The sequence below is a fragment of the Perca fluviatilis genome, chromosome 11 (genome assembly GCF_010015445.1).
Source record: "Perca fluviatilis chromosome 11, GENO_Pfluv_1.0, whole genome shotgun sequence".
In the NCBI taxonomy this organism is placed as follows: Eukaryota; Metazoa; Chordata; class Actinopteri; order Perciformes; family Percidae; genus Perca; species Perca fluviatilis.
In genome coordinates, this window is record NC_053122.1 from 23491830 (window position 1) to 23736031 (window position 244202).

General features: G+C 40.7%; 4 protein-coding genes across 13 annotated transcripts; 1 reads left to right on the top strand and 3 right to left on the bottom strand.

The window, feature by feature from the left end:
• Positions 1 to 1133: 1133 nt before the first annotated feature.
• On the bottom strand, positions 1134 to 79534 carry kmt2cb (lysine (K)-specific methyltransferase 2Cb). Its single transcript, XM_039815259.1, has 61 exons — positions 78798 to 79534; positions 70903 to 71091; positions 60863 to 60951; positions 58922 to 59069; positions 56191 to 56397; positions 54659 to 54768; positions 54347 to 54456; positions 53616 to 53778; positions 53277 to 53448; positions 51038 to 51152; positions 47428 to 47603; positions 46879 to 47231; positions 43911 to 43991; positions 42811 to 43538; positions 41208 to 41330; positions 38092 to 38208; positions 37643 to 37747; positions 36597 to 36701; positions 36302 to 36483; positions 35719 to 35883; positions 35492 to 35598; positions 35182 to 35253; positions 34833 to 35045; positions 32740 to 32859; positions 32326 to 32451; positions 32082 to 32212; positions 30764 to 30956; positions 27894 to 27986; positions 27565 to 27612; positions 25785 to 25925; positions 25639 to 25671; positions 25165 to 25311; positions 24925 to 25066; positions 24568 to 24803; positions 24306 to 24379; positions 22060 to 22257; positions 19845 to 21830; positions 18084 to 18397; positions 16379 to 17946; positions 16179 to 16290; positions 15923 to 15989; positions 15760 to 15820; positions 15397 to 15629; positions 12559 to 14205; positions 12146 to 12337; positions 10782 to 10946; positions 10516 to 10645; positions 10275 to 10422; positions 9385 to 9569; positions 9081 to 9217; positions 8315 to 8597; positions 7303 to 7439; positions 6649 to 6759; positions 5401 to 6517; positions 5178 to 5314; positions 4941 to 5083; positions 4636 to 4810; positions 4406 to 4518; positions 4242 to 4319; positions 3726 to 3834; positions 1134 to 2955 (listed from the first exon to the last, which is right to left on the bottom strand). Exons 2-61 carry the CDS (start codon positions 71088 to 71090, stop codon positions 2863 to 2865), a joined length of 14952 nt encoding a protein of 4983 aa, XP_039671193.1. The 5' UTR covers position 71091; positions 78798 to 79534; the 3' UTR covers positions 1134 to 2862.
• Positions 79535 to 100902: 21368 nt separating this feature from the next.
• On the top strand, positions 100903 to 189919 carry LOC120567964 (dipeptidyl aminopeptidase-like protein 6). 7 transcript variants are annotated; one of them, XM_039815089.1, is made up of 27 exons: positions 100903 to 101039; positions 101262 to 101337; positions 161535 to 161649; positions 165038 to 165136; positions 169484 to 169578; positions 169689 to 169763; positions 169849 to 169901; positions 170379 to 170460; positions 174002 to 174122; positions 178744 to 178898; positions 180862 to 180959; positions 181109 to 181235; positions 181360 to 181398; positions 181626 to 181733; positions 181819 to 181910; positions 182542 to 182589; positions 182693 to 182805; positions 183584 to 183631; positions 183749 to 183847; positions 183978 to 184047; positions 184953 to 185147; positions 185251 to 185305; positions 185436 to 185538; positions 185658 to 185713; positions 185819 to 185891; positions 186013 to 186086; positions 188401 to 189919. In XM_039815089.1, the coding sequence occupies exons 2-27, from the start codon at positions 101281 to 101283 to the stop codon at positions 188545 to 188547; spliced, it is 2397 nt and encodes a 798-aa protein (XP_039671023.1). In that variant the 5' UTR covers positions 100903 to 101039; positions 101262 to 101280; the 3' UTR covers positions 188548 to 189919. The 7 variants fall into 7 exon arrangements, with proteins under 7 accessions (XP_039671023.1, XP_039671022.1, XP_039671026.1 ...); XM_039815092.1 differs by lacking the exon at positions 100903 to 101039 and adding an exon at positions 130179 to 130233 and having other exon boundaries at positions 101311 to 101337; XM_039815088.1 differs by lacking the exon at positions 100903 to 101039 and having other exon boundaries at positions 101202 to 101337.
• Positions 189920 to 190905: 986 nt separating this feature from the next.
• arhgap21b (Rho GTPase activating protein 21b) lies at positions 190906 to 232202 on the bottom strand. Of its 4 annotated transcripts, none has more exons than XM_039815094.1 (24): positions 232111 to 232202; positions 230238 to 230436; positions 219804 to 219986; positions 219556 to 219631; positions 211525 to 211617; positions 210952 to 211030; positions 210812 to 210866; positions 205554 to 207126; positions 202881 to 203027; positions 202595 to 202697; positions 202428 to 202473; positions 201889 to 202014; positions 201498 to 201794; positions 199055 to 199116; positions 198793 to 198938; positions 198558 to 198700; positions 198086 to 198244; positions 197890 to 197968; positions 197690 to 197763; positions 197501 to 197590; positions 197206 to 197373; positions 196744 to 196849; positions 194087 to 194118; positions 190906 to 193978 (listed from the first exon to the last, which is right to left on the bottom strand). In XM_039815094.1, exons 2-24 carry the CDS (start codon positions 230307 to 230309, stop codon positions 192401 to 192403), a joined length of 5487 nt encoding a protein of 1828 aa, XP_039671028.1. In that variant the 5' UTR covers positions 230310 to 230436; positions 232111 to 232202; the 3' UTR covers positions 190906 to 192400. The 4 variants fall into 4 exon arrangements, with proteins under 4 accessions (XP_039671028.1, XP_039671029.1, XP_039671027.1 ...); XM_039815095.1 differs by lacking the exon at positions 232111 to 232202 and adding an exon at positions 231422 to 231672 and having other exon boundaries at positions 219610 to 219631; XM_039815093.1 differs by lacking the exon at positions 232111 to 232202 and adding an exon at positions 231422 to 231672.
• Positions 232203 to 233657: 1455 nt separating this feature from the next.
• Positions 233658 to 242555, bottom strand: prtfdc1b (phosphoribosyl transferase domain containing 1b). The gene is made up of 9 exons (XM_039817010.1): positions 242340 to 242555; positions 241966 to 242072; positions 240298 to 240481; positions 239877 to 239942; positions 236972 to 236989; positions 235155 to 235237; positions 234905 to 234951; positions 234677 to 234753; positions 233658 to 234543 (listed from the first exon to the last, which is right to left on the bottom strand). Exons 1-9 carry the CDS (start codon positions 242385 to 242387, stop codon positions 234496 to 234498), a joined length of 678 nt encoding a protein of 225 aa, XP_039672944.1. The 5' UTR covers positions 242388 to 242555; the 3' UTR covers positions 233658 to 234495.
• Positions 242556 to 244202: the final 1647 nt, after the last annotated feature.

Here is a 244202-nt window from a genome sequence, read left to right on the forward strand (position 1 = left end):
CTTTTTATATAGGCTATTCTTTTGATCACACAGTCCAATAGCCTGCCTACAGTTTCTTTCAAATTTGATGTAAAAATCACACGCTAATTTTGTGAAGTGGGGCTGTAAATGTCCCATGTTTACTTGTCATGTCAATCATTTCCTTGTACCGAAACAAGAAAAGGCAAAACAAAGGGCACGGAAAACACGTTTCTTAAGGGGAACTATTTTCGACACAACAGTATGTGTATAGAGATCCTTCACCAACAGATGTCAGTACGACTTAGATTTTAACTGGTTGGATGCATACATGGATTTGATGGACGAGAATGAAATGCGATTTCAATCCGGTGTATACTAATTGGTTAAGTATGGCTCATATTATTAGTAGCTATAGGACTTATTATTAAAAATGATAATACTAATAAAATAACCTTCTCTTGTCAAAACAGATTACAAAGTGAAACCGCAATATAAAAAAACAACATAAAAACAGACCCACAATGCATGGTCAGAACCTTGAGGAACACCACAGTTTACCTTTAGGAGGGAATGGAGGAAGTATAGACAATTGTCACCAGTAGAACTATTCTTTTGAGTTGGTGTAGCTACAGGCTGAACTAAGATTGTGATGGCTCTAGAAACTCTGCATGCAGCGTAGTATTTTTGCAGTGTGTTTTAGTGTTTAAAGTGTAGCTGTGGCACATACGAGCTGTAGGTCCCATTGACATATATAGGTCCCCCTGCATTGCACATGTAACCTTCAAGTAGAGTACAGTGCACATAGCAGACTGTTGATTTAATCTACAGCATCTGCACCAAAACTACCAGCACTAATATACCAAAATATTATATCGAGTTGGTGGTAATTTCATAAAACATACATGTATTAAATGTGTAGGCCTTAAGCACATCCTTAACTGAAATAAGTCAACAATTTTTTTTAAGCTTCTATCCCATGCGTAAGATGCGCTATAAATGTTGTTTTATAAGACGTAACATTTATAGCGCAGCTTACGTGCAAAAATACTGCAGCAGTATTTTACAATCATAATCAAACCTGCGGTTAAATTTTTTTTATAGCTTAATTTCTTCATATTTAACTATTAAAACTACTAAGATGTGTAATTATGGATATCACGTACACAACTTGCTAACATGTAAAATAGTTTATTTTTGTAAATGTTTCTAAATTCAATTCCACAAACTCCAAACCTCATACTCTGTACACTTCAAAAGGCATTTTCAAAAAAAAAAAAAAGAAGAAAAAAAAAAATTCTACACGACCAAGAAAATGTAGCACAAACACACTGGCAGGATGATGTAATATCATACAAGAGAAGAAAAATATCCAAGAAACAATTTTGTTACAACCATTCATTGAGAAAATATATACAATTGAGTCTTCGGAAAGTTAAAAAAATACATGCCATATACATTACAAGTTCTAAGACTGTCTCCAAAATTTTACAGTCGACTTGATATTGTGCACGCAAAAACTCTTCTGTTTCTAAGCATGTGACTTGTGAAGTGTCAGTATAAGAAATATTTCTGATTAAGGAGAATGCCATTTCTGTCCAAGGTAGATCAACCCACGGTTCCAAACAAGAGGTCCCCATTACGATTCTGTCTGTCACACACTGGTTCGTCTTCCTCACAATATCATTAGACGTTTGCACCTTATTTTAAAAGCAATGTAAAAACAAACAGGTAAATACATGTCGGTGTTCCTTTTCGTGTTAAAAAGTTAAAAAGTCATTTTTGGGTTTCAAAACCTAATTCACAGTTTTTTTAAATCAAACCTGATTAACAGCAAACAGATCACACTGATCTTGTACTACTTAAAGAGTCTTTTTTCTCTTTTGATTCTGTAACTGATAACTTGTTACGTTAGTCAACAAAAATATTTCTTTTTTTGAGTGGTCAAAGCATGTGTAAGTCACAAAACACTACGCTACAATACCTTACTTTTAATACAACAAAAATACTTTGTGAATTATTGTGGTTATATTACAAATTCTGTACAGAATAATCATAATATATACTCTCAAACTGAAATAACGTCCATCTTAAATAAATTTCAATGACAAACAGAACAAAAACAATTTAAAAACACCCAAACATCAAGAAGGTTAAGGTAGTATTTGGTCGGTTATTCCTATAGTTTTCTTTATGTACATTTATACAAAAGTAACAGCATGTCTTCCTCAATCTTCAAAAACAAAAGCAAACTAGCCTTCTTCAAATCAATCTCATCATTTTAAGAATAAAATTCATTCACTCAGTAATAAATACAAAACCTCTCGAATTCCACACAAATCACATGACAGAGACCTATGATAAAACTGACTCATGGAATCAAGTATTTTAAAAGTTTTCGTGTGTGTGTGTTTTTTTGTTTATTTTCTTTTTTTTAGTGCAAGTTAATATTCCCTTCGCGGTATTCATTGCTGTACATTCCTCATTCAGTGATGTCTACATTTAGTCATACGGTATACATTAACAGTATGAAACAAAAGGGCCTGCCCTTAGTAAGCAATAAGGCCGCACCCTGCACAGTGCTTTCTCATTCGCTGGTGGATTCCGCACCCCATGTACACCAAACAAACGCACAGATACATACAGACAGAGGTATCTCATACAACAGAGCCCCTCACATATGGCACAAGTCACATCCTGCTACTATGTTACATTTCCCTTCCTCCACCCATTTCTTTCCACGATCTTGATGAACCAAAAAGTAAATTCATTCATCCCCGCAAGGGTTCAGGCCTTCTGCTCATTCATGAAATGACTTTAATGCGAAACCTTTTTTTCCCTCTGTGCAGAGATCACAGCATCCACACACTATAGCAAGGAATGCATTTAGGTTGGTTGTTTTCTTCAGTTAATCCACTTCCTGCATTTAGGAGCTCCACAGTGGCAAGCAATCTTGTGCTGACCCTCCACAGTGTCAAACTGGTAGTCGAAACACAGCTGGAAAACAGGGAGGGAAACAGGGATTTCTGAGCATCACGTGTGCGCTTTTGAGTATATTTATGCAACTGTAGAAGTAAGAACTAGTGCTGTCAAACAATTCAAATATTTAATCGCGATTAATCGCATTAATGTCATAGTTAACTCGCAATTAATCGCATATTTTTATCTATTCTAAATGTCCCTTGATTTCTTTTTGTCCCATTATTTGATCTCATTTTAATGCTCTTATCAACATGGAAAAGTCGCCTGGCTTTGACGAGGGGGCGGAGAATTCACATCAGCTGTGTGCTTGGCCACGAAGTGGTATTTCAGACTGGACGTGCTGCGATGATCGCTCCGTTCACAACGACAAAACACACAGATCACTTTGGTCTCGTCAATGGAACCATTTGGCAACTTTTTAAAAGTAAACTTTCCATTCAGAATCTTATTGGCCTCCATTTCGGCGTCTCGTGCTCGCCATCCACTCAAAACGTAACGTTAGCCTGCTACTCTTTGGTCGGCTCGCAAGCCCAAACAAGTGTGTGGCGTGCCTGTTTTGTTTCCGGTCTAGCTAGATCCGGTGTGGTGTTGTAGTTTTCTAACGTTACTAGCTGTTGCAACAGCAGGTGAAAAAAAACGACAAAGTTTGCTAGGCCAAAAAGAATGTTAATCTCGCGATAAAAAAAAATTGACGCCGTTAAAATGGGTTTGCGTTAACGTCGTTAGTAACGCGTTCAAGCACTAGTAAGAACTATAATCAAAGAAAAAAAACAAAAGATATTCACCTCCTCTCCTTTTTCAACTCTGCGATTGCAGCTGATGATGATTTTGTAACCCCTTTCAAATGTGACCACCTCAGCAACACAGTTCGGGGCACAAGAGTGGTTGATATATCTGAAATAAAAAGAGATTTATTACATATCACACAACATTCTACGCATGAATATAAAGTAAGTAGCTATATGTTCAAATTATTGTGCATACCAAATATTCTTAACTTAAATCAAGTGTTTTGATTTAGCTCTGAATTTAGAAAAAAGAAAAAAAAAATTCTACTTAAAAAAAATCTGATTTATTTTAAGTATGCAGCTTAAACTACTGTCACGTTTTATCAAAATCAAGTAGGTCAAAGGTCACGTTTTTAAAATGACTTGTAAAATGCTTCAATTTGTGGCTCCAGTAACAGCGCTAGACTGTGAGGCAATACTGGTGTAGCAGACTATATGGGGTACCATAATGAATGAAAAACAGTATCCAATTTGTTTTAATATAAATTAATAACCAATGGAATCTCACAGTACCTTGCTAGCCCTCCAGTTCGAGTGGCATCTACAACATGTTCGCTGTCGATGCGGAACATGAACACTACTCGGTTCTGTCAGAGAGAGAAAAGAAAATTTTTTTTTTTTGGAAAAAAAAAAAAAAAAAAAAAAAAAAAAAAAAAAAAAAAAAAAAAAAAAAAAAAAAAAAATAGATCTTCTCCTTCCTGATGGCGACCTCATTTCGGAGGATGGTTCCATTGTACTCGATCACCATAGTTTGTTTTTCAATGTCTCTAGCAGCAAACAGCCCCAGGCCCTGTGAACACATTAGACAAGGAGGAATTCATTCTGTCCACAAAAAACTGAATCCAAGAGCGTCACAGCCTCACTCTGTCAGAACTAAAACACTTCAAATATCTCTTTTAACACTGACCTGGATGCGGGAGCGGGCCAGATAGACATTGGCTCTCCACTCACTCTTCATCCATCGGTACTGAGAAGACCTGGGGTGCACTACTGGAGGCTTGCTATGGGGGGCGCCACCTTCTCCTTGGGCCACATTTTGGTTAGACCTGGCACTGCTGCTGGATACAGCCTGTGGATGCGGCCTTTATGTCGAGAGGGGGAAGTCATAAAAAAATCAAAATATTAAAACCAATAAAACCAATCAAAATTAAATCATGTGTTTTGCTTGGAGACGACAGACAGATAATTAATGTCAGCTTCACTCAAAGTTACCTTATCACTAGTGAAGTGTAGGGAGAGCTGGTTCTTGGCTGGGCGCGGGCACTGCCAGCTGGATTGAATATGAGAGGCAACTCAACAAGAGGGTTGCGTCCGTAACGAAATGAGTACCTGACACAAGCCTCCACTCCTGGGAGCTGGAATAAATGAGTAAAAAAGGGTCATATCCTGCAGCCTCTACATAATATGATCTATGCATTGGGCGTAAAACCAGAAAAAGCAGCAACAAACCGATTCAGAGATCTTTGCGACTGCAGGGACTGTTAATCCAAACAAGTCCTCTCCTTTCAGGTAAACAGGGAAGAGCTTCAGAGTGCCTACTTCACTTCTTTTCTCAGCAACAGGGCCCAGAACCTTGTCCCACACTCCTAATTACAGTAAGACAAACACACATGGTCAAAAGCTGTACTCTGAAACACAATCATATTTCTGTAAAAAATGTGCAAGGACAAACCTTTAGCAGAGGTGTCAGTCAGGACCAGGTCTTGGTAGCCCTGTTCGATAACTCTGATGGTGAACTCTGGAAGTTCTTCTCTTTCCTCAACAGAACAGACGTAGCGGCAACGGCGGTTGCCATGGCGCATGCTCCAGTAAATGCGGCAAGCTTCATAGCCAACTGGAAAGATGGCTGTTGGGGAATGGAAGGCTGCCATTTGTAGAGGGGTTAGTTGGCCCATTGCATGTGACACCAGGCTGCCAACTCGAAAGGTATAGCCTAACTCTGGCTGCCGCACAGCGGTGGCAATCTGACGCAGTTCGTCTCTTTGGACGTAGACACGTCGGAAGACGGCAAAGCAACGTAGCTCATGCTCCAGTGCTTGTCCAACGGTTCCCCGGGGCCTGTGGGCATGACACAGCATGGTCTTGTCCTTGAAGAAGGTGCAGTGAGCTTGCAGAGCGCAGGTGAAATGGTAGACATTGGTACAGCGTAGGCGGTGGCAGCCGCTGGTGGCTCCAGTCTGCTGGCAGTAGGCGCAACGTACCGTTTGGCCACGATGCAGTGCGAGCTCTACGTTGATGAGGGCGCCAGCCTGCGTCTCATACACCTCATTTGACCACAGGGCGCAGTTTAGGTGAACCCATACATCAAGATCTAGATTAAGAAGCCTAGCAGGGCCATCAGTGACCCCATCTCCAAACTGGTGGCAGAAACAGCACCGTCTATGGTCTCGGAGTAAGGCAGGAGGGCGCAGGGAGGCCCCAAGTTTCTTCAGGAGCTCATCAATCTCCGCCTCATCTGGGAGTTGGGAATTCCCTCTTGGCACTACCACCTGCACAGTCCACTTCCTCCAGCGCAGTCCTTTCTGTCGCTTTCCTTGGTGCCAGCCGTCATGGGTCCTTGGCCGGGCCTTCAGCTTCACTGTGACTTTGATGGCATCAGACTTGGTCTCCATCTTGGTTGTCTCGCCTGCCATGGGGAAGGGGATAGGAGGAGTAGAGGGGGGAGACTGCTTAGGCTGAAGCTGGGCCAGGCAATGAACATCCAGCGATGACATGTTGTTACTGTACTGGTGCAGAGTTTTAAAAAGGCTCTCTGTTTGCTCGGAGGCAGGGAGAAGGGACACGGATTCCTGAAAAGATAAGAAAAGAGCCATGATGTCCAGCAAAAATAATGAAAAATCAAATATCCAGCTAAAATAATGAAAAATCAAATTAACTGCATGCTATTTAGACCCACGGTGGTGTTAAAAATGGCACAGACCTTAGTTTCTGTGGTTGATCTGGATTGCAAGGGAGATGATGAACAGTAGAGAAGGAAGCAGCTGTGACTACAGAAGACCAGATCTTCAGATTTTAAACAGCCTCCAGATTCCTAATGAGAGAAATTAGTCCAAAAACAGGCTGAATAAGGAATGAGGTATTAAATCAAAGCCTGACCAATGTGACCTGCTTAAACTCAACTGACGTTAAAAGAAGTTATTAAAATAAACATAAAAAACATACAATATTTAAATAACTAAAATACTCAAGACTGAAGTAATAGGGTATGCCGTTTAACCCATTAATTAATCTGAAATGGATTTAACTCAAGCAGGCAGGATTTACATAATTAGACGATATATGCAGTATTACTGTGGTGATGGTGCTGCTGTGTGTATATATAGATGTGTATGGCCCCTCAGGCTGAATGTATGTGAGATATATCCTTTACAGTAAAGTAAGGTCCGGGCATCCAGTCATGGCTCGTCTAGTCCCCCCCATTGGGAAATCAATCATAAAATTATCCATAATGGCAGAGATTACTTTATATGAACTGGTACTGTGTATTTAAAACATGTTGTACTTTAGGTGGCCTGCCTACTTAATATACCACCCTGCTGCCATTCGGAGTATTGAAGCCTAAATAATTTGGTACCTTCATGTGGGCGGGGAGATCTTTGATGGATTTCTGCACTCCATTTCCCAGAACCACCACCTTACAGTGGCAGCACCACTGATTTCTACATCCAGGGCTGGCAGGGGTCTTGTGGTCAGGTCGAGCTAGAGCTGCACCTGCAGTAACAGAAAATGTTTTTAAAAGTCATATCCATTTCAAAATATATTCTTTGATAGTTAACCTTTAATGGTATGATGCTTGACATTAAAGCGCCCATATTATGCTCATTTTCAGGTTCATAATTGTATTTTAAGGTTGTACCAGAATAGGTTTACATGGTTTAATTTTCAAAAAACACCATCTTTTTGTTGTACTGCACAGCTCTCTCTCACTGCTGCAGATCCTCTTTTCACCTGGTCTCTGTTTTAGCTACAGAGTGAGACCTCTTTTCTTCTTCTTCTGTACTATCTTTGATTGCACTCACACATGCGCAGTAGTTCAGATGTAGATCATGTCAGCTAGCTAGCTCCATAGACAGTAAAAGAAAGGTTGTTTCTCCAACTTCGGTCAGTTACAAGACAGGATTAGCTGGGAGACTTCTCAACGAGGGCGCACATTTAAGTAGTTCTTTTGTAGATTATGGTGAACTTGTGTGTGTTGTAGCTGTGCTTTGCTATTGAGAATGAGGTAGCATGCACGCTAACGCTAGCACGCTAACGCTAGCACGCTAACGCTAGCACGCTAACACAAGCGGTTAGCCAGCTCGTTTCGGCTAGTGACATAGAAAGCCGTGCAGATTTTGAACAGCTCACCCAGAGACTGAAAGCAGGACACATTCAGAAACCGTAAGTTTGTATGCGTGTGGAAGCACCATAGACACAAAATAACACCCCAAATCCCAGAAAAAGTGATTTTTTTCATAATATGGGCACTTTAAGTTAACAAATATTAGCTCAGAAAATAAAACTAGACAACTGTTGTTTTGTGCTTTTTCACAGGAAGCCATTATGTTTAGAAACAAATGCTGTTTAATTTAGTTTTATTCCCTTACCTGGGCTGTTGGGATGGAAACGGAAATGATGTGCCTGCTGCTGTTGCATCATCGCCTGTGCTCCACTGGGCCTTATCATCTGTCCCGGACGTCCGTGAAGCCCGCCATTGTCTCCTTGTCCGTGGAAGAGCATGGGAGGCCGGGGCTCCATGCCATGGGGCCCCACCCTTGGACCACTGAGTAGAGATAGGGGCCCCCTGTCTGGTGTGCTGCTGACCTCATAGCTACTGGGGATCTTCACACACAGTAGGTCTGAAATGGCTGCCACTACACCCGTGATATTCTGAGGGGGAAAAAAGTATAGTTGATTAGGTCTTTAATCAAAAATCTAAGATTTTTGGCATGTCTGCATTACATCAGTTGGAAAAAAAATGATGATGCATTTATTGTTCTGATGCACCTTTACTTTTAAAATGAAACGACTAAAGTTGGCCTCTCAGTAACTGTGATTACCTTTAAGTGATTTAGAAGTAGTTTCTTTGCCATGTGCAAGTGAATTGGCCAGACAATGAATAAGCCTGACAAGTAGGACAGCCTTAAGTGAGCTGCTTCAAATGTGGTGCATACACGTTTACATATTTACAATACAAATGGGTAATTCTGTACACCTAGATTCTGATGAATGAAAAACAAACAGGCCTGCAAAAAAATAAAAGAGTGATCAAATTTGTCAGAACTCTGACTGACAGTACTATAAAAAACTCAAGCCTTTGCTGAATTTTCTGTGAGACCACAGCATTTAAAACCATGGATTACGTATTCCTACCTCTGCTGCAGCTGGTCTGAGTGTGATAGCTACAGACACCAGCCCCTGTTTGGAATCATTAGACATGGGGCCAAAGGGGGATCCGAAGAACATCACAGAAGGCTCTGTTTTGATATCCTGCAGTTTGATTTCTGACCCTGGAGAATGAAAAAGAAGGACATTTATAAAAAACTGCCAACACACTGCTAAGGTATGCTGGAGTTGTGTGTTTCAATTGCATACATACACAAAACATCCAATTTATTACAATTGCAGTCACGGGAATACATACATTTAATTGCACAGATTATGTTGGAGTGTTTACCTTTCCCATCAGGTGCAGGAAGCATGGGGAGGACAGGAGATAGGCAGGGGGACAGTGGCTCTTTCTTCACCAGAGACAGGTTTGGGTAGCGACTGATCTCCATGCCAACCACGCTCTCAGGAGATGAGGATGGAACAAAACTGTCAGGTGTGTCCCTATCTTTGCAAGGCTCCTGTCCTCTGTTACTGTTGTTATTTTACGGGGAGAAACAAGAACAAGTAATTAACCACCTCTGTCAAGACCATGCAGCCCAGATCGATTATCATAACATGAGTAAACAACTGTTATGACAGCCTTAAAGGTCCCATGGCATGAAAATTTCACTTTATGAGGTTTTTTAACATTAATATGCGTTCCCCCAGCCTGCCCATGGTCCCCCAGTGGCTAGAAATGGCGATAGGTGTAAACCGAGCCCTGGGTATCCTGCTCTGCCTTTGAGAAAATGAAAGCTCAGATGGGCCGATCTGGAATCTTCTCCTTATGACGTCATAAGGAGCAAGGTTACCTCCCCTTTCTCTGCTTTGCCCGCCCAGAGAATTTGGCCCGCCCATGAGAAAGAGAGAGACTTCATGGCTTGCAAACAAGCAAAGTGGCAGTTGCTCAAAGCCACACCCCAACCCTCCACCTTGCCCCACCTCTCTCCTCTTCAATAGCATTTAAAGCTACAGACACAGAAATGGCACATCCTAAGGAAAGCTCATTGTGGGACTGGCTCTAGTGGCTGTAATTCTGCACCAAGGCTGAATTTCGGGAAAGAGACTTCAGATACAGTATTAGGGGACCACTAAGGCCTTTATAAAAGCATCCAAAAAATACCATGTCATGGGACCTTTAAATGGTGCAGTAGCCCTCAGATAGTTCCAAAGAATTACTGTTATTTATGCATTTACCTGAGCTCCTCTTGGTTGTTGTGAGGAGGGGTGGGGAGGGAGGCCGGAACATCCACAGTTTTGGGACCCTGTGCGATGGCTCGGGCTAGTAGGTCTTCTTCAGTCCTAAATGGGACATGTAGTGGCTTTGGGACCAGGCCTTTGGACACTGTTTGAAACAGAAGCACATTGTCAATACTGTGCTTACCTGAAATGATGGAAATACACGTTTAAAAAAAGGTTCATCCTTCTGAATGCTTACCCATGGCAGCAGCTTTGCTGGCGAGCTCTTCTGACGTGGCAAATCCATTGATCATTTTCTGTCGGTTCACAGGTGGTGGAGTGGGAGGAAGAGACGCCGGTGGTGTTGGTGGATTGCTCAGGTTACTCTGCTGTAGGAATCAGAACCAATGAATCAGAACCAATGAATCAGAACTAATGCAGTGTCAGCACATCATGCTGCAGACACATGCTGCAGACACACTTAACCGTACCCAGTTTCAACTTGGTAAGGTAAGCAGATATCACCTTGTAGGCCAGTTGGGAGTAATAGTCAGAGACTCCATCGAGTGAGGCGCTGCCAAAGGTACCAGACAAGAGGTTCTCTCCATTGAGCTGGCCGCTGCCATAGGGAGCGAAATGGGCAAAGTTGACCCCAATCAGTGGCTCCATGAGGGGCAGCAGGGAGAGCTGCTGTGTCAGGAGAGAAAACAGGACAAGGGGAATGGATAGGAGTGAAATCAGAACAAGTATGCAAGTGCAATGGATACTCTAGCACAAAACACCAACGCCAAAAGTATACAATGTATACATATAATACTAAAAAAAACATACAAAAATAAATTATATTTATGATCAACGTAGCATAACTAGCATCATTAATCTTGAATAGCTAGATGTTTTTTTTTTTTTTTTAAACAAATAACCTTCCACCACCACAAAGGCAATTCTTAAAAAGGTGCCCTGCCACACGTATTTCATTACTTTGTGGTAATGTCTGAAGTTCTACCATGGACTAACATTTTTTGTGGAAAAAATGCCTTGGTTACCTTGTTTCAAGCCATTCTAGTGTGGTATAGAAAGCCTACAGGAAGACTCAGCTCGATATCTGCCAGTTCTCATTAATATTCAACAAGCTAAGCTGTTTGAATCTGATTGGCTAACAGCTAGCCAATGAGAGCCTGGCTGTCAGAATCCTTTACCCAGCCCAACTGGGCGAGCTAATGAATAGTGATGAGCTCAGGCAGTATGATGTCAGACTGACCAGCTTTTGCAATTGGCCTGATTTCTCCGCTTATTTCTTTTCAGTGGCTAGAGCTGACAAAGGAGGTTGCAGTTCATTTTCACATTCACAACATAACACAAACACATATGGACCTAACCTATTTCAAAAAATGCAAGTAAAAAAAGGTTTTGTATGGCTGGGCACCTTTAAGCCAATTCAAGCATTAGCATTTGTTGAGTGTTGGGTATGTATTTGGTTTTGCTGAGCTGTATTAAATACAGTGACGATGAAATAATATTGTACTACATTTCTAATTAGTGAGTCAGCTTCATAACATTTAAATCAATAAGCCTCAATCAATGAGGAACTTGCAATATAATCACAATCCCCTTCACCTAAATAATACCAGCTTCTAAAACCTGTGTGTGCGACTGTCATCCAACAAGTACCTAATTACAGTAATATGCTTATCATATGTGAAATTAGTGTCTGTGAACTCGACGGAGACCATTTTCCATTCTGGCAGTAATTAATAGTGTTAAATTCTGAATAAAGCATTCAGATTTCAAGCTATAATTGTTCTACCACCCTTCGTTCCCAAAGATATGCAGCGGTGCAGCTTTAACACATTTTAGAGCAGGTTATAAGGTCGTAAAATCAATCTTACCTGTTTGATTTGGGTCATTACAGTGTCATGGCCAGAGTGCATTAGTTGCCTCTCATCTCCTTCCTTCTTCCTCTTCTTGTAGCGAGAGGCAGGTTTCTCCCCTCCTTTCGGAGCCCTCTTGTTCCTCCCTTTCTTCTTCTCCTGTTCCGGGAGCACAGGTCCAGGAAAGTCGGGGGTGCAATCTGAGTAGGCCTGGAGGTGAAAAAAAAGATGTTCTTGCATAAAAAGGCATGAATAAACTTCTAATTACTTTACTAATTAATTAGCTATGACTCATTCAAAAGCCAACAGCTATGTCTTGCACCAATTTAACTATGACACATCTCCCCTATCTGAATTACTTAGCCCATCTATGACTCACTATGTTGATCACCCCTCAGTGCTTTAACTGTATGACTAACACAAGGACTGACCCCATTGCTGTCCATGGAGCTTTGCCTGAGTAGGGCTTTGCAGTCTGCAGGCTCCTCCTCCTCTGAGCGCATGCTCTCCTCGGACCTTTGCTGGGACAATCCAGGTGGAGGTGTACTCTTGTTCTTCAGAAGGTGTTTTAGTAGTTCATTGCCAGCCTCCCCCTTGTTTGGACTTTGCCCTGCAGGGAAGGGAGACACACTCCCTTTATTACCCTCCTCCTTCACAGAGCTCATTTCTGAGCCGATGGGCCCTTCCCGAAGCCCATGACACTCACTGGCATCAGTCTGCTCCAGCTTTATGTTGTTAAGGATCCTGTCATGTTCCTGAGCCTGGGTTCTTGCGGTGTCTGATAAGAGACAAGGGTGTCCAGATTGGCCTCCAGAAAGCTGCCTCTCCAGCTCTGAGTGACCGGGGGTGGAAGATCCCAGTAAGGGAGACCTTGACAAGTCCTGGTCACAGAAAAGATGAGTGTTTCTGGTTGGAGTTGAGGAGGTGTCTGAGACACACGGTGTGAGAGGGGCTGTAAGGTCTGAGTGTGGAGTTGAAGGTGTCTTGACTGAATCTGCATCATCATCCTTCTTCTTTTTGCGGTTCCTCTTCTTTTTCCCCTTCTCGTCTGGGATGATGTTGGAGTACAGTTGGATTAGAGACTGACCTGAGCCCGGAAAGTTAGACGGTAGAGGTGTAGCTGAGTCACCTCCAAATGGTGGACCCTCACCTGGCACCTGAAGCATCATTCCTGGACCACTGAACTGACGTGGTCTGGGTTGAACCTGGGGAAAATTAGGTGCTTGTAGGGCAACATTATCCGGCCCAAAACCAGGCCCCATGTCACGTGGCATCATTCCATTGCCCATCATGGCCCTCCTTTCACCTTGCATAAATGTCCTAGGTGGTGAGCCCATACCAGGCTGCATGCCCTGCTGCTGGGGGAACATTGGTGCAAGTTGTTGCTGTTGTTGCAGAGGAGGCCTCTGAGGCTGCATGAAGTCTTGTGGTAGCTCAGCGTTAAAAAATGGCATCTGAGCGAGTGGTGCCATGTTCCCATCTGGCCCCATCATCCCTTGCTGTTCCATTTCCATACGGTGTTTCAGGGCTCTCTGTCGTTCAACTTCCTGCATTAGCTGCACCCGCTGTCTCTCCTGCTGCTCCCTAAGCCTCTCCCTCCTCTCCCGCTCCTGGAAGCCTTCACTGAATGGGTTGTTGTCATCAAACTTCACACCACCTGCCTGCATGGGTTTTATACCAGTTGGTGGAGGTGGTGGTGCCTGGGAATCCACAGGCATTTGTGAGTGTTGAGGTATGTTACCGATTGGTATCTGATGAGGTTGGCCTGGATTCCCCACAGGTACCTGGGGAGGCATTATAGATGGCATTCCCGGTCCCGCCATAGGCATGGGAGCACCAGGATGCCAGCCAGGTGGTGGGTTGGGCATACACGTAGGTGGATTTTGCGGGCCAGGATGAAGTGGCATCTGCATTATGGGATTCATAGGAGGTTGGACAATTGGTGGTCCACTGGGGACCATGCCAGCAGGGCCAGGCATTGGGTGCATCACAGGCATTATGGGTGTCATATTGTTTTGCTGCTGTTTCACTCGGTACTCCTCTATAAGTTCAGCATGCTCCTTCTGCTGTTTGCGGATCTGAAACAAAACATAAAACATATTCACAAGAAATATTGAGGTTCTCAAAGACTTTTACAAAGAAATTACTTATCACTCGCAAGGTGTTTTATCACATTTACAAGACAAATTTACAAGGACACAGGTTTACCCAAGGGAGGGGATGAATGATTTTTATTTCAAACAGTAAGTGAAGAATTTAACTTTTAAGCAGGAGTTGAAAGTACAATCAGCCAAGATCATTTTTTGACAGCTGCAGTGCAGTGCAGACACAGGCCTGTGCGTTTTGAGTTCTTCAGTTTGTCAGATATCATTTTTCCAAGTCTGCTTGGAAAGAAAATAGCGAGATGTATACCTTCAAATGCATACCATATATCTACATTATCTGTCGGATAAATTAGACTAAATAGTAAATTTTGTAATACTTATTAGGTCTGCTACAAAGTTAAGATACAGTCAGGCAGCACCTCTGGTCTTAAAAAGAAACAGGCATTCAAAGGTGTAAATAAAATAATTGAAGATAATGAAAAAGCACCAATGCTACTGTGTCATTGCAAATAGACTTGCAGTTAGAAAATAATAAGTAGCGGTAGGGGAAAAAAATCGATACAGCATAGTATCGTAATATTTTCCGTGGCAATACTGTATCGATACACAGACGCCAAGTATCGATCTTTTATTATATATGTGTTGGTCAGTTTGTCTGCTAGACAATCCCATTTTGCAAGTGAGATGAACAAACAGAGAAATGTATCTTTTTAGATAAAACAGATGTTGACAAAGTTTTCTTTTGGGGACATAATTTGAAATTGGGAAAAATCTGAAGATGGAAAAAAGGTAATAAATTGCAATATATCGCAGAATATTGCAATATCTTTAAAATCGCAATAATATTGTATCGTGACATAGGTATCGTGATGATATCGTATCGTGAGGCCTCTGGTGATTCCCACCCCTAATAATAAGTGTCTTAAATATCTCCCCCCCCCCTCCATTTGTTCAGTTTGACATTATTTCAGCACCACACCCTGTCCATAACATGGTCCTAAGCACGCCAGACATGTGGGAAACTACTTCTGTTATTTGCCAATCCATACTTTAAACAAACTCTGCTCCATACGACCAATGAAAGGACAATGCTTAAGGCAGCCACTGTGCAGAGGAGGGCTGAGATAGAATTCAGTAGTTGAGCTTGACAGGCCTAACATTTACCTGCTCCAGTTGTTTCTGCACTACACCCTGCTGCTCTGTGACATGTTTGAGCTGCTCAGCGTCCTCCTCAGGGAACTCTCTCCCTGCCTTCTTAGCTGTTCTCTGCTTGGCAGACAGGGCTTTCTTAGACTTCCTGTGAGCCCCAATCTTCTCTTCCAGAAACTTCTGCTGCATTTGAAGTAGTTGCTGAGTCTCCTGGAGCCACTCCTCATACTGAGCCCTCTGAGCATTGTCTGAAAAGAGAAAAAAGGCTCTTTTGTTAGCAAACTTGACAGCATGACAAACAAACATCTTAACATTTCAGGCCTGACAGACCTACAAATCAAAATGTTGAAAATGCATATTCATTTTAAGATAACTTACTGACAAATCCTGGTCCAAAATTTGGTGGATTTGGTCTTGCTACTTGTGTCAATTTGCCATCCTAAAAGCAAGGTTGACAAATATGTTATCATATATTTGCAACTTAGATATTTTTCATTATATAGTTTAAATAACCTCTAAGCAGATGTAATGATTCAATTACCTGACCAACAACTTGTGGAGGAAGCGGTGTGCTTTCAGGACAAGATGGTGCAGGACCAGGAGGAAATCTGTAATAGAGCAATACCACAACCATGCACCAGTTAGCAATTTAATCAATCACAGTAGCAATTCTTCAAATAGTTGCACAGTATCCTAGTGGCTGGGCTATTAGGTTGGTATTACCACTGCTTGAAAACCAAACTAATACATATACTCCCACTACCAGTATTACATGCGGTACCAAGCAAACTTTTTACCTGTTCATGACCATTGGGGTCATTCCCATGTTGTTCTGAACCATGACTTTGTTGATGCCTTTCAGGGCAACCATTTTAGCTTTCATGATGGGGTCAGTGATGGCATCAAAATCTGCAAAGGACAAATAAAGCACTCTCAGAAAAGACTGGTAATCTCAAACATTAACCTACCCCGACAAGTTGTGGCCTTAATAATTTACCAATGTTGGGGAAGAAGGAGTCACTGGAGCGATGTCGTATCATAGCTTGCATCTGCCTCTGCTGCTGTTGTTCCTGCCTCTCCTGGTCTAGGAGGTCCTGCAATAGGAGTGGCTGCTCCTCTAGCAGAAGAGGACGGTGTAGCTGGCCGTGGTGACCCAGCGCCTGGTTCAACGCTGCCTGCTGGGCTGGGGTCAGACCGCTCTGGTCCACTTCAGAGGCTAGCCCCACCTGGTGGTCTGCCCCAAAGCCAGTCATAGAAGCTTCTACAGCAGTTGTGGCGTCGGGTATTGTAAGTCCGGAGGTAGTAGGAGTGTCAGTGACTTGGTTCTGCTGGGGCATGAGGTTACCTCCTTGACTGACAGCTTCACCGATTGGATTTAATGACTGCTCCTCAGGCTGCTGCTTAATGAGTAAACTAGACAGGACTGGGGTGGAGTCGGAAAGCACTCCCTGCTGGTTTGAGGTTAAGGTATTCTGGTCTACCAAATCAGAGGATTTCTGACAGTCCTTGACCTCTGTTTTAATTTCTTGCCCAGGTGCCAAAGAAGCAGATTCCTGACTCCCAGAGGCCTCCATCTTGACTTCAGCTGAAGACTGCTCACCTGAGGCCTCGGACTTTGCCAGTACAGATGCGGAACTGGATGACGCCTCAGTTCCTGTGCTTGAGTTTTTGTTGATGTCTGTGGTGTCTGCATTATCATCCATAGGATCACTGAGATCCAGTTCCTCATTAAACATGTCTTTCTTGATGTCATCTAAGTCAGGGTCTGTATAGGCAATGATGTCAAATTTCCCAGATGTTAGGAAGTCATCAAGGTGTAGGTCATTTGTCTCTAGATCTAAGTCTTTGCCATCTTCTGGATCCAAATTTAGGTTTTCCAAGTCAGCATCCACCAAGTCTTTCACCTCCACATCCTCAAGATCTTTGACTGCTGATTCTTCTGCATCCAGTTTCTCCTCCACAGCTTCACTGCCAGACACTGAGACCGCCTCTGTCTGCCCAGCAGAGGGTGCAGTCAGGATCATAGAGGCTGCCATGTTCTGGGTCTCGTTTGAAGCAGGCTGGCTCATGGATCTCATCAAATGAGATTGTTTGAGTGTGTTATTTCCTGACATTTGGGCATGCTGATGAAGATTGTCCATGCTGGCAGATAGCTGTACATGGCCAGTGTGGCTGGCCATGGGGTCTACCATCCTGGGCCCCTGATTTGAAGCAAACCTGGAATCGGGTGTTCCTGGAAATCCTGGTAGCCTTTGACCCTGAAAGTTGGGATCCATGTTGCTTCCTTGCATGGCACCAGGGGGAAATGGCATACGTGGCCTGTTTTCTACTGCTCTGTGTCGCAGCTCAATGAAAGGCTGGCCCATTATATTGTGCTGCTGCACTGGCATACCACGTGGTGGAAAGTGCTGGGGCATCCCCATAGGGTTACCTCCCATACTCTTTGCCATTTCGACAGACATGGATCGTCTCATTTGAGGAGGGATATCCTGCATTGGGTGTTGCCCACGGGGAAAGAACTCTTGGGCCCCATGAGGTCCTAGAACCCCTGGTGGGAATGCAAACCTAAAATAGGATTTAAAAAAAAAATATGTATATGAATAAGTAGGAAGGGCATTCTTAGATTTTTGCAGTGTTCGGTTATTAATTACAGAATATCTGAATCACAAAGGGTTTAATAAAAATAATAATATCACACAAACCTTGGTCCCTGATGTCTCAAATTAGGATCTCCAGGATGTGGGCCCCTGAGGAGTTGTCCCTCATTAGGGAAAGGGACACGCTGATCGCCTGGAAAAGGTCCAGGAAACCGCATTGGTCCTCTCATGGGTCCTTGTCCGGGATAAGGTGGAGGAGGCCGGTTGAACATTTCCCCCTGTTGGCCAGGGCCCTCCTGGGGCCAGGGCCGTGGTGGTCCTGGGTTTATGTTGCCAGCAGGCTCCTGAGGGCCCCTCTCCTGTCGAACAGCACTTCTCTGTTGCTGCTGCTTGAGGATTAGCTCTCTAATCCGTTGTCGCTACAAAACACAACAACAAGCATACAGACATTTAAGCCTTTTTTTATTTTATTATTATTATTTTATTTTTTTTTAAACAAGGTAAATGGGCCATGTAGCCTGATATCGCAAAATCGCAAACACGAGTTGGTATAGAACCTCTCAGTTCATTTTTAATTTCCAAGGGGTGTTATCAATGGCCGAAGATTAAAATGCCTCTGGACGCAATTGGGTAGACCAATCATCTACCAATCAGAGCAACGGAACATGTGAAGTAGTGCTGAGCTGACGGACAAATGTGAACAGACTACAGCATGCAAAGATAAGCTGTGATGGTGTGGCATCAATATGACTGAACGAGTGTTGCCATTTTTGCCATCAGAATTTGAAAATAGTAGTTTAACAGAAAGTTTCACATAAGCTGCAGCCATCTTGGTTGTTTTTCGAAAATGACAAATCATACAATGAACGTACACGTTCCACCAAAACAAGTTCCTTCCCGAGGCTATTTTCCAGAGGCACCGGCCAAGACGATTGTAATTGGTTTAAAGAAATGCCAATAAACCAGAGCACATTTTTCTCCCACTCCGGAATGCTGTGTGGACTAGCCAGACCCTCCTCCACAGCGCTGTGGAGGTAGGTATGGCAATGCGAGACTACTCAACAGCTAATTAGCTATCTAGCTTGCAAACTGATGTTAGCAGAGCACCTTTTTCCCGGTGAATGTTTGTTTGGTGGCTTGTTCAACAAGCTACGGTGCAGGACAAGGTGTTTTCATATTTGTAAGTAAGATGGGAAGGAAACTAATGTTGTTTAAAGTCTGTGGCTATTGTGTTTATAGCATGCTGCTGTCTGGCTGTGACCATCTGGATGGAGACGTTACTGCTTTATGCAAATATAATTGATTGGCTGTATGGATACAAGTTCTCCATCAACATAGACGGAGAACAAACGTAATAATTTTGTCATTCCCATTTGATATAAAAAACATTTTCCTTACCTCTGCTTGTTTGTTATGTGGTGTGCATTATGTGTACGTTGTAGGCTCAAACCAAGTAACAGCCATGGTCAGATATTCAGACAGGTTGACCCAAACCCCCAGTGTTAATACTAATAAATAATTTATTTGGAAAAGAAAATTAAGAAAAATGTAACACCATTACTAAAACTATCTGTTGTAATGTCCTGAGTTCCTGGTCCAACTTTAAGCTACCATTGATAGCTGTGCATGAGGGGAATGAGGGGTTATAACAGATGTTTCAGGTGTGCTCACTTAAGGTTCTGCCTCCAGATAAATTATTTACATAATAATTGCTTGGCAATAACGGACTTTGTAATAATTATAACTGATAGCAATCATGGCCAAATTTAAAATATGACCCAGGTTGTTAAACAAAAAAACATGATTGATAAAATTCCAATAGTAATGTATGAATGATGAGATTTAAAATAACATAACAACATGTACCTGTCTCAGTCTTTCCTCACTCTCAGCAAGAGCAACACCCTGAGCCTCGGAGGAAGCACCAGGTATTTGTGGGTTGTTCGACAGTAGGCCTGGGTCTTGAGGGACAGTTCCATTGTTGACCACACATGACTGATCTTTCATTTCCATTTTCTCTATTGACTGTGGACGAGTGGTCATGGGCACTTGCTCGTATGGGTCATGGCCAGGTGTCTGACTGGGTCTTCTGGAGGGTGACTGAGTATATCCATCATCTGAAACACTAGGGTGTTTTGGTGTTTGTGAGCCTGGATGAGAGAAGGGCTCATGAAGTCTACCTTGAGGTGGGGAGAAAAGATCCTGGCTTCCCATAAGCCCTAGCCTTGGCCCTTGTCTGCTGAGCACATCAGGACCAGGCCGTGGGGTCCCTGGAGGCTGGGCGTAGGGGTCATTAAGCATTGGTCTGGGGGCCCCAGGCGGTGAAAACATGTCGCTACTCCCTGGCCGTAATGTCCCAGGTGTACTGGTAAATGTCTCTATTGGCCCCCTCTGACTGCCCGGTGACTTAGAAAACCTCTCTCCCACAGAGGGCCGTGGAGTACCTGGTGGCTGAGCATAAGGGTCCACTGAGTGGGAAGGTGAAATCCTCTGTCCAGGGTGCGACTGATGAGTGAACTGGTTCATCCCACTGGGGCGGGGAGTAGAAGGAGCTTGTGAGTAAGGGTCTGAGGATGGGTTAGGGGTGTTTGAAGGCTGACCATAGCTGTCATGTGGACGTGGGGTGCCGGGAGGTCGGGCATAGGGGTCAAAAAATGAGCGAGGCTGAGCACCGGGTTCATTGATGGATCGCTGGTTGCCTGTAGATTGAGAGAAAGGGTCAGCAGCTGGCTTGTTAGGACCAGAGGGCTGGGCAAAGGGGTCATATGTGAAGTGGTCCGGCCTTGGAGTGGAAGGTGCATGGGCATAAGGATTTCTAGACATCTGAGTCATTGGTCCTGGCTGAGCAAATGAGTGCATCTGAGGGTGATGTTGGGCCATTCTAGGAGGACTGGTGAAGTTGTCATTCCCAGATGGTCTTGGGGTATGTGGAGGCTGAGCATAGGGGTCATTCTGCTGATTCTGAGAGAACCTGTCAGTAAAATGTGGACCTGGTCGATTGAAGGGATCCTGAGCCTGAGGAGGGGGCATAGGTGTTTTGAACAGAGGGATCGAGCCAGACTCATTACTTCCAGGGATTGGCGTTAGTAAAGGCCTTGAGTAAGGGTCAGACAAGATCATCCTGTTCTGGGCCATGCGCTGATAGGCCTCAGTTCTTATCATGGGCCTTGAGTATGGGTCTCTGCCTGGAGAACCCATTGGGGGCCTTCCCTGAGCAGCTTGACTGGCCCTGGGGGGACCCATAGGCTTCAGGAAAGGGTCCATTTCCCCCGTTGGCCTTGGGGTGTCGGGCGGTTTGGCATAAGGGTCACTGCTCATGGATGTTGGAGATCCAAAAGATTCATGAGCAGGAGAGGGCCTCCCTCTGTCCTGCTGCTCCATCAAGGACGTGGGGGATTTACCAGATTCCCCAGGCATTCTGCGACATGTATTTGGCCCGAGAGTTGGCGGTCTTGGGGTCCCGACCATCTTGGCATATGGGTCCCATGGAGAAGAGGGTCTGGAACCAGAGGAACCTGGTGAGAATACCTGTGGGGACTGAGGTTGGGAGGAAGAGCCAGAAGGAGGGGGAGGAGGGGGTCGTAAGAACACATCCTCTGGGGGACCTGAAGTGGGCGTCCCTGGTAGCTGTGGCTTGGCAAAGCCATCTTTAGAATTCAGCTGCTGCAAGGGGGACATGCTGCCATTGCTGGGCTGGGAGGCTGGGCTCTGGTTTCCACTGTTGTTGCCATCTCCCTCTGACTGGCTGTTGGTCTGCTGCTGTTGTTGTTGCTGGAGTTGCTCATTCTTAACTTGCTCCAATTTCTGAGTGGCTTCAATTTTGGCTTGCTGTTTGCTTTTCTGCCTCATTTGCTGTTGAAAGGGCACAGTGAAAAGTGGGATTAGACATCAAAAAGGGATGCAGCAAATATCAGTCTCATGCCAAAAATGAACTGGACCTACTAACCACCAATGTCATCAGGGTTAATGTGGAGGATAGTGCAGTTGTTTAGGGAGCTTTACTAAACCACCACTTCTTAGCTGTCTTAATATAAAGTGGACCTGCCGCTGCATTCCCTGACTTCATTGCATACACTCTTACCTGTCTAAACTTCCACTCTTGTTCATGCTCTGACTCTTTTGGTTTCAAAGGGTCTTTAAACAGCAGTTCTGTGTCTAGTGGTATGTTGGGATCAAACACCTCAGGGGGCTGTTGCTGTGGATGGTGCCTCTTCACCGTCTCATTCGACATCTGGACTTTGTTGATGCGCAGGGCTGCTCGGTTATCTCTTGCCTTTTGCTAAACAGCAAATCAATCGCAAAACAAAAACACAGACAAAAATACTTAATTAACACAAGATTGCAGAAAAAAAAATTACCTATGCAACCCTGATTATCTGAAACAAGTGTAAACTGGAGAAATGTCACGCATACTACTACTACTACTACTACTACTACAAAAACTGGTTTGTATGTAACATTCAATTCTTTCCCAAAAACCTCCCACATGTATGTGTGGAGGACCTCCCAGCATTGCTAAGCTAGTACAAAAATAGTGGGGGTTGGAAAGCTACAACATGCACAAAGAAAAGAAAATACTCTCTGGAGTGGAGATTCCCTTATCATTGGCAAAGAGTTGACACCTGGTGGTGACAGTGAGAAAGGGGTCTCAGGGCTCGACATTAACCTTTTGAGGCACTTGTCCTTTGGACAAGTACATTACGGTTCACTTGTCCATGCACAAAAAAAAACTTGTACGGGTAAAGATTTATCATTTTATAATTTTTTTGTGTGTTTTGCTAATGCAGAATTTGAACAAACCGTTGAAAGCATCCAAACACTATCAACATTAATAATATTCAAAAGTAATACGTTTCACACCAGTGTGCAGTGTATCACCAGAGGTAGTGGTGACTTGAACTTATACTATATCTAAAATAATTTTGTAGACATAACAATGGATTTTGCCACCAAATGTTGGTGTTAATGTTTTGTTTTTCTTTTACAATTTCACTTTCTACCAGGCAGAGGCTTATTTACCAAGGGATCCTTTAAAAGGTGTAGCTACTTTACAGTTGATTATTACCTGATATTTAATCCGTAGAGCTGAGGTTTTACAAAAACTTTTTACAGGTTTTACAGTAACGTTACAAGGCAGAGAGCCAGCCGCTAAATGAGTCAAATTAACTTCATGCTTCATCCACACAAGCACACTGCTATTGCCACGAGTGACAGCTTTATTCGGCTCGTATTCTGTGAACGACGTGGAGACGGGGTAACGTTAAGGCGGAGTTAGCAAGCTAACGTTAGTGAACTAACACCGGCTGGTTGGCTTGCTGGTTTCGCCGTGCTAATATGCTGCATTGCTTACAGAGAATGAGCTCAACAGCTAGCTAGCAGTCTGTCTGATGTTAGCGGTCCGCTGACCAGCTGCCACAGGGTCTAAAGTTAGAGGTCCGCTGACCCACTGCCTCTGGGTCTATCGTTAGTGGTCCGCAGACCCGGATTGTGGGAAAAAAATTTACTTGTTTCACAGACGTAACAGACGTAATGATTGGCACATAACGTTAAGTAACAAGACATTTTATGTTGTTTTATTGGAGTTTAACTTGTCCAGCGGGGCAAGTAAATTTCTCTTCCACTTGCCCTACAAAAAAATCCACTTGTCCCGGACAAGCGGACAAGCCTTAATGTGGAGCCCTGGGTCTCCATCCCTCAGGCTAGAGTAACATTACAATAGGGGCATGGCTGGAGAAAGAACTCCATGGCCCCATGGATGTTTAAAAATATTTATTTGATTTTGATTAGGTAAGGCACTATATAACTGGAAATGTTCAAGGGATAAGTGTTACCCACACCATTTAGTAACTTGACATCTTTGTACTGTACTGTATGCAGCACAGAAAGGTCATGCCGTTACTGTAAATCAGCTATCTCAATAGTTGGGATAGTGAATAGAAAAATGGCTATCTGAGAACTGTCACCATGTAATGAGTGGCAAAATACCATTACAATCACAAATTCAGGGTACATTTTTTACTCAAGACTAGGTCTTTGAAATTGGCCTCTGCCAGATAAAATTACTTCTAGTGAACTTAATTACTGAGACCACAGTGAGTTCTAACACTGAGCAGGCCTTCCTATGTTAATTAGTTCATCTGTGAATGGCCAGATTTCAAATTGCATTGGCAAGAGGCAAGAGGCCAGATGCGATAAAGGAGTCTGCCTTCTGCATACTAATATGTCAGTGCAACTAGTAGTGACAGTTTGATGTCTGGCATGGTTCAATGTGTTTAGACTGTGAGATAGTTGAAGAAAATCTGTAAATTTAAGAGTAAGTGATCTTACCACATATGGGGCCCTGTCTTGTGAACTAGCTTTCCTCCAAAGTTTTGCAATTTGCTTTACTCTTGTAGACCAGTCTGTTGAAAGAAAAAGAGTTGTTGTCATGCCAACAGTCTCACAGAGGATGGAAGGTATTTTTGTACTGTGTGACTGAGACAGTGCATTGGGCACACCCAAACAAAAAGCCAAAGATAAGCAGAATTAATAGCAATGATGACAATCAACATGGACAAAGGGGGAAATATATGTTAATATATATACAAACCTGGGTATTCTTCTTTGAGGTTGGGGAAATTGACATTGGTATATAGGACAGGCGCTACAGTGGCTAGCTCTCCAAGTGTCTCCTCCTTCTCCCACTTGAGTGTACTCCTTTGGGCATTTGACATGGCTTCAGTCTCCCCCTCAGGCAGGGGTCCAGGTGTTGTAGGGCCGGAGCCATGGGCAGGGGAGGGCCATGGACCGACTGCTTCTCTAGGCATCTGATTAAACTTTCTATCCCTGTAACAACAAAGGAAAACAGCTCATATTTAATCACAGCACTCTGGTTTTTGCAGAGAAAAAAAAGAAAAAGAAAATTTGGAATATTTAATAGTTTAAAAGGAAGTCAGCAATACATTACCTTGGATTGTCAGTGAAAGGCATACGGTTAAGAGGGGAGAAATTTTCTGGGATGCAGGGCCCTGCTCCGGGATTTGTAGGGAAGCGTTGGTTTGGTCCCATCATACCATTGATCATCGGCATCCTTGGAAACATGGGATTCCCTACACACACGATTTAAGATCGAATTAGATGCATAGATTTTCAAAAACAACAGATAGAAATGCTACCTCTAACAACGACAAGGTGCTTAATATTGTACCTGCATTGGGGTGAGGCATACTAGTGCCAGGTGTGGCAGGGAGGGGCCCTGGACCCTGGGGGTGAGGCACCTGTGGTAGAGGTGGATGGCTCATGCTGGGGCTAAGGACTGCTGTGAAGAGATCCTCCACATCTTTGCCCTCCAGCTCTGTAACAGAGTGTAAAAGTACAATGATGTGTGTGCATATAATACACACAAAGGTACTATAGGAGTAAAGGTGGGTAAAATGAATAAGAATTCAGAATTGATTCCTCTTGTATTTATGAGAGATAACTGGATACTTCTTTTTCTTTTTGTCTTAAAGACACCTAGGTAATTTATCTTACCAACCTGTAAAACGTTATTTAACAATTCACTGAACCCTGGTCAAAGTGCTGTAACAAAGCTGCATAGGGAGTTCACAGTCACAATAATAAGGGTAGAAGGTTCCAAGCTTACAGTTTTGTAAAAAAAAAAAAAAATGAAATTACAAACCTGGAATTTTGTAAAGTTTGCTCAGAATTGATTCTGAAATAACGAAAGAATTAGAGAAAACAGATCATTATGCATCCTGTATAAAGTTTTAAAATAATAGTGTAAAACAAATTAAAGTGTCTGGATGCCTGGTCTCTTGCACTGACCATCAGTGACCATCTTGTCCAGCTCTGGGCTGAGAATGCCGTCCAGGGGTTCCTCAGAGAGGGTTCGAGGTGTCCTCCGGCCAGCCTGAGAGTGGAGAGCCACTGGGGAACTTTCTGCCAGGGGCCCAATGTCCAGACCAGCTGTGGAAACACACAGACATACAAAAACAAATCATACGCACACACACACACACACACACACACACACACACACACACACACACACACACACACAGACAGACAGACAGACAGACACAAAACAACCAACAAAATACCCAACAAAGAACGTGATCACAAATATAGACGTGAAGTAAGAACATATTTATTGTCTTAACAGCCTGAGGAATGCAATCAAAACAGAACAGTATAGGATTACAGCTCCTTGGGGTCCCTGTGTTGTTTAAAAGCAGTGTTTTGGGAACTCTAAAGAGGCAGATAGGTCATACTAATCCTCAGTAAAAGTAAACAAACACTTGAATGTTTGTGGAGTATGTATATATATATATATATATATATATATATATATAAAATACACACACACCATCAGTTTTTAAATCGCTGATCCAATCCATAACAAAACCCATGTAAATAATCTGGGTTACTACACTGCTATTAGATTATATCAAAATGATGGAATCTCTATCACTGCAAAACCGTTTTCTGACTCTTGTCTATACTTTTCATTTATTCCATACTTTCTTCCACACAAAACTTTCTACCAACATAAGGATGGATGTAAGCAACCAATTTGCAATATCTGTATTAGAACAAAATTATATCAGCCCTTAAGGCATCTAGGCTGAAAAAAGTAGTTTTTACTAAGAATGAAGGACATGCAGTCTTCTTGCCACAGGACTGAGAACAGAAGACCTTCACAGTCTTTAGGAACTGGAAAGACATTCTCCAAAGGCTTCCTAATGCTGCATTTCCACGGCATGGAACGGTATGTGACGGATCTCTACCCAATCAACTGCAATTGCAAAAGTTGTGGATAGTAACTGATATTACCTTTTTTTTGGTACCAGTGACAAGGTTTCAAGCGAGCTGAGTCGATACTAGAAGGTGGAGGTAGTGCAGACAACTGACTGGTCAGAGAGAATCTTCACTAGCGTCATGGGACATCCTGCACAAACCCACCATTTTTAGATAGCCAAGCTACCGTCAATAGCAACCACAGTTTTTGTATTCACTTGACCCAGATTTAAAAAAAAATGGCAGGCCGCAAAACTACGCCGTACAATTGACAAAGTGCAGACGTTCCTCTGTTTGGTTGCCGATGAAAGGATTCAGCGAGTATTGCGTTCAAGTTTAACCTAGACTGAGGGGGTTCTATCCGCAGTTGAAAACAAAATAAAGAAAAGGACCTGGTACCAAAAGTGACTTGGGTCAAGCCGAACCATGAGGTGGAAATGAGGCATACATTTCTTGGTTCTAAACTGCTGATTTATTGAATGTCAAAATGGCTTTGTCAGCTTGTTTCTTTGATATCTTGAAGACATCTTCAGGCAGCCAGCTATGAATTTGTTTTTATTTATTTCACCACTGTGAAAGGGTTTAGGAGGTGCTCGAACAAAGACTGACACACCATATGCATTTGAGTGAACACTGTACTGGGTTAGGTAAGCACTAAGCAGTTTATGAGTGTTAAAACGATCTGAAATGGTTGAGAAAAAGCTAAGTATGAAGCAGCTTAAATGCATGCACACTCAAATAGAGACAAACACTGTAAAAGAGGAAGAATGCACTAAAGCAAGGGATTAGTAGGCCATAGCACCCTTACCAAAAGGAGGAGGTGAGCTGTCAACCTGGAAGGGGCAAAAATCAAGACCTACAAGGACCCAAAACCAGATAAAATGAGTGAAAAAATAGTGAAGACAGCACTAGCACAACACGCTTGACAATGCAAACAAACAAAAGATAAAACCAAAGATGAACAAAAAGTATTGTTAAAGAATGTGACAGTAAAAAAATCATTAAGTGGTGAAAGCAAAATAAACTTGCTGTCCGAGGATAATTTTGAACCGGGAGGAAAAGATTTTGTAAACCCACGGCTAGGCGACTATTAATAAACTCTTGCCACTGTGACTGCCTGTGAGATATATGACGCACCAGAGTCACTGCTTGGCTTTCCGAGCATTCCCAAGATGTCTGCATCAGTGTTCAGAACATCAGATAGATCAACTAATGGTTCCTCAGACGTCTCTGTAGATGGGGGGGAAAAAAAGGAAGAAACAAAAAAAGAAAGAAAACCAAACCGTCACAAATCATAATTGATGGTGATGTTAAACGGACATGAGAATGCGATCTGGAACCATTTGTTTGTATGCCACATGTAGAATTTGCTCTTGAGTAAACAAGAGAATAAACTATCTAACAATAGGTTAATTGACTGGCCTCTGAAAGACTTGAAATGGACTACACCAAATCTTCCAACAGTATTGTTTAACTGATTAAAGTAACCGTCAGAGAAGTGCTGCCAAAGATATGAACTGTAATAATGGAATATCAACATACTGAGGTTGGATAACACTGTTCTCCCAAGTAAACATTATGGATTAATTTAATGAAGTTGTTGCAAAAATGCTCCTCAACCAAGCATGGTGCAGTCAGTTCTATGCTACAGTGTTTTTCCTTAAAAGTTTTCTATTTCTTTGTTATTGTCTGAAGGTCACAGTCGTCAAGGTTACAGTGTTTTATTTCTTCAAACTGTTAAAACTAGTGTTTATTTGCCATATCTCACTTTTTAAACTGCAGCACACCATTTTCTGAACTGCAATATCATCGCTGATACCTAGTAGTACCACCCGTGATACCCATCTTTTGAATTTTTATAAACCACACTACTGCATAGGAGTTGGTATTATGTCAAACTCATCATCAAATCTACTTAAAACGAAAGTTATCAATGAAACTATGGTTCTATGAATCCTGAATGACCGTCAGAGGGCTCCATCACTTGGAATCCCCGTGATCCCGCAAGAAGATACCGTAGGAACAGATCCACTGATGACACTGGAACATATAGCCTCTCTCGGGTCAACGGGTCCAGTGATGTTGTTGGTATACATACCCGAACTGCGCATGCGCAAAAGGGAATATTCAGTGCTTTAAGCATGGGATGAAATAGCAGGGATGAAATAGAACTAACTGTTTTAATACTTAATATTCAAGACCAAATTCAAAGATTGACTATCAAAGAACTAAAGCTTAAGGATTGTCCGATATATTTTCAGTAATTTGACTCTTTTCTTTGATTTCACTCTTTGCCAATATAAAAGGCGGTCAAAGAATTTCTGGTATTTTAGCACCCTTTAGACCCTATCCCTAATCGCCTGACACTGATTTGATGTGCCACACTAATACCTTACAATAGGATGTAATTCAAACATTAGGACAATCCCAGTTTACTTCTGATGCAGTTTAGCTAGTGGCTGTGACAAGGAAAGCAATAATCAGTCTACATTAGTTATAATGGTTTTCTGCGGTTTATTTACAGTACACATTGGCTTAAGTAATAGATTTTGAGCGTGCATGGTCCTTAGTGAGTGGTGTGTTGACAGACACTTTAATGGTAGTGGCTGTGCTCCACTTGGCAATAAAAACATGTTAAACCACTGTGAGAGTGCATGAATTTTTCATTCATTGCAAACTTTTTATTTAATATTTGGACAGCTTTAAAGTGTTGGCAAAGACAGTAGGATACATTTTCAATTTGGAATCAGCGTTGACAAGCCACTGTTACTACTCTGTTTCAGACACGTGGTATTTTTTTTTCTGGCTGCATAACATTACACAACGGATGTCATTCAGGGCAGCGCAAGGGACATACGTGCTGTTTCATGTAAAACTGAGATAACGGTCGAGAGAGCAGGAGACGTATGAGTGGGCAGGCGAGGCAGAGCGTGCTTGCAAAGAAAACTGAAACTTCATTTGATTTAGAGATATTTGAGAAATATCTCTAAATTGAGAACAATACTGCCTAAAGTTACCTTGGAGATGATCATTCATGCTTTTATTTCTTCACGGTTAGATTATTGTAATTCCCTTTTTACTTGTTTTAACAAATTTTCTCTGAGCCATCTCCAATTGGTGCAAAATACAGCAGCAAGGCTTTTAACAGGAACAAACAGAAGGGCTCACATTACTCCGATTTTATTTACTCTCCACTGGCTTCCAGTAAAATACAGAATTGATTTCAAAATTTTAGTTTTAACTTTTAGAGCACTACATGGACAGACGCCTCAATATATCGGAGACATGTTGACCCCTTACTCTTCTTTCCGCACTCTTCGTTCCTCAGATCAAAATCTCCTGATGGTTCCTAAAACCCGCCTTAAAACTCGGGGAGACCGCTCTTTTCAGGCAGTAGCTCCCAAATTGTGGAATGCCCTGTCGCTGCGTGTGGCCGATTCTACTGTTTCTTTTAAAAAACAGCTGAAGACACTACTATTCAGACAAGCTTTCAGTTGACTGAGCTATCATTTTTTGTGTTTTGTATGATGTTTTTTAAATTGTTATATTTGTTGCTTGTGAAGCACTTTGTGATTCTATCTGTGATAGGTGCTATATAAATAAAGCTTACTTAGTATATTTGAAATTCTATGTAATTCTTTGGCATAGCAGTAAAGTGAATAGAGCTGTAGCTACACAAATTAGTATGTGAACACTAATGACCAGAGATTAACCTTTGACACTTTGACTTTGTGTTTTGTATGAATGGGTGAAATGTGGTTTGAACATGTGTTCCACTGAACACATGTCCTGTGTGAAAAAGGTTAATACTCTCATGGGGGGAGCGAAATGCAAATAATAAAATAAGAGATACCCCTGTAGTATCAGGCATTTCCAATACCTGCATGGATTCCTTTCCAGTTCAAATTTAAGCCGCAGTTATAAATCTAAACGTTTAGTCCAACGCTTTGAATCAATGAATCCTTACATCCCTTGTCCTTGAAAACTAAAGTAATGTGTATACGTACGTGCTGCTGTTGGTCTGGTGGGAAGAGATGTTGCTGAGGCGCTGAGCAGAGGGTCTGATGAAGGGTCCAGGAAGCTGGTGGTGGGGTGCTTCCTCTCCACTTGGCTTTGCCCTTCTTCCAGTAAGCCTGATTCGACCACCTGCTGCCTGCTCTGCTTGCTTTTGTCCAGTAGGTCCTTTCCAAAGAATGCCTCCTGAACATGACAACACAAAGCACTGGTCAAGTCTCTGTGTTAACACTTTTCTTCAAGGACCGTCAGCTTACCTTTCTTGACATCATTCTTGGGAAACACATCACCATGTCACATTATTCAGCACACATTGAAGGCCCATGAGAACTGACCGAAATGAAACAGATAGGCTCTGAAACTAACAGTCATGTTGCTGCTGACCTCACTCTTGTCAGCACCTACCCCCCCCACCCAACCACTTATACCCACAAGTCATCTACTATCCTTAAAGACATGTAACTGCAGCTCCCTGCTGCACCAGGACATTAAAAGCCCAACGTGTTGCTATTTCAATAATTAATGAAATGTGCTTCACTGTGTTGGACCTTTAGGTGGGACTAAACATCCCCCGACTGTGGTGGGATAAAGCAGCACTGACAGCTGCCGGTGTCTTAATGCACATCACATATCTATGTTTTGGCCAACAAAAGGGGACACTGAGATACTGGCTAGAGACAGGGAGCCATCTCCGGTTAAGCTTTTGTATGTCAATTTACAACACAGACAGAAGCCATTTAAAAAGCACGATCAGAGACGAGTATCCTCTACAGTGAGTTCCTTTAGGCTGTTCCTCTTTCAAAAAAGCTCACAGAAGGGTTCTGTAAGTGGTTTCCAGGCAATGTACTTTGGATTCCCAACCTTCCCAAGGGTGAGATAAAAGGTATTTTATGAAGATATGGCATGACAATCTGTGCATATGAACAGGAGGCTTGCATAACAATAAAACAAAAATAGATTTGCAATCAACTGATGAAATTAGATGTTTTAACGCAATATTTTCTCTCGCCATGAAAGGTGCCTTTTAGAATATGAAATGGTTAAAATATGGTATATGTGTTGGCAAAATGAGCGGAATAAAATTAATAAAAAGTTGATTATTATTGAAGCCAGTTATTTGTAGATACCCGTGTACAAAATTGAGAAAGACTTTTTTTCTACACATTGATCAGAGTTATAGTATAATACCCCAACAATGGTTGTATAGTGGTTTACTCTTTATGGTTATATAGTCATATAATGTCATATTATATGCCCATTATGTTTGTACACAGTATTAGAAGTAAGAGTGTGCTATCAAAGGGGACAGACCTGCAGGTAGGCAGGAAAAGCTTCCTCCAGTTTTGTTTTCTTCTTTCGATAGCGTTTCTTTATTTTTTCTTGGACCTCTGGTCCAGGGGGCATCTCATCCACAGGGGTATCAGGCAGAGCCTCTGTCCATCCTACAAAAAAAGAGAATAGTGACACACATAAAATCACATGCAAACATAAATTGACAGTTCAGAGGAAAATCTATTATAATACAGATGTGTGTAGAAAGTAAAGGTGTAAAGACCCTCATCTTTTCCAAAGGGATTCTCTGACACAGAGCCAGTGGAATCCTTTCTGCAGATGGCTCGTTTGGCTTTGCCTGGACCTTGACCTGGACGACTCCTCTGGCGGACCATGAACCCACCAATGCCTTGAAAGGAGAGGTTATTCATTTATTAGCAATTAATCAATCCATATACTAACAAAAACAATTTTCATTACAATCATGGAGGTGATTTGAGATATATTGACTTTGATTGTATGGATGGTTCTATTAATTGTCCAGTGTGTTCAGCATGAAGGCTCAGAAACACTAGATAGAGCCCTGTGCACATCTGAGGCCCTGAGATGGCAGTGCTTTGCTACAGCTACAACGTCGGGCATGTACTGCACCATTTTACGCTTCAGAGGAGCTGTCTCCTTCAATCAGGTGCCCTACCCGGCCGGTACGGTTTCCTTTTCCTCTTCTTGCCGCCGTCGGCCCCCTTGGAGTCGTCTTCTGCTGGCTCTCGCTCCAGACTCGAGTCAGACTTCGTCTCACAATCTAGGAGCTCCGCCTCTGCAAGAGGGAGAGAGCACTGATGATGAGTGACAGCCCTGCGGCAGAGAACACCCCAGCCAGGCCCCTCAACACAGCCACCAGGGTCAATTCTATCTGAACTGCACTCAGTGGCAGGACATTAGCCTGATTGAAGTTAAGTTCCCCAGTTCCATTTCTAAGGACCTTCATTTTCTTTGTTATTTTTTTTAACTCCGACTAGAGAAATAATTGCATATGTTTAAATAATGGGTAAAATATAGAGCTGCTCCCTCTTAGTCGATTAGTCGACTAATCCGTCGTTTTGGTCTTAGTCAATTTAGATTTCTTTAGTCGATTAGTCAAGTTTTATACTTTTTTCATGACTCTTTGCGGAGAAACTCAGATTTACAGATCTGTCGATTAAATCAACTAATCGATTAGTCGATACAATTGAACGAGTGTTAGTCGACTAAGAATTTCTTTAATCGAGTACAGCCCTAATAAACTAATTGTATTACTACTAATTAGGGGTATCCCGAGCCGATCATCTGAATTGTACCAATTAATTGGTATTGATTATATGAAGTAGGACCCATTTCTGCTGAAACATTGAATTGTAGTCGTAAAGCACAGCAAAATAAGAGCGACTAGCAGTTTCAACTAATAATATTTACACTGACAGAAAATATCAGCAAACATGCTGTAGTGAGCAAATCTCATCAGTATTTTGTCCGTGCTGTGTATATCAGTCTATATATCTTGTCCAAATCTTGCCACCATAACACTTCCAGACATCAATCTCTACAGTTATTAAACAAAGCAACACAGGAAAATACAGAAAAATATTGCTGGGGTACATTAAAAGGAATCTGTGATGCAAGCTACATTCTGTTAATGCAGAGCTAACTCTCAAACATATCAGAATTAGATCAGTTTTAGTACTTCTAACTGTGAACTGTACAGCTGTATAAGGTTTGAAAAACATTAAAAGTCAAACTGGGAGAAAACAAGACTCTGTGGAAACCTGGTATATGGCTGGGCTGTGTATGTTCAATGTGCCAAATTGTGCCCAAACTGTTACAGGTACAGTACAGTCAGCAGTGTCTATAATGTGAATTCCTGGATATTAAATGTTCATGTGTTAATTTTCTGAGAGATCCCACTAATATTTGTTCTTAAAGTGTACTAAAGTAGCATATCGTATGACTTTTGTTAAGCCATGTTTGAGTCAAATAATTGAGGACTGCTTTAATTTCATAAATTCAACTATATAATCATGCTATTTTCAACAATTTGTGGTTCTGGATTTCTCATCTAATGTGGTATTGTTCTATTTCAGTCACTTGCCAAAGCACAGTGGACAGGCAATGGTTTGAGACATGCGCACAGCCTCAAATGTTGAAACATAGCAAGATAACTTTCGCACTTCAGCTTCTAGACCGTGGTAGGGAGGTACAGTGGAGATTTTCTTTACTTAACTTGGGTCTTGAGGAACTAAAACCACTGTACATTTACTACCACTTGACAACTTTACTGCTAATTTCTTCTCTGCTCCGATCGCCAACAGCTGTATGCTCTGAGCGCATGCACCGCCACTCTCTCTCCCTCGCTCGACCTCACTACGCACACACTTTGCAGCTATTCCTAAAAGCAGCTAAGCTACTCTTATAACATGTGCATCAAACTGTGTCAACCCCCTACAAACATAGGATGTGCAGAAACAAGAAGCACCACCTATGTATTAAGGAGGTGAATCAGATAATTTATCGTGAAGTCAAAGACGTTAACAGTGGAAACACAAGACACCAACACTTGACTGACCAATGGTGTAACTTCATCACTGACTCAGTCAGTGAGAGGCTTTCGTTTTTATAGGGCTGTCCTCGCCTTGCTGCGCTCCAGCAAAAAACAACACAAACAAAAAAGCCAATACCGATAGTCCAAGTCACTACTGTACTGAAGGCCTCTAGTTAGCAGTCTGAGATGAAAGAAGAGGCTTGTGCGAGAAGTACCTCTGTTGTCCTCTATGTCTTCATCACGAGAGTGCTCTGAGAGGGGGTCTACGGGAGCCTGAAGCACTGCCACACTGTTCTGGTTAATGATCTTCAGCTTTAGCTTCGGCTTGGGTTTCCTGCGCCGTGACGCTGTAGCAGACAAGCTCTGGAGCTGGCAAAGCCCTGACTCTGTCAAACAAACACCATCCTGGGTGTAGGTCCTCGACAGATCTGAAAAGACCAAAAACAAACATGGCTAGAATGAGCATGAATTGTATAAACTGAAGTCAAATGACCATCTTGTAGAGAGAAACATTTTCTTTATGTTGCCATTTGTAATCCATCAATTTTGAAGCTCTGAACTTACCCATTTCTTTAGCCTTGGTGACAATCTGCGTCATAAGTACAGGCTCAATGGCGTCTCTGGCCTTGGTCACAACTGCAGCAGCATAAAACAAAAGCCAAGGAAAACAAACAGCAGAAACAGGAGGAAGTCAATAGTTGAGTCTATTCACTTACAGCAGACACACACAAAGAGGAATACTATGCTTCAAAAAAGAAAATTCCTGCACTCTGCTCTTGCTACAGCATCACCATTTATTGAAGTAACTAACGTTTCGATCCCTCTGGACCTTTGTAAAGAGTATTTTCATTAATCCGGAATACTATGCTCCCACCTTTAGTGGACTTGAAAGCTCGGCACATTGTGCAGTCGAAGCTACTGTCTACAACTTTTTCGACATCTTCGTCTGAATGGAGACCCTGACAAAACGCATGGAACCATCTGTGAATAGAAGAGAAGGTTAAGATAAGAACCAACTATGTCAAAAAAAAAAAAAAAAGACTAGCTGAAAAAAAAAAGTTTGGGGGTATTTTTCTTAGGTATTGTAGAAACACTGCACACCTGTCACATTGCCGGCACTGCACAATTATGGTGCCTTCACTGTAGTCCAACAGGCAGATGGGGCATGTTGCAAGGCTGGCACAGGGGGCACACTGGGTATAATTATTCTGCCACTCACACCTTAGGCCTGGGGTAGTGGCACCACACTGGGTACAGGACACACACCTGCAGGAGACAGGGAGGACAGAGGTCATTCTACCCAGGTTACCTCAAAGAGAATAACGCAGATGTAGATTAACCGTAAAGCAAAAACCCTGCCTACTCACTTCACTGTCAACATGCTGCAAATATGGTATTTTTTTGCTTTTCATTTGTAATTTTTAGAATCTTAAATTATCTCGACTGAAATATTTAAGACATTCCCTTTACATGGCTTTGTATAGTTGAAAGACAGTGCAGATGTACTTATATTTATTGATCTGGCCTGAACTGCTACCTATAAACATCAAACAGCAGAGTGTTTAATATGTACAATTCTTTCATGCTTTACATGCTTCTGCTACTAAACTTAACACAAATTCAATTGTAATTTAAATTATGCCTGTTGAAGCTAATTTGGCTGAGATGATCACACGTCACTCACCATTTGCACTTCCAGCTGTCCTTGGGCACGTTCTGCAGTGGAGGGTCCAGGCAGTAGGTGTGATAGCTAATGTCACAGTCATCACACAGTAGCAAGCGGCCAGGATCTGTGGCCTGGCCGCAGGCCTCGCACACTGTGCACTCCAGACAACGCCAGCCTTTACTCAGCACCACCTTGGTGATCTGTGAAAGCAATGATGAGACATTCATATGTAGGCCATATGATAAGATGGTATTTCTGCTATGTACATGTAGTATCATGTTTATGCAGTGTACAAGCTCAATAGTAAATGTACCTTAATGCCAACACAGAATGGATGGTAGCACTGGCCACATTGAGCACAGGCCAAAAGACGGCCCTCTGCACCGAGGCCAAAACTCCCACACACCACACACATGTCCTAAAAGGAAATAAGACATAATTACCCCATTTCACTAAGGCAGTTCAGTTCAGACACTGAAATTCAAAAGTTAGAGTTAGAACAAGTCCCATTTTTGTAATTCCTATTTACCCAGTTAATATAACTTCCTTGTTTAAAAGACAAAATAAAGAAACTAGTCCGCTAGTGTCAGTTTCAGTGCTTTTCACCACCCAATCACATAGTTATCAATATGTTCTGTCACTGGCGCTGTAATTAACAGTCATTATCAGTATGTTGTTGCATGCTATCTCAAATACTGAATGAATGAAAATGCTTTCTTCACCCTAAAGCAGCACTGTCAATAAGAACTTGCACTTGTCTTCTATCCTCTAATATAGTTGTGCAAACATAATGAAAAGCAATGTAATAGGAATACAGGACATTATTGGAAACACTGGCCGTTAAAAGACCTTTTTTAACCAGAATGATTGAGTGAGCCCTTTTCAGCCTGCATTCTCAGCAGAGAGCTAGACAGAACAGTCTTTTAAGCGCTGATCGGTTTCACTTGAGCCATTCAGGGGTTGGTGCCTTGATAAGCAGCACCTCATCTGTATTGTTTAATTGCTTAGTCACTTTATATGAATAGTTATCCAACACTAAAGGATTTTAACATCTGAAATACTCTCCCAACGTCTCCCAGTTAACGGTAGCTGCCAGTCAGGTATTGTTTGCAGAATTAAATTGAATACAGGAATATTGAAGACAGAAAGTGAGAAACAATAAAATTTGAATATGATCCTGCTTTACATAACTGCATTTCCTGCAGGCATTTGGCAGTATCTCTACAAGAATTAATGATCTCCAGTGGGAGAGGTCTTTAAGCACAGATTTAATTTTAGGCCATCTTAAGTGAATGGAGAAAGTCAAGGATGAGGATTCACAATGAATACATCAGCAACTCAAGTATTAAAAACAAAAACCTGTTTTAACGTGAAACTGTCATTGCTGGAGAATATGACCACTGTGTTATGCATGGCATTCTCTTCCTCCTCCTTGACTGGGTATGGTGTTTCTATTGTGGTGACCTGCATATCAGGGAAACATACACAAAATAAACAACACAACATAGCGTCATGACATAGGCAGTATCATAATTTTCCACTATCAAGATCCACAGTTATGAGAAGAATAGTTACTATCAGCTATTACTATACATTATTCACTGCTGAGTCATCATTTGGAAGGATTGAGGAAAGGGGCAGTCTTTACAATAAAAGGCAACTAGCAAACAGTTAACTCCGTCTGTAACATTAATGCAGCTTACAATATATCATCCCTGTCTTCAGCTGGAGGGAAAATAAACACTGCTTTTTAAATAGTGCAACATTTGCCAGAGATGTCACGATGTTACCCAGCTGACAGCACATACCCCAGGGTTCATGCCGGGAATAACTCCATTCTTGCCTCTGGCCCTGCCACGTCCAGCTCTACCTGACAGACCAGCCCCTCTGGGCCTCCTCCTCCCAGGGAAACCTGAGCCTCGACCCTATGGAGAAAAGACAAAAATCAGAAAATGTGTAGTACGGCACCTAAGGAGTCAATATAGACATATTGTACGGGAACACAGTGACCACTCCCCCAACTAAAAATAGTTTGCAAAAGTTTGTTTTTCTTCAAATCATGAATCATTAAGTCATTTTGCTCAGTGCACAGACAAATATTTGTGACTGCACAACAGGAACATCCAGTCCTAGAAGGGTAATGTAAGTTATGGTGTTCTTTGTACAACCTGCATGATAAGTGATTAACTTAAAAGGGGTGATAGAATGATTATATAGGGTATTTTACACTGTTCCTTAAGGTCTCTGCTATTTTATTAGGCCCTTAACTACCCTGTGAATATGGCTCTATTTGGAACAAGAGCTTTTCTTCCAAATATGGTATGCTCATGAATATTTAGATGAGCTGCACGCTGATTGGTTTGAGCAAACTACATAGAAACACATTGGAGACTTGACAGCAGGTCGAATATTTCAGACACTGCAAAGTTATACATTGTTTGTCGGGCTATTTCGTTATTAAATTCACTTCTGAGACTTTTTTAAACTATATAAAGCTCAAATATGGGCCGTTTTACAAAAATGTATGGCTAATTGCAAATTTGGTAAGACGTGTCAGACTTTAGCTAGGAGCTCCACACAGTCTGACGAGAAAGCGGCAACCTCCATACCCAGTGACAGTCACCGTTTCCCTGGGTACTGGACTACTAAAATACTCGGGGCTCCGCGGAGCTGGCTGGCTGCCAGCTGCCGGCATAACTAGAGTAGCTATATTTACAGTTTGAATTTTGTCACGCCACTTATATAACATCTACCCCAAGGTCTTATAAAGCTAACAATGGTCTCCAATTTCAATTTTATGAATTTTTGTGAACATTACGGGTTTCGTTAGCTGCGACTGTCCCTTCAATCCTATGTGTACATATTGCGGCTAGTTAGCTTCATTTTCGGCGTAATTAGAGTATATTTACAGTTTGAATTTCGTCACACCACTTATATAAAATCTACCCCAAGGTCTTATAAAGCTAACAATGGTGTCCGATTTCAATTTTATGAATTTTTGTGAATTTCAGAGGAATTCTAAGAGGAGGCTAGCTAGCTCTCATTGATAGAGCTCCATCTAGCCGCAGGCTCTATCAATGAGACTCGCGGCAAGAGGCGTTTATTTACCCGATCGTTTGTTTAAATAACTCAACACATTATAATTACACACATTATAAGATTAACTGAAACATGTGGTAAGAGATTGCTGGCGTAACAAGCTCGCTGACCACGCTCTCACTCTCACACACCGACCATTTAGCAGGAAGAGGGGAGCTGCAGGCCCTGGAGCTCTGTCAGGGCAGCAGCGTTTGGTAGTCCATTAACCCAAAAAACTGTGACTTTGCGCGGGTATGGAGTGCTGTGGGCTGCCAGCCGTGACGGAGCTCAATCTACCTCACATCAGGCCGGGGTCTGTGAAGGACAAAAAAAAAAAAACCCCCCCCCGATGGCAGGCCCAGGGGAAAAAAAAAAAAAAAACCCCCCCCCCCCCCCCCCCGACACACAGTCGGACAAAATTTGCAATTAGACATCAAATTTCGTAAAACGGCCTATATTTGACCTCTACATAGTTGATTTCTCGCATAAAAAAGTCTCAGAAGTGAATTTAATGGTAAAATAGCAGATGAACAAAATGTATACAATTTCTGAGATCTGCACAACCTAGATTCAGAAGACTACCTGATCTCAGGTTAGTTGTGTAGCCTATGTAAATGTTGGGGCGTGACAAAGAGAGAGACTAGAGCCAAATGAGGAGGAGCCACCGAGTTGACGTCAACTAGGCGGTTCGTTGAGATTTGTCCGTTTTCAGGGGCAGTTTCAAATTGTGAGATTTGCAGAGGAAAGAGGTGTCAATGGGATTTTGAGGTTCTATGTATGCCCTAGTTACCCACTAAACTAAAAATAAAAAAAATAAAAAAATCGGTTTTGCATTCTATCACCCCTTTAATACATTCAAGTATTTATGTATAAGACCTGTTAATTTTTAAAGGACTACATCAGAAATCTTAATTAAAAAAAGATACATAAAAAAAATCTTTAGCATTTGAACATCATCCAAATGCTCAAGAAGAAAAATAATCAAGTGATTCTTGACATTTTGGTAGTTCATGGAAATTACGGTTATCTGAGAGGTACACTACAATTTCTGCCAGACAGCCAGCAAGTGAGAGAGTTGAGAAAAGGACTCTGAGCTGTTGTTCTAGCAATGCGAGATCCACTGTGCCTTTGGCACATTTCTGACAGGAGACCTCTGTCTTATCATAACTGTCAAACTTAAGTCTGAATCTTCCAGCTCCTGCCCCCAAAATCCTTTCCCAGTCACCCCACATTTGACACCAATCCCAAACCGAGGCCCCTCCCATGCACTGTGCTTTCTGACAGACACACTGTTCAACGGTGTTTAACCTGAACCGGACCCCTGCCACAGTGCACAAATTAACCCTCACCCAGCCTTGCAAAGAGTAACAACTGTCACCATGGCAACCAACTGCCACAGACATTTGACAAAATCAAAGAAGAAAAAAATATATATAAATAACTACTTCAACAGGTCTCTGAATAAGAAGAGAACGCAACCGAGCATGGCTGACAAAGAGGAAACAGGACAGTTTCATTTATTACTAAAAATGATTAGCCAAATATTTAGACTGTGGAAGGTCTTATTACACCATACCCTTGATCTCTCAATTCAACAGCAAAGCCAGCAAAACCCATTTTCAATAAAGCCGTATCTTTTAGTTCCACTTCATAAAGTAATTAGCTTAGCCATTGGTCTATGAATTTCCTCTTCTCACTGTAAGGTGGTGGTAATTGTTAGAGTAGGCTACGGTATAAATCACAGTGACATTGAGAAACACTCGGGGAGTGTGCGTCACTAGGGTAAACCGAGGGCTAACAGAGGGCAGCTGCTGCCCTGCTGTCTCTGGTGAGCCACAGTATTTACCACTCTGATGCTCCAGCCGGGGCTGCCAGAGGACTGCCTGGTCTTTGGGACGTCCCACCCCTCTGTCTGGTCTGGCGACCAGGACAAGGGGGAGCTCACACTGCTATGGGGGCTCCATGCACCCTAAGGTAAGGGGGGCGGGTGAGAGAGTGAGAGAGAGGGAGGGAGGAGGGCGACAAAATGCAGCAACTTAAAAACAAAGCCAGCAAAGAAACAAAACATATAAAGAAAGATGTTAGAGAGATGTAGTGAGCTTCTAATGTGGCCAATTGGGAACTACCCAATACACATCCATAATATGCAGAGCTACAGTATTAGATAGCATCTGATGTGCCAAAATATTAACAGGATAAGTTATTAGGTTACAGTCTGTGTTAAAGCCAATCCTTAAGAGTTCTCATGCATATGAGTTTAAGAGGAATATTTCTAATAAACTCTTTGAAAATGCAAAACTGTGGACCACAATTGTGTTAGTTGCGTTTTACACAGCATAATTTGCCAGGGTATCATGGCACCATACAGCAGGAAAGAGGCCCTGCAACCTCTCGTCATGACAACCGTGTATGTTTGGCATGTTGACAAAACAAGGGGAATTGCGTCAGCACAGCAGCACATGAGCACATCAGACAAAAAGCACATTGGACTAAAGAGGAGCAACTTTCACATTTCTGGAATAGATTTCCCCAGGCCTTGTCTAACAAATTAGTTTGAGCCATATAATGTTTATTTAAGAGATGGGATATATCTGGGGGGAAAAACACATTTTGCTAACTAAATTAATCTACCCTCACCAGCATCATTCATAATATATTATAGCCAAGGGTGTGATTCAACTCCCATTATTATTTGTCTGCGAGAATCTACATTTAATGTTTCTATTATAATTTGTTTGTTTTAATGACACTGGGACACTAATATTAGAAGATTAAAAGTTTTTTCAGTCACTAGTGACCCACTGCAGTTGATGGCGTAATAGGGAGATATTACATGTAGGACATGGTAATGGTCACGGACATTTGTGACATGATGAATGCTCTTCCTAAATGGGAAAATACAGTGGCACATGTTTTTAACATATAAATGAGATGAACAGTGACGGATGAAAAATGCCACTGAGGTGGAATAAGGTGAGGACTTTCAGGGATAGGTGTTTTAGCCATAAAAAAAACAAAACACATAATTTCCACTGGCAATAATTAATACTTCAACTGAACTCGGCATAAACACTGTGACTAACTACTCTTGGTGCAAAAACATGTGAAAGGGCACAATGAGTTGAGAAAAAGCATCACTCGCCATGCGGTCCTCCTTGCATGGTGTCCTGCAAGGTTTAATTGACTGAGAAAACATTTGAAAACATTACTGAAGAACATATCCTAAACCATAGAAGCTGCTTCAACCACCAAAAAACCTAATCCACCTTCATAGAGCATAGCCCACAGGACACTTACACACAGGTCATTTAGGAGTATATAAAGTATGAGCACCATATATTAGCCTTGACTCCAGGGGTATATTACTTGGGCTGGGGCAGTGAGTAAGAGAACGAGCCAGAAAGTGAACCAATCAGTGGTCTTCTGTGACAGGATAGTCAGTTTCCTACCTGTTTTACTCGTGGCCTCCCAGGAGAAAATTTCCTCTTGGTGATGGCTGGCTTTCCCATGCCAATCTTAGGGGTGAGTGGTATAAGGGTGGTGGTGGGTATTACACAGCTGTAGTCACCCAGTGAAGGTAGGATCTGGGTCTGGGGTAGTTCTCTGGGAGATGTCCCTCTGCCCAGAGGGGAGGAGTGGCAAGGAGAGGAAACCATTTCTGCCAACCTTTCCACAGATGTCTTGAGTGGTTTCTCCTCTGAAGGTAGGCTGGGAAATGACAGATTGGGCTTACTCTCTTGTGTAGTGTACATGTCCTCTGATGTACTAGAGGCTGAGGGGTTAACGGTCTCTGCCAGGTTCCTGTGAAAAATACCCTCCATCCTCTCATTGTTAAGTTCTTCTGGAGCAGTTTCCAAGAATGAAGCCCTGTCTACATCCATACTCAAAGGCTGGGGTAGTGAGACTTCCATTGATTGGTCCGTGAAAGGTACTGATGCAGTACTTGGTTCTTTGGTGGTTGAGATGATGGCCTTAAAATCCTTTGTGCTGGGGTTGGCCATGCCCTGCTCGGGGCAGGCCTCTGTCTTTGCTGGTTTGATTTGTAATGTGGTGTCTTGTGTCTGTAGTGCCTCCATAGAAAACTGGGCTGGAAAAAACTCAGACTCCTGGCTGGGAGTCGCTGAACACACAGGACTCTCTGTAGTTGTAAGCTGGGCTCTTGCTGCTGGTTTTGTTTCTGTAGGAGGAAATACACAGTGGTGAGAAGAACATATCTGGATAGCTTTATATCATGCACATTAACACATGAAGAAAGATAAAAGTGTAAACTAATACAATGTTATGCTAATGTTTCAAGTCATCAACATTACCAAAGAAAAAATATGTAAATGGTATGCAATTTATGTAAATGACGTGGATGTGGTGGGGAGACTCCATGTCAGGAGCCCTGTCTAATACTACCTGTAAACAATGTTTACACAGCATTTTAACAGTTGTTATGCTCACAGTTTATTCACACCAACACAAATTTTACAACACAACAATCACAGTTGCAATAATACAAATCAATAGGAGGTTCCACAATGCAGATTAAATTGTGTGTACAAACCTAATTTGAATTCTGCTAGGATTTTGTTGACAGAAGGTTCAGTAACCTGTTTCTCTACAACATCTGCATCCACTGAGACTTCTAAAAGAGAGAAGATTGATTATAAAAAATATTTTATAGAAAGAAATGGATATTCGTTCATTAATAGAGAGAACTAATAGTCTGGAGAGATTATGAACACATTAAAGATAAAGTGGTAAGGCAATAAAGAAAATGGACCATGGGAAAATGTCAGGCTTGGATACCCGGCAGTTCACTGATTTGCACTGATTCACTGATTGAGAGGAAAGAGATATTTCTGCTTGCATCAATACTATCCACCCATTATTTATAATCTAATGGTAAAACCAGCACGACTATACAATAATGGGAATCCCCAAGTCGAGGAAAGTCTTCTCCCTTTAGAAAAACCACTGAACCACTAAAACCTTGTGTTGCAGATCACCAATTATCTTTTGAGCCAACAAATGGAAAAGGGAATTCTTTATGGTTCAATATACATTATATGTGGATTTAACATTAATTTTAATGCTTGCATTTAATGTTGCATTATGCTTAAAAAGGATGTGACAGATGGTTACTGAAAATGAGTGGCTTTCAAGTAACAAGCAGTCACAATGCATATAAAGACAACGTGGCAAACCTTTATACGCTTCATACACTATTTTAGTATTAATCTAGTGTCTTCTACCCTCTCTCTCCATTTGGTTTTGTAGAGTCTCCTATCCTGACTCTCCATTTGGTTTTGTATTTAAACATCAATGCGTTTGACTAGTCTGGTATGAATAGAACCAGTCATTCCTGGCTATCAGGCATCCACACATCGAGCCAATATTCTGCCAGACAGCCTCTGACCGTACAGATAGCCTAGTCTTAACGAGGCACCCACCATTTCAATCCACAAGTTCCCATGTCACACTGATCCTGACACACACATGCACCTGCTAAGCATCTCTGCCAGGGAAGGGAGTAACCATGACAACCAACATCCCAGGGTCTGTGTGCTCTGGGCTCATGACTGTGCAGCTTGCAGGTGCTCATCCGGTGCCGATGCCAGAAAGTCAATTAGGAGATGGGCCTCTAACCATCTCCAGCCTTCAACTATTGACCAAGCTGAACACACATTCTCATTCATATTAACACCCTGCTTCCTATATCTCCTACAGTGAATAAGGTGATGGTTAAGATAAATACACAGCTTTGATTGCCGCAGAGGCCATAAGTCAGGTCTAACTTGCAGTCAAGAAATTGATCTAACAGCATCTGTCAGTTGAGTCACAGTAAGCCTGCTGTTAAACCATGAGTGGTGGAGAATCCTGGCAGGTGATAAACAGCTCTGGTTAATGACTTTAATTACATTACATGTGCACATGGTTGGCAGCATAGTCATGATCTCACATAACAAAGTTAAAAAGTAAGTAAAACAAATCCACAAATATTTAAGTAAATTTCAGCAGATTATTAAAATACATTTCCTACTCTTATTTGGGGCAGGAATACCAAATACACTGCAAAAAAATAAAGTAAAATTTTAAACTAATAGTCTAATAGGTGTCGACCCAAAATCTCAGAGAGTAGAGAGCATTATGAAATGTGTATGGAAAAAAGAAAACAGGTAAAATCTGTCTTATTTTGAGGTGCTCAACATAAACCTCAAAAAGCTTCTCTTAAATTAATACACAAATCACTAGTGGGGGAAGAATCGCCCTGCCAGCTAAATCCAACGATGAAGTGACTCATGACCACAGGAAAAAGCTAGTAAAGTGAGAGCACATGTGCATGCGGAGCAAGCAAACTTTGTGAGCAGTCATGAATGAGCAAGTGTAGCTCTAAGGCAGGTTTGCAGACAGGGGATCTAATATCATCACCATCGTGCTACTTCTAGCTAGTCTCTCCTGCCAGTGGAGTCTGCTGTCTAGACAGAGTGGGCAACATAGGTACCACTGGCATCCCCAGCTCACCCTTATTTTTCCTGATACTCCACTCCACTGCTGGCAGAACTCCCATGGAGTGGAGAAGCAGCCCTGAGCTTCATACAGGCAGATACCAGCATCACGTAACTCAAGGTGTTGGTACAGCTTGCACCACAATGAATCACCGATGTTGCAAAGGAAGGGTTTTACTATGGTGCTTCTTCTACTAAATAGCATCTAGCTAGATATGCTCAAAAAACCTTTGGGTTGGAGTTTGAGTCAGGTCCCAAGTCTCCATATTGGTTCTGTCACACACAACTCCAAGTCAAATTTAAGGGTGATTAGCAGTGTGAGCAGCCGACTCAAGTGCCCATCACTTTTACTTAACTACGCATTAAATAAAAAAATAATAATAATAATAATAAAAAAAACGTATCAATTTCTCTTTTATATAGACTGACAGCACAAGCTACAGCCTCAGGAGACAGGCAGGAGAAACAAAGTACTTCTAATTTTCAAAACACAGAGTTACAAAGACAAAAGAGTCTCTTTAATCTGTCACTAGTAGGACTCCATCTGGTTATTGGGGAGACCTCAGAAAATTATCCACATAAAAGAGGGAGTGTTTCACTCTGTTCTTAGCCAAAACAACTCCTAATGCTTTCATCTGCAACACCTCTGACTTTCAAAACTTCATCATCGCCAACACTACAGCCCAATTTCATGTTGCAGGGTCCAAACTTTAATATGCTTCTGCATGGATAGAGGCTGAGTGAATGAACCCCTCAACTACAAAGATTCTCTTTCATTTTTTAATCGTATGACCTGGTGCTTGTGTGTATGATTTTGTATAATCAAAAGCGTTATATTCCTTGGCCTGTCCTTGGAATAACAAGCAATGATTAATATGCTGATAAAACAGATTAGATTCTCAGGGGGGGCACTTGGAGCAGTGAGGAAAATAAAGACTTCAAGATTTACAGATAAAACAAGGAAAGAAATCAGAGCAGTCATCTTCATGGGTTTAATCTAACCTTTTTGGAACAAAGACCCACCAGGCTTCTGGGCTGACGTGGCCAGCATCTCCTCCTGGACGGTAGCCTGAACAGGCTCTGGATCCGAGTGCAATGGAACAGCAAGTAATTCCGGTTTGGGGTCATTGTGCATTTCAGGAGGCCCCGGAGTGCCAGGTTCTAGGTCCGTGTGCTTTTGAGCCAGCTGTAGACCAGTCTCAGAGTCTGTGTGCATGGAGGCTGGCTGAGGGCTGAGCTCTGGGCCGGTGTCCATATCCTCTGCCTGTAGCGCCTGCTCTGCAGCAGGAGACTTGCAGTTGGAACAAACATAGTCCTCTCTGGGGTGGATTTCTGCTTGGCCTGAGTTCTGACGCTCGCACTCCAGGTGTAGCCATCTGAAAGGAGGGCAAAGGAATTTTAAGGGATTGTTCGACAGGGATCTCTGTGAAATATTAAAATGTGACATTTATTACTGAGGTTTTACTAGCGTTTCCTTACTGTTACCAGGGAACATACAATCGCTACAGGAATAAAACAAGGAAAAAAAGTGTTGCGTTTTAAGTATTTAAGTTATAGACAAATGCTCCTTACCTCTTACAAGTCTGGCAGAAGACTAAGTCTTTGTGATGCTCAGGGTCCAGGATGCAGGCGCACATAGAACAGCTTAGAGCAGGGTCCTGGTTTTGGACGCAGTTCTCACACAGCAAGCTGGTGTGGTGCCATTGCACGCTGGTTCGTGTTCCACATTGGATGCATACTCTACAGTTCTGAGGAGCAATAGGAGTAATATGTCTCTCAGTCTCAATACGATTAGAATACAATGAATACAAGCATGGAATTTGTTCAGGCCCACAGCGAATGTGAGGGAGTATCTTTAAGACCGTAACTCTTTTCCAGCTAAACGTATGAGGTAGAGCTGGGGAATAGGACTAAAAAATAACAATATTTTTAGGCCCTGATGAAATGGATATACAAGGCAGTTTTCTAATCAGACAGATCATCTAGACTAACCAGTTTTTAATAAATGCCAAAAAGAATAAAACTTTTAAAACATTGGCATCAAATGTATTAGGTTCTAGCTACATAGCTTCACAACATTTGGCTTCTATTTCAGCAGAATGCCTCTTAAGTGCAAACATATTCAGCTTTCAAACATAATTTAATAGGTTTATTGATTTAAAGTAGGGCTACTTTAGGCTAAATATACTCTATGCAGCTGTATTATGAATGCAAAAATATATATTATATATTATTATTATTATATATAATATATAAACAAATATTGGATAGGGCTTATTAGACACTCCATACTGTAGCAATCTCATTGGGATCTGGAAAAAGGACATTTTAAGATTGTAAGAGGAAAAAACAGAAATTCTACACAGCAAAGGTTTTCTCCAACTGTTCTTGATCACGTCACAGTACTGAGTCTGCACTGTTGAGAGTACATAATGATATTGCCTTGTCAGTAGATGCCGGGAATCCTACTGTTTTAGTGCTTTTAGACCTCACAGCAGCTTTTGACACAGTGGACCATGCAGTCCTCCTCTCTCGCCTTGAACATTGTGGCGCATCAGAGGCTCGGCACTTAAATGGTTTAGCTCCTATTTGGCAAATAGGAGCTTTTCTGTCATGATTGGTGACCTCTCCTCGTCAGCTGCTCCTCTCTCTTGTGGGGTACCCCAGGGCTCAATTCTTGGCCCCATTCTGTTTTCTTTATACATGTTGCCTTTAGGGGCTATTATAGGAAAGCATAACCTGTCATTTCATTGTTACGCAGATGATTTGCAAATCTATTTGCCTATGAAAGCTAATGTTGCACTACATTCCCTGCTTAGTTGTATCGCTGATATTAAGTTGTGGCTTTCAGAAAACTTTCTTAAATTGAATGAAGATAAAACGGAGTGTATTATTTTCAGTGCTTCAGTCACGCAAGATGGTCCAGCTTTGAATCTGGGAGCTCTGGCATCCTACACTAGGTCATCGGTCAAAAACTTGGGGGTTACTTTTGATTGCAGCATGAAATTTGACAAGCAGATCAGTAATGTTTTTAGAATGAGCTTTTTCCAGCTTCGTCTCCTGGCTAAAGTTAAGACTTTCCTGAACAGGCATGATCTAGAAAAGGCGATCCATGCTCTTATCAGTTTAAGATTAGATTACTGTAATGCTCTTTATATTGGTCTGAATCAAACCTCCATCTCACGTCTTCAACTTGTACAAAATGCTGCTACTCGCTTTTTAACAAATACATCTAGACGTGCACATATTACTCCCGTTCTCCACACTCTACATTGGCTCCCTGTGCGTTTTAGAATAGATTTTAAGATTTTGTTGTTTGCTTTTAAGGCCTTAAATGGTCTGGCCCCGGAGTATTTGTCTGAAATTTTAACTTTGCAGGAGCACAACCCGTCATTGCGTTCTTCAAATCAGCGAGTTTTAGAAGTGCCTAGGTCAAGGTATAAACATTGGGGTGATCAGGCTTTTGCAGTTGCTGCCCCGAGACTCTGGAACAAGTTACCCCCTGATCACAGATGTAGCTCTTTTTAGGTCCAAACTCAAAACGTATCTGTTCCGTCTGGCCTTTAATACGTAGCAGTGGTGTGACAATTTCATTCTTTTGTTTCTGTGTAACCTTTTCGGATTTTACTGTTTTCTATGTTCATTCTTTCTATTGTATGACATGTGTTTCTGATGTTAAGCACTTTGGATACCTGCTGGTTTTTGTAAAGTGCTATATAAATACATTTTGATTGATTGATTTGATTGCTTATTTTCCACAAGACATGGTCACGAAGCTTGTTCAGGAAAAGTGTACCAGTACGTACTTTTTCTCGGCAATTTAGTGACTTTGCAGCTTAGTAGACTGGCTCGCCACTCAGCTTGAGTAAGCCTTTGGGCCCTATCTTGCACCCGGAAAAGCACACCGCAATGCCCGACGCAAGTGCCTTTGCTAGTTTAATGGTCCTGACACACCAACCCGATAATCGGCCGTTGGAAAGTCTGGCGAGGTCAGTAACTCGAGTCTGTTTGGTGTATTCCGTGCACAGCGCGCGCACACTATGCTTGTTACACACACAGGGAAGCGCAGCAGCACACAAACATGCAAAAGATTACAAATAAAAATATCTGTGCAAATCCGCCATCATAATAGCAATGCGCCAAGGTACAAACGTGCCTGGCTTTTAAAAGGGAATGGGAGATGACCCTCCGATTGGTTTAGTGCATGTTACACCCAAAACACACCTATGAATTAATGAAGATACTAAGTACAACCCTTTTGAACCATGCGCCCGGACCCTTTTTCCGCCGTCAAACTCCCAAAAGTGGATTTGGACACGCCCTAAACGCACCTGCGCCATGCGCTTCACACCATGCACTTAGATCGTTAAAATAGGGCCCTTTGTCTCAAGCGTAGCCTGCCATTCTGGCGCTCATACATGATAGAGGAACATGAAAGAGCATTGAAACTTAAAAAAAAATAAATAAAAAATAAAAAAAGACTAATGCTTTATTGATTGCTACTTCAGTCAGACATTTGCACTCAGAACAAAACTACCATGTGAGTGGGGACAGGGGTTGGCGGCGGGCTGAGTCAGATAGTGAAGCCAACTGTGAAGACCTTTAATCACCTTCTGGCTCTATTGCCACCACCTTCTCAGACCACTGCAGAAAACTGGTTGGTGTGTTAACCAGCCGCCTGAGTGACAAGCACAACATTTACTCTGCTGGAGGATGATGGGAGGGGCTGCACCACACACACACACACACACACACACACACACACACACACACACACACACACACACACACACACACACACACACACACACACACACACACACACACACACACAGTTATCTTACGGCACTGAGGCTGAACTGAAGCCTTTAAAAGATCAGCTGGCGTGAGTCATTTCTTAACCACAGGAAGTACAAATACAAACCACGAAAAAGTCATATTCTCATGGGTGGTAGACATTTTACTCTGTGCCAGAGCAAAGATTCATATCTTGAATATTTTCCATTGAATATTAATGCCCACACACAGTGAGGATTTTGTGTTGCAGTTTGCTGCAAAATTATACCTGGGGGAAACAATAGGTTGGCACTTCCAATAGTAAAGTAACTCTAAAATATGTTTACATACCAGTCAGATTAAACCTTATTTTAGGCCATACAGAATCACATGAGGTCTTTCCTACCTTACATCTCCATCCGTTGGTGGGAAGAGTGTCTATAGCAGGTTGTAGACAGAAGGTATGGTAGCCTTTGTCACACATGTCACACACCAGCATTTTAGTGTCCTCTCCTGGGTTCCTACAAAGAGGGAGAGAGAAGGTTGTATGAAATAGTACAGCATAGGACATTGATATACTGCACATAAACAGCAAAAACCTACACAGATACACATCTGTGTACATACACAGTTTTCGTCTTTAGAAGGTTTCCTAAACAATTGTTGTTTTTTATAATGCTTTAGTTCTCAGTGGAGCACTTGCTTCCCTTTGAGTTTTCAAATCAGGTGTACATTTTTGAGACTTTGTTTGAAGTGATCTGTTGATACTGGATCTCAGTGTTATGGCAAATATCAATTCCATTAGTTATCATGTTAATGAATGAATGAATTAATCAGAATAGAAAACCAGCCTTATCTGCCATAGCTACATGTAATATGTGCTCTCTATTCTTATTTTACAGAAAATAGATTTTTTGTTTTAGTGCATTTCTTGTCAACACTTAAATGTTGTATTTTCATACAACCCAAAAAATACAATAGTAATTCATACTAAAAATTAGAGATGCACCGATAGACCGGCCGGTGACCGGAATTGGCCGGTTTTCACATGCTCGGCCATGGTCTGACATATGCTGATTTCATGCCGGTCAGTGCTACAATTAACTGACAACATAAGTTATACGAGTTACAGTTCCCAAGGATGCACGCACACACGGACGCGACAGCACAGTCTCTTTTTCCTTTCTCTAATTTTTTCCGCCGTGTGTCACGCGTATCCACTCGCGGTGTGAAGCGCATGTCCGCGCTATTCTAGCACATGTAGGGAACCTCAGGAATTAAGCTGCAACATGTCAGCTGTTTGGAAATTCTTCAGCGTGTGTGCAGAAGATAACAAGTTTGCAATATGCAATACCTGCAAGGAAAAAGTAGGGCATGGAGGGACAAAACCAAAATCTAATTTTTTTTTGTTGGATATTGGATGTGACAAGAAGGAAATGGTTCTAACATTGCACTTTAGATGTTTGAGAATTTCCCACACCAGGGGTAATTTATATAGTTCTATTTTATAGTGATCCATTATCTGTTCAAAAAATGTTCTATGTTCTCTGCAAAATGTTCTATTAAAGAAAAGATAGAAAATAAATATTTGGGTGTGCTGTTAAGTGGTTAGAAAAAATGAAATCGGAATCGGCTAAAATCGGTATCGGCTGGCCTAACTCAAAGAAAATCGGAATCGGCCAAGAAAATTGTAATCGGTGCATCTCTAATAAAAATACTACTTTTGCCAGACCAGCTGGACCACTGGCTGAGCACATTAACTGACCACCCATTGTTGATAAACACATACACAAGATAAGGCTTTCAGCACCGAGTAGGCGAGGACATACAACAAGTTGGCCTGATATGTTGCATTCCGAGCCAAAGCAGTTACCTGTGGAGGACATTCATTTACCTTGTTATACATTTAACTAGTAAGGTTTTATTATTTATTTATGTCAGTATTTTGTTTAACTTTAATATATAATGTTATATAGCCAGCAGTGTAATGTTTTTATAGTTGCTAAAGGTGGCAAATATAGATTGTTTACAAAACTATTACAGGAATGATTAATTGTAGTTCATCAGAAGGGTGAATGCAATACTGTATTGTCATAGTTAACAAACAAAGTAGTGCTTGCTCCTGCTGAAATTATAGTATGCTAAAGTATTAGCCTAGCTGATATACAGTAGCTTAGGGCGTATAGCTGTGTGTCACAATGTGTTGGTGTGCTACATCTCTAATTGTATGGTTGGCAAGGAGTAAGGACAATTGGTATAACATCCACAATAAAAGCAATTTTTATGCACAGGCAATGACAAAAGGATTTAACAATTTGAAGGAATCCGTAAAATGGGTACGAGAACTTCTATGGAAAAAAATGTAACAGACAGCTCAATGGACAGTGTTCACCTAAGGCAAACAGGCCTGGTTGCTAGCAGAGCTCCTGTGCTGTTTAAATAAGGTCAGAAGTTACAAGACTGAGCTTCAGGGTACACCATCTAGTTAGCTCCTCACAAACCACAGAGGTAAACAAACCAGCAGTAGGCACCATGCATGTTAGCTATAGAGAAAATTAGTAACACGAAAAGTGAAAGAAAAGATAGAGAGGACAAAAACATTCAGTCTGAGATACATTATTTAGGCGAATGGGAAGGTGACTCACTTGCATGTCAGGCAGATTTTGCACTCGGGGCACTGCCAACCTGCCCTCCTTAGAGGGGTCACCGCCATGTCCAAGCACATCCCATGGTAATGCTGACCACAACTGGTGCAGAAGAGCTGGTCCAGTAGGTCCCCTGGGCTATCACATAGCGCGCAATGTACATCATCTACAACTATGGGCAGAAAAATGAAAGAAACAGGATTTACGTCAGGAAAAATCAGTGAGACAATCTTACATCAGACAGTACAGTTGATACAATGTAATTTCGTCACATTTCTAATTTTCACTTAAGTAAATCATTTTACTATTGCTGTATGTATTCAAAACTACTTGACTTACATTTGTGAATGGCCAGTTCAATGTGTTCTGGGCAGAGGAGCGAGAGACTCCTGATATCCTGAAAGGTCCCAGCTGCCCCCGCACAGGGGAAATGGTAGAGTTGAGCACATCCTTCAGCACAGCACTTGACGGATGCTCCAAGGCGCTTACAGTATGCACAGTGCTGCAGAGAAAGAGAGATCCCAAAATATGTCTAAAATGTCTTTATCCACAACTTTACTTTATTAATGGTCAAGCCAACAACAAACTCCAAAACATTTTTATGACTGACTTAGCTTATATAAAGACAGTGCTTGATCCTTTAATGTCCCTTTGGAAAAAAAGGCATCTGGCTTAGAGAAGACCTCTGTTTAAACCCCTGATCACATTTATGCCAGAACATAATCCATTCCCTATTCCTCTCAGTTCTATGAGTGTGCACTAATAGCCACTCTGGAGATCAAGTGCAAGACTTGCTGATGGGCTACACGTCCAATGGGCAGCAAACGCAATTGGAGAGCTGTGCCACTGCTAACACTAGGAGCTAAGCTGCCAGGAGAGCTCAGCGCTGTTGAGTGGCGTGACCTTTTCCATTTCACAGCTGAGAGATCCACGCTGCCGGGCCGACCTTTACCAGCCAGTCTGATCCATCAGCTTTGCTGTGCCTCACTGAAGAAGTCCCTCCCTGCTGCCCCAACACATTAAGATGGTGTTAACACCTATTAGTCCATGGATGTTCTCCCCTGACTCACCTTTGTGCTCCCTGAGTCAATGGCTCTGTCCACATTAAGCAGAGATTGTCCCTCGCCCTCACAAACACCTTCGGACCACAAGGCACAACTCTGATGTGCCCAGCATTGCCCTGAAATTTCAAGACATATAAAAAGGTGCTTCTTATTAAAAGATGTGACAACAAAAAGTTAGAATCTAATTAATATCTGGTGCAGATTATGCATCAACGTATTGAGCGTTTACAGATAATGCATTCATGAAAAATGTTAACTTTCCATTAAAAGTGCTATCGATGCTTCATAAAAAGGAGTAAAAATGTCTATTAGTCTTACCTGACTCAAAGAGAGACTGGACGTTAAGATATTCTGGAAGGCCGACATGAGAAAGTTCATCCCAAAATCGACTGGCTGGGTCTGGTTCTTCCTCGCAGCTTTCAGACCCACTGGAACAAAGGAAGAGGTTTGCAGAAAAAGCAGGTCAGCACAGTTTTTTTTTTTTTTTTTTTTTATTATTATAAAAGAGGACAGCTAGAATATTTGAGACACAGAAGGACAGACAGTCAATTTAGGAATGAATCGAGAGTAGAGCCATTGAGGTAGAGGACGATGTGCAGTTTTTACAAAAGCAGAAAGATGAAGACAGAGAGAATGAGCTGGGGGAAAAATGTTAGAGAGCAAATAAAAAGCTGTGGGGGAGGAGGGAGAGGAGGAGGAGGAGGAATAGGGCCATCTTGTTTGGCATGTGCACAAGAGGCTGGCTGTTCTGTCTCATGAAATCTGTTGAAAAGGATGTGTTTCCCCGAGTCCCTGGCTTGAACTAGTGAGCTGCATAGCATGCGGAAAATGTGGAGAGGGAGCATTAGCATTTAAAAAGGACCTTAGTTCCAGTAAACAAACCAACGGCCAAAATCAAGAGACTGGTTTCTGGAAGCATGATGGCACACTCATGACACAGCCTTGACAGATTATTGTTTACAGCCAAAGTTTCATCACCTCATTATGAAATTATCTTCTCCCACCTCCTCACATTTTCACAGTTTTGCCCTTTGTCCACCCTCTCTGCTTCCCTGACAAATAAAGAATTTCTCCTCCTGCCCTGTGCTCCCTCCTGTGCCTCTGTGTGGCACAACCAAGTTCTGTCCCCAATGACCAATCACACAGCAGCAACACCACCACAACTTCTGGTTGACTTGGCATGCGGCCAGACCCGTACTGCTCTCACTGCCCATTACGTCACTGGGAACCCAGAGAGAGACCCAACTCCTTCCAAACGACCAAAACAAATTAGGCAGTCCAAAAGAGATCGAGGAGGGTTTTTTGTTCCAAACAGTGTGCAAATATGTAGCGCCCCAGGAAAGGCTCATGTGCACCCTTCACCTGATGTGGCATCCCTGGGGCCTGGGGACACCAACTGCTAAGGCAAAGTAATAATTTAGCCTTCGAATGTAGAACACAACACAACCTGCTAACTGAGAGGGGCCCTTTAGGTTGTCAGGTCTGTGTGTTTGTTTTGTGTGCATGCTCCTTTGTGTGAACCAGTTAGTGTGTAGGTAAATATGCATGTGTGGTTATTTATTAACCACCACAATTGTTTTCTTTGACCAGGATAATCCAGTGACTATCAATACTGCTTTCCAGGGACAGGGTAAAAGGTAATTTCACCCGAAATAAATGAATACATTTTCGACCAAAAAATCCCGAACACCCAAGTCACAATAAATATTTTACTACATTTGTTATTTCCCCCCATCAGTGTCCAGTTCAAATGTTCTTGCTACAGGTACTCATCACAGATGACTTTACTATCCTGACCAACATGGACAGCCAAACCACTTGTGACAACGGTGTTACCCAGGCCCACTTACTTCGTCTTTTCCCGCTGTCCTGAGGTGGTCTCTCCGGCCATTTTTGGCTGAGTGGTTTTATCACCATCACGGCTTTCGTTTGTTGAGCCTCCTCCACCCTTGTGGCTGAAGAGTGACTCAAGCTGAAGTGTGGTGCTGAATACTTGCAGATCCCCCTGACCCAGCAGGCTACGGCCACCGCAGTAACAGAAGGCACAGAGACGTTCACTGAAACAAAGAAAATGAGTGGTAGGGGTTGTTTAATTATATATACCTACTGTGACTTAATACAGCGCCACGCATGTCACCATAAATTAAGGCCTTCCTACTCTGGAAGCAGCAGCATACTGCTTACCGGTATAAGCATAATGCCTACATTTGTGAGGCAAGCGCACACACTGGCCACATTTCCACCCGGTATTAAAATCCGATCTGAGTGATTTGATCACAATTGGACAGCTCTTATTACGTGTATCCCCACAGAATGTGTCTTCAAATGAGTCTTGAATGACCACTTGTGATCAGATCTCACTTCCCCGCTCTATATACAAATAAACATGTACATCATTTCGGTAGGCGGGTTGTGCGTTTGTTGTGTGCGTATAAATTTCAGTTTTTACTCTCACATAAAATCATACATTAGAAACGTGCGATGACTAATGAAAACACACTGCCTACAATTTGTCAGGCAGGATAGAAAGAGGTTTTGGAAAAAAGTTATTTTATGTTTAATGTTTGCTTATGCTTCATAATGATAGCTTTTAAACAACAAAATAACGGGGGGGGGGGATTTTGTTGTGAAGAATTTATAGGAAATGAAACAGACAGCTGCGGATACAGTGGGGAGGTATTTGATACACTGCCAATTTTGGAGGTTTTCCTACTTACAAAGCATGTAGAGGTCTGTAATTGTTATCACAGGTACACTTCAACTGTGAGAGACAGAATCTAAAACAAAAATCCAGAAAATCACATTTTATGATTTTTAAATAATTAATTTGCATATTATTGCATGATATAAGTATTTGATCACCTACCAACCAGTAAGAATTCCGGCTCTCACAGACCTGTTAGTTTTTCTTCCCTCCTGTTCTCCACTCATTACCTGTATTAACTTGTTACCTGTATAAAAGACACCTGTCCACACACTCAAACAGACTCCAACCTCTCCACAATGGCCAAGACCAGAGAGCGGTGTAAGGACATCAGGGATAAAATTGTAGACCTGCACAAGGCTGGGATGGGCTACAGGACAATAGGCAAGCAGCTTGGTGAGAAGGCAACAACTGTTGGCGCAATTATTAGAAAATGGAAGAAGTTCAAGATGACAGTCAATCTCCCTCGGTCTGGGGCTCCATGCAAGATCTCACCTCGTGGGGCATCAATGATCATGAGGAAGGTGAGGGATCAGCCCAGAACTACACGGCAGGACCTGGTCAATGACCTGAAGAGAGCTGGGACCACAGTCTCAAAGAAAACCATTAGTAACACACTACGCTTTCATGGATTAAAGGTCCCCCTGCTCAAGCCAGCGCATGTCCAGAGGAGGAATGGGAGAAGGTCATGTGGTCTGATGAGACAAAAATAGAGCTTTTTGGTCTAAACTCCACTTGCCGTGTTTGGAGGAAGAAGAAGGATGAGTACAACCCCAAGAACACCATACAAATTTTGAAGCAAGGAGGTAGAAACATCATTCTTTGGGGATGCTTTTCTGCAAAGGGGACAGGACGACTGCACCGTATTGAGGAGAGGATAGATGGGGCCATGTTTAGTGAGATCTTGTCCAACAACCTCCTTCCCTCAGTAAGAGCACTGAAGATGGGTCGTGGCTGGGTCTTCCAGCATGACAACGACCCGAAACACACAGCCAGGGCAACTAAGGAGTGGCTCCGTAAGAAGCATCTCAAGGTCCTGGAGTGGCCTAGCCAGTCTCCAGACCTGAATCCAATAGAAAATCTTTGCAGGGAGCTGAAAGCAACAGCCCTGAAACCTGAAGGATCTGGAGAAGTGGGCCAAAATCCCTGCTGCAGTGTGTGCAAACCTGGTCAAGAACTACAGGAAACGTATGATCTCTGTAATTGCAAACAAAGGTTTCTGTACCAAATATTAAGTTCTGCTTTTCTGATGTATCAAATACTTATGTCATGCAATAAAATGCAAATTAATTACTTAAAAATCATATAATGTGATTTTCTGGATTTTTGTTTTAGATTCCGTCACTCATAGTTGAAGAGTACCTATGATAAAAAATTACAGACTTCTACATGCTTTGTAAGTTGGAAAACCTGCAAAATCAGCAGTGTATCAAATACTTGTTCTCCCCACTGTATAAGAGCAGGCAGCGCCGGAACAAAAACAGTGACACATCACTAATAGTATGAAGAAAGGAAAAAAAATAAAAACAAAATAAAATGTTGTTGAGAACTTAAACAAGCGGGAAATGTTTATCACATTAATAAGATCCCAGGAGATTCTGCTGGTGTGCCCTCCATCACCAACATCGATAGCAGAGACAGACCAAAAGATCAATTACAACCTTTAACAGTGGCACCTGGGAGGAGAGTGTTGGCTCTACCAGCTGATGACTCCATTTCAATTCATCCATGCATGTGTACACAGCAAGGCAAACAGCATGTCACATTGCTGGACACAAATGCTTATACATGTACACATTCATATAAACCCTTTGAGAAATGAACATCCTTGTGTGTGTTTTTTTAAACAGTTATGGACAAACTTTAATGTTTCGAACCTGCTATTGACTTCTCTACTAGCTGGGACAGATGGCCCGGCTGAATTCTCGGCTGGAGGACTCTGTGTTGGAGGGGAAGAGGGCTTGTCCTCCTCTGGCACCTCAGTGGCCACCATTTCCACAGTTTCCACTGGCTGGATTGGTGTTTCTGATGGTAACAAAAACATAAAAGAATCAATTAGTCTGTAAGAAACAACTAAGCATTACATCTCTCCACAGCATTTATGAGCATTGCAGCCTATTCAACAATGCACTCAATGCTATTAGCTGATCTTCAATTAACTGCCAATTATTATAAGTAAATTCAGCCTGCAGCTTCTGAAAGCTACATGCTGTAATAGGGCAGGTTGATAGCATTTATTAGTGAGAAGGGTGGTAAAATACGGGGACGATATGCTCAAGCAATGATTACAGTAAACCCAATGGAAACATCAAGCTCTTGCACAGAATAGCATTAACAAAAGGAGACAGGGGAAAAAAAGCAAGAATCACAGATGCCAACATGTTTTAAGAAGTGGGGTTTAATATTAATGGGAAATATTATGCCTGAAATACAACTAAACTCAATTGTGTTACTATTATGAGTGCTTTTGATCTAAATTACAAAAAAGGGCTCAATTCCCTGTGCTAATCATACAAAACAACTCCCAAAAGTATCTCTCACTGAGACTTTGGGCCATGCTGAATTTTTATTAACTTTTCATTGAAATGTAATTAGGTTAATACTGCAATGATTCATTGTCATCCAATGGAATTACACAAGGAGATATTCAAACTCATTACCTCCAAATAACTGAATGGACCTTTTTCACAGCAGACATTTTGACTTGAAAAGCACAGCTGAAATTGATAACCTTAACGATGGCTCAATTCCATCAAGTGTCCCAGTAAGCTATTTCAGTGAGTCAGCATGAACAATACCAGGACCTCTCCTAAGTGGAATGCAGCCATCATTAATGGTTTTGAATACACCTGTGCTTTTCCTACTATGACATGTCAACATGTCTGCCGTGAAAAAGGTCTATGCACCTGTGGAAAACTTCTTACAGTCTTGCGATATGAGTGAGTCACCTTTGTTTTTATATTAATTAACAATAACCTTGTTATTCTGATAAGCAATTAATATGTCACTATGAAACCCAAGTCTTGACCCTTTAAAAGCACATAAAGATATACTGCTTGATCTCAGCTGCAAATCACTTTTGGGACAAAACTGTATAGAAATTGTAGACTTAATTTTGGCGCCTGGCAGCAGAGAGAGCCACTGAGGGAACCACTGGAGTTTTAGTGGACATTGGAGTAGACTGAAAAGGCAAAACTCAAGTGCAAGTCGTTTTTTCAAAACAAATAACACAGGGAATCATATTGTTACAATGTTTTAAAACTCCTAATAATTGGCTATTGTTTGTGTAACATAAACCACAGCTAATAAAAGTAAAGGTAGCCACTGGCAGAATATCTCCAGCACAGCAACAGGGCAGCACTGAGATGTATGAGAATGGGAGGCATGGGCACGTGATGTGATGTACACACATAAAAAAGCACATAAATGGGTCTGGAGAGACTGATGGGATTTTAAAAAGCTTTTAGAGGGCATTAGCCTAGGGCTCTTTCCCACTGCACCTCAATGCCAATCTCGGAGCAGGAGGAGAGATGGAAGCAGTAAGGGGAAGAAAAAAAAAATACACACCCACTGCAGCTTCACAGCTCAAGCTAAACCCTTTCAATTATAGCCCTGAAGTAGAAGCATGGGGTGCCAAGAAAAAGCTCTCATCCATCCTTCTCCAGGAGAGGGAGACTTTACTTCTACCTTTACTGAAATACCCTATCGGAGCACACTCTGCAGGAGGCTGCCTTGATGTGCAAGTTCAAGTCTTATATCACTACCAACGTAACCAACGTTTACATAATGGATCAAAAAAGTGGATTGCAAAGTCTCACCTGTGTCCTGAGGGCCTATGGACTCTGTTATCTCAGTCCCATCCATGCTGTCCTCCTCATCCACAACAAGCCTTCCTCTGGTGCGACCCCTAGGGTGAGGAAGAGACACAAACAAATAACCAGAGGCAGTTAAAAAAAAAAAAAAAAAAAAAGACATGAAAAAGTGCCTGGGTTTGTGTCAGGAGGGGGGTGGCGGTGCGGTCATGAATTAGTTAAATATAGTCACAGCTGTCACTGATTTTTAATGGAGGCACTCAATGCGCTGGGCAAGGTGGAAGAGTGGTAGTGGGGGGTGTACAATACAGACTGGTAGTATGTCAGGTTTAAAGATGGAGGTAGGCCAATCTGGATAACGCTGCTAAAGATTCAGGTTAAGAGATTGGGTATTAAAATAAAAAGGCACCAGGCATTAAATTACTATGCCTATGTAGGGTGACATGGTTATAATGAATCAAAATGTACTGTACTGCTCATACACTACAACTGAAATATGTGTGTTCATCTTCAGAGTAGCATGGAACAAATACCTTTATCATTTACAGTCCCTGGAGGGATGGCGACTCATTAGAGTCTAACTAAACATGTTCCCGTTGAAATTCAAATCAGAGAACAGACATGACTTATTAAATGATAATAGCTGTGTAATGTAAGACCGAACAAACAATTATCTAATCATGAATGTGCACAAATTGACCTGCAAAATCATCACATACAACACATTTCTTATAGGTCTGTGTGAGATTAAAAACTACAAGTTATAGCCTAGCTGTGGCAAAACTTTGTCTCTGAAGACTACATTTATTGCAATCAAAGAAATATTTTCATCAAAACCCCAACATAATACTTAAAAAACATTGTTGTTGTTCTATTAAGTTTTTAAGGCAAAAAAAAAAAAATAAATACAAAGATTTATTGTACACAGTGCTTCTAGAGTCTACTCAAGATGCTGCTCTTTACACGACTAGGTTTTAGGTAATGTTACTGCTCTATACAAATGACACTGGTAATACGTACTTGACTGTTACAAAAAAGTGAAGACTGCCATGAAAAGATTGACCTAATCCATGACTTAAGTAGTGATGTCCTAAGCTCCCATGTGTATACAGTATTGGGCTTGATCACTGCTTGTGTTTTTTTTAATCATTCAAATTGGAATTGATTATTGAAACCAAACACAATTGTCTATTACTTTAGGGGGGGGGTGTATTGGAGTACGCGTTGAGCCAAATAATAACCGTGTTATTAGTAGAACAAAGCTTACAGCTGTCTACAAACCGGCATATGAGAAAAATTATTTTCAAACCTTATCCGCACTGACCAAAAATGTGTAGCACCAAAAGTTTTGCCAATTTAGACTATTTTATGGAAGAAAAAGTCTTGATACTGTACTTCCATTTGAGAACATTGGCTTTTGGTTTCATTTGCCAAAATAGATATGTTTTAATTTATTTTTAATTAATTGTTGGTTTATTCATTTTAAGAATGGCTTTGATCTCTTTTTGCTAATTAAGTCTTATGTTAAATGATAAAAAGGGTTATGTTGGAGAAAAAAAATCTTATTTTTTAAAAAGGCATCCAAAACAATTGCTGTGTTTATAACAAATACCTGCAAACTCAGAAGTGCTGAAAAAGGTGACATCATTCCCTGAACGCAACATCTGTTGTCGTTTTTCAGACAACGGCAGCTATAGACTGATGTTCGAATCCTCTCCAGTGAAATACAGACACACTTTTACACCGTTTAGCTGTCAGCATTTTAACTGTGTTTACTCCAGCTGCTAGCTAACGGTAAGCTAACGTTACCTGCTGTCAAGTGTAGAGTTAACTAGCGTCCCGTGTGGCGATGTTTCAGTTCCCTGTAACGTCCGTTTTCGGAGCATCAGAGAGAAGCGCAGGCATTTAAGTAGCACCGAAATCCGCGTTGCTATTCGGTCCGGTAGATAACGGTCGTTACAGTACCGGTGCCGTATTAGCACCGGGTCCTACTCATATTTGAACATTTATGTGATGAAACTGGTGCAATACTGACTGTTTGCATAATGTTTTAGAAGGTTTGCCCATCTGCGCTCTGTCAAAACACTACATGGTATTCCTAAAGCCTGAGACACACCAAGCCGATAATCGGCCGTCGGACAGTCTGGCGAGGTCTGTGACTCGAGTCTGTTCAGTGTGTTCCGTGCCGTCGTCAGTCATCCTTCATTTTGGCCGATTTGACAGCGGCGGGCACTGCCGGCAGTCAGACTCAAATGACCCATCTGATTGGTAGAGTGCTAACCCGGAAACGGGGAGTGGAATGAGCGTGACTGAGTCTGTCAAAATCTGACGAAAATCTTTTAACCCTTGTGCGGTCTTCCCATCAACCTTGAAAAAACAACCTTTTTGACACCTTTTTTTCACAGTTTGTTTTTGCTTTTTCCATAGTTTTAAATTCAAAATTTTTTCTTCTTTACATTTCAGCGCTTATTTTTATGTCCCATATTTTCTGATATAAAACAAAAATTGAAAACGGGTCAATTTCACCCTAAGTCAACACAAGGCTTAAACTGACCTTTGTCGATCTGAAATGAAGACAGATTCAGCAAGTACATGGCCTATTTCTCGCTTAAAATGTTTTCAGAAACACGTTTCGGTGAACTATTTTAGTACAATATGAGATCGTATTCTGAACAAGCCGCCATGACAGTCTTTGAATTTCCGGAGAAACCAGACCCACGTGACGCGTTCGTCCAATCAGCTGCCAGTTTTAATTTTTGGGCGACAATACAGATCGCGTCTCGTCGCTTTGGTGTGTTCCGAGGCACTTTTTTGACCAACTCGGGGAGACTGATCAGTCCAACTGCCTTTTCTGCCGAGGGTCGGCCGTCTGGTCGGTGTGTCTGGGCCTTAACACAGTGTAGCAGTAGGTTAACCACAGCGCAGTCAGAGGAAACAAACTAACTTCTAAATTAGGTATCGTGTTGCTGCAGATATTCCCGGGCTCCAAAACAATCTGCATTTGGAACAGATCATTGCATAAAAATCACACCATGATCATTCAAATTTTATTTCATGGAAAATGAGAATCATGCAAAAATGATTATTCCCTCCAATATAGTGAATCATATCGCAATTACAATATTGGCATTCGATATTTTCCTCATAGTGCAGCCCTGGTTGAAAACTGTACTCCAACTCAAGCATTTGTTCATTCAGAGGACCAATAGAAGCTGCCCGAATCCTGTCCAATACTACCGGCCACAACAGCTACATACGGACACTCCTTTCTATAGGACACAATGCTAAAAAATGTTTTTAAAAAAGTAAACTATCGAGGAAAGCATTAAACATTATTACATATTTTAATTCAGTTGTCAAACATATTGTGCTGTAGTAAATTGGAATGCACAGTCCAGCTTTAGTTTGTAGGTACAGTGCCTTGCGAAAGTATTCGGCCCCCTTGAACGTTTCGACCTTTTGCCACATTTCAGGCCTCAAACATAAAGATATAAAACTGTAATTTTTTGTGAAGAATCAACAACAAGTGGGTCCCAATTATGAAGTGGAACGAAATTCATTGGCTATTTCAAACTTTTTTAACAAATAAAAAACTGAAAAAGTGGGCGGAAAATTATTCAGCCCCTTTACTTTCAGTGCAGCAAACTCTCTCCAGAAGTTCAGTGAGGATCTCTGAATGATCCAATGTTGACCTAAATGACTAATGATGATAAATAGAATCCAGCTGTGTGTAATCAAGTCTCCGTATAAATGCACCTGCTCTGTGATAGTCTCAGAGGTCCGTGTAAAGCGCAGAGAGCATCATGAAGAACAAGGAACACACCAGGCAGGTCCGAGATACTGTTGTGGAGAAGTTTAAAGCCGGATTTGGATACAAAAAGATTTCCCAAGCTTTAAACATCCCAAGGAGCACTGTGCAAGCGATAATATTGAAATGGAAGGAGTATCAGACCACTACAAATCTACGAAGACCCGGCCGTCCCTCTAAACTTTCAGCTCATACAATGAGAAGACTGATCAGAGATGCAGCCAAGAGGCCCATGATCACTCTGGATGAACTGCAGAGATCTACAGCTGAGGCGGGAGACTCTGTCCATAGGACAACAATCAGTCGTTATACTGCACAAATCTGGCCTTTATGGAAGAGTGGCAAGAAGAAAGCCATTTCTTAAAGATATCCATAAAAAGTGTCGTTTAAAGTTTGCCAAAAGCCACCTGGGAGACACACCAAACATGTGGAAGAAGGTGCTGTGGTCAGATGAAACCAAAATCGAACTTTTGGCAACAATGCAAAACGTTATGTTTGGCGTAAAGCAACACAGCTCATCACCCTGAACACACCATCCCCACTGTCAAACATGGTGGTGGCAGCATCATGGTTTGGGCCTGCTTTTCTTCAGCAGGGACAGGGAAGATGGTTAAAATTGATGGGAAGATGGATGGAGCCAAATACAGGACCATTCTGGAAGAAAACCTGATGGAGTCTGCAAAAGACCTGAGACTGGGACGGAGATTTGTCTTCCAACAAGACAATGATCCAAAACATAAAGCAAAATCTACAATGGAATGGTTCACAAATAAACATATCCAGGTGTTAGAATGGCCAAGTCAAAGTCCAGACCTGAATCCAATCGAGAATCTGTGGAAAGAACTGAAAACTGCTGTTCACAAACGCTCTCCATCCAACCTCACTGAGCTCGAGCTGTTTTGCAAGGAGGAATGGGCAAAAATGTCAGTCTCTCGATGTGCAAAACTGATAGAGACATACCCCAAGCGACTTACAGCTGTAATCGCAGCAGAAGGTGGCGCTACAAAGTATTAACTTAAGGGGGCTGAATAATTTTGCACGCCCAATATTTCAGTTTTTTATTTGTTTAAAAGGTTTGAAATATCCAATAAATTTCGTTCCACTTCATGATTGTGTCCCACTTGTTGTTGATTCTTCACAAAAAATTACAGTTTTATATCTTTATGTTTGAGGCCTGAAATGTGGCAAAAGGTCGAAAAGTTCAAGGGGGCCGAATACTTTCGCAAGGCACTGTAGATACGGACGTACTGGTTAAGAACTGTGTATTGGCAAATATTCATTATTAAAAAAGGACTTGGACTGAGATCCAAGGCAAAACAACTTGATTAGGATATCCCTTCTCATGTGTCTACCTCCTGTTGAGTGACCCAAAAATATCTCATTACTGCTTCTGTTCAAGATTTTCTCTTGTGTCATGGTAAATGTAATCTTAGCCTTATTCTTACTTCCCCAGACGTCATCACAATTTTAAAACATGAAATTTCAAATTTACCCATTATAATGAAAGTGCAACCCTTCCCATATCTTACTGAATGTGCAATGTCAGCAAATCAGACTGACATGTCTACATTTCCAACCATATTCCTGTGTGCTGCCAACTCATACAGATGCGCGCGCGCGCGCACACACACACACACACACACACACACACACACACACACACACACACACACACACACACACACACACACACACACACACACACACACACACACACACACACACACACACTTTACATACAGTATGGAAAGATCTGTCAGTGTCAGCATCCTCCAATGGAAGCTCTGTCAAACTAATCTTGGAAGCGCCGTATGGAGGGAATTGTCATGGATACAAATGAAATGGCAACATCAATTGTTAGCATGCTAAGTGGGGAGAGAAACGCAGGCCAAATGAGAGCAGCATGTCTCATGGGTACTCAGGAGGATACAGGGGTTGGAAGTGGGGGAGGAGATGGAGGGATTGGGGGTGGGGTAATTTTCGGTGCCACTGGAGAGAGAAATCACAAATGGCTGGATGCCAAATCAACCCCTCCCTCTAAATGACTTCCATGTCAAGATAAGGAAAAACCCTAAAAATGCAAGAATGACAGAAGAGGCCTCTAGCAAACTTTGGCTAAAAACTGCTTGAGTCAAACTTAAATATCTTAATAAGGTTAAAACTAACTAACACAGAGCTATTGTAACGGCACACAGTAGTTGCTAGGGCAAAGATGGGCTGTCTTGCTGTAGTTTCGGATTTGTGCATGGCAAAAATCTGAACTTATATAACTCTCAAGAGGAACAAGATTTTTCAAATAATAATAATAATAATAATAATAATAATAATAAATAATAATAATAATAAATGACTAAATGTGATATTAAAAAAATAAACCTCGAAAAACAACTGCAACAACTTAGTTATGTGTAGAATCTGCACTGACAAACCAACAAATCAAAAATGACAACTGATCAATATGCAGTTACTTTATAATATATAACTATAATATATAATTAGGCATGGGCCGGTATAAGACTCTGACGGTATGATAACCTTCAGCAAAAATATTACAGTTTCACGGTATTGCAAATACAGCTTTGAAATGTATTATTTTGAAATGTCTGGGTAAATAAAAAAAAACTTTTTTCCCATTAAATACAACTTATTTCTTTTCTTTTTTAAACTGTGCACTGGCAGGGAGAGGGATTTCTAAACTCCACTTTCTGTCCTTGACGACTCATAAAAAACAGCTCATACCTCAGGAACGGTATGACGGAAATCTTTAGTGGTTTTGAAACAGTGATATTTTTTTTCAAACCATGGTATATCTTGAAACCGGTAACCGGCCCAGCCTATAAATTATACATAACTTTATAATAAATCTTTGATGCAATTTATCAATTTGATAAACATACTGTAAGTCTAGACAGACAAGACCATAATTATACATTTCCTAAACTATACTTCACCTGATCAGCACGACACAAGAGGACAGAGATATATAAAGCTGCAGACAGCTATGCACCAGGATCAAGATAACCGTGTTTACACCAGCAGCAGAGCAACAAACCATTTACATCTTTCGGTGATATATCATGCTCATGTTTTGAGTACCACAACTTCTGTCTCACAGGCTTTTTCTTTACATGCTCACAGCAAACACTTTTACTGCCTATAGCTAATGACATTTAAGTGGGTTTTGATTCCAGAAGGCAAATCCTAATGCAGAAATTAGCTGTGTGTGTGTGACATTTTCATCTATGACCACAATCTGATGTTTTACACACAAAGTAGTTGGTGGTGGCGACGTCTTTACATCGACTGCAACTTAACATTCAACTGTAATTATACAACTACGCTAGAGGGGTCAAATTACAGCACTGAGACAGCCAGTTATTTCACTCACAAACGCTCCAGACTAACATTCAACCCCATACCCTGCACAACTTATCCCCCCCACAGTCCCACCACAGGGAGAAAGAGGAAAAAAAAATAGAAAAGGTGAAAATAATGCTGTGGTAAGTAGTTCCAGCTAGCAGCATGCTGCTTGGAAAACCTGAAAAGGATCATGCTGTTCTGAAACGGACTGACTAGCAGATGGAGCGTGGGCAAATCTAGTAAATTCCAACTACCATGTCTACAAGAGCGCTTTCTGACACATCCTCCTTTGTCACAAGCAAATTGGCTTTTATCACTTGGTAATTTTAATATTTATACACACACTACTTTTATACATTAGAAGAGGAAGCCAGTTGGTCTGAACACAAAATTGTGCTGTGAAGATAATTCACAGCTCTGTGATGTTGTTTCAATCTCAAGTGTATGCGACTGAGCATAGTGTCAATCAATCAATTTGTATGTCACTTATCATCCAATTACAGTTGGCACAGTTTGGTTTCTACACTGCCAAACAGGTAGTTTTAAGCAAAGAGGATCAGCCACCCATCAGTCTATTGTTTTTATGAACAGATGAGATAAGAAATTAGGTAGCATTGAGATGGCTGAAAGGCAGTACAACCTGAGGTCTATCCACAAAGCTCTGATCATTGTTGAGAGTTGGTGGAAGGGAACATTTTATGGTATATGAACCCACTGGAGGTGTAGTGGATGTAATTAAATAAAATCTTAGATGGGATAATTTTGGTATCAATATTAAGCTATATATCTCTCTAACCTTAACAAAAACCTGTTTTTACACATGCAACTAAGGTTTTAATTCTGACCATGAAAACACAGACCATTACAACAATAGAAATAACTAAGGAGAGCAAAAAAAATATGACTTTATGATTTTTGCTGATGGTTTGTTCTTAACCAGTTCATCAACATGAAGCAATTTAAGTGTGTACCAAGTCATCCTTCCACTGTGGCATTAACGCATTGTCTGGATGCTGTTAGATTAGACGATCCATTGGGAGCAGAGTATTAAGATTGATTGAGAGGAGTTAAGAACCTTGCAGGCATTATATTACAGAGCAGCTCTAAGCTGCATTATAGGTTACTACAGAAGTCACAAAGAAGCCAGGCACCTTGTAACATGCCTCATATTAGACATTTGTGGCCTTTCCCTAAATCAAGCTTTTAGTCCATTTAACCCATGTTAGTCTAATTTTACCTATTAGAGTTAATGAGTAACATAGCGTCAAGCAAGTACTGTTGCTATGGGTACCCACAGTTCAATATTCAATATGTTGTAAGCGGATTTAGAATGGCGGATAAAAGACTGACCAGAACCATGTTTGATGATACTGTCTTTAATTTTAAGAAACACCAGTCTCTTTTCTAATTCTGGGTTATGTACCAGGTTCAGCAGATTTTTATGCCCAATTGATGGTTCTCCGTTGAATCTACGCCATAGATAAGTACGCGTAATGGCGCTGACACACCAGGCCGATTATCGGCCGTGGGACAGTCTGGCGAGGTCAGTGACTCAAATCTGTTCGGTGTGTCCCGTGCCGTCGTCCGTCTGAGGGGCTGTCTGCGTTCATTTTGGCCGACCTGACATGTTCAGTCAGCGGCAGGGCAGTCGAGACTCACCCGGAAATGGCGAGCGGAATGAGGTGACTAGAGTCTCTCAAAATCTGACAAAAATCTTTTAAACTGACCTTTGTTGAGCTGAAATGAAGACAGATTCAGCAACTGCACGGCCTATTTCTCGCTTAAAATGTTCTCAGAAACACATTTCGGTGAACTATTTTAGTACAATATGAGATCGTATTCTGAACGGCTGCCATGACAGTCAGGCTTTGAATTTCTGGAGAAAACAAACCCATGTGACGCGTTCGTCCAATCAGCTGCCGGTTTTCATTTCTTGGGCAACATTACAGATTAGCGCCACCTGCTATTATAGAGATGTATTACGTCTCGTCTCCTCTCGTCTTTTTGGTCTTTTCTGTGGCCGTTTTTTGGACCTCGGGGACGCGACTGATCATATCGACGGGGTTTTCTGTCAACGGTCAGCCGTCGGCTATATGTGTCTACACCTTAAGTACGAAACCTACATTGTAGCCTACACTGTAGCCTGACCCGCACCTACCCAGAAATGTAACTTCACATTGTGGCTTGGCCATGGCATGGTAGCGTCGCATTTCCTCCTACTCATTTCTGGGTTCTCCAACAACATGAGTGGAGGAGAGGGTTAACTTTCTCTGCTACAGCTTTCCGACCATGGTCCGGGAGCACAGGGGAGACACTTTGTTTCTCTATCGCCACCACCGGAGTCGGTACTAGCTCCAGAGCTAATCCCCATAACACGCTCTCCCACGCGCACACACACAGCGGCTCTGCTATTCTCTTAAAAAGATACGCTAGATCGACGCAGACACACCAGGGTACAAGTATAAATCCTCACAACAACGTAGACCACTTACATAGGCTACAGCGTAGACTCTGCGTTGAGTCTACGTACTACTATAAATCAGCTTTTAGGAGGAAATAACTTTCAAGTGTTATTCCAAAAGGGTGTCTTTATTGATGACTCCATATATGAATGGACCATCTTAGTGTGTCAAGATGCACCACTGCCTTCTCCTATATCAATAACAACAACCATAAATGTGGGTACAAAGTGTAGTGAACCAGGCACCTGGCCGCAGGACCATTACTGAAAAAAAGTCTTAAGTAATAATCTTGTTTTAAGTCTATATTATATCAGTAACACCACCAAGTTGCATCTTTTTCAAGGAATGAGTAAATTCCCTATGGCATAAAAATAAAAAAAAATGATTAATTTGAATGGCCAGATATAAAAACCTACTTCTTTTTGTTCTTAGACGTGGATGAAGGTGGCGCTTGGGGTAGGATGGCAGCAGCATCCTTGCGCGGCCTGCCACGTGGTCGCTTGTCTGCGTGGGCAGGACTTCCTGTGGATGCGGCCCCTACACTGCTGGAGGGCGGTGAGGGTCCCTGGTCAGAGGGTTCCACAGTCTTATCCTCTGATGACATTCTGAAAAAAAAAAAGTTACAAAAAAGATGGGATCATGATGTGTTACATACATATGCTTGGAAAATTAACTCAACTTTTTCAGAGAATAGACAGATGCTGATTTTCACTTCTCCTGTTTTCTAACAGTTTACAGACTTTCAAGAAGTGTAAAGTGGATAGGAAAAAAAAGAGGACATGTCATGGGAAGCATTGTGCATCACCCCACATCAAGTGGCTCCAGGTTTTCTATTTGCTGAAACCCAACCACTGCAAGAAAACCCACTACAAACGTTTTACGTTACAAAGTTTTATCATGGTGCGATATTATATCGGGTCTTTAGACAACAATACAATATTTGCTGATATCAAAAACTCTGCCATAAGATTTTGATTTGATTCAATTCAATTCAGGTGTGAGCAATCAATATAAGACAATATCATGTGCCCATTAAACACAGTTACATTTATATCAACTCACCAAAAGCCACTAAAATAGGATTTGACAATTGTATTACTGAGCTCTTCCAGATATTCAAACAAAAAACAATCCTTTTTAATAAAAAGAATGAAATAAAGTATGAATTAAAATATTAAGCGCATCTTAACGATGAAATTGAAGAAGAAAAAAAAAAAAGATTGACATGACAGTAAACTGAATATCTTTGAGTTGTGGACAAAACAAGACGTGAGGCTGTCATCTTGGGCTTTGGAAAACACTGATCTACATTTTTCACAATTTTCGGACATTAAATAGACCAAACAACTAATCGATTAATCTAGAAAATAATTGACAGATTAACAATGAAAATAATTGTTAGTTGCTGCCGTAAATGCCAACATACATGAACAGCTGTGCACAAATTTGTCCGAAACTGATGCATTCACAGTCCTTCCAGAAAAATGCGGAGTTTTTTTGTGATTGTTGTGGGCAAAAATCCTTGATTATGCGGCACGTTTTCTTAAAAAATGCGATGGAATATGCAAAATATTTATGCAATTTTATGTGCTGAAATTGCGGGGAACTTGCAAAAACTGCAGTTTGATGAAAAAGAGGAAAAAAAAGTGATTCCCCCAACACCCTTTTTTCCGATGATGTTCATGTCGCGTAATTACGTCACTTCATAACGTTCCCATGGCAACAGGGGAAAATGGCTGCTCGTGTGAAGTAAACGCAACATTTTTCAACTTTCTGCTAAGATATGTGACTTTTTTTCAACTAAAATGCAGTGATTATGAAATCAAGCCCCGCATATTTTGCGCGGAACTCTGCAATTTATGCGGCGAAAGTGCGGCGTATTTGAAAAAATGCGCCCCCGCATAAATATGAGGACTTTGGCTGATTATGCATTGAATTATGCGATCGCATAATCACGTTTTTCTGGAGGGACTGCATTCAAGTCTACTCTGATAAGTACAGGCCATTTCACACTGGAGATGTCACGTGACCGTGTACAAAATTCTGAAAACGTGACGGTACTCGTTTTTCTACGGTACCATAGATATCGGGGGATGCAATTCTTCCGGACCTGATGGGGGCAGTATACGCCTATAAGTGTTCTAGTCTGTCCCACTAATGTCCCACCTCAGGATCTAGTAACATTCCAGGGAAAGTGCTGGTATGGCTGTTGTGTGAATGCATGCAGGAACACTGCAGGGATAAGCCAAGGGGGTAAGCCTCTCCACAACGTGTACCTCCCATGGCGCCATTTTGATGCTAACAAGCACTCACCCGTTGTTAGCATTCCATTGACTGCCATTCATTTTGACGTCACTTTGACAGTGAATAACTTTACATCTGAAGCGTTTAAAGACTTTATTTGTCCATTACTTATTTCTAAAGAAACACGACAATGTATAAAAGGCTCCATTACGTTATGGCTCCGTAGCAGACGTTTTTGTAAAAATAGGCTAACGATTGTGTCATAACCACGCGACTTACTGTTGCATAGTAGAGGAATTACCGTATAGTACAGGAGAAGCTCGCAGGCAGTTTCGACTTACATTAGCTGTTAAAGTTTAATTACTAATGTTAACTAGCATTTTAGTTAGCAATAATTAACCTGTGCCTATGTTATCTCCTTACATATACCTACGCTCTCCGTCTCTCACATCTACGTCTTCAAGCTTAGTTGGAGGCTGCGCAGTAACGCTCAGCCCTCACCGGAAAAGTGCTTCTAATAGCCTTCACTGATCTCCGTCCAGAGCAAAGGGATGTGTTGGTCCATTTCTTTTACGGTCTATGGGATAAGCACTGTTTGGCTGTCCCTTCCCCCATCTATTCTGGCATTGCTATGACAGTGTAAAAAGGCACAAGGCGGAAATGATCCTGAATGCGGCTGTGTGAATAGTGAAAAATCACTAGCAGTGCCTGAAATGTTATCCCAGTAATGAACGGGAACTATGTGTGAGAGGCTTTATTTAGTCTACCTATGTTCTTAACACAACGCTATCAATCTTGGAGACCCAGCTGTTTAAATAAGTTATTAGCAAGCATGTAAGGAGCCTAGCTAGTAAGGATAGCTATAGGTTAACGTTATAATACAGCTCATATACAGTATAATATATTTTAGAAAGTATGTGCCTCCTTAAGTATGCCATTCAAACTACCGGCAGGGCAGTCACAGGCCCATTTCTCTCACAAGGCAAGGAAGTAGAATATATCTATCTAAAGAGAAAAAGGAGTTGCTCAAAGCTGCACTTTTTTTCTATTTATATAATTATTTATTGCATTATTTATTTATTTCAGCATGCATTTCATATGCATAACTATTTATGTATCTATTTATAAAAGAAAGACGTATCTGTATGTGTGTCCATGTTTGGGGGCGTGGTTGGTGGGAAGGTAACCTGCACGTCACACGCAAAACGCTTTACAACGGGGGGGGGGGGACCAAACTAACTTTTCTTCACATTCCTAAGTTTAATCAGTAATTAACTCTACTGCTAACCTACAACACTAATAACATTACCGTCACCAAAATACCCCCGCAAATCAAATCCCCTACTTCACCGTTAACCGTCAAGCCACTAAACCTGTATGGAAATGAACACCTCTGCTGGTTAACGATCATACGAAATGAGACGTTGGCTATTGTCGCTCTCTCTGCGTGCACACACGGTCCGGTTCTGGTGGTTGATGAGTGCAGATATGTGCTGATTAGCTCTCTTAACGGGCCAGGTGGGTAGCGCACTGCCATGAGTCCATGATGCTAATGTCTGATTATTCCACATTTTCATTGTGATATTTTGTGATTACATTCTGAATCTGCAACATTCTGTCAGGTAAATCGGTAAGTCAGTAGCAGGCTATACAGTGGAGCTGCATATTAGGTGGTTTGGGGCACTTCTGCAAGTAATTTTGGGGTACAATTTGGTTTTGAAGAATTCTACAAGCAGCAATACCACAGGCCAAGCAATCGCCCTGTTCAAAACAGGCACATTTTCAATGGGCACTGTGCTAGTTTATTTAATATTGAATAAAATGGCATTTCATAGAGTCGATTGTGTCAAGTTACAAGTCGGAAAAATGGGGGTATGGGGACTCTAGGCAGGTTAGCAATACTATAACAACACATTTTGTGGTATTTTGCACCCGCAAACACAATAGCAACATGTCAACACATGGTTGAAAATCTGCAACTTTCTCTCATTGGCGTTTAGCTGCGTATCGCCATTGCAACTATAAACAACACCGGCTTGGCCACTTCAGCCTCCCAAGCTTAACCCTCTCGTCAAAAATCGTTACTTCAGGTTTCAAAAAACCAAGATGGCGACGGCCAAATGACCAAACTCAATGCTTCAAAATGGCTGTCCACAAACCAATGGGTGACGTCACTGATGCTCAGCCACTATTTTTAATGTCTACGATAAAGCGTGAGAGGAAACACCACATTACGCTCCAGGCAAAGTCATGCCAATCGGCACCTCTCATGAACCCTGGTCCAATCAGATGTCTAAAAATAGGGACAGACCTTTCTTCCATTGTGTCTTTTGGGGAAAAAGGAAAATTGAGAAAGGTTTGCATTTTCTCTTCCCACCCTGTTTTGTCAGTGCTTAACACACCTTAATGTGATGAAGTGTTTTTGTTGACCAAATGACTCACTCACACACTGCTTTGCATTCTCAGCCAAAAATTCTATAGATGGTAGGGTAACGCATCACTTGATTTTCACAGTGGATCTCACCTAGTATAACTTTGGCTCATCTCCAAAAGTTACCTTACTTTTTGACTATTAGGTACTAAAGCATATTCACAAAATGCAGAATATTATGCAGATTTAGAAGAACAGGATGGCACACCTTACTCCGACTTGTGAGTGTTCAAGCATTACTCCAAGGTGCTAACCTTGTAGTCACACTAGATAAATAGCCTAATTTAGCTACTTTTGTTGGGTTAAACATTTACATAACCAAATGTGGCTAACCAAATTACACCAGATACACACAAACCGTATATAGCTCCTATAAAACTAAGTAAATCTATTGTGTTTGTGTTAATATGGGATTTTATTTTGATACAACTGCCAGCAGTGGTGCTTTGCAGCCATTCTGCCAACCGTTTGTTGACATTGATTCATTTCAATTTACAAGTGAGCGATATTGTCAGTGTCAGAAATTCCAAATATCACCTATTATCACTATAATTAGGATGCTGATGTGAATGTTTTTTCCCATCGCAATTATGATTTAAACAATCAAAACCTAATGTTGACCGTTTTCTGACAGTTTATGCAATTTCATTGTGAAATACTCCAATCCTCCTTGGCGTATGTCTCTGGAACTCTACTGGAGGAATGAACACCATTCTCCCAAAAGATATTCTTTCATTTGGCATTTTGATGATAGCGTTCAACTGGGTTGAGATGTGGTAATAGAGCATAGCTTGGGATTCATTTACTGTTCATGCACAAACCATGTAGTGACCCCCCGTGCCCTTTATGACAGCAACTGCAGTTGTGTTTCTCAACTCATTTGTTCAGGTTTTTCCTTTTAATTTGTCACCTGCCTGTATGGTGTCTGTTCACGTGTCGCACTGATTTGAAGGTGTTTTCCTACACGTGTCTCGTGAACATCAGCAAGCCTCTCTCAGCAAGGCAGTGCAGTTAAGGCTTTTAATGTGCTGCAGGCAAGTAATGCTGAACAGCAAGTGTTTTGTTCATCACTGAGAGCTAAACTGTTGCAGGATAAAAGTTTGTATGAATAAAGATTTGCACCGATTTTTTTGTTTGTTTTTTGGACTGAAAGCACTGTCAAAATGCTAATTTCAAAGCAAAACTGTGGCTGAGCACATCTAGTGTAGACAGTGATGGCTGACTGCAGCTGTTGCTGTTGTGCAAGACAAGGACAAAATTAACAAGTGGCTGGTCAAGAGATTTGAGCATCTAGCAAGTTAATGACCAGATCATGTTCTTAGCAGTTGGTGAAAAAAAAAAAAAAAAAGAAGTCAATTATACTGAATGAGATGCTCAGGTTGGTTTGTGTCAGTTAGCAGGTAACAGTTTGAGAAGCCCATAGCACTGTATATCATGGCTATGTTTATTTTGAAGTCTCAAACCTTGCTAAAATTAAAATAAATGATAACTATAAAGCTAAACATTGGCTAGATATACATATACAGTAAATAATTTATTATTTGTTGGCCCATGATTTTCATGCATGATTGTACAGTAACATGAAAGGTTTGTGGTTTATTGAGTCTTGTGACTAGGCAGTGATGCAGTATGATGGAAGAAAATATCATTAAACCTAGTAGAGCCTAGCTGGGTTGTACCGGTAATAAATTTGTTTAAGTAAATCTTTAATAATTAGAGAAAACTAATAATAAATAAATAAATATATATATATATATATATATATATATATATATATATATATATATATATATATATATATTTCTTTTTAAACAAAGAATCACCCCTTGACCTTTCCAGAATTAACCTGAAAAGAAAGTAAGAAAGAGTACCAGTTTTTGCACATCATCCTTTTCAAAAGCAAACTTGTTCCAAACAGCAGACATAGCATCTTTTCACACACCAGTAATAATTTCAGAAAGAAATACACATATGCCGCTTACCTGTTTTTTTGTACCAAAATGCAATTACATCAGACTTCATTATTACTAATCTTTAGGATGAGTCATGAGAAAGTCAACTCCGCTAGTTTTCATTTTCAGTAAAATGGTGTAAACCATATTGGGCCTAATTTGACATTACATTGTATCCTTTTGTAATGCAACTTAATTTGTACAATGCAATGTCAAATGTAGCCCCACATTATATAAATTTGCTTTTAGAACATTTTGTTGTCCTAAAAATTATTTATTTTTTTATTACTACCGGCTACGCATGTGCTGTGGCTTGAAAAGGACATTGTATGGCCTAAAATTATTAATTAAAAAGAAATTAGAGAGGCAGGAGAGGTCTAAATTTGAGCTGCTAGATATTGTGGAACTGACACCATCTTTTACTGCCGATCTGTGGTAATTCTCTCTCTTTCTCTTATGTTTATATTGACCTCCAGGCTCTGGACAGATTGTGATCCATTAACACCAAAGTCCATACAAAATATTAGTAATTACAATGGTTAGACTGTCAGAACACATATTCAGAAATTATGAACGTGAGCCTAAATCCTTAGACAAGAAACAGGAGTACACTGTTTCCCTAAAAAACTAAGTGGTGATGTAAGAAAAATTAGTTGGATAATGACCATTTTATTAACCAGATGTACTAGGTAAGCCATAAACGAAAGTTATGAGAAGAACATTGATTGTTTGGGCATCTGAGGTTAGGATCCGATGACTACGAGGCAGTCACGACCACCATAGGTACAATTGGAGACATGCTAACGTTAGCTTTTGTTAACTCAAGCTTGGGCACAAAGCAGTTGCATATAGCTAGCGATAGCTAGCCTGTTGTGTTGAACTCTGTCGCCTTTTTTGGCAACCATAGACAAAAGTAACATTTAAATAGAATAAATGTGACTGAAGATGCAGAGATAAATGAAGCCATATTTCATGTTTAACTGGCAATAGCAGACTGAATTCGGCTTTGAGAGACATTAGTCAGTAAGATAACTTTAAAAAGAGGTTCACATAGCAAACAGGTTACCTATGGTTGCAGTTAGTTGGCCAACTCATCGTACTAGCTTGTAACTAACGCCTACGCCAAAACACAACAATAATGCTTCAGCCTTGTGTTGTCCCACGTCTAATTGTATAGCTAGCTAATGGTCTGGGGATAATGGCAAACTTAACGGGTAACCTTAACTACGCTTAACTAGCCAACTTACAACTGGGTACGGGGCAATGAAGAGCATTTGTGCCCAACACACACAAAGGCTTGGTCTATTCAGTGAAACGGAACTGCTCTGGGGAACTACAATGCTACACAAAAGTGAAAATGATACGTTAGACAATGACGTAAGCTTCGATTTCTGCTTCTCGGTTTAAACTATCGTTGGTTGTGTGTAAATGATGACGGCACATATTGTGTTAAACTGTGGACATATAACGTTACCCCTCTATTTCTCATTGTATAGCACCCATGAACCGTTTCTATTGAATGTTCCGTTCCGTTGAATAGTCTGAGTCATGAAAGCCAAGGCGGCGACAAACCCCCAACATCAGACTGGAGGTGGATAATGTTGGCTCAGTTTTACTTCACAAGGTGAATGCCAAACAAATCTAGCTGGCATTAACAATAATTTAACATCTCACTGTGGCTTACCTTCCAGCCCTATGAATAGCGAATTATCCTCTTCATATCCAAAATACTGGGGGATGAAACGTCGCACTTTTATCACCCAGCTAGCAAGCAAGCTAATTGAGCTAGCTAGCCTCTCTCCAATGAAGCAACACCGCAGTTCTCAAAAATGCATAACGCGTATCATTATATTCCAATGTTGCAATGTCATTCCCAACTTTGCCCATTTGATGGAAAGGCAGATGATGTTAATCCAACAGAAAACCGCTTCACCTCCACACGCATTTGTGGGGATCACTTTCCTTTCTCCAATGACAGCTGTCGTCGCACGAGTTCGGGTTATATCGCTAACGTTAGTTGGCGTTAGCCACCCAAGTCTACAGCCAACAATTTTACCATTAACGTATTTACAAACCAACGCCTAAATCCAAGCGGCTGCAGAAGTCAACACCCTGTAAATGAAACTTTAAATGTGAATCCTCAGCGAATATACAGCGACGCGCAAAGCAAATGTTGGGTGCCGACCGCTTGGTTGGCAACTGGTTCTATTTTCTTCAGCATCGACAAGCTGCGGGACCAAGCGGCTAGGAGACTCTCGCAGCCAGCCTGCCACGCAGTAACAACCGCCTCCAAAGACATGTAAAAACAAACATTAGCTTGCCAAAAATAACATTTCGCCTGCCACAGTGCCCGAACTGCGAAATTACTATGAAATTTGACTAAATTAAGTTGAAGATGACGCTTCAGTGTACTCTATAACGGTGGCCATATCTAATGATAAGTGGCACCGAAGCACAGCCCCTCTAGGCTCCTCATAAATTAGATCCACCTCCCCCTACCACAACTACGGCACACACATCTTTCCAAATCGTTGTGGCCCCTCGATAAAGGGATGTTTCGTGAGTGTGGCAAATGTTTAATAACATCGATGAGAAGATACGATATAAATACCACGCAAACCGTTTGACAATTTCTTCAAAATACTCTCTGACCCTGCGGAGGGATATGGGCATTTAGTAAATAAAATAATGGCTACGAAGGGCTGGAAAAGATGGTGCATGGATTTGAGCTGGCTCGGAGCTGGATTGGCAACTGTTGGTACTCAAGCTCATGCAAATATTTGCCAGCAGTAGCAGTAGCAGTAGTGACTCAAACTGACTCAAGATGGATTAACTTCAATACGCGAATGTGCGGGTTCTCTCGTCCAGCTAACGTTAGCATCCATTCAGATGGAACACGACCAAATGGATTTCCACAGGCTGACGCACCACACGAAAAGGTCTCCTTTCCTGCTTTCTTTCTCTCTCATACACGCACGCACGCACACTGATGCAGGCATTGCATCGGGTGTTTGGTAGCGGTAGCCTGCATATAGGCAGACATACTGTAGCCAACACGCAGGGGTTAAATTTTGTAAAAGCCCCCAGGGGTCGGCTTCCAGCCCCTACACATGAAGTAAATAGAGCCAGTGGGTGTTTACGTGCATGTTGCTTTTTGGTCGTTTTAAGTTAAAATGTACAGTTTCTTCGAGTGAAGACTCCAGAAATGGAAATGGAAATAAACACAGCCCTATTCCTTTAAATGATAATTGGCACATCTTTCCTAGTCTATGAGCCCCCCCTGCTGGCTAATACAACACAAAACAGACAAAATGTTTGCAAGTTTTGTTTTTTTTAATTAATATTTAATCAGTTGGAGACAATTCAAACAAATCAAATAGCAGTATACAGCCGAGTGACAAATTAAAAGGGAATATCTGAATAATTTAGCCTAGTACATAAACGTATTCCATAAATGGCAGGAGAGGTCACTGTTTTGATATATCATAATATGAATCTTATGCTATGGCCTTACAACTGGCAGTGCAGTTGTTTTGGTAACATGGACTAATAAGACATTTTGTAAAGGTACTTTATTGTCACATACACATAGCAAAATTTATTCTCTGTATTTAACCCATCCCTCAAGGGAGCAGTGGGTAGCCATTTACAGCGCCCATTTACTGAGGCAGTGCCTTAATCAAGGGTACTGACTGGAGAACCTAGTACATGTTTTTGATGGTGGGTGAAGCCCACACAAACATGGGTAGAACATACAAACTCTACTCATAAAGGCCCAAAACAACCTGGATTCGAACCTAGAATCTTCTTGTGGTGAGGCCACAGTGATAACCATTGGGCCACCATGCTGCCTTTATGTTGAGTGTTTTTATGTGTCACTGTTATGACCCTGGGATCATATTTTGTAATTTGTCTTTCACCCTGCACTATCAATTGATCTCCTGAGTCTAATCTGTGGCTCAATGGGGTCGGATTGCATAAAAGGGTCAGAAATCTATGGTATATATGGTCATAACAGCACAATCAGATGCTTGTCAGTTACAAGATAGGACAACACTTTATAAAGACAATTTATGTTGGTTTTTCCTTTTAATCTGTCACCAAAATGTATATGTCATGCCCAGTATTACACATGTTGTGACACATAGATGAGACAGCTACATTCGGAAACCTACAAACCTAGAATGTGATAATAACAATAAAACAATTACATTTCATTGAGAATAAAGGACAATGGAAGTAAACTGAACCCTACCAGAACAACTAAAACATAGAAAAGAAAAACAGGTAAGGAAGGATAGATGAGGTGCAATCAAGTCTTTAAGTAAGTGTATACAAGTTAATTATATAGGCCTTACTTACAGCATAATCATTCATACACATCAAGTATAATTTTCCAAGTTCTGAAAAATATACATTCTTTAAGTACAAATCATATATCATTTCCAAGCACTGAAAAAGAGAACAAACATCTCAAGTACAGATTAGTTTCTGTCAGCAGAAGTATCCACCAACATGTTTCCCATTGAGATGAGACAGAAATCCTCAGATGCAGGTTAATAGGAATAATTTCAGTGAAAAAAAAACAACATTTAAATACTATACTATATATTAACCTATTTAACTGTCTTTAACAGTGAGCAGGATTGACCTTTGGATATATGGTCGGCTAATGTAGCTTTCAATTTCAGCTATTTTGCTTAAAACAATGGTTTATGCACAAAAATGTGGTTTTGGATTGTCATTCATCAAAGCATTCATCATCAGCCGCATTGCTTCACCATATGGAAAGAATGTCTACAGAAACTATTGATTCAGACTTCACAGATGTAACTAGGTCGCGCATTGCAGTCAAATAAATGAATAAGATACTATTGGACTTGTGCGACCATGCATTGTAGCATCAAAAGTCTTATGTTTGATCAGGAGTATTACCTTGTGTCAGCAAAGTGTAAGAAGCCGCACATACAGGTGTCACTTTGTAAATTATGACCTTTTGATCTGGTGTACGTTTACCACTAACCACCATTGACCTAATTACCTTGAAACACATAAAGCTGCTGTATAGTGTTTTATCCGTGAAACTCTAGTGGCCCTAATTCCTGCCTGTGCAAAGCTGATACAGATGTACAGACTTAGACTTAGATCAAGACTGTAATTACTATCAAAGATGGCTCTATACTTAATATTGAGTTGAAGGGACTGAATGCTTATGCAAAATTTATTTTTTATGTTTTATGCTGAAACATAATTTAGATACATTTGCTTCAGTTTTAGAGATGTGTTTCACCTTCTGTTAAAGTCCTCATCTTCGTACATTTTAACTTGTCATAGCAGGGAAAGCACAGGTGTTACTAATAGCATTAACGGTGGCTCTGTTCTATTCAAGTGTCCTGATAAACTAAGAGAGTGTGACAGTGAGCCAACATGCACCATAACAGGACCCTGAAACTGAAGCAGCTAAATGGAATTCAGCCATCATTCATTGCATTATTTACACCTGTGCTTTCCCTACTATGACATGACAAAATGTCTTAAATGGAAAAAGGCCTATTACAACCAACCCTTGACCTATTTCAAATATTCATATTAAAGCTATGAGGCTCTATTTAAACGATCTAAGTACACGGCATAAAGCGCATGGCGCAGGTGCGTATCCAAATCCACTTTTGGCGCATGGTTCAAAAGGGTTGTACTTAGTGTCCTCATTCATTCATTCATTCATTCATGTGTTTTGGGCGTAACATGCACTAAACCAATCAGAGTGTCCTCTTCCCTTCCCTTTTAAAAGCCAGACGCGTTTGTACCTTGGCGCATTGCTATTATAATGGCGGATTTGCACCGTAATATTTTATTTTGTAATCTTTTGCATGTTTGTGTGCTACTGCACTTCACTGTGTGTGTAACATGCATAGTGTGCACGCGCTGTGCATAAGCCCAGGCGCATTTTACTTACGCGCTGTTAAAATAACAATGAAATGCTATGGACTCAATGGCGCGATCACTTTCCGCTGCTTCAAGATAGCAATACGCCAAGAATTCACCTGAACACACCTCCCTGTAAGACCAGCACGCCCATGGGCGCATGTGCATTTGCTATTTAAACGACGTGGACAGTCTTAAAAGAGCAAAGACACTTGCGTCGGGCATTGCGTCTGGGTGGCGATATTACGAATCCCACTATGGCCACGCCAAGACACGCTTTTCAATAGCATTTATTGGCCAGGCGTCACTGAGAACGTAAGGTAAGGTAACCCTGTTTGTTCAGGTCCTATCTCCTGACCAATCAGCTATCCTAACCTTAACCACTCGAGGTAAAATGCCTAACCCCAACCAATTGAGTTGCTTCGTAGGGCGGGTCTTGGCATGGCCTTAGTGGGATTCGTAATTTCGCGTCCGGGTGCAAGATAGGGCCCATAGTGCATAGTTTCTGTCTCCCCTATGAGGAATTCTAAGTAATTACAACAATTCTGTCGGTGCGTCCACATGACACAAGCCTTCCGTGATTGCGCTTCACCCCCACCCCTCCTCCACACAGTTGCTACATAGCCAAGGAAGAAACGGAGAATTTCAAAAAACATGATGGACTCTTCAGAAGAGGTAATTATCTTCACTTGATTTTCGGTGTGTGAAAGTCGCTGGGCGACACCAATTTCTAAACACACACAGCCATGCTGAGAAATACAGAGAGAGTTTAGTGGAGCCGTTATTGTATCAAGTTATTTGGCAATAGCTTGAATGTAACATTATTATGTTACAAGAAGTTCCCAATTTGTATTTGGTTGCTGTTGATTTAGAAAGCAGTCTTTTATATATTATATTTATATAATAAGGGATCTCCTTTACCACTACAATGCAAGACTAAGTGCTCTAATTTAATTCACAAACATGGAAATGAAGACTAAATCAGAATTCCCTTCTGAAATAATATTTAAAAAAAATGTTCATTTGTTTTGGGTGGAGAAGAGCAATTCTGGTATATTACAGACAGAGGGCAGCATGGCTCTATTCTATACCACACTGGGTATAGTGATCAGATCAAATTCTCAAATTACAATTGAACATGAAAAATGCAGTCCTGCTGTTTCTCTGCCTGTACGACATCCCTCTTTTTGTAAATCTCTTTTGCCATTGTTCACGTTCATCTTGTTGTTCAAGTGATAAACATTACAGTCCATGAGTAAAATATTCTTTATTGTGGGAGATCTCACAATTAGAGATGAGATCCAGTAATCTCTGGGTTGTTGAGCCGGGGGAGCAACAATAAACCTTGTGAAAGGTGAAAAATACAAATGTCTTGTGCTATTACACCACCAAAAACTCACAAATATCCACAAAGTTTAGCATTTCTTTAATGATTGCATCTAGTGGAAGGTAAACCCATCTATGCACACATTTCTATATGAGACTCTCCCCGCCTTTTCATGCTTATCTAAATCTCTATGATGTACATTTCTAATGATAGGTTTATATAATTATTAGCAGACACATGTGTTAAAATACCATAAGAAATTTCAGCAAAATAAAACATAATTACACACTGAGTGGTTAAATGCTCAAAGAGCTCTTTTCTGGTTGTTGAGCTTAATTGATGCCCTTCGGCTATCAGCATTAAAGACTAATTTCCAAGACAATACAAAGGCACTGTGACTGGGAGATAAAATAGGCTTTTTCAGGGCTGATGATCTACACTCTGGTAGCCATGCGAGCCATCATGTGGGTGTTAGGTCTTGAAATGCAGTAGATCCGCTCCACTATTCCTACAAAATAATTGGCATCTGTTTATGTTGGTGGTTGTTTTCCTTATGGTTATTTGAATTCACGCCATTCATGCAATTTACTGTACTGATCATTATATGCAGACTTTGACATTTTTATGTTATGCATTTGTAAAGCAAAGGACACAAGGATGTATAAAAGACACTATTACTGAGAGGTGATGTAAACCACGTAGTCTGACTCAAAGTTGTCTGAAGAAGCAGATCATTATTTTGCTCCTGCAACAAGAAATAAAAGTGCTGATAACATCCAAGTTTCAGGTTGACAACCATGTTACTTTCCCCTTGCCCTATATATTTCTTATAGGAGGCTTAGAGACAAAGCACTGATGTTGCTCAAGGTATTGCAAAATGCAGTTGCACCAACAGTTGCAGAATAACAGTACAGACAGCTGCCAGGTGAGCAGATGGATCATATTATTATAACAAAGGAGTCAAGAAACATGAAACCAAACACTGGCTTGGCTCTTTATCTGCAGAAGAACAGGTATTGTAGAATTCTGCTTATATTAATTCACTGCACAGCCACATTTCAAAACTTTTGTATGTTGGAAAAAATTAGGCTCAGTGTGAGTGCTGAAAAACCACAGAGAGTACACAAACTTCAAAAGGCTCCAGGATATAGGGAATTTGTTTTAATCTTTTATTTCAAAGAGATACAATGTTTAAATATGTCAGGGACAAATTTGCATCATTTCATAATTTCCTCTGACAACTGGGAGTTTAAACTATGTGGAATGACTACTTACCTTTTAAATAGAGAGGGGATTTTTTATCACAGTCTAATTAAAGAACAAAAATGTGAACTTTAAAGAACAAAACTTCCCTAGGGACTTGCTTGATTGGGGTACATTAAACAGACAAAATTGGAAAAGTGGATATGAGAGAGAAAGAAAGAATGAGTCTTGTGTCATCTTTTGGCCATATCTCAGAAATCAAGTCTTTGGTCTTGACAAGCTTTGAATAATGGGGAAAGAAGTGTGAATTGAAAGTTTTAGGTGAAATCAGTGAAATTAGAAAGTGTATCAAAAGTGCTTAGATGACATCTGTAAGCTACATAAAGGAGTAAGATCAATCTATCCATTATCAGCTGATTTATGAAGAGACGCTGGGTGGAATGAGGGTCAAGTATTGACCCTCATTTCTAAAAAAAAATCATTTTTCTAAAATCCTAAAAAACATTTATATAATTGACTGCATGTATTCTTAAAACCGTGAGTATTGTACTACATTACTTTTTTAAACATCAGTGCCCTCTGATTTTGTGTGACTTTCAGTCATAAGGTTGGGTTGATCTCTCTTAGTCCTTTTGAACCATAAAGGTAATTGATTGCACCGCAGAATTAGTTTTGAACTGATAAAATATAGGAAAATGAATCCCTGCTTTACAGAGAAAAAATTGAATTGAGGCAAAGGGGATTTGCTATTCTTCTGACTTTTGCACAAGCTTTAATGTATGCAGTCCCTACTTGATGAACAATTATATTGCCCATGGCTGGAGGAGCTAATTAGAATCTATTTATAATCATAGGGGAATATATCCAAAGAGCTAAGAGAGTGGGTAGTATAGAGAAAGAGAGAGGGGGCTAAAGGGGGATTGGGTGTCATAAAATCGGTCTGCATGCTGTGATATCTGAAACCAAGATGTTCACATCCAAGAAGCCAGACAACACCAAATTAACAGCTATGCAAGACAGTGTCTTTCTTTTCTTTTCTCATTTTCTCTTCAGGGTAAAGAGGAAAAGGAGTAGAACAGAAGTTAACAGGGACATAATTGAGGGCATAAGCAGAGTGATGAGGAGGTATCACTTGATCTTAAAGTTTTACAAACTTCTCATATCAGCTTTCAGTAGTCAAGTCTTATGTAAAGCTCTCAGGGGGCAGTACAGAGAGATCTCTCTCAACAGGACATGAAGAAGAGAAAGTGAAGAGGCAAAATGTGTTAGCCCCCAGGATCAAACTTTCACAACTCATTTATTTTCAAAAATAATATTAAGATACTTTTGCATATTAAACAGGAAAGATTGTCTTCTGTTCTGTACATCTCTGGCTCTTTGCACTGAGCAGTTGCATCATCAAAGTTTCCAACCAGCAGGCTCTGCTTCGCTATTTTGTGCAAACAACATGACCATGCTGTCAGCTCTTGTCAGCCAGCCACTTATGTTTATGCAATGATGTGACCCAGAGCAGATGCAAACCAGGTAGGTCAATGTGGACCACCCCATTATCTGCTTACATGAGGCATTAATAGTGTCTGACTGGACTTGTGAATCACTAAAACGCCCAGTCACATGCACATAGATAAAGTGGGACACAGGCATGAGCAGATAGGTCAATACACAATGCTTAAGTTGCTATCTATGAGTTGTTTATCTCACACTATCTTAGATGAGCAACACATTGGTCCTTTTCCAGTGTTTATTTAAAGACAAGGAAACAAAAATAGTACAAACCGAAATAGCATTTTATCCAATCGTTTCATGTGACAGGATGAAAACATCTGACCAGCTTATAAAATGTTTTTGTCTATTGAATATGGTCCCTTCACTATTCCTCTCTGTCATATCACCTCCATGCTGCCATCTGTTTCTCCCTCACTCAACTAGGTCCCTGTGGTAACTGTCCCTTCATCCCCTGTTTCATTCCACTGAGGAGATACTAGGCTCCTCTCCTCTTTTTTTTTTTGGGAAAAGCACCAAAGAGCTGCAAGACCATGCTCCCTTACAGGCACACCCAAGAGGCCTTATTAAAGCCAAGGTTAAACCCCACTCTGCTCTGTTTTACACTTTGTACTAGTATCCACTTTCAGAAATCTCTAATATCCTGGATTCTCTGGTGCACTCCACTCATCAGAGACACCCAGAGCACTGTACAGGATGGTGCTGTTATCCTGGTAGTGTTACAATGAACCATGAGATGCTTCTGTTTTTTTTTCTGTGAATACCCCAAGGTAAGAGAACAATAGGTTATCTCAAGCTTGTCTGGCTTTGGTCAGGGATTATTTCACCTTATTATGTTATTAGAAGTTCTTTCTCCATTTTATGCAGCTTTTTGATAGAAATAGGCAAACAATGGTGTTTGCAATCCCATGTGAGCCTTGAACACTGTCACCTTTCCTGCAGTGATTTGCTCACTCATGAAAAACGGCACTAGAAACCTTCCATGTGAAATAGTATTGTTGTAGCATTATCTGCTGTATCTCAGAAAATTTCATTTGCTCATATGGCACCATAAAGCAGGCTCTTTGCTGCATAAATCACTTGTCTGACTCAGATAATGCCGTATGAAATTTCCCAAGCAATAGAGGAGATGAATTCATGGGGCTCAAGTTCTCATATAAACCCGGGAGAAAGAGTAGTGGGGCGTGAGACACCAGAACTGATGCTCTGCCCTCAAGCCATATCTGGGGAGTGAAGTGAATGTGAAAGAGAAGATTGAGGTGGGCATTGCTCTTGAGATCCCACACCTATTGACACACAGTGCTCTTAGTCACTCCTCAGTTCGGGGGGGGTGGGGGTGGGGTGAGCATGAGGGTGCGTGTTGTTTGGGTCTTTTTTGTATTACTTTATGCTAAGGATTTTAGTATATAGTCACAATTTTATGTCTCACAAAACCATTATAATAAAGAGTTTTATGAATGAATTCCCAACAACAGTAGAGTTCATCCTCATTCAGCTAAGTTGTCACATTTGGGTTTAAATGACTACACTTAAAGGAGTACTTTCAGAAATTCAAATGTTTATCCCTGCCTCCAGTCTTTATGCTAAACTAGGCTAATTGCATCATGGCTTTAGAATGCATAGGCATAAGAGAAGTATCAACCTTCTCATCTAACTCATGGCAAGAGAGTGAATAAGTAAGTGTATTTCCCAGAATATCTAACTATTCCTTAAAGAGTAAAAAAAGAGGCATAGTGGAGTTACAGATCAGGAGGTGATGTGACCATTTAATAATTAAACATCACTTGGATTCATCTTAGTGTGTATTTTCTTATTTTAAGAAGATTCCAAAATGTAATGTTAATCCCTGGTAAAATAAATGAAACAAAATTCAGAGACATTATAAAGGGGTCCATTTTTATACATAGTCTGTGTTTGCATGTTTTCTCTTGTCCATGTGTTGCATGTTGTATAATTCACTGCAGGTTTATATGACAAAATATATCTCAACTCGAAGGTCACATCTTTCTGTTATTTTGTCTTTCCTTAACTTTAGAATTTTGTTTATTTTGTGACATTTTCCCCAAGGTTAAGAAGGAACTTTTATGCTCAAAACTGCAGGTTTATTTAATAAAGCTTATTCAAAGTTTGCCTGTAGGACTTTTTAATCATTTAAGTCAAGATAGCAAATGATGACAGCCAACTAAGAAATATAAGAGGAAAATGGAACATATTTGTGTTTACAGTGTCTGTTTTCCATGACAATGACAGTCCAAATGCATTGCGTATTCACTGCACAGATGCTTGTCAAAGCTATTGGAACAAGGCTATAACATTACTGCACAGATCACAATTACTCCGATGTCAGTGTGCCAAAAAAGTCAAACCATCCTTCAATTCACTTCTGTTATATTTATTTTTTCTCTCCCCAGAAATATGAATCCTGGTAATAAGCCTGTGCTGAGGGGAAAAATATATGACAGTTTGTTGCAGGTGTGATACTGAATACTAGACAGGAAATACAGCTACTCTTACTTTGTGTTATCAATCTGTCATGTTGTTTGTTTACATAGCAATGAACTATGATGAAGTGTGGGTGGTGTTTTGGAAGTGATTTACAGGCATTCAGTATTCCTCATTTCTGCTCTAGACTGGACAGTGTCAGACATCAGAAAAGATGAATAACAAATTAAATTAGGGAGGAGAGAGAACAAACTGATTTAACAATCATCAGCAAAGGTGTCAAAAGTATTCACATTCATTACTCAGGTAGAAGTATCAACTCAAGCTTTTTACTCAAGTAAAAGTGTAAAAGTACTGGTTTCAAAACTACTTAAAGTATAAAAGTAAAAGTAATGTAAGGGGGAAAAAAATAATATCAATATGCTTTTTCATATTAGATGTCAAGTTTTGGAAACAATTAGCTCGTGGTGCTTGGGTGCGCAGAGCTTGCAGCGCATTCGAAAGGAGTTGTTTTTGCATCCATCCATTTAAAAAAATTCTTCCCGGTACGGCCAGGGATGTAGAAGGGTTGGCTGGTCTTCCTGGCTACCAACCTCCTCGCTGGTGCTTGGTTGGGACATTTCGCTCGAGTTCTCTTGAGTCTCTGCCACAAAAAATTGTGTGAGTGATTTGTATGCCATTTGCAGGTACGATGGATCATAACATACAAACAAAAGGGGAATAGTATATATTTACCCGATCAAATCAAATACACTCTCTATCGGATGTTGTGATTTATTGTTTTTTTTTTTTTTTTTTTTTTAACGATGTATTTGTCGAAATGAAAACAAGCCAAACTGAAATAAGTAACGAGGCTATTTGTAAATGTAATTGAAAAGAGTAAGGATGTAACGTAGTAAAGTATAAATACCCAAAATTTCTACTTAAGTAAGGTAACAAAAGTATTTGTACTTTGTTACTTGACACCTCTGATCATCAGTTAGCATGCTGTTTGGAATTAACTGACAGGTTAACATGACTTTTATCTAAATTCCCTCCAGAAGTGCAGCGTTAAAATTGGTGTATGGCCATCCCTTTCTGTTTTCTGATTTAGGTAATGTGTACAGAATATGGGAATGAGTTTTGTTGGTAGGACAAGCAGTTAAACAGAAAATATCCCAGTATCCAGCCACCCATCTGCTTATGGAAGCTATCCCAGCGCACGTTGGGTGAGAGATGGGGGTAAATCCTGGGCAGGTTGCCAGTCTACCACAGGGCTTACACAGACCTCAGTAGAGCCAATTAAATACTGTGTGTTTCAGTGTTTCACCAAACCTCAACTGAGAGCTCTAGTCACAGTTTTAAAGATGGCTTTTTTACATTTGAATAATCTGCAATTGTCCACACGAGCTTTTGCTTTCATACTGCTATTTAATGAAGTTTTTTCTTTTTGTGTCTGTAAAAGAACATTTTGATTCAAGATTGTAAAGTACTCTGTAGCTGTTCCAAGTAGTGTAATAGCCTATCAGATCCCAACTGATTAGGTGCTCTCAAGCTACAGTATTTAGACTATAAAACATATATTGTTCATATTGAAGTCAGTTAAGAGGTGGCTGTGGCTCAGGTGGTAGAACGGTTGTCTACTAATTGGAAGGTCGGTGGTTCAATCCCTGTCCCTGCAGTCCCATGTTTAAGCCACTGTGTGTGAATGATGAATGTTCCTGTTCTACATAAAAGGACATTGAGTAGTTGTTAAGACTAGAAGAGTGCTGTACAGATAAATGAAATGAGTAATGATGATAAAGCAAGTCTTGTATGTGTGCTATATTATTTGATCATATTGGAGGCCAGGGATATGGGAACAACATAATGGCAATCCAGGTATGTACAGTACAGGTCAAAAGTTTGGACACACCTTCTCATTCAATGCGTTTCCTTTTTATTTTCATGACTATTTACATTGTAGGTTCTCACTGAAGGCATCAAAACTATGAATGAACACATGGAATTATGTACTTAACAAAAAAGTGTGAAATAACTGAAAACATGTCTTATATTTTAGATTCTTCAAAGTAGCCACCCTATGCTTTTTTATTAATAAGGGAAAAAATTCCACTAATTAACCCTGACAAGGCACACCTGTGAAGGTAAAACCATTTCAGGTGACTACCTCATGAAGCTCATTGAGAGAACACCAAGGGTTTGCAGAGTTAGCAAAAAAAGCAAAGGGTGGCTACTTTGAAGAATCTAAAATAGTACATAATTCCATATTATGTGTTCATTCATAGTTTTGATGCCTTCAGTGAGAATCTACAATGTAAATAGTCATGAAAATAAAGAAATACATTGAATGAGAAGGTGTGTCCAAACTTTTGGCCTGTACTGTATTTACTGCAGGTTTTTACCCATGCTAACAACAGGGCTCTTGGGATGGGTCACCACTTTTCAATTTGTTTAGTACTTCGGTTTATGACCTAATACCTGCAAAACTAAAGACATTCTCATTAGCCTCAGTTGTACTTTAGGCCTATGTAAAATACCAAATGTTAGCATGCTTGCTTGCTAAACCAAGATAGTGAATACTGTACATTACACCTGCTAAAAATCATGTTATTAAAGCTTTTGTGAGCATGTTAGCATGCTGACGTTAGCATTTCGCTCAAAGCACCACTGTGCCCTTAAGGCCGGTTACACCATGGATGTATGAAGGTTACACACTGGATGTGTCGTGTGCGTGCCAGCTGCGTGGCGTCCGTTTATATTTCGGCTCCCCTGTTAACAGAGCTTGCACACTGCACACTGCGTCTCAGGCGCGGCTCGAGCCAAAAACGCGTGCCTGCTAGAAATAGAACCAACGCCTATTTTTCACGCGACACGCAAGCGTGTTGTAAGCGTTTCCAATCAAAATAGAATAGGAAAAGATGTTTATATGTTGTTTAGACACAAATACATATTAATAAATGACATGTTGATGTTTGAAAGCCTCTAGGTTTTGATATAAATGCAGATGTAAATGTAATTAAAAATAAATAAATCGATTTTCTAATATTGCACCTGTCAATACAGAACGACATATTCTGTAGCCTATTTTGCCGTCAATACTGCCGACGTTGTCTTTGCTGTAATCAAATCAGTATATATTTATGTTTAACATGGTATTTCATTTTATCAATGGGAAACATACATGCGTCCAGACAAGGCTAGCAGCAGCAGCGCTGCGTCAGACACGTTTCAGGTGTGTAAAGACATAGAAAAATCCATGCAGCTGACACGCAACAGAAACGCCACGCTCACGCCACGCAGCCAGTGTGTAACCGGCTTAAGTATAGCCTTACAGAGGCACTAGTGTGGCTGTAGATTCATAGTCTATTTATACACTACAGTGAGTTCAGTGAATAGTTCCTCTTGTTATCAAAGGTGTGCCAATCACTGAAAGATTTTGGTTGCACCCAGACCCTGGACCCTCGGACATCCCTGGCATGACTCCCTGCCCTGCGGGTTGTTGAAACGTTTCTGTATGTGAGGTAGGAAGATTAAGTAAGGCAGAAATTTTGAGGGCATTTAGTTAACGTTTTGATACTGTTGCTGGGCAACTGCCTGGTTACAGACTTGTCTGATCCTGTTTGACTGTGGTTCAGAGCACACTAATTAGCCCAACCTTTCCCTGATACTGTAAGTTGACAGTTGTAGGACCACTAGGTCCATGAATGTTTAACGATTATGTTTTTATCAATCTCTTGTTAATGTTACCTCTCCTTTACTGTCAGGTTTAAAGGTCCAGATGGATTATATCCATGAAATATAGGCCCAAATAGACCAGTTTCTTGAACCAGATGCATTCTGTCCTAAATCTCTCAGTTGGCCAAGTGAGTGAGGAGCATATCTGTCGATAATTAAGCATACACTCATAGGAAATTAAGTTTGCAGGTTGTTTTTAGGTTATGAATAATTGATTCTGCATCACATCCTTCCTGTTACTGTAATCTAGTTATAGAAAATCACATGACATTAAATTCATGCACAGTAAAATAATTTAGTGGGCTTAGTGAATACCCAGTTTTAGTGTTTATTGTTTGTTATACAAAGCTAATTTCAAAGTTGGTTAGGGAGAAGGTGGTGAGGTCAGCAGCTCATCTCAGAAATCCTTATAAAAGGAATAGACACAGCTTTACCATTCCTGCTGGATACGAAATATAAATCATGAATCCATGTCTGTCTATTTGGTTGAAAATTAATACGTAAATACATTATTGAAGGTAACCTGGAATTATCAAAGAGACTTATTAGGATAATATTCAAGCCTAAATCTAAATTAAGTCACTTTGGATTTTTGCACAACCCAATAAGCCAGAGGACCACAGTGCAGACCCTTCACATTATAATGTATTTTAGAACAGGGTCCTTGACAGTCCAGGGAAAGATGCAGTGAACCAACATGAAATGGGTGAAAACTATCCCAAATTCAGGTGCTGGGCTGAATGTGAGACTGCTGAATAAGTCATGGTATCCAAGTCCATTAGTGAATTGCCAGAATTCTCTTTGTTGGCTACCAAGGGATCACTTCAAAGTTTGATGAGGCTGGCGATGAGACTGCACGCGTCACAAACCTATCAAAGGTTTTTCTAGGTGTAGTGAACTAAGTTATCTGAGACCACAAGTAAAAGAAAGTTATTGTTGTCTGTTTTTATTGACGTATTTACCCCATGTGTTTTTATTGACGTTTTTACCCCATGTGTTGAAGGACATAGTTTAAGTTAGGTGTAATAAACAAGGTGTTGAAAGACGGCCTGGTACCTGTGTGGGCAGTGGTTACACCGACAGAGAAATAGACTGGGCTTCTCAGATTTCCTGCTGAGGTTTTGCATGTTGTTTGGAAGCAGGCAGAAAAAAGCCCTGTAGTTTGGCAGATCTTTGGCTCTTTATAATATTAAAAATAATCTCAGACATAAAACAATAGAGGTCTTCGCTAATGCTCAGCCAAACAGAGTGGTTATCAGGCCCAAAATAGAGCATAAGGAGTGTAGGGAGTAAACAGTCTGTGGCTGAGGCATTATGCAAAACCCCGGACAACTGATTCAGGCAAACGTCTTTGTCTTTGTTTATGTGTGAACAATATGCATTAGAGGTGCGCCAAACATTTTAGGCTCATGAACTCTTTAAATGAAATGTTTACTTGCAACCCTCTCATTGGTTGCATAAGTCTACCAGTTGTGTTTCTCACATGGAAAAACAATAAAAACTTGAATTACAAAAAAAAAAAAGTCTACCAGTTGTGACAAGTTCAAAGAGTGATGAAAAGACGGGGAGATTTAGAGGGAGGCATTCTGGATTTCTAAATTGAGCACTCCAAACTGGAGAGGGTTAAATGAAAAATTAGTTTTATAGACATAGTGTATTTTCAGTCGACAAAATTACATTTGGTCTCAAAGAGCATACATTTTTTGAGAATAATAGGAAATGTAGTTAAGGGTTGAATGTGTTATGGTCAGCCGTAGATTGACGTTGAAATTAGTTAGGGTTATCCAAAAATATTAAGACATGGTTTTGAATGTACTGTGCTATGAAAAAGTTGGCGTTCGGGAGTTGTGTTTTAGTTTTTATTGGACTTCACACTGGTCTTCACTTCACTGTGTGTGTGTTCTCAAATGTAAATACTGTGGATTCCTGAAGAAGTAAATAGTATCCAATAATCACAAGAGACAAAGCAGAGATTAGAGGAAAGTGAGGAAATAGGCATAACTTTGTGTAGCAAAAATGTTTTTTCTACTTTTCTCTCCTAGTGAACATTTCACGACCTTTCAGATTTATCTTGTTACCCTCAAAACTTGTTCACTTACACAAAGTGTGAGTGTGGCTGATGTAATATAACAGGAGTAAAATGTGGGTGCTGACCTGTTAAACTAACTCAGTGTTAGAGAGCACCAACTTTTTTTCACACAGTGAAATATGTACACATGCAGGACAGGTATGCTTTCCAAGCCCAAAGAATCCTAAACCACAAATCGCCGTCTCACAGCCAAAGATCCAGCAGCGCTGACTGTGGCTGAATATGCTGAAGTACAGTACAGTGAAAATTCACAGTGTCTCCCTCCATTTATAGTGATGAATGGACCCCCTTTCTTTGTCAAAACAAAGCACACAGAGACAAAAGACTTTAAAGATGAGTAATTGTTTTTGAGCAGGAATATGTAGACCTTTGTGTGTGCAGAGTATTTATGTCAATGTGAGATATTTGACTGCACTTTTCCCTTTTAAATCCTTTTTCATAAAGCATATAAGACTTAATGTGCTGCCAAGGTGATGCATGACAGTGGGTGTCCGCAGAATAATGTGATGGAGCAATAGTATCACAGTGGTTGTTTCCTTTCTGCGTGGATTCATACTGGAGTGTAGATACAACATCTTGACCTCTTGACATCTATAGTGAAGAGAATTTCAGAGGTGTTGTAGCTATGGAAAATTACTTGGAATGCAGCTCAGATGAGAAATTAGAAAGATGTATCTATGCGGCATGTACCTTACAAGACAGCCACTTACTCAAGTGTGTGCACGCAATGTTTGCTAATCTCTTCAGCACAAAGCACAATGTTGTGAGCCCACACAAATCTGTCCAAATCAAATCTCTTGCAGGCTTATTTTGTGTACTATCTGTCTTCTCTCATCCTGTTGACAAATTCTATAATAAAATATGACGGTTTGCACATAGGCCGTGGAGATTATTGAATTGTTGGCTCATTTTGAAGATTAATCTGGGCCAACATATTCCTTGTGGCATTGTGAAATAGCATAGCCACTAATGGCATGGTTCATCCCTCTAAAACAGCCACAACACTGACTGAATTTCTTACACCAATGTAAGATAGTCATATTGCACACTATGTGATGAATGTTTACCATGCGGAGCACCCATGAAAGCTCTGATCTCTGAAGTTCCACCAAAACAAGTTCCTTCCTGAGGATATTTTGCAGAGGCACCGTCATTGTTTCCGGCGCTTAGTGCCGCCCAAGATGACTGTGATTGGTTTAAAGAAATGGCAACCAGAGCACGTTTTTCTCCCATCCCGGAATGCTGTGTGGACTAGCCAGACCTTCCTTTGCAGCGCTGTGGAGGAAGACTATACTGCATGCAAATAAGCAGCGCTAATATCCCCCAGTGGCACAGAAACACTTCCACTTTACGGAACACATTCGTTCGTGTGAGCTTTTCTTCCTCTAGACTGCTCCTAATACAGACAAGAAGTGCTCATTTCAATACAGACAGTCACACATTGCATCTCACAAAAGCCAATCTTCAATCTACTCTGCAAGAAATAGCTTAGAAAAAAGGTTTCACTACCCACCAGACGCAAGAGAAAGATGAAGATGCCTAATTCAAATGTATACAGATAGGATATATGGACTACCTCCTGCACAGCCTGCATGCCGTTTGTACACACTATTTCAATGTAAATTATGATGTTGCCCTGTTAGGGTCAGTTGTAATTACTGTATGTATGCCAGTGGAGTGGTAAACAGGAGATGCTTGGAACTGCATGACTGAAAGGCAATCCGACAGGAAGTCATTCTTGACCACAACCTGAGATAAAGTGTCTGGAAGTCTGTGACCTGCCCCTGAAAGTTGATGCAGTGCTGTAAGTCTTTGTAAGTGTGTGTGTGTGTGTGTGTGTGTGTGTGTGTGTGTGTGTGTGTGTGTGTGTGTGTGTGTGGTCTTGTATGTCTATCTTTGTGAGGACCAATATGAATTTTAGACCTTGGGAGTAAGGACAATTTTGCAAAGACAGTTTTTAAGACTTGGTTTAAGAGGCAAAAAGTAGCGTCCGTGATGGGTAACACGAGGGGCACTGGCTAGAATTAGGGTCAGTTGTGATAAGGTAAGGGGCTAGGGAATGCATTGTGTCAGTGACTCATTTTTGTTATTGATTAAAAGAATAGTCCAACATTTGGGGAAATATGCGCATTTGCTTTCTTGGCCAGGAGCAGTGACTTCCTGGAGTCTCCGCTGGTTGCTTGGCAACCTCACGATGACAACAATACTGCAGGAAGGCATTGCTCCCCCGCAAGAAATAGTCTGCACATAACCCCCTGTAAAACTACAACCTTGCTCATTTTTACACTTTGATGTATGGATTAAAGAATTGAGAAATGACGTGTTCATTAGTGAGCTTTACAGGTGCTGGTAGATGGATTTATTTTATGCTTTTACACTCTTAGTAGACAGAGCCAGGCTAGTTGTTTCCCTCTGTTTTATGTTTTTATAATAAGCTAAGCTAGCCATCTACTGGCTGGAGCTTCATACTGAACAGACAGCTATGAGACTGGTATCAAGCTTCTCATCTAACTCTTGGCAAAAAAGCGAATGAGCATATTTCCCAAAATGTAAAACTATTCCTTTAATTAGCATTTGTTTAAAGGATAAATCTGGTGATATTCTATAAAGACCTTGAAAAGACCAAAACCAACAAGAATGAGTTGGTTTTGGGCTTTTCATGAGACAAAAACAAAATATATAATATCGCCAGCCCGTATCCTTTAATGTAATTCACGTATATTCTTGTTTGTTATTCTTGTGTTTTTTTTTGTTGTTGCAAATTACGCATTTTTAAACAGTTCCAACATTAACTTTTAAAGTAATATAGCTCTTTTGGTTTTGTAAATGTTCTGCTTCTTGCCCTCTAAAGTGGTCCTCACCAAGTCAGGCATTAATGTATTTTAGAGCCGATGGTGATGGTGATGGTGATGGCGAAGGTTATGTGACCCATCTTCCTGCAGGCAACTGTGTTAAGTAATTTCAGGCAAAGTGGAAGAGTGGAAATAAATGTTAAGGGCAGGGGTACTGCTGCTGCTGTTGTCTGTATGCAGTCTTATGTCACTCCAACTTCATATCAGCCCTTAAGCAGCCCACATGTCATTAAGTGGAGGAGGTTTTCAAGCTGATAGCGCTGCTTCCCCTGGTCATTCAGGTCATTATCACTACAGGGCTTGGATTTTCACATGCTGCCAGTGATCCCCAAAATGTACACTTCCAACCCCTGAGATCCTTAGGTCCATTAGATTAGTGGTGCTCAGAACAGAGATTTATGTGGTCAACTTTGTTGATATTCTAATGAGGAAATGGGAAGGCCAGCTGGGAGAAAAATTGGATTTCCAGCAAGAAGTTTATGATTCATTTTGCGTCTAGATGGCGGTTTCGGAGGTGGTGATGGAATAAATAAGTTATATGCAAATCCATGAAGCCCTTGCTTTAGCAGACATTTATCATTCTTGCCTTGTCAGTATAAGTCAGAAAAAACTGTAGAAACTTTGGATGCTTTCTCCAAAAGCTGAAATTAATGTCCAAAGCATATTTAGCTTCATCTAAATAAAGTGGTAATAGACTACAGGGACTGATACAAGATCTGGAAATGCAGCACAGGATTCACAGCACTCTCACATACCATCAGACAGGAACACTGGTACTTTGTATTGGTCTGTTATGATAAAACTACAAAGCTGGGTCATAACACAGACACAGAAAGACAACAAGAGAGGAGCATCATAAAGCATATTTGTTATGCAGAGTTCCCTCATTCATCCTCCCCCACTCTATTCCAGCTATTTCCAATTCATTTGGGTTCAGTGTAACTCGGGTCCTGGTCTAAAACCTCTACTCCATTTGAGCATTTCCACAACACTACAGTATAACAACTGTAATTGGTTTCCTGTGGCTTTAGAGCCCCTTGCCTGTTCTTCCATTAACACCGACACAGAGCTGCCTGGCTGCTGTCCATGGTGCTGATCTGTAAATGATGGCTTTGTGATGAAGGATGCCTCCATGCTGCTCAGCCCTCTGTCTCTGTCTCTGTCTCTGTCTCTGTCTCTCTCTCTCTCTCTCTCTCTCTCACACACACACACACACACACACACACACACACACACACACACACACACACACACACACACACACACACACACACAAACGTTATACTTTCTCCTGTCTCATGCATGATTGCTTTTCTGGAATACACAAAAGCACGTTACAAAACCACCATGAAGTGTCTTTTTTTACATTATAAGATGGTAGAAAGCAAGCTTCGCCTGACGGTGATGCACCAACATGGCAAACAAGAATGACTTTTCACATTTGAACAAAAACATGACTTATTTTCACATCAAATGTGAATTTAAATTAATTTGTAATTGTGATATACAGTCTTCACACATAATATATCTAACAAAGAGCACACATTGTGCCTGGCTTTGTGTTTCTTCTTTATTATCTGCCTTATAGGGGAGGAGATATATTTTGTGTTGCCTTGTTAATATTTCGCCAACACAGGCCTATTGGGAATTGTCATACCTAAATTGCGTTTCTTTGGGTATATTACTATATATATTAGGCTACTATCACCAGTGCAATGCGGCAAAAGATAACAGCAAGAAAAAAGTTGGGGGCGACACCACAGACTTCCTCATCTCTCCACAGATAGAAGTCTTAAGGTTGTCTTTACTGACCACTGACTCTAATTACACATGTACCTCAGTTTGATTTCTGATTTGTGATCGCAGCATCACACGAGTCTGCAGAAGAAAAACAGAAGTTAAACAAACAGTCCCCTCATAGGTTTTACACAAATATCCTTAAATAAATATGAATCATATCTTTCTTGTTAACAAAAGAAAAGTCTGTCCTTTGTTCCCTCTAATTAGCTGCAGCTGAAGTTAGAGAAAACTCCCCAGCCCCGCATCATTAGTGGGCCTATTTGCAGAGTGCGCCGCCATTTAGCTCCCTGTGGTTTCACTAAATTCACACTTCACTCTCTGTAATGATCTCTTTTGCATCCCTTCCTCCTCATTAGACCTATGGAAAAATAGTAATGCTTAGGGGCCGTGGGGTGACATAGTTTCGCCTTTGACCACCACCCTCCGCTAAAAGCTTGTAATTAGTCCAATTCCAGCTCATAGCGGCATCAGAGACAAACAAATCATAAACGAGTTGTGAAAGCAGATGTCTAAACCTCTCTAGAGCTCTCTCAAGCTATAGATGCAGCTATTTACCCCTGCGCCCCACAAAGGCGCTCTTAAGTTGTCACAACCCATCCTCAATATGATCTGACTTAGGCTACTAGATGTGGCGTGGACATTTTCAAAAAGGTAGGCCAGCATATGATGCGGCAAATACAGACTCCTATTCAACTAAGTGGATTCAAACTGCACAGTTAAACGGGCACTTTGAGGAATGCAGCGGCTCCTCGCTCCTTGGAACAGAGACGCATGCAGTTTGCTGATAAAGCGGCAGCATCGCTTCTCCTTTTCTTTGCCAATGCTATTCTAATTCGGAACGTCAAACTGGCCGCGGACCAGCTCATTTTAAGCAACACTTCGGCAAAAAAAACTATGAAAGAAACTCCACTTGCTGACTGGAAATCGTGGTGACAAGACATCGTGAGGAATCTTTCTGCTGATCGGCTGTCGGCGCGCCGGCAGAAAGCGCACACTGTGCAGCTCGAGGCTGCGCCTATCAGCGCTGTGATTTACCATTGGACAACACTTTAAATAGCATTACTACAGGTGGGTGGCGTTTAAGCTCGCTCGTTGCTGGAATAGCTGGAGCTCAACAGCATGCAATTACCAGTGTCGCCATATTTAGGCTTTCAACTTGCAGAGAGAGAGAGAGAGAGAGAGAGAGAGAGAGAGAGAGAGAGAGAGAGAGAGAGAGAGAGAGAGAGAGAGAGAGAGAGAGAACAAAGTTGGTTGGTCAGTGAGCTTCAGGTGAATATTTTTGTATTGCAGATTATTGCTATATGGGACCATGAACTCATCAGCAGGTGCAGGAAACTACCGCAGGGGATCCACCAAGGGAGAGAAGGTAATTTATATCATAAGCCTCCTCTTTCCACTTCTTGCTCACATTCAGTCGGCATTTCCTTTCTAACCGTCAGGCTTAAAATCCACCATCGCCACAGCATTGTTGAAGTAGCCTACTTTTGAAGGCGCACTGGTGCGCGAGGAGACGGTTTTATATCTTTTGCTGCGGACTTACCCTCAGCAGTATAAGACGAGCAGAGTCGTGTTACGTGTCGGTGAGATGTTGTGGCGTTGCTGTCTTCTGCGTCTTTTGTCTTAATTTAAGACTTTTTCAGATCAGATTCAGTTTCCTTTCTGTGCCTCACTTCAGTGTCATATTCAGTTGTCTTATTTGACACTCATTTATACAAGTGTCGGATCATTTATAGCAATCATTTTCGGGAAACAATATGTGCCACTGTTTTGAATAAATCCCTCTGCTGGTATCAAGGCAAAGGTACTCCATAAAATGTCCCCTCAGTTTTCCATTTGCTTTTAGCAGTTAAGACTCGATAGACCACATCGTGTGATAAGATACTTGTTTGCAAAGTTCATGGCCTAGAAATAGAGTGTCTGTCCACAGCTACTCCATGTGCAGCCAAGCCAATTAGTTTGTCCTGATAAGAGTCTGGTTGTTTTCTATTCCATCTCAGCTCTGACTTGATGTTTTTACCAGCTTTTACTCTATAGTCTACATCTGTCAGATTGTGCATTACCTTCTTAGGTTAGCTGAATGGATTGCTCTTTTTACAATATTCTCACAAAGAAAACGTCACAAATCAATTTTTTTTTTAACAAGGCCCCAGCAAGAGCACTGCCATAATGCCATTTCCGAGCAACGCTCACATAAAAGATCCAAAGTTAACTTGAATTACACAGGGGGATGCATCGATTGTGGTTTCAATAAGGGACAAAAATATGTTGACGCATGAATCAGGTTTCCTGCATGTGTTACTCTGAGGAGAAGCTGTGAAATATTTAAATTGACTAATCTGTCTGCCTGTAGGGGGCATTTCGTCCCTAAAAATGATTCCAGATTACAGGCTGTAGTAGGCTATTTTTAGGTGTTTCTGTAAGCCGAAGACAGTGCCACATGAGTTCACTCTTTAAAACATATAGTTTTTAGTTTTATATTAAAGATAGCTCACTTGTCACTAATGTACAGTATATGCTATACTTGAGAAACCCTGAGAACAAGTTAGGATTTGGAAAGCTCAGTGTTTTTGCCCCATTGATTCGCTGAGTTCATTTAATCACATTTCTCACAGTTATGCCTGTTGCATATTGTTTGTTATCATGCGGTTTCATTTTCTCTTTTCTCTTCCGTGGTGGTTCACTTATTTGTCAGTACTACTGGATTGTAATACATGAGACTTTGACTGATTCCCATGTGTTCCGTTCAACCGATGCTGGAGTTAGTTTGCCCTCTGCTGGAGACACAAAGTCACACACTGATTCGAGATCAAGCTTCCTTGACAAGCTTTTTCCAATTTGTCGCATCTTGACAGGTTTTTCTCTTATTATTTGGGCTTTACAAGCCTCCAGTTAGTTTATTTCAAACAATTTCACCACATGCCATGAGAAGCTCTACCTCTGTACATTCCACATTTTTGCTGACACCACTTATTGAACAGCTCGATGAAAGCCCAAAAGTCCTGAAGAGTAAAGTTTCTGTGACCAAAGTTTGGCTCTTTAAGGACTCCCGGGCACAGCCTAATAAATTCTACTATAATCTGCTGTCAATTTGCATAGCAAATAAGTCATTAAGTCTGGTCGTGGATATACGAGCTGCCCACCAGAGGGTAGAGAAAATTTGGAAGAAATGTCTTCACTAAAACTCATTATGCTGGTTTTGGAAATACTTTATTTAACTGGATCCAGCTTTTACATCTCAACCCTAAAGCTGAGGTACTGACAAATGAAGTGGTGTCTGAGCCCTTCAATATTACAAGAGGTTGCCCCCCAAGGTTCACCTCTATCACCACTTCTGTTCATACTAGCTATTGAACCACTAGCAATAGCAATTAGATCTCTCTCATTCTTAGAAGAAATTTAAACAAACAATTGCAATGAGAGGGATTTGATTTCATCAATATATAACTGGCTCCTTGCATCTGGCTCTAAAGACACATTGATAGTTAGACTTGAGACATCAAGGGTGGAATTGAAAGAGGACTTTCAGAAAACGATTGGAAGAAAACCTGTGACGCATCTCAGAAAAAAACAGCAAACTCTAATTTAAAGCTACTCCAATATAATTGACTGATGCAGACATACACAACTCCTGTTAAATACAACAGTAATATACCTGACCTTTGTTTTAAATGCAATGAGGCTAAAGCTGGGGTCTTCAACATTTTTAAGCCAAGGACCCCTTAATTAAAAGAGAGATGGAGCAGGGACCCCCCTACTACATATACTGTATAAAATGAAGTTGCATAATAAACTGGGTCTACAATAACGTGTAGGGCAGCCTAAAGCCTTTATACATACCTTTTTTTGCATAGAATACTAAGCTATTAAAATAGCCTAATAATTGTTGGCATGGTTTAATGAATCATGTTTTAATGTTAAAACGTGGCAAAGTGAATCCTTAGGATTACATGTATCTGTGGATTGCCTTAGTGACCACCTATGCCAGTAAGCAGTGGGGATTCATATTTGCTTATAACATGTTGGATTCATGTTAAGACTTTTTAATTTCTGAAAAAACTTTCCAAAATTAACAATAATTTGGAGGCCCCCCTGCATTGACTCTGAGGACCCCCTAGGGGTCCTGGACCCACTGTTGAAGATCCTTGGGCTAAAGGAACATTTATGCACTGTGTCTGGGAGTGTGACAACATTAAAACATTGTGAAGGGAGGTGATCAATAAAACTATGTTCATCTTGTCTGTTAAAATTCCACTTTATCCTAAGATGATATTGTTGTGCACCTGTATCCAACAAATCTGAATCTGAAACCCCAAGAATATAAATGTATTGATTTGGCTATACTACAGGCAAAAAGGACTATAGCTCTCATCTGGAAGAAAATGTAGGCACCTACAAGTGGTGCTGGATCAAGAATATGTTGCAATGTATGTCCATGGAGAGACTGATGTATATATTGAGAGGCAAATTGGGGCGTATGAAAAAATTTGGAGGCCATTTGACCAGTTTGTAAAAGAAGAAGACATAGGGGAGCTGCTACTGTGATACTGTCATATAATTTGCTTTTTGATTGTTGTAGTACGGCAGAGGTTGAGAGAGAAATTGTGTTGTGGGTTGGGACAGGTTTCATTGTAACTGTAATGAAAAATTAACAAAAACATAGTTAAAAAAAAAGAAAAGAATACTCATTATGGGTATGATCCTGCTCTGAGAATGAGAACTTGGGCGCCCGGATGGCTCAGTTGGTGGGGCGGGCGCCTATGTATAGAGGTTTGCTAATGTGAAAGAGACATTACATTTAGCATATATCGTCACAGGTAACAAAGTGTTGTGCTAATGATGGGAACAAGCAAATTGTATCTTTATGGTTAGTAGTTGCTGAGGCTCAGCCATCCATGGCGCACAGGAGGCGGGACGCACAGATCCATCTCCCCAGGAACAAACGCTGTGTCGGGTGGGCAAACTCATGTGATGCGTAATTGATACCGTGGATGATTTGTATGCTATTTAGTGAACAAGTTGTACGCGGTCCACCAAACACTGGGCCATCTTGACTGTCTTAATTCTGCACATATTTCCTATTTATTATTTCATTATTTCATCCATGCGTGGCACAGCGGATCAGTGCGCACTGTCACCTGCCGTGGAGACTCTGGCCTCACTAACCTCTCCTCCTCTGAGTCGGGTCTCCCTCACGCTTGACTCAGTTTCACTGAGCGTACTGACACTTAGAAAATAAATAAATTGCATTACATCAGTGGGTTCAAACTGCTTATTGTGCGTAATTTGGACTGACACCGAGATGCATGTTGTTCTGTAACTGGTGTGGCGCTGCCACTATTCTCTTGATTTCCATTTCGACATTAGACATTTTTTTGAGTGAAAGAGACATTACATTTAGCATATATCATCACAGGTAACAAGCTAACCATCGCAAAGTGTTGTGCTAATGCTGGGAACATGCAAATTGTATCTTTATAAGTTGTATCCATATGATGTGACAGACTTAGGTTAATATTTCACCAGGTCTGAGGGCTAGAGGGAAGTGTTAAGTAGACCCCATAAAGTTATCCTATGACTTATTTTGATACTGTACTGTATGGATGGTAGCTACAGGACATGCTTTGAATTCATAAGATTTAACAATATAGTGTTAGGGACAGATCAGATGACCAGAGACTTGAGACTTGACTTGGACTCGTGGCAAAAGACTTGAGACTTGACTTGAACATGCCCCTCAAAGACTTGAGACTTGACTTGGACTCTTCAGCTGTCAGAATGAGAGAACTCTGATTTACAGAGACTTACTGTATCTATATGGATAGCAAGTAATAATTTTCATCTTGAATTCTCCTATTGTTTTTTCTTTGTATTTAGTAATTGCAGCAATTTTGACATTACTTTGTTAGGATATTATCTATGAACAAGTCAGCCGGGAACAAAGCCACTGCTCTTCACAGCCAAGTGTCAAAATCACAGATCATCAGTCATTGCAGTTATGGTGTTTCAAGCTTTTAATCCAAGCAAATGTTTTAATAAAACTAGTAGGTAATCATACCTTTTTTAGTTAGGACATTTCAAGTCAAGAGTTAATAAGAAGTTCTGGTAATTTCTTATAAGAAAGAAGATGTAGTTTTTGTTGGGAGATGCGCTATGCAAAGCACTAACAATCATTTTAGGTTAGTGGCTCTTATCAGAACTTAACATTTAATATTCTGTGCACTAAAATGCATATATTCTACAGTATATGCAAACCATTTCTACATTTTAATTTGGAGCCCTCTGAAAGTTCAGAAAGTGCCACCATGTTACGTTGTTGATTACGGTTGTCCACAACTGTACTGCATTAAAGCAACACCAAAGATTCTTTTGTACCTTAAAATAATGTTTCCAAAATCGTTTCAGTGGTTCATCAACTCGTAACAGGGTGAACGGCACTCCTGCATCCGCTTTGTGGCCCTCTATCTGCTAAAACCGCACTATGCAAGTTTGCCAGATCGGGTAGCGGATCTGTAGTTTGAATGAGAACGGTAATGGACAATTCTGCTTCCAACCTGTAGGGGGACCGAAGTCGAAAAGTGCTTTGGTGTTGCTTTAAGCTTTTTGCAGTGCTTGTTGTCAGCTGCTTCTGTTGTGAAGTGTTTTTGATGTTTTCTGTGGAGATTATGTTCATGACTGCTTTCATAATGAAAAGACACCCAAGAAGATTCACAAATCTCAACATCCAAAAGTGCTCTGTAGAAACTAGGCATAAACCAGGTTACATGGACCTTTATATTGTATATTTTCTGTTTCTAGTATCTTGTAGTGTTTAGGACACTGCACATGCAATTCCCATCAATAACCTTTCATTCATCATTTTGCATCTTAGATCCAGAATTTCAAATGCATTAAATTCAGATAGAAAGGGTACTCAGCATCATTTAATCATATTCAGACATGGCCCAGATTGAATCATTGGCATCCATTTGTACCTCCTGCTCCACAGAGCATAAAATACATTTATATTTTGCCTTATGGTGTCTTGTCTCATCTGTTGTGCTGGCTGCCTCTGTTGCCTGATGTTTTCAAGGCCAGTACCTTTCTCCTGATTCTAGACTTTCATCATTTGCATTCGCTGACAGCACTCTCTGTTTCCAAGATACCAGTGGTATTGTTTCAAAATGTTTTTTTTCTGTGGGGCCATGTTGCATGTTATTATTTACATAGATTTTCAGGGAACATGATCATAACTTGAATCTGTTTAATCAAGTTAATTTTTAGTGCAACTGTATCAGAGCTGTTTGAAAGTGTGTGTCAAGGATTTACTGGCACTCTGAGCTGAATGTTAAGGTTCCCTGGAGTAGAATTGTACAGACAAACTTTCACTGAAATGATTTGTATGCAGCAGGGATATGTACGGACGAAATGTCTTTCAAAAGCATTCAGTATTCATCTAGTGAGCCCTCTGTATTTCTGCATTGAACCATTGCACTTTAAATCACCTGCTTAAAATGTTTGTATTGCTGCCCACAGCCACTATTGGCGCAACAAAATGACTTTCATTTTCCTGATGTGCACATACACACACATGTTACTTGCCCATCTCGATTCAATCTGTTTATTTTATCCAATGACTGCATTCAGAGTGATAATGCAGTGGTGAACAATAGGACATTGTTCAAAGAAATGAAATTCAGAGACGGAGAAACAACCAGGAGCGGCCAGCAGCAAGGGACAACACCATTTAACAGCCATCATTTGTCACCACTAACTGCTGTGCCATGTGTTTGCCTCTCCAGGGAAGGTTTGCTGTAGATGAAAACCATGTTCATAAAAGCTTTCCAGGTTGTGCGGCTCCTGGTCACCTGGGAGCACCGCAAGCTTTTCATCCTGGACCCAATCATGCTCTTGCATTGCTCCCCGGTGTGCAGGGTTCATCTGTAGCTTCACATGTAACAGATGACCTGATCAAGCTCTGTCTGTAGTAGAAGCTGCTTGCATCTCACTGATAAAGACACATGATAGCCCCGATATGCACGTATTCCTGGACTCCTTCCTATTCTGACAAACAGCGGTGTGTTCTCTATTCATATCTTTGCACCACTGCCCTTTCCTGAGCTCAAAGAGGAGCTGGTCTGAGAAGCATACCAAGTACAGCGATGTGAATCTTTGGGATCCACAGGGTGGAGCACTGGTGGGGGATGCTTGGGGCCTTTGAGTTCATTAGGCAGGATAGGGGCTGTGGTCTGGCGGAAGGTCAAGATCAGAGCTGGGATAAGGGCCAGACTGATCTCATAAAGTGGCGTATGTATGACACGCCAATTCGTATGCCATTTTGGTGTGTTATATAATCGCTTTTTAATGTGTTTATCAACACCGTTCGGCCACCATTGACCTACATTACGTGTTAATTTTCGCCGTAGCGAGTAGTATGAAGGGACGTAAGTCCGCGGATGGGTAAAACACAGGACTTTCACCCAGGAGAGCTGGGATCACGTCCCGTGTGTGGCGTTTTTCAACCATTTTTTTATTTATTTTTTTAAGACTTCCCCAATGTTTCTTTTCTAAACCCAACTTTTTTTTTTACACGCGTGTGACGTTCTCATGATAGTATGGCACGTTCTCGCGATATGTTTACATCTGCTGTATACAGCATAGACATACATGTGGATAGCTCAAAAAGCGTACAGATAAAATGCCATTTGGCTTTAGGAAAGTGGCGTGTATGTTTACGCAAAGTCATGATGCCATGTTGTAAGGGCATAAGGGTTTGACGGCAACATGGGACATAAAGTTGTGAAGTGAGTTTAGTTTAATAACTTTTTTATGCTGCAAAGTAGCACACTAAGTAGTAGTAACACTAATGCTCATTTCTAAACACGTGCACCTTTCATTTAGACCTTAGTTCTATAAGGTTATCAAGCCTCATTTTTCCAGCTGTGTTGAAACGATTACATGCTTACAGAAAAACAATCAAGAGGAATACATAGGGATAATTCGCTTCTTCCGATTCACATAGAGTTTGGTATTTATTGAACATGATGTATCACTTTAATTCAGCAGCTGTAGACACCAGTTAGGTAGACCCTTTTTAGATAAGCCAAATCCTGAACTGATGATTCCATTATCCCTATGGTATCTGGGAATAAATCCAGCTATCTCTCTGGATCTAGACAGCCATACGTGCTTTAAGCATTTCCCTTAAACATGCTGTTATCTGTGATTTAATATAACCAAAATGTGCAATGTCATTGGTATCTTTGAGTTGTAATATAAACTAATATGTCTTCAATTTGTCAGTGTCATTGCTAGATTGCACAGACTTTGATAATGATTTTGTTTTGACATCAGCTCTTAAAATGCTTTAATGGCAGCTCACTTTCTGCAAAATCAGCAGGAGGTGACAAGTGGAAGAAATTAGTAAATGAGTGAAAGTAAACAAGCAAAGAAAGTCAAGCCGTACACTGTTAATCTTCGTCAGTATGATAAAACACCACATCACTTTTGTGCTCTAAAGCAATAACGGTGCTGACCTTTTACACTAATTGCAATTACAGTGACTTACTGTGAGCCAGCAATGTTCATAATCAGAGTGTATGTCATTGCTGTAAATGTGACAAAAATGAATACGGGAGATGACCAATCAGGGGGTTGTTCAAAGGACCCTGGGGAAATGTCATGGCACACAATCAGCCTGTTAGCAGCAATGGCTATAACTATAACCACCATGTCTTGTATTAACTCAAAGGACTTTATTATTCCTTGATACAGTCACCGCAGCAATTATTCTATTCTGATGATGAAACCTTATCTCCTGTGGTGTGCATGCAAATATGAACTGTACCTATAATCTTTATCCTCGTATCAACCTTAAGAGTAAGGCTTTACATGTTGGCCTGATTAACTTTTAAAAAAAACATTTAAATGTGCAGCTTTTCCCTGTTGTTGTTGTGTTTTTAATTTGAACTTGTAATGTCCCTTGTTCTGTGATTATGCTGCCTACCTTTAACTAAGTGCAGCCCTTTATCAACTGCTGCTGTCATCTTGGGTTTGGTGCCTGCGAGCAAATCAAACATGTAAAATATGAGCTGAAGCCAGGCAGTTATTAGTGATAAACCGCTGCAGCTGCTGGGGGAAGAGTCTTGTTTTAAACGAGTCCATGAGTCACGGTCAAAAAAATTCAGCTGACTTTGAATATAGGTATTTATGAAGCGCTGTGAAACCTCCAACCAGGTCCCACCACTGGATATAAAACATGCCGCTGTTTGTGAAATAAGAACATAGGCATCCCAACTTGATTCACTATTCCATTGAATCATTGGCAAGGTCATATTAGAATAGTACACATTTTGCTCAAACATTTTAAATTAGATACCAGCCTCCGTAGCTGTGTATGGTACCTTAATGACCCTGAAACGCATAGGCTATGTCTTCAATGTTCGCCTCAGCATCTTCATTTCACACACAAGCAAAATGCTGAACAGCAGCATCAATACAAGCCATGATTCAGCCCCTGAGTCCATATTTGAACGGGGATTGACTGTGTGTACCCTTGTGACCCACTGCTCTTGAATGAGTTATGAATGCTTTGCTATATGTGCTGTCTCCGCTGGTCTTCTCAAGGTATGGTGCCTCTTGCCTCCGGCTTTTGTCATATTCACTTGAACAGATTAGATTAAAAAACTAAAGGGGGGCTTGGATTTTCATTGAAAAATATGACCACTTCTACTTTCATAAAAGCCATTTTATTCCCTCTTTCCCATGACTCTGTGCTGTGGTTTGCTTGAATAAACAGGTTTATGCAGTCTCAGCCCTAGGATTTAATACACAATGCACAAACACTACATAAATAAAGCAGCAGTGTAGCTTGTGCCAGCCTTCTGTCCTGTTAGCATGGCTTGATGTGTGTGTGTGTGTGTGTGTGTGTATATGTGTGTGGGTGGGAGGGGGTGGAAGACAGGCAGCATAAATACTACTTGGGCTTAATCACAAAACCCAGCTGCAAAGAGGACTAAATTGATCCATTTCTTGTTAATGTGTGCACACACTCAGATTGGAAACACACACACACACACACACACACACACGCGCACGCACGCACGCGCACGCACGACGCACACACACGCACACTGGAAGGAAAAAATGCCTCGCAGGCAGTATTGGTGCTGATATGTCGAGAAACTATTTGTTTTTATTGTTTATATATACAGTCTGTGTGTGTCTAATTTACTTACACTATTGAACTCTCCACCTTCGCTGAGAAAAGTCTTGTTAGGAGAGTTTAAGTGTGTGTGAGAGAGGGAGTGAATGAGCGTGGGAGTGAGCCAGGGAGGGAGAGAGGGAGGGAGTAAGGACGAGAGAGATAAGTAACATTTGGAGCAGCCTGGGTGGACGATATTCCCCCCCGCCCCCCCTCTTCCCCCTCCCCCATGGAGACGATGCTAGTGTCTGTGTGATTGATTCACCCTGTGAGGAGAGAGGAAAGCGTTTTGGTTGGGCTCCTGGACCCCTGGGTCATCCTCTCTCCCTTAGAGGGGAGTGAGAGAGGGAAAGGAGGGTGGGAGAACTTCTCAGGCACCTACAGCAGCCTGAACTTCACAGCACAAAGGTGTGAGCGCAGCGAAGGGGGAAGGCAAGTGGCACTTTTCACCATGTCTGTCCTTATAGCCACCCAGCTGAAGATAGACACCAGCACTGCTTCCAGAAGGGTAAGGGGCCCTTTTAGCATGCATGGCACGCTGTGTGGGAATGTCTGTGTTATGGGTGAGTCCCCTGCTCCTGACAGAAAAGGCTGCTGGCTGTTTTTGATAACAACTGGACAGGCAGAAAGGGGGCAGCGAGTCTCAATGTCCCTTCTGAGGCTCTTGATGGACAAATGCTTCCCGTTTAATTTTCTTTTATGTGCTGACTTCTAATGAATAGTAGGTTACATATTTTGTGGAGATTGCTTAGTGGCTCATTGTTATTCTTTGTGTTGTGTTGCCAGCTAATGACTTCAGTGGGAGCTGGTCGTCTTGGGGAACAGATGGGTAGAAGTACATTTGCATTGTTGTTTGAGATATTTGGATATTTCAAATGATTGGTTTGCATTCCTCGTTAGCATGTTCTGAATTTAAACATTTTGTTTACTCTTTGTTTATGTGAAAATCATTCAGATGGCTTTGAGATCAGCTAATTGCTCAGCTTCGACTAAATTCTAACTTGTTTCGCTCCTTGCATGCAAATAGGCTGCAAGGGGGATTGATGAAGAGTAGATAACTTTTGTTGTTCTCAGGCAATTAAACTGATGTAAATTGTGAGAACAGACACAATCTGATGGTGATTGTTTTGTTGTTTAGTTTTGTTGTTGCTGTTGTTGTTATTATTGTCGTTAGATTAATTAATGGTTTGTGTCTATATCTCTAAATCCATCTCCAGCAGAGAAACACTTAAGTATACTCTAAATGCACATACTTAGACATTTCAGTAATTGTTAAGGTGCCGCTGGAAATTCTGCCGAACGTCCCTCTTTTTAGGCCGGATGTCCCACACCTTCCACTCCCTTTGTGTTGGCATTCTGAACCGTGACGCCTTATGAGGACTATCAGGTTAACTGCTCCTCAGATCTCTGCAGGGTAAATCCAGACAGCTAACTAGACTATCTGTTGAATCTGAGTTTTCTGTTGCACGACTAAAACAACTTTTGAACGTACTCATGTTCTGCAAAAATAAGTTCCTACCGCTTGAGTACCGCCCAAGATGATTGTAATTGGTTTAAAGAAATGCCAATAAACCAGAGCACGTTTTTCTCCCATCGCGGAATGTGTGGACTAGCTAGACCCTCCTCCGCAGCGCTGTGGAGGAAGGTCTGGCAAAGCGAGAATAGGTAGAGATGTCTAAGAATGCATGTAATTAGAGACATATGGAATATTAAAGCTGCAGTGGGTATAATGCAAAACAAACGGCAACATTTGAAGTAGGGTGTGACCTCTTCCTGCAGCTCTCTCTTCTCTGTTTGTCGCACAGAAAGCATGCACAGAACAGCCAATAGGAACACTCTTTCTCTCTGAAATGACGTGGGATTGATCAAAATCTTCGGTAACACTTTACTTGAAGGTATCTACATAAGAGTGTGTCATGACAGTGTCATGTGTTCATGACACTGTCATTACACATGAACCCTAACCCTAACCTTAACTCTAACTTGTCATGACAAAAACCGAAAACCCCTTGTGCCCATGCCCCTCGCAGCACCCATCCTGGGCGCTGCGTTTTAACCCAAACCTAACCCTAACCCTAACTTGTCATGACAAAAACCGAATGACACTGTCTGACAGAAGCATTATGTCATAAACGTTTATGACTTGTTTATAATATTTATGACACGTTCATGACAGTGTCATGTCACTCTTATGTAGATACCTTCAAGTAAAGTGTAACCAAATTTTCTGTGACGGCTAGATTTTCTGGAGCCTAAATACAGAGCCAACAGGACATGCAGTCTAGTTTTCTCTCAGACCACTTGAATTACAATATGTTGAAAGATTATTATGAAATGTTTGCCCAATGACGGCAAAAATGAAGTGCTTATCACAGTTTTAAATGACCAAAGGGATGTTATGGTATAATTTGTAGCAACAGAAAAATCATGCAACCAATATCTGAAGAAAAAGAAAGCAGGAGAAGCAGGGTAGGTTATGTTTCACACTATTCATGTGATAAGCTCCCTCATTTCATTCACCGCAACCCCTTTTCATCCCTGGGTTTTGCTATACACACTATCTATCCACACACAAACACACATGTAAAGATAAATTCTTAGTGACACGCACTCTTGTTCGATTTCTCTGCTCCGTATCTTCCTCTTCTCCTCCTCATCATCTGCTGCAGTTACAATCCACGACTGTAGTCTGCTGCTCCCCTCAAACGTAGCCACAGTCTATTCTCCAACATCATAGCATTAAACTCCATTTCCTCTTTGACTTATCTGCTGCCATTTCAATTTGGGCTCAGTACATAGCTTCCCTTCATCCGCAATATACTGCAAGATTCAGCACTTATTCTCCACAGATGATAATAATATGGCAGTTCCAACAGGCAATATGCTTTGCTGGTTTCAGTCCTGGAAAGCAGTTAACAAAGTTGAATTTTACACACGGCTCAGTAAAAAATTAGCACTTACTAGAATATTAATTAATATTATTAAAAATGGGATTTTCATCAAAATTATGCATGAATTGTAGAATCTACATGAGACTCCGTACGTGTTTATGCTTATTTTTATACCATATTATCAAGTTAATATGAACCGAACTAATTTCAGCGACTTATTCAGTGATTTGTGGAGGTTTTCTGATTTTGTACAGCGGGCCACAATTGTAATAAAGTGTGACTTGCAAGACACAGTAATTGAATTCACGGCTGTTACATGGCCCCAAATGAGAAAAGAGTTGTAATGTAGTGTTCGGGTGTAATTCAACAATAACGTATTCCACCGCACAGTCCTATTGACTTTGGCCTTCATCGAGCCATAATTAAATTTTGATTAACACTGACAGAGGGAGATGTTTCTACCCTGGGAGCAATGGGTATAATTTCTAAACATGTTCAATATAACATTGTGATCCTAATTGGAAATCCGTTGTGTGACACACATACATTTAATTAACTTTTGTTCTGTTCAGTTTTCATTCATCCACTTTGATGGCATATGTCTGTCTGTCTAACTACTGTATTTATTTATCTAATTATCTAGAGCAGGGGTTTTCAAAGTCCCCCAAGTGCAACATAAAAGAAAGTTAATGCTAATGTATTTTATCACTCCTATTATTATTACTTGTCTTAATACTATTTGAGGGATAATCATGCTCTAGAATTTGGAACTACATTTCCCATAATTTGGGGTCTCTTGAAACAGGAAGTACAATGCTGCCTCAGATGAGAGACAGGTGGGCTTCAAGTTGAGTCCAGCTTTTTAGCATTTCTTTTTCATTTTTCACTAAAAGTATGCCGAATAAGCTAATAGCAGCTCACGTTTGCTGTGTGCCCATGGATGTACAGACAGCTATCACTGGATTACTTTGATATTCAAAGCGGGATTTTAAGACGTTTATTCAGTGATGGACATCTGAGATAATATCCTCGGGAAGGGTAAGTATATGTAAAAGTACACGTATTGTGTCTGTGTGTTCGAATGTCACTGAGTTACAGTATGACTCTGAGATTGTTGATGCAAAGTAGTCTACGGCAATTGGGTTCTAATATTTTTTTAAAGTAATTAAAAACAAAACAACTCAACTATATGTATAGTAGGATATAATCAATCATACTGTACAGTGCTGTGAGGGTTCTAGTCCTCCCTCTCTCTTCATTTGGTCACATGTTCAACATCACATTAGGCTATGTCTTCTCTCTCAGCTAAAATTGCAATCAGCTGTGTTTGGAATGATTATTATTTCATTCTATTGTAAATATTCTGCTAAGATTTTCTGTATATTTCAATATGGTTGCTGCAGAAATGCACAACATTTGCCATTGTTCTGTTTTGAATGCGTTTTGAACAGTTGTAAAAACAGTGTGTTTGCATTACAAATATGTGCTGCAGGTGGTTGAGTATGAATGAGAAAAGTCTTTCCCCTCACACTTCACAGTTTTGAATATTCTGTATTCTAGAACTAGTTTGATAACTTATGATGTGTAAATCCTGCTTGAATGCTGGTTCTTCTGATAATTGAACCAATTTGATGTATAGGTCTGCAACTCCATTTAACTGAATTTATGATGAGTTTGAATCAATGTGATAATAAACTACAGCCCATGCTGTCTTGAGGCAAGCTTTAAGATTAAATGTAGCCAATGTGTCCACTGGACAGCAAAGCAGGGACATGTAATCCGTACCAGGCAGCAGGATGATAAAAATAAAAACAACCTTTTGCTGTGGTTGGCTCAGCTCAGCAGCAAGGGAAATCATTAGTGTCTGGCTAATACCAAATAGAAAATGGTGTAAAATTATGTGATTATGGTGAGCTGTAAATAAATCCTTTCCGTGACATGCATGTAGAGAGGCGCAGTAATTTCCTTACACAGCTGAGTGATGTTCGGAGGAAATTAGATATTACTGCACTCCCACCGGACATTGATTGATTGATCTGTTTGCTCTTCCATTGAATTCATTTTTGAGTCATTTTGTTGCAGTGTATAGCATGCGGATGAAAACCTGTTAGCCTGTGGTTGCATTTCAGTTAATGCAAACACATTAATGTGTGCATCACAAGTGCATTACATTTTATATACACAGTATATTTTGAATAATGTGTGACACTGAGCCTCAAGCTCTTCACCCCACTTAACTCGGTTTTACATATTTTTGAATAAGGAAATACTATAAATGGGCTTAAAAAGTCCAGTAAATTTTCATTTATATATTACAAATTTGCCTCAGGGGGCTTTACAGTCTTTACATCATACGACACCCCCTGTCGCTTTGGATAAGGAAGAAACCTCAAGAAGAGCAACTGATGTCAAGCTTCTTCCAGGTGTCGCCAAACATCTAGAGCGTGAGCCACGCAACCTCCTCTCCACCATGTCACCTGGAAAGAGGACAGGCTACACAAACACACAAAAAATGAAACTGAAGCAACATGCTTCATGCAATTTTCTTAAGGTGTGACAGCAACTCGTATAGCTAAAACAGAAAAGAACAGAACATTAAAAAGCCTTATTTGTTACAATATAACACTTTCTACTATTTATTTCCCATGCTGAAAAACTTGCTAACAAAACTAAAGTGACTGTACAGTATCTTTTACACAGTGGTGGGATTTTCCCTGCAGTCCTCTGTGGAGTATGTACTGTAGGCACTACACTTTTAGCTTTTAGCATCTGTGCATTTTCAGTTAAATTATGTGGTAACTTTTGTGTAATAAATCCAAAACTGAAATCAAAAGCAAACTCACCCAGGGGAGTTTATTGAGCCCCATAAAGCCCTAACTCACAGCATCTTAAAGTGCTTAGAAGTGCATTATGTCATTACGATTAAAATGCATCAGTTATGAGCTTGAAATATACTGTAAGTTACTTCAGTAACTTTTAGCTCCTACTATCTCCAACAGTGCCATTAGCTACACGCTGAGGTATTAGGTATGCTGCAGCTATCATAATTATATCCGTTATTATATGCCTCTCAACATGCCTCTAATAACGCAGAGCTGGACTGCAGTGATTTTTGTGAGAGCGGGAGAAGGCAAAGCTCCAGTCAGCTGCTGTACTGTATCTGTGAGGAGGCGATATGGGAGTCAAGCTGAGGCGATATGGGAGTCAAGCTGAGCCCCTGGCTCCTGGCACGGTCCTGAGGGGAGCGTTAAAGCAGCCAGGCAGTTCACAATAGCTCTCCAACATAGTGAGGGGGATTGGAAGACATCTATCAGAGAGGCTGGGATGGATGTCAAGTGACTTGGACCTATTTCCCCAGGTGTGCACAGACCCCGGAAAGGAATTCATGAACCAGAGAAACAAATGATGACAGGGACCAAGGCGAGCCACTGTGTAGCCGGAAGCCCAGATGTTTAGCCCAACATCATAAATCTCTGCTGCAATTAAAAAGCATGCAAGAGTTTTAAACAAAGTTTTGATTCAGTTAATTATGAATCATACTCAAAGTAAAAGTGAAGAGAAAGGGAGGGATAGGGACTATAGTTATAAGTCAGTAATGTCCGATGTGCATTTGTTTTTAAATGAATGGCCAAACCTTTGAAATCAATATTCTGTATTCTAGATACATATCCTATTTAAGAGGTTACATTCATAATTCAAGCCATGAATCAATGAGCCTCCAGCAGTTCTTTTCAGAGCAGGAGATGACTCACCATTTGTCAAAAAAAATAATTAACTGAAACTTGCTCTTTGTTGAAAGTTGAATATAGAATATTTTCATATCTGCTGTTCTAGTCAGTCCATTTTGAGTACCCTTTACAAAAGATTACCAAAATGAACTTGATTTCACTTAATAGGAGATGCAAAACAGTGCAATTCAATAGTTAGTATGAGGGGCTGTTTTGAGCTGTGCTTTAGCGCTGCTTTGAAGTTGTACCCGTGTGAAGATGACCTATTTCCCAGAAATGCGGCTCGGCCCCGCTGGAGTGATAGTTTGAGCTGTCACAGTGAGAGGCTGAGGGGTGTTCGCCTGTGGCATTCATAACAGGGATGGCACAGATTTTAACACTTTGACTCAAGAGCCTTTCCCTCCCTCCACCACATACAAGCCAATATTCTGCATTACCCAGAGAGCTGCATTGGTCTATGTGAGCATTTCAAGCATTAAATGTAGTGTATGAGCTGAATAACACTTGTGGATGTGGACTGACTGAAAACAATGTCATAGAAGGAGGGACACTGCATACATTAGGGGAGAAACAATGTCATGGTTCAAATTATTACTGCAAGGGATTTTAAGGAAAGTATTTATAAGATTTGAATATGCTGCAGGGAGGGAATTTTCTTGTTTGTTTTTGTTTTGTTGCAGGACACTGGTGATAATTGCTGCATGTGACTTTCTGGTTTCTGGAAAATGGGAACATTTTATAGATTCATTGATCTCGACTTGAGCTTTTCAAAACTCATTTGTAGGCCTACAAGCTGAATTTTCTGAGATAACGAGCAAAAACAGGAAGATTTGTTGTTTTACACCTGAAGTAGGTGTGTGGTCAGCCTGCTCTAATCCAGTGCGCCACAGAGAGGCACTCGAGCTCCGTCCTGGGACTAAATACATTTATTTGGGTGAAGATGTTATGACCCCGTTCATGAAATCATAAATGAGTGCGACTTGATAATCAGAGGTTTTAAATGAAGGTACATTCAGGTGAAACTCGCGCAGTGTTTGTGCGTAAAACAGCAGCCAGAGAAGTGAAGTGACAGCAGCGCTACAGTAACTGCTCTCTCAGTGCTGGTCACTTCTTATGCAGAGCGCATCTGCGGAGAGTACCGCCGAGCTCTGTGCGTCCTTCATGCGTGAGGACGGTCTGCCAAAAACAGAGCCGAAAGTGTCGAAACATTCATCTTTTGATCTTTTATTTTGTGGAAAATCACCTGGAGTCTGATGGGGATCGAATATCTGATCGGAAACTCCGCGCATCCGCCTGCTGTCTCGCTGTAAGGAGGCATCAGGAAACTGAAGAGGGGAGACAGCGTGTTGTGAATACTGATGAGAGCAACTATTGACACCTTCAGTCCACCGACTGCCGTGCGCCTGGACATAGCTATAGGACATCGGCTTTATTTCGGTCTATCACTTCAGACTGTGAGTCGTCCACTATCCACTTATTTACTAGGTCGGTATCTTCGCCTTATCTTTTTTGCTCCATCCCGGATGTGAAAACTGGCTGCCTGCCATCGGTTCTCCTCGAAGCGCACAGAAAACCAATAGATCTGCCCAATAAAAACCGACTCAGGCGAGACTCGTCTGTGGCTCTGACATGCTGTAAGTTGTTTTATCTGGACATGACCTATAATATGGCTTTGCTGTATCAGAGATTCACCGGGAAGATTAATACGGCCAATTCCTTCCCGCACCCACCTGAGGCCAGTCACCTTCTCAGTGGACAGGTTGCAGACGAGGACAACGCAGCGAAGACCCCTCAGCAACTCGCCGATGGCAGACCTCACATCCAGTACCGCAAGAAATGCTCGAGGGAGGATGAGGATGTAAGACACTTTTACTTTATTAGCCAACATAAAAAAAAAATAATCTCCAGATGTTTAGTTTAGATTGGATACACACTCAGACAGACATGCATTTACAGTATAAACACACACACACACACACACACACACACACACACACACACACACACACACACACACACACACACACACACACACACACACACACACACACACACACACACACACAGAGAGAGTCATAGGCCAAGAGTATATCCCTGGAAAGTTGTAAAAGGTTGTTCTTTATTCTATGGCAGCTTAACGCTTGCTAGAATTTGTTTATTGTGTTTGGTTTGGCATTATAATGTTTGTTTTTTTGTTTTTGTCAAGCTGTCTTCAGATTCTGTTGGATAATAGAGCCTGTGAGCTGGCCTGGTCTCAGTGTGCCTTTTGTCAAATATGAAATCAAAGGTGATAAAATTTCTCTGATTTTTTTTCTGAGTATCCACCTCATTGACATGTCTCCAACAGATTAGGATGATGTGATTCTCTGTAGATTTTGTGTGTCTGTAGGGAGAGCCTGCGCTTTCCTCTGGCGCTGTCTGTGGTGCTGAAATTGCAAAGCAAAATCATTCGGTCATAAACTGTGGCAAAACATGGATGTAGTCTGTGATGTCACCCCCAGTGATTTTAAAGCTTTGATTTGAGTTTTTGTGCTGGTCACCATCTTGGCAGTGAATGCACTGGAAAAGAAAATCTAAATTTAGTCAAAAAGGGAATACGTCTACAGGAATGTTGGGCCTCTTGGATGAGTTGTGAAATTGTCTTCAAGACCAAACACCAGCTTCAGTAGAGTTTGACCTGCTACTGCTTATTCAGTTTGTATTTTTAAAGATAACTTGCACTTTTGTTGGATAGGAATCTTATCCAGTTTGGAGCTACTCAAACTGCAGCAACAATGAGAGGATGTGTAGCTTAAGACGCTGATTTGGTTTGGTCCATTACGTTTGGTCATGTTGTTGTAGGTACATCATTGCCATTATTATTGTTCAAACATATATCTTCAAGTGACATACAATTGAATAAGGATCCCTCATATAAGATATGTGGCCTATAATTTACACGTTTACACGTTTAGCCTCATAACTATTACATGTTATCCGAATACATATCCGATACATATCCAAATTTCTTTCTTTTAGACAGAGTACTTATGGTTTACGGTCCCAGAACACTATTTCATTGAATGTACCTCAAGCCCAGACAGAGTTGGACAGAGTTGTTCAAAAAGGCTTTCATGTTTGCTGCACCTTCTATTTGGAATGACCTAAAACACTCAAACTACAGTGTCTAATTTCCTTAAAATGATTTTAAAGGTTATGTTAAAACCATAGAACATGAGTCCATCCACACGTGCAAATGTTTTAATTAATGGCACTTGTATTTAATTGAAATGCACTTGAGTTGTCTTTGCCTCTTTTGTGTTTGTTTTGTGATTGTAAATTGTTTTATATGTAATTAATTTGTTCTGCTATCTTGGCCAGGTCTCTCTTGAAAAAGAGATTTTATATCTCAATGAGACTAACCTGGTTAAATAAAGGTTAAATAAAAATAAAAATAAAAGATGTGCCTAATGAAAATAAGGCTTTGCTTTTGCCTACTGGATGGACATATAGTATTTGTAGAACTTTATACCACTTTGAGTTGTGCAGGTTGTATTTCCAACAGTTTATTTCTCTAGGAATGTACACACAGCAGTTTATCAAAATGAAACATATTGCACAACTCCTCTCCAACTGACAATGCTTTATTCTACAAACCTTTTTGGCTATCTTGCCTTCATCATGATGGTTGTTTCTGGTTTCTTTGTATAGTCTTTTTTTCCCTAACTAAACAACTCCGAGGCAGATATTCACTAATTAGCCCTCCTTGAACCAAAGATGAGAAACCAACAAGTGAACATAGCTGCTTTAGTATTTGGTTTGCCTGAAAAATTGTATACTTTTTGCCTTTATTATTAAGGCCTTATGAAGTGACTTGTAAACTTAACACGTGTGTTTTGCTTGTTTGCAGATGACACTAGTTCAAACCTACAGCAAACAGTGTGCCTGACTGGCCTTTTATCTTTAAATAGCTGAACCTCTAAATTATTGATGTCTGTCACATGAAGAATCAAGTGATAAGGTTGGCAACGGGCCAAACACTGACACTGCTTGGGCTGTCAACAACAACACCTAGGCTGGACATAGTGCTCGCCATTTTAGGTGTGTGACCAGGAGGTTGTTGTGCTGCTGGATTTCCAACATATTTATTAGGTTTGCAACATTAACCTTGAGGTCACCTTTAGTCCTGATGTCCCGCTGAGTCGTGCTAGAGCATGAAATTGCCTTTAGCCTCAGGAGATGAGGAGACCATTTCAAGGAGTGCTATTTCCACCCCCCTCCTCCCTCAGAAAAAGTTGTAATGGCTATCGTTGTTTCCATTTATTTTGCAGAAGGAAAGGGCACAAATTGACTTGGAAATGTCATTAATTTAATTGAAATATATCCAAATATTTACCTGTCCTCGAAAAAAATGGAAATAATTAAATTTTTTGTTAAAACTGTTTATTAATTTGTGTACTGCAGCGCTCATTGCCTGTGTGTGTGTTGTGGGATTGACTAATTATTGCTGCACTCTGTGTGTAATCATCAGTGTTTTGTGGTTGAGTCACCTAGGGAGACGTCTGCAGTAGTTCTTTTCCCTCGTCAGTACCATTTACTGCAAATAGAAACCCACACCCAAGAGTCCTTAATTAACTGTTGTTGTATGTAAAGGTGAAAAAACGCTGATATTTTACATTCAGACTGAAGTCCTGGGACACTTTTATGATCCGGCCTGTATTGACTTTTTCTTTATGCAGAGAAAATGTAAGCATTTCTCTCTGTTTGTGTCTCACATTGAAAGAGGACATATGACTATACAGGCATCCGAGTATACAAAGGTCTATCGCGTGACAAAGTAATTATTCATCCAGGTTCTCACTGAAATACTTCAACTTCATTTTGTAATTCAAGTATTTGTTATTAACTTTCCCAACACATAAATGCAATAATGAAAACCCTTACAGGACATTATTAAAGAACTGATAAAAGAACAAATTTGTGCACATAATAGTAGGCAATACCAATAAAATAAGACAAACCAATAAACATAAAAAATACAATGGAATGCGATACACATACAAAATTTAAATGAAAATGATTAGTCCTTATAATCAGAGATTCAAAGGAGGTAATGCCCTTCAATAATCAATGGCCATCTGACTCTTCCTATGGCAGACCACAATTTTACTTGGCTGGTGTCACCACTTCCTTCATCTCAGCTCCTATTGTTTTTGATTTAGTGATCTAAACAGTCTCTACGTGCTTTTAGAGTTTTGGGATTCATTACCTGTCCGTTTTCTAGATGAGTTTAACATTTTAATGATTATAATTAAGGCACATCACAGGTTCCTGCCTCAAGCTAGATCTCAGAACACTTGCTGTGCTTTAATCACTGATTTCAGCTACTGGCTTGTATCGTAATTCCATTGATAAATTTATACTTAATCATATTAAATATATATTTATACTGTTAATCATCACAGAAATTTATGTTTTATAAGCAAACGTAACATTTTTACTTACAATACCTAAACCTTGCTGCTTGCTTATTGTGATTGTGTGATGGCAACTGTGAATTTATGTTTAACTAAGCACTAGTCATTAGTGAAAAGCTCATTTCCCACAGTACTATCTGAGATTGGCAAACTTCTCTATAATGCATTCGTATTTTTTTCTCTCCTAGGCTACAGATGTTTGATAAAAAAGTATACTAGAAAATTTGTTTTAATTTTACTTTTAATGGGCTTGGCTTGCTTGAAATATATGTATGACAGAAAGTGAGGCTGGTGGCAAACATCAAGGTTGCATATCTGGGGGATGAACACAAAGCACTCTAAGCTATGAGATTTCTCTTTCTCTAGAGATTACTGGATTGTTTATATAGTGTAACCATTGTATGTATTAGCTGGGCATTGTAGAGGTCATCCTGTTGAGCGTCATTGTACCTGCTTGGCTGTCATCTTTAAACTAATTTGCTTAAGTTAAACATTAGTAAAATTCCCCACAAAGGTAAAACCCCGTCTGCATAACTGTGTTATCCTGTTTTGACTCGCAGGAAACTGGAGATCAAAAGGAGTGAATCATAAATTACCCTGTGTGATTTAAGTGTAAAATGTTATTCAGATACTACTGCCAAGGGCTGACACGCACACGCACACACACACACACACACACACACACACACACACACACACACACACACACACACACACACACACACACACACACACCCACACACACACACACACACACACACACACACACACAGAGACACACACCACGCACACTGTGCCTTCTACTCACAGATACTGCAGATCTTTGCTTCCTTTGAGGTCCGGAAGCTCAGATAAATCAGCCAGACAGAGCTCAACAAGAGCAGCCAGATACAAAAAAAAAGAAGACAGCAGCGAGCGTTATCTCTGTGGCCGAACTAACTGTGTATGCTTCAGGTGACGACTAACTGATAACTGATGGCCGCCAATGGCTTAGTTACCCGCTGCACTCATCCAAAAATGAACATCGACAGTCGTAAGTGAGGTGTTGTGATCACGTTTTACCTGCTGTTTTATCTGAAAATGGCACACGCAAAGTTACTTGATCATGGAAAATTGTGTATAACCTTATACTGTTACCTCATCACTGTAAGAAAAAACATAAATGGTCAGTTCTTAAATATCTGTCTCTTTAGCTGCTAAATGCTTCCCTATGTTCACCAACTGGTCGCTTACTTTGTCTATGTGCTGTTTGGTGCTAAGCAGGGAGCACAATGTAATCAAAGTGGTGAGAGTAAACCAAAACAGTAAAGTTGTGGGCACGTAAACCTAAACAGTGAGCTGAGGGATGAGGGGAACTGCAGAGTTTGTGATCTCTTCTCATTTGATGCATTGTCAATATAGAAATATTGATGATAATAGCTGTAAGGTCTTAAGCTTAAACTTAATAACAAATTTGGGTCTAAATAAAAGATGCAATAGTGTTTATTTTTAAGAGCACTTTTAAAAAAACACATTACAAAGTGCCTCACACAGGGCAACAAAAATTTAACCAAAATAATAAAAGCTATTTACAGGTAAATAAAAACACCTTTTATCATAAAATAAGGTAAAACTAAATCAAATGAAAGACAATTAAAGAAAGAAACTCAATGCAAGGTCGCTGACCATTTAAAAATGCACGCAGGAAAGGGCACACAAGGCAAACGTGCTGTCACCCAGGCAGCGCAGCTCCTCCCTAAGGACAGCACAGCATCCTCAGCAGGACCTTTTTCTCAGTGTTGCCATGGTTGCAAAGGTGGAGAGGGTGAGGCTGCATAAGCTCTGGGAAAACGCACGCCGCTGCTCGCTGGCGACTCTGACTGCCATCTGGAGATGAAGCAGCTCTCACATTGCACACTGAGCGCCCTGTGCTGGTGTCATGCAACATGCTACCTCCACCGTAATGAGAATTTGCGTGTTTTTTTTTCCTCCTCCATTCTGAAAACAGTCATTCCCGTTTGGCCTCTAATGAAGCCTCTCCTGTTTCAGGGGCTTGGTTGCTGCTGACAGACTTATTCACTATCGACCTGTCTTTGTTTTTGTTTTTTATGCTTCTCTGTTCCCAGAGGGCATCCCAACAGGTCCTCCATCCCCCACCCGAGCACCTCACCGCTCTGTTGACAAGCCATCGATCATCCCCCGCCACACTGCCCTTCCCCCACCACCTCCACGGACCTGTCAACGTTGCGTCAGCAGGCAGATGCCTCGCTGGAAGGCTGTGTCTCTTCCTCTTGATGATTTACTGTATTATTACACAAGCTGACAGTGGATATTAGTCAGTGTTTAAATACAGAGGAGCCTTATTGCTCCCTGATGAGACGAGGATCCTGCAGAATGGATGACACTGACTGAGTTTCAGTCTCGTGGTAGATTTTCTGCTCTAAAGATCATGTGAAGTAACAAACAAATCATCGACTGTCATCAAGCCCCCTTGCAGGCAGTTTTATTCACATCACATTTGAAATCCTCTTCACTTATCACTGATAACAGGAGCTGTAATCTGTGTGGTTCAAATGTAGTCAGTTACATATTCATGCAGTAATAAAATCACTCCTTTTTGTCATTTTTGACATTCTGCTTCTTGATGGCAGTCATATCCCCTCCCTGCTTTTCACAGATTAGCTCACTCCACAGATGTAACTTCACAGTGGATCTTAAAAATGTCTTTTTAACTTTGTGTGTGTGCGTGTGTGTGTGTGTGTGTGTGTGTGTGTGTGTGTGTGTGTGTTTGTGTGTCGCTAAATATATCTGCCTTTTAATTCAGCTCGTTCCTATTGCCTTTTCTTTGTGTTGATGTCTCTGTTTAATGTTTATAATGTCAGGCTATATTTTCTGTGTTTTCCTTTTGAGGATTAGCTTTTGTTGTTGCGTGGTTGATTAATGGCAGTGTAGCTATTTTGGAGGGAGGAAAGAGCAAGTATTGTAGATCAAGCGTTAGTGTATTCCTTTTTCTGCCAAATAGTTTTAATCCAGTGGATTGTGATTTCATATTTCATTGATGTTTAAAATGCCAAACACATGCAGGAAATAGCTTTTTCCATGCACTGTTTCTGTTTTACCACTAGAGACTGTTGTGTTCCAATCAATGCACCAACTCTACACTACTGTACACTTTAACATATAGTACAGTAGATAAGCTCAGGCTTTGGCTCTGGTTCACACAGACTCAGACAGAGTATTTGAACCTGCTGTACCACCAGTACTAATAAAGCCTTAAATCATACTTGTATTAAAAAACAAAACAAAGAAAAGTTGCTCTGGTTTCCTACGCAGCTTCTGTAACTAAAACTAACCAGCTGCCACAGCTAAACGTGTCTCATCCAGATCCAGGAATATAATGTCACCTCTCATTAGGATTGGAAAGGTTATATGGTCACCTTGCAACATCAGCCACATTGAGGGATTTCTGACCTGCACACACAAACAAAAGCCTTTTCTGGCATAGACAGGCAAGAGAGCATCAGTGCAATGCCTAACTGGCACATTTAATTCAAGAGGGGGGCAAAGATCAAATGATCATATCGGTTGCAGAAGGTGTGCTGTGAAATCAAACATTTGTTCGACTGTGTCTTTGAGCAAGGCCCTGGATCCTCCCTTTTACTGACTCATCTTCTGTTACTGTGCAGCAACAAATATACCTTTATCTAATCAAAAGAGAAAATAATCTGGAGCTGATCATTAATAATGGAGACAGAACTTTAAAGCAAGTGAAGGAAATTTCTGTCGGCTAGAATTAGAGCAGCAGAGTAGAGCTGCCATTTCTCCCGAGCCCTCTCACAATCTTTTCTCTGGGCTGAGACCAGGAAGCAGTAAACTGTTGTGTCACACGGGCAGATTCGCTTATCGACCACGCCATGATACAGCAGCGACACACCCCTGGGAAACACGCACGCACTCAGACACACACGCATGAACATAATTGAACTGGTACAAAAATACACAGAATGGCGAAGCAGGAGGGCAGAGCTGCAAAGTCAACAGTGTCATATCACTGTAGTAAATCCTTAAGATGAAACAACAACAGAAGCAACAAGTAACTGTAGCTTTTGTACATTTGCAGCAACAGTGTCACTGCAGAGGGAAAAGATAGCTTGTGTTGGTGTTTAGACGACTGTATTGATGCAGTAGCTGTTCTTTAGTATCAAATCTGGTTAGCTCCTTCATGATTTTTCGTCCTTCTAGCAACACCATTGGCCTCATTCGCTCAAATAGAGACGATACGCTTACTGACTTTCTTGCAGAGAGTTAAATGAGATGGATACCACTCTCATGTCGGTCCGTTAAGGATGAAGCTACAGCCAGCTGTGGGTTAGCTTAGCTTAGACTGGAAACAGCTAAAGCTCAACATGTTATATATAATTTGTTTAATTCATATAAATAACAGTTGCCAAGTTACAACAATCCCAAAAAAAGAAAGAACTAATTTAAATTTGATTGATTCTTTAAATCTAAATATATGCAAGGAACGCTGTACACTTGGTGTACAACTCTTGCAGATACTGTATTACTGTCATTGCATGATAGCAGGTGCAACTAATAAAATGTAATGATAGCTGTGTTCCATTGAGAAAAGCAGCTATTATGGATGTAGTTACCTGTGTTTAAGAAGTCAAATTGTCTGCTGCGACAGAAGTCTGTTGGTATTAGTTCGGCCCTCTCCTGCCTCCGGGCTCTGGGTTAGTCTTCTGATGAATAACACATGAGATTGGTTTTCATATTGCGCCCTCGCCAGATCTTCCTTTCTGTGCATTCTAGTCTTGTCAAGGAGTGACAGGAGAGAAAAGTTTTGTTCCTCCAGCCATGAAGGTGGGTTTATAGCTTGTTAAATTGGTTGTGTGTGTGTGTGTGTGTGTGTGTGTGTGTGTGTGTGTGTGTGTGTCTGCTAACTTATCTCTTGTGTACAGGCACATGTAGGCCAGTGTTAGACCTACATGAGAGCTTTTTTCTATTAAGCACATTCTGTATTGCGCAGCTTTTCCTACATCATCATCTCCAGTCAATATTTCTCTCCTGTTCCTCTATGCCAGGAGTCAGGAGTCTGAATGAGACCCAGAGCTCCGGGAACGGGAGTAAAAAGATTGCTTTTCTCTGAGCTGGGAGTCAAGGGCTGACTTGACTGTGATGATGTTCATTGTGGAGCTCACATGGAGCAGAACAGAGATGGGGGAGATAATGATTGTTTGGTATAGCGGAGGTGGAGAGAACAGGGAGCGCTATTGAGTGATTCGCTATTCTGGAGCTGGAAGCCTGTCAAATCGTACCCGATCAAAGACAGGAAAGCCGAACTGCGATGACTGATGTTCCTCCCCTCACCAGATTGGCTGTTGCATCATGGGAATACAGAAATTTTATTGCTGAATGTGTTGAGGAAGGCATCTTTAGACAAACATACACACCTCATCAGCTTCACAGAGAAAGCTATATTTCTGTCCTTATGTCTGACTTTCTGTCAGCTTGATCTTATAACTTGATATCCATAATGTTTTATTGTTGGATAGACCTCAACCTGAACAAAGTTGATTCAATTTTGACATAATATGCATCTGGAAATCCCACTTTTTGACCTTTGAGCAGAAATCATGTAGATATTTTTTGCCAGCTTCCACTGGCATATTTTAGGGTAAAGAAAATGTTGTCTTAAATTTGTATTAATTGAATTTTTTGGTCACTTGATTTACTCATCAAGCAGACATGGAACAACATTAGCATTCACTTGGAGTCGTGTTTCTGGCCACCTGATGAAAGTCAAATATTCTCTCTTTTTTAGCTCTATTTATGGCCTCTTACCAACTCCTGAGGGAAACATCAGGTTATTAAGCACCAGGCTGGGTAAGTTGAGTACAGTGGGTTATAGAGCTTTTTCACTGTACAACCACTGCAGAGGAAACTGCAGAGTCAGGTGACCATTATCTGTGGATTCGGCACTACAGGAATGTAAAAAATATTGGTTAGTGCTGCTTTAAGTTATGTTGTAGGAATGACTTACATTGGTGTAATATAATTTGGAGAAGTGTGTGGTTCCTGGGTATTTCTAGTTTACAGATACAAGCATATTCTGTCTTCATTGTTCTTTTTTAATCATTCATGAGCAAAAGAAGCTCACCAGGTAGAGAATCCAGCAGCAGTCACATTTAAATTTCTGCAAAGCCTCAAGGGCACAGATAGTATGTGCACTTGGTGACACCTTACAGGTATTAGCTTCACTGGGTCACGGCGTCTCTTTGACCTCTCGTGTTCATGGAATTATAGCCTGCATCAGCCTGTAGCTAGGAGAAATGCTTTTTATCAATCCAGAAAGGTGGTGTTGTGGGTAAATTGTTCCTGGGAGAAAAGTACAGGGAAGACAGGATAAATAACCCTGGGTAAAAAGCACCATAAAGTGGCCTAGCTCTGTGTGTGGTGTGTAATGCTGATCTGTGCTGAATGGCAAGATACAGCTAATGGCTCAGGTAAGTGGTTCAGTGCTGATTGTTGTGAAGGGGCCAAGAGCTTTGGCTCATCCTTCTTCGCTATCCTCCTCTGGAGTTGTGTTTCAGAGATTAGAAAGATGTCGACGGCTGTCGGGCTCCCTGTTCTGCCTGGTTCTCCCTCGGGGCTCTGACGTGACTTCCTCTGGTGTGAGGGCAGTGTCGAGTTCTCGTTGGCATTCTGGGGTCTCTCCTTGATCACATGGTCTTCACTTGAGAAAGCAGGGAGGTGTTTCAGTTAGAAAAAGTCCATGCTAACCTCCACACACACCCACACACAACCACGTGGGCACTTACTTCAACTTAATGTGCGGAACTTAGTGCTGAGATGCTGACTGTGGAATTACTCTTCACTGAGAGTTGAGGTGTGTCTCGTTTATGACCAGGTCATTATTCACTTCTTTCTCTGCATCAACATCACTCCTCCTTCGCCCTTTCCATATGCAGCCACTCCGTCACAATGAAATCGCGCAAGTTGTCCAGGGTGGAGAGACTATGGAAGGTGAGTGTGTTGAATATTTTCAGAGACACGTGTAACTTGTGTTTGCGTTTGTTCAATGTTTGCCATGCAGTGCATTTTAGGGGCTTCTTTCTAATTATGCTTTTAATCAATCTCTTGTTGAGCACTTGAAGGAAATTTTGAAGGAAAGTAATTACAAGCTGTTTCTTTGCATGAAGAAGTGTCAGAGCTGTTCATTTATTTATTTAGCTTTCAAACCGTCTGATGGTATAATGAGCACTTCCGATGACAGCCCCTGTTGGAAGTTGTTGCTGTTAAGAGTTTGCTGCAAAATCATAGACATTACATCTAGAAACGTATCATCAGCTGGTAAATTTAAACACCAGGCTCTCTGGGGACATCCTGAAGGGCAACTTGGTGTTAAAAACATGTATTATATGGTACTACATTGCAGTTTATATAAAGTATTATGGAGTGAAATTGATTTGTGAATGATTCAGAATCATAGTTGTTTTTACAGCATCATTCCTGTGTGTTTGAATTAAATCCAAAAGGTTTTTCTTAAATGTCTAGCTCCTCTGCTGCAGTGAGACATGACAAACTAAAACCAGACACACAGGATCCAGCATAGAAATACCTTAATGCACTTTCCCTATAGGAATTGTGGTTAAGCAAATGCTGCACTGTACTGCACAGAGTGCTTCCCCAGTCCCATCATGCAATATCAGCTTTTTTAGTGAGATACATATTTAATACGTTCACCCCACTGGACAAAGTTGGACCTCGACAGCACAAACATTTACAGTAGTATGAAACAACTGGCGATGGGAAGACTTTTGATGTTTCTTATGAAAATAAACTTTTCTGGTGTACCAAGGCCCAGTCCTTACTGCAGTGGCCCGGGTTCGATTACAACCTGTGGCTCTTTTCTGTAAGTTTTCCCCCCTCTACTCCCTTTCTTGTCTATAGCTGTCCTATCAATTTAAGGCAAAAAAGCATCAGTTTACAGTATTTAAACTTGTGGCGAGCTCTGCCTTAGTTCATAAATCTAGTTTATAAATATATACTTGTGAAAGTCAAAAGTTGAATTGCCGAGGGCTTTATGAAACTGACCATGCAATTTCTCGATGTGAGTCCGGCCAGGGACTTTTGTAGCAACCATTTCTCTCTCCCTTCTCATTTACTGTCACCACTGTTACTGGCGGCACTCCAAATGAAAGGGGAAATGCCCCACAAATAATACCTAAAGACACAGTAAAATGAAAAGAACATTTTTACATTTTTGTGTCACTGTGTTCATTTTTTATTTATTTCTTGTTACATGCTAAATATCTGTTGAAAGAAATCATTTTTGAGTATTTTTATATCAAAATCCCTCTATTTTCTCTTCCTGTAAAGTGTGAAGTAAAGATTTACCATCTTTTTGATGACTCATCTTGAACTTGGGGGGCAGTTACAAAAATGTATCCAATCAAATTTGGATTTGATTTAGGGTGTCTAATTAACCATATTAAACCAGCCTTGACCGTTGAGGTCTACTTTATCCATTTAATCCTTGTCCTCAGGCGCTTACAACAGGGGGGAAGGAGTTGTGCGTGGAGGTGAACAATCATACGTCTCCACATCTCTGCATCACGCAGCATGCTACATCCGCTATATTAGCCAAGGCAATGTTTTTTTTGCAAACCAATCAAATTTAAAATATTTGATTTAAAGCCCTCTCTTAACCCCACCCACTGCCGTTTCGCTGTGACTTTAATAAAAGTAAAACAAATATCTGATTTGTTTACAAATATTAAGGTTTTTTGTAGTGCAAGTGCGATCCATTCATTATGAAATAATAATACATATATCTTGGTGTTGGTAGACACTTTGGAGCTCAGCAGGGAAAGATGTTTTACTTGATGCTATCAGCGTCACACAGGGAGTACAAGGCAACAATGAGACACTGTCTGGTTTTAATAGACTCAGGCTACAGCTTAGCAGCTGATACTGATCTAGCTGGGTATCCTGGGGGTTATGTCCTTGTGGCTGCCTTGATGCCTAAAATGTGCTTATTGGTTTTTGTTTTGACATGATACGAGTTTGACATGAGTGTTAAAAAACTGCATCCAAATCCCCTGAGAGGCTGAGCTCTAGCAGAGAGCTGATGGTGTACAAGCTGTCGCAATATTTTCATATTTTCTATGTTTCAAGGACACTATTGGTAATACTTATTATTACTACTACACCTACTGCTAATAATAAGATAAGATAATTATATCACTTTGGGAATCAACTGGCTTTTTCTTTGTGCTACCATGAAATTGACATATGGTTTTGAGTTAAATGTCTCAATACAAATTAGATGATGATTTTAACCCAAACCATGATCTTTGTCTAAACTTAACTAAGTACTGTTGGTGCCTAAACATAAGCAAGTAGTTTTTTTTACCTAAACTTAACCAAACTGTGACCGTTTCACAACGTTAACGACGGGTTTAAAACTGTGACTGTTATGTTCGCTGGTTTAGATACAAGGACCGAAAATGGTATTTCCTGCCACCTCTAGGGGCGCTAATTTATGAGACGCTCGTATGGGTTGTATGAATAAATGCTTCTAATTAGCTTTTAAGCACTCCCCTCAGTGTCTCTACTAATCAATTCTTAAGAAGAATAGAACAGCACTGATATATTAATTTTCCTATGCTTGTATGTGATTCATTATCACTTCATTTGGAGCCCCTGAATCGCTTTTTTTATTATATTTTTTTACACCTAGGTCTTTTGTTTATTTGATGATTTGTAACTCCCTGATCTGAATATACAGCGCATGCTGCTGCTAATTCCTTGTTTATTGCCCCTGTGACTGTGCTTTATCTCAAACTAATTTGCATAACAACTTGCCAAAATGCAGTGTTAACTCTAAACTTTGTTCTTCTTTTCATTTTACGACCCTCTTGCAAGCCGTTGATGAGCACACATAAAGTTCATGAGGCTCGTAACTCTGTTTTACGAGAACTAGAGCAGCAGATGGGTTAATGCTCTTTAAATGCATGCTGACTCACCCAGCTCCTCTCTTTCTATATATATATGCCCATGTGCCATACTTAATGAGCAACTTTACTGTGTCCTTGTTGACATAATTTTCTGTTGTCTTTTATTATCTCAGTCATATTCACTTAGTAGAGCTGCACTCAACTTCTGTTTGCTTAATTTCTTTTTAACCACAGTTGCATAAAGGTGCCTTTTGGTGTTGTTGTATATTACTGCATATATTACTCTTCAAAAAACTCTTTGATGGAATCAAATCATGAGAGACACTCAGACATTCTTTTAGGGTTTCTGTAACCATACATTAGGTTAGGATCCCTATGGCATCAAGTTTGTCCCAAATACCTTTAAAAAACTGTGATAATCATAAAACTACTTATAATAATCATTTATTATTTAACACGGAAACAACTTTACAAAAAATGAAAAGTCCCCCTCCACTCCTGTTTTGCTTATTGTCTCTTCCCTTGGATGTTTGACCTTTACTGTGCAGAATGATTTATGTGCAGAGACTAGAAGGCTGTTTTCACATTTATCTGCCAAGGAGAGAAAGCTTCTTTGTGCTTACCTTAAATTTGAGTTGAGTGTTGTGATATTACTAGCTTGGAAGCCAATTGTAGTCCGATATGCAACCTACACAAGTGTAGTCTATATCCAAGACGTTCCACTTCCGGGATTTGCTCCTGTGCCACCGGAAATTCCGCCTTATGTCTCTCTTTTTGGCAGGATGTCTGTTACCTTCCGCTTTCTTTGTGTTGGGATTCTAAACTCCAGTCGATTTATGAGGACTATAACTGCTTCTCAGATCTCTGTAGGGTAAATCCAGACAGCTAGCTAGACTATCTGTCCAATCTGAGTTTTCTGTTGCACGACTAAAACAACCTTTTGAACGTACACATGTTCAACCAAAAACAGTTCCTTCCAGAAGCAATTTGGCAGCGACATCGTGGCTCTGCTTAGCGCCGCCCATGACAATTTGGTTTAAAGAAATGCCAATAAACCAGAGCATGTTTTTCTCCCATCCCAGAACGCTGTGTGGACTAGCCAGACCCTCCTCCCCAGCGCTATGAAGGCAAATGATGGCAAAGTGAGACTAACACAAGGGTGATGTTGAAACTTGAAGCCTCCATATAGAGGTTAAAGGGGTATAAATTATTGTTTAAGGCAAAGTATTTTTGTATGTCTTAAAACATTTCTGGAGGTGGTCTTATAATTCAAAATAAGCAAGGCATGAAGTGTGAAATCAGTGGCGGGTGATGAGGTGTGAGTGTTGCATACTCTGATAACTGTATGTGCTAACTGGTGCTAACCTAGTGTTGCATGTTACCTGAACAAAGGATAAACCCAACCCAGTCAAACCTAATAAAAGAGAAAATTATTCAAGTATTTCAAGTGTTGGCTTAAAGGATCAGTCACTGTCATGGTTGCAGATTTTCTCTCTCTCTCTCTCTCTCTCTCTCTCTCTCTCTCTCTCTCTCTCTCTCTCTCTCTCTCCTGAGCCCTTGCACAATTAAATAATGATCTTCATAGTTCTATAATGCCCCATAAAACTTGTAAGTCGTGTAAGCATTGAGCACTCTTTTAGATCTTGCCTCTCTTCTACGTTTTCGAGACAGAATTATCCTGAAAATATTGCGGCCTACATTGTGGCAGCGTTGGGTTTTGAGCCTTGTTTTTAGGCCACATAGTAAATGTGTATATGTTCCTTGGAACCTATTGTAACACTAGGATTAAATGAAGGGTTGTGAGTTTGGATGTCCTATAAATGGACTGCTGAGATTTACTGTGGAGACCAAACTAGGACCCCACTGTGAGCCTCCATTTTTGGCAACTGTTTCCCTCACAGTTATTTTCTCCAAACGTGCGCTTTTCCCTCGAAAGAGTCACATTTTGGTCCCCAAGGCTGTTATTTTTGTCAGACAATGATCTGTATCTTTTACTTTTGTTTGAGTTTGAAGGCATTCACTGAGAAGCCTGTTGGCGCTGCTCTGTGGAGTGTGGTTCAATCAAGATAATATTTTTCCTCAGGAGAGAATTTGTGAGTGCAGTTAGTGGAGAGCTAGTGGGATGTTGTTGTTTAGGGTTCACAGGAGCGAATATTTTGGGTTACCACATACGACTTACATTTTATGGGGCACAGGGCAACATAGACTGTAGAGCGTAAAGAACTACAGTCATGAGCCTGAGTCAGTCAGAAGAGGCAATGTGAAACTGACACAATTCAAAGTGAATGATGAAACTGAAAATATTCTGTGCAAACACAATGCAACTCAAATACTAATGTGAATGTATTTCCTTTATTAATCATGATAAGAAAAGTGCATACTGACAAGAAATTATAATTTACATGGAAAAAGTCATATTAAAAATGAATATCTTATCTTTAGAAATGCCCCACTTCCTTGCAAGATTTGAAACTTGACTTTTTTATCATCAGTTGGGAATCAGGTTGGCGATGGGAGTAATTGCCTCGTTTACATCATATAGAATTCAGTGGAATAGTCAGTAGCCAATTGGAGAAATACATGTCAGTACTTTTTGTTTTAGTTATTTTGTTTATAGGCAAAGCAAGGCGAATTTATAACGGGATGTAGAATAAAAAGATAAATAGATAATAAATGAATAAAAGAAAAGAGGCAAAAGCACAGAGTAAACCAAAAAAAGAAAAGAAAAGAAAAGAAAAGAAAATGCACACATAATACAAACAGAAAGTTAATTAAAAGCCATTGTAAAAAGGTGGGTCTTTGGCTTAGATTTGAAAGTAATCAGCACTGTTTCAAGTCTTATGCAATACAAATAATCAATGTGAAGACACATGACACAGTACAAGACAAAGGGGGGAACTGACCAAACTAACAAAACAAAAGAGCACAAAAGAGCACAAAAAAGAACAGGTAGCGGGCATGTTTGGCTTACATTATTTTGTGTGTGTATGTCTGGGTTAGTGGCTGGACTTCTTGTGTAAAAGAGATAGAGGGGAGAGAGAGTGAACAGGAGAGGTAATAGGGAGAGAAAAAAGAAGTAAGGATGTACAGTATGTAATAAAAAACAAACAGGCTTTGTGTCATTGAGTAATGTGAACCAACTACCTTCTGTTGTTATTACTTAACGAGCAAGGTGACCACTGGTGTGTGTGTGTGTGTGTGTGTGTGTGTGTGGTACATTAATTGTTTCCGCCTGAAAGTACTTTATTGGTAAAAGAACAATAATTAGTCTGATTAAAGACTTGTAGACTTGGTAATTACCCCTCTGTAACAGTGAAAACCTACCTTTGCCTGCAATCTGAAAACTTCTCTGCCTTTTGTCTTTCTATAACACACGTAGGCATGTTTTGTCAGGTTCCAATTGATTACCTTGAAGTACAGTAATGATCTGTGATGAACTCTGAAGCATGTCCCACAAACCAGCTCTATCCTTAACCTGTGATTTACAGCCACAGCTAGCAGGCGGGGAGTGGAGATGCACGCAGCAGTGTTTACACTCTGTGAGGCGGGTGTGCTGCTAGTCGAACAGCTGAAGGTGAAGGTGTCACGGCGGGCCAGAGGGTGAAAGGGACGTGACTGATGATTGACTTGGCTGGGCTGACTGTAGGCAGCACGGCTGAATGGAAACAGCTTGTTCCTAAATCAGCAGCCATTGTTGATTGATAGGATTGTATTGGCATTTTGCACGAGAACAATTTAAAATTACAGTCATGCTGTTTTAGTTTCATTTATTAATATTCCACAGTTTCATTTGCATCATTTTAGTGGTATGCTGTATGAGAGGTAGGGCTGTAGCCAATGTATTTCAAATGCTGAGGTCCAAGTCCCCCTCACATACCCTAGTAAATACCTCTCCCTTCAAAAACTTTAGTGTACAAAGTTTTAATGATTTTTTTTTTGTCATGTTTTATTTATTTAAAGTTGTAATCCCTCAGGTTTAACGTGACGTGCAGTTTAATGCTACAGAAAACACTCATTAAACAGGTTCTTTGTCAGAAATACAACACAAAAGCAACTAACGTGTTTGCTTACAGTCCAACCACACAAATTTACGTTATTTTAATAAGTCCAGTTAGTTTTCCACACAACAGCATGGCACAGTAAAGTTGGTTACCTCGCTGAGGAGTTGGAGGTGTGCAGCCTGTTGCCTGCAGCTCTTTAGCTAACAGCTCACTGTGGCTGCTTCTGACTATTTCATTACTTTTTGCAATGTTTTTGCTAAAAAAGTGTGGTTAGCACTAACCACAATGACAAATACGTTGTGTCTCCGGTAGCTGCTTCACAATAAAAGCCCCTTCATGTTTATTAATTAGGGAATGACGGACTCCGTCATTACCAAATAAAACTACAATATGGAAAAATTATCGCAGAATGTAAATACATTGGATAAGTATAGCAGAAATATGGATTCTAACTTTAAACTGCTTAATTATATTTTCTGTCCATGTTTTACATTCTGACACAACATGGTTTAATGCTGGTTCAGAGCCTTCTCCAAACTGCCAGTCATGAAGTTGGTGGGGAAATGCTGAATACTTAAAATCGTAGTGTGTAGTTGTCCTAGGCTGCTAAAATCCCAGACAAAATGCTGAGGAAATGACTTCAGTGTCCTCAATTGTAGCTCTGCTAAGAGGTGTTCCCTGCTAAGTATGAAATACACTAAATACTTTAAATGGAAAAGGTCAAACATGCTGATATTGTCAGTGCATGATATTAACCATTAGAAGTCAAATAAAAAAACATGGGTTCCTGAAACACCACTACAAAAGCAAAAACTACACACCATTTAGACTAAATGTGAAAATTATAAGCTTTGCACAGGTGCATTTCAGTAGATTGCACAGGTGTTGATGATATTATGTTTATCATCAATGATTATATGTTTATCATCGTAGTGCCTCAGGGATGCATTTATACAAAAACATGGTGGATAATGGTGTGTTGCCTGGCATTGGTGGTTTGAAGTCGCTGTGGCTGTGTGAGAGAGAGCGGCTGATAATGATCGGTTATCAAACAAAACTGTCCAGGCCTTTGTTAGGTGTCCTCATTTCTCTCGTACTCGTACTTTATCTTTTTATCTCTGTATCATCAGTCTGAACTGACAGACTGATGGCCACGACTTCAGGCAGAGCTGGTCGAGGATTCAGACTTTTATATTCTCTAATCACAATCTCCTTCATAAAAGAAAACCTTTCCTGTTTACTTTATTCAAGTGAAATGATTTGCATTTTTATTAACTGCATGGTCCCCACCAACCTACACGTTCATTTCTTCTTAATAAACTCTAATCTGTGTCTGTGTTTTTGTAATAAAATAAACACAAGCCCTGGTGTAAAAACAATTAAAAGAGAAATTGTCCTGAGAGAAATTTGAGGAATATTTATTTATTTTTGGCCAGCATAAAGATGTCAGGCAACTAGTGATCACTGGGGGGAGCTAGTATGCAGTTGAAGACTTTCACGTTGTTTATTGTTGGTCCCCTAGACAGAAAGAACTAACAAAAGACGCTGTCGATAACTTCAACAACACTGCACATTCATTGCTTGATGCAAAGTGCTTGTTAGAGGGCTTTGGATTTATTTGACAGGGCTGCCTAGAGATGCTGTCTCAGGCAGCACATAAACCACTGAATGATAAAACATGATATAAATGAAAATTATGTCAATTAGCTGATAAAAATGTGGTTTAAAGGAGCACAGCAAAGGCTCTGCTCGCTCGCTCTGAACCCACATGGCTGCATTTTCTTTTACTTCTACAATTACGCCTGATTGTCTGTTGTTTCCTTTTTTGTTGTTGTTTCCAGGAACCTATGTGTAATGTGTTGTAATGATCAATTGTTGAACCCTTCATTGTGTTTAAATTTCTTCTCTTGTTTATTAGAGCTTGGCTGGACTTGTAAGTGCTCCCCATGTTTGCTTTTTGTTTAATGCAGTGTTTATCTTGTAAATGCTGTCCTGTTGCCTTTCACCTCTAATTTGTTCAAATTTCTGTGTGGCTAATTGCCAGGAGCTCACATTCTCTGGCGGTGAGGTGAGTGTAATCTGTCACTAAGCGACTGGATGGACGATGGAAGCACATACAATATATGTGTGAACAGATAATAGGGAGAGAAGAGAGATTGTCACGCATTTTAGGATTAAACTGTGATCTTAAATTATGACATTCATTTGATTTATAGACTGTTGTTCTTATTTACTGTGCTATCAATACAGAACAGACCCAATTACACATGCTTTATATCCAAATTAAATTATTTGAATGTATTTTGGTGAAAGGCTTGCTGCTCATGTGTCAGTGGAGCTGTCCACAGCAGTGGTGCTGAAATGAGTCCTGACAGTGAGCTTGCCATGCAGCTCCCTCAGGCCATGCGTTGATCTGTGCAGTGACAGCATACCAAATGTTGTTTGGTACGCTGTATGGCCTTTTTAAAGTCCACTGTCAGAATCGTCCTGCCACCGAAATGTGTGTTTCATCTGCAACATTGGGAAATGTTATCTTTGCATCCAGCTTCTTTCTTTCTATATTTCTTTCTATTTGGTTATCTGTTTGTTTGTTTTCTTTCTATTATTCCTTTCTTTTTCCCCTTTGATCTTGACCCTGTAATGCTCGGAGGCACCACAGAATTGGGCTAACTAGAGTTGAGACCACTGTTGGTGATGGAATATGCTGCATTGTCTTACCTATAATCTTTTTTGTGTTACTGTTAATTCTCTGTTATTTTGATTGTGCTATTCCATGGGTGTATAATTATTATACTATATTTACAGGTAGTGATACACACATCTGACTTTTTCTCTCTGATACTGATTTCAATACCTCAGCTCAGGATATCTGATCCAATACCAGTGCTCTCGTTTTCCCAAAATTTAAATCTGTATACCTCACCGCAAGGGAGTTATGACGAGGACAGGGATTGTTGTGACATTAAAAACTGAGTAAGTGTCCCTTAGTGACTGAATGAATGTAACTGACAGTGGAAAATATGGATTCTTTTTAATTATATTGATGAAGAAACTGTATTCAATCTAGATCAGTATGTCATGGCAACACCAGCTACGCTTAATAATATCTGTTATTGGGGCAGATACCGACCTGGTACAATGGATCGGTGCATCTGTACTTACATGGGTGTCTGTACGTAGGGCATCTCTGTAAGTTACTACTTTTTAAATTATTAAAAAATGTATTGTAAAGACAGATGTATTTCTTAAATATGCACATCTTAGATTGAGCTCGTAGTTCACTTTGTTATGAGTACACTTTTTACGCTAACAGTGATGGTGATGTTCAGTTCCTTCACTCCAACAGATGACTGGTTCAAAAGGCCAGGAGTTCTGCAGTGACTGTGCATTCTGTAGAAAAGCTCTCTTCAGAACGAGAGGGCTTCATGTGTATGTGTGTGTGCATGTGTGTGCATGTGCGTGCAGCACAAATAGGCAGACAAGCTGTGCTAACAAGAATGTGGATTGTGTGTGCACAGAGATGTGACACACGGTGAGAGAGTTACAGCACAAAGCAACTGGAACTATTTCTGCTCTATGTGGGAGGACGGTAGCACTGCTTCTCAAGAGCTAGGCCAGCAGCAGCAGCCCTTTGTTTTATTGGCAGACAATACAGCAGCATTGGCATAAAATATAGTGGACTTAGTATGATTTTTATGGGTATAGATATGCAAATCTTTCCTCCTCCCTAAACTGCAATGCCTGTCATGAATGTACTCTTAACTTAAGCAAGATAATACTAAAAACCACCATCGAAAAGAAATCCATTGATACCCGAAAGTATTTTGTTCTTCTTGCATTGATTCCTGTTTCCATTTCCTGTGTAATGGACTTGCCAGTAATGAGTGCCCACTGTGATCTGATCCGAACTGACAGATCTCCATATTACCAGTTGCTGCGAGCTTGGAGCTGAGCAGAGGAAAGTGGCGCCTGCAACTAAATATACTGTAGGTCCAGGTGGAAGGACAAAACCTTGAGCTTCTTTATGTTACAGTGGAGAGGGCAGAAAAAAAACAAGCAGAAATGTAAATGGTTGCAGTTTCAGATTGGACTGCTGAGAAGACTTTTGCACCACCTGGAACTGCTAAATATTGTTAAAGTAATTTCACTTACATTTTTGCTTCTTTTGCAGCTTCTATTTTTGTGTAATTATTGTAGTTTCACATTGATGTAAAAATTTAATAGACCTACACATTCTTTTAGATAATGATGAAAAAAAGATCTTGATAGCACTCAGTTGCATTTGGTTTTTTTTACTGCTTAAAGGATTTAATCATGCTGTTGATTGTCCAAATAAGTGCGTCTCAGTTCTAAATAGGGCAAATAGGCTGTAGGTGTGAGTTTTAGGAGCCCATTGAGCTGTGGATGATGACAATACCACTATGAAAGTCAAACCAAACCTCCCACATCGCAGCCGTCCACATTTTCCTACATCAGCTGAACCCTGCGCTGTGTGCACCCACGGTCTCTTCATTACTCTGGCTAATCACTTGAAATCCTTGAACACTTTGTACGCCTCTCTCTCTCTCTCTCTCTCTCTCTCTCTCTCTCTCTCTCTCTCTCTCTCTCTCTCGCTCTCTCTCTCTCTCTCTCTCTCTCTCTCTCTCTCTCTCTCTCTCTCTCTCTCTCTCTCTCTCTCTCTGTCTGCATCTCCGCTTCATCATTCTGCACCTGTCAGCAGCGGACGCCGACGTGCGCTCTTCTTTTTCTTCGTCCCTCCTTGCTCTCTCCCCTCTTTATTTACCATCATGACTTCTGGAAAAGACGCGAACGGGCCAGTGAAAGCGGCTCAGCAGCAAGATCAGGTAGGACTTAAGACGAGCTGCTGTTTAAGTCTGTGCTCACACAGTTCCGTGCGCTTTCTTGGCAAGATTGAATACGTGTTTCTGTTCGACTTTTTCAAATGTTCTGGCTAGAAATAGTTGAATGGTGCAGTTTGAATGTACTCCTAAACTTCTGCCTTTATATTGAATGAGCCCCTATTGTAACCTCAGCTCGCAGGTGTAGCATCTATAGCTACCATAGCAGCCTGTGTGCTGTCCTGTTTTCGTGAACCATTTGACTTTGTAAAGCGTTGAACAGCTACTGGTCTTTCGATACGGTGGTTTGTTTTTGGTTGGTTTCAGGGACACATTTTCATTTTTGTTTCTGAACCAAAGATAGAAGTTTGCAGAGCCAAAAGAAGAAAAAAACAACTGTTTGTGTGTGAGAGAAACGAGTGGGTGTTAATTGCTCTGCATTGTTGTTTAGTTTAGTCTCTGTATGAGGCCATAACGTTGTGAAGTGATGTGATGCCGGGTTTACATAACTGAGCTCCTGGCAGTGAAACCATCATTTAGGTTAACCTAAATGATGGTTTGGTGCTTCACAGATGTCATGTCTGCTTGTATGAAGTGAGAACATCTTGACAATAAATTAGTTGCATAACATATGTTATTATGCACATATGCACAAGCTGTAATACGCAACATAATACACAGTTATCGTTATGCACATGCAGCAAACATTTCACCTTTAACATCTTTAGTCGCTCCTCTTTTATCTTTTTCAGTGTGCACGGTTTGTACAAACAACAACTATTTCCTGTTGAATGGGGAGCTCGGAAAATAAAGCCCCCCCAATCCCTCCCCCATCATTGACGCTGTAGCTTCAACAGTGACCTTGCTCGTTGGTACTATCAGTTTGAAATGCAAATGTCAGCCTGTGCGTCGATTCTTTAATGATGCCGGGACAGAGAGTATTACACTGCCACCGATTTTGAGTTAAGGGGCCGTGTTCATTTCACGGAATTCTGTGAGATCAGGTTGATCAGAGCACAGGAAGTACCGTGCAGTTAAGAAGCACATGTGATCTCCAGCCCTCTGGCTGGAACGTTTCTGCTGCTGACAGTGGAGGTTTTTATGCACTTGGCTCTTTATCCAGCTTTTGAATCTGAGTATATAAGGAAAATTCATTCAAGCTATCTTATCTTCCTCTCCATTTCAAAATGCTGATGTCTTTATTAGGGCAGTCTCTTTTGTCGACCACCGCGTACCCTCACATTGTGGCTGATTGTGATGCTTTAAAGGCTTACAGAAACACAGTGTTTTGTTGCTTTCAGTTAGTTGGTTATGAACATATCTCCTCTATTACTGTATCCGTTGCTTTTCAACTCTAGCATCCATTTTTACTGTATCCCATTTCCAACAGTAGGGTAGAGCTACTGTACTGTCATTTTAAACAAGCACCTATCCAGACTAAGGGGATCAAATGTGACTCATGCGGTATAAGAAGACCTGTTATATAATTGATGAGATGGGTAGACTATGCTGTGATTCCATTCAATTTGAATGTTTTTGTGACCCCACACACACACACACAAACACACACACACACACATGAAACTTTCATCATTCTAGATGCATTTGGTATGCAAATAATTATTCTGAAAGAATAATAAGCTCTCTTATCATGCTTTCACTCAAAGTGGATTTAATTTTCAGGGACATTTTTAGGGAAACATTCAATTAAAATTTTTTTTAAAAAGCATCAGCGACGGTTACTTCTGGCTGATCCAACTTCAGTCACATTGTTGTGTGCTACCGTTCTGCTGATGATTAAAAGATACTGTGCCAGTTTTGTCCAGAGGCAGACAGTAATTCAAATCGTCTGAGGAAACACTTCCCTCAGCCTTTTTCCTGTCCATAGAGTCAGCACACTGCCTCATTTTTACTTTTCTCTTCTCCCTCCCAGTTTCACACACTCAGTACGACATTCATTCTCACAAAGACCAATGAAAAGCCACACAAATCCCAGAAACATCTACTGATAACTCCACGTTTTGTCATTTTTGTCACGATCACTCACATTTCCCACTTTTATGGATCTCTTCTCGCAGATTTTCACTTTTAATCTCTGAAGCATACTTTATCAAATATGTATTTGTTTTACACAGATGGGGATAGATTTCCTCCCCATCTGTTTTGTCAATTCCTTTAAACAAATAACTGCAGAAAGGGTCACCCAGAAAATGGACACACTATCAATTATGGCAACACACCAAGCCTCTTCATCATTAGTGACTCAATGATCACTTCACTAAACAGTGACATTTCAAGATTGTCAAACTTGATCCCGTTTTGGAAAAAGGACTCTTGGAAGATAATCTCTACATCTGTCACCCCCATCTGCTGCTAAATGTTGGAGAACAGTTCTGCTTTACAAATAAGCAACAGACTTTGGAAAATATTTTGCTCTCATGCCACAATAGAAAATTAAAAAGCAGTATTATCATTGTTTCGAATTATTTCGCATAGTGCTTGTGTTCACATAACTCGTTTTTTCGGCTCTGCTCTAATTGCTGAATTATTTCTGTCTACTCTAAAAAAGTGAATATTTTGAATGTCAAGCAAAGTATCTGTTAAAGGTGCAATATGTAATACTGACAGCTAGTGTATAAAAAAGTTACTGCAGTACAAATTCAAAATACTCTCCCCCGCTCCCTCCTCCCCAGACTCGAAGTTCACGGAGGTTGCCAGGCTGAGACCGCAGCATCCACAACAATATTGCTATACGATTGTCTCACATAGCCAGACATTACTCCACAGCACAGTGGAGTAGCTAAGTTAGATGCTGGCTATATTGACAGTCATAAAAAAAAACAAAATTAAAATAAAAAGAATTAAAATAACTCACCATTGTCTGTAAATGTCTGATAAATTGCATTAATATTCTCCTACACAGTATTATATTTATATGTTAACAAGACACTGTAGTTCTACTGTGCCACTTTGTGGTCTGTTCTGCTTTTATTTTGAAAAGCGCTGTTTTCTTCATCTGATGTTTTTGTGATGCTAAACTTCCTGCTACTCTCTCTTCACAATGTGGTGCTCACGCATCGTCGGAGGAAGTTATTTATCGTGTTCATCCATTGGAATCCTGTAAAGAAAGAGTTTACATTATGATTTACTTTATTATTTTTGTATTGTACGTACCTGTTATTTCTAAGAGCTCCGAACTGTGAGGGTGTGTCGAGCTAGAGAGCATGCTAGCTGATGGCGGAAACTCTTTGATTAGCGCCCTTGGAGAGCGGAATGAGGTATGAAGGAAAAATGTGTGGAGTGTGTATTATTATCAGAAGGGATTTTGTTTAAGGAAAAGAGAATGTCATTACTTCATTTGTTTATGGGTTAATTGCACATGTCATCAAGATAAAAGCAATATACTCTTTCTGTGAACAATTATAATATATATTGTATTTAATTTAAAAGAAGCATGTGATATTTATTTGTCATAACAGCTTAAAAACATTTCATTTTATATTTATATATATTTATTTTGTGTGTGTTTGTGTGTGTGTGTGTGTGTGTGTGTGTGTGTGTGTGTGTGTGTGTGTGTGTGTGTGTGTGTGTGTGTGTGTGTTTTTGGTGTGTTTTGGTGATCCCCTGACTTTTTATATGACCCCTTCATCAGGTCAACATTTTTATTATTTCCTGTACTTGACCAAATACAGTATCTGCAAAACAAATGACTTTATCAGCCTCAGCTGTACTTTGTGTTTAGTGCTAGTTAGCACACTGAACTAAAATAGTGAACATGTGAAACATAATACCATTTTACTATGCTGATGGAAGCATTAACCACAATGCACTGTAGCAGGACTGTAGACTCTTATGGGCGAAATCACAAAGATTGTTCTGCGGCCGCTGATAGCACCATGAACTGTGCATCTCTTGCAACCATTATCTGTCCCGTCTCAAGGTCCGATTCACAAAGATATTGCACTAATGATATTACAGCATAAACACGGCAATAAAGTTCTGCCCTTCTTTTGCGTCTGATATCAGTTATCCATGTGGCAAAGTATAAATGTTCAACGCATTCTCATGAACAGGTCCGTATGATATACAAAAATGCATGCACACCAAGACATATATTATCCTACGAAACTAGGAGAGCCCTGGCTGGTCACGTGACACTGGGTGGTCACGTGATGCTGGCTGGCTACGAGCTCTATGATGCAGAGCAGCAGTTGCTAGTTATTTAAGCTGCTATAGAGCTTTGTGACGCTGGCTACAGACTTCTGTTGAATCCATGGTAGTTACCCGAAAATAGGTGTCTTTGAGCCAGGTACAAAGCACCGTGAAATGCCAGTCGTTTTGTCGGACATTATGGTTAAGTTTAGTCCACAAAATATGAGCGTTTTGCCGCGACAAAAGTTAAGGTTAGGCACCAAAATGACTAGTTAAGATTAGGAAAAAGATTGTGGTTTGGATTAAAAAACTCCTAAGGAACACGCATTTCCTAGGTGAAAAGCTTTAGTTTTCACCGGGAAGTGAACTTCACTCTCTGGCTTTTAAGTCCTATATGTTAAAGCCAACCTATCCACCCCGACCTGCTCCCTTCGCGGCCAGTCACGTTCTTATATCCATAGCCATCAATGTAGTGAATACAGATTTTTTCTTAAACGTGGAATGCTTATGAATAACAGTGCTTAACTTTTCGTAACTTTTTGAGTGAATGGTTCATGAGAACAGGCTGAAATGTTGCCTTTGCGCCAAGAACACAGTAGGCAGAACAATGGCAGAGAGAAAAAGACAAATGACATTTTCAGACCGCAAGCTGGAGGTCCTGACCGAGGAGATGCAGGGGTACTTCCGGCAAGGAATTTTAGCATGGTCGAGAGAAACTGTATTCGGGATTTAATTTAGTCTGTTAGTGCTGTTGGTGTTATGAATGAGCTTCAGTTACCAGCAACTCTCTTAAGATGCTAATTGCTAATGCCAAATTTGCTAATACAAACATAGGCCTTTGCATATATTACCTAATTTAAACACACTGAGAGGCTATTTACTCTGCAGTGCAGTTAGGGGTGCATTTCACCCTTTGCAGGTGCTTTAAGAATTATATTGTTTCTTTTTGTCTTATTTGTGCAGGTTTAGTGGCTATGAAAACAGCACAATTGTTTTGTGAATTAGCCTCTTATTCTTGTTACATTACTATTAACTTACTTTTGGCTTTGGCACTACTATATTTGCAGCAGAGGTGTCAAGTAACGAAGTACAAATACTTTGTTACCTTACTTAAGTAGAAATTTTGGGTATCTATACTTTACTGGAGTGATTATTTTACAGCATACTTTTTACTTCTACTCCTTACATTTTCACGCAATTATCTGTACTTTCTACTCCTTACATTTTAAAAATAGCCTCGTTACTCCGATTTCAGTTCGGCTTGTTTTCATTCTGGCTTGTCATCGTTCAAAAAAACACACACACACAAAAAAACAACCTATCCAGATAAATCGCGCCATCCGGATAGAGTGAATTTGATTGTGGTTGGATGAGAAGTATAAACATATACCATTCTGACACCCAATTGGTTTGTACACGATCCATCGCACCTGCCCAGACCCGGTGCTAATACAGCACCGGTGCCTTTACGACCGTTATCTACCGGACCGAATAGCAACGCAGATTTTGATGCCTTATTTAGGTGCCACTTAAATACCTGCGCAATAAATACGGCAATATTAATAAACACAAACAGATACGCCTCTGATGCTCCGAAAATGGACGTTAACACTACACTCGACAGCAGCTAACGTTAGCCTACCGTTAGCTAGCAGCTGGAGTAAATACGGTTAATATGCTGACAACTAAACGGTGTAAAAGTGTGTCTGTATTTCACTGTAGAGGATTGTAACACCAGACTGTAGCTGCCGTTGTCTGAAAAACACAGAGGAGATGTGTCACCTTTTTCAGCCCTTCTGAGTTTGCAGGTATGATTTTAATATAGCATTATTATAGTCATTATGGCCTTTAGAACATTTTTTTTTGTGGAGGTGGGGTAGTGCACTATTAGGCCCCTGTGAGGCGGGCTAAGCTTTTGTCCTTAATATAATTTTGGGTGAGGCTATTTGCACCCCTGGTACAATTAGCAGTGTATGCTATTTGCACCCCTGGTACAATTAGCAGTATGCTATTTTTACCCTGGTGCAATTACAAGTGTATGCTATTTGCACCCCTGGTACAATTAGTAGTGTATGCTATTTGAACCCCTGTGCATTTACAGTACCTTGACATATATTTACACACAGTTATCCATACTACTCATGTATTACACCTTTTTGGAATATTATCGCCCTGACATTCTTACCCTAACCATAACCATCCCACTCCTCTTGCCTAAACCTAACCAACCCAACCAGAGCAGTCATATTCATGAGTCTTCTCCTACCACCCTGCGTTCGCGGGTCCTGACTTGCGCAATTGCATGCAAATTATCCAATCCAAATTTAAAAAAATAAGATCACCACACAGGGGAATCAAACTCCAAACTCCCATACCAAAGGAAAGCACACTAACCACTCACCCAGCAGTTCTCTCAGGAAGCTGAACAACTGTTTACCACTTGGTTTCTTCAAGCCTCGGTTGCTAGGTAACCATACTGTATACAAAAAAATAGGTACTAACTAACAAACTAACGGTTGTATGCTTTCACTGAAGACAGAAAGCGCAACTGTAGTATCCATTTTCCGCTAGAAATTCAATTGTTATAAACTTTAGAGACAAAACTTCCCTAATATGCCAGTTTCTGCGGTCATGGAAGATTAACGTCCGCCATGATTTCGGTGCACGCGAGCAACGTTTTTTTGTTGTTACGTCACAGGGTGTAAATAGCTCAGCTGTGTGGCCGAGGCTATTCGTACCAGGGGTGCAAATAGACACTCCGTATAATTGTTTCCCCTTACATTACTTTTACTTTTATACTTTAAGTAGTTTTGAAACCAGTACTTTTACACTTTTACTTGAGTAAAAAGCTTGAGTTAATACTTCAACTTCTACAGAAGTCTTTTCAAACCCTAGTATCTGTACTTCTACTTGAGTAATGAATGTGAATACTTCTGACACCTCTGATTTGCAGTTATATATTTTGTACTGTACGTTATATGTTGTGTGTGTTTCAAATGTGTGTTCCATAAATATTGCTCGTGTAGTATTCAATTATTATTTCATGTATATTGTTTCCTATTATTTAATGTATACTCTGTATGTGTGTTGTGTGTCTGATATTTTGCTGCTGCAACACCGTTATTTCCCATTTTTTGGGATCAATAAAAATATATCTATATTTTTATAGATTTCTGTCAGTTTGTACATTGTTATATGTCCACTTTTATGCATAAATGTACCTGTTTTAAGTCTTACTAAAAAACATCCAGGTCTATGTTAGAGATTGCCACTTGGTTCTAAGCCAAATGTAGAAGAGTACACACACACACACACACACACACACACACACACACACACACACACACACACACACACACACACACACACACACACACAACACACACACAGACTGATAAGGTATACAATAGATCCCTTGGAGCGCCTCCCCCTCCAGTCTGGTAATGTATCCTCTCTGACTATAAGACGAGTGCGGCACTTATGGTATTTTTAAATGAGACACATAATGGGTGTAATTTAATTTAACATTGTCGGCATACAGATTACTGTAGCTGACTGGAAGAATTTAAGTGTCTGAGCCATGGAAGAGAAGAAGCATTTCTTCAGATAATAAATAATTTGTTCCCAGGTGAAATCAAATAATGGTATAAAAGGCAGTGGTCTAAATCATTTAATATTATTTTGACTTGTTGTGAAAGAACAACATAATGCACTTCTTCTTACTTACCTTACCATTATATCAGTGGTGCCACTTGTAATCCTATTGCTACCACTACTGCTCCCACCACCACTACCACTACTACTATTATTACTACTATTTATTCAAATAAGTATATACACGTTTTAAGGAGGTACATGTTGAAAGCTGCACTAATCCATAGTTTTATGTTAACAATGGGAAGATAGGAAGGACTGCTGTGTGATATGGGGGCGGCTGTAGAGCCATGGAGCAGTCGTCCATTATTCTCATGGTTGGTGGTTCGATCCCCAAATTCTCATGTCTGCATGTTGAAGTGTCCTTGAGCAAGGTAAACAAAGTGCTATAAATGCAGTCCATTCACCATTTTACCATTGTATTGCAGAGGAGTTGCTTGCTAGCCAGTGATGGTAGTGTAAGAACAAACTTTACTTGCAGGTGATAATGTTCCTGAGCTCTTTCATTTCCTTTTCTGTTAGATAACACCACTGGAGTTAAAGATGAACTATAACATAACTTTATACAATGCTATTCTAAATGTACACATGATGTAAGCAACAGCAACTAAACTCTGCTCGCTTCTGCTTTTTCTGTTTTCTTCAATTCGGCAATTGGCTGTTACAAAGAATACATGCCACAATATTAAGTAAATTTACTTTTTTTTAAAGTCATATGTATTGATGTATGTGATGTGATTTGGTTTACACTCCACAGTTTGTAGAGGTTTATCAGAGATGATCTCTTATGACAATATTTCATCTAAACAACATTTTGTTTTCTTTGTCTCGCCTCAGTTGAGTGTAAACCTCACACTCCACATTTTCCGAAGTGGACAAAGACAGGCTGAATAGAAAGAGACAGTCTAATGCCCTACTATCCATGGACCAAAAGCCAGCTGGCATAAATTCTTAATCTCACTCATGAATGCCCATGATTTATTGATGCTGTTCCTGCTGATGAGGAAAAGTTTACCCCCATGTCCAAAGGCTACTACTTCACTCTCGAGTATGACTCGTACTCCGACAGCGACTACATTACAGTGGAGCGATATATCGCATGTCCAGTGTCCAATGTCTTTAGACAGTTGAAGCTTGCTTTCAATGTCTATATTCCTTCGTGTCACATTTGTTAGTTAATTCCGTAAGCGTCATATTTCCAACATGACACTCAGCAGTATTAGTCACCACTGTACTGTACAGCAGGCAGCACCATCTCCACTGCAAATCTGACTCAAATGACTCTCTTGGTTCCCTTGGAAACCAGGTGCTCAGAGATCAGGAAAGATCCATTTCACACTTCAGCATTGTGTGTGTGTGTGTGTGCGTGTGCTGTGGGGGTAGGGACGCTTCACCTTTAAAATATGTTTCATTCTTATAGCCCCTTTGTTGTGAAATAGAATGAAAATAGCAACAAATAGATAACAAAAAAAATATGTTACTTCCCCTCATGGGATTTTCTACCCTTTAGAGTTGTCAGTGCCAAAATGCACAGGGTTTGTTTAGATGTGGAGTCTGTAGAGAAGAGGGTGAAAATGGCTCCGGTTCTCATTTATTGATGCAGCTTTTATTGTTATCAGCTGTATGGCATGCATGCCAGCTCTTCACACAGCAGACTAACAGAAATAGATGGCTTAATGCAGACAGCCAGTAATATCTCAGCATGTCTGAAAATGCTGCCAAAGGTCAAGATTTCCTTTTTCGCACACTTTTGCCTTGTTAAGAGCTCTTTAGAAAGGTCAGCATCCAGGGAATAAATAAGTTTACAGCTGCTTAGTTTGTTACTTTAACACGTCGAACATCAGGGAAATCAACTGATCTGAAGTTAGATGTCTCTATCTCTGGAGATGTTGATGGTTTCCATACATTTCATGTGAGTGATTTCAGGCTGAGTAAGTATAATATAGCATTTGTTGTTGAGTAGGTGGGCGAAATGTTCCACATTGCACAAAAGCATAAAGCATTCTGCAAGGATTAAGCGATCAGAATTAAGGCACTTAAATAACTTGGACTGTATTAGTGAACCATCACCTTATCGTGGTGGAGAGGTTTGTGTGTCTCTGTGAACCTGAGGGCTGTGTTGTCTGGAGCTTTGTGCTCCTGGTAGGGTCTCCCAAGGCAAAGTGGTCTCAGGTGAGGGGCCAGACAAAGAATGGTTCAAAAACCCCAATGGAAAAACAAGGTAGAAATGGAGTGACCCTGCCCGGAGGAAGCCCGGGGCCCCCGTCTGGAGCCAGGCCCAGACGGGCGGGCGCTTTTTTCGCGTCGGCGGCCTGGTGGCCGGGTTTGCCACGAGCCCGGCCGGGCACAGCCCGAACAAGCTACGTGGCTCCCATATCTCCAGCCCATGGGCCCACCACCTGTGGGAGGAACCGCTGGGGTCGCGTGCGCTGCCACATGGGTGGCAGTGAAGGTCAGGGGCCTCCGGACGGACCAGACCCGGGGAGCAGGCAGACGCTGGCTCTGGGGACGTGGACAGTCCCTCTGTGTGGGGGAAGGAGCCGGAGCTGGTGCGGGGAGGTGGAGCGCTACCGGTTAGATCTGGTGGGGCTTACCTCTACGCAGTCTCGGTTCTGGAACTGTACTCCTGGATAGGGGTTGGACTCTTTTCTTCTCCGGAGTTGCTCAGGGTGTGCAGCGCCCGGGCGGGTGTGGGGATACTAACAAGCCCCCGGCGCGAGGCGCCGCTACGTTGAGTTTACCCTGGTGGAACGAGAGGGTCGCCTCCCTACCTGCGGGTTGTGGGGAAAACTCTGACTGTTGTTTGTGCATATGCACCAAACAGGAGTTCGAGTATTCGGCCTTCTTAGAGACCTTGAGTGGGAGTCCTGCATGGGGCCGCAGTGGGGGACTCCATTGTTCTGCTGGGGGACTTCAACGCACACGTGGGCAATGATGGAGACACCTGGAGAGGCTGATTGGGAGGAACGGCCTCCCTGATCTAAACCAGAGTGGTTGTTTGTTGTTGGACTTCTGTGCTAGTCATGGATTGTCTATACCGAACACCATGTTCGGAACATAGGGATGCTCATAAGTGTACCTGGTACCAGAGCACCCTAGGCCGAAGGTCAATGATCGATTTTATAATCGTTTCATCTGATCTGAGGCCTTATGTTTTGGACCTCGGGTGAAGAGAGGGGGCAGAGCTGTCAACCAATCACCATCTGGTGGTGAGTTGGGTCAGGGGTGGGGGAAGACTCTGGACAGACCTGGTAAGCCCAAACGTGTGTGCGGGTAAATTGGGAACGTCTGGAGGAGGCCCCTGTCCAACGGACTTTCAACTTCGCACCTCCGGGCGGAGCTTTGCGTGCATCCCTGTGGAGGCTGGGGGCATTGAACCAGAGTGGACAATGTTCAAAGTTTCCATTGCTGAAGCTGCGGCGAGGAGCTGTGGTCTTAGGGTCTTAGGTGCCTCAAGGGCGGTAACGCACGAACACCGTGGTGGACACCGGTGGTCAGGGAAGCCGTCCGACTGAAGAAGGAGTCTTTCCGGGATATGTTATCCCAGAGGACTCCGGAGGCAGTTGCAGGGTACGCGAAGGGCCCGAAGGGCTGCAGCCTCTGCCGTGAAAGAGGCAAAGCAGCGGGTGTGGGAGACGTTTGGAGAAGACATGGAGAAGGACTTTCGGGTCGGCACCAAAGTGCTTCTGGAAAACTGTTTGCCACCTCAGGAGGGGGCGGGGAACCATCCAAGCTGTGTACAGTAAGGATGGGACACTGTTGACCTCAACTGAGGAGGTAATAGGGCGGTGGAAGGAGCATTTTGAGGAACTCCTGAATCCGACTATACGCCCTCTATGTTAGAGGCAGAGCTGGAGGATGACGGGGATTGGCCGTGTTCGGGCGGAAGTCACTGATGTAGTCAAACAACTCCACAGTGGCAAAGCCCCGGGGATTGATGATATCCGTCCAGAAATGCTCAAGGCTCTGGGTGTGGAGGGGCTGTCCTGGTTGACACGTCTCTTCAACATTGCGTGGAAGTCTGGAACAGTGCCAAAGGAGTGGCAGACTGGGGTGGTGGTTCCCCTTTTTAAAAAGGGGGACCAGAGGGTGTGTGCCAATTACAGGGGTATCACACTTCTCAGCCTCCCTGGTAAAGTCTACTCCAAGGTGCTGGAAAGGAGGGTTCGGCCGATAGTCAAACCTCAGGTTGAGGAGGAACAATGCGGATTCCGTCCTGGTCGTGGAACAACGGACCAGCTCTTCACTCTCGCAAGGATCCTGGAGGGGGCCTGGGAGTATGCCCAACCGGTCTACATGTGTTTTGTGGATTTGGAGAAGGCGTATGACCGGGTCCCCGGAGAAGTAGTGGGAGGTGCTGCGGAGTATGGGGTGAGGGGTCTCTACTCAGGGCCATCCAATCTCTGTACGACCAAAGTGAGAGCTGTGTCCGGGTTCTCGCAGTAAGTCGGACTCGTTTCAGGTGAGGGTTGGCCTCCGCCAGGGCGCGCTTTTGTCACCAATCCTGTTTGTAATATTTATGGACAGGATATCGGGCGTAGTCGGGTGGGGGGGTTGCAGTTCGGTGGGCTGGGGATCTCATCGCTGCTTTTTGCAGATGATGTGGTCCTGATGGCATCATCGGCCTGCGACCTTCAGCACTCACTGGATCGGTTCGCAGCCGAGTGTGAAGCGGTTGGGATGAGGATCAGCACCTCTAAATCGGAGGCCATGGTTCTCAGCAGGAAACCGATGGAATGCCTTCTCCAGGTAGGGAATGAGTCCTTACCCCAAGTGAAGGAGTTCAAGTACCTTGGGGTTTTGTTCGCGAGTGAGGGGACAATGGAGCGGGAGATTGGTCGGAGAATCGGCGCAGCGGGTGCGGTATTACATTCCATCTATCGCACCGTTGTGACGAAAAGAGAGCTGAGCCAGAAGGCAAAGCTCTCGATCTACCGGTCATGAAGGCTGGGTCATGACCGAAAGAACGAGATCCAGGGTGCAAGCGGCCGAAATGGGTTTCCTCAGGAGGGTGGCTGGCGTCTCTCTTAGAGATAGGGTGAGAAGCTCAGTCATCCGTGAGGAGCTCGGAGTAGAGCCGCTGCTCCTTTGCGTCGAAAGGAGCCAATTGAGGTGGTTCGGGCATCTGGTGAGGATGCCCCTGGGCCTCCCCTAGGGAGGTGTTCCAGGCACGTCCAGCTGGGAGGAGGCCTCGGGGAAGACCCAGGACTAGGTGGAGGGATTATATCTCCAACCTGGCCTGGGAACGCCTCGGGATCCCCCAGTCGGAGCTGGTTAATGTTGCTCGGGAAAGGGAAGTTTGGGGTCCCCTGCTGGAGCTGCTCCCCCCGCGACCCGACACCGGATAAGCGGACGAAGATGGATGGATGGATGGATGGATGTATTAGAGAACAATACTTTTTAAAATAAATGTATTTAAGTATACGTTTTGAATCAGCCCGTCCTCACCCAGAAAACGACCACATGGGATAAATTTTTGTTAGCTAATCGTTTACTAAGTGTATAAAACTGCACCGGTTACGTTAGATAGAACAGTCACATGTTTATGGTCACATGATTAAACCGCCACTGTGCGGTAGTAAATAAAACCGTTGTATGTGTCGTTTTGTGAGTGTTTGAAAATTGACCTGCTGCTTAGGTATGAGGAAGTGTTGTTTTGAATACATGGATTCAGCATGGGAGAATGTTGTTGGGTCTGTAACAAGAGAAAGGCCTGCACAATGTTAGGCTCCAAATAAGCAGTTTATTTCACTTTTTTTCTTTTTTCAAGGCAATTTATTTGGAGCCTAACAGTGTGCAGACCTCCTTTGTGCCCCGCAGTGAAGCATTTTATGTCTGGCACCTGAGTAGTTTTGCCTGGATCCGCACACACTTGGTCCCTCGTTTCTTACAAGAGAGACAATAAATAAAGTAAATAATGAAAAGAAAGATGCTTCTACCTAAATCTATGTACTTGGCAGATGCTAGTTTATAAGGAGGTTTAACCAGTGGAGATTCTGAAAGATGGTACTGAAATGAATGTGGTGTTTCATCATAAAAGCTTTTCACATATGGCTCTCACTATTCGAAAATTATTACCTTTACCTTTTCTTTACCAAGCCAGTCTGTGATTTTAAGGCAGAAGTCTATGGGCTACATTAAAATGATCACATTTAGCCTGAAAATGGTGTCAAATTATGGTCTTTCACTCCTTGGTCTAGACAATAAAATAAATGCAGATATGCACACAGTGGAAGGGAGAGAAATAATGTACTTGTTACTTCACTACATTTATTTGACAGGTTTAGTTACTAGTAGTCTCGCTTTGCCAGACCCTCCTCCAAAGCATACTGAAGGAGGGTTTGGCTACTCCACATAGCATTCGGGGATGGGAGGAAAACATGCTCTGGTTTAATGGCATTTCTTTAAACCAATCAGAATCGCCATGGGCGGCGCTAAGCTCCGCCCAGAGCCGCTACAAAATAGTCGTGTGAGAGAGAACTCAGATTGGACAGAGTGTCTAGCTAGCTGTCTCAATTTACCATGAAGAGATCTGAGGAGCAGTCAAAAATAGTCCTCAATAATCCACCAAATTTAAAATTCTAACACAAAGAAAGCGGAAGGAAATGGAAAATACATGCATCCAGCGGAGTTTGCGACACTGGAGCAATCCCGGAAGTGTAACGTCAAGGATATAGACTAAGTTACTAGTAACCTTGCAGATTCACATCAATAATACAAAATGTAATCAACAAGTAAATGTTTGGGATTATAGATGAAGCTACCCAGCAAGTAGTTAGAATTAATTAGACATATAAGTGATGCTCACACATGAATGCGTCAATAATTATAATGATTTTTAATTATATAATACAATGAAATGATGTATATTGTTCTCAAATTGGTGATTCTGCATAAGGAGTGCATTTACTTCTGGTAGGTACATTTTACTGCTAATACTTTTGAAATTGTATTCAAGTAAAATTTTGAATGAAGGACGTTTACTTGTAACAGAGTATTTCTAAACTGTTTTATTGGTACTTTTACTCAAGCAAAAGGTCTGAGTACTTATTCCACCATTGCACATAAAAACACACACAACACACCATTTGTAGTTATTTGGTTCTTGCTTTGCATCCAGTTCTTTTTAGAATCAGTGAGTCTTCTGGTTGAATTGCATGTGTTTTAAAGCAGAGCAAATTATCCACAAATATTAGTTGACACAAACATTGACAGTATTTTCACTGTACGACCACGACTGGGGGAGCTCAAAGTAGATACAGGAGCAAATGTAATACAGTGAGGACAGAATTTTGGTGAAATGTGTGTATGTTGTGTAAAGCATCACTCAGCCGTTCAGCAATTGTCTGGATTAGTAGCAAGAGTGGAGACCTTGTCCATGAACTCCATAGAGTCTGTCAAACAGCAGTTTCCAAAACTATTCAATGGCATTGGTAAATTGAAAGGGGATTATTAAATTGAGCTAAAGCTAAGCCATTTTCTCCATCAACTCCTAGAAGTGGCTCATTACTTTCCTACAAAAAGTCAAGAGAGAACTATAGCCTGCATGGAAAAGCTTGGAGTGATTTCCAAAGTGGAGGTGCCTAACAGACTGGTGTGCATGAACGGTTCCAGTACCAAAACCTGATGATACAAAAGCCAAAAGAGAGAGACACGTGCTTCCATCAGTGGAGCACACTCTTGGACAACTTGAGGGTGCCAAAGTATTCTCAAAACTGGATGCAAATTTGCCATTTTGGCAAATCCCCTTCACAAATGTGTCTGCTTACCATATGCATTACTCCATTTGGGAGATATTGCTTTAAAAGACTGATTTGGCACCTCTAGTGCATCAAAACATTTCCAAAAGAGAATGACTGAGCTACAGGAAAGCCAAGACGGAGTAGTTTGCCAGATCTCTCCATGCAGAGACTCATAAGGCTCAGGACAATTGATGGCAGTGTTAAAACGGCTGGAACAAGCAGGTGTGATGCTGGAAGGTGAATGTGTGAATTCTCCAAAACCTCTGTCAAGTTTCTGGTACGTATCATTGACGAGGTAAGAGCTGTCACCTACAAGCAGGATCCCACTGATGTGAGTGGGGTGAAAAGGCTTCTGAGGATGTTTAATCATGTAGGCAAAACAAAAAACTCACATAATATAGAAGACAGTTGTTGAGAAAGTGCAAAGAACATGTGGACCTAGAAATTAACAACAACATCAGAGAATTAAGCCAACCACCAGGTTTGGGACTTTACAGTTCCAGGTTACAAACAATAGTCTCAGCTGATACCTGGTTGTATGGACTGAGAGCTGAAATGCCCCAGAAACAAGAGGATGACACAACAAAACCAGGTGTCTATGCTTCAACAACACTGAACAGAGATAGGCTACAACAAAATGGAAGCTTGATTCATCACATTGCCATGTGTGCAATTCTCAGGCTTCCAGATTGGCATCGCGTTTCACATAAAAATCGACCTCTGGTATTCCTTCTGGGATCGAAGAACTTGGACAAGACTATGATGAGACTGATGAGATACTCATTCTCTGTTTCACACATAGTACTGTATTAACCCTTGTGTTGACTTCGGATCAAATTTACCCGTTTTCAATTTTTGTGTTATATCATAAAATATGGGATGTAGAAATAATGTGTAGAAGAAAAATTTTACAGTTTAAAACATTGGAAAAAGCAAAAACAAACTGTGAAAAAAAAGGCGTCAAAAACCTTGAAAAAAAACACTTTTTCCAAGGTTGACGGGAAGACAAACAAGGGTTAAAGGCCTGACAAATCTGGCAAAACCGGACCATGTTATCCTTACCTTCTGCATGCTGGGGATCTTGGTGTGCTTACACGTGTGCAAAAGAACGACAGAACAACAGAGAAACACCACTGCTAACTGAATTTCCAAGTATACCATGGGAAATGGTTGGTGCTGATTTGTTTGACTGGAACAATAGCAAGTATTTAGTGGTAATCCATAACCATAATGTAATGTCTCTCCAGCTCTTTTTTATTCTTGACACAACTATTTCTTTTAATTTAAATGTGAACACAGAATGCCTTTGAGAAGAGAATGTGCCCCATTATCCCCATTTAAACTATATTGTGTCTCCCCCCCCCTTTCCATGATGGACTCCCTCCAGTGAGGCCCTTCGGAACAGCTTTTGATTTCAGACATGGTCAGACAACACGTCGTATGGACTAGTTCATACACTGAGCCCAGACAGTTCAACCACCTCTATCTGCCACTGGTTTCAAACAGTCTGATTCAGCAGAGAAAGGGTCAATGGAGAAAGTAATCTGCAGCCATTTTGCTTGTATATGGAAATTATTCTCAAAACTCTCTTGGAGATTAAGCAGTGTAACCTACAGAACAGTTTTCCCCTTACATTTTGAACTGTGACTTATTTTGGAAACATTTGGAAACATCTTCATGTAACACCAGAAATGAAATTAGGCAAATAAGGTAATAAACATATCTGAATATCAGTGAATTATTTTTCCTAAAAAAACTCCTGATGCGTCGTTTTAATGTTGTACTCTAGCTTTTGTAAATTAAATGGGTGGTTTAAATAGCAGGGCCAGCTGTCCTGACAGCTCTGTTGACCACCGCTCAGCTTGTCACAGGATGTACGATTAACATCGATCCCATCTTTCTCAAGTCTGTGTTATGTATCCAAGGATTATTGACAGTGAAGGTTAATGGCTGTATCCATTTCAAGTGAATGCTGTTTTATTGAGGACTTTACAGTGAAAAAGGCAAATGTCCAACAGCATTTGATTGTCTATTGATTTGAATTGCGGAAAAGCTCTCTGACCTCTGATTGAATAATTGGGTGTCTGTTTACAGAAATGCCAAGCACTGGAGGGAAGCTGCTCCTGCTCGTCAAGTTGTCTGCATCCTACATTTTCACAGCCTGAATTAGCCCACAGGGCCAGTGGGAGATGTATTTAAGATTCAAAAAGTAGTCTGAAATGATTGTACCTCGTTCTAAAGTACAATGAGCATGCTGAATTTGTTGTGGGTAGAAATAAAATGACTGGAACTAAATATGTACTCATACGCCTCCCAGGCTGGCATCAAAGTGTCTGGAAATATTCTGCTGAGGGACACTTTTCCTCTGTTATGTGGCGTAGATCCAGCTGTCACATTTAGAAATCTCCATCAGGTACAGGCTGCACTCAACTGGATATCGGACATGGCTGCATTCAGATCACCTGCCTGCACTAAACGCTTTGCCATTTTCAGTGCAGATATACATAAAACAAGTAAACAGATGCAGAAACAAGGGCGTTATCTGCATGCGTGTAAAAGCCTCACATTGTTTTATATCTGGCTCGGGTCAGAGGTCTGAAGTGATCGTTGACATGAAAGGTAACTTCAACAGCATGTCTTTCAGGGACATTAATATCTTATGAATCCAGTATACACCTTATCGTGAAAACCCTTACCTCTGCAGCAATAAATCAGCGTATTGGCGTGCCTGTTGTTTTTTCTTCTTCTGTGTACTCACTGCTTTCAGTATTGATTTGCTTCACTGTAAGACAAACTGTGCAGAGACAGTTGGTGCACAGGCAGTGTAAATGCACACGAACACACACACAGGTATGCTTTAAACCTTTCAATGGAAAGTAACTTTTATTGCATTAATTTAAATTCTTGAAAGATACAAAAAGCATCATCTCTGCCTGAGCGTTGAGTCTTCTGTTTTACTCTCACGTGTATGCACACACGCCTCATTAACTTGCGGATGGTTCACTGAGCTGGTTCATACTGTATAACCACTCACTGCGGGCAGACAGAGGCCAGGTCTAATTGGTAACAAGGATAGCAACAGCTGGACTGATACGGGTGGCTGGAGCTGCTCACTTTCCTCACTGACTGTGATTAGAGTGATTAATGTGCATATGTGTGTGTCTGTGCATGCGCATAGTCAGAGATCATTAACAAGAAACTCTGATATCAGACCTTAACCCTTCAACAGTCTGGATGGAGTGTCTGGAGTTCATGAGGTTACCTTACATCTAGTTATTCCAGAAAACTGCCTGTTCCTGTTGCTTTTTAATGGACACAGTATGTCAAGGAGTGGATGATAGTGTGTTTTTGTACAAAGCCCATCTGTTAAATCACACAGGAAAACCCCCAGAAATGGGCTTCTAGATCAAAATAGTTTAAGATCTGTGTGTCGGAGTATTGGTCTTCAGAGGCCACCGGATTGCTGCCTCCCGCACTTAAAATGTTTTCTATGTCCTGTGGATTTTTGCAGTATATGTGTTTTGGACAGCGCTGATTAGCCATCTACCATCTGCTGGGCTGTGTGAGGAGAGCAGCTCATTATTTTGCATGTTGTGTCTGCGTTGAAGTTGTAGCTCCTCTAGAGCTATCAAGCAAAGCTGCAGGGACTCTTTGTGTTCGAGCAGCGGGGAGCAGCTGCTGGATGCAGTGTTACTGCACACAAGTGGCTGAGCTGTCAGCATCTGTTTGACAGAGAATGAGCTGTCCTCTGGCCAATCTCTGGCTCCAACTGTGACAGTACAAAATACATCTGCCTTGTGTATGATAAGATCATCTCTGAAACGCTGTGTGTCCATTGTGAAATAAAACCCAGTTTCAACAGTAGAACCAGCCTGTGGTGACAAATCATTGTATCTGTTACCTAAATGCTTAAAAGTTTATATGTTTGCTCTTTTGTGTGTGCTGCAATGTAATGTAATGTTTAATATTGTTTTTCAGGACCTGGTGGGCAGTGCTCCGCCGCAGAGGAACTGGAAAGGAATAGCCATCGCCCTGCTGGTCATCCTCATCATCTGTTCCCTGATTGTCACCTCTGTCATCCTGCTGACCCCTCGTAAGTACAATACACACACACACAACACCACCAAGGATGCACAATCCTCTTAACTGACTGTTTTATTAGTAGATAATGCTAAGAAAATTTGTAATTTGTATCTGGATCTGCATGAAAGTAACAGCCCGGTATTCTGAATATTCTGTTCATACTGGACAATTTTGCACCCCACGATTTACATCCAATGTGTGTCCTTCATGTAGCACGGTAAAATGTAAGGAATAGGAGGTCTGGCTGATGCATGGACATCAGATGTCTGACTTTCATGCAAGATACTGACATTTGTTTGCCACAATCATAATCTTTCCCTAACCTTAACCATACTGTAGTTGGCATGTGTAGATATTATGGAAAGCGAGAATTAAATTAAATAAAATTTGTGTGCATTTCATGTAAAAATGTCATTGAACGTAAGCTATAGGGTTTTGCTAAATCATCCAAAATCATTGAAGGCCTTGTTTGGTATTAGGTTTGCAGAATGCAGTGTGCCAAAGTTAGCATTTTATATTCATAGGAAAATGCCCTGTTTTGCAATCTTGCACGAAAGAAATCCTGGATCCATATGAACATTTCACTGAATTTCATTGAAATCTGAACACAAACAAACAGATGAGATACATATCATGATTTCCCTGGCAAAGGTAACAACACACTCAATATTCACTTCCTCACAGTTACTGTTGTCTGCCTCAATATACATATATTCTACACACAGCTCTGGCTTTAAATTGAGAACAGCAAAACATGTCACACCACAGATGAAACTCAGAAACCACAGATACCTTGCAACAATCCTCTTAACTTATTATTTTAATTGAAATTTTTTTTTTTTATTTTAAATCCATGTGATGGATGGATGGATACAGGTGTGAAAATCATTGGATACAATTGGCCAGATGTTAGATTGTGCTTATTAGAGGAAATGGCTAACATGTTGAAAAATACCCTATTTCACAATCTTGCAGAGAAATAACTTACTAAAAAGTAGAATTACCACCTCAAGGTTGTATGCCTCTACCAACTAGTCAAGTTGCAGTTTACATCCATGTCTGTCCTGACTTATATAATCTGTTTGAGTGAAGACTTTAAAGGAATGTAATAAAAGGTATTAAATGTTTTTGGAGAAATGTGGATGCTTGATGATCTTAAAAGCGGCAGCACAGAAGATCTATACAATCACCACAGTTTCAAGATAGGCACCCAAGATTAGTGTCACCAATTCAGGATCTGACCAAATGTAAAATAGAGCCATAATCTCTCCTTCTGTTCATGCGTTATGGTGTTGAATAATGGCCAAAAAAGTGTTTTTGCAGAACATTATGATGTCACGGTAAAATTGACCTTTGACCTTTGGGTATAAAATCACCAATTGATCATTTTATCCTATTAGACATTTGTGTGAGATCTTGTCATAGCTAGTGTATGAATTCTTGAGTTATGGCCCAAAACATGTTTTGTGAGGTCACAGTTACCTTGACCTTTGACCACCAAAATGTAATCAGTTCATCCTTGAGTCCTTGAGTTCCTGAGATATCGTGTTCACAAGAATGGATCACATGGCCACAACTGTTGCCACAAGTACATTTGTGAAGATTTCTTTAGCTTTCCTGCTAACAAACTACCAAAGACGAACAATATACACAGCAGTTCAAGCCATAATTTGAACACAACTCAGATGAAGGGCCATATTTAAACGATCTAAACGCACTGCATGAGGCGCATGGGTTGGTGTGCCGGGCGCATGGTTCAAAAGGGTTGTACTTAGTGTCTTCTTTAATTCATAGGTGTGTTTTGGGCGTAACATGCAATAAACCAATCAGTGTCATCTCCCATTCCCTTCACAAGCCAGGCGTGTTTGTACCTTGGCGCATTGCTATTATGATGGTGGATTTGCACCATAATATTTTTATTTGTAATGTTTGTGTGCTGCTGCGCTTCCCTGTGTGTGTGTAACAAGCATAGTGTGCGCGGGCTGTGCACGAGCCTAGGCGCATTTTACAAATTTGCTGTTAAAATAACAATGAAATGCTGCATTGTTGACTTTAGACCAGGTTTTTGTTGGTCAATGGCGCGATCACTTCCCGCTGCCTCAAGATAGCAATATGCCAAGAATTCACCTGAACACACCTCCCTTTAAGACCAGCACGCCCATGGGGCACAAAGATGGGCGCAGGTGCATTTGCTATTTAAACGATGTGGGCACTGGACGGGAAATTGACAACTGCGTCAATCTTAAACTAGCAAAGACTCTTGCGTTGGGCTTTGCGCTGCGCTGCGCCGTGTGCAAGATAGGACCCGAAACCTCTTTTATCTCTTCTTCTGCTTTTTCTCTCACAGGCAGCTATTTTTTTTGATAACCTTGTATCAGGGGGCAAGGTTTTACAGATGATATGCTTTCTCCAGTTTATAATTGTGTACCGGCTTTACACAGGGGTGGGGTCACCGCCTCACTAGCTAATGGGCCTTTTAATGTGTAATTTTCCCATTCATGCCTGTTAAATGGAGATGATTATGCAGTAATAACTCCAGCCATTTGTCAGATTGGCACAGCATCAGAGATGCCATTTGCCTTGTGTTAGAAATCAGCTTTCTCATCTCACTCTGCAGCTTCTTGCCAGGATTTCTTCGAAGTTTCAAGGCGATAAACACTTTACAATGTCTGAAATGGTATTTACACACTCAGATCTCGCTGCTCAGTCACAACGTGTAGCCTGCTGAAAAATCTGTCAACTTACGTTTTGTGCAGTAACACTGGGCTGTCAACCATCTTGACAACTTGTGTCTGAAGGTTGTTTCCTGACTGAGTAAAGGTGTGGTAGGAGACAGTTATAGGGCTCACACACACTCTCTTTTTCCATATCCTCACTAACTCACTTGTGTACCCCTGTTGTCTGCTGCACCTACAGTTCAGCTGTCAGCTTCAGATCTCATTTGGAGTTTTGGGGATGGAAGGAGTCGTCTCCCCCGCTGCTGAAAAACAAAGCAGGCAGATGTGAACTGATGCTCTCAGATCAATAGTGCAATACCAGAGGCCTCTTTCTTGTTTGTATCTTGTTCTAAATTGTTATTTCTATAGTGGGGAATTGTTCTTGGAGGTGCTATCTCGAGAGACAAGAACAGTATAATATAGTGAGATGATGACAGTCTCTGGTATGAGGCTCCCTGAGCAAAGCAGCACGCTGACAAAAAGGTCAAAGGGTTTGCTTCAGTTTTTCCTCTAGCAAACTCAGTTGCTTGAAATGCTAATTAATCTCACAGGACTCAAGGGCCATTTGAAGTTTACTTCAAGAACCCCCACATCCAGACATTTGCAGCTATACATGTGAGCTGCTGTACGTCACATTCAATTCACGCATGTTTGTTTATCTTCTGGTGATGCACTTGACAGGTGAAGATGACAGCCTCGCCCTTAAGAAGAAAGTGACTATAGAGGATGTTTTTGGTCCAGACCTTCACATCCATGATCCAGATGCCAAATGGCTCAGCGGTGAGTGAACAGTTTGGCATTCAGCATCTGCCTCTCGTGTCAAAACTCAAAACAAATCCAGACACATTATGACAGGTATCGTTGTTGTCCATGATTCAGAATATACCGTCTGTATTAAAATCTGACCCACTGTCTTGATTTGTCCATATAGTAGTTTATTGTGTCGTGCACATACAAGTGCCAAGCCTACATGGGCTTATAAGACCCCAAAAATTAAACATTTGTCAGAACAGAACACAACTTATTACATTACATATATTGCAAACAAATAACTTTATCTCCTATCTAAACTCCAGAAATAGTGCTGCATTCAGTTGCTACCTGTTTTTGCCTTGAAGAAGGTCTCTGACCAAAGCTTGCTTCAGTGTGCGGATGCTTTTTTCCAATTAGTTTTATAGTTTGTAGCTTCAGCACCTTAGCTAAGCCTGTTACTGGGTGAGCAGTGTTTTTTTTCTCTATTTTGAAACACTAGAAATAAAAAATGGGCAATAAAAAATATTCTCATTCCCAATAATATCATATCACTAAGTGTATTGTATCAGGTAGTTTTTATTGAGAGAACATTCATAGTCAGTAAACCAACTATCAAGCATAAAATATAGGCTGATTAATAAAGTAAATTGAAAGAGTCGAACTAAACATCAGATAGTAAAGCTTTAAAGTCTCTGAGAGGAATGAAATAATCTAAAAGGGCAGTTTGCAGTTCATACTATCAAAACTAGTTCTGCTACATATGGGTAGTCATCGGATCGTGTACTGTACTGTGTAAGATTGAAATGAGAGAAGAGTTGTGAGGTAGTTTGGAAGATTTAACAGTGGAGCTTTATGGATGAAAATGAGCGATAAAATATAAAATTCACTTTGTCTTCAGTCTTACTGAAATCACATAACAAATGTGTCTCTGCAGGGAAGCCAATAAACCTGCCTGTTTCTATAGCGACTGGTAGTGTACCTGAATGTAACTGTAAACACATGAACATTAATTTCCATCAACATATAGAAAATATTACAGTTCATAACAGCTCTTTCTGTTTTCATGACAAACACTGCAGTGTTCAAGCTCATGTTGTATGCACTATACATTCTGCATGTGGTGTACTAGGCGTACAGTAAGATGTACAGATGTACTGTACAGTAGAGCAGGTCTGCTGTGGCCCCTCTCTGTGTAAGGCGTATAGCTGCCACCTGTGCTCAGAAATGTTGGATCAGCTGACTCAATGCCCTCTGGTGTTGGAAAGGAAAAGTACCTGAAATATGTCTTAGCTTCTGCATGATGAACTGAAGCAGTGATACTTTTTTCTTAGGTGAATACTTTTTGGATTATTGTTTTTTGTGCACTGTGCAACAGTCTGAAACATTGCCATTCTGTGTTGGTAGTAATACAGGAACTACTACTGCTTTTTAATAACACTCTTTAATAATAAATAAATAATAAGTATTGTTCTTGTATCCTTGTTACTTATTAAAGAAAATAAATAACTATATATTTTAAAAGTCTGGTTGTCATACGGGTGAGGAAAGGGGACCACTCAAGCAGTTACATAAAGTATCATAATTATTGTGTGGAAAGGTGTACATATAGATCTTTTAACTTCTGGATTTGACATAGAGATTGGTTTGGGGTTCTCATAGTTTACCTTTACAAAGCAGACTTTGTTAACCACTCACTTTTTGTCACTTTATAGTCATTTGAGTATTGATACTTCTTACTTTACAAAACAATCTTTACCCAAGGTCCACCCGATAGCTTTTTTTGGAAGCTTTGAACAACATCTCACTTCCTCCGGTGAATAGAGTAGCTAGATAAAGCCCCGGGAAAAAACTATTAAGTGAACCTAGAGTTAGGAATTTGTTGTCAAATAACTGTTTTCAAGGTAAAAAATGAACTAAGGATTCTTTAACACTATCAGATTCTGGTGTTTATTGTCAAGGTGCATAGCTGGTCATCTAAAATCTGATAAAACACATAGGACAGATAATACATTTAAGACTATAGATCAAATATTAAATATCGGAGGTGGCAACACTCCCCTCTGGTCTAAATCAATTGATTATGTTTTATCAATTTCCCTTGAAGCACTAAACATTATAGACCCAATTCATATTGTATAAAAGTGCTTTTAAATATGGGTTGTAAAAAAAAAGATGGTTATTCTGATCGGTGTTAGTTACCATTATAAAAAGATTTTCTTGTCTTTGAAGACGAAACAGCAGAACGGACCAGTAAGAACTGCTTCAACATCTCTCACGACAGCCATGTACAGACAGCTTATGCAGGAACACACCTGGTGACTTGCATGTATGCATTTGAATGCAGCTGTATCTATAAATAGGCCTATATTCACATTATCACCTGCACGTATGCAAACTCACATCTCCCACTTGTGTGACAGACACATTGCAACCTTACATCTGTCCTTTTGTTCTACCGTTCAGGCTGTTCCCCTAATTACTTACATTACCGGCCCATTAACATATAATTAGTTAGGTTCCTGTGTTTCTCTGTCCTTCATTCACGACCAAGATTAAAACGTCCTTAGCACCTGACGAAACCCCGGCAATCAATTTGTGTGACATTGCATCTTGTCAGTTAACTTAATGCAATCGACTCCCATTTGGTGCTAATGACCTTCTGATAAGAAACCCAATGGGAAAACCTCACACTTCAGTAGTCCTCATCAATATTTTGTGGACCTCTTTCACAGCAGTGCGTAATTGATCTATGTTGCTCTTTGATCACCGCTTGCCTCAGTAGTCTTTGAACTCACCTCTGAGTTTCTCACACAGACTCCGATCCAAAGACAAAGGAAATCAACCTTCAGGGTGATCTCCAAAAAAAAAGAACTTCTGCTCTCTGTCTGACGCATTTATATTTTTGAGATATAAAACAATATAATATCATCCAACAATGAAAACAAGGCAATAACAAGAAACATCTGTGGCTAAATCTACTCATGAAAATCTACATTGAGGAAACTAAAGCCCCATCTTTGGCAACCGTGTCACCATCAATTCTCTTTATGATTCCAAGCTCAAATCAAATGAAATTGATTTGGCGTGATTACATTTCCCATCCTGGACCCAGTATGCACTGACATTTTCACATTCCCAAATTCATTTGGCTAGGGTGTCATGGCCGGAGCCAGACACATTAACTATCCCATTTGTTATGCATTTCTTTTGCCATTTTATGTTTAAATGTTTGTTTGATCACAAGACAACAGATTTGAGATATTTCTGCAGAAACCTTTCAATTATAAAATGTTATCTGATGAGTAAAATAAATTTAAAAAGAGAGTGTTTGTGTTCCAGACAGTTTAATGCCACCTGAGGACAAGCTTCAAATACATGCACAGCAGTGTTAAATCTTTCAAAACACTGGCTTTTTTATTGCGAAGGTAACCGGGGAAAGCAATTCTGGCATTTATTGGGGACTTCTCATAAAAGAGGATACTTTTCTACAGAGCAAGGTTGACAAGGACAACAGCATTGTAGCAGTCCACAGAGAAAGACACGCTGTGCTGAGTGCTATAGCCTGCACATACCATACACTTACAGACTTTTTTAAGACTTGTTTTTCGACAGGAGATGTTTTGACAATGGAAGTGTTTCCATCCAGTTTGCAAATTATCCACCATTATACATAAGAGCAGGAATTTGTCATGACTGTTTGCAAACTTACTGGGAATTTAGCATTTTCAGTGGAAAATGCTAAGAAACAACTATACGCTACCTGCCCAGCATCAAACAGTGCACAGACAACAATTAGCGACTAGCTGGTGAACATTGCGGAGCATTTAACAGCTAAAGAGTCAGATATTGGCCAGTCAGAGCTAAAAGGGAGGGAAAATTGGACTTACAGTACACCCATCAGGTGGACAGAAACATGACTCACATGTATGGCTAATGTTGCTCTATATGTCTCAGGTTGGGTTAATAAGCAACTGTTTGCCATATCAAAATATCTTTATTAATTTTTTTCGAATAACTTCCAGCAAATGTATTCTTATCTAGTTTAGGCACTGAGAATTGTCCAACCTTAAAAAGAGGCCTGCCCTTACATGTCAGACATTTGAAAGATAATGAAATGCAAACAACATAGTTACATTACCGTAAAAGTAATAATTCAATTATCAATTAATTAATTCCTAAATAAAATAAAAATACAAAATAAAAAGCATTATATTGTAGGTTTAATAGCCATTTGGCTTACTTAATATTATTGATAAAGGTTAAAGAGGAGGACAAGATGCTATAAAAACCATGTATAGTAATCTGAAAGTAAAAAGCTATATGCTGGTACAGTTTCTTCCATGTCCCTCCCTGATAGTTGACTTTTATTTACAGACAATGAGCTGCTGTATCGTACAAGGGAAGGAGATGTTGTCAAACTTAAAGTTGACACAAAGGAGAGAACTGTTATTGTGCTGAACCAGTTGTTTGTGAGTATCATCTTACTCCATCCTCTGTTTACTTGAAGAGCAGTCAGTATTCTCTCTACTGCTGCTGTAGTGAGTGTTACTTACTGTGAATGTGCTTTGAACCCATCCAGGACAGATCCAGAGCCGCCCGGTACCAAGTGTCTCCAGACATGCAACATGTGTTGTTCGCCTTTGAAGTGAAACCGGTGAGAAACCCTCAGAGTGGTTCACACCATCCCATTTCTTCCAGAAGCTGTCCTTCTTTAACTGTGAGGCCGTTTGTCTCTGCAGATCTACCAACACTCCTATGTGGCCAAGTACATTATTTACAGCCTTGTGACACAGTAAGACCCACTTCTGTTGTGTCTTCCTTTTATTGTCTGTCGCCTTTTGGTCCTTTTTCTGTCTGTCTTCCTTTCATAGATCTGTGACTGGACACTAATCTGCCCCGAGCTTGACCTCATGTTGGCAGTCCACTGCATCAGCCTTATTTACCTGCTTTCACTACCTTTGTGGGAATGCATTTAAGTTCCATTTAGTTTTGTGCGCCGTGTTCAGCCTGGCCTGTTTTTAGCCTTTCATCCATCTATGTCTGCTTATTTCCCCACTCTGTATTTGTAGTGAGCCAAGCAAAGTCAGCTTGTTCTAAAAAAAGGATGTGGATGATTGATGAAGCCTACAGTGAGGGAACAAGCCAAAAACAAAAACATGACTTCCTTGCTCTGACTCTGCATTTGTATTGAGATACACACTGTGCAATTGGCATGTAGTGTTCATACAGACAAATACTGTATTGGTTTTTTAATGTGTTGTCTCCACAGGGAAACTTGGCCTCTGAATCCCCCTGAAGTGCATGACGCTGTCCTGCAGTTTGCTGGATGGGGACCCCGAGGCCAGCAGCTGGTAAGGAGACCGGACCCTTGAGATTACACTTTGTGAATACTGGCCCCTTGATGGAAATCTGTCAGAATTGGCCTGGCATCGAAGAGGAGGCACAGTAGTGATGCATGGTTTATCACAGTAGTAGTATCAGTCAAATGTTGTGGCAACAAGAGGTTTATGTGCATTGTAATAACCACTTTTAGGATTTTCAGGGTGAACTCTCCTTGCTTTGGCCTCCATAAATGTCTATGTGAAGCCAAATCATTTTTACTTTCACAACTTCATGACAACACATGAGCTGGTGAGAGGCACAGTGGCAGATGGCATCTAGGTAGCACAACCCGGGGCTTGGACAGTCTGGGGTTGCTGTGTGTGTGTGTGTGTGTGTGTGTGTGTGTGTGTGTGTGTGTGTGTGTGTGTGTGTGTGTGTGTGTGTGTGTGTGTGTGTGTGTGTGTGTCCGTCTGTCTGTCCGTCCACATTTGGGGACAGATTTAGTTAAATGCACCAGTTGATTGGAGATAGTTTGTGCAATTGGGCAAACAAAATTAGTGTCTTCATTTTGGAATTCATTGCAGTTCTATTTGGCATTTCCATTAATTTTTCATGGCCTCTATGACACAAGGAGTAAGTTTTAAAAAGAATCTTTGAAAAGCTTAATGAGAGCTGAAATAGTTAAAGAATAAAGCCTGAACTCCTTGGATTCAACACATCTCCAAAAAGTGACGCATTTTTGTTTATTTTCAAACTTTCATCCCTGGCTGCGTTCACAAGCTGCACAGGAAAATTTGTTAAAAGATAATATTTCAACAGTAGCAGTAGAGTGGTACATTTTTCTGTAAATTCAATTAAACATAATTGAAAGTGTTTAATGACTGGTGAATTTGTGATTGTTTTGACCAAGGAGAGTACTGTATGTTCACATGACTTGTGATTCAGAGATGAAAAAAAGCCAAGTTTTCCAATTTATTATAAGTGAACCTGTTTCACTTTTGTGTTTATAACCTTTTAGATGCAAATAAACTCCTAACTGCATCAGAAAACATGAATAACTGATTTGTTGTCTAGTGTACATGTATCAAAGGACATGTCAGTCAATTTTGGAGTGCGAGATGGCATCTGTTGCTTTAGCAAATGCCCATTGCCCATTCGCAAGCAAAGGAGTAAGTTTAGAGTCAGAATATCTGAAAGGCAGTGGGTTGGGGTCGATGGGTGGGTCAACAAAATTTGACTTTATTACTATTATTGACTGAGATCAAAAAACTGTTTTATTTCATGCAGCTTTACTGCATGAAATAAAACAGTTTTTTGATCTCTCTGAGTAAAAGAAAATGCATAGCTTATTATATGTGTTGGCTAAACGTTACAGTGTCCTGCTGTTTCAGCAAATTACTTAGCCTTTTTTTTAAATTAAATCATGTATTTGTGACACGTTTCTAAAGATTTACATCTTCTGTAGAAACCAATGGGTGCCTTAGATCTTTATCAGATAAAGTAAAGAGAAACAACTAAAACATTGTTACTTTTGGTCTTTTCATGTGATTTGTTGACAGTAAAAAAATATGAGAATGACAGACTTATCCTTTGATGAGCTTAAAAGTTCCATTGACCCAAGCACCTGCTAATCTTTTATTTTATTCTCTTTCCTACTGCAAGACTCTGACTTTAAATTTATTTCTGTTTGAATTGCGGTGATTAGAGAACAGACCCCATGTTTCATCAGCTATTACTTCAAAGCTCTCTCTTACTCCATAATTGCTCGTTTCATTTGCTTTAAATCACAGATACATTGCTGTTAGAAAATATTAAGATTTCAAGTGTGCGATGAGACTTTGCCTGCTGAGGGTTAAAAATAAGATTAATTTGCATATGGTAATAGTGTACCTGATTGTTTCTTTCGCAATCCTGTTACTGTAGCTCTGGGTTTGATTAAATGAACAGCCGAGGTCATGCGAAAAAAATGAAATGAGCTTTCGTCTTTTGTCTCTGACCTGGCGAAGTTGGACATGTTTCCTTTTTATGCACTATTTCTGAATATAATGATTTTCTAAGTTTATCAGAATTGGAGTGATTTTTAATCAAGTGCTTCGTCAGCACATAAAGATGTGTTTGTGGCAGTATGGCTGTGTGCAGTGATGCATCAGATGTAGTGAGAGGAGCAGGGAGATGGATCCTGCTATACTTCCCTCATTAAGCCGCAAGCAATTACTCTACCGTGACAGAGCAATCAGCAAGGCTGGGTCGTCACACAGACACACACACACACACACACACACACACAAACACACACAAAAAACAGGTTGTATTGACACAAAAGAGAAGGGGGAAGAAGTAAGTGATGGATTTTTCTAGCCATTTGCTTATTCTCTTTGTTTTTTCCTCTAAATACCTTGAAAATTAAAAAGTCATTGAATGAGAGATTATAAGATGAGAAATTGACACATGCTTTTCAGAAACAATTAAGGATAATGTATGACTACATGTTATAATGGGTTCCGTGCTGACAATGAGAGACTTTATGTTTCTCTTTTAATTACAGTATTTGGTGTTAATATTGTGAAGTTGAATCAAGGTTTTGAGGTTGAGTTTTGAGGCAGCTTTGGCCAAGATATAATTCATAATAATGAGAATATTGAGAATTACTGTATGTCCTGTGGCGGTTTTGCAACTTTTGCCAACCACCGGCTTCCTTTGCTTTTCACAGCCCTGCATTGATCAGTTTTCCTCAAATGTTGATCCCACAGTATAAATCTTTGATTTTCTCAACAGCAGCAACAGATCAGAGCAAAAGGAGCCATGTCTTTTTCTTTTTTGACTCTTGTGCTGGCGATTTGAAGCTTAGATTTAACTGAAGAGGTTTCAGCTGACAGCCCAGTCACACCAACACGGCCTGTGCTTCAGATATCAATCAATCCCACATTCATCTCCCTTATACTGGCACCAGACGAAGAAGCGAAAACACTGAAGTGGATAGACAGAGGGTTTTAAGTGTCACACACTCATCTGCCCGCGGTGTGTCTTAATTCCTTCAGGCGATGCCATCGTTGCTGCTTAAATCAACAGTCTAGCAGTTTAGCTCAGCCATCGCCCACCCTCAGGAGACAGCATAATGTCTCAATAAACACGGGGAAAAAAAGATGTGTGTATGTGCCTGTGGGGCCTCAGACAGCTCCAGCTCCTTGATTAGCAACAGAATTTCATACTGCTTTGGAGAGGAATCTAGCTCAAACTGTAATTAGGCAAATATCCGTTAATAAAGTGCTTAAGGCAGGTGTTGTCTGACAGTGTATTAGCTTGTAAGTGTCATTGAGTGAGTGTTTCTATCTGGATTAAGATAAAGTGGTTTTAGCATAAAGGCTCGTGCTGTGGATAGAAAAATAGATGTGAGACGCAGAGGCAGAGAAAAAGTAGTACCAGCTTTGCACCACAGGATGTAGGTTCAAGCCTAGCATTACAGTAATACACCACAGACTGTATGTAATACACATAAAAATTCTAGGCTACATACAGTGATACAGTAGATCAGAACAGATACAAATGATGGTTCTGCTTTTCTCTGTCCAGATCTTCATATTTGAAAACAACATTTACTACAGATCAACAGTAGATAACCGAGCAATCCGCCTGGTTTCCACTGGTAAAGAGGGAGTCGTCTTCAATGGCCTTGCTGACTGGCTGTATGAGGGTAAGACAACTGCAAACACAGTTTCAGCAAAACACAACAAAGCCCAGGATGATATTACGTCCCCTTATTTGGACTTCCTCCAAAGTTCAAAGACAGAGTAGGGATTTCTGTTACTTTCAGAATTGACAGAATTTAAGCATGTCTAAAAATACATTACATGGCCAAAAGTATGTGGACACCTTGTATGTGATTGCAGTGTATGATATGAATATATCATTACAAAAATCATGGCCATTAACATGCTATTATCTTAACCTTTCACTCTCCTTGGAAGACTTTCCTCAAGATTGTGGAACCTGATATGTATTTGCTAATATTTAGTCACAAGAGCATTAGTGAGGTCAGACGCTGATGTTGGGTGATGAGACCTGGTCGCCGTTACTGGTGTTGGATGGGGTTGAGGTCGGGGTTCTGTGCATGCCATTCAAGTTCTTCCACACCAAACTCTGAAAACCATATCTTTGCAGGCTGCGCTTTGCTTAAAGGCATTGTTACATTGAAAAGTAAAAGCCTTTCCAAAACTGTTGTCTAAAATATCATAGTTTGTAGTTTGTGTTACTACACTAGTATATTATCACCTCTTAAGTTGATATAGCAAATGTGTTAGCATTACCATTCATTTGAAGTCGTGTTTTGTCTACTAATATTCTAAATGCTGCTAAATGCTCCACTATGTTCACCAGCTAGTCGCCATCTTTGTCTGTCTGCTGTTTGGGGAAATATAGAATTGGGTGATAACGGTGGGTTTGTCACTACATGCAACCCCTTTCATATACAAGTAGCCATGTGGTGCATTGTTAAAATGAAGATATTGATTACAGGCTCTTTAATTGGATCTACAGAGACCAAACCATGAACAACTAGCTAAATTAGAAGCGCATTTTGATCCAATGTTGTGACACCTGCCCCCCACCCAGAGGCGTGTTTGTGTGCATACTTCCATTTGAAAGAGCACAGCTGGATACGTTTCATTGCCCCTCCTTCTCTAGACTTCCCATAGCTTGTCTTTGTGTTCAGGCAGTTTTAATTAATTCATGTCTGCAGCGCTGCAGTTTCACTCAGCAGATGTTTAAAAGCCAGCATACTTTAATATGAGGCATTTTCTGATTACTGCATAATTGAGACAGACATTGCAATTACATACAACTTGAATATGGCTTTGTTTACAGATGCGCTGCCATGTTGGAGACAAGGTTTCCTACTGTGCATTCATTGATAATAAAATTTATAGGTTTAAGTGAAGACTTCTGTTTCTGGCATGGTTATAATTATTTATTTTGAATTTATTCAGAGAGTGGATTTGGATAATGATTGCAGTGTAATTGTATAATTTAATTGCAAAAGGCCAGTTACTATAAGATAAATTCTATTATAGTGCATGAATTGCTTCAGGGTCAGCTCTAAACGGTTTTTCGTTAATGGGATTATTTCTTTGTTGTGGCCACAGAACACGACATGAAAGAAGTAATCAATTTTCATTACTAAAGAAAGATTTGTCCAGTTACATTTTGACTGATTTGTCAGCAGATAACAGACTGTCTCACAAAAGCAGAGATTACGTAGCTTCGTCTTTTACAACACAGTGTGTACTGTATTATTCAGGTGAGATAGGTGTGGAAAAAGTTGTCTGAATGTGGTCCAAGGTGAGGCTGCCTTGTTTCTCTCTGGTATTTAGTGTTCTCCAGTCCTCAGCCTTGAGTGAGAGATACAAAACCTTTTTGTGAGCTGCAAATGCTCCTATCACAGAAAGGCTGAAAAGAATCCCATTTATTGCCCTCTAAGCCTCTAAAACTCAAACTTTAAAGGGGTAATAGAATGCAAAACTGAGTTTACCTTGTCATAGTTGAATTAAAATTAAAAATTAAAATTTACATAAACCACTAGTCTGAGGCCAGCTGGTCTTCTGAATCTAGGTCACGCAGAGCTCAGAAATTTTATACATTGTTCGTCTGCTATTTCATTACTAAATTCACTTCTGAGACTTTTTTATGCGAGAAATCAACTACACACAAATCAACAGCTCACAGTGGGGTCAGTGAAGGTGGACAGGCTGACCGGCAAGGCAGCAACCCTGGCAGGCACCGGCCGGCTGTCACGTCAGACTGTGGAGCTTCTGAAGTCTGACACAGTTGGACCAAATTTGCAATTAGCTATAATTTTTTGTAAAACGGCCCATAGTAATGAAATAGCAGACGAACAATGTATAAAATGTCTGTACCGTGTGTGACGTGGTGTGCATGGAGCGGCACGGAGGGGAGGGGCTGTGTGTGTGAGTGTGAGTGTGTGTGTGTGTGTGTGTGTGTGTGTGTGTTTGTGTGTGCTTCAACCAAGCAATCAGTGCACAGCTCATCTAAATATTCATGAGCATACCATATAAGTGAGAAAACCTCTCTTTTTCATTCAGGGCTTTTTCACAGGGTTGCATTAGGGCCCATAAAACAGCACCCGGGCCATTTTCAGCCCAACCTATGTTACATGCCCTATTAGGAGACCTTAAGGAACAGTATGAAATACCCTATATAATCATTCTATCACCCCTTTAAACATTAAATTTCCACTTTTAAACTCTTACACATGAAAGTGCCATATATATGGAGCCAGTGGTGGCCTAAAGGTTATAGAAGCGGGCTTGTGACCGGGAGGTTGTCGGTTCAATCCCCAGACCGACAGGATAAAATCTGGATGGGGAAAGTGAAAGAACAGCGCTTTGTCCCTCCCTCATTACCACCACTGAGGTGCCCTTGAGCAAGGCCCTTAACCTCCAACCGCTCCAGTGGAGTTGCTCAGTGGCCAGCAGATCAGACTGTGGTTATACTAGGTTTATACTTTATAGGTTATACTGGGCAGCTTCCAGGTATGAATGTGGAACTGTGTGAATGTGACAGGTCGTTGTTGCAAATGAGAAGTTGTTCTCAATTGACTTACCTGGATAAATAAAGGTTAAATAAAAAAAAAGTATATATATAGAATCTGCTTGTTGCAGTATATCATGCAGATATTGTTGAAATACTCAAAGATAATGTGCCACTTCTATTGTCCACTATTACATCAAATTTTCTGAAACATTGGGATCCTAACTCAAATTTGAAATACAGTCCTGTGGGGTTTGAACAATGCCAAAAAATAATTTTCTGTGAGGCTTTGATGTTGTTTAGAGTTAATAATTATACCTTGGTTGTCATACTAACGCATCAACAAACATGTAAGCTCTAACTTTGATCAAGAAATTAAAGATACCCAGTAAGTAAGTCATGGGATTGAAGTTAGGACAACTTTTAATGTTTTCCTGTAGAGCAGTGGGTTTGGGAGATGAAAGAAATAGATTTTTTACAAGAATATTACAGGAGTTAACATTTACATGTATACTTATTTCTGTGGGTTTCAGTCTGTGCATTTGCCCTTTCCAAAGCTGATGGAGGTTTAGACAGCTGTGTGTTTGTCTCTGACAGCAGTTATTGTCATGCACAGAAGACTGTATCACATCGACCTCTCAGCTGATCCACAGCACTCAACACTGATAGTGTGGGAGGACAAAAAACACAAATCCATCCCATGTCTTTGTGGCACCGTTACAGGAAATATTCTTTTTTTTTGTCTTGTTTGAATTGCAGATACAGTATGTATGCTATAGTTGATGTTAAATGCCAGGAATCTTATTTAATGCTCCGACCTTCATTAAATAATGAATAAAATATATGTTGTGCTCCTCCTGGGTTATAGAAGAAATTGTGTTGACCAATGTTCTGTGGGCACAGGCCTTGAACGTCCTTAGAGTCGGCCTTAGAGAGTGAGAACTCAATTCAAATGTTGAGAATTCAACACTGAAGTGTTGTGTCCTCAATCTGCCCGTTACAACAGACTTCCTGTGCATTCCCGATGTGAAAAAAATATATTATTATAGCGTGTTGAAATCAACAAGAAAATTACAAAGTCCTTGTTCTCAAAAGGTTGAGCTGGTCATTTTTACCAAGAAAGGCTGTTGTTTAGATCTCCACATATAGGTACAGTAGAATGTGTACTGTAAGTGCTTTTGATAGAGCTCTTCTGCCCCCTGCTGGATGGAAATCACTCATCAGGAAACTGCTAAATAAAGGAAACTAATCAGGAAAGCTCAAGTATTTAAACTGTCAACATGTAGGAGTAATTGGTTTGTTTTCCCTCAGCATAGAGAATGGGCCATAAATCACACATGCTACAAGTATTAAACTAGTGTCTGTTCAAATGGTGACATACTGGAAATGTCTTTATCAGTGTCAGAATATAATAATTACATAAACACCAGCTAACAGAAAAGCTGCAGATAGAGCATTGCAAACCTTTTATGTGAAGCATTTAGGGATGTGATGTTGTTTCCAAAGTTAATCTGGTCTTTGGAAAACATCAGGTTCATTTGTTCCACATCTTCAAAACTTGTATTCTGGTCTTCGGTTTCATGCATGCTTCACAATGTTATCTAGTTAGTGTAGATTGTTGGTTTACACATAAACAAATATTACAGATTAATATACACATAATCAATAAAAGATTTGAAGGAGAGATGAAAAAAAATCTGGACACTCTCCAATGCATACTCCAATTAAAATAGAAAGAAACTAAGAATCTGTTTGTTTTGTGTTTACAGAGGAGATCCTGCAGACTCACATAGCCCACTGGTGGTCTCCAGACGGGCTGCGTCTGGCCTACATGACCATCAATGACACGCTGGTGCCAAAGATGGAAGTTCCCTTCTTCACAGGAACGCCGTACCCCGCCACCTTGGAGTATCACTACCCAAAGGCAAGTCTGCAGCCACAATCTCACACCGATCATCTTAACTTGCTCTACTTTGTTTTTAGATTCTCATTTTGTTGTTTCTTGTGTCACCTTCCTTTTCTTTCTTATACATATTTTATTAGCATTGTTGGAGGGAGCCTGAGGCCTAAGATTTTAATTGCTAACGACAGCTATCCTATAATTGCTGTGCACATGATAAATAAAAACCTTGAACATTTATTAAAATGGCTATAATCAATTTCCGCTGCATGATGAACATTTTTTTTATAATATATTTTTCATCCAGATAGTTAGAAGAGTCTTTGAGATTTTTGGGAATTATTCAGAACAATGACAAGTGTGTTTAAACAACCAACTGGGTTTTTCAAACATTGCTGTTTTTTTATATTTTAGAGAAAACAATGGTTTCCTTTTTGACCCATATATGTATGATATCGTACGAAAAGTTATGCACACTAAAACGTAGGATATACGAAAACTAGGAGACCTCCGACTGGTCGGCTACAGAGCTCCGTGGTACAGAGCGGCAGTTGCAAGTTTAAGCCTCTACAGAGCTTCATGCCGCCGACTACAGTCCTCCGCATTGAGCTTCGTCAGGCAAGCAGTAGTTGGTGGTTCAGTTACCCGAGAATGTGACTGTGAGCCAGGTACAGAGCACCGCAAGCTGCCGGTCGTGGTGCTCCGTCAGGTCAGCAGTAGTTGGTGGTTCACCAGTTACACCAGAATAGTTGACTGTGCGCTGGGTACAGAGCACAGTGAGCAGCTAGTTGTGGTGCTCTGTCAGCTCCGTGGTTGGTGGTCTAGTTACCCCAGAATAGGTGTGCGCTGGGTACAGAGCACCGTGAGCTGCCGGTCGTGGTGCTCCGTCAGGTCAGCGGTAGTTGGTGGTCTAGTTACACCAGAATAGCTAGGTGACTGTGCGCTAGGTATAGAGCACCACGAGCTGCCGGTCATAGTGCTCCGTCAGGTCAGCGGTAGTTGGTGGTCTAGTTACCCCAGAATAGCTAGGTGACTGTGCGCTAGGTATAGAGCACCACGAGCTGCCGGTCATAGTGCTCCGTCAGATCAGCGGTAGTTGGTGGTCTAGTTACCCCAGAATCGGTGACTGTGCGCTGGGTATCTAGCTCCCGAGCTGCCATTCGTGTGATGATATTAAGGGTCTGGCATTGAGTCATGAAAATGGCCCAACTCGAGGTGCAGCACCAAGTATGCATTTGAAAATCTCACTGCAATTGGATAACACTACGACCAATCACAACAATACACGGGGTGACGTATCCAGAGCCCGATACGCTTAGCTACCAGCGGAGCTAACTGGTAGATTAAACTGTCGTCATCTGTTTGGCTCGCCTCTGGCACGCCTATATCAGATATACCGATGTGATTGGTGGAGCTCGGATACAAGGGCATAGTTAATGAGCATCATTACTCAATGCCAGAGTGACTTGCTGAGCAAATTCAAATTGTGCTCTCGCGAGAACTCTGGATTTCCAGGGTAATTAAAACACACATTTCCTGGGTGAAAATCTTTTTTCCCTGGGAAGCAAACTTCACTGCCTGGCTTGTAAATCCTGTATGTTAACGCCCACCCATCCTGCCCGACCACTTTCCTATGCGCCCAGCCGCGTTCTTATACAGCAGCAGTCAATGTGGTGCACAAAGCAACAAAAAAAACATGTTAATCATATGAATTATAGTGCTTAACTTTCAGAACAGGCTGGGCTATACAATTAACTACAAGAGAGGCAAGGAATGGAGGTTACTAAATGTCTAAAAAGGCAAACAACCTAAAAGGTGCCCCAAAGTGCCCAAAAAAAACACCATGTTGATGTTGTTATGCATAGAGGACTTTGATAGATACAATGTGTTTAACTATGAGGACAACAGAACACAACAAAAGACAATTCCTTATTGTCTGCAACTGAAATCCAGTCTGACCTATCTAGTGTCCTCTTGGACTTTGCAGGCTGGGGAGGAAAACCCTGTAGTGCACCTGTCAGTGGTGAGCCTCAACGGTCCCCTGCACACTGTTGTGATGAAGAAACCTGATGACCCCCGAATAGGGTGAGTGACAGCCCAACGGTGCCTTATTATTGTGTATGAACTAGGAACAAGCATAAAAAATTGCCAAGAGTAATTGCCACCTACTACTAAGGTAGTCGAGACAGAGGTCATCAGTGGTGGTGATGTAATCTCACTTTCTGTTTTTCCAGGAGGGAATATTATATCACTATGGTAAAATGGGCTACCAGCACCAAACTGGCTGTCAACTGGCTAAACAGAGGCCAGAACAACTCTATCCTGACACTATGTGAGGCTACAACTGGAGTCTGCATTAAGGTGAAATAGTCTGCAAATGTTCTTTGACAAAGTGTGATCTTTGCTGTCAGTGTGTATTTTGTGTTCAGGATAAATTCATAGATTCAGAAAAAAAACATTTAAAGTCCTATTCCTTTTGTTTCAGAAACATGAGGATGAGAGTGAGAGCTGGTTGCACAGACAGGTATGTGATGAAAACACTGATTCCCTGTTGTTGTGTAGTAGTTAGTAAAAAACACAGACAGTGTTTGTTTCCTGTGTCGGAGCTTGAACGAGTAAATAACAGGTTGTGCTGCCTACGACCCAAATCACAGCTGTGATGATATTAAGTACAACAGCACTCCCTCTCATGTGACATTGCTTAAATACAAAAGCCCTGCAGGTACATTTTCTTTTCTCTCCTTTCTGCAGAATGAAGCACCGCTCTTTTCCCATGACGCACACAAGTTCTTCTTCACCAGAGCAATCCCTCAGGGTGGGAGAGGAAAGTTTTTCCACATTTCTATGTCCACCTCTCTGGTAAAAATAAATGCAGAATTATCCTTATGATATTTGTGTTGAAGGTTTGGTACAGTGTGCTTAACGTCCCTTTACTTTATTCTAGCCTAACACGAGCACAGACATACTTCAGTCTCTGACCTCTGGAGACTGGGACGTCACCAGCATCTTGGCCTACAATAATAAAAGGAACCTCATGTAAGACATGTTGATGTTTTTTTAAAGGTCCTATGACATGCTGCTTTTTGGATGCTTTTATATAGACCTTAGTGGTCCCCTAATACTGTATCTGAAGTCTCTTTCCCCAAATTCATTCTTGGTGCAGAATTATAGCCACTAGAGCCAGTCCCACAATGAGCTTTACTTAGGATGTGCCATTTCTGTGTCTGTAGCTTTAAATGCTATTGAGGAGGAGAGAGGGGGGGGGGGGGCAAAGTGGTGGGTGGGGGTGTGGCCTTGACCAACTGCAATGCTTCGCTTGTTTTTAAGCCATGATGTCTCTTTCTCATGGGTGGGCCAAATTCTCTGGGCGGGCAAAGCAGAGAAAGGGGAGGTAACCTTGCTCCTTATGACCTCATAAGGAGCAGATCGGCCCATCTGAGCTTTCATTTTCTCAAAGGCAGAGCAGGATACCCAGGGCTCGGTTTACACCTATCGCCATTTCTAGCCACTGGGGGACCATAGGCAGGCTGGGGGAACGCATATTAATGTTATGTTAATGTTAAAAACCTCATAAAGTGAATGTTTCATGCCGTGGGACCTTTAACAGCCAGTGCTGCAAAATCATGGCTGTTCTGTTACTTGATGGTAATGTTTGGATGTTTTCCAGATACTTTCTAAGCACAGAGGACGACCCCAAACGACGGCACTTGTACAGGTTGGATTTTCCCAGTTATACTTGTACTATACTTATACTATATACTTATACTGCAAGTGCTATTTAAGGTATACAATGATGCTCACTCAGTGCCATCCCACAGTGCTGACACCATCCCTCCGTTCAACCGCTGCTGCCTGTCTTGTGAGTTCAAGTGTGGCTATGTGGAAGTTTCATTCAGCCCCAACATGCAGTACTTCTTACTCAACTGTAAAGGTGAGCGTCCTGAACCTTGAATCTCTTGTCAAAGCTGTTTTTAGAACCGCGGACTGAGAGAGCTTTACATCCTAGCACTCCTGAGAATGAAAGTCGTCTGGGGGAGGCAGAAAGCCACATTCAGTAGAAAGCATAAATGAATTAGTGTTACATGTCAGGTTGAGAGCTTATATCGAACTGGACATTAGCAGATAACCTCAAACCTCTGCTGGATCCCTCTAATTAACCACAGAAATAAATGTATTGTCTGACTGCAGGCCAAGAGTAATGTGAGCACTACTGAGCTGCTGGCATCTTCTTTTTTACTATTTGTCATATGAAAATACAGTGTGTGGTTGTTTGCTAGATATTCATTGTGTTCCTTAGAGACACTCTGCCATTGTTTTTTTGTGTTTTATTTTTTGCTTTTGTGGCTTCATCACAGGGGCACAAAATCACAGTTTCGATAGAGGCTGATTTGTTTAGGAGGCTCACTCCAGAGAGAAAAAGTGCCAGTGGCTTTCTTCATTAATTGGATCTTTGGAGAGCAGCTCAATTGTGAAATAATAAGCTACTTCCTCATGGGACGGAAGTAGATTATTAACTGTAGAGCTGGCTGAGAGGGCTGTTTCTGAACTCTGTTTGAGATGAGACAGGGAGACGTTTCTGTTGCAGAGAAGGATTAGGTTTCAGATGCTTGATTACTGGTGTGGTGGTCTTTTCTCAGTGCCTTGTTAAAGCAAATGAACTTATATCATTGCATTCCTGTTACTGATTTTCCCTGAATTGTTTTGTGCAGGTCCAGATATACCGAGTGTGGCTATCTATAGCACAGAGGACAAACAGAGTGAGTAGTATTGTCCTCCTACTTCACCATTACTGTACTGAATTTTATGAATATGTTTTAACTGACTAGATTTGTCACTAAGAGATTTTAACACCTGTTTCAACTGCTTAACTGCAGAGGTGTTTGACGTGGAGACAAACGAAAGAGTAAACAACACGTACAACAACATGCAGATGCCCAGAGTGGAATACGAGACCATCACCATAGACGATTACAGTATGTACTCATGTGGAATTAGCAAATACTGTACACAATTACCTATGTGTACATCTTAATTAAACTACAACCAGTCGTCTTGTATTCTAAGATTCCCAGTAACCTTATCTGTTAACCCTATCTGTTGTAGCTCTGACAATGCAGATTCTGAAGCCAGCTGGATTCATAGCTACAGCCCATTACCCCTTACTGCTGCTAGTGTAAGTATGAATATGTCCCACTGTCTTAATTCCAAAAAGACAGCTTTATGAAACAGTGCACAGAATATTATCAACACTTGAATGCAGCAATTACTTTCATTACCGTTGAAAAATACTACAGCGATTTAGTATGAACTTCCCTAAAGTTGGGAGACTCACAGAAATTGTATTAAAAACTGACAGAATTGTCAAAAAGGTTTATATCCTGACTTTTAGTCCCTAGCAGGGTTCAAGATCCAAAAATAGTGGATCCTACATTCCCCATAATGCAACTCAAAAGTGTCTTATGTTGGTCCCTGGTAAGGCCTTTCAAGCTACTGCCCCCAATTTGTAATGCAGCCTTTCTGTCATTTATTTTTGATTGTTTGGTCTATTAACCTTAAAAAAAAAAGTAAGCATTTCCTGTCACAATTCTTCAGGGCTCAAGGTGAAGTTGTCACATTTCTTATATTGTCCAAAACCCCAGATATTCACTTTAAAATTATTTTTAAAAAGGCAAACGTTTTACATTGTTAATGACTTAAATGACTAAATAGTCACTAAAATAGTTGGCAATTAATTTTCTGTCACTCAACTAATCATTAGTGGTTTCGGCAGCACAATGTAATGCTATAATATAATTTAAAAAAAAATAAAAATACTTAACTAAATACTACATTGAACTGACTGCTTAGGTGGTGTTGTACTGGATTGCATTACATTGCAAGGTAATCTGTCGTGTAACAGTCCTTGGTTCTTATTTGTACATATTTCATTTTGACGTTAAACCCTCTATTCGGACAGTTATATATATAATACTAAAATTAAATCGGTCTTCCTCTTAACAAGATTCCAATTTAATATTAATCTCTGAGACATTTGTCAGTCCTTAAAATGACCAACACATGGCTGTGGCTTTTGTACAGGGACGGTACGCCCGGCGGGCAGATGGTGTCGGAGCAGTTCCGAGTGGACTGGGCCACGGTTTTGGTCAGCAGCTTCAGCACTATCGTCATCCGCTTTGACGGCCACGGCAGCGGCTTCCAGGGCACCAACTTTCTCCACAAAGTCAGGAGGAAACTGGGAAGACTAGAGGAGAGGGACCAGCTAGAGGCACTCAGGTTAAGACTTGTGCTTTCACTGCAAGCATGACAGTAACCGAGGCCTTGGTAGTCTTTGTGTCCCAGAACACTGAAAGTTTGACCAGTTTTCTTTTATTTTTAGGTTCATATCCAAAGAGCATTATATTGATCAGAGTCGCATGGGAGTTTATGGAAAGGTAAGGACAAGACAACACACTCAAAGAGGCTTCTGAGATACAGCAACTGCTTCACACTGAAATTATTATCATGAATTATAATTAATTAGACTTCTTGATGTGTTTCTGTGTCTCCCCTACCTTTGTTCAGGCCTATGGGGGATATTTAGCCACGATGCTTCTGAGCTCTGAGGAGTTTAACCAACTTAAATGTGGAACAGCAGTCTCCCCCATTACAGATTTCGAGCTCTATGGTATAACTTTCCACATATTTTTTTTTGTTATGGATGTGTTAAAGATGTCATGCTCTTGGGACAGTGTCTGAAGGGGCTCAATCTTTCTAACTCAGTTTTTCCTCTTTTCTAAATGGCAGCATCTGCATTTTCAGAACGATACCTCGGCTCAAAGACAGATTCCCGAGTATATACGGTAAAGTTTTAACGTTTCAGTCTCCTTATCCAAATAATGGATGGATGGAGTTAAGGGTTATTATTGATGACATATATGCTGGATATCCCTCTCTCTTTACTTCAGATGGCAAATTTAGCACACAGAGCAGGTCAGCTTCTGCAAAAGCAATACTTGATAATTCACCCAACTGCTGACGGTAACAGACATATGTTTTATATATCATTTATCTCAATACTGCAGTGAGTAAAACACAAACAATTTAACTGTGACCACACCCTAATGTGCTGTCTCCAATCTTATCATCTCCACTACCACAGAGAAGGTTCACTTCCAGCACACGGCAAAATTTATCAATCATTTAATCAGCGAGAAGGCCAATTACACTCTACAGGTGAGTTTCTGAAATCCCTGTTATACCTGACAAATGGACCTGTGTATAACTGTGGCGATTTCATTTGACTGACTCAGACTGCTGAAGCCTCATATTACATGTGGCTGAACGTGAGGTTGCATTTTCGCACAGAACAGGGACTCTGGATTTTGTCTTAACAGCCAAGTTTGGACAGGAGGAACAATTACATTTATTGGCATACTATGCTATAACTTTTTTATGACATAATATACTATGACTTTTTATAAAATTTTGATGACATACTATACTATGACTTTTGTATGATATACTATACTATGACTTTTCATGACTTTTTTATGACACACTAAGCTATGATTTTTGTAAGACGTTTTTGGCATACTATTACTTATAATGACTTTTTTATGACACACTATACTATTACTTTTTTATGACATTTTTTGACATACTATACTATGACTTTTTATGAAATTCTTTGACACACCATACTATGACTTTTTTATTAACTTTTTATGACATACTATACTCTGATTTCTTTGGCATACTATACTATGACTTTTTATGAAATTCTTTGACACACTATACTATGACTTTTTATGACGTACTGAGTTTTTGTATGACTTTTGTTATGACATACTATACTATTACTACTAAGATACTATGTATTATATATTTATTGTAATATATTACGATTTCTTTATCACTTTTTTATGACATTCTATAATGACATTTTATGACTTTTTTATAAACTTTTTATCACATACTATACTATGATTTTTTATGATTTGTATGACACTATAGTAGTATTTTTCATGACTTTTTTATGACACACTATGCTATGATTTTTTAAGACATTTTTGGCGTACTATACTATGACTTTTTATGAATTTCTTTGGCATTCTATAATATTATGACTTTTCATGACTTTTTTATGACACACTATACTATGACTTTATGAAATGTTTTGACATACTATAATATGACTTTTTATGACATACTATACTATGATATTTTTATGACATACTTGACATTAAGTTATTTATGATTTTGTCTTTCTATGACTTATTTATGACATTTCTTTATGACATTCTATACTACGACTTTTTATGACATGCCATACTATTATTTTTGATGATTTTGTTATGACATACTGTACTTAGATTTGTTATGACTTTTTTATGACACACTATACTTTGACTTTTTATGAACTTTTTATGACATAATGTTATGACATTTTTGGCAAACTAAACTATAACTTTTGTTATGATTTTTTTAATTTACTATACTATGACTTTTTATGACTTTTTTATGACGCACTATACCATGACTTTTTATGATTGTTTTGGCACTCTATACTATGACTTTTTATGAAATGTTTTAACATACTATACTATGACATAATATACTATGATTTTTTTTGGCTAACTATACTGTGACTTTTAATGACATTCTATACGACAACTTTTTTTTTTAAGATTATTTTTTGGGAGTTTTGTCCCTTTATTTAGACAGTGATAGTGGATAGACATGAAAGGGGGAGAGAGATGGGGGATGACACGCAGCAAAGGGCAGCAGGTCGGATTCGAACCCTTCACTGCTGCAGGACTCCGCCAACATGGGGCAAATGCTCTTACTGGGTGAGCGAGAGGCATTTTTGGCATACTATACTATAACTTTTGTAAGGATTTATTTCTTTCAATATACTATGACATATTATACTATGACTTTTTATTAAATTTTTATGACATACTATGCTATGACTTTTTATGACATACTATACTATGATTTTTTTGGCATACTATACTATGACTTTTTATGACATACTATACTATGATTTTTTTGGCATACAATACTATGACTTTTTATGACATACTTGACATACTACTATAATAATATAATGATTTATAATTACAATTTCTTTATTTTTTTTATGACTTTTTTGCGACATTTTTTATGACATTCTATACTATGACTATAATTTTGTACACACATACTATACTATGACTTTGTATGATTTTTTTCATGACATACTATACTGACTTTTTATCAACTTTTTATGACATAATGTTATGACTGGTATACTGCACTATCATTTTTATTATAATATATATATAACTTTTTTTACTTTTATGACATACTATACTATAACTTGTTTATGATTTTTTGCCATACTGTACTATGACTTATGACATTTTTTCATGACATTCTATACTACGACTTTTAATGAAATACTTTACTATGACTTTTTTGTGACATACTATACATTAAGCTTTTTTATAACATACTATACTATGACATACAGTACATTAATCCATTCTTGGATATTTATCTACAGATTTACCCAGATGAGGGACACTTCCTACACAGTGACGGGACGCAGCAGCATCTGAGCCAATCCTTGGTCAACTTCTTCGAGGTGTGTTTCAGGGTGCCAGAGATACTGACAGACGAGCAGCAGGAAGATGACGAGGACGACAGTTAAACCTACCCCTCTGAGCAGCGCCCAGCCACCTACTACAGCACAATATGCAACAGGTCTTTCTAAACCCAGTCAACCCACACCACCTGCTGTCCATCCAGATTTTAGCTCTACTCTGAAGCACAGCACCTGCATGTGCAAAAGGGGCCTCAGCCTACAGCCCCTCTCCTCACCTCATGCTGGATGCTGGTCAGAAAGACAAAATAAATCTCAGATGTGAACGGTCACATCTCTCTCTCTGCTATTAAAATATATGGACTATTACTCCCTCTGGTGGACAAATAGAGGATCAACATAACATCCATTGAGCAATGCGTCTCCATTCCAAACCAGGCATATGTATTAGGCGCTTTGCAGCACAAAATATCCCCTGTGAAGATCATTATGTTGAGATTTAACTTTGGAAAGGCCACCAGTTTCTGATAACCTTGCCAACCAACTTACTGATTATTGTGTTCATGAGAATGATTACTGCTACTTGTTTCTCAGAATTTCTCTGTTCAGTGTCGTGTCTATGAGTGGATGTCTGGCTGCATCAGTCCATAGTTGCTTTACAAAACAAAGGCACAATGTTTAACTTGTGTTGTACTTTTAAAAAAAAAAGTGTCTATACAAAAATGGTATGAAATCTTATTTTCCTCATAATTCTGAATTTAACTCTTGTTCTTTTAGTCACTGTGCCTTACTGTGGGAGAAATGCTAATGATGGGAGCCCATATGACACTGAAAATGAGTAAATATGGATAGGCCTTGTCTGAACTGTGGACTCAAAACAAAAGTTAACTTTCCTCAAATAGTAGCAAGTTATTGGTATGGGAAGTTTAAATTACAAGGAATGGCACTGTTATCTCCAAACATGGAAATAACTGAATACTAAATAATTGTATGGCTTCTTAAAAGATGGCATTATACGGAGAAAAATGTAAAGAGTATTTAGTTTGCAAATACAGTTCTTGATATTTACCTTCCAAACTGACATACCAGTAAGTTAACTATGCTGAATTTTCATTATTTTGTGAATTACTTTGACTTGTGTTTAATGACTTGACTCTCTTCCCATGTTCTGTTAGTATTCAGTGGTTTCTAGTCAGCTGATGTACAAAGTGTATAAATTCTTATATTGTTTAAAGTGGTCATATTATGCTTTTCCCCTTACCTTTATTTGTGTTATATATCTTTGTTGTGCATGTTATAGGTTTACAAAGTGAAAAAGCCCAAAGTCCACCCCAAAGGCACTTACCATCTCCAACAGAATGCACAGTTCACAGACTCAACTGTAGTCCAGCCTTTACTTCCGTGACAAACGTGAGCAACTTTGTAACACACGTTATAATGCTCGCCAATGTGCTAGCGTGGCACGCCAAAATACTCTGCTTCTGACTAGCTGGCAGTGCTTACCTAGCTACCGCGCATGTGTGACTCCCAATAAAGATGGAATAGAAGTGTGATGCCTCACTCGGTAGCTAAAACAGAGAGCTCAACACACAGGGTGAAAAGAGGAGCTGCAGCAATGTGCAGTATTACAAAAATATGGTGTTTTTTGAAAATTAAACCATGTAAACCTATTCTGGTACAACTTCTAAATACAATTATGAACCTGAAGAGGAGCATAATATGAGCACTTTAAGTCTTTATGTTCTATGTGAAACTTGTATATAAAGCATTTTGAAATGTATCTTTGGTTGGCTTTATTCATCACTTTAGTGTGTAAACCATCAAAGCATGTGACTGCTGCAACATTTGACCTATTTTACTAATGCCAGTATGCCTTCTTGTGTGCAGTAGCAAGTATTGCAGTACAACCGAGGGCTGAAAAGCTTTTGCTGTGGAAGCAAAGAAGGGCTGTATATTTTGTTGTACTGTTACTTTTAAGAAATGTCACTCTGTGGCCGGGTTGGTTCAGTGGTAGAGCAGACGCGCACATACTGAGAGGGTTATGCCTCGACGCAGAGGTCCAGGGTTTGAATCTTACCTGTGACAAATTTCCTGCATGTCTTCCCTTTCTCACCTAGCTGTCCTGTCAAAAATTAAAGGTGGAAAAGCCCCAAAAAATAATCTTTAAAAGAAAAGAAATTGCACTCAAACGTACTTAGATGATGTACTGTCTTAAAACTGTAACGCAGTAATGTTTACTCAAAAGGGAAAGCGAAATGATAAAGAAATGTACAATATCTGATAGACCCATTAAACACAAAGTGAAAACAGATCTCTACAATATAAATTAAACATAAATTAACAGTGTCAAAATAGCCACATTGCATCTAATTTGATTCAGCTGATTCTATTATGGCCTTTCTTTGCTTACATATACTACTGTGATCCTTTTCTACAGTGTGGTCAAAAAATAAACATACAAGACCATTTGCCATTGACAAAATTTATTTCCAGTGTTTCAGGAGACTGTGCACACACCTCTAACAATCAGAGGAACACAGCATTGGTACAAACGGTCCAGCTCAATCAACGTTTCCTCATGCAGGGACCTCTCTCGTAAAAGAGAAGTACCAAACTTCCCACAACACCCACACCGGCCTCATCATCATCTCACAATACTGTACTTTAATCCTGCAATTTGATGGAAATTTAAAAGTAAAGCAGCTAAAACATGGCATGTATATGTACATTTAAGTTACTTATTTTTACAAGGAATATTTAAAATTCAAGTTCTGTTAAAATCAAAAAATGATAAACAGGAGAAAAAAATGTATAAAACATGTTAAGACCAGAGTGGAATGCCTAAGGAATGGAAGCTCGGCATTTTGTTACATAACCTGTAGAATGACTGAGAGTCGACAATAAAAATGTCATTCACAGTAACATCTTTGTGTATTTCAACAAAGACAATATGGCACCCTTAACAATTCATTGAGAGGCACTTCCTATTGTGAAAAAACATGATTTTCTGATTTGAATACCCATTTTCTTTTTCGTCCAAAGTTTTCTTCCTCAATGCAATCTACCGCCAGCCATCGACAGATGTGTGAACCACGAACACTAAAACCACAGCATAACATTTGCATTAGAGGGATGTTGTTCACTGCTCTTTAAACCACATAACTGGGATGAATAAGAACTATTTCCATTTGCATAAGTCCAGTGTCTCCTCGTCACCCTTTGTACCTTTGGAAAGGCCCCTTTGACAGCAGAAAGCTTGTAGGCAGTCCAAACACAGGCTGTACCAAAAACACAATTCAAGTACACAGAAAAATAGGGATATGTACACTTTAGAGTGAAACACAAGCATCTAAAGCTTTTAGTCAGTATTACAGCAAGCATGTCTGTACATTCTTCATTTGGTTACTTAAGAGACTCACTGACTTTGAACATCATAACTTTCTTTACACAAAAATAGTTCCTCTGCAATACTAAAAACTTTACTACTTTCTATTCATTCTAAAAGTCAGTTCATCCTTAAAGCCACTAAGCTAAACCTTTAAAACAATCTTAACTTGAGTGTCACTGTTCACACTTCCTTGCACAGACTTCACAGGCTCATTGTTTCATGAGCGACAGGTCCTCTCCATCTTCAGCACAACAGGGATTTGTATTAGGGAGGATATCCTCCTGCTGCGCCATCCCAAAGTCATTTGTCATTTAAAAAAAAATTGAAATAAAAGGGTATAAACACCATTTTTGTTTCATGCCTTATACATGAGCAAGATCAACGATCCCTGTGTGCAGTAATTCTCTTTTCACAAGCAAGTACACCAGTTACAGACACACACTCCAAACAATTTTGTACAACATGCTCATTCACTAACATTGGTCACACAACAGACATTATACTGACAGACTCCCAAGTACGTACACATCTCACAGACGGAGAACATACACAGTCAAACACGTTCAACACTTCTTACAGGTACTGATAGAAGCGCGAATGGACCACCTGGGAATTAGTGAGTTTATGTGGGTGAGCGGTGGCCGAAAGGCTCAGATTCTTACTCTGGGGAACATCCCCGTTGAACACTTCAGCTGGACGATGTGGGAGTTCAGAAGAGGACGAGGCTCCGAGGTTCTGGGACATTGCGCTGCACAGCCCCCCCTGCTGTTCAGAGAGGTCCACGCTGACCTCTGGATTGCTTGTGCGGTGACGCTCGCGGGCAATCCAATCCCTAATTGAAAAGTCCTGAGAGCTGCACTTAGGCTTCAGCTGGTCCACAGCTGACAGCTCCGACCGAGAGCCTGAACCGATGCCGACATGCTGCGACCAGTCTCCCAAAACAGACAGCTCTGCAAAGTCCCTCTGACCGCCCATGGTGTGTCTGCGTCTGATGTTCTTCTTCTTCTTACTGCGGCCCTCCGGGGACCGGCTCCTCTGGCTGCCCACGCCAAACATGTCATCCACAGACATTCGCAGACGCACCTTCAGTCTGTCAGTGATCTTCAGCTTCCATGCAGGCTCTGCCTTATCTAATTCGCTCCGAGACGAGGAGCTGAGGCTGCCTGTGGAGCGGCCTTTGGCTGACCCCATCACACACGACAGTCTGTTGGAATCTTTATCGCTCCAAGCTCCATCCAGTGAAGACTCGCTGACAGTTTTCTGTTGAGCAGCTTTCTTTCTGGAGAGTGTATCACATTCGATGAGTCTGTGGGAGGGGAGGGGTCGGGGAGCTTCCTGCAGTTCGCGCTGATCAGTTTTTCCGACCGTAAACACCGAGAGGTCACTCTCACTGTCCGTCTCCATCGGCCTTCCCTCGCTGATGAGCTCGCTTCTCTCGTCGTCTGCATCGTCTCCACCCCTGCTTTCCGCCACAGACTGCACTTCAGGACTGAGGGTGCTGAGCTCTACTCCAGTCAGGAACGTCATGGAGGAGGTGGTGGAGTAGTCAGAGGTGATGGAGCAAACCTCCGCTCCCAGCCCGCTGGGGCCAGCTTCTGGACCCAGAGCCACAGTCCTGCTACGCCTCACTCTGGGCACCGACGCCTGGGAGCTGGTGCTGTTCATCGTACCGAGGTCGGACACCGCGTCGTCGTAGTTGGAAGGCGGGTCTGACAGAGAGGACTGGTGAGCCATCTGCATGCGGTAGCTGAGGTTCGGGGAGTGGGGGGGCGAGGCGTACGGGGAGCCACTTTGAAGGGTGGCGGAAATGTGTTCTGCAGGCAGAGGGGTAAAGGGCTTCATCAGGCTGCTGGAGAGATTCTCCTTCCGGTTTGTTTTGTCAAGCTGTTCCTCAGAGCTGTTCCTGTGCTCGTCTTTCTCACTGGTTTCATCCGTCTCCCCCTCCTCCTCGGTCCGGCTGTCTGGGGACCACAGAGGCTGCTGCTGCTGGCTCTCCTCCGGGAGCTCCTTCTTGGGGAACGCAGCGTCCAGGTCGTCGTCTGAACTGCTGGGATGAGCTTTGTCCTTGGGCTTCTTACGTTTGCGGCTGGCAAAGAAGGAGGAGCGCAGCATCTCTTTGCTACACTGATCCTTCCCCGAGCCCCACAAGCCCTGTTGATACAGAACCAAGACTCGTCAAAACCAGACTGAAGAATATAAAAACACTAAAGAAGAAGGAATGAATGAATTATGTTACAAAACGAAATAAGAGGACATTACCTTTGATTTGGAGGAGTCACTACATGCTGAATCTGTATCAAAGAGAAGAGAGTCGTTACTAAGAGTCTGCCAACCCTCGGACTTGCTTAAAACAGTCAACAAGATAAAGAAAGAGAAAAGGCAGATTAAACGTTTGTTTCAGAGTGAAACTGACAGATATGAGGAGTATAATGAGAGGAGCTGAATGAAAGCAGACGACACATTTTCGGCTCAGAGAGAGAGACAGGAGAACGAGTAACCACACTAAGCAGTATATGGATAAGTGGATCAAGCGGCAGAAGAGGCCTGAGATGAAGGGTGAGAGGTGAAGACCCAGCAGTAAACCAAGACACAAAAAGCAGCTCATGCTCATGTATCGATGGAACGACGGCACATCACGGACAAACACGTCAGTCACAGAGCATCACATGTAGCCACCAACCAGCTGTAGGCATTCTTTCCCAACTCAAAGACATCACAGAGGAGAGAGAGTGATGAGTTTGCTCTGACTTAAGGGGCCTGAGCTGAACAGATCAGTGAGTGTATGTCGTGGTCGATACAGATGGCGCAGGCAAGCCTTAGAATAACCTTAAAGTAAGAAAGATTGCTCTTACTCCAAGCTAGATTAACTCCTGCGGGGGGCCTTTAACATGTAACCTGTCATCCTCAACAACATAAAAGGCAAATCAAATCGAGTACACAAACGTTTCTTGTCTCACTTTGCAAAAGGAGAAAACACGCAAACTGCAGCTAACAAAGATGAACAGACCAATAGCCCTTTTCAACCAAAGAGTTACAGGAACCATGGAGCCACAAGAACTAAACTCAGGAACTGAAAGTCCCTTTCATTTTCACTGCATCTGAAAAACCCTGAAGATTAGGCAGATTCTTTCCTTAATGAATATAAAGAATGCTGTAGGGAAGTTATACGAGCCAGGGGTTGGCGAATAATCGACATTCAGCACTGATAGTTCCAGGGTCATCAGAAAGCACTACTCCTGGAACAGAAACTTTTTTTGACACCAAGAACTACGACAAAGTAACTAAATTTAGTCATTGTATCCTCTGGTCAAAAAGGTTCCTGGGCTCCTGAAAGAGTTCCTGCGGTGGAATCGGGCTATTAATGATCTAATTTAGGTTTAAACTGTGTGTGTCAGGGTTGGGTAGGGGAACAATGTGAGGGGCGAGTTAGTGATTGATGTAGGGGTTATACATTATGTAACAGTAGGAGGCGAGGAAGTATGTGGGAATATTTGTCTGTACTTGAATGAAGGCAAAGATCTTGAAATAAAAAGGCATCACAGACAACAAATCAAACAAAAAAGACACAAGAGTAGGCACCTGAAACTAAAAACTACCTTACCGTGGCAAATAGCACTACATCTACATGCTTGGAGTCCCACCCACCGCTATATGACTGCATGTGTGCCTCTGCATCAACAAGTCAATGCGTATTTATTGGTTGTATGTGTGGGTTTGTTTTGAGTGTAAACGCGTGTGTGCTGGGGAACATCCAGCTCAGTCCCACCACTACGACCCCACCCTCAGACATCATGACAAGATTATGCCACATGACCGGGAGAGAACCTGAGGTTGACCGTACCATGCTACTTGTCCTTGCGATCAGCTTTAGAGACAACAAGAGACAGCAGAAGGGCTTTCAGAGAAAGTACAGCAGCATTGCTCTGTATCCCTCAATTTAGGGTATTGGTTTAAATATGAGACGTGCACACCACAGGAAAAATGACAAACATCGACTTCTCTTTCTTTCTTTTTTATCTTTTTTCCTCCTTTCGCCCAAATTTAAAAGAGCTGCGGGTTTCTGCAGACTAGGCAGCTACACTGGGCACAACACTCGTCCTTCTTCCTACAGTCCCAGCTGTCCATCACTGACATAACAGAGTCCATCAGTGACATCATCGAGTGATAGACGCCGCCCACTTGGCCTGTGTCAAGATTGGGTAATGTGTGAGTGCTGGACAGGAATGGGGGAGAAAAACAACACACTACACACAGAAGGGCAGAGGTCAGAAGGGTTAAAACTTCCATCTTTTCTTTATTTTTGTTTGTTAGATTTTCTTTGGGAAAGAACATGCCGGGATTATGTGAGAGACGAGGAGGAGGGGAAGAAAAGAACTGAAAGAAAAGGAGTCGTCTCAACACAGGTAAAGCACAGGGAGAAAAAATGACTTGAGCAGGAGAAAATAAAAGAGTAAAGCAAAGAAATGAACGAAAATAAAAGTTGGACAATTTATCGCCTTGGGCCAAAAAATGTGAATAGCAAAACAAAAACTAAGGCTTTTATCCAAAAACAAATTAATTAATAAAAAAGGCTCAACATACTGCAAGGTATTTTTCAACAATTTTCCAATGGTTAAACCACCAACTGTATTAATTGAAAATGTACTGAAAAAGCTTGCTTTAACAGAAACCAAAAAAAATTGGCAGACTTTTTTGTTGTTCAAAACACTTAAAATTATGGAAAATAGGCATGATGTTAATTATTTTAGCATTAACAATTGACACACTGCTAACATTTCTAACAAATCTATTGCACAAATATTTTTTACTTTTCTACTTTAATAATATGACTGAAATATGTTATTGCTGCCATAATAATATATTTGCTGTGGTGATGCTGGAGTGCTTCTCCTAAGAGATAACCCTCTCAGGCTTACCTGAAACTTCGCCCGGTGAAGCTGCAGTCCGTCCAATGTTGGAGAGCAGGTGGTCGATATTGGGCACAGGCTGAGACTGCACTGTGCTTTCCTGCTCAGCTGTGGTCTGGAGCCGCACATGGAGGGAATGTGCACAGTTTAAACAAGAACAGAAGAGAAAGCCGAGAGAAGATAAGTATCTGAACACAACACATCATTGGAAAAAAAGAAAGATAACCACAAAAAGGCGTGAGATGTGCATATTTATCTAAAGCTGCATTAATTCATTGAATTGACTCTGTTCTGGTCTCTACCAATATAGTAATTTGAGCCATTTCTCATATTGATTAGTGCAGCTTTAAATACCTGTATCAAATAAACAGCATTAAGAGTATGGTTATCTATGATATGAGCCGTTTATCCATGACAAACAAACAACAAAAGGAAGAAGAAGAAAAAAAAAAAGAAAGAATTGCCACATACAACAGGGTCCTCATCACCGTCATCAGTAAAGAACCAGTCATATTGTTGGATAAGGTTCTCAACTATCTTGCACTGGTCCGGCATGTGATTAACCATGTTGGTCATGTTGTCCTCAGAGGTTCTGACCAGCGTAGGACCAAACACAATTGCCAGGTTACGAGGCTCCATCTAAACAGATAAGGTTAGGACAAATCAGGTTTAATGTAATAATCCTCCAAAGCACACTGGATTTGCAAAGGATTGGAGGGTGTTACCTAATGACATTAACACTGACAGATCTTGTTAACCGCCTTACCTTGTTCTTTTCACAGTTTTCAGAAACCCTCTTGAGGTGAGCACAAAGGAATTTTAGAGTTTCAAAGTGATGATCAGGTAATTCTTGTATCTGCAAGAATTGACAAAAAGAAAGAGTTTCAGGATTAATGGTATGCCTAAATATAATGCTATTCAAATGAACGCGTCTCACATTAGACTTTTCACTCACCAGCCTCTTGAGCTCCTTTAATCTCTCCACTGAGTCTTCCGTTCTGTTGGCTTCAATAAAATCAGCATACTTTTCTGTGAATAGAGGAAAAACTTTACTTAGAATAGCAAAAGGAAAAGTCGCACAGAAAATCCAGCGTTACTCAAGTTTTTGTTTGCAATTTCTGGGCCGTGTCTTTCAGTGTATTTACAAGATCTCACCATTCGTAAACAGAGGTTCTGGAAGTTTTCGGAAAAAAGACTTAAGTAAACTACTGATGACGTTGAGATCCCGCCATTTCTGCAGAAAAGTGGCGAGAAAGCATCGTGTTAGAGCTTACAGCACAAATCTGCCACTGCTAAGAGATGTCAGTAAAGTGGCACACTGTACTATGCAACCCGGCTGTCAGTCACTCACGTCTTCCTGGATGTCGATGTCAGTCATGCCTTTGCTGTTGAGCTCCTCCTGCATGCTGGAGATGGCAGCATTGTTCCCAGGCACTCTGTAGATTCCTGTGTACTCCAGACCTCTCTCCTCCACCACATTACAGCACACCTCCACGATCAAAGGAACAAACTGCACAACAGGAAAACATTAGATACAACATATCACTGGTAACTGCATGTTGAATCTAAACAATTAACAAAAACGTTTAAACTGTTTGGACAAGCACAGATGTGATGTGCATGCAGTTATGTCATACACATCAGTGTTTGCAACAGCCAGCCAAAGTGAGCTACCCTAGCAAAAATTAGTGACTGCTCTGGCTGAAAGGTTGAAGCAAAATCTATATTTTATGTGTATGGAAGCAATATTCCATTTACATCACCTGACTGCTAAACTACTGGAGCATTTTCTCTCAAATAAATTAAAAGAGATTGAGACTCACCCGGTTAGTCTGTGCAGCTGGACAGTCATCAAGCCGCACCCCGAACGTGACCCCAGCTGGAGTCTTTTTTTCAAAGGGCTTCCTCATAATCCCTGCAATGCCAATTTTCCAAGCAGCTCTGTCCCTTGGTGGACTGGAGTCATCTGACAGAGTAAACACAAATATATGCACATAAAATAGATATATAAGATAAAAAATGCCCTTGAAGCACACTAAATGAAGCTGTTGCCTTTACCTCTCAGCCCCCTCCGATCCTCTCCGGTTTTGGGCGAATGAGGGCTGTGGGTCTTGCCGTCCGTTTTACCTCCCAGGAAGGCTTGTTTTATACTGAGGGATTGGCGTGAGGTTTTAGGGGAGGGTTCAGACCGGCTGCTGGGCGTACTGATTGCAAAAAAATACACAAATAATACTATTAGGTTGGCATACAACTAAAATGGGTAGATATTTGCTTGAGTACTACGATTGAGCCCCAGGGGGCAATGTGGAGCCCTGCATACCTCATCATGTTGTATTCTTTGATCTTTCGACTGATCAAGTCCTGACTTGTTACAGCAGCATTCTGTAATGTCAGCAGAAATACATAAAGGACAGTCATTAAATAAAGTTAAAACTTTAAAATTAAGTTTATTCTACATTAAATGCAGGCTGATTTCGATTTTATTTCTAATGAGTTACCAATTGTTAATTACTTGATATTTCTTGTAAATCCAACAAAACAATGTCCTAAAGTGGGCCTTTAAAGACATTGGTGCATAAATGCAAATCTGTAAAAATTTCTGTTCAGTGCAGTACAGTAAAAATCTAAAATGTATACAAGGTGGCAATTAGGAAATAGCCACTCGGGGACACTACAGAGAGGCAAATAACTGTACAAATGACAGAAGTGACACCTGTTTGCCCTCTGAGCCAGCTATATACTGAACCTAAGAAAAAAAACATGCCACTGAAATTTAAAAAGCCTGATGTTAACAAGACTGCAGTCGGATTACAGACATGATTAGTAAACATGCCTATTTTCTGCCTTATAGAAAATATTATATGATTGGGATAGAGAGATTCTACCAGGAGCCTTTTATTTAAATATTTCTCAGCCTGATTGGATTAAATGCTTGATCAGTGGTAAAAAAAACAACTGTCTATGCTGATAACAGGGGCAGTCTTACTGGGCAGTTTTACACCAACAAATATCTTAATATGTACACCTAATCCTCCCTATTTTTTGTGCTGCCAGTCCTCCATCTCAGATATTGCATGTCTTCCTTTGGTGGCATTACTAATGTAACGTTAGGGCTCAACAAGACGCATTTCCTTAGCTAAGAATCTGTATCGCTCATAGATTGACTAGGGGTGTGACGAGACACCCAGCTCATGAGACGATATTTAATATCATTAAAAGTAAAGGTTTTGCTGTACACTTCCCGACTCCTTTTAAAAAGGACAGAGGGAGAGAGAGAGACAGAGAGAGAGAGACAGAGAGAGAGAGAGAGAGAGAGAGAGAGAGAGAGAACGTTGTAATGCTGGGTTTTACAGGCAGCTTTTTTCTTCCGCTATTGCTCTGCAAAAGTAAACTCAGTCAGCTTTCGAGAAAGGGCGGCGGATCTTCCATGCTAATTTCGAAGTTAAAGTCAGACTCATCCGTCATGCTGGATGCTGCTCTGCACTTGTGTACCGATATCGCGAGACACTTTGAACCTCAACGAGGAATTTCGCCATGTTTAATCTCGCATACCTCTACTATTGACTATAGAGTGACACACGATTTCCAAAGGAGTTTATTCGTAAAAGGCACTTTTTAGGCTATTTCAATCGAAAACTCTGAAGATAAACTGATCCAGGCTAGGTGCGCAGCATAAGTTGCCATGTGATCTAGCCAATTTAAAAGAGAGCCACCTTAGTAACATCAAGAACTCACCACATTTAAGAATAAACTGAAAACCATCCTCTTTGATAAAGCTGAGTGAGGAGTTTCAGCGTCCGCCTAACCTGGCCCACCTGCTTCTCTTCATAGTCGTCGGATTTATCTATCATATAATCAATAATATAGTGAGAGTAGAGGGAGGCAGGCCAGTACAGCCCGATCCGGTTGGGGAGAGTTCTAGCCCGACCAGGCTCCTCTCCTTAACCTGCCTCTCTTAGTTATGCTATTATAAATTGTAGACTGCCGGGGAAGTTCCTTCCTTCCTATGACACACTGATCTGCTCTCTCATCTCTCTTTTCTTTTCCTTTTGTGTGCATCCTTGTTCCAGAAATGCTTGTCACTAACCTAGCTCTGGGGTGTTCACTCCCCGGAGTCCTTATGTTTCTTCTTCGCCTAGAATATTGCCTTGGATTAAGGTGGCACCAAGATCTGGGTCTTGGGTGCAGCTGTCGCTGTGGACCTGCTACACCCTGCTATGCTCTGCTATTTCCTGCAATGTCCGGCTTCGTCCTGCCGTGTCCACTGCATCCACCCATGCTCTGCTGTGCCACGCTACATCCCGTAACGCCCTGCTGTGCCCTGCTATGACATGAACTACTACGACTACCATTGTAGACACTGTTCCACTATCATTATTATGACTATTATTGCCACTGTTCATCACATCCCCAACCGGCCCCGTCAGACACCGCCTACCAAGAGTCTGGGTCTTTTTCGAGGGAGTTTTCGAGGGAGTTTTTCCTCGCCACTGTCGCAATAGCCACTGTTAATGCTTGCTCTTGAGGGAATTACTGGAATTGTTGGGGCTTTGGAAATTATAGAGTGTGGTCTAGACCTACTCTATCTGTGAAGTGTCTCGAGATAACTCTTGTTATGATTTAATGCTATAAATAAAATTGAATTGAACTCCGGCTTCAGGCTGACATACCTCGCTTACCCACTAATCACACTTTGTGGTACACCCCTCAGGTGATAGTAATCTTGATTTTGGCTACACAACATGAGTCTTGCTCAAACATACCTCTTCATCTGGGTTGCTGTTTTCCTGAATGACTCTGATCCAACACAACATGTCATCCCTCCCTTCTGCCTGGAACAAATACTCGCAGTCTGAGGTGGTGAGTCGCAGCACATTCTTGCGTCTTGTGTCACTATAGGAGATGTCAATCAGACAGGCCTTGATGCTGATTTGCAGTGGGACCTCGTCAGATGGCGTGGAAGCATTAGACAGTGCATCCTTCCGGTCTTTGTAGAGGGTTAGGGTGTGACCTTGTAAAACAGCATACATAGGCTTCCATGATCTCATTCCTCCAACACGCTACAGGGATGTGGAGACAAGAGAGAAATACTTACTCGTCAAAAGATTAGTGATATATATGGTTTAAAATGAAGGTATGATTATACAGGCATACCTTATTTTTATCTGTATTAAATTGCCTAAAATTGAGCAACCCTTCTTTGGAAGAATCAGCAAAGATATCCGAAGAAGAATCCCTTCGAGATCCAGAATCCGCAGAGGATTTATGTCCGTCCAAAGCCTGCAAATGTGAAATTGTGGAAAAAAATTCTGCCATTACTAGCGGATAGTAGAGTGTGACATGAAACAAGGGGAGATTGAAAGAGGAGGATGACATGCAACAAGATCTCTAGGCAAATCAAACTGGGGATGCCACATTTACTTGGTCACCGGGACATGCCAATATCAAAAGGAAGCCAGAGAAGGTATATTTAAGAGAGAGCATCAAAGCCTGTCTGAAAATAACTAACCACTAAATAAAAACTGTCAAGAAACACATCACACACTGTGTAAGGAAATTAAAGGAATATTTTTAATTTACGAGACCAGCAGGTTGTATTATAGAAAGCGCTTAGAGCATTACAAGCAACAAGTTGTATAATGACATAAGATATAGAAGTATTGCGTGTTGTGAGCAATCCTATGGCTCCTCACCTTCCTCAGGCCCCTGAGACTGGGCATATTCTTACTAGAAGATCTCCTAAAGAAGTGGAACAACAGAGAAATGCAGATTTCAAGTCAGAGACAAGGTCAGACAGATCCATAACCCAATACAAATGAGAAAATACTAAAGCAATGACCTATTCCTAGAATGCACACACCTTCTACCATCTTCCTGGTAGTTATCCAGACCTTCATCGTAGGATTTGGACCGCTCTGTTTTGCTGGCTGAATCAGACTCCAGCAAAGCACTTCTCAGGGACTCTATCCAGTGATGAAAAATATGATGTTATTTGTCATTTATGACCCAAGTTATGAGTGTTAATGAGGGTAACATTAAGCGCTTAGAGAAGGCTTGACTCTTTAGCCATGGTCAAATGTTAAAATAAAAAGTTTAAACAATAAAACCACGATGGGTTAAAACCCAACCAATCCTATGCCATTTACCTTGGTCATGTGACAGCTGACGACGAATGGGAGGGCACGGTGAACCTGGACCGGAGGGACCTGTAGTTATAGATGGTGCAACAGATATCACAGCGGAGGGTGGAATAGGAGCGGCCTCCTGGTCGACACTGGGGCTGATTGGCTCATCTATGATGACAATAAAAAATTCTGTGTGAGCACAGAGATGAACGGAAATATAGCTTTTGTCACATATTCAACTACATTATGTATCTGGTTAAGAATGCAGACCTGCTGAATATTTATCTTTAACATGTGTATCAAAGACAACTTCATCAGCTATCATCTTTGGGATTTGGGCAAAAAATTTAAAACAGTCTCTTGCTCCTATTATATGGCTTACATGCCACACCACACTCGGAACAGATCATCTTCTGACACGTTTCTTGAGGGAAAAAGAAGATCTTAGCGCTTGAGTACCGCCCACTCCTGGCACTTCAAGCCTAAAACAGCTCAGAGTACAAAGCTGCTCTCTGCAGCCTAGGGGCTTTTGGAGCTAAATTTAAAAAAAACTGTCCTAGTTCCAGCCTGTACCCAACTTTGAAACGGGGCAAAGGAAAAAGGATGTCACCATCTCCCCATCAAGGCCCGTTAGGTTAACTTTAAATTCTCTCTAAACTCTCTCCAAAATAAGATGAACAATCTCTTCTACTATAGTCTGCATACAGCAAAGTCCATAACAAACCCAAAGGACCTTAACGTTTGCATATGAGGCACAAATGCAGAAGAGAACAGAACAACTCAGGTCTCTTCTGGTTTAACGTTCACTCTCATGACAAGCCATACACCAGGCAGCTTGCAATAGCAACCCCCGAGGGGTTCTGCTCTGGGCTCAAACTGTTCATCAGCAACATCATGAAGCGTCTTCTTCCAAAAGACCCTCGCACATGGCTACAAAACGAGGTATCAAAAAGTGCATCCAAAATTAAACTGCATCGCTATAAAATAACAAGGAACGATCCAATTCCAGTCATTGCCATCTAAAGAAGATAAAAGAAAAAATGACCTGCCTGTAGATTAGCTAAACAAAATAATGGATTGGGCTATTGGACCAAATTACCTCACAATACTTAGGCCTGGACCAGTGGGCTTTCAAACAGGCCATTAATGGAGGCCCAGAGGCTTACACAATCAGGGCACTGTTCTCCTGGGCTGGGGCACCAGTCCCAGAATGGTGATGTTGCGGCATCATCACTGTCACTGGCTGCTTTGTCTGCACCTGCACCTGGCCAACCAACATTACATGGACCACTGAAGGAACAGCAGAAACGCTGTTGCTAAGCCGTAAGTGTAGTGACCTTAGCTTACTGAACTCTGCATTGAAGGCATTCCTCCAGCCCACCCCTATCTAAATAAATTGGGTGGACAAAATATTTAAAAAAAAAACAACTCTTAGTATAATGCAGTAAGATCACAAGTAACATTTATTTTGCAACATATGTTAGGTATATTTTTCAATTGCTTTAAAAGACCCAACTTTAACACATAAACTAACTCTTCTCCCATGGGTCTAACTAAAGCCTTTCAGTGGTGTCGCTGCCTGTGACCTAGTTCTTCCGTGCAGTATACCTGCAAGTAAAAAAATGTTTCCTTCCAAAATATAAGTAGATCAGCCATCAGCAACAGTTTACTTAAGTTAAAACCATCAAATATATGCGGAAGGAAATAAAAAAAAAGGAAATCTATCTAAAGTTTATTTTCATTATCAGGTTCTCTAAAGAACCAGCCTAATCATACAGAAGTAACACCAAGACCTAAAACAAATACATCAGAAATGAACTGGGAATAACAGGATATCCACAATCACAGAGTACATACCTTTCCATTTTTCCAGATTTCAAAAAGGTCAACCATCTGCACACTCCGTCTTGCCTCCAGCAACGTTACTATAGTTATATATGCTTGTCAAGGCACACCAATAAACCTGCTGAGAGTTCCTATGAAATGTAAATTTTTCCTCACTGCTGACTGAATACACTGAAAATCTTGGCTGTAGAATTCAGATTTAGAAAGTGTTTGGTGCCATTTCCAAAATCTAATACAAAGCAGTAAAAAAGCAAAACATTCCGATTACCTCTTAAAGGGCATGAAAACATTTCTGAAAACTGCTTTTCAAAAGCACTGATGATGACGACAACTATTTAATCACAAGGAAATGCATTATGGGACTACTGAACCATAATGCAATCCATCCTGAAGAGAGACCATCCAAGAAAACAATATATTAGGGGAGAAATTCAATATGTTCCAAAAGGCTTAAGCCATCCTTCACTCCGCCCTAGTTAAGCTGAATATCCCACAAAACCTCTCTGAATGCCACAAATCCTGATTAATAACATCTTCCCACGAAGATGAATTCATTTGTGAACATCTCCCCAGCACTGTATATACACACACACACACACACACACACACACACACACACACACACCATTAATACACTCAATCAGATTAACAATGAAACCATAGTGCTCTACAGGCTCTACAGTCAGTTTTCCATCCATCAATTTTCAACAGATTTCTATTAGCATCTATGGTGGAAGCCCTTTAACTAGCTACAGTATCAGCACTGCCAGTCAGCCTCGTATTACTACTGCCTGCTGTCGTTGCCATGACAACTTTGGGTGGCAAGGCTACAACTCAGTATTCTCTTACCGATGAATGGAATGGAGTCCAGAGACTCATCCAGGTTGCTGGAGCAGGAGGTGTGACATTGTTCCCCAAGGCGGCGTATGCGGATCTCTCGACGTGCATCGTTTGGAAGCCAGCATGCCGCCACATCTGCTGTGGAATCTGGTCCGTCGTCATTTACAGCCAGGATGTAGGAGGGGTGCCGCAGAGGGCTGGGGTTCTTACCAGAGGGGGGTTTCTCCCTTAGAATGACCCCAGTCTCTGTGGGGCTTCGCCCATTGACCTGACTCTGATAGTCTGGTTGGGGTGGTTTGAGGATGCCTGGCCTCTGAAGCATCTGTTTTGGGGTGGTGCATGAAGAAGACCGGTTTCCTACCAATGCTGCGTCTCTGTCTGCCTCAACACCATGTATGGTTTCAGCCCAGATCCTGCTCTGGCCTTGTTGGGTAGTGTGTAATGCATGGTTTCCTTTGACTGCAACTCTTTGGTCAACAAGAGAATGTTCAGCATTTGTGCCCTTACCAAAATGTGAGTGTCTGTCTGAGAGCATTGGTGAGGAGCGAGTCTGAAGAGAATCTGGTCCTTTAGAGTAGAAAGAAGGGTTTGGTGCCCCCCTCATGCCACCGCTGTATCCAGCAGAAGGCCTGTAGAGCATGGCGTGTCTGGGGACAGACTGTCTGCTGGGCCTCGTACCTTGGTCTACCCTTCCGTACCCTCCTCTCCTTTCATTGGGCCGAGCCAGCTCTACAGGGTCAACATAGTCTGTAGAGTGTGCCCGGGCTTTGTGCATTAGGCCATCCTGGGACATGCTTCGAGGAGGCCAGTTCCTAGTATGGCCCATTCTCTCTGCACCGCTCATACGGTCCTGCGAAGCACTGCGTGGGGCAATCTGAAAGTGGAGGGGAGGTCCTTGGTATGACCGTTCATGTGAGGTACTCCTCCGTCGTATCCCCTTAGGGGCCCAGTCACCACGGGGAATGTGATGAGTAGCGCCAAAGGGGGTCTGACTGGATGCTCGCAAATTGTCCAGTCTCTCCTGTATAGTCCGACTACTATGGGAATGGATTCCTTTGTTGTCAATGTACTCCCTGTACGTTTGGTAAGTGCGCCAATCAATGTTTTGATTGTTGCCTGGGTAGTGAGGTAACTGACCTCCATATGGACCCATTCCTGGACTACTGGGATAGACATCGGCCTTTCGAGGGTGAGGATACTGGGCCAGTGACCCAGGCCTCCCCCTGACATAGACAGGGTCCATGTAATCTATTCTATGTGCTGGAACCATGCGACCTATTTGGGCTACATCAGGAGGAACCACCACAGTCCTCACGCTGTCGTTGCGCACGCACACTGCGATCTGGCTTTTTGGATAGGATTGGGGAGGAGGAGATGGGGGCACGGTGATCTCCTTGCGGTATCCATGGTCAGGAGGTGCTGTTGGCCCTCGGCAGACTTGCCCTGCTGAGTCTTTCGCCTGGGCCATGCCCGTAGGCTTACAGTCTACTCTGGGGTAGCATACTGGGGGTGGATCAGGAATGTGACAGGCATTTCCACTGTAGCTGCTGCGGCCACGGACGTAGGCATCCTGGGAGTAGGCCTAGAGACAGAGTAACAAAGCAGTGTTACAATAGATATAGTACAGGCTGCATTGCAAGTCTGTGTAATATTCAACAGTGTGCTACCAGATACTTAAAGAGAAGTCAAGCGTGATATTACAAATGTGACTGGATGCATATGTGTGGGCAGTGCATGTTGCACAATAAGTGAGCGGAGGCGTTAGCAGTTCAGGGGTGTCCGTGGTCTTCATCTGCTCCTTATTTAGAGTTCCCATGGTAATGTTCACTGTTCCAGATGATAGTACACTATATAAGCCAACGTAGAAAATATTTTTTTTACTAACAGAGAGAGATGGTGCTTTAAACTAGATTTTTATGGAAGAGCAGTCTTTCTCCTTTATTCCTGCCCATGTTCTCCAGAGAACAATGTTTTTAATACCAAACAAATGGGTTTTAATATGAAGAAAAAAGCATTTGTCAAAGAAATGAACATTTACTATAACTGCAGGCATCTTAACATACATGTGGAATGGTGTTCATAATTAATTCAATATTTAACCTGCACTGTAACATTTTAGCAAAGACTGTAACAATCAATACAGTTAGATAAGGCAATCAAGTAGCTAAGGCATAACATATTTGAACAAACATAATAACATAAAAATGTACAGTAAAAAAATAACAGATGAGAGGTAACCAGTGTCTTCATTTTCCCACCTCAGACTGACAGACTCTAACCTCACCTCAGACAGACAGGAGGTCGCCCATCCCTCATAGAAAAAGTGCTATATTTAGCCTGCCTGATTATCATTCAAGGTTTGGAAGTCAACACTATTTCACTGCAGATACTACTAAAATAGTTTTAAATAAATAGACAATGAAAGCTTTCTATGAGTTTGTTGTCCTTCATTTACCTGCTACTGATAACATGCTGCACATACAACAAGCAAAAGACATGTGAAGGTATGAGGACTTTGATCCTGCTACCTGGTGTAAAATTACAATCTTACATAAAGCTTTGTGTGCCACAGCAATCAGTACTGGGCTCTGTTCCTCCCTTTGTAAGCATGAGTGTGCAAGAGAGTTCAGAGGTCACTGGCCTTTATCACAATAATGACATCTGGCATGGAGGATGAGGAAGGGGCGAGGCTTCACTGAGATAACAGCTGGATGCCACCTCGAGTGCTCAATCTAACAGGTACTGCAGGCACAGTGCATCGGCCATTTCTACAGTCTACACATTTGAAGCACTAACACAGAGCTGACCATTAAACAGTCAACCACGGCAACTAAACAGCAATAATGTAAAACCTGAAGACCACATCCTGTAATGACGATGTCGACATGCATGACATATGCAAATTGAGACCGCAAGTACAACATGTCAACGTCAAGTGGATACCCAGTATGCTGTTTGCTTACCAGATTAGTAGTTTCCAGAGAAAAAGGCTGCCGTTACAGCATGTGAAAACGAATGTCAAGAAATCAAGGGAGATGGGGTGGAAGAGAAAAAGATGCCAGCAGAACAAAATGCAAACATTACAAAACAAACCAGCCACAGCAATGACTGGGCTTGACATGCTAAAAATATACTACAGCTGCAGCAGCAGGGATGAAGAGGGATGAAGAAGCAGAGATGTAGCAGGGGTTGACACGTTACGACCTGCCTGTGCCAGTCTGTCCTGGGTGAGGTGGCAGGAGCAGTAGCTTGCCTCTCATGCTGCTGTTAAGTCTCCATGGTTCTATCCATCTTCAGCCAGAATATTACGCTAACTGGTGCCTAACAAGGTGCCTCCAGTCTACGTCTCTCTCTCTCCCTCCCTCCGCTATTGCTCACATGACAGAAGCAGCAGCTGCTGATTATACATTCAGCTCTGATGGTACAGCTCCCCCCTCCCACTCTCTCCTTTTTACTTAGCATCAACCTGTTCTGAACACAGGGCAGTCAGCTGATTTTATCTACTGGTTTTAGCTCATCATTAATGATGTTTCCTCTTTTTCCCTGCTCAGTATTTCCTCTGCTTTCCTGGCATTCAGTTCCCTCCCTTTTCTGCTCACTGAATGTACACTCTGTCTCTTTGCTAAGCAACTGCTGCCTGTCTCCAAGCAGTAAGTGTGTGCTGCCGCCTACAGTGTAATGTCATCCTGCTAGCATCTCCGATAATCCTCTTGTTCTTATGGACAGCCCTCATCAGTTTGCCTGCCTACATTAATAGATATTTTTTGTGTGGCTGCTGTCCATTTATGGTGCAATACTGTGTCAAGTGTTTTCTCAACACTTAAATTGATTCATGATATAATGTTAAATCTAAATAATAAATAGCATTGACACAACATTTTAAATGATTTAGTTAAATGACTGCTTGCATATTTTTGCTAGGATATGGTGCTTAAAGAGAGAGATGACTTATGGTTCCATCAAATATTGATATTGCAGTACTAGATGCCATTCTCCTAAATGATTAATTGATATACCTATTAAGTTAAGTATGAAGATTCACTCTGTATATAAAGAATCCACAAGGTAAAATTTCAGGTAAAGCAAAGAGCCAAGCTCTTTTATTATACAATTCATAAGCAGGCTGTCCACATGATACAAGCCTTACGTGACCGCGCACCACCACCATGCCCCCTTCACCGGACGACACAATCTTCTGAACATAGCCATACTGAGAAATACAGAGTGTTGTGTGGAGCTGACAGTCTTAATTAGCTTTGTATCAACTATTTGGCAATGGCTTGAATGGAACGGACATTCATTAACCTCAAATAGCAAAGTTACGCACTAAAGCCTTAATTAAAAAAGAAATTCAAATTCAAATAGTAATTTCCTGCACTGACTGAAGACTCAAGAAGTTCACTTCACTTTCCATCTCCCTACTAAGGATCTCAGTCCATGGCATTTTTTGGTGAATGTAATCTATTATGGATTATTAAATGCTTGTATGTACTTGCACTATTTTTAGTAGGCTACATTATTTAATGGCCAATGTGCTATAACCTACTAAATTGTCTGACAGTACTGCCAGTGTGATGTCACTGTCTATACCCTTTTATGAGAGTCATTTGCCCAATGAAGTCCCTGTTGGGTTGAAACGTTGCTTTCTCGTCAATAAAGTATTAGGAGTGTGCGGACATTCTTTTTCCTTCAGTGATCCATATTGCCTAAGTACATTGAGGACTTGAGGATGTAGCCTGAGTAATGGGCACAACAACTTTCCTACAACTCAGCTGTTTAATGTAGGTCTACTCTGTTTAGACCAAAGTTTGAAGACAATTTTAGCAAAATACACTCTTACCTTTGTGCCATTAACAAGTCAAAACATACCATCTACACAGATGGAGTGGTGTATATTACGCCATGATAATGCGTCTGTGTATGTATTTTAGATCAGGCCTGCTCTACCAATCCAATTAGGCCATTTCGACAGCAGTGTCAGCAGCGGTTTAAGAACAGAAAGACCGCTCTGGCCTGATTAGGAGGCCTAGATAGAAAACTCTGATGGGATATGCAGGCTGCCTGCATCTCATGACTACTGTCCTAACATGAACTCCTTAAACTAGAGCAGTTCTGTGAGATCAGGTATAATTAATAATTATTGTTAATTATAATTATAGTGGGACTGGAACAGTGAAAATTTAACTTTAAAAAACCCCACTTTCCAAACAATGTTTTTTTTTTTTATTAAATGAACCCCATTTAGGAAATAGGATTGAGAAACTTACCAGTTGCAGTATATCCTCATCTTTTGGCATCACACAAAGTTCAAGAAAGTCACCACTGTTGGAAAATAAAAATAAATTTAAAACAGGGAAAATAGACAGACTGACCAGAATCATAATCACAAATTTACATTAAACCTCACCTGTCTTGGATCAAGGATATAACCTCACAATAGGCTTTACCGATGATGCTTGCGCCATTCACCTTCACTATTCGATCACCTAATACACGTTAAAAAAACAGCAGTAATGACATCAGTAACAGAGAGGGGTAGTAAAAACTGCAAGCTTTGTAAAGCAAAGTTTGTCTTAAGCAGATAAAATCAGTCACATGATGTCGAAGTTTATCGTAACTGTGCTGAAGGTTCCCTGTATCCACTAAAACATCAAATCGCTGGGGTATCTACCCAATAAAAGGAGCACAAAAAGGGAGTGCTTTCCTACAACTACATGGCCTGGCAAATGTTTTGCTTTAAAGCAGGAATACCGTCAGCCTACTACTGAAAACTGCACTCCTTGCATTTTTTCCCTTTTGCTTGCAACACTCTAATATGTCATTGTAATAGCTTAGAGGAAGTTTTCTGCTCTGTTTGACATCAGTTACAGGATTATGCCTGGGTTCTTGTAATGTCATGACTTCTGAGCACTTACACTCCCAATCAATCTCTAGCAGGTTTTGGTTAATGAAAGAAAAGGATTGTTTGATGATTGATTACCTGTGCAAAGCCCAGCTCCGTGACCGGGGCCACCTTCCTTGACTTGCTTCACGAAAATGGTGTCCATTGGTTCTAGCCTATTCCGTTGTCTCCCTGATGAAAAAAACAAAAACAAGTCAGTATACATTACAAAACAAGTACTATATTTTATGCATGAAAGCATATGCACGTGCACATGCAAAGAGCAGCAAATCTTTTTCAATTTCCTTTTTTCGTTTAACTACAATTGAAGCAAGGAAATTAAAACCCCAAATAACTTTTCATTTTCTGGTAAAAGATGTACTATACTGAAAGCTGAACTGAAATGTGAAAAACAACAACTACAAAACCTAACAATGTGTGCCAGAGAAGAAGAGAAGAGAAGAAGAGAGAAACTGGGAGCTTTGTCACAGGATCTGGAGACATGACAGCAGAACAAACGGTTTTGGCCAATGCTTGCATGTATTAGTTTTGAATAGACATGATCATTAAAAAAAGAAAAGAAATCTCAATAGGGGGAAATGGTGTGGTTTTAGGGAGGTGGATAAAAGGAGCTAAAGAGAGGAAACCTGTTTGCTCATGCTGCTCCTGTCTCCTAGCAGCTGCATGGTTGCAGAAAATAAAACGAAGGGAAAAAAGAAAGAGAGGGGGTGAGAGAAAGAGAGACTGAGAGAAGGTAGAGTGATAGTGTGCTCAGCTGCACAACTCCCACTCTTTCCTTATAAACTGAGAAATAGCTCTATGCACAGCCAAAGAGTGGCTAAAATCCTTTACCGGGAGTTAACATTTTGGTTGTGTCAGCGCACAATGGCTCACAGACTACAGATGATGGGAAGGCCAGCATGAAAACAGGCATTATAAAAAATATACTAAAAGTTGTTAAAAAGAAAGAAAGAAAAAAAAAATCCTGGCACGATCAATTAAATATTATTAATGTCACCGAAACATAAATTTATGAGAAACATAACTTCTGGCCCTGTGAAAGACAATATCACCAGCTATTTTTGAATGTTTTGTGTTTAAGCCATTGGAAAAGGGGACGCGGGCAATAAAGTGGCTTAATATAATTCAGTGGTTAATTAATCAATAATATATTTATATAATAATTAGCAGTAATCTGTAAAACATTGAAAACCTCACAGACACACTTGTGCCTCCATTTTTCTCTCTTCCACACATGAGATTACTCATGCAGAATCACATCCTGGGGACTTACATTATGTAATACTGCAACAGGAGTCCCATACAATTAAGCAGAAAGAAATGCTCCCTCTGGTGGTGTACTATAGAATCGCATTACTATCTCCACAATGGAGCTGTTCATAAACCCATAAATGAGCCATGTTAAATATTTAAATGTATAGTGGAAGCAACTTACTGTTTTTGCCTTTGCCACCTTAATGAACATGAGATAATATATTGAGACCCAAATATTTGTGCATTCATATTTTTTATTCTTCAACTTATTACTTATACAAATAGTAGCTGTACAATGGAGCTTTCTTTACTCTAAATCAGTCTAACTAGATTTATGTTTGCTCTAAAAGACTGCTTTGGGCAACCATAGACATAATACATAAACTCGCCACCTAACTAGTGCTGCTGGCACATAAGCCTTTTTAAAGAGACACTACCAACATTTTGGAAAATGCTTTTTGTTTGCTCTATTACCAAGGCTTAGATGGTATCAATTGTATGTATGCATTCAGTACAGAGACACAAACAACGCTGGGAGTGTTGCTTTAAAACCAGAGAAAACCCTACCCAAGCATATGAAAACATTGCCAGGTTTCATTTGCACTATTTTAATATTGGCAACTCATAACTTTGATGCAATGTTTCTATTCCTAAATCAATGTTTTGACACATATTGCCTTCTTCAGAATGAAACCACACTTCATCTGAATGATCAGTTGTGTCAAAGGGCGATCAACACAATGACATCATTAATCTTTTCAGCAAGCAATGGTCAGAGCAAGAGGTCTACATTTTATCCCCATGGCTTAACTGTAGATTGTAAAATACAGAGAGAGCGCTTCAAAGTTTTTTGGTGGATACAAGAATCTTTCTACACACAAAAGGTCTAATATTGAACATAATAGGAATTTTTTTCCCATTAACAACCCAAAAAGAAGTAGGTCTGAATATATACACAGGAAACAATATCGGCATGACCTGACTCTTGATTATGGGACCTATGTTGTTGAGGTCTTGACAAATTGTTCTTCTAAAGTGGACAAATTCTTAACAGTGATTTAGATTTGTTTGGCAAACAAACACCTACTAATTCTGGTTTTCAACACCCTGCTATGAATGTGCCAACTGCACATAGTATAGGTGTTGCTATGGACTCTTTGACCACCTGACCTGATCCAATCACAAGATTTAATTTATATACATTACAAAAAATCTTATTATCTTGATCTTACCCTTGACATACTAGTCATTACATGTCCCACATGACAATGGTCTTTATTTCAAGCACTAAATTACACTCAAATTATTTTTATCTGCAAAAAAAGTGGTACAATAATGGACTTTAATATGGCTCTTTCTGCCTCTATGCATGCTACCTTAAATTTTAAAAGCCTTCACTCTGGTAAATAATCAATTTCCAGGAGGTATAGTAATGGTACACTTGTGCCTTTTCATAGTAAAAAATGATATCTAGATGGCAACTTAAGTTAGGCTTATAGCCACGCACTGCCAATGCATTGGAGAAAAATCCAAGTTGTCCTATGAGCTAAATATATCATACAGATAGTGTATTTTAATTCTGAAGAGGGCAATATCAATTATTTATTCATTTTTGGAACATATGTTTATTGAATTTCCAAGGGGCACATACAATATAAAGTAAGACAGCAACAGAGTAAAGAATAGACCCCTCTTTTCCAAAAACAATATTTATGAATAAAAAAAAGACTGCATGAGAGTATCAGTATTTGGCTCTCTCCTCTCTCCTTTTGATTTCTGCCTATTTTTTTGGTGTGGTGCTGTGACGAGGCTAGCCCAGTCTGGACTAAAAATGATCCCAGGTTTTTTCTTCTTCAATTCTGGCTTGCTACCCACGAGCCCCTGTGTCCAGCATTATGCAATTGCAAGGATTCTTTAATATTCCCTGGCTTACTTAATCAGAACCAACAAAGCTCCAGATTAAAGGGTCTTCTTCAGTGTTTTTACAGTTTTTGGGTGAAATATATGAAAGACTTGCTTTGATGGGAGCTGGCTTCACTGTACGGTTAAATGAAGTTTACATTTGGACAATGAGCAAGCTCTGTGTATGCTTTTCAGCATATCCCTATTGTTGCAGAAATCAAAACGTGGGTCACAGAAAACATTTGAATTTGGAACTGAAACACCACAATACCATTGAATCTTGTGGTTATGGGCAGATGCTGTATTAAGCATAATTGGACTGCTACTTAGAGCAGTCTCTATCAAGATAAAAAGCTATGTCGTGATTTTTAAAAGCCTGTCTGTGCCTTGCTGGATATTTGTGTGCACATCTACATAAATTACTGTGTACATACGTCATATACAGTCCATTCAGGATTTTAATTGGATGAAAGCAACAATTATCATTAGTGCAGGACTGTAAACAGATTCAAGTATGTGTCGGCGAGTATGTGCAGATGAACATGTGACTGTGTGCACTCTGCTTTCTAATGAGTGCCATCTTCATGTCATACTACACAACAGCCCACATTATCGGTTGCAGCATACAGTTAAACAACCTACAGCTGGGTGATACAGTGTTATAATATCAATACTGTGATTTGACACAAATCTTTTAGTTATTTTGGTTATTGTAATATTTCTTAGGGTTTCTGACTTTAAAAAGGCTGCTTTACAATCATGTGACACATATCTGAGCTTGACTGATTGTAGGGTTGTGTGTGAGTGATCAATTATGAATGCCTCTACCTGTTCAGTCACCATAACACATTGATTATCCTTCATACATTTTTGTGTGAAAATGTCTTCTAAAAACCACCAATAATCCTAGCCTGGAAATCCAGACCCAAATCTGAAAGATTAAGGGTCTAGCATTGAGTATTGAAAATGGCCCAACTCAAGGGGCGGCACCAAGCACAAATTTGAAAATCTCACTGCACGCAATTGGATAAAACTACGACCAATCACAACAATATACAGGGTTAGGTATCCAGAGCTCCATACGCTTAGCTACTGGTAGATTAAACTATCGTCATCTGTTTAGCTCGCCTCTGGCCCGCCTATATCAGATACACCGATGTGATTGGTGCAGCTCGGCTACAAGGGTATAGTTAATGAGCATAATTACTGAATGCCAGAGTGACTCGCTGAGCAAATTCAAATTGTGCTCTCGCGAGAACTCTGGATTTCCAGGGTACAATACTCCTGCAATCAATGCCAATACATATTCTGGTATTAGTTAAAAAATATTGTGATACTTGATAGTATCCATTTCATAACTGTACATGACGAGCAGCACTTAGGAAAGTTAAGACTTATGATTTAAAACTTAAAGATTTATGGGGTTTCCCCAGGTGTAAAGAAAATAACTTGCATAGAATACTTCAATTTCTCAACCTGTCCAAGATGAATTACAAGTTTCCTCTGCAGGGAATAAAAATGTCTAGTAGAATTAGTGACGTCCACATGGACAAATTCCAGTGACAGCACAGTCAACAAATAGAATAGCCTTTATTGTCATTGCACTGTGAAGGTACAACGAAATTTAGGGCATGACAGACACACACAGCTAAGCCCACAAACAAACTACTGGGATATCCTCTCACAGTGATCACACTAGGATGGAACAGGCAGGAACAGAGTTAACTCAATCAAAGAGACTTCCTATCAGGAAAATCTAAATGAAATATATTCTAGTTGGAGAAGCCTGAATGAGTACAGTACATGTTTTGAATGTAATGCAAGACTTCAAAGTTGCCCTTTTGGCAACCATACAAGGTGGAAATTAAATTCAGACTTTCAAATGAATTACAAAGTTCTGCTTGATGAAATTAAAACTGTCAAATTGTAATGTTTTGGCATAAGATGTGACCGTGGTCAAAATTAAATATCACAGACCTACTTATCAAAACATATCACCATCATGTTTCCTCTGGACTTTAATTGCTGAACAGAAAACCGATAAGTTCTGGCTTAAGCAAAAGTCATAATAAATGCAGTTATTTCTATAAAATAATCATTCTTGAATGATTTGATTGTATTTGATCTCAAAACCCTTAAGGGCTATTTTGTTCTCTAATCCACAAACCTGTATTTTAAAGATAATTTTTTGGGGAATTTTTAGGCCTTTATTTATAGAGAAGAGCTGAAGACATGAGAGGGGAGAGAGAGGGGGAATGACATGCAGCAAAGGGCCGCAGGTCGGAGTCAGACCCGCGGCCGCTGCGTCAAGAAGTAAAACTCTATATATGGGCACCTGCTCTACCAGGTGAGCTACCCAGGCGCCCCACAAACTTATATTTTGATTCCTTTACGAAATTTGTGGAACATGACTGCTGGTTACCACCTTTTTTGTGTTTTTGTGAAAAATGACAAAGGACTAACAACCAAAACATTCGTTTTAAAATGTAAGGGAGATATTGGGGCATGCAAAATGAGGAGATTTGGTAAATATCTTAAAGTTATGTTGCACACAACATTTTATGTATGTAACTCTGTATTAAAAGGGGTGATAGAATGATTATATAGGATATTTTACACTGTTCCTTAAGGTCTCCTAATGGGGTATGTAACATTGGTTGGGCTGAAAATTGCCCGAATGCTATTTTATTAGGCCCTTAACTACCCTGTGAATATGGCTCTATTTGGAACAAGAGCTTTTCTTCCAAATATGGTATGCTAATGAATATTCAGAATGAGCTACCGCTGATTGGTTTGAGCAAACTACGCAAAACACATGGGAGAACTCGCAGCAGGCCTCATATTTCAGACACTGCAAAGTTATACATTGTTTGTCGGGCTATTTCGTTATTAAATTCACTTCTGAGACTTTTTTAAGCGAGAAATCGACTATATAAAGCTCAAATATAGGTCGTTTTACGAAAATTGATGGCTAATTGCAAATTTGGTAAGACTGTGTGTCGGAGTTCAGCCGCTGGTGCTGCCTCACGGCCCGCCGGTGCTGCCTCGCCGCCCGGCCTGCCTTCCTTCACAGACCCCGGCCTGCTATGAGGTACTTGGAGCTCCGTCACGGCTGGCAGCCCACAGCATGGACTACCAAACGCTGCTGCTCTGACAGAGCTCCAGGGCCTTCAACTCCCCTCTTCCTGCTAGCTAAATGGCCCGTTGTGTGAGAGTGAGAGCGCGGTCAGCGAGCTTGTTACACCAGCAATCTGTTACCTCATGTTACACACATGTCATGCCACTTATACAACATCTAACTAAATGCCTTATAAATCTAACAACGGTGTCCGATTTCAAGTTAATGAATATTTGTGAAGACAAAGTGTTTCGTTAGCTGCGACTGTCCCTTCAATCCTAGCTACAAATCACGGATAGTTAGCTTCCTTTTCGGCCTAATTTGAGTATATTTACAGTTTGAATTTCGTCACGCCACTTACACAACATCTAACTAAATGTCTTATAAAGCTAATAACGGTGTCCGATTTCAAGTTAATGAATATTTGTGAAGACGAGGTGTTTCGTTAGCTGTGACCGTCCCTTCAATCCTAGCTACAAATCACGAATAGTTAGCTTCCTTTTCGGCGTAATTCGAGTATATTTACAGTTTGAATTTCGTCACGCCACGTATACAACATCTAACTAAATGTCTTATAAAGCTAACAACTGTGTCAGATTTCAAGTTAATGAATATTTGTGAATTTCAGATGAATTCTAAGAGGAGGCTAGCTAGCTCTCATTGATAGACCTACATCTATCAATGAGACTCGCGGACAAGCGGCATTTATTTCCCCAATCGTTTGTTTAAATAATTCAACACATTATAATTACACACATTAAAAGATTAACTGGAACCTGTGGTAAGATTGCTGGTGTAACAAGCTCGCAGACCGCTCTCTCACTCACACACACCGGGCATTTAGCTAGCAGGAAGAGGGGAGCTGCAGGCCCTGAAGCTCTGTCAGAGCAGCGGCGTTTAGTAGTCCATTAGCGGTGTTACCGGTGACTCTGCGCGGGTATGAAGTGCTGTGGGCTGCCAGTCGTGACAGAGCTCCAAGTACCTCACAGCAGGCCGGGGTCTGTGAAGGAAGGCAGGCCGGCGGCAAGGCAACAACACAGGCAGCACCGGCCGCTTAATTTTCGTAAAACGGCCCATATTTGAGCTTTACATATTTGATTTCTCGCATAAAAAATTTTCACAAGTGAATTTTGTAATGGAATAGCAGAGATCTGCGTGACCTAGATTCAGAAGACTACCTGATCTCAGGTCAGTTGTGTAGCCTATGTAAATGTTGGGGCGTGACCGTTCTCTTAATACACCCACGGCCGTGACAAAGGTTCCGGATTTTGAGATGCTTACGCAAGCAACTAGCTTTGTTGAGATTCGCCCGTTTTCAGTGGCAGTTTCAAAATGAGATTTTCATAGTAAAGGGGTGTCAATGGGATTTTGAGCTTCTATGTACGTCCTATTTACCCACCGAACCGTCGTTATTCAACTATGACAGGGTAAAATTGGTTTTGCATTCTATCACCCCTTTAAAACAAATCAACATTAGCTTATGCCAGGGGTTTGATGTGAGGCTTTTCCCTTTTGAAGAGAGAAAATAGAATGGTTTGAGAACAACAAGAGGAAAAAGGGTCAGACACACACAACCCAGTAAAATTGAGGCCATCTCTTACTGAGAGTTTTTTTTTTATGGTGAGGGAGAAAAGCAGCAAGAACAACAAAGTCAAAACAATATGAAGAGGTGGGTCAGTGCAGGGCAGAAACAGGTGGTACTGACCGAACCTTTTATGCCTTCACAAAGGTCAGTGACACACAGGAGCTACATTGTTCTCATTTCATAAGGAAGCAAAAAGAGCCAAAGAGTGGATGGATTAAGAGTCATTAGAAGTCAGAGGCACTGCTCTTACTCAGCAGTGCTGAAGGGCAGGCATGAAGAGGAACAGCCGAGTGTTTCTGCTTACCTCTGCGGCCATGATCTTCCTCCTGTGAAAACACAGAAATACTCAAGTGACTTTGTTGTTCACAGTCACAGAATTTAGGTATCAGGCTTTTTGTTGACTCAGTGTAATCCTACATGATAAGCAAACAATACTCAGGTATATGAAACTCGTGAAAGCTTCTGACAAGTTTAATAGCAAATAGTCCTGAAATTTACCGGGAAGCAGTGCATGGTCGACTCCGGTGGATACACGATGAAGTGACGCAGGGTGAAGCCAAACCCTTGCGAAGTGCGCCGCAAACGCACGGTTTTGGGTCTCGGCCATGAGAAAGGCTCCTCTTCTGTTGGGTATTGCGCTGCAGGAGAATCAGCCAAGCTTCTCCACTCTGGTGATTCACTCTACACAAAGAGAAAAGTGGAGGAAGGAATTTAAATTGAGTAGTCCTACTTTCACTTTTATATGGGAGTAGATCTATGATATGTGTGCTGAAAATGTAGCTATTTAATCTCAAATTGAAAGTGTAATGCTGGAATACCCCAAAACAAAAATCCTAAAACAATGTTACAAAAACTACACGTCATCCCCAATTAACACATAAACAAATTACCTTTTCAGTTGAGCTAATGTAAATTAACCGTGTTAAAGTGTCAATCGTTCATTAAAGTGGTACATAGTTTAAGAGAATGGGCTTTTGAAAACATTAATAGCTGTCCAGTGTTTAAGTCATGGTATCCCATTTTCACAGCTGGAGAGTAGAGCATGTCAGGGTTCAGGGCTTTGGGCACCCCCCTCCTGTGTTTACTGGCTATTTATAGCCTCACACCTTTGTGGAATTGTGTGTGCAGTAACACCCCCCTTTACTCAGGTCTCTCCATATCATATTCCCTGTTCCAGTACAACTATCAGGAACACCTATCTTGTATTATCACTCTGAAAAAGTATTTTTCCTCACCCTGTCTCACACAAACCCTCCCCCTCCACCCTGAAGCATAGAATTTCCCCCACAATGTGAGGAATTTGATGAGCTTGCATTTACACTATCTGCCTGGACAGCTATGTTAAGTAAATGTCAGAAAATCAGAGTGAATTACCTGCATGTTAACATAGCCAGTGCTTAACTATGATAAACAAAGAAATTGCAAGACTATTTGTCTACTTGTTATTAATGCAGTTGCAAAACTAAAACTTCTGCTAATCTGATCGAATGTCTTGATTAAAGATGCAGTAGGTAAGTCTTAGAAAACTAACTTTCTGTCATATTTGCTGAAACTGACCCTATGTTCCAGTAGAACTACATGAATTATGTAAAATAAAAAAATTATACACAGCTCCTCTTGCACCTCCTACAGCCTGTAGTGCCATTGGCAAAATTCCACCGCACCCGGTCGATTTTCTCCAATCAGGGCCACAGGTTGGTCTATCTGCCTGTCAATCACTGCTCAGGCACACGCATATAATAGCGTTCTCCCCTCCCCCCTCCCCGCGCACGAGCTGCAGAAAGGTTTCCCCAAACTCTGGTGAATATTGGAGTGGCTTTTCAGAGGTGGCGTGAGCTGCAGGATTTTAAAGATCTGAAGAACGATGCAGATGTAGCCACATTTCTTCTCGACAGGTAACATAATTACCATGAATGATTTATCTTTCACTTGGTTATTAGTAGTCAAAAGTCCACAAAGCTACGTTGGTGAGGATGATAGTAACGTTTGCAAAGTGGTCGGTCAGATGTGATGATGAAATGGCTACCAAGGAGATTTAATCATTATGTCGTGCTACTAGCTAGCGCTAGCAGTTAGCCTGCAGTTTCGTGAACAGAGCTCATCCATGGCTTCATCTCTCATCCACGTTACAAGCTTTACAGCATACAGCCCTCGGATGTATCATAAGAGAGAACCAAGGCCATGTAATCAGTATGTCTGTAGTAACGTTATGTAGCTAGGCATGATCTTAATACAGCCATGCTAGCTAACCCTGATGTTAGCAACTAGCTAGCTAGCCGATAGCCCCGCCAGTTTGGGAAACGCTAATGACGTTACATCCACGTAACAGGCTTTACAACATACATACATCCCTCGGATGTATCATAACTTCATAATACCATGGACGTATTAATAGAACACATGGTGAATTACAACCATTAGCTATATCCATTATTATAGCTAGCTACGTGAGCTCGGGAGAACAGTCATGAGAGCGGACGTGCGCAGTCCCGTGGGTCTGCTCGCACCATTATGCGCGTTCATCATTTCAAATTTAATAATTCTGTATTCACTTCTAGTGAATGTTAAAAATGTTAAAAACGTAACGTTTTAAACAAGGACCCTTTCAGTGTTCGGGCTGGTAGGTTGATATACCCCGAAACTAATTATCCGCTGAAATATAGACGTTTCTTTCGCCATGTAATGTCTATGTGAAAAGTCTTTCTGGGCCATGGGGTGCAGTACCACCGTTATCCGCTAAGCCCATGTTGGCATTTAGACTTAGCGCTCCTCCTGGGGGCTTGGTCAAACTACGTTGTGTGGGCGGGGCTTAGGAGACAGTTTGGGCTGCAGCAGAAAGGGGGGGAGGGACTGAGAAGTTGTCGATGTTCAAATTTGTTGGCAAAGTCCTGGATCTTCACAATCTTACCTACAGCAGCTTTAAAAAGAGAAATACATAAATCTTAGAAACTCTCCCACTTTACCCAGCTGATGCAGGGAGTAGTGAATGTGCCAAAACACATTTTTATGAAACAAACATGAGCAAGAGTTTTTTTAACCAACTCAAACCCACAATCATCTGGTCACAGGATGAACATTCAGCCTAATGGTTCATTAGAAATAAAGTGTGTGCCTGGAGGTGTGTAACAAGTTAAAGCATGATTCACTGTACTCTTTGCAGTATGTTTTACTGCTTCTAAGCAACCAATTGTTTTCTGTTTTTCAACCATATATTTCTGAAAGAGGCAGTGACAGACTACTTGGATCAAAGTGTATTTTAAGTGGCACCATGAGCTGTGCTGTGTAAATGGTTCAAACGTGCATACTGTAGATAGTACAGATTCATAGCACTGCTGTGGCTGGCTGGGAAACAGAGCTGCAGGTGCAGCTGACACCCATGTATTTTGATGAAACTAGCAAAACAGGTTTTACTGTGCATAACCAAGCGGGCTGTTCTGTCATACCAACACTTCCATGTTGTAGTCTGTCTCTGTACGAGTCCTAAGTGCCTTCACGCCACTAGAAAACATTCAAACACTTGTGGTGATATGACAATAGATCAACTGGATGTTTGAAATGCCTGCATTGCTCCCCTCGTTCTCTGGGGCAAGCCAATCCCAGTCAACTGGATCCGATTTAGCAGCCAGTGCACAGGGCGATTTCCAACCCTCTGATCTTTAAATGTGGAGAACAGAAGGGGGTGTGGAACTCCTGGCAGACGCATGCCAAGCATAGTTATCATTGCCACTTGCATAGTTAATACAGTTGTGACATTCCAGGTCAATACATTCCAGAACCACATTTCCCTCATGGTTTCCCTTTCCTAAACAAAATAAAAAACAGTAATATTAAGGATGGAGAACAAAGCAAGAAGGTATAAACCTGATAGTCCAGATTAATAATGCTTCCAAATACTGTAAGAGGTAAAAGGGGAATCAACAAAGTAGAAAAGTATGTGTACTTGTCAAATAAGGGGCTACAAAGAAGAAGAACATGAAAGAGAACACCCACCACAAAATACACACATCCTCTCCTGCCCACAAATTAATGCCTCTCACCCATTTATGAATCACCAGAATGCTAGACTGATATTTGCACTGGGTGAGGCAACTGGGAGCGAGTTTTCAGTAGGCACTTGTTCTTCTGCTGTATATCTCTTGGATTTAAGCAGTGGAGCAATTAGAGTGGCACTGACTACGTTTACATGCAGCCAATAACCCGTTCAAAACCGGAATATTAGCAATAACCCGGTCGCGCACGGCCATGTAAACACCGGCAAAAACCCGAATATGCTCATATTCGGGTTTTTAAAAATCCGAATATGCTACATGTAAACGCGTATCGGCATATCCCCATCAAAAGGAACATTGATTTGTGTTCTGCGCATGTTCTATTCGCAAGGAATCTTGGTCTTTTGAGTAGAGGAACTTCTTGTATGCGCCAGAAAACATAGTTATTATAATTATCTATCCATCTATCTATCTATCTATCTATCTATCTATCTATCTATCTATCTATCTATCTATCTATCTATCCATCTATCCATCTATCCATCTATCCATCTATCCATCTATCCATCTATCCATCTATCTATCTATCCAGAAAACCTGTGCGCAGTATACCGGAAGTAAACAAGAAGTAGAGGTAAACATGGCGAGACGCAGCACAGCACCACACTTTTGGAGCGAGGAGGAAACCAATTTCTTTATTAGTGTGGTGAAAACCATGAATATAATGTCTTTTATTGACGGTAGAAAGTACCGAGATAGTGAGATTTATAAGAAGGTGACCGAAAAGTTATTGCGTCAGGTTGTCCGTAGGCTACGTCCAGACGCTAACCGTGCGTCGCCGTTTACGTCGGGATATTGCCAATTGATTACAAATTCCATGTAGGAGTAACTCTCTCTGCTCACGCATGTAAACGGGTTATTCCGAATGTTTCAGAAACCCGAATAGTGACCGTAACCCGACCATTAACCGAATATTGACAGCTTGTAAACTTAGTCAGTGATGTTGCTAGATATGCTTCCTGTGTCTCCTCACGTATCAATGCATGCAGGGGACGCACCCTATATTTACCCTTATGTTACATTGTGAACAACAAATCAGTGTTGAAATCATAGAAATAAACAAAAGAAACCTAAGAAGAACATACACACCGTTCTTATTAAACCTCCTTGACAACACACACACACAGACACACACACCACCCCCCCCAGGGCAAGAGGTAACAAAATGTATGCGCGCATACACACATGAATGCTAGACCGGAGACACTCCGACTCCCACCTGCAGCTTCAGTCTGAACAGAGCACTGTGTTGGTGTATTGCAGTGTCCAGTCTGAAATCCTCTTACAGCCTGCAATCTACAGAAGGTAAATGCACATGTGTGCATTTTTGGCACCCCCTAAAAAGGTTTTAGCCAGCGCCAAAGGAAAATCACCAGTGCCAAAACGTCTTTGACTTTTAGCAGTCAACTTCCCTCTCATCAACAGCTGCTATATTTTACACATGTGGCTGGCACTTAGCTGCATTGTTTTGACTGGGCCTGAATGCTCCGCTGAGAAGCTAGCGCTAATGGGATTTCAGTTTTACCATGAGTTAGGCTGTACCAGATTCTCCTGTAACTGTGCTGTGTGTGTGGCTCAACTTTGATCTGAGTGAGTGGATAAAATTAGTTATCTGGGGGTAAACTGAGCATCTGACTTCTTAAGACCATTGAACAATCAAAAATTATTCAATATTCCATTTATCAAGGTTGCAGATAAATATGAATTATTGCTCTCCCTTGCAGTTCCTCCAGCCTTTAGAGGTTGAGGTAGCTTCTTTAAGGAATCACTCAGTGGGGAAAAAATGCATCATTTTCTGCTTATTAATGTGTGTTAGTATTGTCAAAGTGTTAAAGCTACATTCTTATGATGAAACAGTACATGAGATTTGAGTTTATTTAAGTAAGTTTATTTTATTTTAAGTTTATTTAAGTAAGGAGAGGGACATTTGTACTATTTATATATAACAAAAAATACAAATACTATTTAGACAGAGAGGACCCTTACATCTGTGTTAAATCTATCAGGATCTACCACAGTTAAAAATGTTCTGCTCCTTGGGAAAAAAAATAAAAAATTCCATTTTCCTCACTTTGCAAGAGTACTTCGTTTGTGGTGTGATACTTCCAGTCTTTTCATATGGTTTTAAATAAAAAGGTTGATGATTAAAGCTAATTTTGAATGATTTGTACTAATAATAATGTAGAAAAACAAAGATTTAAGAATTTGGGATGGTTCACATTCATTAAAGGAGGGCTTACATTGTATTATTATTATTTTTTTTTTTTATCTATCCATCCATCCATCACTGGGACCCACTCGATTTCTCCAGGACTCTCTTAAAACTGTGGATACTGGAGACTCACTACATTGAAAACCTATAAATATCACTGGGTTGGGAACTGAATTTGGTACTTTATGATACTGACCGAATGATGTCGATACTACATAGAACCGATTCACGTTAAAGCAATTGGTCCCAAATTTAAGTGAGAGAGTGACAGTGATTAGCTGCGGAGCGAGTGCCGACTCTAGAGTCATAGTGAGAGAAACAAAGTGTCTCCCCTGTGTTTTCTGACCACGGTGGGAAATCTGTAGCAGGAATAGTGATTCCTATCCTTGATTTCAGGTTGTTTATGGACAAGGAGAACCAGGAAATGAGTCAGGGTGAAATGCAACGCTACCAAGACACGGCCGAGTGACATGCGTCGCCATGACGTGTAGTTACATTTTCCAATAGGTGCACGTCAGACTCCGGCGTAGGTTCGTGTCTCCACGTACCTATGTACGGTACGTAGTCACGGCGTAGATTTTACGCAGAAGTATAAATCACACTTTACTCTCGTCTGCATATCAGTCTGGCTCTAGTTGAAATTGAGAAGTTTGGACTTTTTTTTTTTTTTTTAAACAACAAAAATTCCATTTTTGTTATAGAAAGAATAAAGTACTTAAAAATTAAATTAAAAAAAAGGTACCGTTGGGTACCGGTATCGGTTCAAATGTGAACAGTACCCAACCCTAGAAGCAATGTTGAATGAACTACAAACCCAGACCAATTCTCATCCATTTAGACTGTATTTGTAAGTGTGGTATCTTTTACACATTATTTGTATGCATACTTTGCATAGACAAAAAGTGTGTAATGCTCTCAAAATCTATTTGTGTTTGACAAATGGTAAACCCTCGTACCAGCACATTAAGTGGCATGCCAAAGTACAAGTGGTCATTTTCTGAGGGATTGTAAGGTGACTACATCGGTGGTTCCCCTACCACAGAGATTAAAAGGCAGGCCAACCAATACCACCCACTAACATCCGAAATTTTAGGGGAAAGGCTGTACATACACAGCTGTTTACACACCACAAATGTTATCTAGAGGCTAGGTGCTCACTGAAAAAGAAGTGGAATGTCCACCATTTTCATTTTAACAAATATTATGAACCCACACTGCATGACCTGTATGTTTAAAAACCTCTGCTGAAATCACCAAATGACACATTACAACCGCCACATGACATGACATCAGCTCTAAAAACATCAAACAGGTACATTAAAATGTGAAAAAACCTAGTTCTCTGTGGGCTGCTAAATTCTACACCACATCCCATCCAAACCAAGCACTTAACTGTGAAAAGCCAAAGATAATGATACAGAAGGCCAGTGGTGAGACCTGGGCGTTCCAGCCATGTAGTGTAAGACAAGGTTAGGCGCATCATTACTCAGCCTATGTGGTGTGTGTGTTTTGTGCATGCCACACTTCTAGTTGTAACATACAGATGGGACACAGAAAAGTAAAATTGGGGTTCAGCATAAATAAATAATTTAAATTATACTAAATTTGAATACAAACACACAAAATTACTTATTTCCACACTTCCTGGAATACCCAGAAAGAAAATCAGCCCAGAAACAACATAAAACATATGGTGCCACACTGCATCTGCTGGAAACAGTAACCCTGAATGAATTAAGACTGTGTATCACTCTTGCATAAGTCTAAATGCAGAATAAAAATAAATAAACAGGCCAGCAACCATGCCTTTGTTCTGTAGTAACAAGTAAAATGTCTACAGCAGAACTTAGCCATGAGGCTGGACTGCTCCCACTCTCATCTGTGAGAGGAAATTACTGATGCTTTTGGTTTCCTGAGGAGAGCGATTTGAAAAAACAGCTGTTTAGTTATTTCTCTCACAAAGCTTTGCCAAAGCTGTAAATTGTACACTTGCTGACTTGTAAATATGTTGATACATTTTGCTTGCATGAAATGTTAATATTTAAGATTTTTAATCAAAAACATTGCGACCATTGTTTTGGCCAACCGCACACATCTCTAACCTGCCACACTGCTTATAAGGAATGGATTTAGCAGGATTGAGCAGTTGCTCTGACAAAAGGAAAACAGCTGTCAGCTCTCTAAAATATCCTCTTTTTATTTATGCGTCTCCAATGATGCCGTGTTCAAGCTACGAGGTGAGCTATTTAAACAAGACAGAAAACATCACAGACTTTTCCATCTAAGATCACGTTGACAATTGATGTTTTACTGCACAGAAACTGTGGCAAGAGGAAAAACTGAATCACATAGCCCATCTTTTATGTTTTCCCCTGAGACATCACAGACACAACCATAAGACAACAGGAAGTAACAGACTTCTATCCAATTGAAGGTCAATTTTCCCTTCCGATTGCCATCAGTTAGCCATACGATGCCTGCACAGAGGGTTCTGTAAAAGACAGCCAGCCTTAATGAGATAAACACTGAGCTTTAATGAGGCCAAGATTGTGGGGACATGGGGGGGGGGTCTATTTGTCAATAGCCCCCTACAGTGCTAAATATAATTCATGCTTCATCATCAGAAACAGTAATTAATTTCACTCCACTCATTTTTGTCGTTCTATTGGAGCTTAGCAAGCTGAAGTGCAGGTATTATTAAGTCTACTCATCAGGTTGGAGGCACAAATGAATCCTACCATATAGTTTGATACAATGAAGACCCTAGGCTAATAGAAAACCTTACCACAGACATATTACAAAACAGCATCCTGATCAGCACACAATCGAAAATCGCTGTGCTGCAAACTCAATATCTGACCAGAGGAATCCAAGTGAAGGAGGGAGACATTAAGCCAACTTTGTCTGCTATTTGAATGCAGCTGCAATGTTTGAATACCATGCACTATTCAGCTGATAAAGCAGACAAACCACCAGCAAAAGCCAAAACTCTTGACTCAACTAATAAATTATCATTCTATCAAGTTAAATATAAGATAAACGGATGCATGACTAGTACAGTATTATAAGAGAAGGATGGCTAAATGTTGTCTTACAAGCATGAAAGTAGCTACCACTGGGAGAAAATTTTTTTTTTCAGAAAAATAGAATAGAGACTTCTAAATATCACTAAATGTTTGAATACACCAAATTTAAGATCCCAGTTCCATTCATTTCAACAAAAATGTTTAGATTTTGTTGGAGGATGAGGTGATTAAAAAAAAAAAAAGAAAAAAAAAATACAGATCCACTTTGGAAATTCTGAAGTCATGAAATCCACAGTGTCATCATTTCCCGAAAATACCAGGACCATAGACTCCAGGGGGTTTCCGGCTCAAAATTAGCACATGAATTGGTTTGTGTGGTACAGCCTTATTAGAGGGACTGCTAAATGAAGGATTTCCACTGACTGCACTGAGTTTTTTTGCTCACACCATACACTGTCAGAAGTAAAAAGTTATTTTCCAGGCACATTTTCTGCATCTGAATTGTTAAGTGCTATTAGATTAATTTATTAAATTCATTTAGAAGAGCCTGTATCCAGATGGCAGTAATAGCAACATTATCCAAGTTTATTTTATTTATTTTTTTTTAAAGCTGTGACAGTGAAAAAGACAGGGATGCAACACAAGCTGTATCTGCAGTATGACTTCTGAATGAGCTCTGTGCTAAAACATCATTGTGCTTGTTTTCCCCCTATTAAAAAAGGGACTCTTGTTCTTGATTTATAATCTTAGACTTCCCAAAAAATCTCTAGACCTGGAAAAACTCAGACATATAAAAACAAATGTATCAAGACAGAGTCTCTTACACACTAATTGATTTAATTTGTGTTGAGAACTTAAGTATCTTTTGCTCTCCTGTACTCCATCTAATGATCTAAAATAAAATTCCATACATCTAGTCTGTTTGAAGTGACAACATAAAGAGCTTTAGATTCCTCATTTACATACTATTCACAGAGAAGCAGGGAGGCTAAAGTGAAGAGCTGAATATTAGATTAAATGGCAATCAAAAGGAATGAAAGAAAACTACAGATTCTATAAATAGGTGCCTTTCCATTTCAAAAAGTACAAGGTTGCTACCTTGTTTACCATGAAGGTTTTCATTCAGGCGACACGCTTTCAAAGGAGCAGATGGTGTCCTGTCTGGTATTACAGGGGTCACAGCTTAGAAATCTGAAAGGGTCTTGAATAAACTGCTTCAATGTCTCCTTCCACTTCCATCAGTGATGAGTTTGATTAAAAATTTCAAATCTGATCAAATGCGGTTTGTTCTGCAACAGAAACCTGTGTTTTGATATATACACCCTCAATGATCAATCCCAGCAGGTTACAAGAAAAAAATAGAAAGTACAGTTAAAATCTGATGGCTATAACTATCAAAAAGAACCAAAATAATTTAAGCATTGGTGAGATAAAGAGAAAAAAAACAATCCAGCAGGAGTTGTTACAAGCACAAACAGCTGGGCTTAAGTGTCAAACACACTACTCCCCAAGCAACACCAAATTGAGAGAGAGAGAAACCAAATAGTCAATTGCCCCAAAAGATCAGTTTCATGAAAGAAAATGCCATTCAACATTTTACAAATGATGCATAAATTCTGAGGTTTGAGTTGTTGTTGTTGTTTACCTCACAGAAAGAAGATCTTGCTTGTTGTCTCTCATCATCTTCACAAGAATGAACCCAACGTGATGCCATCATTCAACTTTACTTAAAATCCTGTTATCCGTGAACGGCCATATCGAAAAGGTAGCTCCAGCAGGATGCAAAAAATATGTTCCACTCTGTGCAATTTACACCTCCATTCTTGCTTGATTGCTTAATCCATCTGTTTTATAGAGAGGGGGCAGAGACATGTGTTATTACTGCATTTTGTTTTGTTGAATAGCAGGCATATCTTCAAGTTAACAGCTCAGATATGGCATCTCACACTGTTCAAGCGTCTGTGAAACATGAATCAATACCCCAGTTGTTGAACGCACATAATAGTTGACCATCCGAGTTTAATTTCGGACAGTTAGCAACAGGTTTTAACCTAATTCTATTTTCTATGAGATGTTTGTGACTTCTACACTAAGAAACAGGCTAACTTGGAGTAATAACATAGAACACTTTATGAAGTGTGAGAGCAAGTTGGTTAACAAAGCTGCTAACTGTTACAAAAGTACTCCAAGCCATATGAATACTCAATTAAATATAACCTTACGTTTAGAGAAAGTGGTGAAGACAGTGATGTGACAAACCCACTAATCGCCGCATTATTGACGCAACAACAATTTAGGCTTGCTGTCTTCAGCCTGAAGCACAATAACGTGGATAGTCAACACTGCATAATGAATGGCTAGCAACAAGTGGACTGTAGACGGGAGGCAGGGCGAAGTAAATGTCCGTCACATTTGAAATGAAGTTACAACAAACAACTGGGATTATCAAGCATAAGTCACATACGTTCATTATAATGTTATATTTCAATTTCAAAACCACCGGTAATGTGATTTAGAGATGGTGAATTTGCATTTCTCTTGTTTGAGATCGATGGTCAACTGAGGCACGAACAGAGCGTGTCGAGCTGTTGTTCTCAAGCGACCAACAAAAGTAGCTTTTCCCTTGTTACTTTTAATAAAATACCAGCACAAACAAAGTTAAAATAGCGATAAAAGACGATTGAGCCACTTTCCACGGTATATACTTCGCGAACGCTACCTCTGAAGTTTGTAAAGTGTGTAAAAGCAACAACCAAACCAACTGAGGCAACAGGCTGCTAACGCTGCGGCTAGCATCCATGCTAACGGCTGGAGTTTAAACAAAGTTACCTGTGTAACGTTAGTTGCGAAGCGTCATTATAGGCAGGCAACAGCGGCGGAGGTTGTCCATAAATGCGAGAAAACAAAGTAAAATCATAGCGTGATAGTTTCAAGATGGTCAGGCGTTGTCATAATTTAATATAGTTCGAGTACAAACGGCTTCCCGGTGATTATTCCAAACCCACTCAGGGGAGGCGCATGGTGCAGTTCTGAAGCTGAAAATTTTAGCTTCCAGCGTTCCCGACTCTCTGGGAGTCCACCTTCGGTCAACAGGACACTCTCAGCCAATCAAAAGCGGCGTTGTATTTGACCAGGCCAATCAGGTGCGAGTTTACAAAAAGTAAACTGCGCTGGTAAAAGGTGGTGTTTTTTAACCGTTCCAATGGAGTTCAACGAGTTGTGAGCAAGCAGGCACTGTGTCTAAGGACGTGGACGTAAAAGTAGAAGTAACAGAGACACACTGTCAACATTTCAGGCTTTTCCCATACCCGCTTTCGTTTCATATAAACGGCTGAAAGAAGAGTCACATGTCCTGGTTCAAAGTGAGGTCGAGCAGGGCTGGCATGTGGATGAGGAATTTGAGTTCACAGTACAGCATATAATCTTTGCTCTCATCGTGCAGCCATTGTACAGCTAACTCCCCAAAGCAGACAATTCAAATGAAAGATTTAACACCGATAGTCCTTGACTATACTCACAATCTTGAACAGCTTGTGGCTGTAGACCAAAATAAATCAGGACCCTGACAAATGTCCCTTCTATTCTTCTCCACCATAAGGGACCACCTGTTCTTGGGATTGGCAGCTTTTGTTGCGGAGGTCAGTTTCGGGAGGAGACTTTCACAAAGCTGCCCTGTCCAGCCAGTTCTACTTCCAATAGTTCTACCGTCGATATAAGCCTTGGAAAATAACTTGTAGTCAGGCCAATTCAATTATATAGCCTACCTGACCATGAACATCTCTGAAAAAAAGTGTTGGAATAACCAAGCTACATTTAACCAAATACTGTAGGCCTACTGACATACCATTTTGACGTGACGTTTCTTGTTATTATTTAATTCACATAGGAGACATCAAAATATGATTACTATTGCATATAGCCTAGACAATTACCAAAACATGCTATCATGATATATATATATATATATATATATTTTTTTTTTTTTATTTATTTTTTTTTTTTTTTTCAAGAGATGAAATATCTTCTGGGGATATAACATTTTGGACATATCGCTCAGCCCTACTACATAGGCTATCAGAGGGAATTAATATTGTTTCCTCCCCTACATGTATTTGTTTTAGTGAATATTTTCTTTGCAGGTTCAGATTTTACATATAAAACTTGTGATCGGTTTATAAAATGATGCATTAACAATTTAACTACAAAACGCTATACAAATTAGTTGAAATTAGCTTCAGCTAAAATGGTATTTACACATTAAGGCATCAGTAACAATGATCCAATAACAATATATAATAATATTTAGGGACCATTTTCTGCATGCCTCATGTTTGTACATTTTTCTTCCTAATATTTCTGTACTTTTAGTCAAGAAAGATTTTAAATACAGTGCCTTGACTTATTTTTTTACAGTGTGTAATTGCTACTTTCACTCAAGTAAGACTGAAGACGTCTTCCACTTGCAGAAGTATTGACTAAAACCTAGAATGGTAATAATGTAATGCAATTCTATTGGAGTAGGCCTACTTCATCAAGTCTTTCATTCTTAGAGCTAAATTCAGTTAAAAGGTCAGAGAGTCAATTCACTGTAATCCCCCGCAGACCTCAGTACCAAGAAAAAAAACGGTTTTGTTTTTATGTGACTTTGTGCTACCTGCTTAAATACTGGGGTCACATGTCCGGTGTGTACAAAGAGCACAGCAGCTCAACACAACGGACTCTCTTTTGTTCGTTTTACTTGTTCATTTGCAGTTTAACTATTATTTTCTTATCAAAGAATGGTAAGCTGATGGTTCAGGCTATGGCTTTGGCCAGTCCTAACATAAAACACCAGTTGACAAAAGGTTTAGGAGTTTTAGAAATTGAGGAGTCCTTCAAGAAGCCAGTTTTCCAAAAATAAATAAATAAAAATAAAAAAGGAGTCAGTTTTCTGTACCATTATCTTCACCAACAGTATAATACTATGAGGATTGTATAAAAAGACATGATTTAAACACACCATTCAACATGTTTAAATTAGCCCTCTTTTTCATTAGCCTAATAAAACATGAGCTCAACCAAGACACCACATTAAACTAATTTTTTATCAACATCTGAAAATGCATTTCGTAAGGCAACAGAGAATGTGAGAATAATACAGTGGTCGATAACACTGAAATGCTAAAAAATACTTTACTGTATGTTAAATTATAAAAGAAAATGCAGAAATGACAAAAGTACCCCACTACACCTCAAATACTTAAAAAAACAATAAGGGGTACATAGTTGGTAGTAGTTTGTGTAATGTAGTTAGTGCACTTAGTTTTTACAAAACTACTTTGTTTGCCCCTGAGCATTAAAGGTGACAGCAGGAGAACTACCTAATGAAACATCAAAAAGGCAATGTACAGGTGTAGAAAATGTAAAACTACAGTATATCACTACTTTCCTAATAAAACAACTCCCTTTCATGTTAAAATAAGCAGTTTCCTTTGTTACCTCATCACACACTGACTTAAAAAAAATCACATTCATACAGGTAATGATTATGAAGTTATTTACATTGCATACACAAAGAAGTAAAATTGAGATGTCATTTGTTAGTCAAACTAACAAAGGCAAACAGTAGTAGTACCCTAGCATAAACATCTACTGAATGAATTACTTCTGTAAACATGAAGAATGAAGTTGCAACTTAGAAAAACATGGTAAAGCATGCACATGCTTTGCTAAAATTACCAGTTAAATGTCAGTGTCTATTGTTAAACGGATTAACGTTTCACAGAAGGAATGTTATAACAAAACAGGGGATGCTTGAGATCAAATGTCACGATAGCAGCTGTAAATGAATGGAATCTCAGGGAAAATGTTCAGGCTTGCAGATGACATCTGTGTGACAGTCGCCTCCTTTTGCCGTCCTTTTTTTAAATCTTGTATTTCATCTTCCCACTTTCGCTGATCACACAGATATGCTACAAAGAGGGAGAAAGAACAGTCAATACAAAAATGTCTATTTGATGTTGGTAAGTGTTACTAGACACTCATTATGGCCTCTTCACTAAACAGTCACTGTTGTCTAAAATAAAAAAAAAGGCATTGACTTACATTTAAGTCTCTAAAATACTCATTGTAGTCTAAGGCATATCCAACCACAAACCGATCGGGTATCTCAAAGCCGACATCTGAAATCAAAGACAAAGTGGAACATTTATTGCAAATATTTCCATGGTCTACTGACTCACTGAATAACAAGCTGCAGCCATTTTGTTTGAAAATGTGAATGAACCACTGACTCATGAACACATGAAAGAGTTGGTCAGGTATTGTACATACAGTCAGGAAGACATGCTGAGTTATGTGGCACTCTCTTCACCAGCAATCTGGGGAAATAAAAGCAGGCTTTATCATACAATATCTCTTTCTACCTGTCGTGTAGGACAGGTTTTAATTTAAAAACAGACACGTATTCTTTCTTTGTTTCTCTTTCTCTCTCCCTGTCTAGACTGGAAGGCGGACATTGGGTGATTCACAAGCAGGACAACTGGGCTGGTTTAGTTTTGAGGTCTTAACAGTCATAACTTACCCTGCTACTTTGATCATTTTGGGCCTGAAGGCTTCAACATGCTTCAGGAGAGCTTTCATTGTCTTTCCGGTGCCTACAATGGCCTGTAAAGGGAAAATTAGAAAAACTGGATTGAGTAAGCAAGAGATTGTAATACGGAAGTACAAACGAAAAACGGATTCACCACACACTGGAATACAAGTGAAAAGGAAGAAGTTGATCACACCATACTTGCATTGCATAACTGGTTATGAGCATTCTCTAAAATTACTTGACTTCCACTGGAAAAAGGAGATTTACTGTAAATCAACATAAAAAACTCTTGCATCAGAAGAGGTAAAAGAAGCGGTGGAACAAAGCCACTGAAGTATGCTTTATCATCTTTGTCATATAGATGCCCTTCATATAGAAATGATTGTCCTTACACACTTACACTAAACATGTTACACTTGTGACAGGATATGAGCAGAGGGAAAAAGCACTAGTGTCCCTCTTTCTCACACAGAATGCTGTTTCTTAACTTAAAGTGGAAGTATGAAAAGCTAATCAAACAAAAGAACAAAAACTTAATTTGCCTGTGTTGGTTTCTTCTTCTTCTTTTAATTTAGAAAACTTTTTCACAGATTGTCCTATGAGAAAAAGAGGCTTAAATAAACTTAAAAGGTATATCATCCCAATTGTGATGTGTAGATCTTGCCCATCAAACTGTAGATAAGTTGAATACTACTTCAAAAAGTAAAAAGCTTATTTTAACAATTCTATAAAGTACAAGTAGATGACAAATTATTCTATTACAGTATTTAAAGTACTCAAACCTGCATTCTTTGCTTTTTTTTTTGGCCACTTGGAGGCAGTGCAACAAACTGTAAACACAGCATTGACATATTATTGCTGCTTGGTGCTAAGCAGCAGGTAGTGTACGGTGGGTTTTTTCAGAGCTTTTTAGCCTGCTGGAGCCAAAAACAATGCAGATGAGAATGGCGAGAAGAATATGTGAAAGTAGTAAATATGTGCACCCTAAAACCAAAACAAAGAGCTGAAAGATGCAAAAAAATAAAAAAATAAAATAAAAACACTCCTTAGAGCTAAGGGGAACTGGGAATTGGGTGATATTTCTCTGTGGGTTTATCATTATGAGGAACCCCTTTCACATTATACATGGCCATTGTTAATTAAGTGTCATATTTAAAAAGACACTTGTCATACTGAATAAACGATCAAAGAAAATAAAAGACTCTTAAAAAGGATTCATTACTTACTGCAATACAATGTGACTATGCAATACTGTAAACCCATTTGACTATTTATTCTCTTTACTTATATTTATTTATTGTTTGTTTATCTGTGTCTTAAACTTTTCCCCTATCCCTTGCTGCTGCAACAGTGTGAATTTCCCCATTGTGGGATTAATAAAGGATTTTGAATCTTGAATCTGCAATAGCAGCCATAGTCAATGAATGACTGCAGTGCATGTTCCCAGATGTTTGAGCACTGACTAATGTGGTTTCAAAATGTTTAAATCATGCAAAGTCTACATACAGTAAGTAACCATGACTGAATGACCATATTGATTCCATCCCTGTAAATGTCATTCCTTCCCTAGAGCACATTTCCCCCAATACAGGCTAACAAGACAAAGTTTATGACCATGTTTGGAAAAAAACTGCTCTTATTTGCCAAATATAGGTCAGCCAATTAAAAAGTTCCCTCATGTTGAACTAAGGTCCTGTAGAAGAAAATTAAACTTGGGTCCCATGACCTGGATAGCCAATCACGGCAAGGAATACAATAGGCCCATTTGGTGCAGAGGAAAAACAGTACAAACATGGTTGACTCACCTCCACAATCAGTACGTTCTTATGAGAGCATGTTGGGGAGAGGAGAGGGAGGGAAGCAAACAAATGTTCTTGGTTAGAAACAGATAAAGAAATGGCTGTATCTCCTGATCTACCACACGCACATTCAAAGATAACAAATGTAAAAAAAAAAACTATGAAGCTGGTGAACTAAACAGCAGCAAAATATACATGTTCAGTAAAAAAACAAGACACAAAGAATTACCTGTATTGCCAAGTCTTGTGTTGTACAACAACAAAGAACTTATTGAAAAATTAATCTAAAAGGAAATTATCATCTATGAGCTTCTTTCTTTTTAGAGATGAGTCAACGCAGCAGTGTTGCAACATGGGCAATAACCAACAACATTTATTAAAGCAAGCGCTATATCAGTAAGGATGTTATTACATGTTATGATATCAGTGATTATGCAAGGAAATGAACGCAGCGGAAAAATGTCAGACCACATTGGAAATCTATGTCCCTACAGTCATTCTTTGAATGTCACACTGAAATATCTGAGATTCTGCAAATGTTTGTCTAATCAACTGGGACAACTGGGCACTATGTATATTAAGAGTCACAATCCAAGCTTTGGATCAACTTATCTAGGTCACGGTAACAAAACTTTAACTGCGACGTAACTGTGTGCAGTTTACTCTACTAAACAAAGGGTTCAGCCAAGCATGTCATTGTGATTTGTTTAGGCCTCATTATTCATACAGATTTATTTAGAGTGCAGTAAACCCTGGGATAATATAAAGGAAAAAGCAGTATATTAATAGGGGGAGCTACTGTTAGATACACTGTAGGGAGGCAAGGGCGTAATATGAACTATCTAATATGTTCCTTGTCACACAATTGGTTCACTTCTTCCAGCAAAACATTGCAGCATTCTGTTAAAAAAAGGTGACTAAATTTAGCCGTACATCACAGGGAGCTTAGGGATTTCACAAGCACTCTTAAAATACTGTGAGCAAAGCAGCCGGCTATGACTCAAGCTTACTACCTCATATCCTATTCATGTGCATATATGCCACGCCTGGCCACCGGTCATATTAGTGTGTGAGTGTGTGTGTGTGTGTGTGTGTGTGGGGAGGGGCTGAGTGTTCAGATCAGCTGATTTATATTACCTAGAAATACTCTTGCTGACTTATGACTCCTGTAGTAGTGGTTAAGTAATTAATCCATGTGCACACACAAGCAGATATTGTATGCACAGATGTGTGGAGAGAAAAAGTGTGTGTGTGTGTGTGTGTGTGTGTGTGTGTGTGTGTGTGTGTGTGTGTGTGTGTGTGTGTGTGTGTGTGTGTGTGTCTGCCATCAAGCTGCAGACGAGCAAACTCTCACTGACTGACCGTTACATAACTTCTTAATGTCTACATCAGCTGAAGAAACACCTGGACAAAAGCTACATAATCAGATCTAATGTGAAATTGTGAAGGTCAGTTGTGCTGATAGGAGCTAAAACAATAAATTGCTTAGTCCGGGAGAGTGATTTGTTTGTTTTAAATGCTGTTCTATAAGCTATGGTTCCTGTGAGCCAAACCAGATTAACAAGATGACTTACTGAAGAGATGACCTAGTCTTCTATTTTATCAGTCACTTGACTGTTGTGCTGCTATGGTGTCTGACAGCGCATGAAAAAGTTTACTCCTTCATGGATGCACACACAGACAGTTGCTGCACACTGAGACAACTTTGCGCACCTAGATGTATTTCTTGGAGAGGCACGTGTGCATCTCAGGCAGGCAAAGCTTGCAACTTTGTGATAAAACTCGTTTGGTGTTCAGGTAGATGATCAACAATGAAGCAACATAATGTTTGCGTTTCTCTTTTTTCCTCCCAGATTAAGGATGACTGGCCAGGCTACAGTTTAGACCTCTTCAGCTATCCAGCTCACTACTCTGGGGATATAGACTGTGTCATCATTCCGCATGGCGTGATTATGGACAGGTATAACACCAAAGCCAGCTGCCTATCGATCAGTCTATGCTTGAGCTTCCCAGATGCAACGTTAGATGTTTCTGCTGAGTGATTGCGTTAAAGCTATACGTGACTTTTGACAGATCTGAGGGATAATAACTACAGTAGTATCTCTGGATCTAGCTTCTTGTATGTAAGAACTTGCTGCTTTTCTCTGTTTTATGTTACACTAAAATTGTCTCGGAGGTTTTGGACCGTTTGTCAGACAGAACTAGCAACTTGTTTGCATCGCATGACTATTTAATATAAAGCAAAGTCTACTTGCTATCCATTGTCGTATTACACTGTCAGATCTGGTACCTGTCAGCACACACACACACACACACACACACACACACACACACACACACACACACACACACACACACACACACACACACACACACACACACACACACACACACACACACACACACACACACACACACACACACACACACACACACACACACACACACACACACACACACACACACACAGTACTGATTCGGATAAGATGTTAACAAGACAAGCAGATGAAGAGTGAGCCTGTAACAACTAGACCACTGTCATCCTCCTGATCTACTATGATAGCAAGTATATCCTCCCATTTACACAGATTTTACGTTTTCCACTGAGATAAAGTGGAGGAGTCCTTTAAACAATTACATTACAACGGTTGGTATCTGATCACCGCTGGGTTTGTCAGAAACTGCCATCTTTGATCTCCTTCACGGAAGCACTGAACCATTTACTCAGGATAGAGAGGGTGATAGCACATTAGAGGGAAGGATGCCCTCTTGAGGCTGCCATCTATACCCACCATCTCCATGCCACTTTTCAAAGTTTGTTTTATCGTAACAGAGCTTATAATAATGTTACATTGGACTCACGGGAAATTCTTTATCAAGAGTGGAGCTGCGTAGATAAGAAGAGTATTACCTTTCCAGCTAAAAAAGACAAATCCTCTGCTCCGAGTATGTGAAGATCCTCTGTCGACTGGTCATTCTGAGGAAACAAATGATGGATTTAAGGTCAAAGTGTATTTTAACGCATAGGGTAATCACTTATATTATACATTATATCATCTGTATACTAAGTTTGAGGTCTGTGGTATTTTTCTCCTTTGCATGGGCTTCGGTGGCCACATGAAAACAGCACATTGAACTTTAACAACTTTAGCAACGTTACACAAAAGATACCACTGTCATAATGATGTATAAAATAACAACAAACTTCTGACTAAGTCATGGGACTCATGGGAACCATGATGACTGATAATCTTAAACATGAAGAGTGCCTCTCCTTTTTCAGACGGCGCTCAGCGTGAGTGCTGTCCGTGTAGCAGTAGGCAGAGGCTCACCAGGTAGCTCTTGAGCCGGATGAAGTGGACTCTCATGGGGATTGTGCGATTGGAGTTGCGGCTGAGAGCCTTGATCCTTTCCACCAGGTCTGCACAGAACTGGTAGCCTCCTTTCAGCACACACAGCACCACGATGTCATGGTCCCCCAGGTCATCCATGATGTTTCGAGCCAGACGTTCTGTCCTGTAAACAAATATTATACAGAAAAGTTGTGGGCTTCGGCCGAATAGTCTTTTTTGCTTAGAATGTTTCTAACTTAGTGAAATGAGCCCAAAGTATCTAAGTGGCAGCCATGATAAGATGGTCAAATTCTCTAAATGCTAAAAGGAAGGTGCTTCAATGCTTCCTTTATTATCTCCTTTAGCATAGGGTACACTGGACCATCCTTTACGAAAGGAGATAATGCATCCCAAAAACAGTTGCAAATTTCCACGGAATTTGGTGAAGGTTAGACCACAGGCTGATCTAGGAACTTTTTTGAACACAAGAACTACTTTAATACAGCTGGGTAATATTCAATTTTCAATGGAATAATATTATAATATTAATGTTCTGTGTTATTGGTTTACATACTTATGTAGGCCAAATGAAGGATTCGGATTAGACCTGCAATAATTAGTCTGTTGACAGAAAAGGAAACGCAACTATTTGGATAATCGAATAAACGTTTTGGACAAAAATTGTTCCAGCTTCTTAAATGTGAAGATTTTACTCTCATCTTTGTCGTACAGATTGTAAATTGAATACCTTTGGGTTTTGGATAGTTGGTCGGACAAATAAGACATTTGTCGCCTTGGGATGTGGGAAAATATAAATGATTTTTTTTTCACTTTTTCTGACGTTCAATACACAAAACAATTAATCGTCAGATTAATCCATAGTCAAAATAATTGTTAGTTGCAGCCCTAATTCTGAGCATTATTACCAAAGAAATGTTTTGCTCTTGTTTCGCATGTGTAGCGAGTTTTGTCTCATGTAATGTTTAACAGCACAACACAGTTCACTGCATTTGACACCTTTTTATTTCTCCATGCTTCCCTACTGTGCAGGTACCTGCCTGAACTGCACTTTGTTTGGACTAAACGCATGTCTGCATTGCACTTACACTTTACATACTGTGCTGCTATTCTGCATAAGCTGCTACTCTCCACTGCACTTTAATACTCTGTGCCCAAGCTCCTCCTATATGTCTATATGCTGTATTTTATGTGTTTTTATTCTATTTATTTCCTTGTTTTATACTGACACAAGCTGGGGGAACAATATTTCATTTTTTGTATCAGAAGTATACATGAAAAGTAAATCTTGAATCTATACAGTGATTAGTTACTATTGAAAAACTGATTTCAACGTTTTAAAGCCTTATATGATTACTCACTGTGTATTTTAAAGCAGGTCAAGATTCAGATGCACATTAAAATTTCTATATATTCTTATCTACAATAAAAATTGCGTTAACTTTGAGGAATTGTGTGTGTGTGTGTGTGTGTGTGTGTGTGTGTGACCATAGTCTACAACAAATGATGTCCCCTCAATCTTCCCAGAATCCCTCAGATCTGTCAAAAGGCCCATATAGCTTTAACGCAACCACGCAGCAGAAACATCTAACGTTACATGGGAAGTTCAAACATAGACTGATCGATAGGCAGCTGGCTTTGGTGTTATACCTGTCCATAATCACGCCATGCGGAATGATGACACAGTCTATATCCCCAGAGTAGTGAGCTGGATAGCTGAAGAGGTCTAAACTGTAGCCTGGCCAGTCATCCTTAATCTGGGAGGAAAAAAGAGAAACGCAAACATTATGTTGCTTCATTGTTGATCATCAACGAGTTTTATCACAAAGTTGCAAGCTTTGCCTGCCTGAGATGCACTCGTGCCTCTCCAAGAAATACATCTAGGTGCGCAAAGTTGTCTCAGTGTGCAGCTCAACTGCCTGTGTGTGCATCCATGAAGGAGTAAACTTTTTCATGCGCTGTCGGACACCATGCCGCACTTGTCCTGCATTCCCTGTCGTGTTTTTTTTTTCTCATTTAATTACCACAATTCCGCCGCTTCTTCCGTCGGATTGGACGGCAACGTCTGCCATGTTGTTTTCCTGCCGAAACACAAAAAAGGCTCTTGTTTCGGGTAAGTGTTAGAGCAAGCCTTCAGAAGGATTTGGCAACGTGCGGAGAGAGGAGGAGCATCATGTTCCCTCTTTCCCTCTACATCCCTCTGTGTTGTGTTATACGTACTGCTGCCACCAGGGGCAGCATTACACCTAGGCTCCAACTATTAGGCCTACCACATGGCTGCCCCTTTATTATGGAAGTTGATGGCTGATCTGGGGCCAGTAGGCATAACAGGTGGGTGGGGGGGGGTACAGACTTTAGTTTAACACTTTCCTATTACCTGCAATATTTAAGTGATTTACACATTAATACATAAACAATTATAATACAATACTATACAATATTCTGAAATGGGCCGTTCTGCATAATGAGTAGGCTAGGCCTACTTTTACTTTTTGTACCGTGAGTGGGCTATTGTGATGCTAATACTGTAAAACATGTAACAAGGTATTTCTACACTGTGGCATTTGCTAATTTTACTTTTAAGTTAAAGATTCGAGTACTTCTTCCACCACAGATTAACAGTACAATTATTACAATTATGCAGAATGGCCACTTTAAGAGTTATAGCAATCTTAACTACTTTTTGAGAGTAATTAAATCTCTAACAATACATCATATCTTAGAAGCTGCCATGTTTTAGATGTAAAATCTTAATCGACAGCTACTATGAAATAAATTTAGTTAAGTAAAAAGTACAATGGCCCTCTTAAATGTAGTAGAAGTAGTAATATAACGTTACATGGAAATACTCAACAAAGTACTTCAAACAAAGACATCATTCAACTGTCGCTGTTTAAGAAAGTAAGAAACACATCAAATGTGAGAATGAGAATGATGAAGAGAGAGGCTGGCAGGAAAGGCAAAACAGAAGATTATCATCACCCTCGGGACAAAACAAAATGTGTTTAGTTTTGCGCAAGGGTAACTGAGAAAAGAGCAGAATACAAGCAGCAATAATTAAATGTACGCCTTCCATTTTTTTTTTAATACCACCTTCATCTTGTGGATGTTTTGAACACATGTTAACATCGCCATCTTGTGGAGAGGGACAGACACTTCCAGCCTGTTTGTACACTGCTTTTGTTCTCATCAAAACGTTTAGTTTGTAATGTCAATATCCCCATATTTCCAAACATTGTCTCATCTTATTTGCCTAAACAAGAGGAAAAAAAGAGACTTGGCAGCCTGTAATGTAAAGGCTCCAGTTGCCACACCCAGTCTCCCATGCACAATATAATTGGTGTCTGTGTGACAGTGTTTAAATGAGTGAATTTAGGATGAACCACCCAGGGACTCATGTGGTCAGTTAGTCCAGCAGCAGCAGCAGCAGCAGCGGGGTCTGAGCTGTTGTGTCACTGCACATTAGAGCAGTGTGCTGGGTTCTGTTGAAAGGGGGAGACAAGGTGTCTGAGCCACCCACCCATGCTCTTCAATGGCAGCTGTAATTATAAACGGCAGCACAATGACAGCTGGGGAGGCAGATGTCAACATCGACATTAGATTTCAATCAGCGTGCACTGTGTCACCACCCCTGAGGAATGAGGAGGTGTAAAAACTATGCTGCATGACAAAATCCCTCAAAAATGGCAGAAAACTGTGCTAATTTGTATTTCCCAATGATAGTTTCAGATGATGATGATGCAGCAGCAGCGGCTGGATGTTGTGAAAATCCTGCTGATGAGCGTTCTAACATTGTGCGAAGCCAGAAGATCTTTTTGGATAAAGTCTTGTCAGATTGTTTTTGATGCCCTCTCTGTTGGGGAGAGCAGACTGGCTCCTTCGCTGCC

Bases quoted from the DNA above. Each gene is read 5' to 3' on its own strand.
- arhgap21b (XM_039815094.1), bottom strand. From the start codon at position 230,309: ATGATGGCATCACGTTGGGTTCATTCTTGTGAAGATGATGAGAGACAA. The intron at 219,987-230,237 runs GTAAACAACAAC...CTCTTTGTGTAG, and splicing joins CAAGATCTTCTTTCTGTGAG to AGTGAATCACCAGAGTGGAG. The intron at 207,127-210,811 runs GTAAGTTTCTCA...CTCTGTCTCTAG, and splicing joins ATGAGGATATACTGCAACTG to GCCTACTCCCAGGATGCCTA.
- LOC120567964 (XM_039815085.1), top strand. From the start codon at position 119,424: ATGACCTATAATATGGCTTTGCTGTATCAGAGATTCACCGGGAAGATT. The intron at 170,461-174,001 runs GTAAGGAGACCG...TTCTCTGTCCAG, and splicing joins GACCCCGAGGCCAGCAGCTG to ATCTTCATATTTGAAAACAA. The intron at 181,911-182,541 runs GTAAGACATGTT...GATGTTTTCCAG, and splicing joins AATAATAAAAGGAACCTCAT to ATACTTTCTAAGCACAGAGG.
- kmt2cb (XM_039815259.1), bottom strand. From the start codon at position 71,090: ATGTCATCAGAGGATAAGACTGTGGAACCCTCTGACCAGGGACCCTCA. The intron at 51,153-53,276 runs GTGAGTCACCTT...CCCTCTTTGTAG, and splicing joins AAAATCTGCCTGACATGCAA to GAACCCAGGAGAGGACACTA. The intron at 4,320-4,405 runs TTTTTTTTTTTT...TTTCTCTCTCTG, and splicing joins AAGGAGAAGATCTATTTTTT to ACAGAACCGAGTAGTGTTCA.
- prtfdc1b (XM_039817010.1), bottom strand. From the start codon at position 242,387: ATGGCAGACGTTGCCGTCCAATCCGACGGAAGAAGCGGCGGAATTGTG. The intron at 242,073-242,339 runs GTAATTAAATGA...TTTTCCTCCCAG, and splicing joins GAAGAAGCGGCGGAATTGTG to ATTAAGGATGACTGGCCAGG. The intron at 240,482-241,965 runs GTATAACACCAA...ATTTGTTTACAG, and splicing joins CATGGCGTGATTATGGACAG to GACAGAACGTCTGGCTCGAA.